Here is a 243,793-nt window from a genome sequence, read left to right as displayed (position 1 = left end):
CTGCACAATATTGAACAGTCATACAATCTATGTTCAGATGCAGTCAGGCGTAAAGATGATTCACTTAGCGTGGAATCGTGGATTATGGAAATGGAAAGCAATGATGATCCATGTGTTTTATTTTATAAACGGCAAGGGAGCATATTAGAAGGAAATTCTAATTTAAAAATCGAGGATTTTGTACTTATTATAATGAATAATGCACAAAAGGAGATTTTACAAAAATATGGCTGTGATTGTATTTGTATGAATGGCACACATGGCATGAATGGCTGTCATTTTATAATGCATGGATACGAGAAGTGGAAGAGCCAGAGAATCGTCTATATTGTTCATGGCATGTTGACAGAGCATGGAGGAAGAACCTGCGTAAAATTAAAAACAATGAGAAGCAAATTGAGGTGTATAAAATCCTTCGAACATTACTTGAAGAAACAGATCCAGCAGCTTTCACAAAAATGTTAGCAGAGGCAATGGAAAAATTTCATAATGATCCCGATACAATAGATTTTGCAGCCTATTTTTCTTCGCAGTATATAAAAAATGCTAATCTGTGGGCATACTGTTATTGTCTGCATTGTGGTTTAAATACAAATATGCACATTGAAAGAATGCACAGAACATTAAAATATGTTTATCTCCATGGAAAAAATGTTAAAAGATTAGACAAGTCAATTCATGCCATCATGAAATTTGTAAGGGATTGACTATTTGATAGATTGCTGGTGATGCACAAAGGAAAACTAACAACAAAAATTGCAGAAATTAGAAAAAGACACAAATTGAATGAAACTTTAAGTTATGAAATATTTGAAACTGAAAAAGATGGCTGGGCAGTCACCTCATCTAATGGAAAGAAACTATACGCGGTTCAAGAAGTAAATGCAAATTGTACCTGTCAATTAGTATGTGTAAAATGTTCTTCGTGTATCCATCGATATACATGCAGCTGTGTGGACTCTGCAGTTAAATGGATTATGTGTAAGCACATTCATTTAGTTTGCAGGTTCCGCAGTGAACACAGTGATCCAGAGTTTGATAAAACGATGGCAAATATTGATAATATTTTATGTATTGAATTGAATGAAACAGATCCTGAAACAGAAGTTATTACAAATCAACTGAAACATAATTACCAGCTTGCTATGGGACAAGAATGCTCATCTCGGGAAATAAAGCTTGAGAACTTAAAAAGAAGTTACAATGATTTGATTTCGTCCTTGTCCACTGACACTGAAATAGATATGATGGAAAAAAATTTTAAAGCTTTAAAAGCAAAAATAGCAGCAGTGAGGTCTAACATATGTCCTATTGCAGTGGCTAAAAATGTTCCTGTTCCTTCAAATAAAAGAATACAACCTCAACGGCATTTATTTTCTACCAAAAAGCAATGTAAAACTTCAGTTCAGAGCATAGTGAAACCAAATGAGGAGGAAAGAAATCAAATTGCTATGAATCTAATTTTAGACAAAAATTAACATTTTATGTTTGAAACTATTTTTTTTTTTTCAAGGAACCAAGAAAACTTTTTGAAAATGAGCAATTTTTTAAACTTACTGTCAGCAATAATGGCATGGCTTGTTCAGAATGACACTGAAGTTGTTTACTTTTTTAAATGGTTCTTATAGCGATCTCACTGGATCGCTATATTTCTTGAAAGGTGTGCCTCGGATGAAGACAAAGGAGAACAGGTGGTGACATAGGAGAAAGCAGACAGTTGTCGGAGAACACTGACTCTCTTGACTTGATGTTCTGAGGTACGCAGTAGAACGCTCCTGTAAGTTTCAATATAGAAATGCTGTAACGTTTTCCCTGTGCGCTTAAGTAACTTGCAAAAATAAATACTAACTTGAATATGGATAAGTTTGAATATGGATGCTTTATAATGTTTTATTGAGGATTCTAATATATATTTAGTAAAAACCCCTAAATTGATGATCCAGTGTCGCAGCACACGCAAGGACTAAAAATTGTGAATCCTATTCCATTGACGAATCACAAGGCTTGAGTGAACTTTCCTTCATCATAACTTGCGACTAGCCAGTTTCTCTTCCGAAATATTTGATTGATTTGATAAAAGGAAAAATAAGGGCACAGAGCAATCCACTGGAAATATAGCACGTGTAGCAGTGAAAACTCCTCCTTTCTGGCAGGCAAATCCAGAAATCTGGTTTTGGCAGATGGAAAGCCAGTTTGCGTTGGCCACAGTAACAATGGAGTGCACAAAATTCCACCACATAGCTTCTGCTTTAATACCTGAGGAGTTAGTGGGTGTGGGAAATATTATTCTTAACCCTCCCTTCATATACGGCAATCAAAAACTGTCTCTGTACGCAATATGCCGATACCGAGGAACAGCAGCTTAGAAAACTCATTTTTGAAATGCAGCTTGCCGACAAAAAACTATCATGCTTGTTACTGGAGATATGAAGTAAGGCTTGCTCATAAATTAATGAGGATCTTCTTAAATTGCGTTTCCTGCAGCAACTGCCAACGCATGCACAACAGATTTTAGGCATTTCCAGAGATACGTTAGACAAGCTAGCCAAGATGACCGATGGTATCATGGCAGCCACCAGAAACAGTGCTTCAGTGTTTGAAGTAAAGACAGAAGACTCTGCACTAAAAGAATTATTAATGGATATTTCATCTCACCTTTCTCGGATTGAAACATGTTTCAGATTGTGTTCAACCAAACGAGAGCAGCAGAACAACATGAACAGAGGCCGTTTATCAAGTCGCCAACAACGAGGTAATACAGAGCATTGCAGGTACCATCAGTGTTTCAAAGAAAAAGTTACCCAGTGCACAAAACCCTGTACCTTCAAGGCGGAAAACTAGTGCCGCTGTCACTCGACTCTTCGGGTGATGGCAAAAAACGAGATTTATCATTTATACCTCTCAGATAAATCCACAGTATTAAAGTATCTGATTGATATGGGAAAATATGTTCAGTAGTTCCGCCTTTAGTTACAGAGCACAATCAGCCACCCGCCAAGTGTCAACATTTTGCTGCAAATGGGACTACAAAAACTACTTTTGGCCAAAAACTGATTAAATTGGACTTATCTTTATGTAGGGAATTTCAATGGCCATTTGTCATCTCTGCAGGCTCTCAACCTATTATTGAGGCTGACTTCCTTTGTCACTTTGGATTACTGATCGACATTCGTCAAGGATGTTTGGTAAATCCACTTACCCAACTACATTCCAAAGGAACTGCGACTAGAAAAGGTATAACTCACATCAAGGCAGTGAAGAGGGATACTAAATTTCACCAACTGCTTGCTGAGTTTCCTGCACTTACGGAAGCTAGCTCCATGCCACGATGCAATGAAAAATTAAGCACGACATTACTCACTGTATTGAGACTAGAGGCCCACGTATGTTTTCATGGCCATGCAGACTTTCAGCTAATAAGCTTAAAGCAGCCAAACAACAATTCCAGTACCTGGTGGAAACGGGAAACTGGAGAACCTCGAAAAGCTGCTGGGCATTCCCTCTTCACATGGTGACCAAAAGCAGTGGAGATTGGCAACCATGTGGTGATTATAGGAAATTAAATAGTGTCACCATTCCAGATTGGTATCCTGTTCCTCACATACAGGACTCTTTTCAAATGTTAGATGGGAAGCAGATATTTTCAACCCTTGATTTGGAAAAAGCTTACCATCACATTCCTATAAGAGAAGGCGATATACCAAAAACAGCAGTATAGTAAATGCATCTTGGATAAATCAACTGTAAAATTTTTAGGACATATGATAACTCCCGAGGGTATCACTTCTTTGTCGGAGAACATTTTAGCAATTGTGAATTTCCCAAAGCCAGAAACTGTGAAAAAACTTAGGCATTTTCTGGCTATGTGCGGTTTTTACCGCCGTTTTATTCCGTAAGCTGCAAAAACTCAAACAATACTTAATACATATCTGAGGGGGGCGACGAAAAACAACAAAAGACCAATCACATGGACGGAAGTACCCACAAATGCATTTGAGAAATGTAAGAAAGATCTGTCAGATGCGATGATCTTGTACCATCCTCCATCAGAGGCCCCACTCGAAATTGTAGTTGATGCTTCTGACACAACTATGGGTGCAGCTCTTCACCAACAAGTTGAAAAAGGATGGCAACCTCTTGCTTTTTACTCAAAAATGCTATCTCCAACACAACAGATATATAGTGCTTATGATAGAGAGCTCCTTGTGCCATATATGACCATGAAACTTTCGACATATGATCGAAGGTCGTAACTTCATTTTATTCACGGACCACAAACCGCTTACATTTTGGCAAAAAGAAGATAAATGCTCCCCATGACAGCTAGACTTTATCAGCCAATTTACAACTGATATTTGCTACTTAAAAGGTTCGAACAATGTTGTTAGCAGATGTACTGTCTTGGATCCATATAGCTACTATTAGCACACTATCTGTTGTCGACTACTGCCAGCTTGCCAAGGTGCAGGAAAATGATGCAGAATTGCAAAATATTTTATCATGAAATTCGACTACCTGAAGCCCGTCTTAATTGGTCAGCCTGCAGTTATTCTGCATTGTGATATCTCCACATGTTACATTCACCCTTTCGTTCCACAGTCATTTTGTCAAGCAGTTTTTTAGCAGCCTTTACTCTCTCTCATACCCAGGTGTTAAAGCCTCAGTAAACCTGATCGACAAAAGATATGTTTAGCCTTCAATGAAAGCGGATGTGGCATCTAGGACTCATGAGTGCTTACAGTGTCAGAAATCTTGTATGACATGCCATACCAAAAGTAAAATTGGTGTTTTTGTGCTACCTAGTGCTAGATTCGAACATGTGCACATTGACCTCGTAGGACCTCTCCCTCTATCTGAAGGCTTTTGATACTGTCTCACTTGTGTCGATCATTTTTCTAAGTGGTCAGAGGCATTTCCAGTAGTAGATATATCTGCTCAGTCTGTTGCAGCAGCCTTATACGCAGGTTGGATCTCCAGATTCGGATCTCCACTCTGGCTACCTACCAACCAGAGAAGGCAGTTTGAATCATCACTTTTTATGCACTAACCAAGTTCTTGGGTACAGCTCAACACTGCGTATCTCCATACCATCCGTTTGCAAATGGCCAAGTTGAAAGATTTCATCGGCAGCTGAAATCCGCAATCATAGCACACAGCAATAAACAGTGGACTGCTGTATCACCTACAGTAAAATCACCTAAAGTTCTGAAATATCACAAGGAGGAGGAAAAATGCTTGCTGTGATACTACTGGCAATTGTTGGCAAATCGACATACAAAGACTTTCTGACTTTAATATTTCTAGTGCTTACAGCAGGACAAATTAATGAACATTGTAAGCCACATAGAGATGTCTTAATGTCATTCTGGTGTGTTTATAGTTCAGAAAAGCTGAACAGAACTTTTAATTAATATGTAAAGGATATCAAATTACAAGTTGATTGATGTGAATATGGTGCAGTTTATGATTATAGCATAAAACATCATATCATGCAAGGCTTAAGAGACTATGCACTTTGTCACTTAGGAAATAGGAATTCACTTTACAGAGAAATACTGATATTTGAAATTATCTGAACTTTTCAAATTACACTTGCATTCAAGCAGCACAACCAGAGCCATACTTACAAGCAGAAAAGTCCAAACAATTCACAAGTGCAGCATACACAAAGGCCTTGCTGGTGTTGTGGTTCAGGACATCAATCAAGACAATTCCCAGTTTATGTATAGACATGTAATAATTGTGGAATGCAGAATTATGGTAAAATCCTAGTATACGGTGCAGCCTTGGCACGATTTTAAAAATTATTGTATCACTATATACATAGTATATTCTATGTATTACTATATATATTCTTTGAATGCCCGTTTACTACTTATCGTATATGTTCCGTTTTTACTGCTCATCATAAAAGTCGCCATAAGTAGCCAAATCCCGTGTGCACTGGATTCTAGGATTAAACCCAGAATCATTTTTGCTATATTTGCCGGCAAGCCAGGAAATAACAAACATCGAGACACCAACATCAGATTTCTTCAATTTATTCAGTACACCCAAATATTGCTTGTATTGGTGCTCTTTCAACTACTATTAAAAGTGATTTGTTACTACAAAGTAGTGTTAATGAATACCCAGTTGCTTTCAAATTAGATACTGCTACATAGGTAAATGTTTTATCTTTTTCTCTCTTTCAGAAATTAATTGGTAAGCTGTTACTTCACCCAGCATCAATCAGTGTTTTTACAAAAATATGTGTACTTGGCAAGTTGTTAGTGAATGTATCCTTAAACATTACAGAAATGATAATAAGTATATTATACAGTTCATTATTGTTAATCTGGATGTACAAGTATTGAATGCAGAAATATATATTGACTTAAATTTGATTCAACAAATTAATCAATCAACTGATTTTTTTAAAGTAGTGTTCATGCTAATTTTTCAACAATGCATCACATAATTAAAAAAAAAACAATGTATTTGAAGGAATATGCAGTCTCCTTGACAAACTTAAAATCACCTTACCACTGGGATCTGTATCTCTTGTAGCTGCTGCTTAAAATAGGCTTAGCATTAGAATAGCAAAGTTCAAGAATTGCTGCAAATTGAATAAGATGGAATCGTAGAATAGCTTACAAAGCTAGTTGATTGGGTACACCTAATTGTTACAAAAAGGAAAATGAATCATCAGATTCCTTCACAGGATAAGCTGCAGTCAAAACTTATGGAATCTAAATTTATTTCCTTAATTGATGCAAAGAATGTTTTATTGCATGTTCAACTAGATGATGAAAGTGCTGATTTGTGTACATTTATCAAGTCTTTTAAAAGGTGTTTCCTTGTCATGCCTTTTGGCCTCAGCTGTGCATCGAAAGTTTTTCGCATGGCAGTGGATGGTCTTTTTGAGAATTGTCCAAACTTTATCCATATTTTGGCAATATCATTATACATCATGAAACTCTTGATGGCCATTATGAAAATGGTATTTCAGACAGGTAGGCAAAATCAATTTAAATTCAACCAAGAGATAATGTAATTTGCAGAATCAGAATTAAAATATTTAAATCACATGGTCTCATCTGATAGCCTGTCTATTCAGATCCAGCCAAGTTGCAAGCAACTGCAAATTTTCTCACACTTGGCAATAAACAAGAATTGATGAGATTTCTGGATATAGCAACATATTCAGTGAAATTTGTGTTATAAAATTAACAAACACAGTGATGGCTAATTGAATTTTGGACTTTATTAAGAAAAAAATAAAGAGAACTTACGTATGTCTTATTGTTTACATGACAACTTTTAGAATGACAAAAATAATAGTGATGCCAGATGCATTAAACATAATAAAACAATGATGGCACTGAAACTGCACATAATATTAATTAAATGCTCGATTCTCAACAATTTGTGTCTCAATTTTCTCAAGATTCTACTTTGAGAAATGTAACGAAAAAAGTTAGCTGCTGGCTATGGGATGTACAATGTGATCAAACATTTCTGCGACTCAAATATCTATTTCAGGTAAAGTGTATGTTTAAATTCTTCGATAAAGACAAACCAGTAGTACTTTCTGTTGATGCTAGTTCATTTTGAATAGGTGGAGTTCTCTGCAAGATGATAAATCAGTACATTTATCAACATTAACTCATGCACAATCAAGATATTTCCTAATAGAAAAAGAACTTCTTGCTGCCCTCCATGCTTGTGAAGATTTTCATTACTGTGTTTTTGATCAAAACATAGAAATACAAACAAACCATACATGCTTGTTATGTTTGATTCTTAAATCGTTCATTGCTATCTCATCAAGATTCCGGAGACTGTTACTTCGATTGCCAAGGTTTAAGTCAACAGATATTACTGGGAACAGATAACTGTTGCTTTGTCTGAAGCTCCTCTGTCATCAAATCCTGTTATTGCTACTGACATAGATCATACGCAAATGATGGTCTCTGTGGTTGTTCAAGCTTTACAATTCAAACTTGATGAGATTAGGCAACAAAAATTTGTGATACAAAACTATAAATTGTGAAAAACCTACATCTTGAAGGCTGGTTTAAGATGAAACAAAATCTTGATGTTCCTGCTGAAACCTACTGAAATTCTCAATTGGAATTGCATACGAAGAATATCATTATTTTTTGTCGACAGCAATTAGTGATCTCAAAATCTAATCACAAAATATTGTTACGAAATATACAGGCGCGGCAAGATGGCTTTCTCGCAAAGCAGTTTTAGGGTTGCCACATTTGGCGACAAAATTGGCGATATACCATGGATGGTTGTAGAACCTTCTGGAACGAATTCTTACCAGTTTAGCCCAGAATTTTCTCGAACACAAGCTGAAAGCTATATAAATCCTGCTGGTCCGCAGTCAGTCAGAGTGTGTGTGCCTCGTCGAGAGGAGAGTTTTGGTGTATAATGAAGTTACTATAAGGAAAATTTAAATTTTATTTTTGAAGGAGGTTGATAGGTTGAACAATCTTGTTTGGAGTTACCTCATCTCCTCTGGCGTTTTTTCAGAAGGTTCCTGTTTATTAATACCAGTATGAAAGGGATTGCTATAAGATTGTTGTTAAAAATCTTCATAAGTCCCAAGTGTTAAATGCTTGCATTGTTTTATCTTATTCCTCTGAAGTTTAAGGTCATGACAAATGATATTATTGTTAAGTGATTATCAAGTATCCTGTTCATTTGCTTTCTGCTATCATTGGTGAAGCGTATTTTTTTTCCCAAAGGGGCATTAGCTCAGAAGGTCTGTTAATCTCAAAACAGTTTTTTGCGTCAAATCACTTAAATGATATGTATCACTTTTCAAATTGTCCCCACCAAATCTTATTGCCCTGTATTATATTTAAAGAAACTATATAATGAATAATCTACATTAATGTATGTATTTTTTCACATTGTAAAAAAACAACAGTACCTAGAGTCATAAAAATTTGAATAACAAACTCCTTCATCCAAACATGTTAACCTGGAACCCCAATTTTTTTTGTCATTTTCATATTTTGTAAAATTTTGATGAATTTTTAACCTTCTGAAACCGGCTGGTACAGCAGTTGTACCAGGAGAATGACTTTCTCAGACGCCGGCATTGGTACAACTGTCATACCATCCATGCCCTCCCCATTTTAGAGAATCGCCTATCTGTAGATCTCTGGGTGGTCCATTGTCGCTGCTCAGAGTAGCCGCTGGCTTCGCATTATTTCCCTCTTCTTATCAGTTTGGCTATGTTTTGGCAAAAACCGCAGGTTTCGTCTCGCGCCAATATACTTGAAAATCAAATAGAGGCCATCTCTTTCTCAATCTGTCTCATAACTTTAATGCTAATTTTTTTAGTACTGACTTTTGCTATGATTAAAACGTCAGCGATTTTGAACGCTCTTTAAGCTTACCATATTTAATGTTTTTTAATCATAACAAATAAGAATAGATTAATATTTTAGATTTAATGCCCTTCTAGAAAATAGGTAAAACCGCTTTTATCGTTTACTTCCTTTTCATACTTATGAATAATAAGATTTTATTTTGACATTTTTTTGTGGAGTGCATAAAACCCTTAAGAACTGTTAACTCTTTCAAAGTGCTTCTATTATGTAGGCAATTTTGTCTGATTTATCAGGAGATAAATAAGAGACAATTGTAGTATCAGTGATTGCTTTCAATGATTTTCATTGATTGTAAATTAAATAAAATCAATTTATCTTTAGACCCTCTTTTAGGATGAGATCTGCTAAAAAGTATTTAAATATCAGTAAAGCTCACGTTACTTTTAAATTGAATCAAAACATCAGTTACATTGTATAAAGTTTAGGCCAGTTTTATTTGCTGAAATTCTTATACTCCTCAAGAGATAAAGGGAATCCAGACAAGTTAATAAAAAAATATCTTTAAAAAAGGTTGTTATTTTGTAATAAGGTGTATGTCAACTTACTATTAAATGTATGAAAATTAGGATTGGATTACGGAAAAGCACACGAACACTATGTGTAACCATAACACACGATGCTTTCGTGTAAACCTTTTTAAGAGAAAATTGCTCGCATTTACGTTCCTGGTGGAAAACTCCACATGTAATCAACCCGTTCTTCGGGTTTGATTGGATTAATTTTGTTCGCTTACTGAATTACATCAAAGCACACAACAATTACCTGTATAAGGGGAGTTATGCCTTCATGGAGGACTTTCTAAGAGAAGCTGGCTTGCATTTACGTTACACAAAAACCGTGAATCCCAACTATTAAGCCGAGATTCAAACCCAAGCGAGCTACAAGTGTTCAGCCACCTTTACCGCTCTACTGAAGAGCCCGTAAAAATATTGATAAAGGAAAAGTATTGAAATAACTGGTTTAATTTACTAACCTATATTTCTCAATCGACAGTACATAAATTACACATATGAGGGGGATTATTTGTGAATAAATAAACTGTATTGCACTTTTCTCCACTATTTCATATTACGATGAAATTATTGCGTTTCAAAGTTATTTCTCATGAATTAATTTTGCTCCGTTCATGATTTTTGATATTTTCAAAGAGAAAATTCCACACTTTAAATAAAAAAAAAATACACGAGAAGATACTTTATGCAAAATTTGGCGTAAACGGTTTTCTTAATTTTGCTTTTAAAATATTCCAGGATAATCGTTTTCAATACTTTAAGAAATATGAAAAACAGATTTACTACATTGTGTCAACACCCAGTATGTCCTTATTCTTTTGAAAACGTGAAAGATTACTCTTTCTAAAATAAATTAGAAAATATATTATGTGCAAATAGAATATTCGTTGAAAATAAAATAGACTTCAACCTTTGGATATAACAATGGTTTTAGACGAAATTTCTACCTATGAAAACAAATTGACGTGTAATTAATTCTTCATGAACATTTAAAACTGTTCTCAAAATTTTTTTGATGATTGCATGTATAGGTCATGGATTTTTTTCTCTACTAACATAAACAAAAGCCAATTTTACAAAGAAAAATTCTCATTAAAGATATACCTTCTTTGCCTGATAGTCCAATGTAATATTTGTTAAAGTTAAATGATTAAACGCAACCAATGTATTTCGGGTTTTGATTTTTATATTATAATAACAAAATTATCGAAAAAAGCAGATTTAAATCTCTGTTATTGTTATGTAAAGCTTTATTATTGCTGTAAATTCATCTCAAAATCTAATTGTATTGAATCTCATTCTAATCATCTAATGGTAATAAATATTATTATTATTATTTCATTAAAATAGTCATTACAATTATTTTATTAATGAAAATATGTTATTAAAAATCACATTCCAGCCTGCAGACTTACAAATCTAGTCCGTATTTACTATATTTTGTTAAATTTTGTTCTCGCTTTCTAATTTCTAATACGAAAATACGCGAATATAAATGAAGAGTGAAAACAAAGTTAAAAAATTCACAAATTATTTACGAGATTGATTAGAAATAGTGAGTGAAATATAAACATTGCATACATTTTGTTCTAAATAAATTGCGCACTGGATATGCATCCAGTACTGCATATTTATTTAGAACTTCATTTAAATGAAAGCAAAATAATCATCGAAAAAATTGCAAATCTAGCAACCCCTCTACTATGGGACGTAAGCATCGGACAAACATGTAAATTTTACTCCATCCATGGAGGGGGACTAACGACTTTTCTCATTAGGAAAATGTCAAAGAGGGGGCAAAACTGTTTCGGATCGCGCCGGTCTGAAGGCTATATTATAAGAATTTCATCCCGGTTTTAGAAGGTTAATTAAAAAACTCAACAATTTCAAAGTGGGCAGTGCAACGCTGTTGAGAATAAAGCATTTTTATCTCTAGTGCGCAAGACTGTCTATCGGAAACTCTAAAGATATGCTGTTTTTAAATATTTTGAACTCAGTTGCTCTAGAAATGTGTATGTGTCTGTACATGGGAGGGAAAAAAAAAAAAAAAAAAAAAATGCCTGTTTGGACATAATGTAAAATCTGAAAGTTTTCTGATTTTTATGGATGATAATTCAATATGTCATTGTACTATAGCATTTGAGAATTTAATGAAGAGGGAAGTTATCACATGAACTGGCCTACATGCTTCCCACACATAGGGCTCATTCAGCACATATGGAAATATTATGAGAAGGAAAAGAAATTGTAGTTTGAAGATCTTTGTTGCTACCCCCCCCCAAAAAAAAAGCAAGGCCTAATTTGTGTTTTAAAGGAAGAATGGAATATTCTGATCTAATAATTCCTAAATAACTTAATAATTAGTATGCTACTGAAATGTGATTGTTGCATCACATTTTAAAACTGAGCATTATGGGTTTGGCCCTGAAATTTGAAAGTTCCCCAAAATGTCATGAATAAGCAGTATTTTTTATTATAATTCCAAGGTGCTTCTTTGTACATGGACTGTTTTCCTTCCAATATATATATCCAACTCGAAACTGGATGTATCAGGATCTGGCAGAAATTTTCATGTTAACAAATGAGAAAATCATCGTTTGATACAGAATTTTACATCCATAATATTCAGAAGGTTAAAGTGAATATATTATTGAGACGTGAAATTGACTAAGCATTGATAAGTCTTTTCCTTCCATTTTTACGTATGCCCAAATCTTAGTTGTAATATTTCAACAAAAGACTTAATGAGATTGCATATTTTGAGCAACCTGTAAGTAAGCTAGGCACTGCTTAGACTAGCACTTAAATTAGTCACTGAGTAAAAAACTAAGCATTATTTGTACATCATCTACTATAATCTACCATAATAAAGTTACAAGGCTGGAAGTGTTTTTACATTCTGTAACAGTTCTCAAGAATTATTGTCAGTACATTGAACAGCTATGATTGTGAAATAGAATTATCTAGTTCAGTATTATTATATTTCCATGTGTTTAAATTGACATAAAATAAAGTCACAGAAATAAATCGATTTACTCATACTAATACAGTTTAGTATGAAAATCAGCAAGGACAGTGTCTGACGAAACTGCTTTAGCGGTAGCTGATGTTTCTCTGCCTCTGACGCCTCTATCGACCATTTCAGTGATACCTCGAGTGTCCCCTTGTTAATTATTCAGCCTTGATTAAGCTCTGACTATTGACCTGTGAGTACTGACTTCCGAAAATATGCTAAAGAGCCCTCTGAACTACAAGCTCAACTTGAAACTTATGAGGATATTATTCGCATGTTTGAGAGTGCTCGAACTCGTGACAATCCTGTGACTACTGAATTGGAAGGCTATGAAAGGCTAAGACATCTTGACAAATTTTGAAATTGGAAAATAAGTCCCAGTTATCCACGATTATCCACAGTGTTACTGCTAACCCTAATGACGGCCGTGCAGGTCAGTAATCATCAGTTTTTTCATCGAGGCTATACTGCAGCTCCAGTCAAGACTATGTGTTTCTGATGTTGGACTCTTTACTTTCCCTGTTAAGATAATGCTGTTAAACATCTGTTAGGCAGCATTATGACTTAATTACTTGTTTGTGAATTACCTCTCCTGCCTCGTTGCACTCCAAATTTTGCAACGTCGTGAACTATGATGCCACTATTCATGCTCTTCCACTGATTGAAGAAGCTTGTGACTACCTACTTACTGCCAGTGCTACAATCAAGAAGCTTTACAAAACTCTTCTAAATCTGATGGAACTGAAAACCGTCTCCAAGATGTAGGAGAACACCTGCCCTGATGGAAGACCTCAAGAGTTAAACCTAACTAATGAGTTCATCTCTCCGAGGAAAGTAGCCAAAGTGATTAACGCTGTGCCTACCCTTAGTATTGAGACAAGCAATCAGATTTCTACCTATCAAATTTAGAACAAAGCTTAAAAGAAAATGGTGAAAACCTGTCAGCCCTAGAGATTTTGCGGCTAATAAATCGAGAAATTTACTCTCTTACTATCGATTATGCACTCGCACAAAAACAAAAACCTGAAGTTAATCCGAACGAAATTCTCAGAGATACTGCTGCTGATGAGTGGATAACCTCCAGGAAAACTGCAAAATGAAAGCACTTTAAGATTGTTATTCCAACTGATCAATCTAATAAATTTGCTTCACTACCTCTCAATGGCATAGATAACATCTTTGAAAATGGCATCCCGACCACAGTCAAGAATTCACAATCTAAAAAAGACAAAATTCCACCAATAGTGAACTATTCTACATGCATCATTAAATGAACTATTCTACATGCTTCTTACCTGCAGATTTTCTAATCTTATTAAAAATATTAATTATTCATTGTTGTTATTTTTCATAGAAACAATAATTGTCTGTTGACATTGACACACATAACAGTTCTTCAGATCAATGGAGAATATTTCAACACAGTAAAATATTACTGGCTCCTGGTCTATGAGATTGGAAACTCTGTTCTCCATGAATTGCTCACTTATGATGGAAAAATTCCATCATCAGTTATGCAGGAAGGTGATTGCATTGTTTTCATCTTCACAAAATGTTGTTTACATGGAAACTGTAAGGACTTTTCTTCTTCCTTGTTTAGTCATTAGGTTTATTTCGAAGCAGGAAACATAAAAATTCAGCCATACTCTCGTTGCAGTTGAACTCAGACCTTCCATCTGCTAACTGAACCTGCTTCCAGTTACACCATTTGATAAGTTGCCCTTATCTTTTATGATAAAAGTAACAGCCCCATAATATTTTTTGCCCAGCTCGAGAATTCAGTTTGCTTCATTTGTCTAACCCCTTTGGAAAGTCACAGTTGGAGTGCTACTTGGTGAATTTGACAGTTAATTTGAATGATTTAAGGACCAGAGTAGCAAACAGCACATGACCAAGATTGATGTCTAAAATTGATCATAATGTTATTGCTATAAATATTATCCATCCATTAATCATTATATTTTGTTATTATAGTATATACATATTGTGCAAGTCCAATCAAAGGTAAGTTAATTTATTTCTCATACTTATATCAAATATAAGAATGTAATTCTTGGTTTGGTAATGTCCTGTTTCCGGGACCAGATTCAGAAATGCATGCATGTATAGATGAATGTATTCATGTATATATGTCCATACAAATGTATGCATGCGTATCCATACACACATGCATACATACATATTTTTCTGAATCCGGTCCCGATAACAGAACAGTACTCTTATTTTAATATATAATACTTAATAAAATAATTATAATTAATAAAAATGTTTTAATTCATCATTTTAGTGTAAAAATAACAAATTTTTAGATATAATTCCTTTTGTGATTATCCATCAAACCCTGAAAAGCATCGATCACCAATGGCAACTACTTTTCTTCAAGCTAAGATGCAAAAGACAAAAGCCACTTTCAGAAAAGGCAGCATCCTAAACATTCCTTTAAACATCAACGAATTAAAATTTTAAAAAGCAAGAAACATCCATAACAAAAGAAGTATCTTTTTTTTATTATGGTGTTCTTTCCATGTACATAGCAGTCTGTTTTTGCTTAAAAAAACATAAAATTTTAGAAATTTTATTTATTTATGGAATGGAATGTTATTCTTGCATTCTCTAACTGTTGGACAAAGTACCATACTTCAGAAGAAATGCATCAGTTTTCTTTGGATTAGCCAGCAAACTCTACAGTCTCATTAGAATTCCTTATGCTGCACATGCACATATACCTTGGCAAATACATTTTGCAGAAATTCTGGGTTACACATTTTGGCAATATAGAACAGTGTTTGGTGAATTCATTCATAGTTGGGCAGATAATCATTTCTTAGTACCATCTTTTTACTATTATTATTAGTTTATCAATATATCAGTGATTAAACTCTTGATGCTAGAAAACAGCGTTTTTGCTTTATTTTCACATATAAAAAACTACTGCCAAATATAAGCTACACCATGTGACATCTGAACTGTTTTGAGTAACAATTTGTTCTTCAATTTGCCATGCTTGTGTTTTCCTTATAATGCATTATGCAATGTTATTTTCCCACAGATTTGCATACGTAAGTATGTCACTATGTTATGTAAGTGTTTGAGTATTTGTCTTTTCTTTTAGCAAAGCATACCATCACACAATGGTGTAGCTAGGGTAGGGCAAGGGGGGACATCTGTTCCCATGTGCAGCATCGAGGGGCACCAAATTGATGTTACAAAATTTTAGAATGAAAAATTTTTCATTCTTGGCACATAGAAAAGGGATGCAAGATCTTCAGTTGTTCCCGGGCACTGAAAACCCTAGCTACGCCTTTGTCATCCTATCTTAACTTATCAAGATGCTGCACATGTGGTTTATTCAGATGTTTATCCTCAATGTATTATTTATCTACACTATGTTCACGTACTGAATAGTGACTCCTTTCTATACAAAAAATAATTCATAGTTAATTATATTGTAAAATATGTTAAGCTATTTAAAAATAATAATGTTACTGATTATATGGTTAATTGCATTGTACTGTCCAAGAAATTTACAAATCATTTACTACTGTTTTGCAACTTTTCTGTAGTTTTAAGGTAACTTATTCTATTCTTTACATACTTGTTATTTATTTTATTTTTATGTAATTTGCTATAATTCATTTGCTTTTATTGTTATATTTTAAATAAAACATTTTATGTAGCTGTTATAAATAGATTGATTTATGATCTTAAATAAATTTTTTTTTATATAAAGTGGTGCATAGTTTTCATTTTTTGTATATAAAGAAATTGTTGAGAATGTTGTAATCTGCAGAAAAACCTCTCGTGGGAAACACACAGGAGGCTTTGTGAACTAGTATTTATGAGAACCTTTTTTTCAATGTTTGGACTTATAAGCTCAACCATGTGCTTATTATTATTTTTTTTATGCCTTTTTGGGCCAGTGGAAAAACTACCTTTTTGATAGACCAGGTACTCTGGTGTTGCACCAACTACATCTTTCCCTTGAAAATTTTAGTTTTCGTGGTATAGTTCGACCGCCTCATCCGCGACCATGAGCACAAACACGCATGCACCATTCGGACCGAATTATTCTCAAAATAGGGTGGAAGGATGGGGACTTTTTTTTTCTCCAGCATAGCTCTTTCCGGAGAAGAGAAGACCTTTCATGTCACAGCAAGTAATACCGCCCATTTTGGATGAGTCTATGTGTTTTAGCAGAATGCCAACCAGAGTTGCACTTGAGACGGCCGAGCTATATCTTTCGGATGTTTAACTGTACGTACAAGTTTATTAATAGACTCAAATGGCTGGAATGCAGTTAAGAACATTTTTTACCAGTGAAATTTTATTTAGGGACTAAAAGTGCCAACTCTGAGCATCAGAAGCTCACAGTCTTGAAATATAAACATTATCGTACCAAGCAATGGGCTAAAGTCAATTTTCATTCATAAAGATACATCAAACACTGTTTATCATATTTGCACTTTCATAAAAATGGTAATCTTGTACAAAATACATGCTCAGTGAATGAAAATGTTTATAAGATAATTCACAAGCTTTGATGTAATAAATGGGCAGTCCTTTTTAGTCTATTATCGTTGCTGAGAAAGATTGTTAAAGCTATTCTGAAATGACTAAAATATAACCTCACATCAATTTAGGTTCAGATCCAAATTCTCAATTTGCCTATTTATCAATTATATATGCACTCATCTTTGATATAGTCAAGGTCTCAAGAGTTTTGTTAAATGCCTAGGCTGTACAAAATGTATCAAAAATATAATTCAGTCCTATCTCCTAAGTTTGTAATGCCATACCATCCTAACAAGCAGACATTCCCCTTTAGTTTACAGGCTCTCGTTAATTATTGTTTGGATGAATGATATTTTGGACATCTAAAGGTTACACACAAGTTTATTTGGGATAATTAATGTTTTTAATCAATTTTTCTATGCGTTTTAGCACTGCCACAAGATTTTTCTCCTTTCAACAAGAAGTTACAGACAGTATGTTTTCCAACCATTCGACCATCAGTATCAAAGTAATCATCAATCAAAACAGTTTTAGTGTAGTTGTTTTATATTATGCCAAATAAAAAAAATTGCGCTGTCTACACAATCTTATTATCGTGATAATATATTTATATAGCCATTTCTGCAGATGAAAAAATGTGATTTTCTCATATAAAAAGTATCATTTAGTCTATTCATACAAATTGAAAATACACATTTATATATTAGAAGCTACACAACAAATGAAAAATTATATTTAATGTAAAAAAAATTGATGTTGAACTCTTCACAAGGAAAAAGAAAATTGATAGCACTTCAAAATGTATAAAATAATCTTTTCCTGGGTTGAGTGCTCCATTTATCTTGGGACAATTTTCATTTCTAAATTAACAAGGAAATTACATATTGCATGTGCTGTCACAAGATGCCACCAAAATTTCATTAAGTATTTAAAAAATTCTTGATATCCCATGTTTAAAACATAGCTATTAACTGGACTAAAACCTATAGATGGAAGAAGCTACAACCGAGTTCTCTTTCCATATTATTAAACTTTAAGAAACTATGAAATTCTAAACACTATTTTACAATATTTAACGAATATTGTGAACATAACATGAAAAATCTTGCACACAAAGAACTTGGAATTTTTATAAAATATATCACCTAGGTCTTTTGCACACCATATAAAAGCTATGTATTTTTTACAAATATGGATTATAAATAACATTGATTAGATATTATTTTTTAACAGATGAGTGAAAATAATGTAAAAAATTAAACGGAGCACTATGGAATTGATGTTACACACAAATCATGGACCAACTTCAATATCAATTGTCAAGAAGTCTGATTATTATATTAAATCAAATAAATATGCAATGTATAATTTTAATTTAAAATGCACTATAATGAATAAATGTCTCTAAGAATGTTATTTTCCAAAGCAGCATAGATGATAAACTAAAGATGTCATGGCAAGTGTTGCCATTCTATTAGCTTTGGATTATAAATGTCCTGATAGCATAATGGAATCTAACAGCTAGAAAGACTGCAATATAAATATTTGTGATAATAACATTTTATTCCTTTGTTGCCTTTTCTATCCTCATCAATAACACATATGGTATTTGTTTCTTTGGTTACTTTAACTACTTTTAAACTTTTACTACTTATAACATCTTCTCCAGTTCTAACTTTAGGTACTGCTGTAGCAATATATGAATACACTTAGTCATTTATTTTTCAGCTAAAGTGCAGAATCGCCCACTTATTTGTTTGGCACTTTTTACAAGACTAAGAAAAATTGGATTTTTGTCAATTTTCTTTGACTTTTTAGGTAAAAATAGGTCGACGTGTACATGGGTAAAGTCAAGAGAGTGCGCAATGCCATTTTTGTGCAATTCTGGGATTTTTTTTAAGTGAAAATAGGTCGCTGTGTACATGGATAAAGTCAGGAGAGTGCGCAATGCCATTTTTGTGCAATTCTGGGATGTTTTGGCTAATCTTTGGAATATGGTAACAAGTAGTTTGGCAACATTTTGGTAAGGCGATAAAGGTTACTAGCTAGGACTTTAGCAGTGTACATGGATAAAGTCAAAAGTGTGCACAATGCCATTTTTGTGCAATTCTGGGATTTTTTTTTAAGTGAAAATAGGTCAACGTGTACATGGATACTGAGTATGTCCAATTCTTAAAAACGTGCTAAGCAGTGGCCGATTCTGCACTTTCCCCTATTTTTCTTTTGATATGTATATGTATTAAAATAACATAATTTGTATAACGCATGCTTCAGTGGACCAATTTCACTACTCTTAGTTTAAATTTTTTCCCCCCTTCCAGTAATGAGTAAACAGTCATGTGGTTTACGTACATGGAATAGTAATAAATAATCTTAGATTTTGGGAGGGATACAATCAATTACATATTTAACATTAAAAGATGTTGAGGGTAGGGAAGAACTATCAGATAAATTTCTCCAATATGTGTATGCACTTAATAGTTAAAAAAATATGAAGCATTCTAGCAAATGAACTAGCAAATTTTTATGAGAGTTTTATTTTTGCAGAATGCCTGAAATTCATTATTAAATTTGCCAAACCAAACCAAAGATAAGAGGAAAAATAATTTACAATATAGCCTATTATGCCTCCTTTTAAAAAAATCAGGGGAAAGTGCAGAATCACCCATTGTTTGGCACGTTTTTAAGAATTGCATATACTCGGTATCCATGTACACATCGACCTATTTTCACTTACAGAAAACATTCCAGAATTGCACAGAAATGGCATTGCGCACTCTCTTGACTTTATCTATGTACACATCGACCTATTTTCACTTAAAAAGTCAAAGAAAATTGACAAAAATACAATTCTGCACTTGACCCAAATATCTGCTTATTTAACAATCAGTTTCAATTTTTAAATCATTTTTTGTGCATAAAGATGACAGCAGCTGATCCGTGCTTGCATGTACCACACATGTGTTTCTGGAATTACATAACATGCTTTATTTAACTGTATATTTTTCAGAAAAGTACCTACTTGCTCTTAAAATGTAAATAACAACCATAAAGGTTATTCTTTTTTCACATTCAATTTCCTGTTTATTTAAGAACAGAATATTACCTATGAGCCATAATACCTATGAGTCAAACAATTTTTGCCAATTTACAAAGTCGTCAATTAGTTGAATTAATCAGAAGATAATAAGCGTAAGATAAGAAAAATATTAAATAAAATAATGCTTTGAAAAAGTTTCAATCTCATACAAAGAAGGGTTTTTACATTCATAAATCAAAGCTGCTAATGAAAAGTAAAACTTGTTATTTTCCTCATACAAAAGTCTGATAATGCCCTTATATACCCATTATAGAGATGAGATTTAAATTAATGCAATTAACAATTAATTAGCTAAAATGCAGTCACCTGCTGGCATAAGATCGCCTGCTCATATTGATAATATAAATATGCGAAATATTTGCATTCAGACAAAATTTTGCACAATTTACAAACGGAAATTTTACACACAATTAATCTAACACAATAGACTGAATGTAATTACGCTAAGTAAATATAGCATCACTCATATTTGTTATCATTTCAAGCGCTAGTAACATACGCACGCTATCTTAAACCAGGAGCAATTTTGAGCGCTTGGATGAAATCCAACAAGAGCATTTGTAAGAGCTTGGGCGAAATTCCCTTTTGCCCTCTCTCATTCCGAAACCCGTGCGATGAGCAAAAGTGAGGTTTGGGGTCTAGACGCTTGTAATTTAACCTGCTGTCTTACAGAGAGCTTAAGGAAATGCATGTTTATAAATAAGAACAGAAAGACCTTATGAGAAATGCTATGTTGAATGAATATTGGCTCCAATGTTAATTTCATCACTTTCGGATGGCTTCCATATTCAAGAATCAAGTGCTAAAGCACTTATCAAAGTAAGGTTTATCTAATTACATTTTCTTGAAATTTTGTGTAATGCAGTTCCTAATTTTTGATTTTCAATACGCTCACTGTCATTAATGTATCCGTTAATATAAGTGACATACGGAGAGCATTGTTACATAGGGATTGTTTATATCGTACAAATGCTGTGTTATCTTTCAAGAAAGCTATGTCTCACATTTGAAACATTATAAGTAGAATAATTAAAATGATATAATTTGTTTACTAAGGTTACATGAAATTTTATCATGCGTCATAGAAGTTTTTTACTCTTAAATTTAATTCAAAAGTAAATTTTATATGAATCATGGATATAAAAATAGTTGAATAATGTTAATTTCTGTAAGCAGAAGGGAAATTATGTGGTATATTCAATGAGAGAATGGTAGATGTGGAGGTTGTAGTTAATAAAAGCATTATTAAAAGTTTTAGTATTACTGATGATGACAGAAAATGATATGTTAATATTATATTTTCTGAAATTTTAGTTTTGAAATCATTGTCTGCTGTACTAGTATGGTATAAAGAAACTTTTAGTAACTTTTTCTGCCGTTTCTTTGTAGCAATTGAACAATTTTGCTTCTTGAATAAGAGAGATCCATGTCACTCTCTTGAAGCTCATAAAATTTTTCTATAGAGCAATCTAAAATTAAATTTTGTTTAAATTTAGATTTCAAATTAATATGCTTTTTTTTTACATATTTGTTATTTAAAGATTTTTCCAATAGATTTCCAGACCAAGTGCATCCTTATATTTTACGAATGAAAAATGGTTTGTTTTAAAAGAAAATCTGAGATCAGATAATTAAATTTAGTTTTAGGTGTTGAACAGTATTATTTATATTATTTTAAAATATGAACTATTTATTTTATGTAAATATCTTTATTTGCAACATTTTTCTGATTTATTCTTATTACATTATTTGAACTTTGACAGTTGTCAGTGTTATGCTAATTCAATAGATTCAATTGTTAATCTTTGGATTATGGTAACTTGGCGATTTTTGGCGAAAATTTGGCAACCAACCCTGCCACAGCAACTTTCTACTTTTTTTTTTTCGCCGCCATTTTGTCTTCACGAAGTAAAGACAAGTTTTTTTTTTTTTTTCTTTTTCTTTATTTACTCAACATTTTTTCCAACAATCTGCTAGCCGAATTATGCTTATGCTAGAAATTTTATGGAACAACAGTGCTTAATTATGACGAATATTAACTGCAAAATTGGGAGAAAGTGCAGAATCGCAAACTCCTTGCCGCGTTTTTCAGAATGGCACATACACAGTAACCATGTACACGTCGACCTATTTTTACTTAAAAAAAATCCCAGAATTGCACAAAAATGGCATTGCGCACACTCTTGACTTTATCCATTTACACTGCTATTTTCTCATAAATTAAAAAAATTTGCACGAAAATGCAGGAAAATTTTGTGAATCTTGAAACTCGATAAAAAGCACATATATGAAATTACCTGATCGCGAAAAAGTATATACGCTTTCCAAGGATGAGCATTTCCATGTATAAAATAAATAAAATATCTAAAAACTTTTCCCTCTAAATTATCTATTATATTATAAACGTCACCAATGAATTTATACCGCAAACATTAAAAATGGTTACAAATACTTAGTGTCAAATATTTAAATTATTTCCATGCACGTTTACTTCAACTGAAACGTATACCAAATTGCTACAAACAGAAAATTCGCAAAATAACTATAATTTAATTAAAATATAACTAAACCATGTACACGTCGACTTATTTTTACTTAAAAAAACATCCCAGAATTGCACAAAAATGGCATTGCGCTCACTCTTCACTATATCCATGTACACTGCTTTTTTCTCATAAATTAGAAAAATTTCACGAAATTGCATGAAAATTTTTTGAATCTTTAAATCCGGTAAAAAGGACATATATGAAATTACCTGATCGCGAAAAAGTATATACCCTTTCCAAGGATGAACATTTGCACGTATAAAATAAATAAAATATCCAGAAACTTTTATCTCTAAATTATCTATTATAAACGTCACCAACAAATTCATAACGCAAATATTAAAAATGGTTGCAAATACTTAGTGTGAAATACTTAAATTATTGCCATGCATGTTTACTTCCACTGAAACGTATACCGAATTCCTACAAACATATAATTCACAAAATAACTACCATTTAATTAAAATATAATTAAATTTAAAAACACTACTTAAAATATAAATAAGCACATTAAATTAATAAAAATTAGCTTACAATCCTAATTATGAGGGTAAGTTGAAAAATAAGTTTCCCCTGTCGACTGTGGTCAGAGTTGTGTATGAAAGTCAAAAAATAGAATGAGACATTAAAGATATGACATACCTTTATTTTTCCACATAGGTACCAAGTACATTGTGACATTTGTCATATCGCTTGATAAGCTTCAAAAAGCCCTCCAGGAAAAAATCAGGGCTTTGCATATGGTGGAAGCGTTGAACGCCTTCTTTCACTTCAGTATTGCTTCCAAAGCGCCTTCCCCCAAGATTTTTCTTCAAAGCCGAAAACAAATGGAAGTTGCTTGGTGCGAGATCAGGACTGTATGGCGGATGGTGTAGGCGCTCCCAACCAAGAGTTGCAATATGGTTTTGCGTTGCCGTCGCAGAATGTGGTCTTGCATTGTCATCCAGAACGCCAGATGTGAGAAGGCCAGGCCGCTTTTTCTGAATCGCCTCTTTCAATTTCGACAGGGTGTCACAGTAGTGCGTAGCATTGATGGTTCCAACCTCCAAAAAGTCCAGCAACGAAACTCCTTGGGCGTCCCAGAAAACTGTGAGAAGCACTCTACCTGCGGAGGGAGTTGTCTTGAACTTGTTTCGGACAGGTGATGACGGATGTTTCCACTCCATAGATGCGGCCTTCGATTCTGGCGTAAAATGGTGGACCCATGTTTCATCCCTCGTCACAATCCGAAACAGAAAGTCATTGCCATCTTCATGGTAACAGAGGAGATGTTCCAGGCTGACCTCCATGCATTGTTCCTTGTGTGTCGAGGTCAATTGTCGGGGCACCCATCGTGCTGACACTTTTCTGCATCGAAGAATGTCGTGGATGATGTTTTGAGCTCGCTCATGTGAGATTCCAAGTTCTTCCGCTACTTCATTGATGGTGATATGCTGGTTCGCTTTAATCATGACATCCACCTTCCTGACATTTGCATCTGTAGTGGCCGTGCGCGTCCGTCCAGCTCTCGGTATGTCCTCCACTTGCTGACGTCTATCACTGAATGTGCGACACCATCTCCGCACCATTTGCTTCGACATCACACCTGACCCATAGACTTCCGCGAGGCGGTTATGAATTTCTGTTCCTGATACTCCACGTGCCCATTCATAGTGGATAACTGCTCTCACTTCCTCCTTTGACCACGAATTCAAAACGCACCTTCTCTCCATACCTACTGGGGCTCAAATGAGAGGCTGGTCTCCGCTTTGCGCAGGCACTGCAACAGCGCCATCTGCTTGATTTGCAGCGACCTCTACCCAATGGTGTATCGGTGACCTTGCGCGTTTTCCTGCTGTGTCGCCTTTCGCCCATAGCCGTTCAACGCTTCTTCCATATGCAAAGCCCTGATTTTTTCCTGGAGGGCTTTTTGAAGCTTATCAAGCGATATGACAAATGTCTCAATGTACTTGGTACCTATGTGGAAAAATAAAGGTATGTCATATCTTTAATGTCTCATTCTATTTTTTGACTTTCATACACAACTCTGACCACAGTCGACAGGGAAAACTTATTTTTCAACTTACCTACGTACTTTAAACTAAATTATTGCTAGTAACAATTTTCCAATAATACCATATTACTTTATTTACTCCTTACATTTAGAACAATGCATAAAAATAATATCCTCAAATAATTAAAAATACTAACTTACCTAATCTTCTTCAGAATCTTGATTACGTGGCGGATAAACTTTTATTATTTCCTCCGCTAAATAAAAAGCAATCGTATGTGCGCCTGTTTCAGGATCTTTAAAATCATACTTATGGTTCACAGCAAGATGTTGAAAACCTTCATCCTCCAAACAGACATATGACTTCCAGCAATCAGATACTGTACCAGGTAGAATATACTGCTTAATAAAACTTAATAAGCAATCTTTACTTCTATCTCGCACAACCTTAAAAAAACACTTATTACTACCCCTTTCAATCCCACTAAATACCCATTTCGAATTCACTTTAGATAGGGCCATGGGATCCAAAAATTAACCAACACTGTTTCACACAACACAGAATGAAGCTAAATAAAAATTTCCAGATTTTTTCCAGATTTCCCCCCTTTTCCGATTAAAGAACTGTAATTCGTCCATTAATGTCACATGACATATCTCATGATCTCTCATTTCCCTCACACAAAATAATGCGTAATCGGAACTGAGTACTTTTCACATTATTCCCAAAGTCCTAGGTAGTAACCTTTATCGCCTACCAAAATGTCGCCAAACTACCTGTTACCATATCCCAAAGATTAGCCATAAATTCTTAATGTCTTTTTACAAATTCTTTGTCTTTTACAAAATTTATTGTGTTTTTACAAAATTTTAAACGATATTAAAATATTTATGCCTTCAAAATAAAAAATTCTTAGAACTGACATTTTTTATATGTATACTGTGTGTTATCGCCAATAAAGTCTGCTTGGCGAGATTTGCGCCGGCGATTTTTGCCAATACTCTACAAGGTGCGGAAAAGGGAGTTGAACCCTCGGAACTGTTCTAAGGTTATATTGGCCATGTAGTGCGAGTACTTGTCTAGTTAGAGCATGTAATCCGAAAACTAATCTTTTCCTTATAACAAGTTTTAAATCCTCATTTCTGTTTTTGATTTCTTTTGAATTTAACTTATCTATTTATATAATTTATGCAATGTATTTAAAAGTAGTGTTTTTTATTTATAGAATATGTTTAATATAGAATTTATTTTTAAATATATTGATTTTATAAAATGTGTTGGTGTGAGCTTACAAACAGTAAAAAAACGTTTTTTAGTGGTTACCATTCTCTGAGTTTGAAATATTTCTGCATAGAATACTCTTAATGCTTGATAGAAGATATGGTACTTTTCCGTTTTGCCGGCGCAAGCAATAAAGTCGTGAAAAATGGTACAACTGATACCAAACGGAATATTCTCACTGGTAACCTTTTATGCCTCATTTTCAAAACAAGTAGCAGCTTTTTCTTATCAGATTGATTGTTTCTTTCAATACTGGCATATAATTACATAGAATTTTTATCAGATAGTTTAGTTTTATGTATAAGGCCATTTTCGGTAATTAAGTCAATTAGGATGCAGTCACAGCGCTTACCCGAAGCCAAAAAAATAGAAAAGGTAAAGTCAAGGGTTAAATTCATCAATTCTAATGAGAATGCATTAGCGAAGTAAAGCACTGCAGTTTTACAAAATTTCTGAGTAAGCTATTCGTTCAAATTGAAATATTTCTTGCATTTAAACTTGTGTTTCAAATTAAGATTTAACTTGAAATTAATGTAGATAATTACTGAGAGCATTAATATTATTGTAGAGTAGTTTACGTGAGATGAGATCCCTTGGGGTCATGTGATATGAACCGGCGAATCAGGATGTTGAACCATGAAAGCATAGTAAATTCTTAAATTAATATCTTTTTACAAATTTATTGTCTTTATTTATTGGCTTTTTATAAAATTTTAAGCGATATTAAAATGTTTATGCCTTCGAAAAAAGAATTCTTAGAACTAACATTTTTTTAAATATTTTTTATGTGTATACTGTATGTTGTCACCAATAAAGTCTGCTTGGCGAGATTTGCGCCGGCGAAACGGAAAAGTACTGAAGATATTTCATTCTGTGTATGTTTTTGCTTTATTCCACAATGGAGGAGTTGTAAATGGTTACAAATAATTTTCAGAAAAACAGATAAAGTGCTTTTCAAACTATAATGTTAAAAAATTGCCCATTTTTATAAATTGGTCTAGAAGATTTTGATTCCAGTAAATTTAGTAGTAAATCTGTTGGGGATATAAGAAAATATATACATTTGCTATTAGGAAATTTTGATATTTTCTTACTTTTATGTCTTCAGCTATTTAGGTTAAAATAACTCTTCGACCAACAATTATTTTAAAAGTCGACAAAAATAGTATTATATTTACAAATTTCCAGGACTTTTTCGATGATTTAACTACTGAACCATCTTTCTGAGCTGTCAAAGTGCAAATGAGCAAGATAAGATAAGAATGGCTTTTAAATATAATGCTGATTTTTGTTTTTTGAAATAGTCCCCAGTTATGTAACAGGGTACCAAAATTGTAGATAAACTGGCAATATATGTCACAGACCATTGCCAACTGTCTGCATTTTTAACTGCAGTCTCTTATAATCCATCAGTCATGAAAATAGCTCCGAGTAGGCCATTTGTTATCACAGTATTTGTTATCACAGTATTTGTTATGTATTTTTGCCTTTTTTCCCACAAAATATTGATAGCTTTTGATTTGAGGAGTGAAGCAGATATTATACGATTCATCCAAGAAAGAGGCATTTTATCTGACATTCATATATGTAAAAATAGATGCAAAAATAAACTATATATGAATGAAAGCTTTTAGTTCTGCAGTGTGAAAGTAACAAATGGGGGGAAAATATTATATATTGATAACTTAGAAGATAAGAAAATGCTTTTGATGCTATAGTAAAAGAATTTGTAGAAATATGGCAGCTACAAACCATAAACAAGAAGTAAATATGTTTGCTATGTTAAGTTCCTAAATTTTTCTTAATAAAAACTTTGTGATAATCTTTGTGAGATTTAAGTAATGGTATATTTTTAGCATTATTCTTCAATATTTTTAAATTTCATTATTTTGAAATCTGTGTATTTACATTTTGAGATGAAAAATTACAATAAAAGTTATTTAACAAATCCTTAAATATTTTTGAACTATATACAGTTTAATGGACATCTTATTTTTTTAATCTAATTGCTTATTTCATATCAAGCTAAAAGTGGTGCTTATTTCTTATCCCTATTTTGATGACACTGTATTAATTGCTAAGATATAGTAAGTTTCCTTTACATTTGAATAGCACACCTCTGAAGACTTTTTCTTGTATAAGTATGTATTATTTGATTTAAGATAGCAAAAAATATCAATGTATAATATAATAGATAAATGAATAATAGAATAGCTAAATTAATAATAGAATAGATCGATGAATAATAGAATAGATCAATGTATAATAGAATATATGTCTTTAAAGTTCAGTAAAAACCAGAACATATTTAGTTCTATTTAGTTCTAGGGCTTGAAAGTGACTACTATCATGCATAGTTACCCAATTGGCTCAATCTGTAATTTGTAAATTTCAAGTCTTACTGAAGGCTTACGCTGTGGTAGCCTTTAACAATTCCAAATTTAATTCTTCTGTTTTTCATTGTGCTAAAAATATAGTTTAGTTACAGAAAAAAGGATGACCCAGTTATCCAGGTTAGTCATATTCTTAGTTTATATATTTAGTTAATTTTATATATTTGGTTCTAGGGCTTGAAAGTGACTATTATGCCTAGTTACCAAATTGGCCCAATCTGTAATGTGTAAATTTCACTGAAGGCTTATCCTGTGGTAGCTTTAACAATACCAAATTTAATTCTTCTATTTTTCATTGTACTAAAAATATAGTTTACTTACAGAAAAAAAGATGACCCAGTTATCCAGATTAGTCAAATACTTAGACGAACTTAACTAAAGTTGTTATATTTGGTATTTAAGGTGTTTATACATATAATACATGATTTATTCCAGATTCAGAATTTTTGAAACAAATTTTTTTCAGATTGGTTTTTTATTTTTATATAATTACCTATGTGAAGAATATTATTTCTTGGACATATTTACATAAGTTTCAGAGTATTATTTTTTCTCTTTAGGTTTGCCAAAAATCTGTCCCCTGATAAATTACATTTAAGTACTCTTAAAGGTCATGGAGAACTGCGTAATTTAGAACTAAATGAAAAGGTGCTGACTGAACTCTTGGAGCTTCCAGCATGGTTATGTTTGACTAAAGCGACATGCAACCATGTTACATTACAGGTAAAATTGTTTGAAAAATGAATCAAATTCCATACAGAACATGATTTTTATTTAATAAAATTTGTTTGTACAATGCAAAGTTTGAGATCCAGAATTGTCAGGACTTAAGCAATTTCGGATTTTAGATCTCCAGTTTAAATCTAGTGAGATGACATGTAGGCATATCGACATTAAGGCTTCACTTATTGTTTAGGTGAGATATAAAACTGCTAACTCTGGTGCAGCTGCTCAGGGGCTGAAAATGTGATCCTGGCCAACATCAATACATCAATCAATGTATTGTCATTGGCCACTGTGCCACTTCCCTAGCCAACAAGTGTTATATGATATGCAGGAATGTCAGCTAATTAAGAGGAAAGCCACATTTAAGGCACACACCCTTCCTTTTGTTGAGTATTGTACTTTTTATTCCTAGACTTTTTAAGGGAGGGGAGAAAGTTTTTTCTATTATTATTATTATTTTTTTTTTATCTGGTGGTCGATCCTGATCAGCATCAATCAATGTAGTGTCACTTCCCTAGCGAACAAGTGTTTGAATATGACAAGCAGGAATGCCAGTTAGTTAAGAGGAAAATCACATTTACGGCACACGCAGTTCCTGCAGATTGGCTCCCCATAAAATCTTTCGCTTATCTGTGTAGTACAACAGGAAAATAACTGAACGATTCTACTCTTTCTTTGTTCTCCGGAAATCTTGGAGAATCGTTGGGCAACTCTGATGAAAAATTTCAGAGACTGGCCATAAATTCATTGAAACAATGCCATAACTTGTGCTGTAGTTTATGTTAAATGGGGTGCATTGGAATATTAAAATACAAATGAAATATTAAAATACAAAAAACATTTTTTGGAGGGAAAAGCCACAACAGTGTATATGAAGATAGAAATATGGAAATAACACAAAGCAGAAATTTTTTACTGAAACTGAAATTGAGTCTGGTAAACAGAGTTATGATTTGAAGGAGTCTATGCTGGTTTCTTGAATGATAAATTATAAAACACTTAGCTGGTTTAGATTATCTTAGCTGGTTTAGATTATTGTCTAATGAATTGATATGATTATTTATGTAAAGCAAAAGTGTATTTTGTATATAAATAATGAAACCCACCAATATAAATTTGATCAAGAAAACTAGCTTCATTTGGCATAGATATGATCAGAATTTTGGTGGTTATGAAATTAAGCAGTTCTTTTTTCCCAAATATACATGATATTTGTCAGTTGTAAATTTGTAATGTGAGCTGCTTCATTTGGACCCGCTGTGCGGTGTTATTGGAATGCAAGTTGAGCTTTTGTTTGTTGATGGTTATCAACAAACAAAACTTTTCAGATGCCAAAGATGAGTTCACATAAGTTTCTTTCCTTCAGGACTAAAAAATACTTATCTTTGTATCATTATGGCAGTGTTATAAAAATTTGTTTTATACATACATATTGTTGTGAAATGCCCAGTGAGATACTTCCCCACAAAGTGGCCATAGGGTTGTCAGAAAGTGGTAGGGAAAAGTACAGTTTCGAGATATGGTGCAAAATCGTCCATTTTAGTGATGTTTGGCCACAAAATTTGTGATATATCATAGATGGAATGAGAACATTCTAGAACACATTCTTAGCTGTTTTCTTGGGAATATTTTTGAAGGTAGGTTAAAGCTATATATAACCTGCCTTTACGGGCAGAAAGTAGCATCTTGATGAGTTCAGGGATTAGCTTGAGAGCAACGACTGAGTCGGGAGCTGTACTTTATTGCTTTGCCTTAAAGCTGTCTTCACCATTGTAGTCTGAAGGCTGTGTTGCTGATTGTTTCTACGTGTTTGTCATAGTTTTTCAATGAGTGTAAACGTGTTTTTAGAGCTGTCCTGTGTAAATAGTACTTACTGGCGAATAAATTGTGTTTTAATTCTTCAACATTCTAAATAGCGACTCAGAGCAATCTTACAATCTGAATATGCTCAACTGCCTTTTAAACGGTGCCGGTATTGGAATACAGACGCCCAAGTGGATGCTTACATCTTGTTCCTAAACCCTAACCGCCCCCGCGTTAACAATGCTTAAGGGCATTGAACGGAGGAACCCTGTTCTTTAACTCTTTGAGAAGAGTCTTCTAACGTCTCTTTAACAAGGGACAACTATCTCTACAGCTGCACACGACTGCATTTAATTTCTCAATAGCTTCTTAAAAGCTTTTTCACCCACTAAATAGGTTGCTTTTGACCCCCTAAGGGGGGCTCTTATCTGTCCTTTAAACGTCACACTGAATAGCGACTAAAATTTTCTTCTCCTCCATCAGCTGTATCACTCTGAACTGCTACTTTTCGCCCCCCCCAGCCCATTTTGCCAGCTCTTCGAGTGGGTGCAAGTTCAATTGAACCCACGCTAGCTCTTTTGATCTGGACTGCTTGCTCTAAGGATTTTATTTTACCGTTGATATCAAGAATCAAGGAAATGTATTGCTTTTTTTTATTCTTTTCAAAATTTTTTTAATGTTTACTGCCCTCTCAAAATTAAATTCTGGCTCTTTTTAGATACGGAATTTAATTAAAAAACCTTGTATGAGTTTTACCTTTTTCTTATGCGGAAAGCATTATCTGAAAAGCTTTTATTTTTATAATTAGGCTTCAAAATTTTCCCTTATTAGATGAACCCCTCTTTTGATGTAATTATTTTATTTCCGATGATGCAGAGTTAAAGGCCTAGCCTTGCGCACTCCGTAAATTAACTTTCCCTGATTCTAATTTTTCAACAAGTATTATCATTGATTACTCCAAATCCACGAACTCATACAATGTAACAATATGTAGTATAAAGATATCTTTATGCTATAATTAAACTTTAATGAATGTATTTTTTTCCTTTGAAAAATGTTAAAAAACATATAATTTTATTGAGATGACAAAGTTTTTAAAAATTTCATTTCTTAATTTTCAGATATCATGGACAAAATTGAAATCTGTTCCCATATATTTGGTAAGTTATTCTTCTTGAAAACAGTAAACAAAATGAATGCTTCTAATCAGTTTTGTGCAGTCTGTTGGTAGGCGTTTAATTTTTAATTTTGCTTTCTGTAATCTTTTTAAAAGTAATTTATAGATCTGAAGAAAGATGTAACTTATTGTATTGATGAGATTCTGTTTAAAAAGAAAAAAAATTATGTTTCTCTTTTTAGTTTTTATTTAAATAATATTTTCAAAATATTATTTGTTAATTTAACACCAGAACTATCAATGACTAATGAATGCTGTGTCTACCAAAAAAGAAAAATGATTATCATTTTGATAGATTGGCAGTTATAGCATTAATTTGAATTACTTGTATTTAAGCTTGGCTATTGTCTGCTTGATTTTTTTATTGAATAGTTTTCCATACATACTAAAATTGCAAAAATATTTTGTAATTTTACATTTAGATCAGGAGTTATGTTCACTTGGGTGACCTTAAAATCTGTTGATCAAATAAAAGTTTATTTTTATCACTTTATTTAAGCATTTAATATTTTTTTAAGAATAGGAGTTCAGTTTCTAAGCAGTGATAATTTGACCAGTATTGTAATAGTAAAGAATAGAAAAATGGTAAGGTTATCAGGGTCAATGTTCCTTCTTACCTTCTTCGGGAACATGCAAGGACCTGACTCGGAACAGAGAGCTTACTAAAGCTATGTTCACTAATTGTGGGAAGTAGACAGGATACACAAGAAGGGTATACAAAACCCTTTATTTTTCTCTATTTACAAAATCTTCCGTACTTCGGAATACACAGACCCGCTACTTGGGGTCTAACGTAAAAATATAAAAATAGAACTAAACTCTAATTTAACTTTAAAATAATAAACGTGGAAGATTGGCCTTATATTAACAGGAAGCGTATGTAGTACAGAGATACAATACGTTTAAATTTATCAAGAGGATTAAAACCTCCGGCCTGGAAGGCAACCAGCAACTGCGTAACTTCTAAGGTAAGCGGCCTGCTTTGACTCACTGCTTCCTCTCTCTCGCTTGGCAATTAGCCACAACTTAAATACTTGGCGTTCGCCAGACAAACTTTGCATAAAAACCTTAACGCTTATAATTCTTGCCGGAAGTAGAAAATAAGAAGTGATAGTAAAGATTTAAAATAAAATAAACGTTAGTAAAACTTAAGATCCTTACATACTTCCCGCCAGAGTTAATTAGTTTAAAACTGAGGTCTAAAACGACCTTGTTGAAAACTTTTAGCTCTAGAATCTAACGCGAGGCCAATCTTTTACAAATATTTTTCGCTAGAAGCTAGAAATTTAAAAGAAAGAAATTTGTTTTTACAATAGCAGCTTCCAGGATACACAATTTTTTTTTCATCTGTACTGCATCCAAACAGGAGCTCTTATTCAAATCTGGTTCCTTCCAGATCTCTGGAAGGAAAACTAGTTTAATGAAATGTTACACAATGAAATGGCAAGTAACATGTATAATTATATTTCTCTTAACATTCTTATTTCATTCATGACTATTTTAATTATCTCTCCCCGTGCTCTCTGACATGTGTTGTAAAAGAACACCAAACATAAATGTGTTTCTGTCTACGTGTTCAACACTTCCTCCTACAATCAAAACACTAACGTGTTAAAATTCAACATGCCAAGACCTCGTAACACACCCTAATTCCAACTCTAAACCCTGAGGTACTATTCTGAAAGTGTCTAACTCTGAAGTGTAGCGTCAGAGAGCCTAACTACATCATTCAACCTTTAACACATATTCACCATGATTTAGTCTTTTTACAGTCACACGAATAAAAAAATTTTAACATTCACTTTTACCATATCACGGTATTTCTTAACATTTAAAATAACAGTTCACATTGTATATAAGAACATATTAACATGCCGTTAATTTTACACATTTGAAAACATACATTAGTAGTACATTGTTAACTTCTATTCTTTTCAAAGCAAGTGCCAATTCTTTCTACATTGAAATACTATATTTCATAAAGTCTTTCAGACTAAAACTTCTTTCTTGCTAGAATGTTTTAAATAAAATTTATACAATAAATTTTTACAATATTTAAGTCTTTACACAACGCTATTATACATCAACTTTAGTTTTACGCGCGAGTAATTGAAAATCATGATACCAAAATCGGTAACAACTCATTTCTCGCCCTTTTGGCGATAAAGGTAGACCTCGCATGAGGTAAAACTTCTTGAAATCTGCCACTTGCAGTAAGAATGAAAAATTAACTTAATGTTTGCAAAGTAACATAAAATTTTACTTATCTTTGTGATATTCGGACATCCTTTTCTGGGCCCAGTCCTTAAAGGTATTGCAGATAGTTGTTTGATTTATCCTCCTTCTTGTACGGGCTCTCCCTTCAGTGCCTTCCTCTGGAAGCTTCCTTTTTTCACCAGTTCGGTCACCCTTGAATACCTTCTTTTTCTCCTCTGCTTGTGGTCTTGGCCGTTTGATGGCAGCTGGTCTTGGCGGAACCGGGAAACTTCTTTCGTGTTCCTGCTTGGACCTCGTTGCTGGCCGTTCAAATTTTCCTTGTAACTTTTCCTCCGCCGCTGATGGCCCTTCCGCAGTTCGGCGACATTTGCTGCGGAGAGTCCTGTCGGATGAGTAGATCTTCTGTTTTAGAGCCGGGTTATAGTTGCCGTCATTTCTCCTGGTTCTCTTCACATCCGTTGTCCTTCTCCCTTCTTCATTCTGGGGGTGTTCGTGAACTCTCTTTTCTGGACGGTGGAACGGCTTCTTTTTCTTGCTACCTTCAATTTTTCCGCGGGGAAATTTTCTTTTCACTTGCTCCTGCCTCTTAATGGCTTGCCCTTGTACTTGTCGTTTTTCCACCTCTGGAGCTTGTGCCTGCGGTGTCTGCCTTGCCGGATCCTGCAAAAGATCTGAAAATATTTGCATTTTATTACGATCGAAGTAGGGTTTGATTTGATCAATGTTTGCGGAGCAGGTTTCACCATTTCTGGCTTTTAACACTACTACAGCGTGAGTTATTTTTTCTATAGCATATGGTCCTTCAAATCGTGGAAAAAATTTGGCAGTCTTATCTTCTGGTGCTGAAGAAAGTGAATGCTTAATTTTTAATACTTCATCCCCTACTTTATAAGTTACTCCCCGTCGTTTCAAGTCATAATACAGCTTTTGTATAATATAATTTTTGATAACCACATTTCTAAGATGCCCAGTTTTGAAAATAACCAATATTCTTGAAAACATAAATTTCGGTAAGATCTAAGGTAACCTGAGAATAAAACTATTTGAAACACCACATTTTAGTTTCAGAGAGGTTTGGTTTGGTTTATGTTTTTATAGGCAAAGCCTCGAGGGATATCTACCTAAGGGGGAGGGATGCCTTTGTGGAGGACTTTCTAAGGGAAACTGGCTCGTATACACGTTACACATAATGAAAACCACAAAAATGCCCGTGCAGCCAGCCTATTTGCGGGATTTGAACCTCGGACCGAACTACCAGTGTTCAGTGATTTTACCGCTCGGCCACTCGTCTCAGAAAGGATTCTCTGTATATGTGTGTGATTGTGATTATGGCGAAGCCTCGAGGGCTATCTGCCTAAGGGGAGGGATGCCTTTGTGGAGGACTTTCTAAGGGAAACTGGCTCGTATACTCGTTGCACATGGGGAAAACCACAAAAACGCCCATGCAGCCAGCCCGTCCGCGGGATTCGAACCTCGGACCGAACTACCAGTGTTCAGCGACTTTAAATAGTCTGGGTAAATAAATGGTGGACCATTTAATCAGTTTATGCAAGGTTTGCTGTATCTCAGTTTTAAGTGAATCTGTGTGAAAGATTTTTGTTTTCAATTTAAGTCTAAATTGCATTTTATTGTTAATCAGTTTCAAATCTGTGTAAATTTTATTTCACCATTATCAGGTAATTTTATGCTTGAAAGAGTAGAGCAAAACTTACTTCTTATCTGCCTCTTTGATTTAAAATTATAATTAATTTTAAACATGGTTAAATTCATATAAATTGTTGTTGCCTCCTACGCGGCAATATAAGTTATGTACAGCGCATTGTTTCTGCGCAATTTTAGTTAGTTAAGATTCGAACTCCTAGCGTAGCATACATGTTTTTGATCCCGTATGTTTGGGAATTTATCATTTTCGATTTAGATTTTTAGTTATGATACAGTCCACTAAATAAAATTGTTGTTGTAAAAGTTGTCTTTAGTATATAGTCTAACCAGCGACCTCAAAACATTGGTCATCGTCGAGACGAAGCTAATTAGAATAAAAAATGGCTAATGAAAACATAACTACGTTGAACAGAAAACGTGGTGGTATTAGATCACAAATTACGAAGTTAAAGTCGTCTGTCAGTGGAAAAAGTGATGATTTTGGTTTCGAACAAATAGAAGTATTGCAAGAAAAAGTTCACAAGTTAAATAAACAAATTGATGAACTTCGCTTCGATTATTACAAAGTGTGTAAAGATGAAGAAATATCAGACATCGAAGCTACTTTTGAAGAAATCGAGATGGATATTACCAATGTTCAGGTAAGCCTGAAATGTCTTTATACTTCATTATGTAGTAAGAATGCAAATAATAATATCCCAGAAATAAGAAGTAATTCATTGAATTATAAATTGCCTGAAATAACATTACCTAAATTTTCTGGCACTTTCGAAGACTGGAATTTATTTAAAAACCAATTTGTAGCTTTAATTTCATCTAATAGACAATTAACAGATTCTCAGAAATTGTTTTATTTACAATCTTGTTTAATTGGTGATTCAAAGCAGATACAAACAATAGATGACACATTTTCTTCCTAATTTAAGGCACTTGAAGAAAAATATGTTAATAAGAGACTGGTTGTAAATTCTCATATCAATGAATTACTTTCTATTGAAAAAATAGTTCATGAAAATCCTAAAGATTTACGCTCATTAATTAATAAAGTTCAGAAACATTTAAGAGCATTAAAAGTTATGGAATTAAATATGGATAAATTAAGCGAAGCTTTGCTGATTAATATTATTCTTAATAAAATAGATAAAGAATCGCGTAAGCAATTTGAAATGTCATTAAATAGTAATGATTTATGTGAATGGGATTCTTTCATGACATCTCTTCAAAAGCGATGCCAGGTGTCAGAAAATATGCAAAACAAAACTGTATTTGCAAAAACAAAACAAAACATTCCTCCAAATAAAGTTCGATCGTTAGTGACAAAAACGAATAATAATAATAAATTTATGTGTCCCCCGGGGTTTGCAAAGATAATCACGCAATTTTTAAGTGTGAAACATTTCTAACATTAAATCCAATGGAACGATACGAAATGATTAAAAAGCTTTCTTTGTGCATTAATTGTTTACAGTCGAATCATAAAGTATCTTCCTGTCAGTCTAGACACTTTTGCTCGGTTTGCAAATTAAAACATAATTCACTTCTTCATCGGAATGAACCTCATGGCCGACTCTATCATGGCCTAGAAGCGAAATCAGTTTCGGAAGGTCACATGATCAAAATAGTCGATCTTTTTCTCTTCACTATGATCGCGAAGTTTAACTTGTCAAGAATAGTAGTTTTCTCTTAAAATAAATATAAGTAAAATTAATAAACGTGAGTAGGTCGCATTATCAGGTTCAATGTTTCTTCTAACCTTCTTCGGAAACATACAATGACCTGACTAGAACAGAGAGCTTACTAAAGCTATGTTCACTAATTGTAGTAAGTAGACAGGATACAGACGAAGGGTATACAAAACCCTTTATTTTTTTCTTTATATACAATGACTTCCGTACTTCGGAATACAATGACCCTCCACTCGGGGTCTAACTTAAAAGATATCAAAATAAAACTAAACTCTAATTTAACTTTAGAATAAGATTGGCCTTATAATAACAGGAAGCGTATGTAGCACAGAGACTGTGAACACTACAATACGTTTAATTTATCAAGAGGATTGAAACCTCTGGCCTGGAAGGCAAAGTAGCAACTGCGTAACTTCTAAGGTAAGCGGCCTGCTTCGAACTCACGGCTTCCTCTCTTCTGCTTGGCAAAAAGGCCACACTTAAATACTTGGCGTTCGCCAGACAACTTTGCATAAACTCCTTCACGCTTATAATTCTGGCCGGAAGTAGAAAATAAGAAGTGATAGTAAAGATTTAAAATAAAATAAACGTTAGTAAAACTTAAGATCCTTACATACTTCCCGCCAGAGTTAATTAGTTTGAAACTGAGGTCTAAAACGACCTTGTTGAAAACTTTTAGCTCTAGAAACTAACGCGAGGCCAACCTTTTACAATCATAACTTAGCTAGAAACTAGAAAATTTTAAAAGAAAGAAATTTGTTACAATAGCAGCTCCCGGAATATACAACAATCTTTTTTCTTTTTCATCTGTACTGCATCTAAACAGGAGCTTTATTCAATTCTGGTTCCTTCCAGAGATCTGGAAGGAAAACTAGTTTAATGAAATGTTACAGAATGACATTGCAAATAACATATAGAATATACTTTTCTTAACATTCTTATTTCATTCATGACTATTTTAATTATCTCTCCCCGTGCTCTCTGACATGTGTTGTAAAAACACCAAACACGAATGTGTTTCTGTCTATGTGTTCAACACTTCCTCCTACAATCAAAACACTAACGTGTTAAAATTCAACATACGAGACCTCTTAACACACCCTAATTTCAACTCTAGACCCTGAGGTACTATTCTGAAAGTGGCTAACTCTAAAGTGTAGCGTCAGAGAGCCTAACTACATCATTCAACCTTTAACACATATTCACCATGATTTAATCTTTACAGTCACACGAATAACAAATTTTTAACATTACTTTCACTTTTACCATATCACGGTATTTCTAAACATTCAAAATAACAGTTCACATGTATACAAGAACATATCAAGATGCCGTTAATTTTACACATTTGAAAACATACATTAGTAGTACATTGTTAACTTCTATTCTTTTCAAAGCAAGTGCCAATTCTTTCTACATTGAAATACTATATTTCATAAAGTCTTTCAGACTAAAACTTCTTTCTTGCTAGAATGTTTTAAATAAAATTTATACAATAAATTTTTACAATATTTAAGTCTTTACACAACGCTATTATACATCAACTTTAGTTTTACGCGCGAGTAATTGAAAATCATAATACCAAAATCGGTAACAACTCATTTCTCGTCCTTTTGGCGATAAAGGTAGACCTCGCATGAGATAAAACTTCTTGAAATCTGCCACTTGCAGTAAGAATGAAAGATTAACTTAATGTTTGCAAAGTAACATAAAATTTTACTTATCTTTGTGATATTCGGACATCCTTTTCTGGGCCCAGTCCTTAAAGGTATTGCAGATAGTTGTTTGATTTATCCTCCTTCTTGTACGGGCTCTCCCTTCAGTGCCTTCCTCTGGAAGCTTCCTTTTTTCACCAGTTCGGTCACCCTTGAATACCTTCTTTTTCTCCTCTGCTTGTGGTCTTGGCCGTTTGATGGCAGCTGGTCTTGGCGGAACCGGGAAACTTCTTTCGTGTTCCTGCTTGGACCTCGTTGCTGGCCGTTCAAATTTTCCTTGTAACTTTTCCTCCGCCGCTGATGGCCCTTCCGCAGTTCGGCGACATTTGCTGCGGAGAGTCCTGTCGGATGAGTAGATCTTCTGTTTTAGAGCCGGGTTATAGTTGCCGTCATTTCTCCTGGTTCTCTTCACATCCGTTGTCCTTCTCCCTTCTTCATTCTGGGGGTGTTCGTGAACTCTCTTTTCTGGACGGTGGAACGGCTTCTTTTTCTTGCTACCTTCAATTTTTCCGCGGGGAAATTTTCTTTTCACTTGCTCCTGCCTCTTAATGGCTTGCCCTTGTACTTGTCGTTTTTCCACCTCTGGAGCTTGTGCCTGTGGTGTCTGCCTTGCCGGATCCTGCAAAAGATCTGAAAATATTTGCATTTTATTACGATCGAAGTAGGGTTTGATTTGATCAATGTTTGCGGAGCAGGTTTCACCATTTCTGGCTTTTAACACTACTACAGCGTGAGTTATTTTTTCTATAGCATATGGTCCTTCAAATCGTGGAAAAAATTTGGCAGTCTTATCTTCTGGTGCTGAAGAAAGTGAATGCTTAATTTTTAATACTTCATCCCCTACTTTATAAGTTACTCCCCGTCGTTTCAAGTCATAATACAGCTTTTGTTTTCTCTGTGCTACTTCCGTATTCTTTTTTGCTTCTTTAATTAGTTTTTCTATATCACCCATTTTAAATTCTTGGCTCTTTGTTGCACATAAAATAATTTATCTAACGGCGTTATAATCTTTCTGCCTAGAAATAACTCAGCAGGAGTTTTGCCCATTGTATCATGTTTTGCGGTCCTAAGGGCGAAAGCAAATTCATTGACATAGTTATCCCAGCTTTTATGAAAATTTTTAACATAACTACGGATAATTTTCACTATATTTCTATTGACCCGTTCCGCTATATTTGATTGCGGCCGATACGGGATCATTTTTAAATGACGTATGTCCAGTTTTTGGCACATGTCTTCAAATATATTACTTACAAAGTGAGGACCATTATCCGATATAACTTTTAGGGGCGCCCCATATTTTAAAATATATTTATTTAAAATAGAATCAGTAACTAATTTTGCGGAGGCTCGTTTTAAGGGAACAATTTCGGTCCATTTACTAAAATGATCAACCATAACAAGGAGATAGCGACTTTTATTTAACTGACTTTTTGGGAAAGGGCCCAATAAATCGATGCCAATTATTTCATTTGGAAATTCGGATTTAATACTATTTAGAAACCCGGCCGGGCGGAAATTAATATAATTAACTGCTTGACATGTTGGGCAGGACTGGACATACGCCCTTGTTAACTTTTGCAGTTCAGGAAAGTAGACTGCCTCGCGTACGCGTTGGATAGTTTTTCGAATACCAGCATGAGAAGCTAAAGGGCTGTCATGGAGCTCCTGCAGGATATTTAATCTAAGACTAGCTGGGATAACAGGTCGAAATTTGTTGTTGGAATTCGTAGTTTTTGTATAGAATAATAGACCATCTATTAGTTCGTAATGGGCCGCCCTATTTCTTATCGCCACAATATCTTGGTGGCTAAAATTTTCAGGATCCTTTAAATACTCATAAATGCTTCCAAACTCAGGACCCTTACCCAGTTCGGTTATTACAGTTTCTCGGGAATTTATTGTATATGCTGTGAGCATTGCCACCTTTACGGTATTACCTTGTTCATCTATTTTAATTCTTGATAGGGCATCTGCTACGATATTTTCCTTTCCGGGCGTATGCTTGATTACCAGATTATATTCTTGCAGCTTGAGTGCCCATCTTATTAACCTTGGGGATAAATTTTTCCCTGAGTACAATCTAGTTACCACCGCATGATCAGAGTACACTGTTATTGGCGCCTTTTCAAAATAGACTCGGAACTTTTGCACTGCTAACAGAACTGCAAGTGCCTCTCTCTCGGTCGCGGAATAGTTTCTTTGTGTTTGATTTAAAGTTCAGCTAAAAAATGCCACGGGCTGCTGATTTTGCGAAAGTACCGCTCCTACCGCATAATCCGAAGCATCTGCTGAAATTTCTAAATTCTCATCCTTTTCAGGAAATTTCAACACGGGCTTGCGTTAATGCTTGTTTTAATTTTTCGAAAGCACTATTGGCTTCGGCCGTCCACGAGAATCTTGCCTTTTTCCTTTTTAATTTTAACAATGGCTCAGCGATAGCTGCAAAATCTTTTATAAAGGACCTATAATATGAACAAAGTCCTAGACAAGAAGAGAGCTTCTTTGCCGTGTTTGGAGTCGGATACTTTTGTACAGCGATTATTTTTGATTCGTCTGTCTCTATTCCTTTCTGAGATATCTTGTAATCTAAATATTTTAATTCAGGGGCTGCAAATTTACACTTTTCGACATTAACTTTTAGACCGGCCTCATTTAATAAAGAAAACACCTGTCTTAAATCCTGTACATGTTGGTCGAGATTATCACTAGTAATAATGGTATCGTCTAAATAGATAAATGTGGACTTTCCAAGAACAGGTCTTAACACAATGTCCACGCATCGCTGAAATGTTGCCGGCGCCCCTGAAAGGCCAAACGGCATACGCAAAAATGCATAAGTGCCAGACTTGGTTATAAAAGCAAGGCACGTCCTCAGGCCTAACCCCTATTTGAAAATAACCAGTCGTTAAGTCTAAAGTCGTCATAAATTTGGTTGATTTTATGTTCCTTAAAATTTCTTCTATAATCGGTAACGGATATACCGGATATTTCGTTATGGAATTTAATTTACGGTAATCAATAGCGAATCTCCACCTTTTTGGATGCGTCAAAGGATAGTCATTATTTTTCTTACATAAAACCACCGGGCTAGCATAACTACTTGAGATGGGCGTTATGATCTTTTTACGTAGCATATCGGTAATATGCCATTCTATAATTTTTTCCTTATTCTTATCATACCGGTATGGTTTTTGACGAACTGGCATTGAATCTCCGGTGTCAATACTACGGTTAGTAACCTGAGTAAATCCTGGAATATCACTAAATAACGAAGCAAATTCACTTACCACTTGTCGGATTCTTCCTTGCTCGTCATTAGGCAGGTGGTCAAGATTTAACATTGGCGGTTCAGCCTTTTCTGCACGAACTGGTTTCATTGTCAGCTTAAGGGACGCTTCATTAAAATCCAGTGTTGCTTGTGCGTCTGAAAGAAAATCTATTCCTAAAATTATATGTGCTTGCAGATTCTTTACTATAAAAAACATCACCTTTACTTGTTTGTCCTTGATACGGATATACAGAGGTACTTTACCTATGCACTTACATCTTTCTCCTTGCGCAGCTAACACTGTCGTATTATCCGAATTATATATGCGATATTTACGAAAATACTTCCTAAAAAAATCTTCTGCCACACAGGAACACTGCGCGCCTGTATCCAGGAGTGCGGTGGCCGGGATATTATTCACCAACACTTCAATCTTCGGAAGAGTCAAATTTTTACCATTACTGTATTTAACTTGTAGGAAGAGGGGTTTTCGTGGCCTTCGGATTTCCGCACCCTCTCGTCAGCAGAAATCCGTTTTAGTTTAAATCCTTTTTTGTTTCCATGCTTTCCTTCTTTTTCCACTGGCCTTGAGACTTTTTTTCTGGGTTGCTATTGAACTGTCGACGTTCGCCGGCTGTTTTTGAATGCTCGGGTTTCCTTGCCCACTGATTCGCTTTGCCTCCGTAGCCGTGTGCTTGAGTTTGCTGTAGTCTTGGCGCACCAAATTGGTTTCGCTGTTGATATTGGCGTCTTCTTTTGACGTCCGTCGTTCTTCTACTTTCAAACTGGATTGCTAGCTCAAATAACTTTTCCAGTGTAGTCGGATTTCTTAATTCAATAAAGTCTTGCACTTGGGGCAGTAACCTCGGCAAAATCACTTGAATTATTTCAGGATCCGGACGGTTTCCATACAAGAGTTTGAAGACGTGAATTTTTCTTAAAATAAAGCTCGAGAGATTTTCGATTCTTTGCTGATATATACTGAAAAGTTCCGTTTCTAATTTCGCACGATCCCTTACAACAGGGAAGGCTTTTAGTAGGGCAGTCTTGAAATTCTCGTAAGTATAGGTGGGACTTCCTGCTTGACCCAAGAGACTTCTGCCTATACATTTGAACCAGTTAAGCGCTTGGCCCCTCAAAGCGCTGGTAGCTAAGGTAACTTTTTGAAATTCGTACACGGGGTAGAGCATGAAGTGGTCATCCAATTTTTCCAAAAAACTGGTTACCGGTGAGTTTCCATTAAATGTTGTTTCTGGTTTCATCGAAGTGCGCATGGTCTGGACGATGTAACCAAATCCTTCCAGGTCGGCAGCTGGCATTTCTGGATTCTGAGCCGTTTCTGCAGGCAGCACAGGTTCTTCTTGAAACTCGGCCATGGTTATTCTTCTTCGTTGGGCGCCACTATCAGGGTCAATGTTCCTTCTTACCTTCTTCGGGAACATGCAAGGACCTGACTCGGAACAGAGAGCTTACTAAAGCTATGTTCACTAATTGTGGGAAGTAGACAGGATACACAAGAAGGGTATACAAAACCCTTTATTTTTCTCTATTTACAAAATCTTCCGTACTTCGGAATACACAGACCCGCTACTTGGGGTCTAACGTAAAAATATAAAAATAGAACTAAACTCTAATTTAACTTTAAAATAATAAACGTGGAAGATTGGCCTTATATTAACAGGAAGCGTATGTAGTACAGAGAACTGTGAACACTACAATACGTTTAAATTTATCAAGAGGATTAAAACCTCCGGTCTGGAAGGCAACCAGCAACTGCGTAACTTCTAAGGTAAGCGGCCTGCTTCGACTCACTGCTTCCTCTCTCTCGCTTGGCAAAAAGCCACAACTTAAATACTTGGCGTTCGCCAGACAAACTTTGCATAAAAACCTTAACGCTTATAATTCTGGCCGGAAGTAGAAAATAAGAAGTGATAGTAAAGATTTAAAATAAAATAAACGTTAGTAAAACTTAAGATCCTTACAAGGTAGTTCTACTTCTTGTAGGAGATAGCCCCATTTTGATTTTAAATACGAAGTCTGGCTAAAAAGTTTTAAGATTGATTAAATATTAATTGTGTGAATAGCACTATCTGTTCAGAAAAACAGAAAACATTGGACAGTAAAAAACAGAATGTAGTAAAAAACATTTTGATTCTAATCTGCTAATTGCATTAGGATGAGTTAAGTTGTTGAAGAAAATTATAATTTGATGTTTGAATGTTGATTATGTTTGTAAGGGAATTGTATTTTGAACAGAGATGTGAAATAAAGTTTTGATTTTGTTGATTTTTCCCGTTAAATCCTATGTGATATATCTGACTTCGAATCTAAAATTTCTGAAGGACACAAAACCTTGTCTAAAACTTAAAGGTTTATTGAACTGGATCTTCAAAATGATGAAAAACTTAACATCATAAATGAAAACCTAACATTTTAGGTGGAAACATTCAAAATGCTTTAAACTGGCAGCTATTCCGGCACGGTGAAAAACACTTTCTTTAAAAGGACAAAATCCATCTGGCCCTTTCGGCATATATCTCCATTTTAGTTTCTCTAGATTCAGACTTCAGCTCCTACGTGTTTTGGACTTAAACGACCGGACTGGAACTGGAACAGGACTGGAACCGGAGCAAGACGGGAACAGGAACAAGACTGGAACCGGAACAGGACGGAAACCGGAACCTATCATCCCCTGGCTTCTCTCCCGGGCAGGTCTACTCTGGCTCAAACTGACAATGAACTACGCCGCTACCAAGGAAAGCACCTCCTTTTATTGACGGCAGGTGCCGTTACTACAGGCGATTATGCAAAATATTTAACATCCTTCCCCCTAAGAAGAAAGGAAAAAAAAAAAAAGTGAACTTTCACAACAAAGTAAAACAATGCTAAAGAGCCTTAATATGCCAGTCTGTCCGATGGAGTTACAGTTCTACCAGATCGTGTTACAGGTCTCACAGATTTATCATCTACACCGAGTTTAAGTTCAGACAATGAATTTTGTTTTTCATTCTGCAACTTCACGGGTACATCATTTTGCGTTACATCTAAAGGATACAGAGTTCGAACTGCTCTAAGCAAAATTCCATTTCGGGTCTTTACTCGTACAAGCTGATTTATTCCATCAGGTCCTGGAAGTAGTTCTATGACACGACCAAGTTGCCAAAAAAGTCTTTTGTCACTACTACCAATCAAAACAATATCATCCAATTTAATAGTAACATTCCTTTCAGCTCTTTTATGCGAAACTTTGAGAATTCCCAAATATTCTTTGTGAAACCTATTTTTAAATGCTTCTCTTACAGTTTGAGTATACTAAAATCTTTTTTGTAAATTATTTGATTTAATACTGTATTTTATATCCCGCAAACTACTAGTTCTAATTTCTTTTAAAAAGTCGGCAGGAGTTAAAGCTTTAAATTCAGGATCAGAAGGAATTACTGTCAACGGTCGGTCATTAAGAACCGCTTCACAGTCACACAGTATCGTGTACATTTCTTCATAATTTAAACAAGCATGTTTAAGAACTTTTTTAAGGACTTGATTCATCATTCCGATAAAACGTTTCCACCAACCACTCCACCATCGAGCACCAGGGGAAATAAATTTCCATGTTATTCGCTCATTGGCTACCTGCCGATTAATTTGTTCAAAATCTATTAATTTGAATGCATTTGAAATTCCTACAAAATTAGTTCCATTATCACTGTACACAGTTGTAGGTTTACCTCTTTGCAACACAAACCGATGAAAAGCCTGAAGAAACACTTCTGTAGATAGATAAGTCAGCAACTCCAAATGGACTGCTCTATAAACGGCACATGTAAAAACACAAATCCATGCCTTTTCTTTGTTTCTCAACAATAAAGGACCACAAAAGTCTATACCCATTACTTGAAATATTGCTGAATCATTTACTTGCTCTATTGACGGTGGGGCTGATATGTGGTCAACAGGTACAGCAGAATATCTCTTGCAAGTAATGCATTTACTCAAAACAGAACGCACAGTTCTTCTGCCAGATAACAACCAAAACCTTTCCCTTAAGGTATTCAGTATATATTGTCCACCTGCATGTCCTTTCTTTTTATGTTCTTCCATGATTAAATTTCTAACTAACGGATGTTCTCCTGGTAATATTATAGGTCTTCTAAACTCTAACGTGTCATCTCTTCGAAACGCACCAATTTTAATTCTTAGAATTCCCGCATCATAAAATGGACTAAGAGTTCGTAAGTGTGCGTCTTCTATATCCTGAAACGATTCCAATTGAATGAAGCGAATAACAACCTTTCCTGCAAAATCAATTTCATCAACAGTGAGTTCACCTTTCCTTTTTTTCTTATTTCTGCAATTAAAGAAAAATCGTTGAATCCAACCAACAACTCTATTTTTCGATAGCTAGAAAATCGCTCACTCAAACTAAACCTTTCAGTAGACACTAGATATGAAACCACTGCCTTTTTTTTCTCGCTGGCTATTTCCGCTTCATCAGTTATGAATTCGGCACTTGGCCAATTTTCTTAGGATTTTAAAAGCCAGCTCGGACCCTCCCACCATTTTGACCAGGAGAGTTGGCGAACTGAACACCCTCTACTTGGAAGATCTGCAGGGTTAAGGTAACCAGGTATATGCCTCCAATCCTCCACACGTGTCAAAAGCCTTATTTCCTGTACTCTATTTTGTACAAATGTCCCCAATGGCTCTTCCCTTTTTATCCATGCAAGGACAGTAGTTGAATATGTCCAGAAAAATGTACTTCTGGCCTTAAAGTCTTTTAGAACGTCTGCAGCAAGACGAGATGCAATAGTTGCTGCTAACAATTCTAATCTTACAATAGTCGTTTCCTTTTTACCACAAGGGGAAACTCTAGACCTAGCCTGAAGCAACTGGACTTTAACTGATTCAGTTTCTTCTACACGAATGAAAACTACTGCCGCATACGCTGCTTGACTGGCGTCACAGAAAACATGTACTGAACACTGTTTTGGCTGATATCGTATCCACCTTGGAATTTTAATGTTTTTCAAAAGAAAAATGTCTTTTACCCATTTCAAAAATTTGCTTTTAATTTCAGTGTCCTTCATCCCATTTTACTTTAGATGAAGCGTCAAATACTGGCCGTAACTTCGTAGTACTATGTTCCTTAACAACATGTCTATGTGGCAAATAATGATGGGGTAATTCATTTACGGGTACTTCCTCTATTATGCCCTCTATGAGCCATTCTTGGAATATATTTTCATACTCTTGGCGAAGATTATCCAGTTGAAGTTGCCTAATCGTACCGTGCAACCTTTTAAGCGATAACTCAAAATTATCCGACAGGGGAGGGTGCTCTTCCAACCAAGGCAAAGACACTACAGAGCGGTTATCTTCTATTTTTACAGTATCAAGAAAATGTTGCCTGGTAGCCTCATACAATTCCAATTTACTCTTTTGTTCGGATGGGTCCATAATACCAAGCGAGTCGAGGGCCTATAAATCAGAAATACAAGCCTCTTTATTCAACATTGAAGTAACTAAGAATGTTGAACCTTCACTATTCAACTCCCCGGTTTTTCCCATAACCGTCCATCCTAACTTTGTCTCAATAGCCACAAGACCGTTTGAAATTTGTTTACGATTTCCTGTTAATAATCGTCCTGCAACATCGGCTCCTATTAAAATTTCTATAGGTCCTTCTAAACGGTCTGTTAAACTTATTCCACAGTCAGCAAGCTCTTTAAGCCATATTCCTTGTCCAATAGAAGGTACATTATTACAAATAACAGGCTGACTTAACGTATCAAAATTACAACTGTACGAGCCAGACATATTAGAGAAATGAATTTTGTAAACTTTATGTTCACACAAACTGGTCGTTGTACCACCAAATAATGCATGGCTAAAGTATTCCTTTACCGTATATCTATAACCCATATCTTGAGCTGTGCTTTGCAGAATATACGACCTTTGAGAACCAGTATCAATTATAGCTCGAGCCGAACGAGATTTTTTATCTCCTTTAATTATTACTCTTATTGTTTGCAGCAAAACTTTAGGAGACCTTGAAGAAATGTTGGCGAGCGTTTCAGCCTGATTTGGAGGCTGTTCCATTGCCCTTGTCTCACTCATTTGTGAATGGCCTTTACATAGAAAAATATGATGCCTTTTACCACATGTAAAACAAACTGTTTTTAATCTACACCTTCTGACAGAATGTCCAGATTTCAGACACAGGTAACAAGAGCGTGTCCTTTGGACCAAAACTTCTCTTTCCGACAACAATAAGTTACGTGCCTGAAAACATTCCGCAGAATCATGGAACAAAATATGCAGCCTTTTCTAGCTTCATGAGAAGAAGTAAACAGTTTAGCTGCCGTAGGTTAAGTGAGGTTCTCTTATCTTTAAACCCGAATTTCCTTTCTTATTACCGTGAGCCAATCGATCGAAAACATTGAAAGATTTAGCTGCTAAAGAAATTCTTTCCTCACTTTCAACTTCACTGCGCAGGAAACATAAAAGATGCTCAAGGTCAGATTCCCTTTCTCTTAACTCGGTGTTTTCGCCGGTTAAACTTTCTGATCCTTTACACGAAAACCTAAGTCTCTCCCACGTTTTTAAGACTTCATTCGGCAATGCTGATTCTACCAATGGGTATAATATTGCGCAATATTTGCCTCTATTTACTCCCAATATCTCCAAGGCTCTTAGATTAGATTCGAGTTCATCATATAGTTTCCGTAAAGAGTGTGTACTTTGTTTTTGAATAACAAGGGTTAACAAATCAAGAATATAAATCTCCGTTAGTAATTCTTTGTTACCAAAACGCGTTTGCAATGCTTCAATTGCGCTCTTGTAACTATCGCCAGTTGGCAGAAAGCTTTTAACTAGTTCCTCTGCGGGAGAATTCTTCTCCATAGCTTGTGCCAAACAAGATTGGAACCGGAACCTATCATCCCCTGGCTTCTCTCCTGTTGTGTAGTGAATTTAATATAATTAAGTGATTCATAAAAATCAAAATTTTAATTTGTAATTATTCAAAATTTGAGCTACACAACAAGTTTGGTTATATTCTTTTATTTGGCTTATTAATTCTAGTGTAATCTATTTCGGCTATTCGAGTTTATGCGAACTGCGTCTTCGATTTTGTACACTCAGACAATGGATTTAGGTGAAATTCTCATGTAACAAACTCAGTTTTTCATGTTAAAAATTAATTTGATTTCTTAGTATTTAATATAATTAGTTGCAGAAAAATTAGCTCTTTAATTTGACATAACTTTTGTTTTCCTAACTTTAATTGCATTTTAGTTATGAGCTTTAATTAGTAGATTTTTTTCCGTTTTCATGGTGATTTCTCTTGTGGGGGAAGAAATACCCTTTTCCAGTAAAATAGTCACTTTTTTTCGAGTTTCAGCGTTCCCTCGTTGAGATGGTTTGCAGGGTTGTTGAAATTCCAAGTTTCCCCCTTCTTTAGGCTTGGTTATTTGGCGGCGGCTTGGCGATTTAGAATTTCCGTTGAGGTTTCAAAGTGGTGGCTTTGGCGAGTTTGCTAACATGAAGGAATGCTGTAGTTGCAACTGGTTTAACTATTGGCGAGGAGGGAGTTGTGCCAAGTTGGAGTTCCGGTGCTCTCCCTTTTAACAGGTTGTTTTGTGGAACGAGGTGACTTTTTGACACGTTTTTGACTGTTTTCACTTGCCGAGAAGAGGAGCTAGCCGACAGCTGATTTTGTTTCTGGAACCATGTTCGAGATGAAAATTTCTGAAGGGCCATTGTTAGGCCATTGCTTCTCGAATTTACCCTAATGATGATGGCTCCAGTAGCCGTTTCTCGTGGCAGTCGGCCTGAGAAAAATGTTCGGCATCTTTATAAAGTGAATTCTGACTGCACAGATAATAGCTTTAAAAATGATCTGCAAATTCAATAAATTTTTTCAACATCGATATTAGTTACATTTTTCGTTCTACTCATGTTTTTTTTTTTTTTTTTTTCCTTCTATAAGTAAACAAGTGCTTCCTACCATGGTTAACGGTCAACAGTAGTGAAGAATCTGCATGGATCCACATTTAATGCCTTATTGATTCCTTTACCTTGCCTTATTGATAGAAATTCATCTCAACCTTCTTCCGAGTCTAATTCGGCAAAGTAATGGTGTCCTGCTTTCACCGATGCTTTGCCTGCAAATATGGACAATGGACAATTCATCTTGCTTGGTGAACTGCAGATGGCACGATAACTTGATTCGTAATAAAGAGGTGTGCTGTTTCTGCTTCATCGGAAAACGACGTCCATTGTGTTCGGGATGTTGTTGTCCTAGCTATCTGTCTGGATGTAAAGCTAAATGTTAAATTTATTTTAGTGTTTTTTATTTATTTATTTATTTATTTATTTTTTTTGTGTGTTTGCTTAACTATTTGATTTTTTTTTTTTTTTTTTTTGCGGTGAAAAGGACTGAATTAACTTAATTTGTTGAGCCTTAATTTTTTTTTTTGTAGTTGATAAATTTATCCTAACTCTATTGAAATCATATTTTTCTTTTGTGTGTCGATTAAGTAAAAGCATTAGATTGAAGAAAGATTTACTACCTTATTAAAATTATTGTAACTTAACTTAATAGTTAAGAAAATTAAGTTCTTCAGGAAATTATTTGATTGAATTTTTTTTGTTTGAGTTACTTTCTTGGTGAGGATTGATTTGTAATAATGCCTGTATTAGAGCATTTTTGCTCCTCTCATGACGAACCTTTTTTTGTAGAAGTGTAATAGTGTCACTACTTATCTTTATCCGGTTAAACCATATTTTCATATGTTCATAAATTTATAGTTTATTTTTGGTATTGTTTTACCAGATTGAAATAGTAAATATAATAGAAATTACAAGGATGTTAAGAAATAATTTCTCAGAAATAGTTGAATGTGTAAAGCAATAGTAAAACTTTTGTTGAATATATTTTGATTTTTTCCAACTAATGGATATATATATATATATAATTTGCATTAAGAGTAAATAAATAAGTTTTCTAGATCAATCAATGGTTAAATTTATTTTGTTTGCTCATGATTTTTACCAGTCTTTTACTCAAATTGATTTAAGGGTTAATCCGGAAGAAACACAACGCAATTAAAACAAGTTATTGATAATAGTATGTTATGGTAGAAATGAGTATTTTTATTGTTGTGGTCAATTAGTAGGGTACCTTTTTGGTAATTTTCAAAAACGACATAACACTCTCGGGCAGGTTTACTCTGGCTCGAACTGAAAATGAACTGCTCCGCTACCAAGGAAAGCACCTCCTTTTATTGACGGCGGTTGCCGTTACTACAGGCGATTATGCAAAATATTTAACAGATTTAAAAGTGACAAAACTGTTAGCAAAACTTATCAAATGGTACAGAACGCTTACTGTAAATTGTGTTTGTTGCATTCTGGTATGTTTTTGTGGTTTGGTAGATTTTGAGATTGTAGAGATGATGAAAGAATGAAATATCCTTGCACAATTGGCCTTAACATCGAAGCTGTCCATGTGACGTTAAATCAGGATTGTTGAATAACTCCTTCAGGATGGGTGTATCATATATGCATCAGCAGCTAATTCTCTTATAAGAGGACATGCCACTTAGTGCAACTCAACTTTGAGACGGTGTGTTCCACCAGTGCAATGTAGTGTGTGATGCACAGTGCATCACCCGGCTGCTAGCGACATTTGGTATTGCTGTATGTATGACACATCCATCTGCAAAGAGTTTTTAAGTTCAGCAGCATGCCGTTACGAACAGGTTAATGATTAGAATGTTAGAATTGCAAACATTTAAATGTTGATAAACTGTCCATACTGTTATTGGTAAGGATTTAGGAAAAAGGAAATTGTGTGCATGTTTTATTCCATGTTCATGAACAACAGAACAAAAGGATGATTGAGTGAGTGGCTATTTGTCAGGATCTTCTTGACATGCAAAATCGCAATCCAGATTTTAGAAAAAAAATCATCTGTGATGAATTGTGGTGCTTAACTTACTATCTAGAAACAAAAAGGCCAAGGGTTGGCAGAACTCTCCAAAGAAGGTTTCCAAAAATCCAAGGTGAAGATAATGCTAGCTATTTTTTTTTTTTTTTTTTTTTTTTTTTTTTGGCTGCAGAGGATCGATTCACCAGGAATTGTTTCCTGAAGGGAATACAGTGAATGCAGTGTTTCACATGAGACTTAGATCAGCTATTAAAATGCATCCCACACGTGTATCCAGACTTTCACGGGAAAAAAAAAAAAAAATTCTTGCTGCACAATAATGCATTGTACACCATTCCCTATTCAATAGACTTATCAGCACTAGATTTTTTTTTTGTTTTGTTTCCAAAACTGAAATTAAAGCTGAAAGACCAATCGATTCAATGTAATCAAGACGATTCAACAAAATATTATGAGGGAGCTAAAAGGACTTTCAGCAGACTATGGAATGGCTTGCAGATCATGCCAACTCATGTGTAACTTCTCAAGGGTTATATATAGAATAATAGGAAAAAAGAACTTTTTTACTGCTTTTATTGTTTTTTTATGAGCTTGGTCCTAAAACTTTTTAGCTAGACTACATTCAAGTAAATGCTTTATAAAGTAGATCTTTTAACCTCGATGAAACTATTGAAACATCAGGAAAGTTTCTGCTAGGTTTATTCAGTCTGTGTATCAGTAGTAAAAATTAAGGTTTCTCATATTTTATGGTATTTCTATTTCATGTAGGGGATAAATCATTTTGATTCTAGATATGATAACAAATAAAAGCATTGTACAATGAATCTAATAAGCTCTGTAGAGTTATTGAAACATCAAGAAAGTTTCTGCCAGTTTTTATCCCTTTAAGATTGCAAATGTAGCATTGATTTATATTTTTAGTCACAGCAATTTCCATGATGGTCAGCATTTTTCTTATTATGTAGCAAGCAGTCTTACGATACATGAATAAAAATGTGAGTTAGCCTGTATTTTAGGATTCCCCTTGGATTATTGTCAAGTTGTTTCATTTATCGCCAAGTTGTTGTTTCATTGATGGTAACCTGAGTAGTTGAATGTTATGACATGATTGGTTGCATGATTGTGGTGAATTTGACTGAGGAGAAAATGTTTGTTGAATGTCAGTTAGAAAATATATTGCATATTGTGGGCTTTGCATTTTAAAATGGCTGCTGGTGGTAAAGTGGGTGTTTGGTGGTATAGAACGAAAGAGCAGAAGGTTTTTTTTTTTTTTTTTTTTTTTTTAAGTGGTTGAGGTCAGAAGAAATGAAACTTTGTTGGGTGTAATTCAATGAAATTATAAGTGTCCTACTTGTAAGAAGGAAATGTGTCTGGTGGAACTTAAAAATTATTCAGATGGCTTTGAATGTGTTTCTCGCAAGAAAAGTTCAAATGCTCACATATAAAGCATTCCATTAGAAAGGGAACATGGTTTGAAGAAAGTTTTTGGATGCTGGTAAGGAATTTTTTATGCCACAGACTGAAGACACGAGAAATTTCTAAATAATGTAAGTGGATATTCCCTTTGTGTAGTGTGTAGATATGATAAGATGCATTTCCTTTTTTTTAATGTTATTTCATTGATTTAGAATGCAATTTATTGAGATTATATATTTTTTTGTTTGGTTGTAGTGTAGAATTGAGTGCTCCTTTGATTTTTAAGTGAAAATATATTGATGTGTACATGGACAAAGTCAAGGCAGTGCGCAATGCCAAGTTTGTACAATTCGCTGATGTTTTTTTAAGTTAAAAATAGATCGATGTGTACGTGAACACCGAGTTTGTGCAATTCTTTGACTTGTTATTTTGGTTTTGTGTAGTGGCCATCTTGAAATTTGCCTTGCTGGCCAATCACCAAAAAATCGCCAATTTTTCGCCTTAAATACATTTTTACCAAAATGTGTTCCTGAAATCAGATTTTTTTAGCTTCAGAAAAACTTTAATTTGAAAAGTAGTTTTAGTTTGGCATGAGAAAGTTATCAAAGGAGACAAATCTAAAGAATGAAGAGATAATCCGGATCAGGATTTTTGGCCAGAAATTAACTGTATGCATATTTACTAGTATGAGCGTTTGTTCCTATATTCTTTTTAAAACTTTTTAAAGTGATATCATAATGAAAAATTTCAGACATGTTAAATTTTTTACTGCATGTTGCAACTGATGATTATTTTTGATAAGCTATTCTGTAACTTCTTCTTCTTCTTCTTCTTTTTTTTTTTTAAAGTCACTAGATGAAGTTATTGTTGAAATGGAAACTTGTGAAGATCTTAGACCTCCAACTCCCATGACAAATGAAGCCAGTTACAAGTAACTATTAACATTGCTGATATTATATCTAATAAAAAATATTCAAATGATATATATTTTAAATTAACTATTATGTAGATACTTGAATGTTGGAATTTCATTAATAGGAAATGAAAATGTCCAATTTTTTACTACATGCCCAGCAATAAACATGAAAAGTGCTTCAGAATTTGTATTATTTTCATTTTTAATTATTATATGAATAATGTTAAAAATTTTGGAAAAAAAAAGTACATTTTTGGAAATATATATATTTAGGTCTGGAGGCAAATATGGATTTTCTGACCGTGTTATTGATGGTATGACCGTGGTGGTGAACTCTGTTGTCATAAATTTTATTTCCCCTGCTTTTCAAGCTTCATTCCAGGTAAAGTTAAATGCTTTTTTTTTTTTTTTTTTTTTTTTGTCCAAGACTGAATGTAAATTAATTTTCTTAAGTTTTATTAAAATGAATATACATATGAATTTCAAAAATTGAATGTGTATTATGAAAATCCTAATGCAGTTGAGCATATGTCTTTATGGTCATTTTAGGGCTGTAATATTAAATATTCATTTCAGTTTATGTTTAAATTTAAATTTTCAGTTTATGTTTCTTAAATTGAAGATGAAACTCAAGTTAGGTAATTTTAATTTTTGTGTAATTAACTTAACATGCTCTTTTTGTAAGAAGGTAAAAAAATATAGAATTACTATGGCAGAAAAAAGAAAAAAAAATACCAACACCAAGAAGGATGTTGCTAGATAAGCGAAATTTGGTCGGCATGTTTATACATCTGAAAGGTGGCATCAATTCAAATTTTGCGTGAGGTGCATAAGTGTGGTGCTGGTAGTGTCACTAAGAACATGCAAACCAGGTTTGCTTTAAATATGCACTGTTAAGTTCATGAAAATTATTTATCTTTGCGATTTAACATAGTTGATATTAGTCAAGAATGTCTTTAAGAAGACGAAGAAGCTCTTACAAACAGCTCTTTGAATGAGGCCATGTATTAGGGTTACTAGAAGGTGAATTTTCTTGCCACAGTATTTCAGAAAGACTTGGTAGGAATGTTTACAGTCTGCATGATTGTTAGCAGCAGTGGTCAAGGAAAAGTATTGGCTCAAGAAGAGGTTCTGAGCAGCCAAAACATGGCACTACTGAGAGGGAAGACTGCTGTGTTAGGTGTGTTGCTGTGGCTCATGACACTGTGTCTGCAGCAGAAATTTAAGTTGCAACTGGCACCACAAGGACACAACGAACTAATACAAATTGGTTACTTGAAGGACAGTTCCGAGCCAGACACCCTGTAGTGTGCATTCTGCCAACTCCAAACCACTGCCATTTGCTATATCAGGGGTGTTAAGCTAGAGCTTATTAGAGGATAGAGTGGAAATCTGTTTTCTGATGAAAGTGGGTTCTGCCTTGTTGCCACTAATGGCTGCGTGTTGGTTAGAAGGAGGCCAGGTGAGCATCTGCTACCAACCTGTCTGAGGCCTAGATGCGCTGGACCTACACCTGGAATTATGGTATGGAAAGTAACTTCATATGACAGTAGAACACTTTCGTGGTTATCTTATGCACCCTAACTGCAAATTTATACATCAGGCTGGTAATTCGGCCTGTTCTGCTGCCATTCATGAATGGCATTAAAGGGGGTGTTTTCCAACATAATACCGCTCACCTCACTGTTGCAGCTCATCATATTCTACAGAGTGTCTGCATGTTGCCTTGGCTTGCTACATTACCAGATCTTTCTCCAGTCAAGCATGCATGGGGCATCATTGGACAACAACTCCATCATCATCCACAACCAGCATTAACTGTCTACAACACATCTGTTGGTTACACTGGTTATTTAATGTACCAACATTTGACATTTGAAATAGCTCTTCTTGTGCTTGCATTAACCTGTGATCTTGAAAATTTAATCAATTAAGTATGTTACCTCAACAAATGAATAGCTGAAATTTCGCTACTCTACATTAATTTTTTTTCTTGGTGTTGGAATTTTTTTCTATCAGTGTATTTAAAAGTGTAGTTATCAAAATATCACTATCATATTCAGCAAATTTTCTCTATGAATTATGAACCCATGTACATTAATGGACTATAAAATTTATGTACAGTGGTGAAAACAGGTTATAGCCATGAAATTCCTTATGGTTAGAATGCAAGTTGCTTTGTTAATAATTCAAGTTTAGTCCAAATGTATGCAACTGTGATTTTGCAGTGGTGCTGCAAACCCATGCTGGCAGTACTCCATTAATGTGAAAAACAGCTAAGCAGACTAATGTCAGACTTTTACAATTAGTGGACCTATCATTAGGATGAAAACTGCTATATAGTCATTGCACTATCCAGATGGTATAGTAGTTGGTGATGCTCACTGCCATATGGATGAATGCAGGTTTGAATCTCGAAGAGAGCGTGGATTTTTGTAAGTGCATGATGTCTGTGTGGCAAGGGAGCATTCAAAATACACCACAAGCTAAAATGACTCTTGAGTGGTTGGTGGTAGGGTAAGAGAGGTGGGAGACCCTCGAACCGCCTCACGATTGTCATTCCTTAAAATTGGGATGAAATTGCACAGTTAGTGCAAGTGACAGAAGACGGGGATACCTGATGTCTATCAAAGGTAAGCAGGTACAGTAAGACCCCGCTTAACGCGGGGAATACGTTCCATCAAAGCGGGGAATACGTTCCATCAAAGTAGAGCGTAATGCGAAACAGTGCTAAACGAGGCTATCTTTACATGTAAATATTGGGGTTAGGGGAAGATGGCTAGGAAATTGGTTAGGTATTAAATTTAAAAAGTATGTTTTTTTAATAAAAATAAAACCAAACATTTATTTCTTAAAGCCCAAATTAATACCACATTATTATTTCTTGCAAAAATAAAAACAAAATATAAATAACAAAACGAATATTCTTAAAAAAACAAATAAAATTCTAAGTCACTCATATTTAGTTAGCCTTCCGCGTTTTCAGTGTTCTGCCTTTTTGTGACAAAAGCATCTAATGTTGTTTGCCTTTTTCTTTTGCGTTGTTCTCTTAAAAGTTCTTCATAAATGGATAGAGCATCTCTAACACCATGCCTTACTTTTGAGCTCCTGTCAAAATTCGGATCATTTTCAATGAATTGATCCATTATTTCAGTTATGGTAGACAAACTCCTTTTTACAAACGCCATCGAAAGTTCTTTTTGCTCTTCTTCTGAATCACTGCTGTCAACATTTTTGTTTTCTTCTTGTTCAGTTAATTCCTTGAGCTCATCATTAGAAAGACTAGCCGCTGCTTCTTGAATTATTTCTTCGACATCTTCCACATTTACCCCTTCAAAATATGTCTGTACAATACCGCACCAAACAAGAAATACAAGTACACTCTTTCGGATATGTATTTGAAACCTATCGCTGCATAATATTTCGGGGAATCCCCGTATGCTGCGAGCGATTTCGTGGAATCCCCGGGTTGGCTAAACCGAAACAGTGTTAAGCGGGGTCTTACTGTATATGTCCCACAACCCTCCACTATCTTGAACCGGCAGCTTCTGAATCCCGGGAGGCCTGCCTCGGGAATGCATTTGCTTTTCTGTGAAGTTGCATGAACGAACAGGGACCTGGATGATGTTACATGAATACATTAGCTGCATGAATATAAGCTGTTAAAATAAATTAGCTGTTAGAATGCATTGGTGATGCTCTTGGGTGCACATTGCCATAATCCTTAGATACATCAATAAATACTAATAATAATACATGTAAAATAATAATAAAATATCAAAATGCTAATATTAATAATAGTCATACTGGTACTAATAATAATAGTTCCTAAATGCATAAAATATGATCCATCAATAAAATACATTAATACATTGGATACATGATAAAGTTACATGAATACATTAGTTATGTACTTGACAGCTTGATTACAGTAAGACATACATTATATCTTCTTACATTCATTATTTGGGGCTTGCATTATTTGAGTACATACATGCGTTGTTATAATAGATACATAATTATGTTATGAATACCGTTTATACATTTAAGTACTAGTTATATACTTGATTTAATAAAAATATAATAGATACATAATTATGTTATGAAATACCATTTATACATTTAAATACTAGTTATATACTTGAATAGTTGAGTGCAATAAAAACATTTGATTAAGTAAGATATAATAACACACCGAACAAATATTAATTTAGAAATCAAATAACAAAAATCAGCGTTATATTTTCAAATTTTCACTTTGCATCTGAGGATGATGGTTCGGTAAAACCATCGAAACTAGTCCTGTGAAAATTTGAAAATATAATGCTGATTTTTGTGTTGTTTGGCTTCTAAACATTTGATTAGTTAATTACATTACCCTATACAGTCAAAAGTCGTTAATCCGGACTCGTCGGGACTTCGGCGATTCCGGATTATCGATTTTTTCGGATTATAGATCATCAGTTTAAATCTGGTAAAATGGCATGCAGAAATTATAAAATTAAAAATATGAAACCGTAATTTACGAAATAAAGAACAATTATGATCTAAAGGGTACCAAAATTTACAAAAAAAAAAAAAAAAAAAGCTTAATATTTATTTGTTTACTTTATTAAACATTTCTTTCAATGAAAGATGTTTAAGTTGCTTCGTTTTTTATGTGATAATACATTCTCGTTAATTCTATAAACAGACATAATTTCTTGTTCAGCTACAAAGTTCCGCTGTTCAAGTCCTATAATTGCTGTGTCGAGAATACTGACTAATTTGTCAATTGAAATTTTTTCGTTTTCAATAACCTCTGTCACTTTCTTCGCTATCGGAAGCGAATTATAATGACGAGGCATTTGATTTAAATCATATCAAAGATGGAGTCAATCGAGATGAAATACTACACTGAGTAAGCAATTATAAGCCAAATAAAATAAAAACATCTGCCCTTAAGATAAGCATAGTGCTGACAGATCAACTTCCAATTCATTGCACCCCACCACAGCGTTAAAGATAAACAAAGTTTAGATAAACAAACATTAAAGTTTAGATAACCAAAGGATATGCCTTTATCCATTTTTTGCAGCAATTCCACTTTTTGTTTAATGGACTCCGAAAGATACTTTCGCTTTGTATATCCTTTACATATTAGTAAATATATATCGGAAATTCTATTTGACATAATCGAAAGTTCAAGCTTACTTTTATAAAATTGCTCTAACAGTCTGCAACAAATAATAATCCGGATCCAATTCGAAGATTAAGGAACAACGCAATCTGCAACATTAACTGAAATAGATAATTAGATAATTTTAGCTTAGCTTATCCCGTCCGTTATACATTAAATGCGCATTCGTAAACGTATTTTGCGCATGCGCACACGCAAATTCGCAGTGGTAAAGGTCTTAAGCGCATGCGCAGAAAGTTTGTAGCTTTGAGGTCCGGATTATGGGTGTCCGAATTAACGACTTTTGACTGTATACATTAGTTATGAGTACTTGAGTATGGTTGTTGACACTTATATATATGTACAATAATTCTTGGATACATAAAGTATGTATGTATCGTAGTATACATTGAATACATAAATTCATGTAAGCTTGAATATTTATATACCTCACTGCTTGATTACTTACTTAATTATTTTTAATAATGCAATTCTGGCACTAGTGGCACTTGTTGGCACTGTCGCTGGTGGAGTAAAGCATAAATTTGATCGTACAAAATGTCACGGAAACGTTTCAGCAAGAAAATCGACATAGCTTTTATTTAGTTCGTGGCCACAATATCCAGTCCTGATGACATTAGCAATTTAATGATGTAGATTCTCTGTCGTAGGGCTGGAGTTCTCAATATAAACCGTCTGAATGGGTTGATATTGGTGGAAGGCATTCTGATTATGGAACCTTTTGGTCAGTGGACATTCCATAGCATAATGGTTAGGGCTTCCTTGGGCTCTGCAAATACAAAGGCCCGAGTTCGTGATGGCTTGAGTGAAGAAATACTCAGGGAATGGGCCATGTCCATTGATATATTTAGTAAGCTGTGCAGCAGATCAGAGTATTTATGCAGACTTTTAGGAGAAAATTGTACGTATGATGCCCTTTGTTGCTGAGGAAAATGTTCAGAATACGGCGCTTAAGGTAGGATCTTGGTGCTGGGAAGTAGCATTGAGTTGCCTCTATATTAGAAGCTTCTTTGGCTAGAGAATCAGTGAGCTCATTCCTCACCATCGAGATAGATAAGGCCTGCGCTCTGAAACGAAACTGGCTTGTGACGTCACGGTTAAGGGACCCTCAGCAAACTTTTTGTTGGCTTTTATAAGTTGTAATTTTTTATTCATTATGTTTTAAGAATTGAATTTATGTTTACTTTTGACATCTGAAGCATCATCCCTTGTAATAATTACTAACACTAGTAATATAAAAATTGTCAGCAAAATTTATGATTATTTATTTTAATTGGAAACTAATTTTATATGAAATAACTGTCCTAAGGGGTTAAAAGTATAACACTTATTTCATTACATAATATGTAGAATATCAAATGCAGAGTAAATTTGATTCTTGGCAGAGTACTGTGTTCTTTAATTTAAATATCAATGTTTTTTGCAAATCATTAAATATCATTTTATCATGATGAAACTTAAATGCATATGTTTAGCTAATATAGCTTCTGTTCACTTTTATATGTGTTATTATCATGCAATCAGTTTGTTTAAAATTTGTTATACAATATAAATCTTTCTGAGAATGATAGAAAAGTTTCTAAAGTAATGTATGTAAGATTCAAATTAAGGTAATTAAATTGCGAAACTGCAAAATGAAATTTTAAAAATGTACAGTTATTTAAGAAGCAGTAGTAATTGAATTCATATGTAGACATACTTGTTTTCATTGCATTTCAGTTCAATGCAATTTTAAAAACAATTTTTTAATTATCTTTCAAATTACAATCTTTAATTTTAGTACGTGGCACCACCAAAAGCTATGTAAGTTAAGTTTAAAAAATTGCTTACATTATACAGAAAAGTTTTGAACATGATGTTAGGATTTATATTTTCTTTTCATGTGGATATTAATAGAAAAAATATTTTCAGAACAGAGGTAACGCTTATAGTTAAATAGGTATGATGTAAATATTTGCAAGAAATTTCAGTTTCTAAAAGTTTTTTAAGCATTTCGTATATTTTAAAAATATTTTCAAAAAAATTGTCTATAACTTTATTTAAAAAACTTTTTTTTCCTGTCTTATTTGGAATTTTAATATTGATAGTCTTCAGAACTATGTAATAAACATTATCTCAATTTAACTACAGATTCTGTTGAATAATTATGTAGCATTAAGAGGAAAACATTAACTGTAATACAGATTAACATACAATATGTAAGTAAGAAATAATTTTAAGACTAGACTATTTAGTAATTTATTACATTCAGAAAAATTTTCTGACTGATATAAGGCATTTAAATGTTAGTCTAAATATTAAGTAGCCTCTTGCATTCGTTTGATGTTTTATAATCCTGCTACATTAATATGATAGATATAAAAAATATACAATAACTATAGAATGAGAGATAACATGTGTTCCCACTGGCAAACATTTTGATAAAGTAGTGGGTGAAACAAAAAAATTTGATGCGGTGATGAGAATCAACGAGAGACACAAAGACAGTGCAGAAAAATCAAAGTAAAAATTTTAGCTACCTGAATTTTAAAACCAATTTTTCTTCAAAGAAATGATTTGCTTTTAAAAGCACCACACCATTCTCAAATAATTTTGTTTTGAAAATAAATACCAACAAAAGAAAATGAAAATATTTCATATTCGTATAAGCTTTGTAAAATATTATATTGCCGCTTGTAATTTTGTTTTAGACTGATTTTATAGTATGAGATACCAATTTCATAGAATAGGTTTAGAAAAACGGGTGTTTAGCAAGGAAGGTAAACTGCGCGAAGACCGGTCCCCTAGCAGTGACGTAGTAACTCAGCGCGCAGGCCTTATCTATCTCGATGGTGACGGCTCATTCCCCTCATATCCTGCATGTGGCTTGGTTCAATGGAGCGTGATGTTCAGATGCATGCTGTTGTGAAGTAATTTTTGTATGGACCTTACTGGTTGCGAATAATGTGAAGGATTACGGGTCGCTTGTAGCACAGATTTGTTGTCTGAAATTATTTGTATATTTCAGAGATTCTGTGTAATGGCATAGCGGACTGCTTGCTCCAAGGCTAAGGCCTCTGCGTGATAGATGCTATTGTGTGCTGCGAGGTGCCCCTTCGAGTTATATGTCTGTACAAAGTTAGTGAGATGGACTAGGGCACTTCCTATACCTGCATCAGATTTTGAGCCATCTGTGAAGATGGCTGAGGTCAGCTCTGAGTCGCTGTGCTGTGTCGGTATGACTTTGATTCCTTTTCCTGTGTTTGCTGGATGGGTGCGGGATACAGTACATCATAGGTCAAACTCTGTAGGTGCAAATATGGAGCCATGGTAGGTAATTTCCTGTTGCAGATGGAGTAACTTTGCTAGCACTGCTTCATGCTCAACGTAGATGTGGAGTGGAAGCAGGCCGGCTAAAACGTTTAGCGCATCTATGGAAGTTGTTCGGAAGGCTCTGGTTATGGTGAGGGCAAATGGGTGTTGTACTGAGAGTAGCTGTTTAATTTTACGTCCTCCCATTGGTGACGCCCAATGGCAGCAGCATAGGTAACCATTTTTTTCAATTACTGTTTTATACAGTAATTTTTGGAAGTAAGGGTTCCTTCCCCAAGTGGCATCCTGCAGTTGACGTATTTTGTTTGCAATGATTTGATTTTTTGTTTTAAAGTATGCTATGTAAGCAGCCAGGTTAAGTCTTTTATCCCATACAAGCCATAGTAATTTCACTTCATTGCAAAATTTTGTGTTTTTCCTATTGATAGGAATACATCGCTTCCTGACTGGATTCTTCCCCTTTTTAGGAATGAGCAGTGCTGTGCATTTGGACTCGGAGAGGATTAATTTAATACTGTGGCATAGATTTGTGAAGATGGTGCATACTTCCGCGCCACGTTGCTCAATTTCGTTGCAAGTATTCCCGCTGATGACAAAGGTGGCGTTATCTGCATAAACAACTAGTTTTGCATATGGCGGCAAGGGATGCCTGATTACGTGGTTGAATGTGATGTTCCAGAGTACTGGGCCTGCACATGAACCTTGAGGGAAGCCTCTGACTTGTGGTTGTCTTATGATGCCATTATTGGTAGAGATGAGAAATTCTCTGTCTGCAAGATAATTGCAGAAGGTCTTATATAAATTAGCAGGACACTGGGCATCCCATAGTGCCTGCTTGATAGCAGGCCACCATAGAGCATCATAGTTTGGGGCTGCCATACAGCCCCAAACTATGATGCTCTCTCCACCATATTTCATAATCGATGTTAAATGATGTTTTTCCATTTTGGAGCTTAGTTTCTCCGCACATATTGTCGTCCATCACTCCCGAAAATGTTAAATTTCGATTTGTCAGAGAAAATAACTTTGTTCTAAAACTCGTCTGCTAAATTAACATTAAATCTAATCTCTTTCTCCTGTTTATTTCAAAAATGAAAGTTATCTTTCTAGCTGGCCTTCCATATTAACTTCCTTTATGTAAAACATTCCATATAGTCTATACGCTAAATGTTTTATGCAAAGTATTAGCAACATCTTTGGCTAACTAGAGTGCACTTATTTTAGAGTTTCTCTTAACCTCTTTGATAATACTAGTTTTACCCTTGCAGAAAATATTCGAGGCCGTCCACTTCTAATCTTATTTTCCGTTGATTCTGTCTCCTTGAACTTCTTTACAACACTTTTAACTGTAAATATACTTATGATCCTGTCTCGCTGAACTTAACTTTTTTACAACTTTCTAACAGTAAATATACTTATGTTCAGTTGTATTTCTATAGCACGATAAGTTAGACCCTCATTTCTGAGCTGAATAATCATGTTTTCAACATCAACGTCCAACTCTTTCGACTTTGAAGCCATTTTATCACAGTATTAGCAAAATAACGTTTTAAAAATGCATTGCAGACTTTATACTAACAGGGTTTCTTATCAGTCTAAACACATGATCTCAATATAATAAAATTTGCATAGCAGTTAGAACTTTGCCAGTACTTTTTTTATATGCAAATTTACGTTTTATTGTATATTTTATATAAAAGACACATTAAAATGAAAGTTTCATTACATTTGCATACTTGTTACTTCCTGTGTTCGTTATGTAAAGCTTGTGATGTAGCCATTCCTCAATAGACGCTAATGCCGGCTAGCTTTAAAAGGATTTATTAACAGAGCACATAGGAACGGTTACAAACAAAAAATATGCATAAAAATGAAACATTTACCAAATGGAACATCAAACATTAGAATTGCAGAGACATCTAGCACATGGTAACCTATCATCATTGTGGCTGGAGGTCGACTGCCGTTTTTCCTCATTGCTACTAGATGACATTTCAATAAAATAGTTCAGTTACAGTTAAATAGTTCATGGCATTCAATAAAATGGTTCAACTACAGTTAAATAGTTCTGCTACATCCTTCCCCTCTGACTAGACATCTTGACAAGAAGTCAGAAATTGACATTTGTCTACTTTGTGCAGCTGGCGGAGAACCAGATGGACAGGCTCGAGTTTGGCGTGCACTAGTTTTAGCATCACCAGCATCTTGTGCAACAGGTGCAGATTCAGGTGGTATTTCACATTTTGGGCATCCTCTTTTCTTTAAGGGAACCACTGGAGTTACACGAGCTGAGATCTAAAACTTATTTCGATCTTGACATGGTTTCAAGGCTGAAACATGATACTTCGTGAGGCTGTGCAATATCATAAGTGGTTGGAGATCTTGTAGTCACTATCACATAAGGACCATCTCGCATCGGCATGAATTTAGCAGTTTTCTTCAGTGGACCTTTGCTGATTGGGTGGAGGGTAACCCAAACGTTATCTCCTGGAACGAATTTCGGAGTTTCTCTTCGTTTTTTGTCAGCATATCGTTTTTGCTTATCTTTATGCAATTCAACTCTTTCTCGTACCTGTTGTATATATTTCTTGCAAAACGTTTAAAATATGGAGTAATTTGGGGAACAAAATTATCGTTCTCAGTTACAGCTTTTATTTTATATAGCTTAGTTAGAATTACAGCTTTTATTATTTTATTTTACATCATAACTCTCGTGCAAATTGAAGAAATGCAGCAGAATGTCCAGTTGAATCGCATTTGGCTGTATTCAAAGCAAACCTTATTAATGGCAGTTTATCCTTCCATGACTGATGATCTTTCCATGATGATGGTCATTACCAACAAGTATTGCTAAACGCGGTTTCAGATCTCTATTTTTTCTTTCAACTGGATTAGATTGTGGGTGATAGACAGGAATAAGACTTTGATCAATGTTCAAGATATAACATAGTTGTTGCATAACAGCACTAGTAAACTGGGCATCATTATTAGTTATTATTTTCCTGGATAGCCCAAATCGAAGGGGGACTTCTTCCAAAAGAATAGTGGCACATTCTCTGGCTGTGGCTTCCTTAGTTCTGTCCACTTCATAGCATAGCACAATTCTGCACGATAAAAATCCATTTTTCACCAGATGGTGTTTCAGGAAAGGGACCAAAAAGATCAATTGACAAGGTCTCAAAATGTTGAGCATAGACTGGAGTTTGAAGTAAGCCACATAGTTTTGATTAGAGGCTTTATAATGACAGCATTCAAGACAGCTCTTGACATAGTCTGCTATATCCTTTCTCATTCCAACCCAATAGTATCTTTTTGCTATTTGATAAAATATTCCTTCAGATCCATAGTGACCGGCCATTGGCGAATCATGATATTCTTTCAAGATTTTTGCTTTTCTTTTTTGACGTATAACTAGTTGAGCTTCTTCCTCTTCCGAATCAGTGGAATATCGGTACAACACTCCTCTATTCATCATGTAGCCTCTTCCAGTCCACGTTGCACAGTCTGCTTCTTTCTCTGGACTCTCGAAAGTGTCGATGATCTTCCGAAGATCATCATCTTCTAGCTGTGATTGTCGTAATTCTGCAGGGCTAATAGTAGGGATTTCAACAGAGACAGCACAGACTTGACAAGAATCTGTACTTGAGTGTTCACAAGTAGGATGAGATAATAAATCAGTAATAAAGTTCAATCGTTCAGGAATGTAATTGGTAGTAGGATTGGATTTGCAAAGCCCATCTTGCGAGCCTACCAGTTGATGACTTTAAAGACATCAGCCATCAATGGTTATTGGTCAGAGATGATTGTGATAGACTCTCTTTCAACATATCCTCTAAATTTGTTGATTGTTCATACTAATGCTAAGGCTTCTTTTTCTATGGTGGAATAGTTTCGTTCTGATGAGGTCAGTAAGTGGCTGCATATTCTATAGGGTGTTTCTTCAGATTTCTCCCCTTATAGCAACACTGCTCCAATGGCTACATTGTTAGCAGCTGTGCAAATGATAAAAAGCTTCATTCTATCAGCTCGCTTAAGAATCGGCAGGCTAATTAATTTGGATTTCAGCTCTTGGAAAGCATTTTCTTGTTTTGCTTCCCACTTCCACAGTGCTTTTTCTTCTTCGTTAAATCCGTTAATGGTTTGGCTATTTGAGAAAAATTTTGACTATATCGACGATACCAGGAACAAGTTTGTACAAACGATTTCACTTGTTTAACAGTTTTTGGTGATGGCATATCTGCAATGTCATCTGTCTTGTGTGGAGCAACAGCTATACATTCCTTAGTAATGTAATGGCTTAAATATTTCACTTTCTCACAACAGAAGTGGCACTTCTTACGGTTAGCATTGAGCTTGAATAACGATAGACCGTTGGAAAACTTGTTCTAAGTCAGAAAGATGTTTTTCGAAGCTAGACGACAGCATGATGATATCTTCTAAATATGACAAAGCAAACACATTATTCAGTCCAGAACGGAACTTGTGTATCAATCTAGAAAAGATGGCAGAAGCATTTATCAATCCGAAGGGCATTCAGATAAATTTATATGTACCAAAAAGGCAAACAAAAGCAGTCTTATTTTGATGTTCTTCAGATACTCTCACCTGATGATAACCTCACCTCAAGTCAATAGTTGACATCGGCGTGTTATTGTGTCTTAATATAAGGTGTCGGTTTTGCATCACTCAACAAATCTTCTATACATGGCAAAGGATAAGTGTCTGGAACGGTCTGAGCATTTAGGTTACGATAATCAATGCATAACCGTACTTTTCCATCCACCTTGAGAATCAGAACCACAGGAGAGGCATAGGGGCTTTCACATTCTTTTATGATACCTTGTTTTGGAAGGGTATCAGGTTCCTTTTTCAACAGTTCTTTCTTACTTGGGCTCATCCGATATGGAGGGACTGAAACAGGGAGGCTGTTTTTTTGTGTTAATATGATGTTCAATGAATGGAGTGGCTTCTTCCCCTACTTTGAAGATAGTGTGATATTTGTTAAGCAATGCATCAGTTGGAAGCTGTTGGGATGTAGTTAATTGTTGTCCTTCATTTTCCCGTAGTTGGCAATTGTTTACAACAACTGGGGTTTCTTCCATTGCTTGGGATTGATGAGGTTTCATGAAGCTATATTTTCTTCGAGGTTCATCAGAAAAGTTCCACTTATTTTCAGCAAGATTTAAAACAATTTTAGCTTTTTGAAAAAAGTCAATTCCTAACAGAGTTGAGTTATTTTTGGCATCAGGCGAGGCAACACAAGAAGCGGAGCTTTGAACTCTCTGCCTTCAGGAAGAATAATTTGTTCGGTGCAAAGTACCTCTTTTTCAGATACCAAACCATCAGTGAAAGACACCTGTAATGTTGTCTTTTCAATTACTGCATTTTGTTTCTGCAGAGTATGATTGAGGTATTCACTTGCGATCGAGTGACTAGCACCACTGTTGGCGAAAGCTGTACCAGAAACACCACCAATACTAATTCGAAATACAGCAGTCCATAGATAAACAGGATAGAATTTGGATAGTGCCAAAATTTGAAGTCTTTGAGGGGTTACAGTCTGGAGATTTAGACTTGATAAAATCAGCTTTTCCACACCCTTAACATGTTAAAGGAGGTCGGTTTTCCTCCATTTGCTGCTGACCACGATTTGAAAAGGTTTTTACAAGTTCCATGTATGTCACTTGTTCAATTTTCTACTTTGTGTTTGAAAGAATAGTTCCGTCTGCCATGAAGTTGAGTTTTATAGTTTGTACTTTTAACATGTGTGTGATAAGGTACTTTGGCGTGTGATAAGTTTAATTCAAAATGATTCAGCATTTAATTTCAATTTTTGGGGCAGAATCTTCTTGATGTATGAAAAATCTTCTAATTTATCCTTCGGTTCTCTTAAGTTGTGAAATGCCTGTAGGCAGAAGAGCTAGGGGATTAGTGATGTAATCTGTTTGTTTTATATTAACTTTCTCACATTGTCTTTCAAAAATTTGCAGTTAGGTTGCAATGTCAGAAGTTCCTGTAAATTTAGGTATTAGGTGTTGAATATTTGTTTCAATAGCTGCATTTGAAGCAAAGGCAGCATAGTTAGGATTTGAGCTAGCAGCTGCCAGGTTTAATTTTAAACGCTGCAATTCTAATAAAAGTTCTTGTTCTTTTCTTTAACGTGCCTCTAGATCATTGCTTTCACGTTGTTTTTGTTGACTAGTTTCGATTAAAGTTTCCAGAAGATTCCTGGTAAAGCTTCATCATAAGTGTCAGAATTGAGGATAAGATCTAAAGGTCTATCACTCGCATAGTATCGTTTACGGTGAAACCCAGTTCTGTAGTGTGAGTTTTTAAATCCTCTTTTCGCGCTTTGCAAGGTAAGCCAAAATTATATGAGAGGTCGGGGGGAAGATGAAATTGAATTTGTTGCTATTTCGATGTTATTCACAATACAGTATTTTTGCACTTACAGTATTTCCAAATTAATAATTATACTTTTAAGTAAAATGTATATACAGTCAAAAGTCGTTAATCCGGACTCGTCGGGACATCGGTGATTCCGCATTATCGATTTTTCCGGATTATAGATCATCAGTTTAAATCTGGTAAGATGGCATGCAGAAATTATAAAATTAAAAATATGAAACCATAATTTATGAAATAAAGAACAATTATGATCTAAAGGGTATCAAAATTTCCAAAAAAAAGCTTAATATTTATTTGTTTACTTTATTAAACATTTCTTTCAGTGTAAGTTAAGTTGCTTTGTTTTTTATATGATAATACATTCTCTTTAATTCTATAAACAGACATAATTTCTTGTTCAGTTACAAAGTTCCGCTGTTCAAGTCCTATAATTGCTGTGTCTACCGACTAATTTGTCAATCGAAATTTTTTTGTTTTCAATAACCTGTATGTCACTTTCTTTACTATCGGAAGCGAATTATAATGACGAGGAATTTGATTTAAATCATATCAAAGATGAAGTACATTGAGATGAAATACTATATTTAGTAAGGAATAATAAGCCAAATAAAATAAAAACATCTGTCCTGAAGGTAAGGATAGTGCTGACAGATCAACTTCAATTCATTGCGCATCCCCCTCCCCCGCCGCAGAGCAGCAAATAATTGATAAATTATGAAATAATTAATGAAATAATGAACAATCGAAATTTTTTCATTTTCAATAACCTCTATGTCACTTTCTTCACTATCGCAAGCGAATTATAATGACGAGGAATTTGATTTAAATCATATCAAAGACGGAGTACATCGAGATGAAATACTACATTTAGTAAGGAATTATAAGCCAAATAAAATAAAAACATCTTCCCTGAAGATAAGGATAGTGCTGAGTTCGAATTCATTGGAAGGTCATCTATCAGCACTATCCTTATCCCCCCGCCCCCGCCGAACGCAGAGCAGTGTGAAATTGATAAACAGATTTCGGAATGGTTAGAGAAACGAAGAATATGCCTTTATCCATTTTTTGCAGCAATTCCACTTTTTGTTTGATGCACATAGAAATATACTTTCGCTTTGTAGATCCTTTGGGAGCTCCACCATCGGAAATTCTATTTGACATAATCGAAAGTTCAAGCTTACTTTTATAAAATTGCTCTAACAGTCTGCAAAAAATAATAAGCCGGATCCAATTCGAAGATTAAGGAACAACACAATCTGCAACATTAACTGAAATAGATAATTTTAGCTTTTTTTAACTCAAAGGAATACCATCCGTTATACATTAAACACGCATGCGTAAACGTATTATGCGCTTGCGCACAGGCATATGCGCAGCCGTAAAGGTCTTACGCGCATGCGCAAACGTCTGTGCGCATGCGTCAAAACGAGACATGCGCAGAAAGTTTGTAGCTTTGAGGTCCGGATTATGGGTGTCTGAATTAATGACTTTTGACTGTACCACTATTAAACAACATGTATAAATGTAAACAATAATACACATACATTTATATACCACTATTAAACAGAATTTATAAATGTAAACAATGTTACTTGCAAAGTTGTCATATCTGAGTCATAAAAATATCATAAAATGCCCTTATAAATTCAACTTGTATCCAGAAAATAACATATAATAAATTTCTGAAAAATTTTTTTACTACTTAGCAAAACATACATAAATGTCTTACCATATGCTTTTATTCAAACTGAATTCTTCTAAATCTTAAACAAAACATTAAGCAATACAACAAAACATTAAGCAATACACATTAGTAATTCTTTTACCTTAGTTAAATAGTCATTCTATTTTATTCATAATTATTTTCTTTCATTTCAAGAAGTATTTTTCAAGACATTCATTCATTAAAGAAAAACAATTGCATTTTCTTAGAGTATACTGTAACCATTTGTTCAAAATGTTCGTCAAAAGATAAATCAACAAGTAATGTATTTTATTTTATGTAGGATAAAACATTTACTGAGTATTAACGGCACTCAAAGGAAATAAAATATAATCAAAAGATTTGACGTAAAATAAGCATAAATTATCACTAGTCTAACATTCCGCGGGGGGAAAAACATTTGCTGCTGTAAGTTAGAATTGAAATTAATAAATTCTAATGAACAATGTCCTTGAATATATTCAAAACTATATCATCAAAACATGTATTCAGTGTGACAATAGTGTCCACAATTTAATTTAATATGCATATTAACATTATAAATAACAAATTACACTTCATAAATAACCATCTGGTAACAGAAAAGTCGTTTCCTTTCGTTTAATACTCTTTATATAGTATCAAGAAATCAGATTTCAATAAGGAATTTACATTTGCTTTAAGAAGCAGCTTAAAATAGATAATCTGTTTAAAAGAATTTTAAACTTAGATTAAACGTTAACGTAAACGAAAATTATCTTTTTAACAATAATTTAAAAGAAACTTATCTTTTCCATTGAAAGTGTCTGTGCTAGCAGCATGGCATGACAGTTTTAATTCTAGAATTTTGACCAGCAGTCCACACCTGAAAAGAGATTGAGATTTGGAAGTATTGGCTTGTTAAAGCCAAACAGAAATTCGCAACATGTTGTTACACCATTTTGGATTTAAGTTTATTTGGGCACCAGTGTGATGTAGCCATTCCTCAATAGACACTAATGCTGGCTAGCTTTAAAAAGGATTTATTAACAGAGCACACAGAAACGGTTACAAACAAAAAATATGCATAAAAAAATGAAACATATTCTAAATGGAACATCAAACATTAGAATTAAGAGACTGCTTTAGGTCAACTGCCGTTTTTCCTCTTTGTCACTAGATGGCGTTTCAATAAAATAGTTTGGTTACAGTTAAGTAGTTCATGGCGTTCAATAAAATAGTTTGATTACAGTTAAATAGTTCTGTTACAAGCTAAACTTATCAAGCATTTGCTTTATAGTTAGTATGAAAAAATTATAAGCAATTACGAATACTTTTTTTACCCACTGTAAGTATAAAGCAAATATCTGCTGGTATAGCTTTCTTTCATACATAAAAGCTGCCATTTAATATTTTTCATGTTACTATCCATTTTCTCTTTCATCGGAAAATTGGAATTCTTAATCTTTGATGTGATCTTAAGTATCAAATTTTATTTGTAAATAAATGAAATTTCAAAGGATTTCTGTATTTAGAAAACTTACATTTTAAGTATTTTAAAATAATCTGACATAGGAATTATTTTAAAATTCCTTAGGCAAAAATTTTTTAAAAAATATTTATTTATTTATTTATTTTAACTAGCAAAAATAATGTGTTTGAAATTCAGAATTGATAAGTAGGGTAAAGTTTCAAGGGAATTCTTGTTTTGCTCATCCATTGAAGGAGGGTTGGGTAGGATTAATCCATTGAAAGATGGAATAAGATTAGTACAAGCCCATCACATGAAATTTTCTTTGATCTGCAACTGAAAGTTAATGCCAAACTCTAAATGCAAATAACTGAAAACCTATCTTGTCACATATGACTAAAAGTAGGCCCTATGTATTAATGTAAATTTTCAGGGAATCTTGTAAATTATGAAAACCGGCTGTCACTGTATCAGAATATGAGTTAGATCCACAGAAAGTCATGTTTACATGAAAAAGATTCGTTAAGGCATCAGTTACTGGAAGGATACAATCGTTCATAAAGTACTTGTTTCTAATGCCAACTGTTTGAGACTTCTGAGAATAAGTGACCAGTGGCAGTAAATCAATGTGAAATTTCTTTCTGCTATGGTAATTTAAAACTGTATTATTTATTCAACGTGAAAAAAGCTGGAACTGCATAGAAAGATTTTTGCCACATTCTTTGTACTTTTTCAGACTTGCCCTGTTATATTCCATTATTTGTGGTGAATTAAAATAAAGAAATGATTGCAAAAATTCAGTTTCTCTTATTCTCTAAAAACTGTAGATAATTTTTTTTTTAGCAATTAGTTAAAAGGAAACAATTTTTTTTGGTAGCTATCACGTGTTGTTTTGGAAAGCTACTGTCCATTGTTTAAGAAGAAAGATCTTCGATTGTCCAGAATCAAGGATGCAGATAGAAGTGAAGTTTTGCTCTTTAAACGATTGGAGTGGCAAGTTTTGCGTATTGAAGCTAAGTCACGTAGTAATGATGCAAATGGACTATGTGGTGATGTACCTCTCTCTCCATTGCGTCTTATTACAAATCAAGGTTGTTGTAAAATGACAATTAAAAAGAAATTAACAGGTTTGTATATTTCAAATTCAAATTTTTTTCCTACTAGTAACTATGTTTTGTATTGATGATGTATGTTTTTTTTTTTTTTTTGTAATATAATGAAACATATATCATCTAGATGAAACTTGTACATAAGTATGATTTTGTGTGTAATTTTTAAGTAAAAATTGAATTTTTTGTCATTCTGTAATATGCCTTGAATGAGTCATACATTAATTCACTGTGGAGTCTTACATCATTACATCTTGGTTTGCAATCTTGTATTCAAAATGATTTTATATGTAAATAAGAAAATATCTGATATGTAAAATGTTTACATTTTCTTTTATTGTGTAAACTTTCTGTAGAGTATTAATTTTTATGCCTTTAAAAAATCTTATTTATTACTATCATTTTAAAGTTTCTGAGGTCTTTCAGTCTACATTGCTTATATTTGTAAATAAATGAGCCATTTAATGTCATTGTGTGCTCAGTTGTATTTTACATTTTTATGATAATAAATTTCATTAACTTTTTTAACCTTAATAAACTAAGTAATTAATAATTAAATAATAATTTTTAAAATGCATTACTAGCACCATATATATTATGCTGTTTAATAACAGAATTTTTTCCTAGGGAAATTTTATATACAGTGATGTAAAATCTTCAGAATTTAGTTTAATTTTATATTTGTTTCAATACAAATATATATATATTTTTAATAAACTTGACCCCTTTATTCCAAATGTTACATGTGCCTTTCAGTAAAATATTGCTAGCAAAATATTTGTATTGTTAAAACTGAAGAAATGTTTACTTTGAAACAAATGTTAATTTTTATTCATAATTCATTTATTTTAATAGTAATACTGTTTTACCAATCCTTATGAAAATCTTTTGTGAGTTAAACTACGTAAATTACGACACAGATTTTTGTATTTTTAATTAATCATAAAACAGTTTAAAATTGAGCTTTTGATTAATTTATAATGAAATTATATGCAACTCCATTTCATATATATGAGCAAAAAAGGGCTGAATTTAAGGATTAATTTTGTATTTAAGAAGTTGGAATTGCAAATGGAAGATAAACAACTTTAAATCAACATCACAAAAGAAAGCACTTAATTTCTAAATTAGTGTGGGCTTATTCCTTATAATTCCTAACAACATGAAAGAATACAAAAAGTAGATGCCATTTAGGGTTGTTAACATTATCAAATGCTTTTCATGCAGTGAATGGTACATTTTAAAAAGATTGAAGCTAATCTGAAACATGAGTTTATGTTATGCTTTGATTGTTACAGTTTTTATGTGCTTAATACAAAGCATTTTTTATTTTCAAAACACTATTTGCATATTCCCATATGATTATTTATTGTCCCCTTATATGCCTTTCTAAAAACTATATCAGTTTTAGTATGCCACATTTAAAAAATATGTAAAAATAATTAGATTTATTTTTAACTTTTATAATAAATGAAAGCATATTTAATTTATTTCCCATCAAGTGTATGCAAGGAATTAGTATATAAAAATTTTTCTTCTTCCTCACTCCATGACTTTCATGGTGTAATTTAAAAACTTGTCTGGCTGGCACTCGGGAGGACCGGAATTTCTGGGGGTACATCACTAATTTTTCCTGTTTCATGCTTTGAAAGACACCTTATGACTGTACAGGTGGAAAATTAAAATGTGGTGAATGACTATTCATCACAACCAAGATTTGATGTTCCTTCCTCTCACTTGCCCCTTTGAGTGGAAGAAAATATAGAGTTTTCTCCATCCTTAGCAGTTGTTTTCATGATGTAATTAGAAGCATGTTTGGATGACATTTGGGAGGTCCAGAGTTCAAATCCCAGTAAGAGCAGTGTTCATTTTTTACATTTTCTGTTCTGAAATAAACTTGATGACTCAAAAATGTGTATCTTCAACTTATTAAGTTATATACTACAAATTATTTGTTATACCATTTTTTCCTTCACTTTGTTAAGCATCTTCAGAAATGTAGTTTTTTCTATATTTGTGTAGACATTTTATTATTCACCCCTTTTACAATGTCTCTTTATATCAGAAATATAACCTTCATGTGTGTTTGTTCTTGTTTAAGGTTGCACATTTGTTAGAAAGACATTTATAAATATTGTTTCCTAGGCAGACAAATTTCAGTACATACTTTCATTGTTTCAGGTATTTTAAAATTCATACTGAAGACATTTGCCTGAAGAAATCAATATTATTAAATTTCTATTTCATTCCACTTTATACAATTATTACTAATAAAGGCCATAGTATAAGCATTGATTGAATTCTTATTGTGATGCGTAGCATTCATTCTTTGAGTGGAATGTAAATTTATAACCATCAAATTCTTATAATTTGATTCTTGAAAATTTATTCAAAATGAATTATTAATTGTAAAATAAAAGATTTCGAGAATTATTTATGTTAATAGTATATGTAAACATAAATATAGCTGGGGCAGAATCTGCCATTGTTCTTTTTGAATCTTATGCTAAAAAATATTCAAAAAGGTCAAGCTTGCACTTTTCAGGGTGTTATCTGTTTTAATAAGCTGAATACATTGAAATTGAAAGTGCCTGTAATGAATGTGAATTTAACTTTTTTACCGTTTGGAAAAATTTTATTAACAGATTTAAGATCAGCTGGAAAAAATGTAGACTGACACTTTCACTTCCATTTAATAAACAAGTGCTGGGTGAGGGGACATTCAGAGTTAGGTAATTTTTATCAGTGATGCTTCCTGACTCTTTTCTCTTTTCAATTTGTAATTTGATCAAGCTAAGGTGTAATCCCGATAACAACATAAAATCTGCAGAGTAGAAATATTTCTCTGGCAGCCGAACAAGACATCAAAGTAGGAAAATGCATCTTGCTAACTAATGAATGGGAGGAAAAAATTTCGTAATTGTATTAAATGGAACATCATTTACTTTTGAGGTAGTTTGAGTCAAAATTGTGACAATTTATGGGAAGGATTATTTAATCTCAATGTTAATCATTGTCCTTAAGTAAATGCGTTTTTCTTAAAAATGTTGTGATTGGGGAAGGAAATAATATGTAATTTTTAATTTAACATATAAAAATGGTATTTGTTCAATCAAAATGTTTTATAACTGTATGTTAAAGCAAAACTGTTTAATAAACTGATTATAATCTCTGCATGATTATGTATGAAATTGCAACTAACTTGACCTTTTTTTATGTCTAGGAAGAAAGTCTATTTTTATTTAATTTTTTTTTCTTTTGCAGATTGTAGTGTGATTGGTTCTAGACTTATATTTGTATTGGATGATTTGCTTTGGGTTCTCACCGATGCTCAGCTTGTTGCTGCTCTGCATTTTTTACAGTCTTTAAGTGGTTTGGTTCAAAAAGCTACTGAGGTTACTCAAAAACTGAAAGCTAAACAAAAATTAGAGGTAATAATAGAATGAAAGAAAACCTGTATGTATTGGGGAAGTAGTCACTTTTTGTCAATGTAACTCGACTTAATTATACATGGTTTAATTTATAGGGTTTTACTTGATCTGGTAATGTTAATTTGTCCCAAAACCCTAATAGCAGCAAAACAAATTATTACTGCATGTGAAGTAAATACAAACTGATGAGAAGGTTTAAATAACCTTTTTATTTAAGCAGGATTTAGAATATAAATGTACTCTATTGTGCAACAATATCAGCCACAGCTCGTGGTAATGCAACTAAATACAGTAGATAAATTTTAGTCAAACGTGGAATAATAATTAAAAACTACACAATTAAGCATTACAGTAAGCAGCTGTCTCAGAAACTCAGTGTCATAATGAAAGTGTTGGCAGTGATAGAACGCAAAGCCAAATAATTGCAGCTATCAGCACTGGAAGAAAACTAACATGTAGTGGGCATTTCAAGCCAAAAACATGCTCTGTCTTAAAATCCAAAAGCTTCAGTTTAAATACTTGCTGTCCACCTCATTTGCATTTTGGTGAGGAATACTCCTTTCTGTAATTTTGAGCCTGTTGCAATTTTTTTCCATAAGATTTGCGTGAATATGCCCAGACTGGGCAGGCATAGCATAGTATGGGATGCAATACAGTTTTATAAATAAGCAACTTGTCTATTGAAAGTACACTGTTTCGAGAAATTAAGGGGTGAAGTGTGACTTTAGTAACTCGAAAATTATTAAGTATAGATGTTATGTTTAGGTACCATGATAGAGTTTTAATGAGAATCATCCCAAGATAAAGGACTTGCCTGGCCCATGGGATGACTTCTCCAAAGAGTTGCAGGTTTTGTTTGAATTTAATCTTCTTGGTGAACAGAATTGCTTGAGTCTTGTCCACATTAACTTTGATTTTCCATTTTGTCAGCCAAGTCTCAAGTATGTTTATATAGTCCTGTAGTCGTTGTATTGCTGGACTAACAAATGCACTTTGTGAGAGGATTGCAGTGCCATCAGCATACATTGCGAGTGTTGTGTTCTGTGTAGTGGGAATATCGTTCATGTAGATATTGAATAAAGTAGGTCCAAGCATACTTCCCTGGGGGAGCCCAGCAAGGATTGCCCTACGTGTTGAGAGTGTATTTGAGATGCGAACGACAAAGTGTCTACTGGTTAGATAGGATTTAACTATGTTTGTAATGTAACCTGGGAAGACCAGGTTGTGTAGTTTGTAGTGAGTGCATCCAGCCATACACGGTCAAAGACTTTTGCTAAGTCTAAGAACAGTCCTCCTGTTACTTTCTTTTTCTGTAGCCCTTCACTGATAAGTTCTACAATACTGTATAGCTGGTTGACCGTAGAATGTCTGCTTCAAAATATGAATTGGTGAGGAATGATGATGCTATTCTGTTCCAGATGTTGATTAATCCTGGTTAGTAGTACAGCCTCCATAATTTTGCTAAGTGAGGATAGCAGACTTATCGGGCGGTATGACTCTGGTGAGCTTCCAGACTTTTTGGGTTTCAGAATTGGTGTGGAAATGCTGCCATATGAGTATAAGGTTGACAATCTTTGTGAAGAACAGTAGGATTTTAACTGGAAATTTCTTGATCATTCTATTGCTTATGGTGTCATAACCAGGGCTCTTGTTGTTCTTCAGCTTTTTAATGTAGGAGCAAACCTCCGATGGCATGACTAGGATCGTCTACTTGGCATATAGTTGTTGTGAAAGTCAGTAATTAACTGTTCTGTAATGGGGTCGTAAATGTTGTTAGTGAAAAATTAAGATTCCACATGCTGTGCTAAAAGTTTTGCTTTCTCAGTATCTGTGTAATGGATCCTTTGAGGGCCTTTTATCCTTTGGGGGCAGAATGTTGTTGTGGCATTTTTTATACCTTTTGATCGCTTTCCATATGGAGTTATCGTCTCTGGAGAGGGACTCCAGGTAGTTAGCCCAGTGGAGTTGTGAGTAATAATTAATGCGAGACTTGACTGTATCACACAGCCTATTGAAAATAGTTTTGTTCTGTCTGGATCTGGTTCTCTGAAATTCTCTCCTGGCACCATTGTGTTTTTTGATGAGCTGACTAAGTTCCTTGTATCTGACAGATTTAGGCTGTTTCATTTCTCTCTGAGCACTTTGGCATTTTGTACTGCACAGGTAAACTCCTTGATTAAAGTATAAATGTCATTGCCTGAATGTACTGTTGGAGTTGTATACTGAATGTTGTTTAGAGCTTTGGCAAAAATTTGCTGGTCAGTTTTAAAGGCTCTTTTGACTGGTGTAGTGTAACTACTGATGTCCAGTATCAAACAGATCAGATTGTGGTCGGAAGATAATTCATTCAACACAGAAACATCCAGCAGAACACTGGTGTTTCTGAGAAGGAAGAAGTCTAAGATACTAGAGGAACCAGTAGTATATCGTGTTGGGGTACATGGAGCTGCTAATCTGAAATGGGACCCTGTGTGCCAAGTTGAATATGACATTGCCAATAGTGTTAGAATTATAGCAGTTCCATGTGTGGTATCTAACGTTCAGGTCTCCACCTATAATTGTGTACCAAGTGTGAGTAATGTGTTGAGATCTGCCTCAACAGCTGTGCGGAGTTTTGATGGTGGTATATATAAGTGGAGACAAACGTGTATGTTGTGCCTGTGTTTGTTGTGATGGAGATAGCTGTGGCTTCAATGGCTGAAAGCTGTGGGATTGTTATTTGATAGTGAGGAATGCAGCATTTTGATAGTGAGGAATACAGTGTTTTGATAGTGAGGAATGCAAAGGCCAGTAATGGAGAATATAATATTCAACAAAAGCAAGCAAATGTGATTTTTCTCCCAGACTAACAGATTCCAGCATGCTACTTTCAAATACATGCTGGCTAGGGAAGTTGCACTTTGGCTAATGAGTGACCATTGATTGTCACTGTATTAATGTTAGACAAAATTAAATTTTGGCTGTTGAATGGCTGTTGGGGATTATAATTTTTTTTAAATTTAAATTGCACAAAAGTGAAGGCCCAGTGTTGCCATGTTTATATTTCATTTTATGAGATTTTAAATTGATCTGAAACTGAAGTCCAGAAATATTCGGAATCACTAAGGCCCCTAGCAATTCCAAGTCTTGCACTTTGTACTTTTTTTTGGGGGGGGGCTTAGAATGTGTGCTCTCTCGAAATGCTGTTCAAGTAATATTTTCATATTCTAATAAAGGTAGTCCAACTACTTATGATGTTCCTGTATTATTTGTTATTAACAGTTTATTTTTATGATTTGTTCATTTTTAAAATAAAAAATTTGTTTTCCATGGTACAATTTCATTACGTAAAATTTAGATATGTAGCATTTTCTGGGGCTTGCTAATAAAGATTTTTATTTATTTATTTATTTATTTTTTTTGTAGAATTTTATCTTTTTAAAATTTCATACACGTATTTTTGACACGCATATTGCTGCATTTTATTTATAATGCATGTTGCAATTATTATACATTGTTGTTAGTTTAGCTTATAATTTTGGTTGACTAAGACACACACATATGTATAAATTATTAATAAGCAAAATAATCTCAATTTAAAGCACTTCTTATTATACAGCCTCTGCTTTATAAATAAACAAAAATTTGTGATTAATTGGCAGTGCAAACCATCTTCCAATGGTCAGCAGTTCTAACAACAAACCTTTATAATTAGTTTGTGATGAAAAGAACTCTGAATAAGCCATGATATTGTCTATTGTCTTTTTCATACAAATGTTAACAATTCATGATCTCATAATTTTCTCATCATGATAAGAGCTTTGTGTATTTCATGTGTTAATGCATTTTCCTTTTTTCAAAAAATTGAGTCAAATGTTTGACTTACCTGAAAGCGAGGAAGGTGTAATACCTTTCTTCCAAAAAAGATGCATTTTATCTTGAATGCGAATATGACCATTTTATTGATATGTAATCTTATAACTAAATATCAATGAAACATGTGAAAGTGCAGTGTGAAAGTTGCACTTGAAGGAAAAGTATATGTTTCGATAATTGGTTCAGTATTTTCAGAAGACTGTAATAGTTCAGCAATTTATTTTCTCTTGAGCAGAGGAACTGATACAGATTAAGCAAATCACTCTTTATGAACATAGGACTGTTGACCAGAACAGTGTATGAAAGAGGTGGATTCTCTATATCCAGTCCAGCAACTCAATAAACAAATAGGAAAAAATTGGGGACATGCACAGCAATATGTTCATATGGGAAAGATAAACCCGGTAGGGCTCTCTTCCACAATTTTTCTTCCTCTCCTCTCTTTTCTGTCATTGGTCAATTACAATACTCTTCTATGCAAATGTTTTACACTGCCAGTTTTCATCATACATGTATTGTTCCAATGCCCTTTATGCTTTTTTAAGTATGCTGATCAGTTCGCACATGGAAAAGTGGCTGTTACCATTCGAAAATTTCAGAATTTGTTTTTATTTTAACTGTAACAGTTTTGTTGTTTCAAATCATCACAGTCTCGAGGGCATGCATATATATATATGTCATAATAAAAGCACAAGGAAAAGATGGAACACTGTAGATGCGTGATTAGACCCATACTGAAGAAGAATTTGATTGCGTAGTATTTAAAGAACTTGGCAGTTGAGGCAGTTTTAATTCCATTTTTATTTCCAATTGATATTTGTGGCCACAATCACTTGGCACTCTAGTCGTGCCTTTCCACAGAAGATTTACATTTTTTATATTGTTGGGATAGAAAGCAAGCCAGCGAAATTACATCTTAGCACAGTAGAGAGCAAAAGCTGAAGTGCGTAGTTATGAAGGATGGAGGCATGCAAAGAGAAAAGTTTTGGTTTACAATTCAGTGATTGGTCGTCAAGAGGCATCTGGTATTAACGGTTACGTAAGATCGCATGATTAATTTGAATGACGCAATGCAGATAAGTTATTATGATTTTAGAATAGAGAGGAAGAATTAATGTTTATAGTTATATTATAATTCTAATTCATACATTTTTATCTTACATATTCCCCCCTTCAAAAAGAAAAAGGCGTAGCGACAGAGAAGCCTTTTTAAAGAGAAAGAGTTAAAGCACTAGCAAATGTTAAAAAAAAAAAAAAAAAAAAAAAAAAACAAGTCATCAAATTTTTGTTCTGTAAAGTATAATTTATAAAGATAAATTTTTTTTTAAAATAAATTTTTAATTTTTAGAGTCCTATTCAATTTTTCAGCATTTCAGTCCAAAAGTCTTTTTGTTTGAGAATTTACATAATCATAATTCTTCAGGGAAGGTTCTTGTTATTACAGAATATCACAAAATAAACTTTTACATAATCATTACTTATAATTAAATGTAATGCACATAAATATTTATGATACTTATTTCTATACTGATAAATTATAATTTAACATAAAAAATAAAAGGATTAAGATTTTTCAGAATTGACACAATGCAGATAAGTTATTACGATTTTAGAATAGAGAGGAAATGCACATAAATATTTATGATATTTATTTCTATACTGATAAATTATAATTTAACATCAAAATTAAAGGATTAAGATTTTCAGAATTTACGCAATGCAGATAAGTTATTACGATTTTAGAATAGAGAGGAAGAATTAATGTTTATAGTTATATTATAATTCTAATTCATACATTTTTATCTTACATATATACAGTCAAAAGTCGTTAATCCGGACTCATCAAGACTTTGGCGATTCCGGATTATCGATTTTTTTGGATTTTAGATCATCAGTTTAAATCTGGTAAGATGGCATGCAGAAATTCTAAAATTAAAAATATGAAACCATAATTTATGAAATAAAGAACAATTATGATCTAAAGGGTATCAAAATTTACGGGGGGGGGAAAGAGGCTTAATATTTATTTGTTTACTTTATTAAACATTTCTTTCAATGTAAGTTGTTTAAGTTGCTTCGTTTTATTTGATAATACTTTCTCTTTAATTCTATAAACAGACATAATTTCTTGTTCAGTTATAAAGTTCTGCTGTTTAAGTCCTATAATTGCTGTGTCGAGAATACCGACTAATTTGTCAATCGAAATTTTTTCGTTTTCAATAACCTCTGCGTCACTTTCTTCACTGTCGGAAGCGAATTATAATGACGAGGAATTTGATTTAAATCATATCAAAGACGGAGTACATCGAGATGAAATACTACATTTAGTAAGGAATTATAAGCCAAATAAATTAAAAACATCTGCTCTGAAGGTAAGGATAGTGCTGACAGATCAACTTCCAATTCATTGAGCGCCGCGACGTCCCCCCCCCTGCGCCACAGAGCAGCGTGAAATTGATAAACAGATTTCGGAATGTTTAGAGAAACGAAAGATATGCCTTTATCCATTTTTTGCAGCAATTCCACTTTATGTTTAATGGACTTCGAAACATACTTTCGCTTTGTAGATCCTTTACATATTAGTAAATATATATCGGAAATTCTATTTGACAGAATCGAAAGTTCAAGCTTACTTTTATAAAATTGCTCTAACAGTCTGCAAAAAATAATGAGCTGGATCCAATTCGAAGATTAAGGAACAACGCAATCTGCAACATTAACTGAATTAGATAATTTTAGCTTAGCTTATACCATCCGTTATACATTAAACGCGCAAGCATAAACGTATTATGCGCATGCGCACACGCATATTCGCAGCCATAAAGGTCTTACGCGCATTAGACGCATGCACGGAAAGTTTGTAGCTTTGAGGTCCAGATTATAGATCATTCCGGATTATGGGTGTTCGAATTAACGACTTTTGACTATATATATATATGTAAGATAAAAAATATGAAAGCAAACTTCTAAATTTAATTCACTATAAGCTCTTTTACTTTTTATTTCATTTGGGAACTTCATCTATCTGTCCTAAAAGTAGCGCTTAAGTCTAAACTGCGTTATTAAAATGAATCATGCGATCTCACGTAACCCTCAATGCAGATGCCTCTTGATCAAACACCGAATTGTAAACAATAACTACAAACTGACTCCCTCCCTTCTTTCTAGGAACTGATGCGTCACTTTTCGCTTAAGCTTTCTTCCTTGCCAGAAGCTTTGCAGCTGCCTTCATGTGTGCTGATCATTACGAATATGTGCTGATCTAACAAAAATATAGAGTGCATAAGACGCTCGTCCGTATGTGAACCAAATATTGCAAATCCCAACTTGTTTTCCTCAATAATTGTAGTTATTTTGAATCCGGGCATGTTTGTCTTGCCAAGTTTCTTCACTATTCGTCTATTACGCTACCACTAAGCTCCAAATCATTCATTTTATATCATGACATTAAAAATCCAATGGGAAGAGTATCTGCAAGTTCAACGTTCTTAAAGTTAGATATCATTGAGTATCTATATAGGGTACTCACTTTATTTTGCAAATTCTTCAGGAAAAGTGCGTGGAACTAACTCCCAATGCAGTGCTTCCAAAATTTGTGCATTCATTACATATATATATATGTGCTTGCATATGTATATTGCTTGCATATGTATATATATGTGCTTGCATATGTATATTGGTGGTGATAAATATATTTAAAATATGTATATATAGTCAAAAGTCATTAATTTGGACACCCATAATCCGGAATGATCTATAATCTGGACCTCAAAGCTGCAAACTTTCTGCGCCTAGGCATTTACACATGCGCATAAGACCTTTATAGCTGCGCATAATACATTTACGCATGCACGTTTAATGTATAAGGGACGGTATAAGTTAAATTATCTAGTTATCTATTTCAGTTAATGTTGCAGATTGCATTGTTCCTTAATCTTCCAATTGGATCCGGCTTATTATTTTTTGCAGACTGTTAGAGCAATTTTATAAAAGTAAGCTTGAACTTTCGATTATGTCAAATAGAATTTTTGATGCTGGAGCTCCCAAAGGATCTACAAGGTGAAAATATGTTTCGATGTCCATCAAACAAAAAGTGGAATTGCTGCAAAAAATGGATAAAGGCATATTCTTCGTTTCTCTAACCATTCCGAAATCTGTTTATCAATTTCACACTGCTCTGCGTTTGGCGGGGGGGGGGGGGATAAGGATAGTGCTGATAGATGACCTTCCAATGAATTCGAACTCAGCACTATCCTTATCTTCAGGGAAGATGTTTTTATTTTATTTGGCTTATAATTCCTTACTAAATGTAGTATTTCATCTCGATGTACTCCGTCTTTGATATGATTTAAATCAAATTCCTCGTCATTATAATTCGCTTGCGATAGTGAAGAAAGTGACATAGAGGTTATTGAAAATGAAAAAATTTCGATTGACAAATTAGTCGGTATTCTCGACACAGCAATTATAGGACTTGAACAACGAAGCTTTGTAACTGAAGAAGAAATTATGTCTGTTTATAGAATTAACGAGAAAGTATTATCACATAAAACGAAGCAACTTAAACAACTTACATTGAAAGAAATTACATTCTAGTTTATTGAAAGAAATGTTTAATAAAGTAAACAAATAAATATTAAGCTTTTTTTTTTTTTTTTTTTTTTTTTTTTTTTTGTAAATTTTGATACCCTTTAGATCATAATTGTTCATTATTTCATAAATTGCGGTTTCATATTTTTAGTTTTATAATTTCTGCATGCCATCTTACCAGATTTAAACGGATGATCTATAATCCGGAATAATCGATAATCCGAAATTGCTGAAGTCCCGATGAGTCCGGAGTAATGACTTTTGACTGTATATAAATATATTATATGTTACATATGTATGTATATATATATATATATTATATGTTACAAGTATTAAGGTACCACTGTATGTACTGTTGCCACAGTATTTTAATTTTTGCCAATGAAGCCAAAAATGGCAAACCTAAACGTCACTACTGTAACAATCTTATTCATAGCTTCGATTGTGTTCTAAATGAAAGTGCTCAAAGTTTTTAATTACTTCTTGTGAGTTTTTATTCAAGTCTTTTAACTAAGGTTTTATAATTTCACTCATGTTTTAAATGTGCTCTTAGTTTAAAGGTAAATTTTAATTTGAATTTTTCACTAAAGTATTTTATTATTTCACGTACGTTTTTAATTCTTTGAATAGAATTCTCTTTATTCAAGATTTTAATTTATTCCCCCCCCTTGTTTTGTGGAGAGGCCAGAAGTTTTTAATTAACTATTGTAATTAAAATACACTGAAGTGGTTGATCGGCTAATTCTGGATACCAAAAAAAGCAAGGATTTTTGTGGAAGAGAGATTTCAATTAATTTTAATGTCGCCCCTTCCTGATGAAGTGGCAATGAGGTTGATTGAATTCCTCTTCCATTATGTTCTTTCTTCTTTAAATTTCATTAGTTTTTTTTTAAATGGGGTATTGCTTGTTTGAAGAGTTTTGGTTTTAACATTTATCAAATTCTTTATTGCATTTATAGGATTATTTGAAATTTATTACTTATGAATTGCAATTTTTTGTCTTTGGGAAAAATTGGTTTTAAATTTTGTACTTTATGTCTTTACTGATAATTTTTCAGCAGCTTAATGCATTAAAATTCTAAACATGATTAATATATATTTTTAAAAAGTTGTTGTGTAGTTTTATACATGTAAAATATAACAAAATACGATAGGTGCATTAAGAAATAATTTTCGACCTCAAAATTAACTGTTCTAGATTTTATGTCCCCCCCCCCGCAAATTCATTTGTTCTTCCTAATTCGAGGTCTTCTTTCCATGTTGTATAACACTGCTTGAAAAAGATAACCAAAACTAAAATTAACCAATCATAGCTTTGAGTACTTTCTCTCTCTCTCTATATATATATGTGTGATAAAAACAAACTTAGAAGTAATGACTAGCAGAAATTTTGATGGCATAGAAGTGTTGATCCATAATGAATAGGAAATTGGAGGCATCACTGATTAAATCTTCATTTTTTATTTCCGCAAACATGTTGTGGCCACAAACAAGTTGGCACACTAATTGTGCCTATTCCAAAAAGCTTACATTTTAGATAATTTTGCAGTAAGATGCAGGAGCAGACAGACAGCAGTCGAGTAGACCTTAGTTGAAAGAAAATACGCTGAAAGCAAGTGCATTATGCTCAGGATGAAATCTTAATTCAGACTGAGTTAGTTTTGGTTCTCAATGCAGTTGAATTGGATAGTTAATATTGCTATAAAATTACTATTGGCTGCTTGAGTTTTAGTTGCATTTACATCACCAGAATTATGTAAGAGTCATATGACATGGATTAATCTGGAAATGATGCAGTGCAGAGAGAGGTTACTATTTTTAGAATTGAGAAGGAAAATTAATTTACGCTGCATATTTAATCTTTTACATATTCTTTATTTTTCTTACATATTCCACCCCTTCAAGGAGAAAAAAGGCATTGCGACACAGAAGCCTTTTTAAAGAAAAAGACGTTAAAGTTCTAGCAAATGAAGAAAAAGTAAATCATAAGATTTTGATCAGCAATAATTAAATAAAGAACTATAAAGTATAGTTTATAAATATGAATTAAAAAAAATTAGAGTCCTATTGAATTTTTGAGAATTTCAGTCCAAAAGTCTTTTTGTTTGAGATTTCACATAATCATGGTTCTTGTTATCACAGAATATCACAAATAAAACCTTTTAGATAATCATTACTTATAATTAATTGTAACACACATAAGTATTTATGATACTAATTTTCATATTGATATACTGTATTTTAACACCATAAACAATAGGGATAATGCTTTCAGAAATGTTATGGTTTCATCATTATTATCTTTTATTTTCAATTCGTGATTTTACCAAACTGGAAGACCTTGCAGTACTTCTAAACAAACATATCCAACATTAGGGCTATCCTCTTGATCTCTACATTAGGGCTATCCTCTTGAACCAGTATGTTCTCTGCACTGGTTGCTCAGGGTGCCTAGGTAGTTACTTGAAAAGGCCTCCGTTCCTTGCATAAGATAACTGGCCTTTCAGAACTGCACTAATACATTCTATAATTAAAAAAAGCATAATAATAATATATAGAAAAATCACAATCATAAAATGAGAGCCTCCAGCATTACCTTATATGAAGAGGGTAAGAGGAACAACTGTACAGAGGTAATAACAGGCTTCTGTTTTGGAACCAGTACTCCTCAACATACGCTATACTTAATGTACAATGAGCCATAAATTTGAATATGCATTTACCGTAATTTCATATTACTTATCTGTACTAATTTCACTTATTTTTACATCCACTTCATTTTAAAAATAATTATACAATTCTTATTCAAAATTTTCAACACAAATTCCAAAATATAATTTATCTTAACAGCCTTCCCTAAAAATAATTAAAAATGTAAGAATTCTTTACTTACTTTACTAAATTATTAGAATTCAAATTTCTAATATCATTAAATTGTTTTTCATATCACAGTGTTGCATATATACGTATATATATAGGGGTTGTTCAAAAATATGGAAACTCCTCATAAAATGCATGTTTAACTGAAATATATATTCTTGCAAAAGCTGTTGGTGGCACTGATGTGTTTCCTCACTAACACCGCTCGTACAGCATCCTCATTATCTTACGAGTGTCATTCGTTATCAAGACAGTGCTCTGTGCATTTGTGAGGGCATTATGTCGCTGCTTAATAAATTGGCAAATCGTTGGGGCTCGAATGGTGTGTGCTTCTGTAACCAACATAGCTGAAGTGTTTGGGGTTTCAAGAGGCACAATATTTTAAGATTTTTAACTCATACAGGAAAACCAGAAAAACCACATTTGCTATATCATATAGCGGATGAAAATGTGTGTTGAGTGATTTTGACAGATGATCATTAAAGAGGATTATGATGAAAAATAAGAGGACTACAGCCACAAAGTTGACTGCTGAACTGAATGTCGCACTCGCAAATCCAACATTATTAAACATTATTAAATATTTGCAAACATTATTAAATATTAACAATTGAGTCATCATAGGTGGAGACTTTAACGCACATCACTGCACATGGAATTGCTAGGATATTAATCCACATGGATGCATTATTCATAACATTGCCAAGGCGGCCAATATTAATCTAGTAGTTTCAGTGAAACCAACACAACTGTGGGATAGGTAGACGATCTATTACGGACTTTTTCATTCTAAAAAACATTAACTCCCCAAGTTATGTTGAAAGTCTGTCAGAACTATCCTCAGACCGCAATCCTGTAATGATAGAAATTACTACCAATTCTTACAGTACGTCGCACAAAAGAGCCCTTATTACTAACTGGGCAGGATATGCCAAAGCTCTAAACAACACTCAGTACCCTACCAATACGATACATTCGAGGAATGAGTTAGATGCTTTTACAGAAGAACTCGCTGAAGAACTCCACAATGCACTATTGAATAATAGCCAATCTGTAAGAGAAGATAAGAGGTACAAGAACAGTTCCATCCATGAGTTAATTAGAAATAGAAACCAAGTTTGCAAGCAATATCAGCGTTTCAGATCTTCCATGGATAAAATCCTATTAAATTGACTCAATCAGCAAGTCAGGACTCTACTAAAAACATGCACAACTCAACTGGACCAGACATTCAGAATCACTTTCTACAGATGATAATTCACTGTGGAGTGCTTTTTCTAAATTTAAACGACGCAACACGAATATTCCGCTCATTAATACCCGACCGGGATCGTTTACACTCATTTCTCAAAATAAATGACTACTCTTCTCAATTTCATACACACAACATCTCACACCCTCAAACAGAACAATCAGTTATATCCCTCATTACCCAATTCCAATCAAAAACACACACAAACAACACACCCTTAATCACGCCTTCAGAGGTCATTAGTTATGCCGAGAAGAAAAAAAAATGGAAAAGTCCCGGTTTGGACAAGATCAGCACCAAAATGATCAAGGAGATGGGAGCAAAGATGCTGTGTAAATTCACTAAACTTCTAAACGCAATGCTAAGACTGCAGTATTTCCGACAATATGGAAAACTGCAATCATTTCTCCGATTCTGAAACCAGGGAAAGACCTCACCCTGGCTGCATCATGCAGGCCGATAAGCCTCTTATCGACCCTGAGCAAAGTAGTAGAAGCTGTTATACTGAAAAGAATTCAAGTTTTCCTGCAGGATAACAACATTCTTATCCCACAGCAGTATGGTTTTATAAGTAAGCTTTCAACCACCCACCAACTTTATCGTTTCACATAAATGATTGCAAATGGACTCGAGCAGAAACTTATCACTTGAGTTCTCTTTCTCGATATTTCGAAAACCTTTGACTGTGTATGGTTAACAGGGCCTCACCTACAAATTAATCATTCTGGGTTTCCCAGCTTACATCATAAACCTCATTAATTCGTATCTTTATGATAGACACTTTGTCGATCGTTATAACAATGTTCACTCCACACGAAAAGTAACTTCCGCTGGCTTGCCGCAAGGAAGTCTACTTTCGCCCGCTTTATTTTCAGTTTATACGAACGACATCCCACACAACCCCCTCACTAGACTAGCACTTTATGCAGATGGCACTGCAATCCTTTACCAAAACATGTCTTTGGCCGCAGTTGTACAAACATTATAAGAACACATCTCTGCACTAGAGTCCTGAATAATAAAATGGAAGATAAAAACGAATGTTGATAAATCTGAAGCTGTTTACTTCACATATAAAAGAAACATAGACCTGGACATCACTCTCAAGATATATAGCGTCAGCATTCCCTGGGTCAAGCAAGTCAAATACTTTGGTGTCATATTAGACCAAAAACTCACTTAGATCCCACACATTACATATATCTTAAATAAGTTTTGCGGTACTAAAGCTTTACTCAATTCCTTAATTGCCTGAAACTCTGTTTTATCTATTGAAAATAAACTTCATGTAAACAGATCCATGCTGCGACCAATTATTACCTACGCCTGTCCCATCTGGGTTTTTGTGTGTAAAACTAGGATGTTAAAAATTCAGCAAAGCCAAAACGTAACGCTCAGGAGAATGACCAATAGTTCCTGGTTTTTCAGGAATGAGGTTATTTATAACAAACTGAATATTGATAAAATTAACATGTGTATAGCAAAAATAGCGAGGAAATTCTTGAATAATATTGAAAAAGTTCAAAATAGCTCCATCCCCAGCTTGAACTATGATTATGCAAGCAATGACAACAGAAAAAGACCAGGAGTGGTTCTTCTCCACCTAAATGATTGAGACTTAATGTGCTGCTATAGTTAGTATCAAATCTCTGCCCCTGAATCTCTTTTACATTTTAATCTTTAAATTTTAAATAAAAAATATATATTTAATTTAGATAACTTTATGCTTTTAATTTAATTTCTTTCGACACACATAAGTTTTTCCATTTAGGATCAATTTGCTGCATTTATTTCTTCCTCATTTTTAAATTTCAACTGTCGAGATATTATTTCTCAGTATGTACTACAATTCTGGAATGAATTTTGAAAATGAAATGTAAGTCTCTCTCAATAGTTGTTTAGGCCTACCATTTTATTACATAATCCTTTTACTTGGTTGTTAATATTTTTATTCTTTATTTTACGAAATGATGTTGTTAATATGACTTGGAATATTAACTTAGTACTTAATTCTGCTCCCTGACCAATGCCTGAGTTTCAAGTTAATGCACTTGCTTTCCACCCACATCATTGGATCTTTTACACCAGTAGCTCCTTCCCTTTGTTCAAAGGACTTCTCTCTCCACCCATGCATCGAACATTTGAGCTACAGATGCTCGGAAAATAGTATGCTATTCCATCGGCTCCGCAAAGATCTCATATTAGCTGATCCAGTTGACATTATTGCTTTTCCATCATCTTCGGACATTGTACATCTGAGCGACAGAACTGATCTCCTAATCTGTATATGCGAGAGGCTCATCACTCAATCTCACGAGAATTTTTATCTCATCTGATTTTGCCAAGATATGTTAGGGACATTATGTTCTTTTCTGCACAAGTTACACACAGGATGTGGCTACCAGCCTAGGTGCCTGATAAAAGTGTGCAAACACCTGAGCCTCCGAGAAGATTAGAAGTTTAGAATTCTGGTGGTTTTCGTACATCTTATTAGTCACAACAATGTGCTTTTATTTTGGTTGTGTCTAACCCTTGTATATATTGTATGTGTAGATGTATGTGTACTATGCATTTAAAATTAAATTGTTTGGGCCTAGGATGTGGATTATAATTTATTTGTAGTTTATATTTGTATATATATGTCTATATACTTTGATCAAAATAGTTATAGGTTTTTGCTTATGTGAAAAAAATTACAACTAAATCTGGATTGTATTTTTAATTTAGCAACAGCCAGATAAGCACATTCAAAGTAGCCATTCAAAGACACACACCACATTATCCCCTGCATTTTATCACCATGATGTTGTAGAGACTTCATATCATGTTTTATGTAGTAGAATTGATTTGCATTTATGTGATGACATGGATCCAAAAGGTTTGTATCATTTGCTTGGTTTTTAATGTATGTGCTTTTGATGTGCTTTAATTAATACTTTAATATATATACTTTAATTAGAAAATTTTGCTGTATGTTCATGCCAGATCAAGCTAATATAACTAAACGTTGAAGTATTAAAACATGAAAATTAAAAATGAATATTTATTGATATTTTTCATCGCTTCATATGATTTTTAGAAAATTCACTTTCCTGAATGTTAATATGTAGTTTTTTAATCCAACAGCGGAGTGCTAACCAATTTAGAGCCTATCAGGGTATCATTGGCATCTGTCGGCAGTTTAACCATCTTAAAGATATTCTGTTTAAAACGTTTCATTTAGAGACACAATTTGTTTTTCATCTCAGAATAATTGTGTTTCATAAATTTTATTTGTAATGCTGTTTACTTTTTAACGTTTATGCAAAATGTTTGATTGAAATCGTTATGTATATATATCATTGGAATATTTTTATTATAGTTGAGGAATATTATTTTTGTCATTATTTAATAGATGGTCGATCTCAACATGCACAGCTTAAAGGTGGAGGGGCATTACAAGTATCACTAGACAAACTAATTGTTGATTACTATCCGTATCATCGTGCTTGTAAGTTTTACTCTATTTTATATATTTTTCTATCTCTCTGTTTATTTACTATGATTTATCCTTGTAGTTACAAAGAGGATTTATAGTTGGTTACAGAAATATTTATTTTTCCTTAAAATTCTGCCTAATGATGAAATTCTTTTTTTTTTTTTTTTTTTTTTAATAGTCTCAAGTCGAGATCATTGGCTACATTATTCTGAGCCTTCATCCAGCCGTAGTTCCTGGATTCAACAACTTCTGACGCTATTTAATGAAAAGCTTCAAACCAAAGTTGATATTAGTACCGGATCAGAAAATCCTGCTGGAAAAGAAAGTCCAAAGCATAATATGCACAAATCCTCATCATCTACTGAAAATGTAAGTTCTGTAGCTTGTTATGTTACAGGTATGTTGAATTTTGCTGAAATATTGGTTCAAATAATTGGCCACTTATTGTTATACAAGACAAAAGTTTGAGTATGTTATATGTCAAGATTTTAATAGGTGGATCATGACACATTAAGGGAAAAAAATTGATTGTGTGAATGTATATATACAAATATATATATGAGATAAAAACTTTGAGAGGATCATGGGTGTAATACACACACCACAATTTTATATATAGAGTATCACATTTTAAATAACGGCATAGTTAGCAGCATGACAAAGCACAGCAGAATGAAACAGTGTCCTAGCCAGCACCAGAGCTGTGTATTTATCCAATATGGTAGTCTGTTAAGAGAAAGGTTTTGGTTTAGGTTAGAAAAGTTTCAGTTCCCAAGAATTCAAGTTTTGAAAAAGCTGTGTCATCAGCGTTATGCAAGCCTTGTGGCATAGATTAATCTAGAAATGATACAATCCAAAGGAGTTATGATTTTTAGAACAGAGAGGGAGAATTAAGGGGTTGACGTTAATTTGAATTATAATTTTGATTTACATATTTTTATCTTACACACACACACACACACACACATATATATATATATATATATATATACAGTCAAAAGTCATTAATTCGGACTCGTCGGGACTTCAGCGATTCCGGATTATCGATTTTTCCGGATTATAGATCATCAATTTAAATCTGGTAAAATGGCATGCAGAAATTCTAAAATTAAAAATATGAAACCGTAATTTACAAAATAAAGAACAATTATGATCTAAAGAGTATCAAAATTTACAACAAAAAGCTTAATATTTATTTGTTTACTTTATTAAACATTTCTTTCAATGTAAGTTGTTTAAGTTGCTTCGTTTTTTATGTGATAATACATTCTCTTTTATTCTATAAACAGACATAATTTCTTGTTCAGTTACAAAGTTCCACTGTTCAAGTCGTATAATTGCTGTGCCGAGAATACCGACTAATTTGTCAATCGAAATTTTTTCGTTTTCAATAACCTCTGTCACTTTCTTCGCTATCGGAAGCGAATTATAATGACGAGGCATTTGATTTAAATCATATCAAAGACGAAGTCAATCGAGATGAAATACTACATTGAGTAAGCAATTATAAGCCAAATAAAATAAAAACATCTGCCCTTAAGATAAGGATAGTGCTGACAGATCAACTTCCAATTCATTGCATGCCGCCACGCCACGGCGTTAAAGAAAAACAAAGTTTAGATAAACAAACGATATGCCTTTATCCATTTTTTGCAGCAATTCCTATTTTTGTTTAATGGACTCCGAAAGATACTTTCGCTTTGTATATCCTTTACATATTAGTAAATATATATCGGAAATTCTATTTGACATAATCAAAAGTTCAAGCTTACTTTTATAAAATTGCTCTAACAGTCTGCAAAAATTAATAAGCCGGATCCAATTCGAAGATTAAGGAACAACGCAATCTGCAACATTAACTGAAATAGATAATTAGATAATTTTAGCTTAACTTATCCCGTCCGTTATACATTAAACGCGCATTCATAAACGTATTTTGCGCACGCGCACACGCAAATTCGCAGCGGTAAAGGTCTTATGCGCATGTGTCAACGTGACGCATGCGCGTAAGACAGAAAGTTTGTAGCTTTGAGGTCCGGATTATGGGTGTCCGAATTAACAATATTTGACTGTATAATTTTTTTCCATTGGTGGGCACTTGCCTATAATGGCATTGGCCGCTCTTAAGGCCAGAAGTGATGGCCATTTTATTGTGGAAGCACCTAATAGATGAAGGGACAGACAATTTTACATTCATGCTTTCTCTGGGATTCGAACACGGGCCCTTCGGTATCGCAGTTAGGCCCCCTAACCGCTATACCACCTGGGCAGCCGTATATATATATATATATATATATATGTAAAACAAAAGTACTTATTTATAACAAATTGCCTAATACTTGCTCTAAGTTGGCCACCCCTGCTGCATATCATATTGTTGCATGCTAAGGTTTGTAGAGATATCTTTAATAATAACTATGAGCAAGTAGATATGGATACTTTATTGAAATAAATAATATCTGACAAAAAGAGAGGTATCTGCAAAACTTAAAGAGAAAAACAGATATTAGACATTATTTTCAACAGATGAAGAATATTGTAGGTCACTTGCACACTCCCAGAATAAATTCTAAAACAGTAATCTTAGGGGCCCACCAGTGGCCGAGTGGTAAAGTCGCTGAACACTGGTAGTTCGGTCCAAGGTTCGAATCCTGCGAACGGAATTGGGCATTTTTGTGGTTTTCCCCATGTGTAACGTGTATACGAGACAGTTTCCCTTAGAAAGTCCTCTATGAAGGCATCCCTCCCCTTAGGCAGATAGTCCTAGTGTGCTTTGCCATAATTAAATAAACCAAACCAATCTTAGTTAGGGCTCATTGTAATCACACAATTGTGAAGATTTGCTATGATAAGTTTTTGAGTTAACTGACTCCTATGACTCCAACAGAACCATATATAGGCTGGCCAGCACTTTTGGAAGCTTCAGGAAAAGTGCTATAATTTAAAAATGCATTTTCTGAAAACTTCCATGATAATATAAAGTTAGTCTGAAATCACTAAATGTTACCAGCTGTCAAGATTTCTCATAAGACACACACCACAGTAGTTTCTCTTTGTTCTGTCTGCCTAATTGAGCTGTTTCCCCAGTTTAAATGTTGATTTATTCAAAATTACAAGTTCTACAATAACATATGTCAACTCTACAATAACATATGTCAACTCTACAATAACATATGTCAAAATAACATACAAGTACAAAACTACACTTCTTTTACTCCACAGACCTAAGAAGAACTAAGAATAATAGAAGTTTCCACTTTACCACATTCTGAGATTCATATTTGTTGGCAAGTGGCCTAGTCATCTCACCACATTTTCTTCATTCATTCATAAAAACAAGATTTCAAAGAAAATTTTTCAAAAAAAAAAAAAAAAATCCACTAAGCCTTTTCACTCTGCTTAAAGCTTTGGCCATGCCAGGTACTTCAGGTAGCTATTATATAAAATGCACCAAATAAACAAACAGAAACACAAAAATCTATAAAAATATCAAAAACAAAAATGTAATCAAATAAACACAAAATATTTGCATAAATTTGCAACATTATATTTGCCCAAGTAAGATTAGATTAGAAGATCAAGTAATTCATATATTGTGCTGAAAAGAGAAACGTTATATAGTATTTGTTATATTTGATGGAAACATAGTATTTGTTAATTTGATGGAAATATTATATAGTATTTATTATATTTTGATGGAAACAAAAAAGCCCTTGTGATTAATTTCCTGGGATTTTATCATTGTAGATCAATTCTGCATCACCAAGTAGTCCAGAAGAAAAGCCTTTGCTAACTAGGAAAGCTAGCACAATTAGTAATTCATCAGGAACTTTAACACCTGATACATCTCGAAGAAGTCTAGGAGGATTAAGCCGTAAATCATCTCTGCAGTGGAATTATCGCTATTTGATGTCAAGTTGTTTTGTTTTGCGTCTGGAGGATATTGTTGCATATAAAGTATCAACTTCCACTTCTTCTCGAACGCATGCTGTAGAGAAGTTTTTAATTTACAATAAAAATGCTCATATGCCATCAGACATAAAAACTATACATCTAGAACAGACATCTTATTATTTACCTGGTGATATAGATTTTCCAGGTAATTTATACTTTTATTCCCAAATTTAGGAAAAAGTAGTTTTAAATGAATAAATATATGTTTTTGTTATTTAATTTCACATTTGCAATACATTTTGATTATTTATATTTTATTAATTGAATTATAGGGGCATTCCCCTTCTTCTGAGAAAAATATTTGCAGTAGCCCCTCCTCCCTTTTCTGTGAAAAATATTACAGCAGCACTCTTCTTCTGAGAATAGTACTGAGGATTAAAATTAATCAAATAAGCACAAACTGTATGTATTTGATTTATTTTAATTCTGATGTAAAGGAAGTGAAAATATTTTATAATTTCCAAAATGGGCTTTAAGTGAAAGGTATCCATAACATGATGAAAAATTATTGTTCAGATGCAACACTCACAGGCATAAGTATGAATATGCATATGCATTTCAGGTTGTTGTTTCATTTCTTGTGCAGGGATTTGACAGAAACATAATTTTATTATCTGAATAAATATTGTATTATCTGTGCTGCACAATATAATTGAATGTAACATTATGCAGCACAGGTTCAGTATTTTTCGTTGCTGTATTACCTATTTAAGAATTAGGCTAAACACAAAAAATTGTGTTTTAATTTTAAAATACTGTAACATGTATAGTTGCATCATTTAAAGCATTTTGTAATTGGAACTGTACGTGTTTGACAGCAGTTGTGAAAATAATGACAGTGTAATGATGTTTTTGATCACAGTATATGGTGTTAAAAATTGTGAAGTACCATAATTGAAAGTCGGGGAGATCTCAATTGAAGAACTGAAAATTGTACATTTTATTAATAGTAAGGAAATAGTCTTTCATGCATCCATTTTATAATGTGCCCTCTCTCTTTTTCTTTAAACATATGTATATGTAATGTTTTATTTTTCAGTTCCATCTCCAAATTTATTTCTTCATTTTGGACCTCTGAAGTTATATTTAGATACTCCAACTATTTTGTGGATTAATGCATTTTATTTAAACTTGCAAAAATGCCTGGTAAGCTTTATTAGTGTATCTGATTTATGTCTTATGCCATTTAGGTTTTATATCAGTTGCTGATAGATGCAAAATGTTATTTTAGATATCTATGAAAACTGGTGTTCCTGAAACACCATCCTATGTAAATATTAGAGCTGAAGCATTGCTGCCTCAGGTAAGATATATTTTCTTTAATTTAATGGCATTAACAAAATTATTAGAATGGTCTATTTTGTGTTCATTGTATTGACATTATCAGAAAGCACATGATATTTTCCTCTGCATTATTCAACATTAAAATTATCAATAACAATTAAAAAAAATATATAGCAGCATGTGTATGAATTATGTTAAGAAGTGTTTAAATTGGATTCTTTCAAAGGAAAACTTATAGGCTTTTTTTTAAATCATGAAAAATATATCTGGAAATTTTTTTGGTTTAACAAAAAGGAATTTTTTTATTAACTCAGTTTTATATTCTTCTATTAGTAGTAACATTTCTGCATTTGATACCATTACCTTCACATGAACTTCAATAATTTCCATTAGTTCATGATACATTGTGTCTCAATATGTTGTCTATCTTAGTATAGTAGTTTGCAAAGTAAAATATACATATATGTATCTTTTGCTTTGAAAAGTTAGGATGAGCTACAGGTAGTATGTCAAGAAGAAACTATAGATAATCATACAAAGCTTCATTTAAAAACTTTTATTGTATGTTCGATGTAGTGCCTATGCATATGAAACCTGAAAATTTAAAGAATTTTATGTTTTAACATGATCAAAATTTTTAGATTCATAGTTCAATACTTTTCTAGAGTATTCAAAATCAGATAATAGGGCTACTTAAAATTTGCAATGTACAGTTAACCTCCGAGCACGCACTCCAGAGGGCATATTCTTTGTTTCCTTATCTCCAATTTCCGTTTTTGGAAATGGGCGAAATCTTTTGTAGCTGAATTCAAGGTCACATTCTTGAAGCTGGGACATCTGTGGAGTGATTCTTAGAATACTTTTTTCGGATTGTACTGTCGGGGTATGTGACACCGTATGGCTTTTCACATCCCTCGGATTTTAATCCTCCCTATCTTAGTTAATCAACAAGAGATGGCATCTAAGTTATGATAAAGAAATGGAAAGTCTGAGAAATGTATTACAAACCATTTCAACAGATGATGAATCTTTCAGAGAGGAGGAAGAAGGAAAAAATAGGTGAAGAATACAACAGCAATCATAATTCATCAGCAGACAATGAAACAGATAGTAAATTAGAAATGAATCAAATGATAAAAATTATGTTTGTAAAATAGCTTGATATGGAAGTAAAACAAATTTTTAACAAATGTTAAGACTATTTCTAAAAGCGTTATCTTCAAAATTCCAGGAAATAGAGGTTATTCAAATGATGCATCAATACTGTTGGATTCCTGGTCTCTGCTCATCAACAAAGACATGACAGAAATGATAGTTCAACGTAAAAATATTTACATTGATTCTATTCTGGAGTGATTCATTGATTCTATTCTGGAGTGATTCATTGATTCTATTCTACTATGTATGCGAGTACGATGCAAAGGAAAGAGATGAATGTGAAATCAAAGCACTTTTGGGACTTCTGTACGCATGTTGTGTTCACAAATCCTTTCATGTTAGTGTAAGAGATCTGTGGGTAACAGATGGAACTGGAATGGATAATTTCTACAAAGCAATGTCCTGCAAGTGATTCTTTTTCCTACTAGGATACCTTCGGTTTGATGATATCTGAGATCGTCCGAGTAGAAGAGATGTGGATAAACTGGCTCCTATTAGACAGTTATTTATTTTTTTTCCTTTAAGATTTATCAAAAGCCTACTTTATAGGTGAATATGTAACAATTAATAAAAAATTAGAGCCATTCAAGGGACGATATGCATTTAGGCAACATACGCCTAAAAACATGACAAATATGGTGTAAAAATATTTGCATTGGTTTATTCCAGAGTATTTTATACATGCAAAATGAAACTATCTGGTTTTAATGAAAGTTTCCCCACTGCAAACATCATCTGCATATATAGTTTGCTTTGGCATGTTTAATCATATTTTGTCAAATGATTTTTGGCATTTGAAAGGAAGAGACCAGTTTTAAAACACTGTATTGTGAAATTTGTAAAAAATATCATTATTATTAAGTACAAGGTGTCTGATATAGAACTATCATGCTACCAGATTAGAACCATTATATACTTCCAGTTCTGTTGCAAAAAGTCAGTGACAGAATGTCACTAAATCATGTGTATAGCTTTAGGTACTAATGGTGTATTATATGACAATCTGAACGTTTGGTACCAAAAGTTCAAAAACAAGGATTGTGACATTCAAGAAGCACAGCACTCTGGCTGGCTGATATTGATGAGGCCCACCTGCAAGAACTTGTGGAAGAAAATCAGTATGCAACCACTAATTAGCTTGATAAGGAATTAGACGTTAGTGCCTTGTCCATTAGTCACACTATGCATTGCATAAATTTGATTTGCAAGTTCAGTTGCTGGGTGCTGTATGAGCTGACTCAAGCAGATAAGGACAGATGTGTTTGGGTGGGCACTAATCTGCTCGAATACCAACGCAAGGACAAAATTCTGGACTAGATCGTCATTTCTGATGAAAAATGGATTTTCTTCAATAACACTGGCTGAAAAAGGGGTTAGTCTGTGCCCGGTAAACTCCCTCGGCAGCATCATAAAGTGCAATTTGACTGACAAAAAGATCATGCCTTTTATCTGGTGGGATTGCCTTGGTATTATCCAAAAAACATATCTGGAAAAAAGTAAAACCCTTGACAGTAAGGTATACAGCGAGATGCTAGTCTGTGTTGCCACTGTTATCAAGCAAAAGCATTGAATTGAGTTCCGATGCAAAAAGTTTATATTCAAGTTAATGCAAGACCAAATGTGTCTGCATTCACTGGCTTAACTCTGTACGGACTCGAATGGTATCTTTTGCTACACCCATCATATAGCCCCGACAGCACTCCTTTGGACCTTCTACTTTTTTTCACACCTGCAGCTACCTCTTGCTATCTTCCATTCTGTGCAGCAAGACGCCCAAAATGAAGTTAATCTGTTTTTGGACTCATGCCACCACGTTTCTGTGCTGGAGGCTTTGAAAAACTACCAAAACTTTGGCAGAAGATCATAGATTTTGGGTGGTGATTACTACTTGCACTATAGATACTGCTTTCTTTTTTTTTTTTTTTTTTTTTCTGACTATATTAAGAATTTTTTTGACAGAAAATTTTTGTTACAACCGGATATATGCCAGTGAGCAGCCAAAGGGGCTGTTTCATTTTGATAACAATGCAAGTACTACTCTAAAGCATTTGATGGAACCACTATGCAATTCTGGATGGAATTTGAATGTAGATATTTGGTTTATGGGATACCAGCTTTTTCAGATGAGGAAAAAAATTACTATAGTCGGAACTGTGAGAAAGAATAAGAGAGGAATTCCCCTGAATTTTCTAATGAAGAAATGAGAAACATATTCTTTAATTTTTGGTTTACAGAAAGAAACAACATCAAGGAAAAACAGAAGTTTTGTCCTGTTATCAGCTATGCACAATGATAATAAAATTGGCGAATGCACTGGAGTACTGAAAAGCCAGAGATTATTTCTTTTATAACCTGACTAAAGTAGCAGTAAAAGCTGTAGAAATAGCAGCAACATATTCCACAGCTAGAGTATCGAAACACCTATGGTTATCGTTTCTTGATTTTAAATGTGTAGCAGTTAATGCACAAATAATCTTACTTTCTATAACAGAACCAGTAACCCAGTTTAGAAACAGGTATTTTTTTCTCAAATTATTAGGACTGAAGTTAGTGGAATTTTACACAAATCAATGGTGGCGACAAATCGTGCTTTCCTTGAAACTAAGAGAAAATTTCAGAAGATTGTAACAGGGAACCACCATCTAAAATGATGCAAAACATTTACGAAGATGTGCTGTTCATTTATTATATTCTTTAAATTATTCGAACATCCATTGTTTTTTATTTTAATTCGCATATGTACTGATCTTTATATAAGTAATGCAATTTAGAATGTGTTAAATCCTTTCGGGTGTGACCTACCTAGCGCCTATCTCGTGTTCATAATTTTGCCACACATGTTTGTGTTTTTGTCACACAAATCTATAAGTTTAATTAGGCTTAAATGTGTATTTAAAATTTGCAAATACTTACATAAAAAATTTTAAATAAGTTTGTATTTTGAATAATCATATGTTGTTTTCTACACATCTCTCAAATATTAGAATCGTAATTGCACAGCTGCTACCATTCTACTGACTTATAAACAATATTTGCTTTTGGTCACAAAAATCTCAAATTGCAGACACCAAAGCCTGAAATTCCTGCAAATATGATGTTACAAATGAAATTAAGGCATATTGAAGTTATCAGTGAATTTTCTTGACTGACACCCAGAAGTTGTCATTTCTATTCTGCCAAAAATTTTTTTTCATTGTATTGTTGAATAGACAGCTCAATAACATTTCTCTTCTCCAAGAGTAAATTCAGGTAGAGCTTTGATTCTGAATGGATCTTTAATCCATGGCAATTTGTCATTATTATCATCCTGAAAATACTTTTCAAGCCATTTGATAAGTAGTGATAAGTGCTTTCTGTACTATCAGTTAACTTAAGCTGAGGACACTAGATATACAAGAAAGCCCGTGCATCCACTGAAGAATATAGTTCTAGCATTATGTTAGTTATAATTTAGATATGAAGCAATGAATTATGAATATTGTTTAAATAAAAAGACTGGTTAGTAAAGGTAGCTTAGGGAAATTACCTCCATAAATTTTTATTTACAAATAACACAGTATACGTGTCAGTCATTTATGACCAATAGAAACAGCCCTGTTTTTACGAGACTGCAAATTGCCAGTAACCATAATATACTTCCTCTCTTTCTAAAAAAAAGAAATAAAATAACCATTTACCTGCAATATGAAGAAAGGAAAGCGGTTGTCATGGGACATTCTACTCAGTAGGGAATAACTAGCCGTGAAATTTTCATGTCCCTGGAGATTAAGAATTTTTTATTCATCTTATATTAATGTGTGTTTAGTTTCTGTTAAGAGTATAGTTATGAATGTTCTTATTAAGTTGTGTGTGCATTAAATCTGATATTTAAAAGGGGTTCCCTCTCATTATTGCTTTGGGTTCTTCCAAATAATGAAAATAATAAAGTAACATGTAACATTCATACTGGAAATAAAAAAATTTCATTTTATCCTTCAGAAATATGTTTCTAATAATACTTTCTGATTGTATTGTTCCATTTTGAGTACCGTTTTCTGTGAGTTTTGAGTGCTTTACTGAAATTAATTATTCAGTGTTTTTTTGCTATCAATTATACCTCTTCTAATCAACAATGAGCTTGGATTTACCATCAAACCCCATCCATGCTATAAAATCAAATTTTATAGTTCATTCTTGTTATCTTCCGATGATTTTATATATTTAATTATGCATTGATAGTGATTGCAGCCTAGATTTAAAAACTTCAAATAAGAGATTAAAAGAAATGACTGAAACTTGGAGATTTCACGTATTTCATTTTTATGTAATAATCGAGTTATTATTATGTGTACATTAATGAAATAATAATCATAAACTTTCTACAGTATTTAATTTGAATTTTTTAAATAATAGTAAATTTAATATATCTATAAATATTAAAATTTATACCAATTTCCCAATTTTTTTATGTAATTAATTTTAATCGACATATGTATTATTGTTACTAAATAAAACAGTTACTGCTGATTACTGAAAAATTATTTGCTAGATAAAATTAAGCATTTTATTTGCTTTCGATCAAATATATATTTATGATTGTTGTATTGAAGTTTAAAGGTGTGTCTTAGAATCATAGGCGTTAGAAGAAGTCAATATTTTGATCTTAACTAGGTTGAATATGATTTACATAATGTTTAAAACTAAACTGTAAAGACAGAGCTTAAATTCAGATGGAATTTACTGGAGCTGGGCTTTGATAATTCATAGTTTACAACTGAAATACTGATCCAACTGAATTCTGTATTAGTTGAACTTTTATATTTTAATTTGTTAAACTGTTTGTCAAATTTAACTTAATTTAATAATCTTTTTATTATTGCTTTGCTTTTGTTGTATTTTATTATTGTTTTGTTTATTTACTTCATCATTCCTGCAACCTTCTATAGGGCTCTGGCATTTTTAATTTTAGAAGTGCTCTGGCACTTTTGATTGTAGAAAGGATAATATTATTATTATGATTCAAAGTATAATATGATTTTGATTTAATTTTAAATAGTATTTTTCAATTTTTGATATTGTGAATTGATCAATGCTTATAAACTAAATTTCAAAAAGCATTAAATGCTAACTATGGGGGATACAAAAAACACAGGTTGTTAACCCCAGAATATCAGCTTCAGCTTGAGCATCATCGTGCAGCTGGGTGCAGGAGATTAAACTTGTCAAGTTTGGCAAATGACTGCCAAATGTATACACACATTGACGATTTTGGAGGCTTTTGAGTGACTACTGCATATGGATAACTTGAAAAATAGGAGGAAAAGCTGTGAGTAGCCCTTCGCTGAGAACACATACTACACATATGTACTTTGTAGGTGTCTCAGGTTAGCTTGATGACAAGTATAGCAGCAGATTTTATGTTATGAAAAAATCAACTTTAATGGAGTTGCAGACTGCTGTAGCAACAGGATACCATCCCAGTTCAGAATGTATGAGTCGCATCATCACTACCAGGGGTTTAACAAATTTATGTTTTGAAAGATGTAAAAATATGCTAATTTTACCAAATCTGTTTATGCAATGTGTTTGACATTGTGTAAATAATGCCCTGGATCTAGTTTTGACGAAAATCACAGACTGCCGTAACAAAGAGGAACAAGCTTTGCCACTGGCTTGCTTGCTTTTCAACTTCATACCTGCATTTTTTTTTAATAATTTAAATGTTCTGGACCAATTTCAAACTATGTATGTTACCTCTGTGATGGGAAAAGTTCAACCATTTACATTTTCAAAGCTATTGTTGAAAAATTGCTAGTTTCATTCAAAAGTCTGGTTTTTGCTAGATGTTTGGAAATATTAGGGATACATGTATTTCTCTCCTTCAAAAAAAAAAAAAAATATATATATATATATATATATATACATTTCTTATAATATGTTTCAGAATATTTCACTAATTCCTACCATATATATTGGTGTATTTCACAGTACCCTTGTAAGCCAGCTGCTGTGCAAAATTTGGGAATTGCTGATTTAATGTATATACTGTTTTTGGGGACAAGGCAATATGTTTCCCTTACATTTATTCCTCTGTGTAATTTATTTATTTTCCCTGTTTCTGTTTATTTATTTTACCTCTTTTTTTATGAACAGGTTGTAATTCCAACAGATGTCAATTCTCCAACACAGCCTGATCGCCCGAGAACTGTTCAGTTGCAGTCATCGAGAGCTATAGCTACTAATTGCCGTTTAGGAGATCACACAACTCGCAGTGATTTAAAAGATTGTTTACAAGCACTTAGTGCTGATGAAATGTTTTCCAATACTTCAAAATTTCCATGGAAAAAGGATAAAAAACCTATTCCTCAAGCGCTTTTTAATCATATTCTTGGTAATTTTCTTGCCTAAGTTCTCTTACTTTTTATTGTGTACATGATAATAGTAGATTTAAGTATATTTCTAATGCTCTTCGCTTTATTATATAATGTTTAAAATCCCCCCCTTGACATTCTAAGAGCAACCAAAAGAAACACACATTCAAATTAAGTGCATGGTCTTGTTAAAACTTCATAATAGTACTTGCAATGTATCAAAACAAACATATGTGTAATTCTAAAAGTTTATGCCCAATAAATTTTTATAAACAGGACAAGATTTTGTGTTCGCCATCTGTAATCATTTGTTGACATACTGTTAAGGAAAAACTGTATTGTTTCATCAGGCGGCGTATGATAAACCGAACACAAAGCAAGTGAAGTCTCCCATGTCTGGTTTGGTTTATCTTGGGCCACTCTGTATTTTATCATTTTAAGGTTTTGGGTTATTATTGCAATTTTTTCTTTACAGTCTGATTCAGAAAAATAAACAGTAATGGAACTATATATCCTTTAATAAAAGCTGACTTATATTTATAATTTCTTCTGTTCTCTTTTTAAAGAACAGCTGTACAAAATTTTATTAAGTTATTTCAGCATTTATATTGTACATAAATCATTTAAAAGTGATTAAAAGAAGCTTTTTCATTAGAGAAAGTAGCATAAATCTTTAGAATATTGGAGAAAAATTGCTTAATTCGAAAATACATTATATTTTGTCATGCTTAAGGTGAAATGTAATTGGAAATTAATAAATATAAAGCAGATTTTTTTGGTTAATCACATTAAATTTTTCATCTCCAAAACATTTTTAATAAGTATAGTTTATAAAAGTTACATAAAAATGATTTTTATTAACTCAAAAGTTCAATACAGAGCTTAATTTCTGAAATTGAAAATGCTGGACCCCTGTGGAAGTCCATCAAAGGAAATGAGCAAAAGTAACAGGCATGAAAGTGCAAGTTGGCAAAAAAAGCTGAACAATGCGCAGACACAAAATTACACAAAATCTAAATGGGCATGCGCAACCTCAAAAAACCACATTTTAATAAAATATCAACCTTTTAATATAAAAAGTATTAAACATATAAAAAATAAGTAAATTAAATAAGTAAAGTAAGATAAAATAAAAAATCAGTAAATCACCAAGAGATTGTAATGAATTAACCTTCTTTAAGATGCTCTTTATGTAACTTAATTTAACAGTTGATACGTGAGCACTGTACACAACATTACAACACGCTAATATACATATTTATGTTATATATTACTGTCCATTTTCAGGCAATGACAAGTTTTAGAGATAAAAAATTATATATATATATATAACTGTTACTATAGCTTTCAATTATCTTCACTTTTAGTTCAATAAACAGTACTGTATATAACACCAGAAAAAGTAGTCATGTGAGATAATATAGTTACAAAAAAATATATAGTTAAAGGAGGAATATAAAAAATAACTATTTTGTCTGTCTCACTCGATCGTGATTAAAAATTTTTAGGGAAAAAGCTTTTTCTTTTTTGCTACTTTTGCAGCCAACTTTTCTAATTTCCGTTTGTGAGCTAGTCTCGATTTCTTTTCAGCAGCTTTTATACAATCCGTTGATACTTTTTTTTATTTTCTTCTTTATTTTCTGCAATTTTTAATTGCTTTTTTTTTTTTTTTTTTTTTTTTTTAGATTCTCGCTCCTCCTTTTTTATCTCTAGCTCTTCTTTATACAGTTTATGAACATTCCTTAGTTTTGTGTAACGGAGAATGCAAGTGGTTATCCGTATGTCCAACAGATGGCGACAGCACCGATCGCTGAAATTATTGAAGTCAGCTCTCGTTTGACGGTTGGTTGCTGTTCTTTGATTCGATATTCGGTTGGTTGCTGTTCTTTGATTCGATATTCGTACGCATCTAGTTCCACCTTTCCACATAAGCCTCTCCTACTTTGCCTTGATGTGAAAAACGTATTTCGCGATCTCTGGCATGATGTAAAGTTTTTTTACAAAAAAAACAGGAAGAGAGAGAGCATGTCCTTCATTTACCCCCCGCCCCCCCACATTTGCTGGTCGCGATTTCTCAACTGCATCGATCTCAGAAACAGCCCGGGTGACGCTCAAAAAAGCGGAATTCCGCGTAAAACTTTCATGCCTGAAGTAAGTAAATAAAATGCTAAATAGAAATGTACATAAATTTAAAAAAATTAAGGAATTAAATTAATGACGAATTAAGTTATATAAATGAACATACTAGAGCTCACCTAATTTGGAATTCCAGCTGGAGAATTAAAAGTTTCATTCAAATACTGAGTAAATGAAAGTACTGAACCTCACCAAATTTGGAGATCTAACTGGAATTACAGTTTCATTAAAAAACTGAGAGGTGCTAGAGGAATTAGGCTAAAGTAGAATTTAAGTCCTGAATATTGTATTATAGTATATTTTATTATATTACTAGTGAAAGTATCCAATGCCAGTTAAGTTAGATTGAGAGTAATGCCAGACAGCAGAGAGAACAGTAGTAACAGCAGAAAGAATGATATTGCTGTAATCCTTCTGTAATAACAATGCAAAAAATATGAATCATAGTGATACGTTTTTCAGTCTGGTGCGATATGGAACCCACAGAAAAAATTTTGATAGAAAAATAAGCTAATTCTCTCTGATTATATCAGCAGTAGTGGCACATATTTTTTTTCGTTTTTAGTTGATTAAATGAGGCAGAAAATTTATCATAATTGATGAGAAATCAATAATGTAAACAAACACACACACACAAACAAACATTCTTATTTATATGTATAGATTTTGTAAAACTTGCATATTTTTCATTAACAAACTGTACGATTTGAAAGTGAGCAGGAGCAACACATTTTGACATGAAGTATTTTTATTTCCAAAGTGCAAGACTGTTTCCACTTGGAAAAATGAGTGCTAAAATTAGCGCTTTCAGAGTTTTTAGTTATTATTTCGGCTGATTAAAGTCATACGAATATGGGAATAGTCGAAATGGCTTCCCACAAACTTTTGGAATCGGGAATAATGTATTTAATGTTTGGCAATGCTATTTTTATCTTATTATAAAACTTAGAAACTTTTTAACTTGGAATTTTTTTATTAACAAACTGTAGGATTTGAAAGCGAGCAGTGACAACAGTTTTCAGAATAAAGTAGATTTTCATCTCCAGCTTGAGGAAGTGTTGCCACTTGGAAAAATGAGGGTGAAAATTATCGTTTTTATGAGTTTTTAATTACTGTATCTGATTTTAGCTACATTTTTTGGGAAAAAGTCAACATCGACCTTTTTCCAGGACCCAGAAAAGAATTGTTTGATGTTTGGTGATGATAGTAGTGGCTGAGTTATTAGCAAACAAATACAGAGACTTTCTTCTTTATATATATGTATAGATATAAAACATAATATTTTATTTTAGAATAATTCATTTTTTATAGTTTTTATCTCTAAAGATCATTTTCTTTATTCTGTATTATCTTCTTTTCAATATATATATATTTCTTTTGTAATTTCTTTTAATATTTTCAAGGTAAAGAACATGAAATCCTTGGTCATGACCAAAAGGAAATTTTTAGTGAATCAACAGACATTTGGAGCATCTATTTAGATCCATTTTGGGCTGAATTTACTGTGTGTGAATCAGGGAGAACAAGACTTCAGTCATTCATCGATCCTTTGCCTCTTACCTTGTGGTTTTACAGCTCTCAAAAACCACAGGAATTGCTGAAAAATTCTTTAAATAATAATGGAAAACATAATTTCAGAATGTTCCTGCCAAATCTTAAGTCATATGTGTGCCAAAATCATGAAATTGTAAATAATGAGAATAAATTTGATTCTACGTCTGATATTAGTAATTGTTTGAATAATAATGAAGATGAAAATGAAGCAGATGTATATTTATTGATACATGTTAATTCATTGCTCAATATCCAGTTATCACATTATCAATATTTATTTGTTCTAAGGGCTGCAGATATTGTTACAGATATGCTTGAGCATTTAGAAGTTGATACTGGTATTATTATAAAGAATAAACCAGTGATGTCAATATGTACATCGGCATTGTTACCTCAGGTTGAATTTTCGTTAGTCTTACGAAATCTTAATCAGATGTCTGCAACTTCAGACTCTGCTGATTTAGCCTCACTACAGGAAGATTGCTCTAGCACGAGTGATATTCCCCGAAGTTTGGGACAAAAAATCTTGCAGTCTAAAAGCTCATTCTCTGTCGATGAATGTGATACTACTGGCAAGAAGGAAAATCAAGATACTTTACGTTCTGGACTGATTGATGACTGCTGCATGGAAAATGGTATACCAAAATCTTGCAGTGATTCATTGCTCAACTGTCATTCCTCTGGGTCTTCACAAGGGTTAAATACACCTGTTCAAGAAAGTCAGCCTTCAATTGCAACTGATTCTATTCAAAAAGGTTTTCAAACAGGGACATCTGCCATGAAAAGAGGAATATGCTCTCTTGTTGCAAGTATTGATTCAGCCTTAGCAAAAAGTGATCATTATAGTTCTATGGATGCTGATAACTCTTTATTTCCAGATGACGATGCTATCTCAATTAGGAGTGATATGTCATCTGATTTGGATCAGTTTATTTTAGTTAATCAAGATGGATCATTAGAAGATGAATTTTTTCAACATGCTCGTCCTGAAATAGGCGTTGATGTAGCAAGCAAAATGAAAGAAGATTCTATCATAAGTAACTACACATTGAATAGTGAAAAGAAAAAGGAAATGGTAATATTATGTTTTTGACTTTTTTTTGTGTGTATAACTTTTTATAAAAATAGATTATGAATTTTGGCTCATTGTTCCACCCCCCTTCTTTTTTTTTTTTTTTTTTTTTTGAGGACACTTAGGTCTCCATTTGATACCGAGAAATAACGGGAAAAATGCATAAAAGTGTTTAAGTATTTTCTGTACACTAAATTAGTAATTAAAACTCATCATACTGTACAGGAAGATTATAGAAGTAATTAAAGACTTTTCAAAGCTTTTATAGCTTTTTATATAATGCATGTACAAATTCTTCCTGTAGCATGCACAGTAGAGAATATTGAATATATATTCTACTTGTGTATATTTTTTCTTACCTGTAAATATGGATTTGCAATCATGGTTTAAGAATGTTAGCCTGGCAATATGTAACTCTTGTTCATTTAGAATAGGGAGGAAAAAAGCTTCCATACAGTCTGGACCAGCTTATGTGAAAGGTTACCTAAATATGTATGATTCTTGAAAAAAAAATTGTTCATGTGATTGTAATATTTGTATAATCAATTAAATCTTTTTATTTGGGTTTTAAATTTTCCAGATATGTTTTTATGGCTTATTTGCTTCTCACTGCTGCCTTATTACTTTTAAACCAGTAATACTTGTTAAGATTGCTTCACCACTGACTGGTGAGCAATAATGCTAATTTATAAAATTAAGCTGTAGAAGAATATCATTAAAAGTATTTTAAGAAAAATTTTTAAATTAAAAATTTGTTTTAAATTAAAAATCTATACAATTTTCATTGTAAATAAAATTGCTTTTCCAAATTTAAGTGAGATTAAAGTTTTATTTAAGTGTTAATATTTTTTTGAAATTTTGATTGACTACAACTTAATTTTTGAAATTTTTATAATTTTCCCTCGAATTGTGTTAATAAGTAATTTTCTCTTAAGTTAATAATCACCCATAATTATAAATTATTAGCCAAAGTTAACTAAAACCGCACTTCTTTACTTATTGAGAATTATTTAAACTGTATCTGATGAGTAGTTGTTCATTTCATCAACCATATTTTGCAGTTGTATTTTGTTTCTCGAGAGTTTCATTTATACCAAATGTTTGCATTAAATCATTGTCTCTTTGCTATTTATATTAATAGCATTTCTAGATTCATTGAGCATACCATTTGCTGAGTGGTAAAATTGCAGAACACTCTTAGTTGATTTGGGTTCAAATCCATTGAAAGGGCTGGCTGCATGGTATTTTACATGATTTTTCTCATACGTAAATGAATTTGAGCTATTTTCCTATTTGAAAGTCCTTCACAAAGGTACCCCTTCCCTTAGCCAGACAGTCTTTGAGTACTTTGCGATAATCTAAATAATCTTAATGAAAATCGTGACATCTTTAGCACAATCCTGCTGTATTGAGTCATGATTATGATATGTAACACCATTATAATAATTTAAGTATGTATATTTTTTAAGTGCTATCCAAATATATACAGAACAAGTGAAATTTATTTGTTACTGTATATCTTAGGAATAATTTATATTTTTCATTGATTTCTAAACTTTTTTGTTAATTGAGTTACAAATATCATGCCAGCCTTTCTTTGAATTAAAAGATTATTATGAATGTATTTAATTGTTGATATTTTCATTTTATAGGATGTGTACTGATATGAGTCTGTTTTTCTGTACAATGATTTATTTACTTAGTTTCTGTTACATTATTTTGGATGGAAATGTACTTGCTTTCAGTACTCAGTCCCTGTTTTTTATGATTAACCTCTAGATGAACACCAGGGTTATTATTTAATTTTTATACATACTTTTGGAATATTCACATGATAAGTATGGTATTAGGTTACTAATCCAGTCATTTCAATACATTCTTAATATTTAGTTATTGTATGGGTTGCAGCAGTATGTTTTCCTGATTATTTTCTTAGATTTCGTCTTTTTTTAATTTCCGTCTTATTAATCTCTCATAATCACATGAATTTTTTAATTCAGTGTTTTACATTGACCTGATTATTTGTGATCTCATATCAGAAATATTGCCATTTTTGTAAGAATATTATTTTTATGTTTGTTTTCTGTATCTGAGTATATAAAAAGACATATATCCTTTTGGCAGTTTTCTTTCATTGTATTTTAAGTATATGTGTAATGAAGTAATGAATTAACATCAGAAGTAATGAATGAATCTGAAGTAATGAATTGGTATATGCAACTTTATTCTTTGTCGGTAAATGGCCAGCTGGCTAGAAGTCCCTTTTCAGCTGTCCATTGGAATCATTGTTTCTATACTTATTCTGCTTGTTACTGATGTTAAAACTTCTTTGAATTCAAAACAGCTGTAGAAATTTTATTATTAAGCATATTTCTGATTTACTGTTGTTCTTTTTGAATATATTAGTTATATCTTTAAAATACATGATAGTGTGTGACTGGCTGTTACAAGTAGTGTAAATATAAATTTTACCACAAACTTAATGTAGATTTTCACCATAAAATGTAATTTCAATGAGTTTCTTAGCTATTAAATTTTATCAACAATTTTTCTATTTCTTTATTACAATTTTGGCTACTCTAAACATCGTGCAGAGTGATTGAGAAAGGTGTGTGTGTGTGTGTGATTATGGCAAAGCCTCGAGGGCTATCTGCCTAAAGGGAGGGATGCCTTCGTGTAGGACTTTCTAAGGGAAACTGGCTTGTATACACGTTACACATGGGGAAAACCATGAAAACGCCCATGCAGCCAGTCCGTTCACAGGAATTGAACCTCGCACTGAACTACCAGTGTTCAGTGACTTTACCGCTCAGCCGCTGGTGGGCCCCAGTGATTGAGAAAGAATAATAATATTGTAATAAAAATTTGATATTAATTTTTTTTAAATAATTTTTCCAGTTTTGTTTACTATTAGAATGCTGATTAAACAAATTAAAGTTAAAATTAATGTTTGTTTATTTTGTTATTAGTGTTTATATACATTTGATGCATTTTTCAATAATAAAAAAAATTGTATTTTAGGTTTCAGTTTCTACATTCAAGTTTGGTAAAGTAGGATTTGTCTTCCATTCTAAATTATGTACTAGTCTTCTGGTGCACTGCAGTCAAGTTGAAACTAGTGAAGAAACAGCCATATCATGGGAAAATTTCCAAAATAAATTTTCAACTAGTAAATATTAGTTTCAGTTACAATTTAACTCATCTTTTAAATTTGATTAAAAAGACATGCATTAGCTCAATTTCAGTAAAAGCTTGACTATTTGGACAGCTCAGAAAATGCTGAATGACAGACAATGATGAACAAGTGAAAATTACTATTAGTTGAGCATATAAAAAGTGCAGGTCACAGTAGTAGAAAAGCCAAATAAAGGAAGAAGAAGTTTTTCTTTAAAAATTATAAAAATAGCCATCTTATTTGTTACCAGTTTGAATATCAAAAGCCTACATTTATAATTACATAAATTTTAAGGGGGGGGGAAGTAATTTACACAGATAAGCCACTGTAGTTCATAGTAATTAATGTATGGAATTTAGTAATACTACTAGATGAAAACATTTTACCAACTAGGAAACCACATTGAACCATGAAAGTAGGTGGAGATGCTGCCAAACTTGCACCAGTCGTTTCAATAGAAGTTTAAAGGAACATATTGTTCTTTATTTAGTTTAATCAACAAATACAAGTTATGCCACATAAAAAATTTAAATTGTATATCATAACTTTCACATTGGATTATCATTGTTCATATATTTTGAAATAAAATCACATATTGAGTCCATTAACGCACACTTTTCTTGATGCCAGAATCCCGTAACTTTGAAAATACTCCATTGTTGTTGCATAGAATGCAGGACCTGAATTTTAATGATTTTTTCAAAATGTGAGAGAAAACAGGTAAATAGTGGAATGCCACCCTTGTAGTGACTGGTAGTTTGGTTACATTTTGCATAGGTTGCATATTTAACTCCACATTGAACTTAAACATTAATTATAAATCTGTGAGAAGTGCTGCTGACAGTATCATAACAACACTATTAGCAATATTGAAAACAAATTGATAACCAATATTTGTTATGCATGGAAAAAATTATTTAGATAGTCTTCAAGGCAGTTACAGTTATGGAACTCGTTGAACTCATAAGTGGCTAGAGTCTCCCTAGTTGAGAGTTTTAGAGCATTCTAATGTACTTGCTTTATCTGAAACATTTCACATTTAGTTTTGCCCTTTTCATTTTTTGAATATGTTTTATGTTGTTTGATTCATCACATTTGAAGGCAATATCATGGTAGCTGCAGAATCATTAGTTGGTCAGCATCTACATGTTTTGATGACAGACACAATGTTGCTTGTTAAAATCTTCTGACAATGATCATGAAGTTACAGTTATGTCATGAAGACATAAAAAGTTATTGCTTCTGTAGTGTCAGAGCATACTTGTATTTCCCCTCGTTTCATAACAGCTGGACTTTCTGATGTTGGTTTTGGGATAGTGACTTGCAAAGGGACCACCGCAGTAGCAATTTACTTGTATCCTTGATTGCAAACACTTAGCCAACATATTGAGAACTTAACAGATTTACCTAAAATTAAGGAAAAGATCTTATTATTTTTGCAACATCATATTTATCCAGTACTGTAGGTAAATCACACTGATTCCTGTGTAATAATATGTGCTAATTATAATGGTTGTATAAGTATCATTTGCCTCCTCTTCTTTTTTTTTTATAAATCTGTGAGAAGTGCTGCTGACAGTATCATAACAACACTATTAGCAATATTGAAAACAAATTGATAACCAATATTTGTTATGCATGGAAAAAATTATTTAGATAGTCTTCAAGGCAGTTACAGTTATGGAACTCGTTGAACTCATAAGTGGCTAGAGTCTCCCTAGTTGAGAGTTTTAGAGCATTCTAATGTACTTGCTTTATCTGAAACATTTCACATTTAGTTTTGCCCTTTTCATTTTTTGAATATGTTTTATGTTGTTTGATTCATCACATTTGAAGGCAATATCATGGTAGCTGCAGAATCATTAGTTGGTCAGCATCTACATGTTTTGATGACAGACACAATGTTGCTTGTTAAAATCTTCTGACAATGATCATGAAGTTACAGGTTATGTCATGAAGACATAAAAAGTTATTGCTTCTGTAGTGTCAGAGCATACTTGTATTTCCCCTCGTTTCATAACAGCTGGACTTTCTGATGTTGGTTTTGGGATAGTGACTTGCAAAGGGACCACCGCAGTAGCAATTTACTTGTATCCTTGATTGCAAACACTTAGCCAACATATTGAGAACTTAACAGATTTACCTAAAATTAAGGAAAAGATCTTATTATTTTTGCAACATCATATTTATCCAGTACTGTAGGTAAATCACACTGATTCCTGTGTAATAATATGTGCTAATTATAATGGTTGTATAAGTATCATTTGCCTCCTCTTCTTTTTTTTTTATAAATCTGTGAGAAGTGCTGCTGACAGTATCATAACAACACTATTAGCAATATTGAAAACAAATTGATAACCAATATTTGTTATGCATGGAAAAAATTATTTAGATAGTCTTCAAGGCAGTTACAGTTATGGAACTCGTTGAACTCATAAGTGGCTAGAGTCTCCCTAGTTGAGAGTTTTAGAGCATTCTAATGTACTTGCTTTATCTGAAACATTTCACATTTAGTTTTGCCCTTTTCATTTTTTGAATATGTTTTATGTTGTTTGATTCATCACATTTGAAGGCAATATCATGGTAGCTGCAGAATCATTAGTTGGTCAGCATCTACATGTTTTGATGACAGACACAATGTTGCTTGTTAAAATCTTCTGACAATGATCATGAAGTTACAGGTTATGTCATGAAGACATAAAAAGTTATTGCTTCTGTAGTGTCAGAGCATACTTGTATTTCCCCTCGTTTCATAACAGCTGGACTTTCTGATGTTGGTTTTGGGATAGTGACTTGCAAAGGGACCACCGCAGTAGCAATTTACTTGTATCCTTGATTGCAAACACTTAGCCAACATATTGAGAACTTAACAGATTTACCTAAAATTAAGGAAAAGATCTTATTATTTTTGCAACATCATATTTATCCAGTACTGTAGGTAAATCACACTGATTCCTGTGTAATAATATGTGCTAATTATAATGGTTGTATAAGTATCATTTGCCTCCTCTTCTTTTTTTTTTTTTTTTTTTTTTATGGAATTGGGGAGTTTTTAAAGTATTAATTTACTTGAGCTTTCCAGTTAGTTGGATTTTTACTGTAATTCGTATCAGTTTTGTTAATTCAAAATATTGCCTTTTAAGCTTTTAGAATTTGGTAATTTTTGAATTAATTGCTAAGTTTTGCATATGAATTAAACTGCAACAATTTTTTAATGATTTTTTATATTTTAATTATTAATTTACTCCTGCTTATTTTGTTCTCAAAACTAGTGTTAATTTTGTGCATATTAATTATATGTATGATTCTATTTGCTGTCTTTTTAGAATCCTGAGTTTCATTATTTATTAATAACTCATGACATAGCAAATTAAACAGATATAATCTTATATACTTATGACAAAACTATCTATAATAAAACCACAGGGAGAGCTACAGGTGTTACTTTCTGTTAATCTTAAAAATATGCATATACATATAAAAAGCTTCAATTGTGATAAAATATTTAAAGAACTGTGACTGGATGAAAACAGTGATTAAATTGATCATTAAATTTCAAATTTGCTTAATTTCCTGCAACTTCTATAAGAACTCGTGTTTTGACATCAGAGCAGATAAAATTTAATATATGTTAGTTGGCTAAAGCAGCTGTATAAACATAATCTTTTTATTGTAAATTTGAATCCTCATCTCTAAAACTTCTTATTAATAAACTCTACTGCCAACAGTTGTTTAATTTACTAATTTTTTAAAAATTTCTTTCAAATCTGATATTTCAGCAAATATGCAAATAAAGCTGGCAACTCTAAAAAATGCATATAATGCTGACTCCCTTACATAAGTGCAATTTTTAATTTGGTGTTAAGTAGATATATACCAATAAGAGATGCAAGAATATATAATGAATTTCCACAAGCGTGTTCTTTGAGGAAACTCAAGGTAAGCCTCTGATACCATCTAAAATCAGTTTTTTTTTTCTGTAGTTATGGAATTTTGAGAATACATATTTTGAGCAGTATATTTCCTAAACTTTAACTGTGCTGTTATAACCACATAACAAGTTTTTTTTTATTAAAAAAAATTGACAAAGTTTCTTTTCTTTGCTCAGATCTCTACTTTAAGCCACTGTCATAAGCATAGAAAAACATAATTGATTATGAATGGGAAGCTGTTCTGAAAATAATGTAGTTAATATGCAAATTCATCCATGGAAAAACTTCACAAGAAGCTACCCCCCCCCCTTTTTTTTTTAAAGAATAGAACGATACAAAAAATTATGACAGAGCCTGGACTCATAAGCAGAAACAATTGTGAAATATCCAAAATATGCATTGTAATATATGCTGTAATATACTAGCCAAATATGCATTATAACATATAAAGAAGAAAGTATAGAAATTCAACAAATGAATGAAGTATAGGGCTTGTGATGGCAACTGCAATGTAAATATTCTCATTAACTCTTCTCATTTTGATTGTGTAATACGTCACAAATTTTGTTTTCTGATTTTCTTTAGAAAAATTTACCCATTTGTGACGAAAAGTCAAAAAGTTCTTTCAGTGTTATTTGTTAGCGAATCATCTGAAATCCTTTTTTTATTAATTCCTCTTGTGTTATTTCGGTTATTTAACTTCATAATTATTTTAATAACTTTATTAAAATTTTTCATTTAAATAATTTTTGAAGCACTTTCCTCAGTCTATAAAATGAAATTTTCACTGTATTCTGTTTCTTTACTAAGCATTTGAATAATCTCATCTAACACACAATGAGAAGTTTTAAAAAAGAATTACTGGCATGTCAAAATTCAGCCTTATGTTGATGTTGTTTTTATAGAAAAGCTCTGCATTTCATGCAAAATGAGTTTATGAACCCTGTTCTTTAAGCTCTAAAATATTCTGTACCATATGTACATTTAGTGAGAAAAGTAAAATAAATGAATAATCGAATAGAAGGCAATAAAATAAATGATATCTATTGCACAATAAGAAAGAAACTGATTTGTGAGATAAAGGCTCTTAAAGTTTTGTCAAAAAACTGGTTTGAAATTAAAATTATTAACAAAAATTGATAGATTTTTGTGAATACAGAAGACTTAGATAAAATTTTATTCATTGGCTGAAGAATTTATTTGGATTATTGTGATGGAACTAAAGTTAAATGAATAATTAAGGGTCCAACAATGATTAGCAATGGAAGTTTCATTTATGCCTCTCTCTCTTTTTTTAACATTAGATTTATGTTCTGTAATCTAAAATTTAATGTTTCCTTAATTTTTCTAGTGTATGTTAAATTATATTGATAGAGAATATTGTAAAATTTGCAGTTGTTAAAAGCTTAAATAGGATCTTCAATATTTGAACAAAAAAATTTAATGTGAGAGAATAAAACTTAAAAACTGAACTTCTGGAGAACTCAGGTCATTGCATAAATACCTATAGAATATTTTTGTTTCTCAAGGGGACCTGTGCCCATCTACCTAAAAATGCACAGTTTTTTTTTTTTTTTTTTGTTTTTTTGTAAACCTACTGTCATTGTAAGGTCAGATTCTGTCTAACTTTGAACCTATGCAGAGGGTAAGCAATTAAAAAAATATCCCCTGGATATTTTTGCTGCTTACAGAAAAGAGACTTCATCTATCTATCTTGTAGTGCATGAATTTTTCTGTAAAAGAAATATGATTATAAAGATGAATTATTTCTAATTTTATATTAAATTATTTATGAACTTTGTATATAACTTAGTTTCATCCTCTTGTATACTTCAAATAAAACCTGGGTTATTAAATTTATACAACATCTAGTATAGTTTAAGTTCTGTATAAAAGTTTAACAGGTTATAATGATAACTTAACAGGCAATAATGCTAACTTATATATTACTAGGATAACAGGCTTAAAATGATTAAACAGATTACCTAATATGTATATGTTTATGACTGAAACAGCTGTGATAAGCCTAACAAGTAAGTTGCAATGCACTAGAAATAACTCTCCCCCCTTTCAGCTATTACTGTATGATTTAATATTGGTGAGATGAGCTCCAAGATATGCAAGACATATAGAACTAGAAATAACTTTTTTTTATCTTTTAGTTATTACTGTACTCTTTAATACTGGTATGATGAGCAACAGAATTCCAAGAAATACAAGACATGCAATACTATTTTATCACACAATAAGTTTATCAATCCTCATTATACGTTTTCAGATCTTGGATGAGTTTTACTGATAGCCAAGTTTGGTGAATATATTGTAATGTTTCTGTTCCATGCTTGTGGAATATAAATGATGATCCTTGAGACACCTAACTATATAAACAATAAATCAAATATATACCAATCTAAAGTCAGTTTAATTTTCTAAAACAGCTGCACTTATTTTTAAAATGTATTTTGCAAGCATATAACACATTGTTCAATAAGTCCCGGAACTAACTAACAGATGGCATAGTAATATCAACTTGACTTCGTTGTTCGAAAGAACTAACCTTCAAATGACACGTGTCTGATTTTCATGGCATTCGGACCGGAAATGGCGAAGCTATTGTGGTGAAAGTGGCACTACTTGTGCATTTGTGGACAAAATAGAGAAAAACGAATTTCGAGTGTTGATCAAACATTGCTATTTAATGGGCAAAAATACCGTCCAAGCTCAACAATGGCATGAAAAATGTTATCCAGGCTCTGCTCCATTGAAAACAACCATTTGCTGTTGGTATGCTGATTTCAAGCGCGGTTGCACGGATACAAATGATGCCGCACGCTCGGGTAGGCCAAATGAAGCAGTCACTCCGGAAAATGTGAAACAAGTGTTGAAAATTGTGATGAGTGACCGCAAAGTGAAAGTTTGTGAGATTGCTGAGATTGTAAACTTATCAACTGGAAGTGTGCGTACGATTTTGCATGAAAAAAGTGTTTTCCAAATGGGTGAAACAAAAGCAACAGCAAGTTGAGGATTCACAGAGCTGTTTGTTACTGTTTACTCGAAATAAACAGGATTTCTTGCATCGGTATATGACAATGGACAAAACATGGATCCATTATTTCAATCCGAGTCGAAGCGGTGGTTAGCTGAGTGGCTTGCAGCCGGTGAAAGCCGTCCGAAGCGTCCAAAAATGCAACAGTCAGCTGGCAAAGTCATGGCATCAGTGTTTTGGGATGCGCGAGGTATAATTTAATCGACTACCTTGAAAAGGGAAAATCTATGAATAGCGACTATTACAGTGAGTTATTGGTTCATTTGAAAGATGAAATTAAAAAAAAAAAAAAAAGAAAGAAAGAAAAAGAAGAAGAAAGAAAGACCGCATATGAAGAAGAAAAAAATCATCTTCCGTCAAGACAGTACCCCGTGCCACAAGTCAATGCAAACACTGGTTACATTGAACAAGTTGGGCTTCACCACCAACCATACTCCCCAGATCTAGCCCCCAATGATTACTGGCTGTTTGCTGATCTCAAAAAGATGCTCCAGGGAAAAAGATTTGGCTCGAATGAGGGAGTTATTGCTTATTTTGTGGACAAGGACAAATCGTTTTACAAGCATGGTATCGAAAAGTTAGAAAAGCGTTGGAATGATTGCATAGCTCTTGATGATAATTATGTTGATAATATAAACATGAATTTTGTGAAATGGATGTTGTTTTCTTAGTTAGTCCTGGGACTTATTGAACGATGTGTTATATAATAAACTTATACGGCAATTAGCAGATCAGTCTTTTCAAATGTCATATCAGACTATTTAAAATCTGTGTAAGATATGATACTGTTTTATTACTCTTTAGTGACTATACACTGTTGTTTGAATTCTTTCTGACAAATTTGACAAAATAAACTAGTGATTAAGTTTCTAAAAATGTTCTAATACTAAAGTTATTTGCTCTTTGCCCCTTTTTTCGCTATCCTGTACTTAAAGAAGTTGTTACGTGATTTTTATAGTTTAGGTTTAAAAATGGTTACGTATTTGCATTATGTACACCATGTCTACCAAAGTCCTTAGCTGACTTTTATTTTTGCAGCTGTTGGTTGTTAACACATACTGACACTAGCAAAAAAGTTTTAAATGATACATATATTAATGTTTAAGAAAGTCATTTTTTAAAAAATTGCATGGTCTAATTGTGTATAATTCTCTTAGACCTTTTTTAGGAAAATGTACTCAGTATAAAAAATAAAATTTAAAAAGCTTGACAAAACTAAGATATTTTCTTTACCCAGTATAAGAAATAAAAAAAAATTGATGAAACTGAAATATTTTATTCCACACTTTATGATTTTTGAATGTTATTTTTCTTTTATTTTGAGGGATTAGTTAATAAAGATTTAGAATAATTCGAGGTTGATCTCCCCCTTTAAATGCCATTTATTGCTATTCTTTTGTGCTTTACTAGTATGTAATGTTCTTTAATTTATAATTTTGAAGCAATTATCATGCCAAAAGAATTTTCACAATATTAATTTTTAAGTTTCCAAACACTAAAAATATGATATTAATATACTTACATAGTTATTATTTTAGAATCGTAATTTATTAATCACGCAAAAATTCATTCAACTAAAATTATATTTAAATTTTTGCAAACAATGTTATGAATTAGCTGTGTGCAAAAACTTAACTCTACCAGTGTTTCCCAGAACATGAATTTTGTGAGATTTCTTGAACATCTCTCTGTTTGAAAAATATTATATTGACATACACATTTTATATGTCTGCCTAGAAATGCATTTCACTCAATCCGGTAACATCAGAAACCATTTTCTAAATTGATATTTTATTTTCAGTTATACACAAAAGCAAACATTTTACTCTTCAGTATTCCTAAATGTGATTTCCATCTCTACAATAAAGTATCTGGAACAGTTTTTGTGATATGAGAGTCATACTTTTTGTATTTTATGTTTTATAATGAGTACACCATTTTCCTAAATACAAGGACTAAAAGAAAGCGTAATCAATTAGATTTTATAATTTTTAAAAATATCGAAATGTGAATATTTACATCATTGAAAAATTTTGTAACTGGAAGTATATGCCTGCAACCAGCAGCTGCAAAAATAAAGGCATAGTGCAGACTTTTATGAGCAGAGTGTATATGTGTGTATTTTTCATTCATGTCTTAATTACTGAATGTGTCTTTTCGATGAATTTAACTAGGAGCTAGAAGTTGGAAGAGTGAAAAGCATTTGACTTCTCTTAGAGAATGTGAATTCAGCATGAGATTGGATAGAGATTATGTTTGTGGGTGCGATGGGACTAAACCAGAACCTGGAGCTGGTTTTTTGAGTGTCCTTGCATGTAATTTATACCTTCAACTTCAAATGAATAGTATTTCTGGTATAGTTGAATTCTTTGAAGATGAGATGATATCTAAGCCAATGCCATCTAAAGTCATACTAGATAATTTGCAAATTCAACTTCAGGTTAGTGAAGCAGTTACTGTTTTGTGTATTAATCACCATAAATGGTGATTTTTGCATTAGTTATTTCTTGTTGCAAATACAAGGGGATTCAAATATGAATGAGACTGCTGCTGTTACAAAACACTACCTATGTAAAGTGCTTTGTGACCTTGGGTGAGTACAGGTCCCACTTTACTTACACCTTTGCAGATTAGAACTTGATCACACATGTCTGGCATTTATGAAAATGAAGAGCCAAAAACACCTACATCAGAGAATGGAGCAATGCATTGTGATCAAATTTCTTATCCGAGAAAATGTCCAATATTTTGAAAAGACTGCAAGTATTGGGAATAGCATCTCTCTAAGACCCATGCATTAGAGTGGTGCAAGTACTTCATTGAGGGACAAGAGCACAAGAAGAGCATTCGTCCCCATGTCAATTATTGATTGTTTGAATGCAGTTATTAGTGGAAACAGGTGCATCACTGTCAATGACCTTGTTTCGATACATTTAATTAGAATTGAGAATATAGAAGCTATTTAGAAAAACATTTACACCATGGGTAGGCATATGTCTACAGGTTTCCATGTGCAGGGTGTCCATAATTAAACTTGAAATTTGTGAGAGGTCTGTAGCAAAAATTATGCAGCAGAATTGCATGAAAATTGGGTAATGGCGGAATGAAATGATGGGAATTTGATTGAGGGGGAAAAATAATTAGTTTCAAAAACTACCACTAGACGGCATTGTGCAATGTAAACTATTGGCATATGCATATGTCGAAACCATAGTAATCCTGTGCATGCACAGCAACCCTATAAAGATGCGATAGGGGAACTGCAGTCATACTCATTTTCAAGTCAAGGAAGATGACTTTAACTCTCCAGGACTGAAAGACTCAGTTACCAAAGCTTTGTGGAAATTTCGGTCTTTAGAGCAGTTACGAAAATGTCCGCTCACTAGTCAAGGACTAACAAACATGATTAGGAAATTTGGAGCAACAGGAACATTGGGGATTCAGCCAGGAAGGAGACGAAAATGTGTTACAGTACAGGTAGTGGATGATTTAGCTATGCAAGTGGAGGAAAACAGATTGCAAACCATCGACAGCACTAGTGTTCGGCATATTGCAGCATCTGTTGACCAACCTCATTCCATGCTTCATAAGATTCTTCAAAAGGTCTTATGCTACTATCCCTATATACTGTCGCTAGTGCAGCAGCTCTTACCAGCTGATCTGGATAGTCGACAAACTTTTGCGTTGTGGTTTCTAGCGTGAATTGAGGTCCAGGATGAATGGTCATGGAACATTTTGTGGACCAATTAGGCCCACTTTCATATGGACAGTGCAGTTAACACAGACAATTGCCGTATTTGGGCTGTTACAAACCCAAATCATTTACTGCAAATTGCATTACATTCTTTGCAAGTAACAGTTTGTGCGGCTCTACTGCAACCTTCATTGTGGGTCCGTGTTTTTCGAAGAGCATAGCGCTACAAGGCCTGTGACATGCACTGTTACTGTTCAGCGATACGCTTCATTATTAGAACAATCCGTTATTCCGGCTCTTCAGGCAAGGTTATGTGATACAACCACAATGTTTATGCAGGATGGTGCTCCTCCACACATCACCTGTTGTGTGAAACAAGTGCTCTGCCGCCATTTGGGTGACAACAGAATTATCAGCCGGCAGTTTCCTACAGCTTGGCCTCCTAGGGCCCCCCACCCGACTTGAATCCTTGTGACTTCTGACTGTGGGGTTACCTCAAGGCCATCGTCTACCGTGATCCTATCACATCTATCCAACCTTAAAGAAAGCATAGAATGCCATCTGCGTAACATTCCCCAATTCATTCTGCTTTCAACAGTTGAACATGCAATTTTACGCTTCCAGATGGTAGCCGACAATGGTAGACATCATGTCGAGCATGTTTTGTAAACTTTTGTAGGTTATTTATATGTTTTCAATAAAGCTATGATACGCCACCTAGGGGTGGTTTTTGAAACTCATTGTTTTTTTCTCCTCAATAAAATTCCCATCATTTCATTTAGCCATTACCCAGTTTTCATGCAATTCCGCTGTATAGACAGCTCACAAATTTCAAGTTTAATTATGGACACCCTATAAATTGACAAATGAGGTCAAAGTGATGTATAGACAAACTACTTCTCTTCTGATGGTTTGAAGATGAAAAGAATGCATTTCTGAAGTTCATAGAGATTGTCAATGAAATGTGAGCTCACTAGTTCAATTCCGAGTTCCAAGCTGAAATTCGAGTTGGAAGAAATGTAGTTTGTAAATAATGATGCTATTACCATCTATGTTTGGGAATGAACTCATAGCCAAGAAATGGGCATGAAAATGTGTCCAGCATTGGAAAATATGTATTGACTCTAGAGGAGCATATTTGAAAGGTGACATGCTCAAATCTTTCATTTGCAATAAAGGTTGTGGTTAAAAAAAAAGTCCTGGTCATATTTGAATCACCTTGTATGAAACTTTCTTGTGAAGCATTAAAAAGTTAGAATTTTATTAAGTTTAATTATATATATATATATATATTTGGAATGTGTATGTATAATTTAGACTCTTTATTTGCCCAGAAATGCCGTCAAATATAAATTTTCTTCGGTTGAAATAAAAAGAGTTCCATTCATCTTAAGTTATCAGAACTGAATGGAAACAATTGAAAAGAATTGTTTAACTGATATGAACTTTTGAAAGTAAATAAATAATACTAAAAAAATTTAAATATTTAGAAAATTAGTCATATTTTGAAAAGAAATGTGATGCATATATGTGAATATTATTACTAAGGCATTTAAGTTATTTGTTAAGAGTTTTAAAAAAGAGAGTTGAATATTTAAGTCACTGATCAGTACAGTTGTTTTCCCAGTAAAAAAATATATTTGAATCCACCAACCATGCAGGGATTTATTGCCAAAACATAAAAATTACTAGAAGGCTAATAAGAAATATGTAGTTTTAAATTATAATTCCCAAATGACTTTGCCACTTTTTATCTGAACTCAACTCCCTTGGTTTGCTGTCTTAGGCATATTTCAGAATGTATGTATGTGTACTTACTCAAATAGACTTGTCACTTTGTACCATTGCATCAGGCAGTACAATCTTACTACTGTAACTCAATCAACTAATTTTAATTGAAATCTCTGGTGGTTTTATAACTAATTTATGCTTAATATTTCTTCAGTTACGATTTACAATTTTTTTGGTATAATTGAATTTTTGAAGATGGGATAATAACAGAGTTGGTGCATCTTACAGTCATGTTAGATAGTTTTCTATAAATTCAGCTTCAGATTAATGAAACTGAATTCTTGATAAATAAATGAACATTGAAGGTTTCTGTTGATCATGGATATCTGAAAGACCAAAATTTGTTGTGCAGAGTTAAAAAAGAATATATATGGTGTGAGCATGAACTTCCCCTTTGTATCATTTACAATAGTTTTTGTGAAAAACTATCTTAAGCTTGAAATTTTTGTCTTGTGTAATTAATTCCAGTCTATTGCTAGAAGTATTGGAACAAATGTTATTGAAAATTTATCAGTTAAAAAATATGTTAAATGAAATTCCAGCCCCTAAAATCTCATTTTTAAGTCCCCCCCAAGCCAAAAAATAGTAACCTGCTTGTAATAAATCTCTGCAAACTGCATCATTTCAAAACTAATCGTTGTCATGTGATTATTATATAACATTCATGATGCTCTTACTTAATCAAAAAATATTACAGCCAATAACAATATTAAAATATGCAAACTAAACTTTAGTTAACCGATATGAATAAAGTAAAACCATAACTATATTATCTTTGACCTAACCTATAAACTGGGATCTGCACATTTTTTCTCAACTTCTTTGGCTTCCTGTCTTGCTGCTGCTCACCAGTGGACGAGCGGTAATGTCTCTGAACACTAGTAGTTTGGTCCAATATTTGAATCCTGCAAACAGGCTGTCTGCATAGGCGTTTTCCCTGTGTGTAACCTGTATATGAATGAATTTCCCTTAAAAAGTCCTCCATGAAGGCATCCCTCCACTTAGGCAGATAGCCCTTGTGTGCTTTGCTATAAACTTAATAAACTAACCAAATAAACCTGTTTGATTACCTTATGTGCTTCTTTGTACTTCAAATATATCATAAAAATGTGAAAAGTACAAATGCAGTTGTTCAAGAATGGGCTTGCAGATTATGTCACTTTATCTCTGTTTGTGAAAAATAAATAATTCTCATCTGCCTATGACTGCAGATACGTCTTTTTGCATGAGCTGCATCATGTCCTATGTCATCCAGATTAAGATTTTCATTACTTTTATATAATAATAATGAAAAAATTGATAATGTTGTAGAATAGCAAGAATTTAATTCCTTAAAGCAGTAAATAGAAAAAGGAACTAAATGAAAGATGAACCAAAGAATCAAAGTTCAAGCGAAGTGTTATACTTTATATAATATTCCATGAGGGAGATGATGCAATGAGAAAGTTTAACAGGCATAATAATGAGTAACAAATAATCACCTTCACAGAAGACCAAAATTTTCTGATGCACTGGATGCTTATCGTGGTTCAGTATATTTAGATGTAAGACATAATTTCTGTTAATAATAATAAGATTGCTGTGGAATGTAGAGTGTAGAATGTAAGTACATTTATTACTTTTGTGTACCATTATGCTTTCTTTCTATACATAGAAGTTATTAAAAGTTAGATAAACATGCTGAATTAAAACCTCATGGATTTAATTCGGCTTTTATATTTCTGAATTACTATTTTTACAGGAGGATCATCCCCCTTCTGGTTTAACATCTCCTAATAATGTACCACTGAACATTAGTTTACCAGGTTGCATAATTGAGAGAACTTTAGATGGCACATTGAGTGTTCTTCCTCTTCCATATGGTCAGTTTTCTTCATTTAACTTTTTATATTATGTTATTGCATTTAATATATGAACTGTAAGTTTTACATATTTCTGTCGGATGATGATAATTCATTGTGTCTTATATTAAAAGGCAATTTTTAATTATGTAATATATTCTGAATTTCTTCTCAAAACATGCTGGAAAGTAAATATTTTTTTTTGGGGGGGGGGGGGAGAAAGAGGAGTTTTGTTTGTTAGTTTGGATAACACAATAAAAGCTTCATTTTGAAAGCAAATAATTTTTCTTCTTTTTTTTTTTTTTTTTTTTTTTTTTTTTAATTTCTTTTTCTGTTTAGTAGAAATAAATAAAAAGAATTTAACAAAAATTGATTTTACATTCGATTTCATATTGATGTTAGAAATGTCTAATATCATTGTACCTTTAATATTATCAAGTTACATTACACTTTAGATTGCTTTTAGTCATTTAATCAAACAAACCGCCTGGAAAATTATAATTTTTATGAAATATTGTCTACTTGTTTAATCATGTATTATATGCCATTCAATATATTATTTTAACTTATGCATTACTCATAGCAAACTAAGCAGTTTTAAAACAGAATATATGCTTTTAAATAATACTACCAATGTTTGCTTTATTAGTGTAACCAGTAAAAATTCAGTGGCATGTATTACATAACTTTACTACAGAGTATTAATTTCTTTATGAGGTATCAGTATCCAAAATTATACTGCATGTTTTAAATTCATCATATAGTTAAGACTCCCTATAAAAATGCCAGTCATTTTTATTCTAATAAGGATAACTTGTGCAAAAATTCCTCAACTAATGAGTGTATATTAAATCCATTTTTACAGTGTTTTATTAAATATTGATTACATTCTTGTATTGGGTCATCCAGGTAGTTGTATGGTATTTTGATGATAAATACAAATGAAATAGTACAGAAATATAAGAAAAGTATTTAATCACATAAGCACCACTTTGTTCTGTGATTTTTTTTTTCTGTCTTTCTGGAAGCGGGAAAATTCTTAAAAAAAAAAAAAAAAAGACATTTGTTTTATACATGAATAAGTTATTACATTTTGGAGATGCAGCCTCCCTCTTGATGTTACTAAAGGAAGCTCATTTGGCTTACCTTATGATTCTTTTTATTGTGACATTATCGCATAGTAGTCACTTTTCATTTTTATATATGAACATTTTAAGAAAAAAAACTTCTTTATTTCATTTCAGCAAAGAATCTCATTCCAGAATTCGAGCAAGTGTACTTTACTTTGTTAACGTATGGGATACCTATACATTGTAGTGGCTTACATAACTAGTCTCCTTCAAATGTTCATTACAATGTTCCTGTTTGGAGTATCTAATCTATCTAATAGTTTCTGAACTGTATAGTGTGAATTTTCAAAGAGTAGTTTCTCTTAATGGGTCTTTGTGCTTACAGGGAATGGTCGTATAGAATGGATATCATCTTTAAGGCTGAAGTTTCTGCTCTCAAACTAGTTTCGAACTATGTTATTAGAAACAGCGCTTTGTTCATACGCAGTGCAAATTTTATGAGCAATCTGACTAGCATTCTTTCTTCTTTCATAATCCCCTTTCAAAAGAGCATAAAATGACAAAAATGAACTTAGGGGTTCTCTATTCTGAGCATAGCACTGAAAAAAAAAAAAAAAAAAAAAATTATACCAGTATGTACTAGAGTTATGCAACACAAGCAGAGATCATATTTACAATCTACTACAATCAAGGACACTCTTTTATCAGCAGTAACAAAATAACTAGAAGAAAACAGGATTCCATATGAAAGACCACAGAACTTTCTAGATGACACAGTACTGACTGTAAAATTCAGAATTAGCTTTTTATAATTATTTTATAATTTGTTAATATTTTTAAGAGAGAGACTTTATTTTGGAAGATTTTTTTTTTTTTTTTTTTTTTACTTTTATTCTCTTAATTTATTATGAATCTTTCTCCTTTGTGCAGGCTATGTGAAGAAAAACCTAGGTGACCTTTTAAATCATAGTTCCTGTTACGAAATTGCTTCAAGGAAGTCTGATATTTGTAACTCAGGTTCATATAGCAATGAAGAATCTACTGGCATGTCTGTCTGTGATAATTCTGATGATGAACAGATATCTCTTTCAAAGCTGTTGCAAGATAATAAAGAACTTAGGTCAAAACTTAACTTAATGAAAAATTTAGAACAAGAAAATCAAATACTTAGGCAAGAGCTAAGCATTTTGCGTAACACTGTAGATGATGAGAAACTGAAGCAACTGCTTGAGTCTAGAAATGAAATTAGGAGACTTGAGCGTGAAAAGAGTACATTACAAGAAACCTTAAGACTTTTGCAAAAAGAACTCAATAGGTTAGAAGCAGAAAAGCAAAGAGGTAACAATATTTAAATAGTTATATCAGACTAATAATATGCAGAGTGTAATATATTAATATATCAGAAGAAAAATAATTTTAAAAGTTGTGTTTTACTGAGAGCTATTTGAAGTGTGGTGTTTTAAGTCAGACGTTGAATGAATAACTGTTTGCAGTGCACATGCTTTTATTTTAAAGCAATACATCATGCCATATTTTCCATTATGATTTTAGTCATTTGTATTGGATTTTGAATGTTTATAGTATTAAGAAACTGTACTTTTGTTTATTTGTAATTTTGATACTGATTTTAATTTGTATTCAGAGGTAAGTAATATTTAATGGAAAAAGAAGTTTAAAGAAGACATACATTTTATTTCTTATCTGAAATGTATTACTAATGATACTAAATTTCTTCAATGTGAATTGAATAAGTCAGTATATTGTTCGTATTTTTCCCCCGTAAATTTCTATTTAATTCAATTTTTTATAAGAAATTAATAACCCGCAGTTAAAAAATAAGTTAACTCTTGTAACCTGAATTAGTGTGTATATATAATATCTGTATGTATGAATTTTGTTTAACAGCCTTATCACCAGCATTTTTGCTTTCAATTTTCTATGTGTAAATATTTCTGAGGAGACCTAGAAAATTAAAATGCACAGTTTCTACTAATGTTAAAGATTTTCATGAATTACATGCAAAATTAAATGCTCGTGAATATAAGATACTAATGGGCATACTTTTGTGTTACAGATTATAATATGAGCAAACTGTTTTCTTTTCTTCATGTATATATTAGGTTCGGTTTAATACCTGTATATAATAAATATTTTATTTTGGTGCCTATATTTTTTAGTTCATTGAATTTCTGAAGCAAATGCTGACCATTAATGCTTGTACTATAAACAGATGTGTATTTGGATGTGTAATTACTGTAATACATTGAAATTTATATTTCAGGTTCTGTAAGAGTTCTTTAAAAAAAAAAAAAAAAAAAAAAAAAGAGATTTACTTGCCACAGAAACTTTAATCTGCAGCTTCTCAAGTAATAAATGAGAATGGTGTCTTAAATAAAGTGAATTTAGGTAGTTACAGAATATTATATTAACTTCAGCAAAGTATTCAGATTTCTTTTTTATTTTTGCAGCTTCAATTTTTTATCAAAGTAAAAAAAAGAAAAGTATTCATTAATAATTTATTTTGAATTGTTTGTTTGATTTAGTATTGAGAATTTAGCTTTGCCTTTACTTTTTTTTAAGCTTTGAGTATTATATTTTCTTTTATATTTATTATGCCTTGTTTATGTTCAGCATCTTCAGTTTTATAAGTATTATTCTCTAATTGTTGATAAATGGGTTATTTTTCTTCAGTTCAGTTGATTATGGCAAAGCACACTAAGGCTGTCTGTCTAAGGGTAGGGGTGCCTCATGGAGGACTTTCTAAGGGAAATTGGTTCGTGTACACATGGATAAAACCACGAAAATGCCCATGCAGCCAGCCTATTTGCATGGAATCGAACCCAGGTTAGAACTACCAGTGTTTAGTAAATTTTACCGCTCGGCCACTGCTGGGCACTGGTCTAATTTTTTAGATATCAGACAAAGACAAGACAAACTAGCTATAAGATTGTAGTTTTTATACATCATTAGTTTCTTCTTGTCATGGAATATGCTGCTTGTTTTCTAGTGACTTTTTATCTATTAACTTAGATAAAGAATGATCTTTAAGAACAATAAAGCATCATTCATATCTGACATTTTATGTATTGTTACATTACGGTAGATTTTTTACATAATTTGTTGAATTATGGTACCATGAAAGCCATGATATTGTAATGCTATCGCTATCTCATTTAGATCATTGTAATTTAACTGAATGAGCTGAATTATTGAATAAGAGTGTTTTTTTCTGCTTATTTCAATTTGATTAACATTTGAAAGATAATTCATGCATACAGTCTTTGAACAATACTATATACAATTTAGAACAAGGAAAAAGCACATCAGTTTTTAAATTAGGTGCAATTCAACTTCAGATTAATGTTACTTTTATGGAAGAATTCAGATTTCATGTGAATCTGATTTTTCTCTTAAAACCATCAACATTAATGTGTTTTAAAATATCTTACACATTATTTGTCTGGTATATAACTGGGAAAAATAATTTTTTAAGAATAAATTTCAATACCTCTTGTTTATTACTGTCGTCTTAAGTACTGCATAAAATATTACATTTTATGAATTCTATGTTGGTATAGCTTTCACATTTACAAAATGAAGTAAACTGTGACCTACGCAGATTAAAATATCTCTATATTATTATGGAGGTATCAGCATGCCAAAAATTCTTTTCCATGCACATCAAGTGCATTAACTGGTTATCTTTATTTATGTGTATTTTATTCTTGTTTATTGTATTATTGTTGTTCATGGCATTATATTTAAATTTTAAAATTGTTTAAGTTGTAATTAATTTAAACATGAAAGAAAATCTGTTAGTATAATGTAAGAGAATAAAGAAAAATAGTGCAAAACTTGAAATTTCTATGAAATAACAGAAGTAGTTAAAGAAAGATTAACATGTAAGTAAATGTAATTTTTTAAAGTTATATTTGCTTTACTTCATTAAAGTTTTGAGGTACTAAATATATATATGTGTGTGTGTGTGTGACATCCATAAAAGTTCTTGTGCAGTGATTCAATTGTCAACCAATGGTTAAAGATATACCTCCAATTACAAAAATGTTTTAAATAGCACAGCTGTTCATTTTATGGTATTTTTAAATTTAGAAAAAATCCTATTCATTTTATGGTATTTTTAAATTTAGAAAAAATCAGTTTTACATAAATTATGAAATCCAACTTTCTGTATGAACTTCTAGTCCATAGTTAAAATTTATGCACATTATGAAAATTGAAGCATAGGAACTTTGACTCTAGTGTGACAAAAATTGACTGAGATATTTAATTTGAAAATTCGAGTTTTTTATAGATTTTTCGGTAACAAGAAATCAAACTTGTCCCTCTTGGTGAGTTGTTGGTTAAAAAAATAAATTAGAGTAATTCATTGTTGATTTCTTTTCTATTTAATGTCTTTCAGTGATATTCCTCTGTGATTTAATAGTATATAACATTCTTTGATGTTTGGTTGTGTTATATCTGGTATTCCAAAAGCATTTTCATGCAGATTGTTTATAAGTTTCCAAATGCTAAAAATATGTTAATAAAATTAACATACCTTTTTATTACTTTAGGATCTTAAATTCTTAGGATTTTATTACTTTAGGATTCACTCATGTAAGGTAACTCATTAAACTAGAAATATTTTTAATTTTTAATTTATACAAACAATGTTATGTGTAACTTATATTGATTCTATAAGCATATATAATTTTGCATACTTTTTGAAAAAAAATTGAAGCCATTAACTATTATTGTCTGGGTATCGGGACTGGATATGTTAGACCTGTTCTGTTAACAACAGAATTTTTTTTTTTTTTTTCTGTACTGATATTTCATTTTTAATTGCATACAAATTTAAATATTCACTCTTCAGTTTATGTATGACTCCTGAATTTTTAGAAAACAGAATCTTAAATTTAACATCTTGCTCAATCTTTGCCATATTGGAATTCACCTTGTTTTGTACTGTTATTTAGAATGAGTATAAGCTTTATTAAATACAGTTATAAGGACAGAGAGCCATTTATTAAAAAAAATCTGATATGTACACCACATGACTTCCTTGCCACGGAATATTAAATAATATGCATTTTTCCTTGCATTTCATTTAAACTTATTGGATGGAATTAAATCTACTTCGTTGACAGCGCATAAACCACAATAAAGGCACTCTTTAAAAATTCACTATATTTGTTTACCATAGCGACACTTTGGTTCACTTAATAGAGTTACATTTCATCCATATTATAACTCAGAATTCATATAAATTTATATCATTTGAAGAATTATCTAATTCTTGCCACATGTTCTCTTCAAATACTATAATAAATATAAAATGATGTATAAAGAAATTAATTAAACAAAACAAAAAAGAAACAGTTTTTCACAGATGATTCCTTTTTTCTTATTCAATTAATTCAGTTCTCACTTTCCGACAAGGCAAAAATAAGAAAAAAACTCAAAATATCTATATTAAAAGGTACGAAGTAAATCTGAAACACTTATTTCCTTGAACAAATTCCAGAATGGATTAAGCAAGATTTAATTCCCAATAATAATAGAAGGCATTATCTTTGTTGTTGCAAAGCTCACTTTCTCTAGATTGGCAACAAATCCACTACTTTGCCAAGTTTCAAATGTTAACAAAAATGGCTGCCATCGCAAAATTCATTAGGCTTAGCTGCACTTAAACAACTTTTAAATTGTTGATAACCCCACAAATATTGCATGCAAATTTACTAAAGGCATAAAACCTTAACTGGAAGATAAGAACAACATAATTCAATCATTTTTAAAGCAAAAAATGTGCAATTTACAAACCCGGTTAAAAGAGTGGATATATATATACATATGTTTAAATACGTTTGGTGTGGCCAAAATAGGAGGTGCACATCTACATGTTATAGCAGTCCTCTATACAAAATTTCAACGTTCTGCGGCTACTCGTTTTCGGGTTACGTCAGGTACATACATAGGTATGTACGTGTAAGTACAGACATCATGACAAAAAAACTCTTCTGAATCTATTTTAAATCGTTTTTGCAATCCGCTTTGGAGAAAAAGAGTCCTTTATTCTGTTCTTACATATAGATGTCATGCAAAAACATTGTTAAATTGCATTCGATAGCGGTCAAAATGGATATTTTCGTTGAAATATGATGCCTGAAAATTTTCGTGATTACAATACTTCTTTTGTACTTCATACAAGGAAGTAAAAATAGGGTATTGATGTAGTATTCAGTCTAATGCTTTTGCAGTTGTATCTTGTGATCATCGAACTGTAAACCTCCGAAAGAACTTTGTCAGTCCTGCAGACAGTACTAATTAAATTGTACATAATAATTTTGAAACTAAAGATTCTGCGTACTATGTGGAATACCATACTGTAAGTACATCTGTTATCTCGAAGCATGCTGAGGATCCGTTTATAAAAGTGATTAGCGTGCAAGCCCTGTGAAATGAGTGGACTTTTCAAGCAAAAAAACCAATTCATAAGCAAATTTTTTTGTTTGCCAAATTAGCATTTTCAGAGATTTTTATTAATATCTCAAAACAATCTGCAACAATCAAAAATTAATATCTCTCACAACCCACAACAACCAATTCGTAAATAAATATTTTGTTAACAGATTAGCATTTTCAGAGTTTAGTAAGTTTATACTTTACTAAGTTTTAAAAATGCCTGTAAGCTTTTTTTTTTGGGGGGGTGCAGAGTTTGTAGTTGTGGGTTTGTGAGATTTACCAAACAATGAAAGTGCTGCTATTAGTTTGTTACAAAAGTATAATATGTTGCCATCAGTAGTCAATGATAATAATATCCTTCAATGATCAATGATAATGATAATCATCAATAAGTAACCATCAAATGATCCAATTTGCATGAAATGAAGCTTTATATGATTCAGTAGAGAAGCACCTCTGAACCTTTTTGAGAAGTGATTGCCACACATTTTTTACCCGAAATAAAGGAAAATTAATTGCATCAGACTATTGGTAAAGTTAGCCAGTCTTTCTCTATTAACACAGGAGTATCAAAATAAGTAACTAACTAAAAGCAGTAGATTGCTTATACATCAGTATCAGAATTAGTGTTAGTAATTTTTACATAACTGGTTTTGTAATTTTAAAAATGCCCAAACTTGAGCATTTGCTTTATTTAAAACATTTTTTGTAACTGGAAGTACATTTGTTACATAATTGTAAAAATGTCTAGAGAAAAGCTGCAAAAATGATGGGTACATGAGTACTTTTATGGACACAGTGTATGTATGTATTAATACCAAACTGTACATCTCATAAACTTCATCGCATCTATTGTAGTCTCATCAAATGATTTGTTTGTTTTGATTTGCCTGCTTTGAATATTTATTGACCTTTGTTAGCATTCCAGACTAATATTTTGTCAATTTTAATGTATTTTCTTTTTCCTGTTTGAATGTAAGTTTAGTTTTAAGAGTTTATAATGTGCTTGTAGTTTAATAAAGTGCATAAACATAATTTCAAGAATTTTCTAATATAAGTGTTTTGCAGCATATAAAACCTGTATGATGTATAATGTTTCATTCATCTTAAGAAAAGTGTAATAATTATTCAGTTCCTGCTATACTGTACCTTTAACAGGAAGATAAACTGTCTTCATCTTCTCTCATCAGTCTGAAAAATACATCTTTATTGTGAAAATTTGGAGTTATTTCTCTTTTAAGGCATGTAAAAGGAAAATCATCTTTTTTTTTTTTTTTTTTTCCCCTGATAAAACTACATTTTTTATTCTTATAACTTAAATAAAAGGGATTTCTTTATAAGAATTTTGTTATGTATTCCATGTGCACTTTTTTTTTTTCTGTAGGAAACAAACTTGTTATTAGGTTTCCATTTTTTCTGTCATATGCATCATTTCTAAAACAGGTTTACAAGATATTTGGGACTGGCCTGGGTAATTCTGAATTCATAATTACATGCAAAGCTGTATTCTAGATTTTTATAATAATAATAATAATAATAAAAACAAAATCCCTCTATAAAAGATTGAGAAGAATTAATTAATTTATTGAAGAATGAGGGCAGGCTGATCCATGAATCTTAATAAACTTTTACTGGAATGAAATAGTTTAGAATCAAAATCGTGTAAATTTTCGAATCTTAGTGAAGAATTATGTTAACATGTCTTCACATTTGCACAACAAACTTGTTTCAGAATCTATTTAATTTACCTTTCAATACTTTATGAGTGAAGCTGTTTGTGCTATCATTTCATTTCTTTGTTTCAACTTTTGTCGTGCAGAAAGAAGCTTGGATATCTGCAGAAAATTTGCAGGAAGGGTAAAGAATGGGAAAAAATAATTATATCTACCCATAATCGGTAAATTTTTATTTAATTAGTTTTAATTAGGAGGATTACTAGTAGATTGTACAGAGCAGTATTGCATCAATGCAAAAATACACGTTCTGCACGTCCAACAATATGTGAACACTTTTTTACCCGATTCCAAGACAGACAAATGCTCTCACTCCCTCCCAGCATTCTGTGGACACCTTTGGGAAATCTGTAAAATTTATAAGCTGTAGATAAATACAGTGGTACCTTTGGTGTAGATCATTAATCCATTCCGCATTCTTTGAAGTATGCCAAACAAACTTTTACAGTAAGAAATAAAGGGAAGATAATTAATCCCTTCATAAAAATTGTTTGTTATCCTATTGTTCATATTATAACTCTGTGTAATGCTGAAATACAGATGCAGTAGGGAAATATATACTGTGCATAAATGGAGCATTGCTCATGATACTGTACATGAATGTTTTTCTGCTATCAAAAACAATTTTTAAACATTCTCTAATATCTCTGATTAGTTTAGGTTTTTATGGCAAAATACATTAGAACTATCTACCTAAGGTGATGGATGCCTTTGTGAAAGATTTTCGAAGGGAAACTGGCTCATATACATGCTAAACATGGAGAAAGTCTTGAAAATGCCCATGCAACCAGCCCGTTCACCTGAATTCGAACCTAGGTCGGAACTACCAGTGTTCAGCAGTTTTACCTCTTAGCCGCTGGTGGGCTAACATCTCTGATATTTTCTTAATAATTGATTTCATTCCCTTTGCAACGTTAAATATTTAATGGTGTCTTTGTTTTCCACCATCATACTTGGTACATGATATGCAATTGCTATGTCCCTGACATGTGCCAGCTTCATACTTTTCAACAATCTCTTTTTTTCACCTCTTTGAAGATCATAAAAATTATCTTTGTTGCTTGACACTTTTAATTAACTTTCCTAAAACTCGTTGCTAACAAATTTACAAAAAAAAAAAAAAAAAAAAAAAGGCAAGAAAATATAAAATCACTTGTAAATTCAGTAATAGCATAGGTTCTTTACTCAATAATAGTAACAGGCATACTAACATTCGTAGACAATCATAGCATTGTCTCGAAACAAGCGTAGTGCAAATAAGTCGGTGAGTCATGACTCATCAGACTCGAGCCACATTCCAAACAAATATACTGTACCAAACAAAAAATATCGAGGTATCACTGTATATGGTGACCGTATGTCTAGATATAATTTATAAGAAAACTTTGCCATATGATGAAGAAGATGAATTGAAATTTGCTTTTTTTCTTAGAGGGGATGGAAGTAAGGCATGGTAGCTTAATATCATGTTTGAGCAATATGCAAATAACTGCTTTGCCATTATTGAAATTTGTATGAATTTTCAGTCAAATGGATTTGTCTGATTTTCCTTTTAATTTACCTAATATATCTGAAAGGGATTCAGTGTAGTAGAGATTTAATTACTATTTTGTAAGGTTGATTTAAAACGGTTTGCAAAATAACTTTCAGGTAGTGAAGTGGTTCATGAGAAATTGTCACCTTTGTGTTTACTTAAAATTTTCAACTTTCTTCAATTAAAGTTTAAAATGACTAGAAAGGTATAGCCTTCTACTATTTTAATTTTTGATAAGCAATTATTTTTACTGAAGGTACTATTTTTCATAATATATAAATTCAAAGTTTTGCGTTTTTATCATAGCTAAAAGCAAAATTGATAATAATCTAAAAATTCGTATGCTGCTTCTTTTAAATTCATTTTAAAATTGGTCACTTTTAAAGTAGAATCTATGGAATGTGGATATGCATATCTTTTATAACATAACTTTTCCCATTCCTTATTTTTTTAAAATTCGGAATCAAGTAGCTTATATTCAAACTGAATATAAGATATTAATTAAACTTCTAGCTGTTGCTCACTACTGAGAGATATATTTTGCAATATTTTATCTAACATTTTTTATGTACAAAAATGTACATGTAATATGGAAATCTTAATAGTTACATGTATCTCAAATACAATGAATCGTAGTTAAACTACAGTTATGTTTTTCTTAAAGTGTTATTTTTTTTATTATCATTGGAAACATATTTGAACTGATATAACAGAGGGCCACATTTATTGAAGTCTAATCATTGTAATCCACCTGTATATTTTTTTGGAAACATATTTGCTAGTCATTGAATTTATATGCAAATTCTTATATAAGATAATAATTTTGTATGTGCTATTATTTGCACTAGCTTTTTTGTGTAATTTTGTTGTATTGTTGAAATTACATTATTTTGGTAACTGAAATGTTAGATTCATTGCATTGCATTCATACAAGCATTGAGCTGTAAAATGTATGCATACATTCATAAAAGAATGTATATATGTGTCTACATATTGTGTAATTATAACAATGATAAATATGAAAAATATATTTTATTCTTTTATTAAAAGAAAATAAGAAATTAAAATTAAATTTCCTTTAAACTTCTATAATTTGAAAATAAATGTTTTATTCGAGTTAAAAGATTTTAAAAATGTAAAAAATATCTCTTGATAATGACTGAACAGTATTTCTTTTAATGTTATAATATATGTAAAATAATTATTATAAAATATTTGTAGGAAATTGTTCCCAGTTAAGTGCAATTTTGAGAACAGAGACGAACCTTTTGTCATTCCATTTACATATTTTCAAAAACCTGTCACTCCTAAAAAAATATGAATATTTTACTAGAGATATGAGTATTTTATAGGAAAAGATTTAAAACTAATTTTTTCAAGGATGCAGATGTTAAAATTAAAAGTAATTATTTTTAATGCAATGCTGTGAAACATACAATTTTTGTTTTCAGTGAAATTATTTTTATTTTATTTTTTCAGTGAAATTCATTTCAAATTGAAATGGGTAAAATTTTCTGAAGTCATCAAATAATGCATTATGAAATGTTAGGATTGAAACCAGAAGGGAAACACAATAAATGGATATGTTATAAATGCTTGTATTTGTGCCGTAAAGACTAGAGACTAAATATTTATAAATTTTGTGCTTTGAGCAAAAGTGCAAATTTCTTTTTGTGTGTGCTTTTGCATCTACTTTTATCCTGTAATTTCTGGCTTAATTCTTTTTTGAAATTTTGTACGATTTCTTACAATTAATTTTAAGATTTCTAGTTACGAGCTAATATATTTTTGAATAATAGATGTGTCTTAGACTCTTCATTGAACATCTTGTTAATCTCCTTCTTGATAATTCATGGATAATTGATGATGCATCTTCTATTTCATCTCAAACCATTGTTTTTCTGAGTTCTTATTGTATAGACCAGGTTTATTATGTTTATTTTCTCGCATTCTGTAAGCAATATATGTTGCATGAATTGATTAAAAAAAAGTTTAAATTTTCTTATTTTGAATCCCCTTCTTCAGTTTTCAAAAGAATGCTTTATATTGCTTAATAATTAAAGCAATTATTACAGTAAGGAAAAGTAAATGGTAAATTTCTAAAGGTGTTTTATTAGACATCATTAGTATGCACACATAGTTTGAAGTTTCTGATGTCATCTATAAACTAAAGCACAAATAAGAGAACTTAACCATTTATTAACCTTAAGAAACCAAAAGCCTTTTGTAGCATTAATTATTCAAAGGAAATTAGCTGTAATATCGTGTTATGATATGTTTCATTTAGGTGGTCCATGTATATTTTTGTATACAGTGCTGTGTTCTGTTCTTGTGTGAAAATTCAGGAGTATTATTTAGCATAAGATAATCTGCTAATAATAAAGTTATTTTAATTATTAGAGTTAGTAGTAACATTTTTATTTAGACAGAAGCAAACCTATTCATATGCATGATAAGTACATGACATATACATGTATATTTCAAAATAATATTTCAAAATGTGTTTTGCTGTATATTATAATTTTTTTTATTATAGAAAAAATTATGACACAGAAGTTACAAGATGAGTAAAGATTAAAAAGGAATAAAATAATAAGGCAATAAAATTTAATAATTAGTGCAGAAATGTTTAAGACCTTCAAGTATAAAACAGCTGAAATAGTAAATAACATAGTGTGTTTTGAATTTTAACTAAAATTGAAAATGTTTTATACATAGAAATATTTATTATGAAAAAAATTATTCTGTTTGTGATAAATTTATCAAACTCTACAATATCATTAATTAAAAGTAACAATTTTTGTATTTATGTAATGCCACAAAAGTTAAGTCAGCTCTGACTATTAATAGCTCTTACCTTATATGTCAGTTTTGTTGCAGGTACATTGTTCTTTTTTTTCAAGAAATCTGTGTTTAACACATTTTTATATCATTAATGTGAGAGAAATTCCGTGTAAATTTTAAAATCATTGTACTGTGTATCTGCCTTATATCATAAATGTAGTTACTTTGCATATTTGCTTAATATAATTTAAAGTATTTTTATGCGTGGTTTGATGTGTATTTATGAAACTGCTGTTCATGTAATTCAGAATCGTGAATTATTTTTTTTTTTTTGGAAGCAGAGTTTGCCTGCTATAATCTAGTCAGTTGCCATTAATATTTTTGTTTGAATATTTATTGAATCATGTTAACTTCTCAAAGTTTTAAAAATTATCAAAGTTATGCTAGTTAGTTAGCACAGCAAATGAAAAGTTCTATAAATAGTTCTTTAGCATCTGTGTAATACTTTTAAATGCTGTGTATATGCATATTTGCAGTCTTTGTTTTAGATTCCTAGGAATTTTTTAAATTCATTTTTATGAAAAAAATTGTATATCTGTAAATTTTATGTTAACATTTGCTTTGTTATATATGTGCGATAAAAGTATTTTCTTGTTGTTAATGATCTCAATCAAATTTCAATAAATGTTGTCACTTAATAGTGAGCTTGTGTTTCATGTTATTAAATTAGTTGTGCTTTACGTTGAAATGCATTAAAAACCAGATTTGATTTCAATTGAAACATACTTAAATATCTCACCTCCCAATCTGAACTGAGATTATGACTACAAATACAGGGGAAATCCATTTGAAATACTCATTGATGAAATCAAATAGTTTTTGTATTTTTGTCTCTAATCTATTTCATTCCTTTAAACAAGGTTTGTACAGTCCTTAAACGTACTTAAATTTTTTGGAAACCATTTTTGGACTTTAAATGTCCTTAATTTCGGCCTTCTTATCTGACATTTCCGTCCTTTCCTTTCCCCCCCCCCTTTTACGACTGCCTTTTTGATTGTGAATTAACATTATGGAGGAATTTTTTTGGGGGGAGTAATGCATTGACAATTACGTATTTGATGAGTTAACTTTCGAATTCTTTACTAATACTTAATATACAGGGTGATTATAATTAAAGTTGCAATTTTAACTACAGGTCAGAATGGCTTCATATTTTACCAGAACAATTCCAAGGTAATAGAATAGCTCAAAAATTTTCCAATAGATGGCGATGTCAGTGTTCACATTGCTATTGTTGATGTATAGCCGAAAGGAAGCAATAGACTGCAAGGGTTTACGAGAATTTTATTGGCGAAAAAACAAAAATACATATTTACAGAGAAAACAGTGATAATGAAAAGAGAAGCTTCACGAAACAAACACCTTACGAATGATTAACGCATAAGTTCTTCGATACGCTCTCCTCCTTGTTCCGCTGCTAATAGGAAGCGCAAAACTGCATGTTCCACAACAGGTTGGAGGATATCTGTGCTGATGCTATGAATGTGATGTGTGATACTTGCCTTCAAGTCGGCCAGATTTGCACTCCTCCCACTGTAAACAACATTGTTCAGATATCCCCAAAGCCAAAAGTCACAAGGGTTCAAGTCAGAGGAGCGTGGCGCCCACGCTGTTGGAAAATGGCGACTTATGATTCTATTATCTCTGAAATGAACGATCAGCAGGTGCTTCACGCGAGTTTGCTATGTGCAAAGGAGTGCCATCTTGTATAAATATTGGGCGATCCACACATTGACGCTGCGGAAGTGCCCTAACGGGACTAGCAGGTGTCATCTCGAAGAAAAACGAACCGATGACAAATGCTGCCATTATTCCGCACCACACGGTGACTTTTTTCAGAGTGAAGAGGTAATTGCTGTAGCGGGAACGGTTTCTCGATTGCCCATATCCTGCAGTTTTGCGTATTTGCAGAATCTTGCAAATGGAAATGAGCTTCAGCAAACCACAGAATATTTCAAGGCCATTCATTCATTATCCACTTCCATCCGGGCAAGAAATTGTAGTGCAAACGATTCACGTGTTTCCAGTTCAGCAAGTAGCAACTACCTGCACGTGAGTATTCTTACATGGATATTAGCGCAAGATGTTCCATAGATATATATAGGCATATTCAACATTCGGCCGATTCCCCGGGCACTGCTGATTTCTGCATCCTTGTTTGTTCTTGTAACGCTGTGGCCACGTTTTCCACTGCCGCCGCCGAAACTGGTTTTCTTCCTCTACCTTGTTTCACGTCAAATGAGTCACGATGAAACATTCTGGCAAAATGTTATGTGTGTCGTTAGTGCTGTGTATTTTTATCTTAGCCATGTGTGTAATGCGCATGTTACGTCTTAGGCCCCGGTCGCGGACACTTAGTTGACGGGACACTTAACCGACACCAGTTAGCCAACAGGTACACTTAGCCGACATGGACACTTAGCCGACAGGACACTTAGCTGACAAAGACAGTTAGCCGACAGGACATTTAGCCGACAAGGACACTTAGCTGACACAGTAGCCGTCAGGACATTTAGCTACGGAACACGTAACTGTCCAAGACATTTAGTCAAAAGGATACTAAGCCGACAGTGACGTTTAGCTGACACGTACCCAATAATTATTCAAACTTACTATGAATTACAGAATTTCTCGACTTATCCATAAGTTCAATATTTAAGTTATTTTTTCACCTATCAGTAAAATTCATTTTTTGATTCTTAAAAATCTGATATGTGCGTTTAATCATTGGGATAATTTAGCATTGCTTGATATGTATCGTACTGTTTGGTGTATATTGGCTAAATTGAAAAAGCACTGAAATTTCTCGTCAGGGAATATGAATTAAATTTCGAAAGGAAAAAATAATTTTCTTAGCTAAGTACGGCAGTCACTTAATTACATTTGGGGGTCTTCAAAAATTATCATGTTACATTCTTTCCCTTACAAAATCGTTTCGCTCCTTCCATTAATGAAAACCAACAATTTATTGCCCTAAATTCTCAAATTTTTGCTATCCCTAGATTTTTGTTGCTCGGTGCTTCGCTAAATTCTAAAAATTCTGCCACATTGGCTGTATCGCCGGCCCTGATTCTATCTATCTATTTTATCATTTCATATTTATTCTCAATATTCATATTATTATAGAAATACAATGAAGTTTCTTGTATACATACTAAGTACAAGGAGTCCTTTAGAATAGAATAACAGAAGTGTTTAATTAAATCAAAAGATTTTAAAATGAAGAGAAAACTCATTGAAGAAGAAACTGATTTCATAAAAGAGCGAAAGTTATTTTTCAGAAGCTTCAGAGAAACATTAACAGATTAGGAGATTATGCAAAGACTAGTGGACTCATTTACTTATTTGTTGAAACAAACTTTGAGAAGATGTTAAAGAAATGAAAATTCATCGAAATTATCTAAAATACCTGGAAAACTTTCAAATTAAAAAGACCCATAAATATTTTGTTTTTTATTTTTGCTACAAAACATAAATGTTTCTTAGCTTTTAATATATTCCCGAAAACGAATATAATTTTAAAATCAATATCATAAATTACAGTAAAACTGCTAACTGCTGTTAAGTGGTCTCGATACTTTTTTAATGGATATTTTTTAGAAATAAAAAATGTAATTGTAAAAATGTACTATTATGACTAAAGATATCTAACTCCATAATTTAATTATTTGTAACTAACTGCCTACCCTTAAAAGTTATCCGTGCATGTTAAAATGAGTTATTGCCTTTCCTTAATTCTTATTGTGGATGTAAGATACAACACAATAATGTGAAAATTAACTTAAAACTTTATTTCTTAGAACTAATGAGACTTAATGCGATACAACATGTCACCTTGTAGGGGGGTTCCCTTAGTTCAATTAAGCAATTATTCACATTTTTTTTTTTTTTTTTTTTTTTTTTTTTTATCTTTCCTAAACTGCTGAACTTTCCCTCGCATTTCTTCACTAGGATGCTAATTTAAAGTTAAGCGAAGCGAGTATTTTTAACGGGTGAATCTTGGAGCTCAGGCACGCTGTGTTTTCGCTAGCCAGCACATATTTCATCTCTGACCTTTCTATTATGCGGAGTTGTTGATACGCCTTTTGGCCATTTGAATAATTATCACGTCTGGTATGCTGCCGAGTCAACCTAATTAGCCGTAACTTAAAGTGCTAGTTCAGCACTACTCTTTTTAGACTTGAATTGATTTGTGTAACAACGTTTAAGTTCCACCGCAAGTTGTCAGTGTTACTGTAAAGCACGAAGTACGTGCCTTGCTGTTCATATTTGAAAATAATGTAGGGTTATTTTCACCCTTCTGTGCTGGTATTATTTCACGCCTGGGCGAGAAGATGCCAGGTTCATTAGTATTATCTAGTGAAGTTTACGTGGCCGAAGAGAGTTCGTTGGTATATCTGCCACCCACCTCAATCCGAACTCATGGCTGATAAGGATGGTTCAGTTGAACTAGCTTCATCTACATCGCAAACTCCACCGGCTCTTGGTAATAGAATGGAAGGTTTCGGCTACCTCATGGAAACAATGCGGTCTTCCAAGAAACCCGCAGTACTGACATTCGAAGAAAGGACGCCAGTTACTAGCTTCCTAGAACAATTGGATAACCATATACTATTGTATCCCGTTCCTGAAGTGCAAAAAATAATTATAGCGACGACCTCCTTTCGAGAATAAGCATTAAGTTGGTTTAAAGGCATCGAGAAATTTATTCTGGGGGTAAATATGCAGCCTCACGTATGCGTCTGAAAATTTCATAACTGCTCTGGTAAAAGCGTTCCCTTGTGGTCAAAGACAGAGAGAGCGAAACTCGAAGCCAATTTGTTGTGCGGGAAAAAGCCCAATGCAGAGATAATTCAAATTATTTTTCCTCGACTATTGCTGCAAGTCCAGGATTATACCAAAGTGAGAAACCCCAGCACATTAGAACAATGCTTGAGCTAACTTGTGCGGCTTTCGGTTTGTGTGGAACCCTAGCAACGTTCCAACGTAGTATGGATATTATACTAAGACCTGTCCTCGGAAAATCTACCTTTTATATATCTGGACGATATCATTGTCACTTGCGGAAATTTTGAGCAACACATAAGAGATTTAAACGAAGCTTTTACATTACTAAGAGGCGCAGTTTAAAAATAAATGCTAGTAAGTGTAAATTCGCGGTAGACGAGCTTAGGTACCTGGGCTATAAGATTTCAAAACGGGGAATATAAAAGCAAGACAAAAGCTACTGCTATAAATAATTACCCGCCGCCAAATACAGCAAAAAACCTCGTCTCATTCGTTGGCATGTGTTCTTAATATACAACGTTTATAAAAGACTTCGCGCAGATAGCAGAACCGCTGTTACAACTAAAAAGAAAGAAAGCCAGATTTTCGTGGACAGCTGCGGCTAATACCGCATTTGAGACACTGAAAATTGCTTTAATTGAAGCGCCAGAGACAAAAATCTCAAAATTTCGGCAGACACTTCTGATTATGTTGTACGCGCTATCTTGATGCAAAATCATCAACCTGTGGCCTATTGCTCAAAAACCCTAAATTAAATACAGCGAAACTGCACGGCCACGGAGAGAGAAACAGTGGCCATACTTTTAGGGTTGCAGAAATTTAGTGTCTACTTTGGTAAGGTACTGATAATCGTGTATTCAGATCACTCCGCCGTGGGGCGATTATACTCCGGCAAAAATTTATTCTCCCGATCGATAAGATAGGCATTAAAATTGCGAGAATTCAATTTAATAACAAAGCACACACCTGGTAAGGAGAATGTCGTAGTTTATCCCGAATAAAACTAGACGATGTTAAAGAAATAAAATGTCCCATGCTAACTTCAAAAATACGAGTATTAGATTCCTGTGAAACAATTATATTTCTAAATTGCAAACTGTTCCAAAGTACAGACATATTTATGCATACTTGAAAGCCTCGGAATATTTCGAACATCCGGAAACAGTGGACATCAGTAATAGAGAAGAAAATTACAAAATAAAAGAAAAACTCTTATTTTATGCTAAAACAGCAGATGAAAATTGCGAAGTAAGGCCAGTCATTCCAGCCAGTTACAGGAATTACATGATGCACTTACTGCCGGTTACCTTGGCATTCTAAAAACGATGCAAAGAGTACGCAAAGCGGTTTTTTTTTCCGCAACTTAAAAAAGTAGCAATGGAATATGTCAGGTCCCGCCATACTTGCCAGTTAATTAACGATGTAAATTACATCGTTTATAGCCCGCCCGGGCATCAAAATAGTATAAGAGCTACTTTTCCAAATGAAATAATTGAAATAGATTTATTAGGCCCGTATCCAAAAAGTGAACATAATAAAAATAGATATTTGCTAGTTATTGTCGATCATTTCTCAAAGTGGGTAGAAATAGTCCTCCTTAAAAGAGCCTCAGTGAAAATTGTATCCGATGCATTTCTAAATAAGTATATTCTAAAATATGGTGCACCACTTAGGGGAATACCAGATAACGGCCTTCAATTCACTAGCCAAGTTTTCGAAGAGTTATGTGCAAAGCTTGGCATCCGCCACCTCACAGACCGCAGTCAAATATTGCCGAGCGCGTAAATAGGAACATTGTAAAAATCATCTGCAGTTACGTAAAAACGTATCACCAAAGCTGGAATGATTGCGTCAATGGCTGGCTTTTTTGTCCTGAAAACAGCCAAGCACGATATCACGGGAAAAACTTCTGAATTATTTTTGGGAAGAACCCCCCCCCCTTAGACAAGCTGTTCTTTGTCGAGAAAGGGGAGGCAGCATTTAAACTAAATGATATTCAGAAGATAATTAACAAGGCAATAAGAAATTCAGACATAGCTAGAGAAAAATAGAAATTATATTATGATAGGAAAAGAAGAGAATTTGACTTTAAAGTTGGGGATAAGGTCCTGAAAATAAAACATTCGTTGTCTTGCACTGCACTAGAAAAGGTGTCCAAACTTTACCCCAGATTTGAAGGTCTGTCATTATTGGGCGTATTTGTGGTTCGCTTTTATATTTAAAAGGAGAAAGTACTGGCAATGTCACTGCCAATGTGGATCAACGGGTCTGCCAAGAACAAAAAGGAAATCTAGAATGGAGCCGGGAGGAAAGAAATGTCGACATGATGAGCCAAGAGGCATTAACAAACGAAAACTGGAGCCAGTGCAAGAGAGGAACAACTCACCGAGAAAGAAAGGTGAAACAAGATCCTGTACAAGATTTACCAACCGGCGAAACGGGAAAAAGGCAATTAAGATATCATAGGTCACGAATCCAGCCACCAAGGAAGGAGATCAAGGACAAGACGCCAACGCAAGTTTTACAACGGAAACGCCGAGGAGAAGAGGAACATTCTAGGAGTAAGAAACTACTGAGAAATCAAGAAGCTTCGACGACTGACCAGGCAAGATTTCTCTGGCCAGATAAAAGAACTTCTTCAGCCACAGCTCGCAAGCGTTCAGCACCTCCAGATGTGGATCAGCGCCAAAAGACGGTGACAAAACAGGAGTGAAACGGAAAGAACCGGCGACGGGTGGGCATTATGGGAAATGGAAATAATAGACCACCACAAAGTATCCGGCTTCAACAAATGCACCAAGTTCCGTCATATGAGGAGTTTGTAAAGAAAAGGATGTCTGATTTCGCCAGACAAAAGATAAGTCAAAATTAGTCTATTTAACTTTATTTTAAAGCTAGTACGAAGTTGGTTGAAAATATTTATTTCAGTTTTACATCAGTAGAGGATAATGTTTAATTAATTGATCAAAAAATTATTTTATTCTTTTATATTAATCAAAAAGCTTCCAATTTTGTATTAAGCAAGAAGCTTACAATTTTGTATGAAGCAGGAAACTTTATGCAATTACTAGAAAGTAATCTTGGCTGATTTAGACCGAAATGCCAACTTTAGTCGTACAGAATGTTTTAGGAAATATTTGTATGTTTATCAAGAAACAACTTCGGTACTCACAAACTTTAGAAAATTGTTGCATATAATTAAATCAGCTAAGTAAAGTAAAACGTTATTTATGTAAATGCGTTTGAATTGTTAAATATTTAAAGTATTTTGGCATGCTTCAAAAATGTGTTTTGAATGACAGAGTAAGCTAAGTTAGCTGTGAATTGTACTAAAACAAAGTAAAATTAATTTAGAATATATGGAAAGTAAATGTTAGACGCTCCAGCCAGTACTAAGTGAATTTTCACTAGATTTAGCATCTCAGGCAGAGAACTGATTGTAGGGTGTTTCTCGCAGGTTTAGGTTGTCTAGTTTCTAACAAGTAGGATGTGGGGTAGTTGAAAGTGTTGTAAGCATTTTACACGAAGCACGTTCCATGCAGTACGCCATGCTGGAGACCAAAGAAGGAATCTTAAATTGTTAGAAAGAATGAATTGAGAGTAAATTTATCCCTATTTAAAAAAAAAAAAAAAAAAAAAAAAAAAAAAAAAAAAAAACATTTAACTGTTTAAAATGTTAAAACTGGTCGCAATATTATTTTTGTAAAACAAGTTCTAAACTATTTTCCTTCCAGATACCTGGAAGGAGTCCAGCCAAAAAAATACAAAGAAGATTGTAATTTTTGTGCTATGGTGTTCGTTTGTAAAACGTTTAAATTAAGAAAGTTAATATTGAGATTGTAAAGGTTGACTCAAATTTAGATTTAGAATTTAAATATCTTATCCAGGCTTTTAAAGCTTTTTATGCGATAGTTAAATTTTGGCGAGGGAAGATGTAGGATTTCCCTGAGTTCAATTAACCAATTATTCAAATATTTGTTGTCTTTCCTGAGCTCCTCGACTTCCCTTCGCATTTCCTCGCCAGGATGCCAATTTAAAGTTAAGTGAAGTGAATATTTAAACGGGTGAATCTTGGAGCTTGTCAGAGTGTGTTTTCGCTAGGCAGCGCCCGTTTCGTTTCTGACTTTGCTATTACACGGAGTTGCTGATAGGCCTTTTGGCCATTTGAGTAATTATCACGCTTGGTAGCTTGTCGAGTCAACTAGTTAGGGATAACGTAACGTGCTAGTTCAGCACTACTCTTTTTAGACTTGAATTGATTTGATGCATAAGTTCCACCGCAAGTTGTCGGTGTTATTGTAAAGGACGAAGTACGTGCTTTTCTGTTCATATTTGAAAATAATAAAGGGTTATTTTCAGCCTTCTTCTATGCTGGTTTTATTTCACGCCTGGGCGAGAAGTCGCCAGGCGCATTAGTAGAATCTTGCGGAGTTTATGTGGCCAAAGAGAGTTAGATCCTATAACCTCTGGTGCTTCACCGGCTTATTTTAACGGAAACGACCATATTAAATACTGTATATTAATTAGGTTACAACTCTAGCAAATCTACGAACTGGGTCAGATAAAGTGCACCTAATTTTCAACACTAATGAACCGTGCAAACGTCAGACCTTCACGTCTGTTCTGATAAGTGGCTGTCTGTATCTAAGCTAGCAGCTGGAAGGCAACAACCAAACTTCCGAGTCATGATGATTATTTTTTTTATTTCTCAATTTATACTAGACATAAAATTTTCAGAAACCTTTGGACTGATGAAAGGAACATGATGAAAGGAAGCTTAAAAGGAAGAATCAATATAAAGCTAACTGTTACTAAATTTATATAAGAATCTGCTTTAAAATATATGGGACTGTTATAAGTGAAAAATATAAATGTTTCACGATATTTTATAATTGAATGCTAATCACTTGAAAAAATTATGAAGCTGATTTTATTCCTGAATTTGTTTTATAATTATGTTAAATATTAAATTAGGTTTAATAATAATGCATGCTTCTTGAGGATTTATTATATTCTTACGAATTACAAAAGTGATATTAAAAAAGTGAAGTTCGGAGTGTAGAAAATTGGTTTAGTTTATTCAGTACATGTTTGCTGATAGATCCTTAATTTGTTTCCTTAATTTGGCCCTTAAAAGTCCTTAGTACTTAATTTCCACATGCAGAAATGTGTACGAACCCTGTTAAAATGTATTATTATAAAGGGGGAAATTAATGCATATTTTGAAGGGAACTGAGTATTATCTAAAAGGGCCTTTTTAATTCAAGGTAAAGAGACACAAAGAGGTAATTCCTAGTGTCGTCTCTCTCTCTCTCCTGGTGTATTTATTTATTTGTTATTTTTTCCTAATATATAAAAAGAAATAAATTAGAATTAATTAACCATTTGATTGGGAAAAGAGTATGGAATTCTTCCATGATAATGACATTTAGATCATTATTCGATTTAGACAATAAATAGCTAAACAAATTAATTTTTGTAGAATTTACTATTCTGCAGCTAGCAAATATGTACGAGGAACAAATACAAACTTTTGGATACAGAATTTGTATACTACAAGCTATCCAATAGTTCTTGTCATCCACTGAAATTGCATTATTGTATTGTTTTTGAAAGGAAGATTTTTATTCTTAAATTGTTTGCTACAGATATCAGAGATGTTTAGATTTATTGTTTGGTTTTAAAATGTGTCTGTGTTCATCAAAGATTTTTTTAAAGTCAATGTAAGAGCACTAGACACAATTCTGTAAAGATGTTATAAATGTCCTCTTTATAAATAACAACAAACATCCAAGTATTGACTCCATCCCAATGTTGAATGTTCACAAGATGAATGAATGCTAGCTATGCTTTTTGCCATATTCCCATTTTTGAACACTGTCTGGAGTTCATAAACATTATAGTTTTCTTAGCAACTTCTTAGGGAGAATTCATGGCATTTTATATAAAAAATCTTGAAGGCACTGTTGCTTTGGAATCTGAATATTCTTGTAGCATGTAGATTTCGCTTTCCAAAATGAAAAGGATTTACTCATTTGGCAGATTATCTCCAGAAATAGTATACAAATTTTATTGAAATCTGATATGGACATAGACTGATGTAATGTTAAAAAATATATTTTACAATGATAAAAATTATGTTATATAACAACCATGGTATATGCGCATATGATCCTGCTTAACGCTTATTCGTGCAGGAAGGCCTACAATACAGTTTGCAAGGGCCTAACAGAAGAGGAGGCTAATAGGGAGTATAACTTCTTGTAACAATCATACAGCTCTTACAGCTTGATTTCATTCTTGGAATAAGGCAATTTATGAATCCCAGCGTCAACCAGTCCCCCTCCTTCAGCAGCTCTGTTTTCAGATCCTGGAGGATTCTGGAAGTGGTAAGCACGTAAAAGTACGCTGGCGGCGAAAATCAGGGAAGGCCGGACTCTCTCTATACCACGAATAAATATTTTAAATTAATTAAATTCATTATAAGTACTTGTCATTATGCAAGTACTTTTTACACAATTTGTCATATGTAAGTACTTAGTGTGTATGAAATAAATGTTTTATTAATCATTGAGCATTTTGTTTTAAATTTGGGAGCTTTTATTGTCTAATTTATAAAATAAGGTAGAAAATATTCGAAGTCTAAATAAATGAATACAGGCATTTTCAAGTTTGGGAAATGGGGGGGGGGGGGTATCTCCTAGCAATGACGAAAGAGACCCATTGTGACTCACTACCATTGTGTTTAGACCGTAATCCACATTGCAAATATTTCCTTTCCTCCTTTTACTTCCTTGTACAAAGTAAAGTATTGTAATCACGAAAATTTTCGGGTGTCATATTTCAACGAAAAAATACATTTTGGCCGCTATCGAATGCAATTTAACGATGTTTTTGCGTGACATCTGTACGTAAGGACAGAATAAAGGACTCTTTTTCCGTAAAAGGGTTACAAAAAGGATTTAAAATGGATTCAGAAAAGAATTTTTCGTTACGTATGTACATACGTACAGTACACGTAGGTACGTACGTATGTATGTATGTATCGCGCATAATTCAAAAACGAGTAGCCCCAGAACGTTGAAATTTTGTATATAGGACAACTGTACACCTTATTGTCGAAGGTTTTTACCTTTTTCCAGATTCTCTTTGTGGATGATATCATGGCAATCCTACCAAATACAAAGCTTGATCCTTTTGTTAGTCAAATTGTTTCTTGCGATGCTGCCGACGGGCTCACCGGCCGGAAAACAATCCTCTTTTCGGCCTGTGTTTTTGAAGTAAATCCACTTTTCATCACAAGTGGCATCCCAGTCCAGAAGTTTGTCTTTGCGTTGATATTCGAGCTCAGCTCATGCGGCACACAGGAAGTGAACTTATCCGTCAAGTTTATGCAATGCATAGTGCGACTAATGGACATGGCACTAATGTCTAACTCCATAGAGAACTCTCGATTGGTTGCATACTGATCTTCTTCCATAAGTACTCGCAGGCGGGCCTCATCAACATCAGTAGGTCGGCCAGAGCATGCTGCTTCTTGAATGTCATAGTCCTTGTTTTTGAACTTATGGTATTTCACAATGTCATATGATACAACATTAGTACGTAAAGCTGTACACATGATTTGGAGACATTCGGCAGCTAACTTCTTACAACAGAACTGGAAGTAAATGATGGTTCTAATCTGGTAGTGTGATAGTTCCATCTTGCTAAACTGGCCAGATATCGCGAATTCAGCCAGATAGCAATTACCTCAATGTTAAATAGACTTGCCCTGTAACTTTGTTTTGTCAGCAGAGCTTCGCTTCCTTCAGACTTTTCATGCTACATTATATAAAATTTGTAACAATAATAATAAAGCACTGCCTTTAAATGTAGAAAAATACCTATGTTAGAACAACGCTATATATATAAATCTAATACATATCCTAAGTCACGCTTTCGAGACGCGAAAAACGCAATTTTAATTTCGTCAATGCGCCCAGTACAATATTCTCTTATTAAAAGGGGCTTTGCAAATTTAACATCTACATAGTAAATAGTTATTAAAATTATTTTGATATTATTTTTAAGCAGAACATCAAGAAAATCCAAATAAATGAGTATTTTAGCCGAAATAAATGCCTCTGATTAAATCCCTTTGTGGAATATAATGTTAATAAAGAACAACAAACGTATTAAGCATTGTCCAGCATGTAATACCAGTAAACTGGTACATTAAGGTCAGGATTTATAGCTTGCATTAAGCCAACAACTCAGCAATCTGACCTCCATCAGAAATCCGAAATAAAGGCCATTTTCCTGGGAAAAATGCATTCTGTAAATAACAGTTCTGCATTATACTTCCCAGGTAAACTTAATTTCTTTTCCTTTCTAACAATGTCTATTGGTGCAATGCCTGATGCATGTTAAATATAATGGAAGCATTCCGAATTAGTGTTCCGTGACAAATGAAAGTACTTTAAGAAGTCGCTAGATGCTATGCACTGATATAATGACTATAAGAGCATAAGTTACTACTGAATTAAGTACTTGTGTCAGGAAGGGGTATGACATAGGATTTTGTATAAAAGGACATAAATTTTGCTTTTTTAAATCCGTATAACACATTGAAAAATTAACAATACAAGAACAGTCCAACTCTAATTATCCGAACTCCGAATATCCAAATCGCTGATTATCCGAATCGCTTTCAGAATTTGAGAAAAAAATTAAGATCGAAAACGCAGTGTTGGACAATCAACGATTTCGGACACTAAAAGGAGCAAAACCTGTAGAGACATCAGGAATTTTTTGGAAGCGGAGAGATGAAAATTTAACAATGCCTTCGCCAGAAATCGAACCGTGGACCTCTGGAATACCGGCCCAGCGTGTAGAAACACCACACCACGAAGGCACGATAGGAAGCGGGAGCAATACCCTATATATTCCCCTTTTTAAAGGGCGACTGGGGTTTTTAGGGGACCTAGTCGCCAAATCCTGGGTGTGGAAAATCCTCATCCAACACCCTTTTAGTTCGGGCGCCACTGTAGAGACATTAGGTTACTTTTAGGAATCAGGCAAGATGAAAAATAAGCAATCGCCTTCGCCAGGAATCGAACCACGGACCTCTGAAATACCGGCTTAGTGTGCTGACCACTACAACACGAAGCTACGCTATGAAGGCGGGAGAAATACCTTATAAAACTACACTTTTAAACTTCGTATCACTGCTTGAAAACGAAGGTGGAAGTTCTTAAAAGAAAATCAATGAAGGCAGTAACAAAGAAAAATTTAGAAGATGTTTTCAAGTAGTTTTTGCAGTAACGTTCTATGCGAAATCCAATTTCGGTTCCGATTCTTTGTGAAAAAGATAACATCTTAGCTCAGAAGCTTGGCTGGTCATTCTTTAATGCATGTAATGGCTGGCTAAAAAATTTTAAATGCAGACACGGTGTCCGTCAAGAAGCTTACTTGACCGAGATGTTCAGCAAGCAATGACCTTCAGCACTTGTAAGTACTATACAGTACGCTATCTAACATGTACGTAAAAGTGTTGCCTTTTTATTTTAATTAATTAAAACCTCTTTTTCTTTAAAAATAGTTTTTTTCTTCCATTTTCAACATACAATACATAAACTAATTAACAAACGTGCACTTAGACCGGTTAAATTCTTATCTTCCGGTTAAAGTTTTTATGCCTTTAGTTAATCTGCATGCAATAGTTGCAGAATTACCAACAATTTAAAAGCTGTTTAAGTGCTGCTAAGCTTAATATTTTATCATAGATGCCATATTTGTTTACATTAAAACTTAGAAGAATAGTAAATTAAGTCAGCTTCGGTGTCTTTTTGCCGAGTGGAACCAAAATTAAACTTTCAATTTTGTGCACCGAAAAATTTGGCCGAATTGCTTGTTTTTGCGTAGAAACTGTAACTTTAATTGTAAATTTTTTTTAAAGTTGTTTTAACTGTATTTGGTGTTTTATATTTTCTATATTTTTAAAATTTTGTTAAAGATATTTTGAGGTTTTATGTACTTTTTCTTTGCCGCGAAGGGAGAAGGGAATTAATTGAATAAAAACTATATCTCTAATGAAATTCGAGGAATAAGTTTAAATGAAATGCAGCAAAAAATACGTATAATTTAATATTCCGTGCAAGGAAGTCATGCGGTGTACACATCAGATATTTTTGATTTGTTGTAATTTATCAAGATAAGTAATTCTGTAGATAAAAGTGTTTTTAATTGTATGAAAAATATTGAAAGACCTTCTAGGAGGAATCATAGTTGTCATTTCAACATTATGAAAGCAAGAAGTTTTTTTAACTGGACTGAATACTGGAGTTTCAACAGGATTAAAAAAATTGAAATTTTTTCAATTATTTAATGCTTAAAATTTATTTTCTATATTCTTTGAAAATTATTATTTAGTTCATGATTTATAGTTTCCATTTATATTTTTCTTGTTTAAGTATAGCTTAACGGATCCACAGTTTAACTGTCATGAAAGCTGGCATAAACAAGAAAATGGCAAGAATTAAATAAGTTGCAGAATTATAATCACCTGAGAATCAAAATTAGCAAAGTAACCTTCAAGCAGGAAGGACACCCTCTTATTTCACCCTCCAAAACTTTCCTTTAAATACTGCCTTCTGCTGCCTAATTTGAAGATCACGCATACTGGGAGGGAAATGAAATCAGTTTGATAGGAAAGGTACTTAAAATAACTGGTTAAAAAATTAAATGATACTCTACACTCTACAGTAAGGATGTCAAACTCGCGGCCCACAACAAATATTTTGGCGGCCCGACCAATATATCGCAAATAATAATATATAATAATAAAATAACATATCGACGAAGAAAAAAATGAAATGTTTACTGCTAAGTAATTAACGATAATTTATTCAGTGTTGTTAGATTACTCACAGCGAGCTGACACACACACTACTTAAATTACAAATGCGTGTGAGTAGCTTGCGTTCAGCTACCTTCGGCTTTTGGGGGACACGTGCACTCAGAACTTGTACGCATCCCCCGATAGCCGAATGTGGCCGAACTCATGGTCTCAGTTTTCCAGTCATAGTTTTGTACGATATATTGGTGCATGCACTTTGCTTTATTGTTAATTATTACTTAATTCTTATTGTTACGGATTTCATAGTTATTTATTTATTTAGTTTTTTTATTTAGAATTGTAACTAGATTTGCTTCATGTTGCCTTAGCAACGCAGACGATTTTTGAAAAGACAGCAGCGTTGGAAGGTTAAAAATAGAACAGCGTGTGCATTTAATACCTAATAAATAAATATCTCGTAATTGCTGTTGCCATCCACAAAAATCCAGATATTTATAGATGTTTCCAGTATATTCGAGAAATTAATTATAAAGCTTATAAAAGCCGAGAACAAACAACTCATCTCAGTAGTAGCTGTAGTTCTAGCGAACTGTTTGTTTACTTAATGCTGTGATTGATTTGTAACGATTTCGCTGTGAGATAGAATTAGTTTCTCTGTTTTGAATTGATTTTTGCTAAACGTTTGACATTTTGTGATATTGTTAAAATATTTTTGAAGAAACATTTCAGCATTTTGATTTATCTCTTGTGGAAAGAATAAATTTTTGTTAACTTTTTAACGTTAACCGTGTTTATTCCAGCCCTTTGTATTCAGTATGTCTATATCAAAACCAAGTGGTAGTAAAATTAAACGAAAAATCGCTGACGAACATAGAATATTCCAAGTAAAATGGGAATTAGAATATTTTTGCTGTGAAATAAAAGATAAAATAATCTGCTTGATATGTAATAATACTATTAATATACCAAAGTTATATAATATTAAACGTCATTACGAACAACACAAATCGAAATATAACAATTACGAAGGATTAATGAGAGAAGAAAAGTTGAAAGAGCTCAAGTTAGGAGTGAAAAAGCAACAGTCCATGTTTAGTAAAGTATTGCAAGAAAGTGAAGCGGCGGTACATGCAAGCTACGTCTTGTCCGAGTTGATAGCTAAACATTCGAAGCCTTTTACTGACGGTGATTTCATCAAGGAATGCCTAATGAAAGCTGGAGAAATTGTTTGTCCTGGAAATGTGAAGGCTTTTCAATCAATTTCATTGTTTCGAAATACAGTTGCGGAAAGAGTTACTGATTTAGCCGCGAATTTAAGTAATCAGATCAAAGCAAAATCATCTAGTTTCGAAAGTTTCTTCATTGCCTGTGACGAGAGCACGGACATTAGTGGCAAAGCTCAATTAGCAGTGTTTCTTCGTTCTTGTGACAAGAATTTTAACATTTTTGAGGAATTACTGGAACTAATACCGATGCCTGGTACTACGCAGCTCAAGACCCATCTCTTCCTCCAATCAATGTCCCATTCCCTAAATCGTATGTGAAACATATGTTGAAAAAAATTACATTAAAAAAAATGGCAAACTGAATGGGAAAATGCAGAAGTAGGTAGAAGGCTTTTCAACTTCTACAAGAAACCCACATATGATCCAATCTCTTATAACTTCTTCATCAACATATTCTTATCTGGACATGGTCCTTTCCCCACGTACTACTTTGCACGAAATTTGAGCGATTCAGACAAGTGCGTATGTGGGGAAAAGGGAGACCCAGAACACTATATTTTCAAGTGCCAGCTCACAAAAGAGCTACACTGCAAAGGAAGGTCACAAATTACGCCTGAGTACATTAAATGCATGCTAACGATACCTCAATTACAACAAAAGGTTTCCTTGATTATGAAGAAACTTTTTGCATATAAAAGAGAAGACATATGTCAAGATGCTATCACATCTGTATAAATACCTCTTATTCTACAACTTGCAAAAATAATGCAAGATTTCAGAAATATTGCAAGTGTCTGAAACAGGCTAAATATGGTATAAATAGTTTTTATAAAATAGTTACATTAAGAATTTGGACTGTATTAATGTAATAATTAAATCATTAATTAAAAAATAATATAAATAATATACGACTCTATTAGATATATTAGTGTAAATGTAAGTATTATGTGATTTTCTAACGTATATTTTCTGTATTTATGATACATTAATTTACAAAAATAATAATGTAAAACTTTAGTGCTGATGCATTTGTGTGTAACAAGTTAAAAAAATGAAAGGAAATGTATTAATAAGAGAATTCGCCTTAGTAATTCAACTAAGTATGATAAAATGAAAAAAAAAAAAGAAAGAAAGAAAGAAATCCTTCAATTAGCTCCTTAAAATGATGTTTATTTTAATTCGATGTAACTAGATATACTAATGTAAATGTATTGTTTGTATGAAGTACAATGTACAATGAAAGTTTGTATGTATGTTCGAAGTAATTATGTTATTTCAATCTGCCATAATCCAACTTTTGTTAATAGGTTAATTTCTTTGCAATAATTGTATACTATGTCTTTGTAATTGTATATTCAATACGTAAGTCTAATATTGATGTAAAATTACAATGTAAATGTCTTGGTAGGCTAGCATCCGATGCGGGCGAACTAAAAGCCCAGCGGGGTACAGTAGTACGGCGGAGCAACACCTGTAAAAGTCACTGACGAAGTTCTGGTGCTCCGTCTACTTTTCCCTGTCCCTGTCCCTGGTACTACCATAGGAGAAGATATATTTACTTGTGTTTTTGGACTTCTGCAGAAATACAATCTACCTTTGGCAAAATTAAATTCTCTAGCTACAGATGGCGCTCCATCAATGACCGGGAAAAAAAAGGCTTCGTAGCATTACTAAGAAAAAAATTAGTGAAATTCACGGTTCAAACATTCATCATATGCATTGTATTATACATCAAGAAGTTCTATGCACGAAAGTAATAAATATGGAGAATGTTTTGTCATATATAAAAAAGTTATAAATTTTATAAGATCTCGAGGTTTAAATCAGCGTCAATTCACTGCTTTCTTAAGTGAGTTAGATAGTGAATATTCGGGTTTTTCCTACTATACCGAGGTACGTTGGTTATCTTGCTCCAAGATTCTCAAACAATTCTGGGATTTGAAAGAAGAAATATGTCAGTTTTTAAAAACGAAAAATCAAGACGTAAGTTTGTTTTACGATCCAATATGGATACAAGATTTATCTTTCTTGGTTGATATAACCAAACACTTAACCGATTTAAATTTATCGTTACAAGGAAAAGATCATATCATTACGAACATGTTTGACATAATTAAAGCATTCAAATGTCAACTAGTTCTTTGGGAAAAACAACTTAAAAATGAAGATTTGACGCACTACCCGACGTGCAGCATGAATAAATCAAGTTTAGATACTTGTTTGTATCAAAAATACGCAGAAAAAATTGCAAATTTAACAACTGAATTTGAAACGAGGTTTAATGATTTTAGTTCCCTCGAAGACAATTTTTTTTTTTTTTTTTTTTTTTTTTTTTTGTTTTGTTTTCTTCGATTTTTTTCAATAAGTATTGACTCAGTACCTAGCCATATGCAAATGGAGGTGATCGAGATTCAATGCAACTCGAAAGCAAAATTCATTGAAGTGGGCGTGCCTGAATTTTACAAATATTTACCAGCCAGGTTTGAAAATACTCGAAAATTCGCATATGAAATTATTTCCATGTTTGGTAGCACTTAATGAAATTATCGGTGCGAGCAGTTATTTTCAGTCATGAAAGGTAATAAGTCTCCTATTAGAAACCGTATTAATGATGCTCAGCTTGGGTCAGCGTTGAAAGTTATCACTGCAAACAAAATTTCTCCCGAAAGGAAAGATTATAGCAGAGAAGAGATGTCAAGTATCAGGACGTAAACATTAAATTTTTCTTGTTCTTTTCTATATAAATATATATATATATGTATGTTTATTATTGTATTATTCGAAATAAATCTACGTTATGAATATTGATTTTTTATTGCGACCCGCCTAAAGTTAAACCTTGTTTGTTTGGCCCAAGTGTACCTATGAGTTTGACATCCCTGCTCTACAGTATAATTAATTTTTTTCTTTATATTTCATTCTAAGGATTAAAGAAGATGAGTTCATAAGCTTTGTTTAAATTTAATTTACAAATCAAAACGAACTTAAATCTCAATTTGGTCCAAAACAAATTGCACACGAATTTGTGTCACATACGCACGCAATATTAAAAAATGTTTTGCGATTATTACTCGTTTTAATGTTTAATGTCATTTAAGCATCATAGAAATGCTTCATTATCATACTAGATGACGTTGAAATAGTTCAAGAGCTGCAGTAAGATCACATGATGAGCTGCAGCGTTTCGGTTTGAATCAATTGAAAGAACTTCGGGATTTGTAACTGGAACTCCAGCATAAAACAAACAGAAAGAATGAAAAAGAGCTATAGTTTTCACTGTTTTGCGTCTTTTTTTAGTTGAAAGAATCGAGAACGTGAGGAAAAATCGATTGTAAAAGTCTTCTTAGTAAAGTCACGTATTAATGACACAGGATTTCCATTGAAAAAGATTTGACAAAGATGTTTATATTGAGAAATAATTTGGGCAAAATAATTAGTATATAAACTTTTTGTCTTTGATGTATGCATTAATTGCGTTTAAGACACAGTAGCAAAATTCAGCGTAATTTTTTTATCGTAATAAACTGAAATGCAATATTTTATGCTTCGAATTAATTTAAAATTGCAGAAAGTAATACATATCGTTAGTGGAATATTTGGAACACCTGCAGTCATTTGTAGTAAAAGAGAAAATCTGTGTGATCAGCGAGAAAATTTTTTTATCAAATTGTAAAACATTATAGCTTTAAATAATTTTCAGTTACAGTTTTAGTTTCTTAATTAGCATAAAAGAAACTATATTTGTAAGGAATTTTCTTTCGTGATGCAACTAGAAGTACGTCTTATTAGTGATTGCAAGGTCTAGAGTTCGAATTTTGGCGAAGGGTTCGTTGATTTTTCATTTTTCCTGCTTCGATTAAAAAAAAAAAAGTAGCTCTCCTCATGCAACCTAATTGTTTTCACGAAACCTTGACTCCCCTTTCCACGGCCGCAGTATCTTCACCTTCGGGTGGGTGCGTTTCAACGAGATATATTGAAGTCGTTGATGCGTTCGCGCCTTGATTTATTAACATACGCAATTGGCCTAAGGTATATGCAAAACGAACTGGTTAAAATCCTAATGTGATTGTGTACCAGTATACCAGAGACAATTAGGATTAGGATTAAAAAAACTAGACTCTACATATTTTCATCAAGATACCGCTGATCAATGAAGCAGTTAGAGGGAAAAAAATTCCCCTGCTTTCTTAATTATAGAAATGAACTCTTTGCCTGATGATATTTTCAATAAAAACCAAGTTCGGGTTTTGTACTAGAATGAAAAACTAAATTACGAAACATTCGAAGGCTATCTGCTGAAGTGAACAACCACTTTTATGGAAGTGTTTTTAAAGGAAACTTGTTGGAATTCACATTATTTAAGGAAAGAATACCCGAAACCTCATGCAACCTGCCATGTTTCGGATCTGGAATAATTGAGTTTGCTGTGTTAGGCATTTAACATAAAAAGTGCCTGCTTCACGAAAGGTTGCCTTTCGCGGAGGATTTTTCAAGCTAAACCGACTGGTATTTTAATTACTTTTGAGGAAAAATATGAAAACTTCCTGCAGCAAGGGTTCAGCACGGAACTTGGTTGAACTAGCAGTTTCAACCTTTTAACAAGTAATCGAACTTAACAAATTCTGAGCGTTTATTGACGGCAATAAAGAATTAAAAATAAAAAGATAATTGCATGAAAATGAAGGCATCGGAAATTAGAATTCCTTATTCATTACTATATAAGGTATTTTCTGCCCCCTTTCTAGGTATCTTCGTGGTGTAACTGAAAGCACGGCCGACGCAAAATCGGGAGGGCTAAGTTCGAATCCCGGAGAGAGAGCTCTGCACATTTTTCCTATTCCTACATCGATATAACTAAAAAGGTGGTGTACGATAATTCGTCACCACCAGGATTTGACGATTGGGTTTCCTAATTGCAGTCATCCTGAGCATATAAGGTATTTTCTCCCTTCTTTCCACTTACCTTCGTGGTGTAACTGGAAGTACGTCCGTAGCGTAACCGGGAGGTCCGCAGATCGAGTCACGGCGAGGGCATTGCGCATTTTCACGTTCCAGCATCGATATAACCTAAGGACTCAACAACCGTTAAAGTAATTATTAGTCATGTATTAAACTAATGAATAGATATAAAGCATAAACGATATGGATTTCCGTTTTGTACAAATTTAAAGTTTTGTATAATTTGAATAGTTCTAGAAGTGATTACTCATTTGGGTGACAATTAATATGCGAAGTGTTTTAATGGAAATTATAAAAGAAATTCGATTAAAAAAGTAATAAATCAAATATCTTAGTTTCTCTGCGAATTTAAAATTAGATCATTATACAGCCTAAAAAATAAATATATTACAGGGAAGGAGGATCCGAACTTTGGAATTATAATTGTCTAAACGCATAACGTTCTAAATATTAAAAAAACTGTCATTAAATCAGTTTTTTGTTTGATTCCTAAGAAAAAGGAAAGATAAGAAAGATCGTTTAAAAATATAGTGGTTGCATTCCAAAGAAGAAATTCGTGCCTCTTGCATATATCATGCAGAATAAAAATTTAAAGATTAGATTGATTTTATGTAAGTAATAAAGAGAATACTTTTTTAAAACAACTTTTATAAAGTTTGGAAGGAGAAAATCTATTTATATTATAAGATATTTTCTCCCTCCTTCCAGCACGGCTTCGTGGTGTAACGGTAGCACACTTGGCGCCTATTCCAGAGGTCAGAGGTCCACGCTCGAGTTCCAGCAAGGGTGTTTCTCATTTTTCTTGTTTCCTGCTTCAAAATAACATAATGACTCTAAATATATATTAATCAAAGAATTTAAGATACACTGAATTTAAACACCTGAAATATAGACTGATGCCTATTGCCATACATGATACAAATTTTTCCTTTTTTACCCAATGTTTTACATTTTTGGATTCTTAATTTTTTCCGATTCCGTTTCTTGAAAGGCAAATTTTATGCATTTTAAGAAACAGAATTCATCTCAAAACAGAGAGGGGGGGAGGAGAAACGGCGAAAAATATTATATTTGTTACCATTTCACTCCAAAGTGAAATAAATTTGTTTAATATGCAATGAATTATTAATTAAAAATATGAAAACTGTAATACTTTGTAACTAACTATGCTAATTTATAACTAATCATTTTAAAATAAAGAAATCATATATAATCAACAATGTAAAATAATTTAATAAGCAATCTTGTTCTGTAACCTGTCTTAGCAATCAATCCTTCAATAGCAATTTTATCATGGAAGTATGATGCCCTGAACACTACTATAAAATTAGGAAAAATCTGTCAAGCAGTATTGTATTCACATATTTTAGCGACTGAGATAAAATTCAAAATTTGCTCAATAAATATTTTTAAATAACCTTTATTCTTCTTTTTAATCACTTAATATTTAACTAATATTTAATTTCTCACTTTTTTTGTTTTGTTTTGTCTTAAAGTGATCAAGTGTCTCACTACAATCCTGCTTGGGGGGGGGGAAGCAATTCTTTAAAAACAGATGTGTGCAGACAGAATCGTTAGGTTTATTTTGGAGTAGGGAACATGAAAAATCAGCAATGCCTTCGCCATGATTCAAACTACAGATGCTAGTCAGACGTGCTTCCAGGTACACCACGAAAGCACGCTGTAAGGAAACACATGATTCTTTACAAGTAAAGAAAAGCCTATCAGTTCAAAACCCTAATAATGCTTTCTGAAGGGCAATTTTCATAAAAATATTGAGTGTTTATCAATGTGAAATAATCATTTCAGAATTGATAGTAGAGGTAAGCAAAACCGCTCTTTTAGGGGAGAGATGATGAACCGTTTGTTAATTGAATTAATTCTTTCTCACGACTCTGCGCTCACTGACATTAATCTTGATGAATAAGATCAAGAGCGAGAAGTGAGTGAAAAGTGGTGCGTGAGGATGTATCAACTAGCGGAAATAATTGAACGAGCAGTGGGACCGGAATAATCGACACAATGAAACCGCTAACTGTCTCAACTGATTTCCTTCAATCGTAGTTTTGATAATCCCTAAAACCTCCTTTCTATTGGAATAAAAAGTACTCAAAAGGCCGAGGAATGATAAAAAATAAACTCACTTTAAAATGGAGAAGAAACAGTCCTTTCTTTCTTAAAATGGGAATCAAATATTCCAGGCCTTCATCTAACAAGAGCTCTCGGTGAGTGAATTTTAAAAGCGCTACTTCTCCGACTTGCCGAATCACCGATCATTCGCCAAATAAAATGAACCAGTTCTTTAAATCAGTTCACGAGTGCCTATCTCTACTTGATATTCTTTTGTAAACATTTTTGAAATATCACTTATTAGTTTAAATATAATTTATGTTATCAAAAAGCGAAACGCTATCTAAAAATATGCGACGCAATGAAATTTTCTGTCTCAAAAGTACCTTGCAGTGTCGCCATCATGATTCGCTTTTATTTGCCTGCGTGCGTTTAATAATTTGAACAAATAATATAAAGAGAGAAACTAAAAACATTACTTGAAAATGACTTATCCTCTTTTGGATGAAGTTAAAATACAATTTTGTGAGCTACAGGAAATTTATAGATTCTTGCTGTTCTAAAAATTGTAAAATTCAAACTGAAAGAAAATGGCCTAAAGCCCATAAATTTGCTCATAAATCTTTTCTTGGAACAAAAACCAGGAGTCTACAGTTGGCATTTGATCATAAAGGATTAAAATTTTAAATTTAAACCTTTATGATTTATTAATTTATAGATTTATGATCTATTAATTTATGATCTATGATTTATGAATACTTAGTTAGGATTTAATTTTGGTTAAGAGCTGCGTTAACCAATGTTTTTGAAACCAAAAACAAATGTTAATCAATGTTTTTGTAACTAAAAGCAAATGCACAAAAACCAATTTTTTGGTTACTGAATTTTTTATTGTTTCTAAAACCAATATCTGTTTATAAATGGAAACTTCAGTTTCGGGACTGGGGCTGCAGCTCCTTCATCCAAGACTGAATTAACTATTAAACAATATAATCACTTGCTGAGAACATCAAGAAAAGGTGGCACCACAAAAATGTCCTTAGGTATTTTGGAAACCAAGCACCAAAAATATTTCTTACTGGCGGTTTTACCTTGGAATGCATGGTGAAGCTAAACCAAAAAGGAAAGAGAAAATGAAAAAAAGCCGGGCATAAATATATGTGGGGGGACATTGAAATATTTTAAGTGTTAATCTTTTAAGTTTAAATATCTTAATTCGTCCTTGTCTTCAACTCCCCCCTAAATACGGCCATGGTATTGGAAGAGCATCTGGAGTGATGAAACAGTAATCTCTATGACGTTCAACAAAAGAGTAAAATTATATGATACCAGCAAAATGAGATTCAGACCGCAATGTCCAGATTATTACCTTTACGATATGGAATTCTTTTCAGCTCATGGAGAAGGCAGAATGCATATCGTTGAAGGTAAGATGAGTATTTCACTTTATATCCACATACTGGAGAAGAAGATGCATTAAAATTATGGGAAGTTGCAATTTCATATTCTAGGAAAGAAACGCGATCTGCCATCGGGCACATACAGTGACCAGAGAGTTTATTTGAAATTTAATTTGAGAGACTTCAATAATCTGCACAATCGACGGCCGTAAATATCACCATTGTGTTAAACATAAAATTAGTGGAAGGAATTTAGGAACTAATGTATAGTTAATAGTAGCTTAGTTTTATGTTTATATTATTTAATATCAAGTGATAATTTAAATTTAGGGAAAAAAAGCTTTAGAATAGACGTACAAGCAAGTTTTGAATAAAATCTTTCAACGAGTTTGATTTCACTTAAGATTTTTATTGAAAACCTGCATCGGTCTAAGGTAACCTTTCAACCTAATTTTTAATTATCAAAGATTTTTAATGATTTCGCAAAAAAATATTTTGCTCCTGAAGAAGATGGTCCAATGTCTGATTGCCCTCAAAATTGGTTAAGTTTTGTTTAAAATCTATTCCAATCTACGACCATTTCTTTGTCTAATTTAAAATTTTACATTGACGTTTTCTCTTCCAATTCATTTAACCGTTAAATTTGAAATCGTGTGTGCAGTGTATCTAGGAGGCGTGTCTTAGTAACTAAATACAAATGTTTTCAGATTAAATGTTTATTTATTGCATGCCTTCAAACATATCTGTTATTCATTGACTAATGCAAATACTTGGACTTTCAGCATTTAATCCTTTTTTCTTTCTTGAAACATTTTTTGTACCTTAAAAGAAGTAAATATTTTTTTTTTAAATTTAGCTTAACAGACGCTTTTCTTCTCATTCGCAGCCTAAAGAAATACGTTATGTTTTAAACCCGCAGAAAGTTTTTAATTCCTCACAAAATTGTCTTAAACGTGGTGCTTTAATTATTATGCTTTAAATCATCACACTTTCCTTAAAAAGTGAGTACAGATATTAAAAGCACAGGGTGTTTATGAAATAATTTAACCAATATATAAAACAATTTGTCATTTGCAAAGATTTACTTCTAAAAAGACAGACAGCAATTACCTGTTTTTCTCTGTTCTAACAATCCAATTTAATCTTATTCACAAAACTGTCTAAATTAACTTCCTTTAAAGAAAACGAGTGCTGTTTATAAGAAGATCGAGAGTATTATGTTAGCATCTGATTAAACTATATTACAAGGTCTGTAATTACAAAATATTTAAACGCTAAGAAGAATGTTTTTATAGAGAAGTTTATGCTGTAAACTCGGCTTATCTTGTATATGATGAAATTTCCTCGATTGTTTGGTGAGAATTCTCGCATTGAAGGTATTTAGTATCTATATTACCCGAGCTATGTAATTAAATTTAATAAATCACATAAGGGTTTTGGTTGCTGTTTTGATAAGTAGCTGTTTCTCTTGAAGGTGATACCTAATTCTGTGCTTGGTAATCCCATATGTAACATTTGGTTTAAGGGCTTATGTCTATCATAGGAATAAAAACTTATTTATATAAAAAAATTGATGTTTAAATTAATAACCTAAATGTACTAGATAAAATTTCGTATATGGATCACAGCCAGTGTGATATCTAAAACTAAAATTTTTGTTACTTATATCTTCTTTTCATTTGTCTCTCCTAGCTTGTATTTTATGTACTTTATTCGAAGTTAGTAGTTAGGCAGACGAAAATACGAGACAATATATAGACGAAAATACGTATTAGACAATGAGAATTAATATATAAATACCCTGTTGAAGGGACCATCACCTTCCGCAGAGATTTGCTCGGTATATAATATTACTTATTTATCCAAATGGAGGATGTTTCCTCTCGCATTTTTACGAATGATATGAATTCCATGACAGCAATGAACAACAAAGAATACAGAACAAAGACGGTTAAGACAATGTAAGTAAATCTCTAGATAGTGAGATATTTTTATTTAATGCTTCAAATTATTATGTTTTATATTACGGAAGAAAATATAATGTTCATTTTATTGTAAATAGAATAAATAATCTGCATGATATGTAAGAACTGAGTGATATTTTTTACGTTTAACGGTTAGCTTAGCTTAATCTGAAATAATACTTTTATCATTTGGAAGTGACGATTATTACCAGGATTTCCCAAATATTTTCTGTAGCATGATTTTTTCTGAGGAATTACATAAAGAAAGTATAAGGACAATCCTAAAGCTGGGGAAGACTTAGACCAACTCAGTGTGTGCAATTAAGAAAATTGTGCGCAATGCACAGAGTTCCCCTCCTATCTCCAGTATACACTAGTAAGTACATTTTTCGTTCAGCAGTATGGGCAATCAAATACGTACTGAAATATTGGGATACTAACACGCAGGAAACATAGGAAACACTATGAGTGTTAAGACCGACAGACTACTAACATTAGTTCCCCGAATGTTGCGCAGAAGACGAAGTGTCCGGATCTTTAACACTGAATAGTCACTTGTGTTCGTTGCGTAACAATGTACGAGCTGTGTTTCCAGTAGGGAAGAACGCAGGAAAGGGTATGAGCGTTAAGTAAACTTTCCTACTTCATAAAATACATTAGAATAAGATAACGCAGTAGCGAGTAAGAAGAAGTGGGAGATAAGTTTTGAGGAGTTGACGACCACCAACACAAGTACTACAGGTATAATTTTATGAATTTCCAATTAAGATATTAAACGTTCTCCAAGTACCTTCTAGTAGCTTCCATATCCCTTCCTCCCCCCAAAATATAATAATAGGGGGCAAACGTATGCAAGCACAGAAAAGGTTGGAAGATTTAGATGACCACATTTTCTTGAGATGATTACAATCACCTCTTTTACTAATAAATAAATACTCTAAGCTGTTTGCGAAGTTCCATTCGTATACAGAGTTCAGTATGAGCATGACAGATTGGGCAAACACATACATATTTATTTGAACTTGTCATAAGTAGTGCCAATTTATGTTTCCACTACTGAAGTTAACAGTAATCAACGTGACAGAGCTCAAAACTATGTTGCTCAGAAAATAATTATAAGGTTTTTGGGTAATCTAGAAAGAATTATTCCGTTTCGAATTTATTTGAAATAAGGCTAAGACGGATACGGCGGAGATGTGTTGAAAGCTCCAATAGTTTTACCGTTATTAATAACCTCCTACTTTTAAACTATGATGTTTATCAATAAATTTATATATCATTTTGGTCTGAGCAAATACTGTGATAAAAAGCAACAAGGTTGGAACCGAAATCTGTCAGTAAATCGTAACAATAATTGTCACAAATTTAGTATTTTCTTGAATTTGTAAATATCCTGCAAGTGAAGTGATTCTGACTGCGGACATAAAAAGAGGGGCAGAGTACTTACTAAATTTATGTAAGAATTTTAGTCTTTCCCCCTTTCATTCGTGTTGTAAATGGTATCACGTCCACCTCGCAATTAGAGGTGGTAAAAATCATTCTTTACTGTGATCAGATCAGAACCGTTAGCTGAAATGAATAGCTTTTTTTTAAACTCGCCGTTCACTAACAGCAGCCTTCATGAATATGATGGAGAAGGGAGACAGCGTCAAGAACGTTATGAGACTATCGACCGAAAAGAAGAAAAATCGAATGAGTAGTGGGATCGGGAATATCGATTCAATAGAACTGCTAGCACCTCTACTATTTTCTTTCAACTGTAGTTTTGAAATACCTTAAAATCTCCATATTGCACAACTCACAATACAATTCTGAGTTCAAAAGTAGTCCGAAAAGTTTTAAAATGATAATAAAATCACTTTTAACATGGAAGCAGAAAACAATGGGTATCTTTCTTAAAATGAGAATCGCACTTTTCTGACATGCTTCCATCGAGAGCTGTCGGAAGGTAAACTATAAAGAGATACCGCTCCTTTTTTTGTGAGAGGTTCGAACGACCGTTCGTTTTCTAAGTGAATAGGTTGTTTTAATCAGTTCAGGAACGAATTTCGAATGTCTGTTCACAATCGGATGATCCGCAGTTTGAATCCCGGAGAGGACATAGCTGAGTTTCGTGTTTTCTGTTTTGAAGATCTTAATTGACTCTACAAGTGGTAAAACTGAAAATGAGTTAAACGATAGTTTCTCACCACATAGATTTGAGAGCTGTGTTTTCTGACCTTCAATTGCCCTTCAGATAGGAGAGAGAATATAAGGAATTTTCGGCTGTCTCACTTCATGCCTTCGGGGTGGAGGTGATAGCGCATCTGGTTAGGAATCCGAAGATCCGGAGTTTGAATCCCTTCGACAGCGTTGCTGATCTTTCATGTTTACTGCTGCGAATAATCCAATAGCTCTACAAAATTTCTCCAAAACAGTGAAAAGATGAATACCTATGTTAAAGTTCTCAGAAAATGAGTATAGAGAAGTTCTATTTGAAATAGAAAATATATTGCTTTAGCACCTTCGAAGTAAATCCATCGGAAGATATTACTTCAGCACCCCTGGCATTTCTAGAAGCATTAGAAGAATGCTACTTTTAGTACCTGTCATATACTGACTGTAATATTATTTTAGATAGTTTCAATAAATAGAAAACATTAACTCCTAGAACAGCGCGACCCAAAATAAAATGACAAAGCTGACAAAAAAGGCGGTTGTGGTATGGCAGAGATCTATTTATGATTAAAAAAGACCAACTTTATTTGCTAAAATGTCCTTTGCGATATCATACCCAATAGTTGAAAGGTACCTTGATTTTCTTTATCCTTTAAGACGAACTAGGCTCTATCTATGATGTTGGAGCGACTCCATTGTTATGACTGGTATTTTGGTAGCATGAATGATAATTCCAGTGGTTATCGAGTTATTGCCTCTCATTACTGATTACTACAAAGCGAAAGATAAAACTGAAAAGGTAAAATTTAACTCAAAACTTTATTTTCCATGTTTATGGTCTTACGAATAAAAATAGTTCAAAATAAATATTTCGACTTCCCGTGTCTTCTATCTAATGCAGTAACTTGCTACCTAACTAGAATGGGTAACAATTCCAGCAATTCCTATAAATTCAATTCCTATAAAGAAGCTCAAGACGTACGAAATTTTGCATGAATAACGTCTATATAGATGTACGATATAGTCTAACTTGTTGATGCATTTGAACTATTTTCTACTAAACTGAGAACTATATTGTGCATTAAACCAGGAAAATATGGAATGGATTTAATATTCTGTGTCAACTTCAATGCGAAAAGATATGAAAAGTTAACTTTATACGTTGCAAAGATTTTTGTTTTTGCTTTTACAGAAGTTCAAACTTGATTTTTTGCTTCTCTTTTCAGTTGAATATATGTGTCTCTTAAAATTATTCATTGATCTTGCAAGTTCCTGTTTGAAAGGATATTAAATGTCTCTACAACACGCTAAGCTTATGTAGCATGAGAAAGAGATAGTGGAAACGTTTTAAAGGTAGCTTAAAGTATGCTTATGAAGTAATACTAATGATAAAAACAATAGCGATAAGAATAATAACATTGATAATAATCATAAGAAATAATAGTAATAATAGAACTTATAATATAAGAATAATAACAGACATGATAATAGTAAAAATAATGATTGAAATGATAACAACAGTTTTAATAGAAATAATAATATACATGATAATAGAAACGATAATAGTAATAATAATAATTAAAAAGGCTTTTCTTTTTACTGCATTTTATTATTTAAAATACCTGTGCTTATATAAAAAAAATCTGTTTTCTTAAAAGCAATTTTATGAAAGAAAATAGCTCTTTCTTAGCTGTATCTAGGTTAATTTATTATTGATTCCTCTGCAATTTATTTCAGTGCTAAGCGCAACTTAGATCTGATTAAGTAATCAATAACTCTTCTAAAGATATATGATGAAAGGACTTTCGGCTACCTTAGAAAATTTCTATTACTCGCTGTAATTTCATTGGCAGTTCCCTGGCAGGGATCCAAACTGACAAATTGAAATTGCTTAGAAAAATGAAGTGCCTATTTCTTTTCCTCTTTGGGATTTGAAGATATTTAAATCCATAATCAAAGACACATTTTTAATCGTAATTTCAAGTGCTTACCGTCTAATGAAGTGAGAAAAAATATTTGCTTTGAACTTAAGCGCTTCGCATAAAGAGAAAACGAGAAACAAATTAAAGAAACTAGTAATAATGTTATTTACCTTAAGCCATTGACATGTTTTTTCTCACTCTTTCCCTAACAAACCTTAATTTTTCACTTGCTATTATATAACTTCTATGGTGGAATAATTAACTTAAACTGGCTCCTAACTTAACTGCTAAACGTAGAGTTATCTGAAGTGATTTGCCTAATTGTCGCTTTAAAACTGCTTATCTGTCACCAGAAACATTAATCCAAATTGAGAATCATGAATATTTATGCTCCATTTCTGGTGGGTTACAAATTAAAAATTGTAATACAAACTAAAGCGAAGGCTTATCGTTACTCAGAAATACAAGATGATGCCGCTTACCTGATTAGGAAGTTTCAAATGATTTACAAAAATATCTTAATTTCATATAACACTTGGTTCAACAGACTATATCTAAATTCTTAAACTCTCTAAAACTAAATCTAAATTCGTATTGCTGAGCTAATTTTCAGTTAATTACACTTAGCCCCTCGTAAAACACAGCAGAAAATTATGGAGGAAAAATTAAAAGAACAACTATAGAATCTAAAGTAACTTGATTGATTTTGTAACTAAAAGCAAGGAGCTAGCATGAAATCTTGATTTTATTTGGTCAGAGCTGATCTAACTTCGAAAATGCTTATTTCTGAAAAAAAAAAAAAAAAAAAAAAAAAAATATATATATATATATATATATATATATATATATATATATTTAAAAAAGAGAAGAAAAATTTGAAAGTTTTAAGATTTATATTACGCCGAAACGGGCATTTTTTTCATTTACAGTTGGGCTAATCCCACTCTGGGCTGAAAGTAATTTTAAAACAGCGTATCTTTAGAATTTTCGATAGAAAGCCTCGCGACCTGGATATAAAAATTTTTTACTCCGTACAAGTGTTGTCACTGCTCGCTTTGAAATCGCTGAGTTTTTTAGTAACAAATTTCTTTCAGGTTTTACAAAATATGAAATAGCCAATAAAACAAATTCCAAACTCCAAATTCGGGCTTCTTGGTGCTCATATTCGGGTGGAGGGCTACGTTATTCAAAATTTGATGACTCTAGATATGGTTAAAGCCATTTGGGCTAATAACAACGTAGGAAATGTGATTTAAAATGAAGTAAGGAAATGTTGTCACAACTTTTCAGATTTACATAGAAAAAAAACTGATGCGGATGAAACTTTAAGTGGGCATTTGACCTTCGTTCTTACGTAGAATTTACAATTCTACTTAGCTTTTGTAAGACCAAAGATCAGGTGCTCACTTAACGTTTTAGGAGACTGCAGGCGTGTTTCCTCTGCAGGAACCACTTTTTATGGAAAACTGCCATATAACTAGTTTTGTACAATTATCGTCCAGATTTTGTAGAGTACTTGATCTTCATTATTTCTCTTTTTAGTAAATTTGCTTTTTATGTACTATTTCATTCCAAAAAGTAAGCTTCCAATAGGATGAATATTAACACATTCAACTGAATTGCCTAGATCTGAAAAATTTCTTTTACTTCCAAATTTTTTACCTTATATCTGCATAATCTGCATTTATTCCATTCGTCTTCCTATTACTGATGGGAAAAATTACATTTACGTGAGAGATTTGGAATACTGAAGTTCATATGAATATTGAATAAAGAGAACAAATCCGGCATTCTGTCATAATTGACTAATACTCTGAATAATAACATTTTAAGAAAACATCAGCTTCATTCACGTGAATAAAATAAATACACTCTCAAAAACAAACATCCAGAAAATCTTTCACAAGTGTCAACATAAACGATATACAAATATATTTTTAAGTATTTTAATATTTCATAAGCTGAAGATAAACCAAAAGAGTATCGGAAATTCATTGGCATATGTTCAAAGAGATAAAGCAGCAAAGATAAAATAGTTTCCAATAGAAAAGAGAAAACAGTTTCGAAATGTCTAAACGACAAACTAGAGCACACTCTCAAAACGTTTGCGAAAAGACAGTGATCTCACAAAGACATAAATTTTATGGAACATGACATTATTTAAAAAATTTCGTTCGAAATTTTAGTTCTGATATAGGAAAATACGCATTAAATAACTAAATGTGGGTATTCGTGTACATGTTTGTAAAAACAAATATATCAATTTTTAGGAAAATTTTGCATGTTTTCTATTTGGGTAATAATACTTTTAAGTTAGGAACATTTTCTATACTGAACATATGTGTCTACGAAATTCTTTGAAAAAAGCGGAAAGTAAATAATCATTTCGATACTTCTCTAGAAATCAAGTGTTATAAATGAACAACGATTTAAAAATTAACCAAGAGCACAACGAAATACATATATAAATTATTTTGCTAATCGGTTATGAACTTTTAAGTAAGATATATCCAGAATCTTCAAAATTAGTAATGAAACGTTAAATTTAACCCTTGAGATTTTACTAAAGAAGTCTCTGTAATAGTAAAATGCTGGTTAAAAATTGTGCTAACAGAAGGGGAAAAAATGCCTTTTTTAAAATATTCGCATGATATGTAATAAAAATGAAAGCATGGCTCCGGTTCAGCAATGCGATACAAGTTGTTAAATAAAAGAATTGTCTAAACTGAATTTTTTTGTCACGTACGAAATGTATTGAAAGAGCGAAAATTAGTGATATATTAGCAAGGAAACAAATTTTTAAAGATGATACTGTGGTATGAAAATTAATCAAAAAGTATAACACGTAACCATTTTTCTTCGTAATAAGTTATGAATGTTTTCGTTTCAGTAGAATGAAGTTAGGAAGTATAAATTTGGTAATGAAACACTCATTTCAGCCTTTAAGATTTTATTAAAAGATGCAATAAACACATTCACTTGAAATGTAATGCAGTAAGTTAAAATATAACTCATCAGTGTAATATATTAGGTATGTACGGTTAATTGTTTATTTCGAATATGACAGAGCAGAAACTTTTGAGTCAGAGAGAAACCATGTTTACAAAACAATGGTTCTTGTTTTCCTAGTAATTCAAATCAAAGCGTTGAGGCTTCTTATGAAGATGACATATTTTTTAGACATGTTTCTAATGAAATTAGTATATAAATTTCTTTTAAAATATAGTCTTTACGAGAAAAATCTATGACAGTGCAAGTCAGTGATCGTGGTGACTTAGAGAAAATATTCGAAGTTTGTATGAGCTGAGTTAAAAGTCTCCATTATCTACATTCGAATACATCTAAGTCAGAGAAAGTTAATCTATTCCTATAGTATACTAAGATAAAAATTCCATTTCTTTTCTTAATTTCTGGTTCAGCGTAGTAGTGTTGTTAAATCTTCTAAATGTGTAACACAATTATTAAATCAAATAATATGACTATTTAGTAAAAATTTGTTCTTAAGTCTTTACGAAGCGTTGTAAACGATAAATAGGAAAATATGTTAAACTCAATGATTTGCAGTGGCAGTAATGTAAAAGTGGTAATCTTCAAAGTGTTCAAAAGGTTATCGAAAAGGTACTTCACAAAAAACTGTTTATGAAAACACGAACACATCACAGCCATCCGTAATTAACTTTCGTCAAAACTTAAAATTTTATGTTCAAAATTTACTTGAGATGCAGGAAAAGAAATATTAAACGATTCAAAATGAAAATACTCATGCAAACTTTCCGAAATGAAATGTTCAGTATTTCAGGAAGTATTCATTTAATTTGTTTGCAATTTTGTTAAATAATATGTAATGAGCATTCGGATGCGGGAAAAATAACATACATTTAATTATCTGGCAATGAATCATATTTTATTGGAAATGCAATGGCATGAAAATTAGACAAATATATCTGTATGGAAAATCTTGATGATAATTTCTGAGTGTGTTTTTTTTTTAATAGAAATAGTTAAAGGGTCCTAGATCGGTAATGAACTACTAAATTCGGCCAATTTTCATCAAAAACGCAGTAAGAACTTCTCCGTAATTATAAAATATCACTTAAATTCTCTAGCTTTGTGTCTCAGACATTGGTAAGACCAACGGTTGTCTGGGTAGTACAAGATAACTATGTATTTAATAGGTTACTTCAAAGATATGAAAGAAATAACAGTTGGGTAAAAATATGGACATTTTCAAGAAGTAAATGTTCTCTTATATTCTTTTGGTATATAATTGGAAACAAAATGCAAAAGTTAAGTAAATACGTAGATAAATCTCAGGAAAAACGATAAATTTATATTAAATGTTTACTTAAAGTCTATGTAAAGTTGGAAAACAGTGATCTTAATACATTTGAAAAAGTAGTTCATATACAATGCATTAAAATTTTGCTACCGATCTATGAATTCATGAAAATCAGCCCCAAAAAGTCATTTATCATGTTCGCTTGTTCACAGTATATTCTCTTGTCGATTTAATCTTTTTGCTTTTGAGTTGTATTATTTCTGAATTTGAAGCTTTAAAACACAAAATCAGTCTGATTTATCAACTGGCGTCTAAATGTAAAGTACAGTCAACCAAGTGGAAGAATTTAGTAAAAGTAAATGTACTACAGACAGAATAAAATTAAAAATTCTTCATTATTTTTCATGCTCTGTTCATGAAACTAGTCAAGATTCGTATTCCTGACTTATCACATTCGGAACATTTTCAGAAAAAAATATTTATTTCTTGTTCATGTTTTGCATATTCAGATACTAATTTTGTTGGAAATATGGTATTTTCTTATTCCCTTTTATATTTCACTATTACAGTCTGGCTTGGGAAATTTTTTTCCATGGATATGGCATACTTCTCCTATATGTCTGTCACTATGCTAATAAATTACGTTACTAACAAGTGTGAATAAAATCCATAGCCAGACAGTAATTATCTTGAATGTTTGTTTAATCTGAAACGAAAAATGCAACCCATGTGCAAAAAATAGAGCAACTTTATCTTAAAAAGTTCTGCGCGAATATATTTTTGTTTCTTGGTCCTTACATGCTTTTCTGTGTTTATCACTTAAGTTCATTGTGTACCTATCTTTTATCTAATTTGTGAAGTATTCCAGTTTGAATACTTGCATTTGAATTTGTTTAACTAATTTCTAAAGTACACGTATATTTTGATCAATGCGTGGGGAAATGAGGAACTGTGGCACCGAGTGGTTCTAAGCATTCCATACTGCATCTTTTCTTGAGAGTACAGCCGGTTAAAAGAGAAAATGCGTTTCATACTTTGTGAAATGTATTTTATTTACTTATTATGTGCCATGTTCGTGATAAATAAAAATGTTATACATGTGAGCACGATTGTGTGGCTCCAATGTTTAATTAAAATGATGCTTTTTGAAAGTGGGATCTTTCTTATGACATATTAAAATACGTTAAAATTTTTTAAATTCCTGATTATAGTAGATCATTATATGGAGTTTCTGTCATTATTACTTATTTTGTATAATTATTTGTGTGTAATTTTATTTACTATCTATGAGAAGTTAAATGTCAAAAAAGCTGTAAGATTTCATTATTAAGCAATGTCAGTTTGAAATTTCTATCTTAAAATTATTTGTGTTAGGTCTTTTAAGTTAATTACTATGTTGGATCATTATTTGGAAGTCTGCTCAATATTTCGTGTAATGTATCATAACTATGTAGGAGTTATTTGTCAGGTATGATAAATTAAATTTCGTTCTCAAAACTCTGTAAGAGTTCAGTAAGTTTGCTAAATAAAGTAATGACGATGTAAAATATGGGTATTTTTCAGTTAAATTACAATGAATACGTTAAAAATATTCCAAGTTAACAAATTTTTATATTCCAAGTTGGGAAAAAGGCGATAAAGTTTCATTTCCATGGCTGAATATTAATTCCATGTGTATTATAGACTTTCAGTTCTCCTTCACAAAATGTGACTGTAATTCAAATTTAAAATAATACGTTACAATGTGGATATTCTTCTCTGTAGTTAAAATATTGTTGCGTGCGTGCGAGTTCGTTACGAAATGAATGCACAAGTCCGATGAAAAATGAAAAAAAGTTTATTATTATCACAACAAATATGCTTAAATTTCCTAAAATATTCGTACAGTAATACAATATCTCACAGTAGTTATCTTTTAACTACTCAAACGTTCAAGAGAACTTAATTCAAAACAGCTAAAGAACGCTAATCCGCGAATTCGCTACAGTCAACAAGAGCAGCTTTCTAAACAACAACAAAATAAGTAACTACTACGAACTCCAAGTTCCAAGTTACACTTATGCCGAGATTATCAAGCATTCTGCTTGATGTGTTCCGGCTGTCATCAGATGTTTGCTCTTCGGGCGCTGAAAAGAGAATAAGTTCGAAGTGTGAGTCCAAAAGGGCAGGAGCTAATGGCGAAGGCGCGTGACCAGTTGTCACGTGGGCTGCAAGCTGACTTATCATTGGGTGCGAGTCTTCTGAGGAATACCTCGCTAAAGTTGCAATTAAATACACTACAAAACATATATGAAAATAGAAATAGTAAAATTAATTATATAAATCAGTCTTTTAAATTATTTACATATGCATATTAGTCCAAGTATGTCAGGAAATAAAAACTACGAACTGAGAGGTTTTCCTCCTTTTATAAGATTTTAAAATCGCGCGCGAGAATTTTCTAGTACTTTCTCGAAATCAAAAAGAGATATTTATTAAATGTTACATGCACGCGCTCCTGTATTTTCAATTTTCCGGCTTAGCTTTCTTTTAATATTCGTCACGCGCTGCACTGCGCGGGAAATAAAACCATTTAATTTACAATTCAACTAACATAAGCTATTTAAATATTAAATCCGTAACAATATAATTCAATCTTCTGTACCTTGTTAAGAGAGTAAGGCTGTGATACGTTCAAATATAGTAGTGTTTATAAAGTTCTTCGGTAAATGGTGGAACCATATTAAGAATCCGAGTGACGTTTTTATATGAACGAAAAATCAAGGTTCAGTCTATGTTTGGTGATTTAAGTAGGATGTGTGCAAGAAAATGCAAGAAATTTTTGTAAAATATTTCAAAGAGTTAGCAAAATTTGTGTCAGTAGTATAAATGAATCTTACTGAATAAAAGGAAGTGTTCTGAATATATATATATGTATATGTATAAATGTCTGTAGAGTAAAATAAGAAGAAATGAAGTACTATTGGTATGTATCTAAACTTAACTGGGTAGAAATGCCCTATGCATTGTTTTGAGTGGACTTCATACCATGAAAGTTTATTGCTTCTTATAAGATTTGTATAAAGTCAGTAGGTCTTGGAATAACGAAATTTGTATAAGACTATATTTAATTTTTGGGGAAAAGGAATCAGAAATACAGCATGAATTTGTTTTAGAAGTTAAATATAAGGGTAAATGTGTAAATGGAAAGTGTAAAATTACATTTGTCAGACATAGTTTTGTGAATCCTTTGAATAAAAGTAAGACGTGTAAAAGAAAATCAGCGAAGTTTTGTATAGTTGGCCAAAAAGTTAATACAGTCATTAATAGTTAGTGCAATACATTAGAAGGAAACGTTCTGAGTATCTCCAACTTACTAGTAAAAAAGTAAGAAATGTAGTATGCCAGTTAAACTATATAGAGTATATAGTTAAACTATATAGAATGAACATTGTGTATATTGGTTTAAAGTTACAGAAAATATTATCTAGTGAAGTTATATGCATGTAAATTCCAGCTTAACATTTCAAAGACAGAGAAATGTAGGTAAGTTTACTTTTGGAGAAATGGAAATGTAACATCATATTGTACTTAAAACAAGGGGAAAAAGTTAAGGGTAAAATAAAAATGTAACAAAAAAAATTTTAAAGGAAAGGGAAAAAAAATTAAATTTACTTTTGGATGTAAAATGCATAAGGGTAAAAAACAAAAAACTCAGAAAAAATTTAAATTATGAAACTAAATATTACTTTTGTAAAAAAATAAAGTTAAAAATGTAGTAACACTTTTTTTTTAAAATAAAAAGCGGAAATGAAAAATTAAATTTGTAAAAATAAATATTACTTTTGTAAAACCAAAAAAAGTTTAAACAAAAAATTAAAATAAAGTAAAAATACGAAAAAGAATAAATTTTGGAGAAAAAACTTTTGCAAAATAAAAAAGTGCAAAAGAAAAATTCAATTCGTAAAAATAAATATTACTTTTTTAAAACCAAAATGAAAGTTAAATATAATAAACTAAAGTAAAAATACGAAAAGGAATAAATTAAAAAAACTTTTGCAAAGTAAAAAAGTAAAAAGAAAATGTCAATTCACTTTTGTAGAAATAAACGTCAATTTGCGAAAGTTAAAATAAAATTTATGTTTGGGAACGGAAAACATATTACATCAAAAATTAATAAATTAACTAAGAACTTAAAAAATAGTAGGAATATGATGAAAATGAAAACAATTAAAAATATCTTAATAATAAAAAATTAAAGCGTGGGAAAATCTTACATTTAAAACAGCAATTAATAAAGTAATGATTAAGAAGCCAAAAGAAATCCTACCCGTCGCGTAAAAACAAATGTGTGACGCGGTTTTCATGTCAAAGCGCATGCGCAGACTTTCAGCCTTATAACATCAGTGGTGCAAATAAGTCAAAGGGACAAAGAGGGTTTCAAATAACAAGTGTGATAGGACGACCGGGTAGCCGTGTGGTAACGTTCAGGTCTTTTATTTCAGAGATGGCGGGTTCGAATCCCGCTCGTGGAGTTATTTTTAAAATTCAGGGCATATAATATTAAATTCAATAAAATTAAATTAAAAGGTAATAATTAAAATAATGACGTACTAAATAATTAAGATACTTATTAAAAAAGAGTAAATAATTAAAAATTAATGACGTATTAAATAATTAATCACGTGTTAAATAATTAAAAATAATAAATGAAAAGTGATGTCATGCCAAACACGTGGCTCCAGACCTCGTTGCCACAAAAATAAAAACTTTGAAAACATAAAATCGTTGCCCCAGAATAAAAACGAAAGTTTGATGATGTCATTCCATCACGTGATACAAGATGGCGCTGGTGTCATCACTTCCGGTTCCAGACCCCGCTGGATGCTGGCCACGCCCCTTTCTATGACGTCACTTCCGCCGGCTGAGTACCTGGGCTTACTACTAATATTAAAAGGTGGTTAGGATTTGGGGCCAGTTTAAAAAGATCGATAATGATCCCAATTTAGATGATCATGATAAATTTGCATATATTATGCAGTCTATGGAAAAATAGTCATCTGCTGAAGAGTTAATCAAAAGCTTTCCGCCCGGTGGCGAAAGTTATAGTAAAGCTTTACAACAACTGTAATTGCGTTTTGGGAAAGAAGACCTTCTAATAGAAGTCTATGTTAGAGATCTACTTTCGTTAATATTATTAAAAAACTCTCAGCAGAAATTTTCATTACGAAAACTCTATGATAACTTAGAATCAAAACTTAGAGCGTTAGAAGTTCTGGGCGTTGCTAGAGAAAAATATGCGGCGATGTTATATCATCTAGTCGAATCTTCATTGCCGGATGATACATTAAGAGCATGGCAAATATTAATTATTAATCGCAGTCAGAGAGAATCTGAAAGTAGTGAACAAAAAGAGAAAAATGCGTCAACACATCGCATGGGATTAGATGGTTTGCTTTCATTTTTGCTCGATGAAATTGAAGGTGAAGAGAGAGTATCTATAGCTACTCAGTGCTTTACTAAATATCAGACTCCTAAGCCTGGGAATGCTAAACACTTTGGTTTCAAAAACCGTGGAGAATTTTCCAAAACACCTTCTGCTTCTACTCTAATAGCAACATATCAATAAAATACAACTGGATGTATTTTTTGTGCTGGAAACCATGCATCTGGTGATTGCTTTAAAGCAAGAAAGATGACGTCTGAGGAAAGGCAAAAGGCAGTTCTAAATAGTTGCAGTTGCTTTTTATGTTTAGACCGAAAACATGTAATAGCTAAATGTAAAAACCGAACTTCGTGTGTAATTTGTGGGAAGAAACACCACATACCTTTATGTAGAAATATCCAAGCTGAATCAAAATCTCCAGTTCCTGTTAGCATGAATAAGGATGAAAATACGGATGGTGTACCTGAACGAGATGAAACCCTCGCCAATTTGGCGAGAACAACAAATGTGTTTTGCAAACTTTAACGGTTACATTGAAAGGGCTTTTTTCTAACTGCAGCTTCTGAGTAATATTGCATGAGCTTAAGCAGATGTAATCGATTTCTTTACTCTATAGGTTTTTTTATTCATTATCTATTCATATTATTATTATCTATGTTTTTTAACAGTTTATGTTTCAGAGAGTGGCAAAATACTATGTTGTTCTTCTTTTTAGAGAGTTAGTGTAACTTTTGGTTTCTTCATTTGAGAGTATGAGTAAAGGAATTATTTAATTATGGTAGAGTCATAAATAACTAAAGAGTTATAGATAGTTATTTCCGAGTAATAAATAGTTCTTGAGGTAACAAATTTGGTGAGAATTTTTGAACAGAAGCTGAACTTAAAGTAAAAGAAAGTAATATATTGTTGCGTACCTACGGGTTCGTTTGAATTGAATGCACAAGTCCGTTGAAAAATGAACAAAATTTATTATTATCGCAACAAAAATGCTTAAATCTCCTCAGGTATTCGTGCAGTATTACAATATCTCAGAGTAGTTATCTTTTAACTACTCAAACGTTCAAGAGAACTTAATTCAAAACAGCTAAAGAAAGCTAATCCGCGAATTCACTATAGTCAACAAGAGCAGTTTTCTAAACACTCTTAAAACAACAACAAACTAACTAAAATAACAATGAACTGAGGGGTTTTCCTTCTTTTTATAAGATTTTTAAATCGCGAGGGAGAACTTTCTGGAACTTTCTCGAAAGAGATATTTATTAAATGTTAAATGCACGCGCTCTTGTATTTTCAATTTTCCGGCTTAGCTTTCTCTTAACCTTCGTCACGCGCTACACTGCAGGGGAATAAAACAATTTAATTTATAATTCAACTAACATTAGCTATTTAAATACCAAATCCGTAACACTGTCCCCTTCCCAAGGACTGCACGTCCCAGGCAATACAATCCCTGGACAGGAAGCCAAACTTACAACTAAGGCATAGATGCAATAATAAAACTTACATAACAATAACAAAAAAACATGAACAATAAATGCAATAACTAAAACAAATCAAATGTTATATAATACTAAATACAAATCAAATACTAAATACACATTTAGAAACAAAAAGGACCATGGTCTTACACTAGTTACAATTATTTACATTACGTACTATCGCCATAGTAATGATCTAATCTGTCGTAATGAACGACTTTAGGTTTAGAGTTCGAAGACTCACGGATCCAAACCACGACGTCATTCAACCTGTTTAGGACTGTGTGCGGACCATCCCAAGGTGACTGTAATTTAGGCCTGACTCCTTTTCTTCGAATCGGATTCCACAACCACACCCTGTCTCCTTTGTTGAATCTATGTCCAGTAGCTCTAGTGTCGTATCTGGTCTTCACTTTCTCCGTCTCCGAGTTGACTCTCTTTCGTGCAGAAAGGTACATCACTTCAAACCGGGCCTGGACATCTTGGATGTATTCCTCAGGCGATGAAGGCGCATCCGTAGGGCGACCAAACAGGCGGTCACAAAGCAGACAAAGGTCTCGACCGAAGAGCATCTGGGATGGAGAATAGCTGGTAGTCTTGCGTTGCTTTTCGACCCTAGTACGACTTCGGCAGCTTCCTGAGCTGGGTCTTTCGGACAAGGCGTCGGCATTTTCAGGTAAGGATCCCTTCTGAGGATGGATAGTCATGTCCTCTGATGCTGAAAGCAGTATGTTGTTTTTGAAGTCTAAGGAAAAATTGTATTTCCTTAAAAAGTCCAATCCAAGTATGCATGGATCTGTAATATCCGCCACATAAGCCGTATGATGGTAGGCGGCACTTCCAAACGTGATGCTAAGGTTTAACTTCCCAGCTATGTCGATCTTACCACCAGACGCAGTCTGAAGGGTAACACAGGATGGCGTCCAAGTTTATCTTTAAACTGTTGAGCTAAATCCTTCCGAATGATAGTAACATTAGCTCCTGTGTCAATGATCATATTGCAAGGAACTCCATCGATATGGTCATTGATGGACAGTCCGTTACTGTTGCCACTCATGGTAGAAATCTTAAGCGCTTTAAAAAAGGTTTTTCATTAGCTGGCAACTTCCGTTTCTCGATATGGCCATTAATTTGCTTCCTGCGTCGTTGCTGGGAAATGATCTTATTTTCCGTACCCTGGGGTGTTCTGCAATTCTTTCGTACGTGGCCTTCAGCTCCACAGTACCAGCACTTTGGTTTCTTGTCACTCCTTTTGCGTCCCATGGCATTTAATTGTTTGTTTAACCCGCCTTTCTTATTTTCCGTGCTATGGGGTGTTCTGCAGTTCCTTCGTATGTGGCCTTCAACACCGCAGTTCCAGCCCTTCAGGGTTGGTTTCTTCTCACCAATAGTCCGTCTCAAAGCATTCACTGGTCTTGTCAAATCATCCATTTTATTATCCGTGCCCTAAGGTGTTCTGCAATGCCGTCGTACGTGCCCTTCAATACCACATTTTCAAGATCTTAGAGACACTTTGTTCTCACTCCTACTCCGTATATCAAAGCATTGACTTGTCTGGATAAATCATCTAAACGAGCCAACAGTTGATCCCCTGGCTCGTGGACTCGCACAGCTCTGACTGGGTAGCGATCTCTACGAGTTGCTTGCTGGGCTGCCTCGAACTTCATGGCGTACAGAGCGCTTTTAAATCTTTAACATCCGCCATTCGTAGAGCCTTCTGTATTTCAGAATCCTGGATGCCATCGATAAAGTACTGCAGGGACAGGATTTCTCTCGTTTCTCTCGGGCACTCAGTAAAGGCGAAGTGGGAGAGCCTTTCAACTTCCGTGGCGAGTTCCTGGAGTGATCGAGCGGGCTTCTGTTGACGGAATTTTAATTGAAGCCTGCTGTAGTCTTTTAATCATTTCTCGCCAAAGCGCAGCTCAAATGCGCCGGATAGAGCTTCGAAGTCAAGTCTTTGGTTTTCTGAAAGTGTCTGCAGGATATCCGCTGCGTCTGCTCTCAGAGAAGCGGCGAGATGACAGGCCTTAGCTTGGGAATCCCATCCATTCGCATCCGCAACGATAGAAAATTGTGTCTTATACACTTGCCAGGAGGTCTTCCCATCATATGTAGATAGTTTCAGAGAGGGATGAGCAGGCATTGGTAAAAATTTTAAAACCATCCGAACTGCTCTCAGCTGTCGCTACGGATTTCTTTAAAGTATCCACTTCTTTGGCAACCGCAGAAACCCGGTCATCAATTTGTTGTTCGATTTGTTTTTGAACGGAACAAACTCTTCCTTCTATTTCTTCTTTGACAGAAGAAACATTTTCCTCAATTTGTCCCACTTTATTTTGAACCACATCTATTCTGCCTTCCATAGCATCTCATTTGGTTTCTATTATACAGGCAATTTCTCTTTTCATTTCGTATTGACTTTCTTCAATCCTTACTTGTACAGCTTTGAATTCTTCTTTAACAGATTCCTTAACAACTTTTATTTCGTCTTTAAAAGTTAATTGACCAGCTTGAATGGTCTTTATCTCTTCCTTAACGGATTTTTGACCAGCATCCATTTTCTCTTTAATTTCTACTTTAAAAGATGTTTGGCCAGCTTCCATCTTTTCTTGGAACGCAGCAAAAGCACTGATGAGCTGCCTGAATTGTTCTTCCATCGCTCTTGTTATTGGCATTCAAATCCCACTTCTGACACCAAAAATTGTTGCGTGCGTAGGGGCTCGTTAGGAATTGAATGCACAAGTCCGATGAAAAATGAACAAAATTTATTATTATTCAACAAAAATGCTTAAATCACCTCAGGTATTCGTGCAGTATTACAATATCTCAGAGTAGTTATCTTTTAACTACTCAAACGTTCAAGAAAACTTAATTCAAAACAGCTAAAGAAAGCTAATCCGCGAATTCGCTACAGTCATCAAGAGCAGTTTTATAAACACTCTTAATACAACAACAAACTAACTAAAATAACAATGAACTGAAAGATTTTCCTCCTTTTTATAAGATTTTTAAATGCGCGAGAATTTTCTAGTACTTTCTCGAAATCAAAAAGAGATTTATTTATTAAAAATGTTAAATGCAAGTGCTCTTGTATTTTTAATTTTCCGGATTAGCTTTCCTTTAATATTCCTCACGCGCTGCACTGCACGGGGAATAAAACAATTTAATTTATAATTCAACTAACTTTAGCTATTTAAATACTAAATCCGTAACAATATTATAAGTTTTCGATTTCTATATGGGCAATAAATTAAAAATAAAATTCGTCGCTTTTCGGTTCAAGTTCTTCATCTTATATCCTTACATTTTTTTAAAAACTATCTGAACATTATATCTATAATTTGGCATTACAGAAAACTAGAAATTTTCCCTACTCTCTAAAAGTCTTGCATTTCGGGAGTTTGCGGTTACTAGAAGCTTAAAGCTTTCAATTTCATTTATAGACGTACTTCATAAGTAAACCATGATCCCCAATTTGAAAATCCTGTGCCAGCGCACTTTCGAAACATTTATTAGAGAATCAGTAATGTTATGAAACAGACCAATTTAACAAGCAGTGAATGTTTGAGTTTTTTCTTCATTGAAAGTAAACATCATCATTAACAATTATTTTCCTAAGGTTTCGACACCACATATTGAAGCATTTCCTAATTCTATAATATATTTTGCTCCATAAATGTTTCGCTTATAAAAGCTTGTAGAGTTCCTCACTCTTATTCTACTAAAGTAAATGTCGAGGAATGAAGTGAACTGTTAAACGACTAACCGCTTAGTTCAAATAATAGAAATCTTAAACTCAAAAAGGGTTTTCACCTGTGTAATTCTCTAAGCGTTATATTTGTACGACTAAGTTCACTTGGTATGTAAGGTTTTAGACCAATGTAAGACGCAGATATTTCATTTACATCTCCTCCAGTGAAGTTTCAGTGATTTATTGAAAGTTCTAATTTTTACCCAATTTTTACTTATTTATTTGTTTATTTATTGCTACTTTAGCTGGAGAACTTAAACTGCTTTCAAAAAAATATCAAAAAGTTAAAAAATTAGCCAAAATTTTAGTTTTTAACTTTAAATAATAAAAAATTTCTATTTCAATGCTTGTGTAAATATAAGACATCTAATTCTCTTAATGTTTCCATTTTCTTTACAATTTAATGAAAACAGTATGTGCATAAAATACAAGTACTGTATTTAAATAATATAAAAATTGTATTTCTAAAGCCATAAGCACAATCATATATGCATGCAAATCATAGCTTCCAGCCTTGGAAAATCTTAAAAAACGGGAGATTTTCTTTAAAGACGAATTTGTTCTAGAAAACCGGAAGGTTTTTCACTCTGCGCGGCTATACCACTTCAAAGAAATTCCGAACTCACTTTGATTCAATTTATGATGCATGATGGTTTAGGTTACTGTACTACTTGTAATTCAGTTTTGATGTAAGATTTATTAACATTTTATTAGATAGTCTAAAATTTATGTTCTTTGCTAATTTCTTTAAACACGAACATTAACGAATTAAAAATTGCCTAAATCTTCACATAAAAGTCTAGTGATGTCTGTAGCAGATTAAAACAACTCAGATTAAATGAAATTCGATGAGAAAAATTTATTAAGGTCAATAAAATCAATAAGAAAAATACAGTTTTGTGAAATAAAGTTTAACAAGAAGAATTATTATGAAAATCATTACAGGTGGACGAATGCAATTTGCCTAAATAAAGTTTCCTTATTTCGGTAAATTTCGTATTTTGCTGGGAAAATTTTCTTTAGTTAAGAGTTAAATTTCGAGACTTTAAAATCACGAGATTCGATAATTTACCGGGAGATGTGATGAAAAACTGGGTCTGAGTTGAAAACCTGAGTTGGCAGCTATGATAAGTTCATTGCATTGAGATCAACAAGATTCTAGCATTTGAAGATATTAGACATATACAAAACAAGTTTAGCAAACTGTCATTATTAAAAATACGATCAAAAATGTGAAAATTTGCATACCTACACTTTTAGTAGAGCGAAGAACAAAGCGGTTAAAACCAAAAACGGCAATACTAGCCTTCGATCTATAATAATTTTAGCGGTGTTCTCGATGACCTCACACCCCGGTCTTTTGAATGGTCGCCGCTTTTTCAGATGGCCCAGACTTTCCTTTTACTAGCGATAGGCAGACTCTTGTCATCGATAATGAAATGGCCGTAGTTATCGATTACGAAGGTTTTCATTAATGTTTTGGATTCGTGTATGAACTTTGTCAGGAGGAAAATGAATATCGCGAAACCTTGCAATTTAAAGGAATACTTTGCAGACAGGAAATAGAAACTGTTAAAAAAATTTGCTTACTACTATAGAAAATCGTTCTATGTAAGAGTATCTTATGAAGTATGTTATGTATGATACGAGTTATGAAAGTAAATGTAGAGATAATGTATGTATGTGTGTGAAGTAAATAAAATCCGTATGTATGTGTTAGCATTTAATTAGTTCCTTTATTAAAAACACATTCCGTCAATCATTAATTGTTAAATACTTGCTTTATTCAGAAACATTACCGTCAACATTACTGCTCAAAAACTTACAGTTCAAATCATTATCGTTCTGAAAAAAACTGTTGTTGCCAATCGAGAAAATACATTTTAAATAAAATTAATACGTTGCGTTTACATTCGAGCATCCTGACTTAGTTACGACCTCGGAACATTAAGACCTTATATTTAAAAAAATTAAATCTGTAATATTAATGTTTATAGTTCGAAAGTCTTTAGCTGTCATATAGATTCACCGTCGTTTTCTATTCTTTTTCCGTGTCCTAGTTTTAGTAATATGCGGCGTGTTGTTATCGTTATCCTCAGTAACACTAATGTCATCACCATCATCATCGTCTTCTTCTGATTCAGCTTGACACTGCCATGACTTTAATTGGCTCACATGAGCTGTCGTACTAAAGAAATGTCCTTTCACCTTCTCTTCTAATTGAGTCACTCTATAGGTATCACTTGGTAAAACTTCTGTAACTACCAAAGGTCCTCGATACTTTTGTTGTGTTTTGGTTGATTCTCCAGTTGATTTTGGTACTCTTCTCATAAATACTATTTCTCCTCGTTCGAATGTTAAAGAATTACTTTTCTTCTTGTCATAATTTGCTTTCATTTTCATCTGCATATCTTCAATTCTCTTTCTAGCTTCATTCTATAAGATTACTGGATTCTCCCATTCATCTGCGTCTTCATCTGTAATCATCCTCATCAATCCGTCGTTAAATTTTGGTGAATAACCGTGAAGCATTTCGAAAGGAGTTTTATTTGTAGTCTTATTTATCATATTGTTTAAATTTCTTTCGCATTTCTTAATCTTTTTGTCCCAGTCTCTCTGATTCGGATTTTCCATACTCGTTTTAATCGTAGCCAAAAGTGTTCGATTTGCTCTTTCCACCATTCCATTACCATTTGAATGTTGAGTTAAATTGAGTGTATGACTGATTCCATTATTTTGACACTACTCTCGAAATTCCTTCGCTGTGAAACATGTTCCTCTATCGCTGATAATTTTTTCTGGTAACCCAAAATCATCTACAAAACTCTTCAATGCAACTAACACATACTTGGTTGCAGTACTTTTCATAGGATATAAGCGTGTAAATCTCGTAAAATTATCAATTATTACAAATAATTCTGTATTTCCTCTTGAACTTTTTACGAATGGTCCTAAATGATCTATATGTATAATTGCAAAAGGTCTTCTACCAGGTCTAATTGGATGCAGTACTCCTTGTTTCTTACCACTAGGCATTCGAAACACATCGAAATGTGACGCATAACATATCGTTTCATTCCTTTAAACCAGTATGATTCCTTGATTTTGGCAACAGTTCTGTCTGCTGAAAAATGTCCCAAAAGATCGTGAAATTTTACTACAATACCCTTTCTCATCGATTTAGATATGACATATAACAATTTCTCCTTTTCCTGATCTTTCACTTTACGAAACAATCGATTATTCTTCAAGACGTAATTTTCAGTTACATATTTCTCTGCATTCGTTCTATCATTTATCTTTTTCTTTAAAATGTCTATTAATTTGCGTAATTCTGGATCTGAATGCTGAATCATAAGAATTTGTTCATCTATCGTTAGCGTTAAACACACTTCCAAGTTGTTTTCAATTATAGAGTCTAAAGTTTCTTCTGGCTGATCAACTGGCGATCGGCTCAATGCATCTATGTGACTCATTCCTTTGCCTTGCCTGTGCTTTATTTCAAGATTGTATTCCTGGATCAGATTACTCCACCTTGCTATCTGAGGATTTGAAGTTTTCTTCGCGTTTAAATAAACTAAAGCTTGGCAGTCTGTAATTACCGTAAATCGGATTCCAATTAAAAATTGTCGAAGTCGTGTCAAATTTCAAACTATAGCCATTAATCCTAATTTGCTTGAATGATAATTCTTTTCTGTTTCTGTTGTCCCTTTACTTACACAATAAACTAAATGCCACTTTCTATCTTCACCTTTTTGCAACAGCATTCCTGCCAGCCCTTTGTTGCTCGCGTCTGTGTGCACTTCAGTCTCTGCTTCGGGATTATATAATGCTAGTATTGGTTCATTAGTTAAATGATCCTTTCGCGGCTCAGCTTTCTCTGCGTATTTCGGTACAAACCTTCTAAAAAAACTTGTAAGACCTAAAAATTGTTTAACTTCATGTTCATTGGTTGGTTTAGGAAAGTTTAATATGGCTCGTACTTTTCTTGGTCCAGGTTGCATACCATTTGATTTTATTAGAAATCCCAAATACTCAACTTCATCTTTTCCAAATTCGCATTTTGTCAGTTTCAATGTCAGCATTGCTTCTCTCAATCTATCAAATACTTTCCTAAGTTTTTCCATCATTTCTTCCCAAGATTTAGCCGGAATTAATATGTCGTCCAAATAGCACAATACTTCTTTATTAAGCAATGGACCTAAAACTTGATTCATAAGTCTCTGAAATTCTGCAGGTGCATTAGCCAACCCAAAGATCATACGTTCAAATTGACCAGTATCATCTGGAGTGATGAAAGCTGTTTTCAGTTTCGCTTCTTCAGTTAAAGGAATCTGCAAATATCCATGAGCTAAGTCCAATGTAGTGAAAACTTTACACTCACTAAGACATTCAAGAAGATCATCTATCCTAGGGAGTGGAAATTTATCTTTAACAGTTTGCGAATTCAATTTTCTATAATCTATCACTAATCGTAATTCACCTGTTTTTTTCTTTACGAGTAAAACTGGACTAGCATACGGAGATCTTGTTTCAGTAACAATTCCATATTTCTTCCATTCATTTATTATCTTCTTTATAGAAGCACGCTCTTCGGCATTGGTTTTATACGACTTCATGCAAATAGGCTTACTCCCTTCAATTTCTTTAATACCATTTTTGTTAAGTTTGTACACCCTAATTCCTCCATATTTAATGCAAAACAATCTCGATACTCATTTATCAAATGTAAAACTTACTGTTTTCTTTCTGGCGTAATATTGTTATTAACTTTAATTTCTTCTAAAGTAATCGGTCTCTTAAACTTCTTAATTTCATTTATTATCAGTATTTCTTTTTGACTTGAATTTTCAGTTTTCTGATCTGAACTTGGTTCAATTAATTCTGCTACTTCCGCTCTAGCGATACATTGATTCTCTTTCAAAATTAGTTTTCGATCGCTGTAGTTAGTGACTGGTATCACTGTTTCTCCCTGTAATTACTTCCAATAATGAGCCTAACTCATCTTCCGATCCACTTATTAAAACATAACCGTTATTTATTTCATCAGTTTTAACTTTCACGAAATTAACCGTATTACTTTCGATTTGAGTTTCTTGGGAAGCCTTCAGTTTAATTCGCGGAGTGTTGCTATCATTTTGCAACTGTGAAAATGGGCAGTCATTAGCATAGCGTATGTGCGAGGTATTACCTATCTTGGCGTATGCAATATGCGGTAAATCAATCCATGTTCGACCAACTAATAAGTCGCATGGTTGCGTTTCATCTCTTACAATTAGAACTGTAATGTCCTTTCCTTCCACATTATCAATCTCTAAGTTAACAGTTACTTTTCCCAATGTTCTAGCGGCTGGTTTATTCTGGTTCCCAAAGCCAAACAATTCCTCCACATCAGGTTTTACAATAAGATTCAGTCTCTTAGCCGCAGACTGTTTCAATAAACACGAACTAGAACCCGTATCTATGATTGCAGTAATTTCTTCTCCATTATTGATGCGAGCATACTTTAAATATACAGCTGGTGAAACACCTGAATTCTGGTCCACGGATAAATAATTTTTAACATTTGTCAAGTCTGGATTCTTAGACGTACACTTTTTTAAAGTATGACCCTTTTCATTACATTTCCTGCAAATAATTTCTTTTTTAGGCTGAGGACAATCCGTCGCTATATGTCCATAATCATTACAATTGAAGCATTTCGGCTCAGCCTTTTCATTGCGGATGCCAGAATTATATTCCCTTTTCCTTTCGTCTGTTTTATAAAATTTATCTCTCAGATTGTATTTATTATCAAAACTGTTTTTAAAATCCACTTTGAAATTACCATCTGTCTGCATGGAATCTTTAACATTTCTTTGTCTTGAATACTGATTATAGGATCCTTCATAAAATTTAGAACCAGATTTGGGCTTAAAATTATGCCTAAAAGTTTTATTTTCTATTTGAAGTACTTTTATCCCTGCCCGAATATTTTCATATTCATCTAGTTTTTCAGCCAACTCTTCAGGATTAATGAATTTAGACCAATCATCAATGAAATGGTCTCGGATAGCAGCGGGGACCCTCTTTTTTAATTGATCAGTAATAATAAGTTGTTTTAAAGAATCAAAATCTGTTACATTTAATCCAACAAGCCACTCTTGAAAATAATTTTTTAATTCAAACGTGAAGTCCTTCCACGTATTACGCAACGTTTTAATATGATCAACGAACTTTTGCCGAAACTGTTCAGAGCTTAACTTAAATTTTCTCAGTAGCAGTTGTTTAACGTGCTTATAGTCGTTAGCTTTCTCTTCTGATTCACGGGCAATTAATTGAGTTATTTCATAAGGCAACAGACCCAACAGCTGAGAAACCCAGTTTCGTTCTTCTAACCCAATACGTCGTGCCTGTCTCTCAAATAAAACTAAATAAAAACTTATATCACCTTCATTCAAATCATACTTATGCATTAATTTACTCATATCACAAATATTACTTCTACTAACATTAGAAGAAACAGAATCATTTACATTACTACTTCTGATTTCCGCTTCTATTTTCAATTTTTCAAGTTCAAAAGTTCTTTGCTTATCTCTTTCTATAATTTCCATTTCAAATGCTCTTTGCTTATCTTTTTCTATAATTTCCATTTCAAATGCTCTTTGCTTATCTTTTTCTAAAATTTCTAACTTTTCCCTGTCTAAACGATCATTTATAATTCTATCTAGCATTTGTTTAGTAAAGTCTTCGTTATAATTCTTACTATTCAAAATCATATCTCTTAAGCCTACAATTTTAATATCAGAAGGGACATCTACATCAAGTTCCAAAGCAAGTTCTTTTAAATCAAATTTTTTGCCTCTTGCCAAATAAGCCATCTTAGACTTCAATTTTCAAATACTAATACAATAATTATACTTAAGTTCTTTCCGTTTAATACTTAGACATAACATAAACAGTTTATAAATTCACGTACCTTTCTACTTTCAGTTTTGGCGAGTTTCCACATTCAGTTTAGGCTTAGCGTACGTTAAGGCAATACGTTGTTAAATCTAGATAATAATTCTAGTTCATCCCACTTCTGAAATGTTAGCATTTAATTAGTTCCTTTATTAAAAACACATTCCGTCAAACATTAATTGTTAAATACTTGCTTTATTCAGAAACATTACCGTCAACATTACTGCTCAAAAACTTACAGTTCAAATCATTATCGTTCTGAAAAAAAACTGTTGTTGCCAATCGGGAAAATACATTTTAAATAAAATTAATACGTTGCGTTTACATATGTGTGTGAAGTAAATAAAATCCTCTAGAACGTAAACACTTTATTTGGTTATCTAGTTGAAAGTTGCGACGTTTTATTCTATTTGTTTTTAAGTACTTATCAACATAAATTTTTATTAATTTCATTGCCTAATATCTTGTTGATGTTTCAAGATCCGGTCCAAGTTAAAAAAAGGTTTATAGACGTTCATATTCATTAATTTTGCTGCAGGTAATAGAGTTCTGTTTGATTTTTATTTGGTTTCATTGTCAGCTATTGCATGCTTTTTTTTTAAATAGCTGATTCTTTACAAAACATTCCATACTGTATTAAACATTAAACAAGGTGTACTGTCTTAGATTTAAAAATTTTTATTATTGTTTCTTCAGAAACTCAACAATTGGCTCAATGACTACTGTATTTTTCATCTTGTCTTATTGTATAAATGCAATATGTTGATTTGAGATATAATAATTTAAGAGTCAGTGTGTAAAGAAAATTCATTCTTTAGTTTTATCAGGAACGTTTTTCAAAATAATCTGATAATTAAACACAACCAATTCAAAAAAATATTCTGTTTAAGTTAAATAGTTCATCATAAAATTACATGCATTGTAATATCAGGAAGTTATAATAATGAAGATATTGACACTTTTGGAAAACAGGAAAGTTTTCTGAAATGTATTTATTTTTTTAGTGATGTATAAGGCAGTGCTACTTAGCTTGTATAATACAGTAAACTCTCGCTACAACGATACCCGATACAACAATAACTCCCTCTACTACAATAATGTTTTGTGGTCCCGGTGATTTTGCATATAAACTAATGTTAATCTCCCCTCAATATTGTTATATTCTCTAGAACAATAAACCTCTGTAAAACGATTTTTTCAATCTAAATTTCAGTATTATTTTCTCCCTTTATAATAATATTTTGATTTTCAAATGCTTTTTTTTTCGTTTTCTTTTGTTATTTTTCCCGTCTATTAAGACTCATTGTGGATATTCAACTTATCCCTGAATAAATAGCTATTGTTCAGATTTCAAAACAGATGAAGACCACCCTTTTGGGAATTGGAGTGGGTGAGGGGGGTGAAGTGTAAATGTATGCCTAGTCTCATTTCCCAGTAAGCTTTGGAATTCTGATAAGGTTTAAGGACATCTAGACCTGTCTGGTCACCTTGTCACAGAACAAGTTCCCTTTGTTAGAGGAACAGGAGGAGATGGAGGCGAGGTGTTGTTAAGTGACGTACTGAAAAGTGAGTTCAAAGGTTGTTTTATAGTCTTTAACGATTTTGAGTTCTACGCGAAACATTTGGTTTAAACTTTTCTTTCCTTCACGCGATATTGTTCCCTAAGATGGCAGGGCGAAAGCAACTATCTTTTCGAGATAAACTGAACGTTATCAATGATACTGATGAGGGAATGAAGCAGATTGATGCGGCTAAGAAACATGGATTATCGCAATCTACAGTTGCAACGTTCCTAAAGAAGAGAAAGCAAATCGAAGATGCTGTAACTTCAAATGAAATTAACCCAGAGCGAAAACGACTGAAAGTCGCGACAAATGAAAACATTGATGCTGCTGTTTTAAAATGGTTTCAAGAGATGAGAACAACAAATGTCCCAATAAATGGACCTTTATTATGTGCAAAAGCACGGAAATTTTCAGCAATGCTAGGGAACGAAACTTTCAAAGCTAGCAATGGTTGGTTAATGCGTTTTCGAGATCGTCATGGAATAACTTTTTAAGAAGTTCACGGAGAAAAAAAGTCAGCCCCGATAAACGACGCAAATGAATGGCGGCAAAACAAGATGAAAGAAATCTTAGAAAAGTATGCTCCAGAAGACATTTATAATGCAGATGAAGCTGGGCTGTTTTTCCAACTCCTACCCTATCGAACATTGGCATTCAAGGGTGAAAAGTGTTATGGAGGGAAGAAATCAAAACAGAGACTGACTGTTCTTCTGTGTACAAATAGCACAGGAACGCATAGAATACAACCTCTCGTCATTGGTAAATCATTGAAGCCAAGGTGCGTCAAAAGTCTTCCCGTGGAGTATAAAGCAAATAAGAAGGCTTGGATGACGTCTAAATGTTTTTTCCGAATGGTTACAGAAGTTAGACAATGAAATGAAGAAGAGAAAGAAAAAAATAGTTTTGTTGATAGATAACTGCGGTGCTCACACGTCATTTCCAAAGCTACAAAATATCGAAATCGCTTTTTTCCCTGCCAATTGCACTTCAGTTTTACAGCCTCTTGATATGGGCATAATTAAGTGCTTCAAAGGATATTACAGAAAACGGTTGGTGGACTCCATACTTGTAAACTTTGAAAATAAAGTAGAAGACCCTTTCAAAGCTGTAAATGTCAAGGAAGCGTGCGACAATATTGCTGGAAGTTGGTGGGAAGTAACAGAAAAAACCATTCGGAATTGCTGGAAAAAGGCCAGTTTTTGTGTTATGGAAGATAAGAAATCTGATAATGATGAAAATTCCATAGACAATGATCTCTCAGATGATCAAGAATGTGTTTTGTGCACATCAAAAAATCCGTATCCCAACTTGAGGAAACAAGCGGTAAAAAGTTTGGAATTAGTATAGAAGACTATTTAACAGCAGATGATGATCTTATGGTTTTCGCAGGAGTTACTGATGAAGATATTCTCTCTGAAATTACTGATAAGATAGGAAACAATGATGAAGATGATGATGATATTGATGATGATGATAATACAGGTCCATCGCAGTTCTTATTGTCATCCCAGGAAGCTCTTCAATCTGTGAATTCTCTACGGACATTTTTTTCAAGCCTTCCGTCGACAAATGAAGAACATTTTCGTGCACTAGACCGTGGCCTTCGAGAACAAGGCCTTACAGCTCAGTGACGTAGAACGCGTGACGTCAGTACAGAGAGTGCACCCTTCTTTGGGTTTGAGGGCAGCGTTGGGTCAAAGGTTATTGTTAGTCGCCATTGCTACGAGAGAAGTGGTTGAACTGCAATTATTGACCTAAAATCTTGGTATATACCGTGCGTTTTTCGTAGTCGGACACTTTAAATTTGAGATTTTTGCAATTTGTGGGTTGTTCCAGAAACAATATAATGTCTTACATGTGTTCAGTGCCGCGATGCAACTGAAATTACAATACATATTTTCGCTTTTCCTGTTGATGCAGATGTGAAAGTGGATACGTGCAATAAAACGGAAGGACTTCATTCGGACTAAAAACAGCAGGGTGAGATTTCATTACTATTATTTTATTGATATTTAAAGAAAACTAGATTAAATATTCGATGCGTTTACTATGTCTATTTTTAAAGCTAAAATGATTTCTACAGAAAAACTAGTGTAAAATATTAAAAAAGTAAACAATAACTAGTGTAAAATATAAAAGCAAACAATAAACTAATTAAGTCCATAATACTACAGGATTATTTAAAGTATTGTAAATTTTGTTTCATGTATTGCTGAAACGCTGTGCATTATGATTATATATTAATCATATAGCATTAAATGATTTGCAATATCTAATTACTAATTATTAATTAATTAGTTTTATTTTTAATGTACTTGTCATTATAGATTTAAAGATTTAAAAGTAATAATGTTTTTCATTTAAAAATTCAAATTTGTGTTTTTCACAAATTTGTGTTAACTTTTTTTTGTCATATTTTCAAAATTTTTGTGAAAATTGTAATTAATATTATATTTTTAAAAATATATAAACAAAACTTGAAAGCAATATTGTTACACCAGTTGCTTATAAAGCTTAGACTTTTTCCCCCTAAAATTTTGCTGTTACGTTTTTTAAATTAAACTTCATACATTAGCAAAATGCTATATTTTTTTAAAAGCTATAGAGTATATGATGTTTTAAATGGATGCAATAGAATAAACAATTAAAAAATATTAAATATACTGGGAGAATGAAGTGCTTTTGCAAGGAACGGCCGGTATCCTATATTATCATTGCACTTTCCTGATCTGATATAGGCTTTACCACGTGTGCTTCGGTAACGAGGTGTGGGAACCTCGGCTAACTGCTTTGCATATTTTAAAATTTAAAACGTAATTCTGAAGTGTGTTCCTTTCAAAATGTTGTCTATTAAATTTTCAGAGAATTATTATTTTTCCCCTTTACAATTCCTTAAGGATACACATAATTAATCCAAAAAATCAGAACTCACACCTAGTTGCAGGCACAAATTTCGATCTAGAGAGCTACGAAATTAACTATCATGATCATAAACTCTAAAGTGGACATATCAAGATTTCGCTAAAGAGTAATATAGAATAGTAAGAATTCATATCGCAATTAAAAAAGTGTTTAATAAAGACAGTCGGCAAAATTAAAGTAAAATGATTTTCTGCTACAGATTAAAAATAGATCTTTGGTTATTATTCTGTAAGAATCTGGATCACTGTAAGTTTAATAATTATTTTAATAATAACAATAACACCATTTGACAGTTTAAAACAATGCTGACGTTAAAAATTATCATTAAAAAATAAATTTTAATATATTTATATCGATAAATAAATTATGAAATATTCCTTTTTAATATTTAGTTTATTATAAAAGATCTTCTACACTAAAAGTTGTTTAAACAATAAATGTAATAACCGAAAATGCTAGTTCTTTCATTTTATCGCCATACTGAAGAAAATTAAATATTATTTAAAAAGTCTGTAAGAAAAAGTTGGTTCTTGTAAAATGCTCTTTTTTTATTCATATTTTTCATGTTTACATATGAATGAAAAATAATATGCAATGTTTCGTTTGCAGTTCGAAAGCTTAACATTTTCTCGTTATGAAGTGTTGGAAAGTTTATCCAGTCTATGGAAAATAAAATGGGACTAATATAAATAATTATTGATCATCCAGGTGAAAATTTTTATCAAGTATTAAGAAAAATAAGTTCAGATATCTTAAGTCTTAAAGCATGATATATAATAAATAAATATCATGCTTTAAGACGTGATAGTATCATTTATTTATAACATGATAGTATCATTTATTTAATGATCTCCTATTTACTTTACATCAGAATAACATAAAATTAGCTTCTCTGATAAATTAGCGCGCTGTGGGTTCACTAGCTTCGAATGCAGGAGAGAGATTTCTTCGCACTCCTCATCGTGACGTCACGAGAGAGCTGGACGGCCTTGTTTCTCGAAGGTCACGGTTAAACACCAGGCGTCCCCGTCCTCCGTCACCTGTCACCTGTGTTGCGCGGGAATCGACATTGAAGATGATGGTTCCCTTTATGGTGAGTAGCTATTTCGTTTTGTTGTAATAATGTTTAGTGTTAAATTCTGTCTATTAGTGTTGTGTATTGAGGTGTTCCTACTTGATAATTTGAGTTAATAGTGTCTGTGTTGAGTTTGGTTGTGTACGTTTTTGTGCTCATTGTATTCTAGTTGTCAATTCAGGGTTGTTGTATTTTTCTTTGAATTAAAATGAGTCTGAAGTCGCTTACGCCATTAAAAAAAGACGAGTTGGCGCTCGTGGCGGAGGAGTTGGGATTAGTAATTCCAAGCGGGGCGAAAATTGTTACTTTGAAAACTTTAATATAAAGTTCCGAAGTTTAACCAATTGACGCTGAATTTGTGAAAAATGTTATTGATAATATTCTAGAGGAAAAGAAAATGCAAATTGAGAAACAAAAATCGGAAAACGAAATTAGATTAGAGTTAGAGAAAATACAAATTGAAAAACAAAAATCGGAAAACGAAATTAGATTAGAATTAGAGAAAATAAAACTTTCTCAGTTAGAGGTGTAATTAGCTTTAGCTAACACAAGGAAAGACTTGCTACAAAATCCAAATGTTGAGACGGATACCTCAAATCGCAATATGAAAAATTTAATTAAAAGTGTAAAAACATTAACAATTTCTGTACCTACTAAAGCAGATTCCTTTAATCTCTTTTTCCAATTAATTGAAAGGGCTTTTAAGACAAAACAAGTACCTGAAGATCTAAAAGCAGAAATCCTATTAAATATTTTGGGAGAGAAGGGTCACCAATTCAATGGTAAATGTGAAGGAAGAAGATATTAATAATTACGATAAACTAAAGTCCATGATTTTAAAGGAATTTCAACCAACCCCTCAAGAGTGCTTAAATCATTTTCGTTCTACGCAAAAATTGTCATCTGAGAACTTTGTACAGTTTGCGTCAAGGTTAAGTGCAAATTTTGAATATTACTGTCAGTTGAGAAATGTAAGGTTTCGGATAAAATCTTCAGTGAACCTGATCGTGAATTAAAGACCCATATAGCAGTTAAACAGGGAGAAACATGGTTCGAACCCCAAATGCGATATTTATTTGTCATCAAAAGGTAAACAAAAAAATCCCTTTTGCAAAATCATTTACAGGTAACCATAATAAAAGAGTGGACAGAAATAATGTTAATAAACTTCATAATTATAATTACAAAAATATTTCTAATGTATATGTGTTTGAAACAAAAGATAAAACATGTATTTCGTGTAAAACTAATCCAAACCACTCGATACAAAATTGTCCTAATTTTAAAAGGCTTTCAGTAAATGAGCGTGTTGAAATTATTAACAAAATAAACTTTGTTTCAAATGTTTTTCTTAGGAGTGTAATGCGAAAAAGTGTAGAGCCAAAAATTGTTTCTGTGGGAAAGCTCATCATTCTATAATTCATTTCTATAAACAAAATAAACCTCTTTCCAAAGTAGAGAACGGTGGCGCCGAACAAACTCAGTGCATTCTTCAGTGCTAAGGTGAAGCCGAATACATAAATCATCTGTGCTGTTACTCACTTGCAGTGTATTCGTTAGCTCTGTGAATAAAAAAAATTCGATAAAATGATGCGAATTGTATGCGATAATGGCTCTGAAAAAAAATTGTGTACGAAGTCCCTTGCCAATTGCTTAAAATTAAAATCAATTAGAAAGGAAAGGTTGTCAGTTTTTTCCTTTGGCTCAGCAAAGCCTACTGAAAAATTACATGAAGTAGTAGAATTAAAATTATCTAGTAGATACAACCCTAATCAGTGTATTCAAATTGAAGTGATAGTGGCCGATACTATTACAGCGGCATCTGTTTCTGTTCCAAATGAAGAAGTACAAAATATTATGCAGTCCCGGGGATTAGTCTTAGCCGACTGCTGTGAGAGTGATATAAACATTGACAGATTAATTGGGGTAGATATGTTTTGGCAGATTATTGAAGCCTCAGCTTTCCAAAAATAAGCCAGGAAATTACTTGCGTGCCAACGATTTTCGGGTTTGCTTTACAGGGAAGTCAAGATGTTTACAAGCCAAATGTTAAGACTGCAGTTTCAGCGAATTTTTTTGTAGCCGCTTCAGATCTTCAGATATTGTGGGAGCTTGATGCTTTAGGAATTAAAGAAAACGAAGAGTTAAATGTAGTTGATAAAGCGCTGATAGATGAATTTGAGAAAAATTTAAAATTCGTGAATGAGAGATATGAAACTGATTTATTATGGAAGTTTTAGTTACGATGAATTAGGAAATAATTATTTTTTAGCTAAAAAGAGGTTTGATGAGTAAGGAAAGGATTTTTCTAAAAGTGATTGGGTTGCTAATGAGTATAGGGATATAATAAATGACCAAAAACAAAATGGAGTTATTGAGGAATGTAAGAGAGATGAGCATGAGTATTTTATGACTCATAGAGCAGTTGTTAGGGAAGATAAAGAAACAACCAAAGTTCGTATAGTCTTTAACTGTAGTTCAAAATGTAAAGGCAATCTTTCTTTAAACGATTGTTTGGGAATTGGCCCAAATTTAAATCCAAATATTCTTGATGTGATTCTAAAATTTTGTAATTACAAAATAGAGTTTAATGGTGATATAGAGAAGGCTTTCTTAATAATAAAAATTTCTGAAAGAGATAGAAAATTCTTAAAATTTCTTTGGTATTCAGATAACCCTAGTGAAGAATATAAAATTATGAGAATGAAAAGACTACTCTTTGGATATAAAAGTTCCCCTTTCATTTTGAGTGCTACGATAAAGCATCATATAAAAAAATATGAGAAAAGTAAACCGAAGTCATTTGAAATGTTAAATTCATCACTTTAAGTAGACGATTTACATTATGGTGGAGACAGTGTGAGAGAATCATTTGAGTTGTCGTCGGATGGTGTATCAATATTAAAGAGTGGTGGATTTAATTTGAGGAAACTGAGGTCAAACAGTAGAGAATTAGGAAAATTAAGGATAGAAAATGGACTTAGTGACAGTGAAATAGTGGGAGTTCAACAGCTTTTGAATTTCCTAGGGTTGAATTGGAATCCTGATAGAGAGGAGTTGTCGTTGGAGGTGAAAGGTTTGGTGGATTCGTGGAAAACGTTGCGACGCACTAAAAGATGTGTTTTACAGACATCTGCAAGAATCTTTGATCCTACTGGTTTGATTGCGCCGTTTGTGATACGTATACAGTTATTGTTACAGGAAATTTCGGAGAGAGCGTGTGATTGAGACGAAGAGTTGCCGGAGGACTTGCAGCAAAAGTGGATAACGTGGTGTAACGAAATTGAAAAATTAATAGACGTTAATATTACGAGATATTGTTTTCTGGATTGTGAGAATGAGCAATTGGAAGTAAATGTGTTTCGCGATGCATCACCAAGTGCTTACGGAACTGTTGTTTATTTTAGATATTGTGAGAATAATGGGAATTACAGAGTATCTTTTATAATGTCGAAAAGTAGAGTGTCACCGTTAAAGAAGCTAACGCTGCTACGGTTGGAGCTAATGGTCATGGTAACAGGTGCTAGAGTGGGAAATTATTTGAAGGTTGTTTTCAAGGATAAAATTGGAAGAATAGTGTTTTGGAGTGATTCTTGTATTCGTTGCATTGGGTGAAGGGAAGTGCGAAGAGATTGAAACAGTTCGTTGCCAACCGGGTTGTGAAAATTCAGGAAAGATCGAGCCCAAGTGATTGTTATCCTCGTCCGTCTGACGATAATCCCGCAGATTTGCTTACTAGAGAAATCTCGGTTGAGATGTTGGTACTTAATGAAAAATGGTGGTCAGGTCCAATTTGGCTTCGAAAACGTTTTGAGCGTTGGACTAAACAGTGGGTTAGAGGGTTACCAAATGTAGACAGTGCGGAAATACTAAGAGAGCAAAGGAAAAAATTCTGTCAAATGTTTTGTAGTTCATTTGGAATTAGTTGAGGAGCTTTGGAACAAATTTTCAGTTTGGAGTAAGTTGCAGAGAGTTGTTGCTTGGTGTTTAAGGTTTATAACAAATATGAGAAGAAATAGGATTTTGACTCCTTTCTTAGAAACATGTGAACTAAAAGAAACGCATGATATTATAATCAAACTAGTCCAAAGAATTGAGTATAAAAAGGAAATAGCTACTTTAGAGAAAGCGAAAGTGTTAAAGAAGAGTTCCTTAATTTCTCTAAATCCGTTCTTAGACAACAGTGGCATACTACATGTAGGAGGACGTTTAAGAAATGTCAAGCTTACCAGACTCTGTGAAACATCAAATAACATTGCCTAAGAATCATCCTGTTACAAAACTGTTAGACATTTTATCACCTTAATTATATGCACGGAGGAGTACAATTAGTTAACTCTGCGATGAAACAAAAGTATTGGATTACAGGAGCAATAACTGCAATACGCAGAGGAATAAGAAAGTGCGTTATCTGTGCCATATTTTGCTTTGAGGTTTCGAAACAAATGATGGCTGATTTACCTTCTGCGAGAGTGAATCCCGGAAGACCATTTCTTAGATCAGGAACTGACTTTTCAGGACCATTCTTGATCAGGCCTAGACGTGGTATAGGAGTTAAACCACTGAAAATGTACGTGTGTGTGTTTGTATGCTTTGCAACGAAAGCCATTCATTTAGAACTTGTTCGTGAACTTAGTGCTCAGGCATGTATTGCAGCTCTGAAACGATTCATAGGACGACGAGGAAAGCCAGCTGAAATATTCAATGACTGTGGAACGAACTTTATCGGTGCAAAAAATTACTTAAAAGCGTGTACGATGGAGGCGCTTCGTACTTACTTGACCAATGAAGGTGTTAAATGGTCAATAAATGTTCCATCAGCCCCTCATTTTGGAGGCCTATGGGAGGCTGCTGTTAAATCCATGAAGTTTCACATGAGACGTGTTATAACACTGGTGGGCAAAACTTAAGCAACAATGTAAATTTTAATCAGACAGCCATAAACTGCAGAAAAGGGGGTTCTTGTGTTCAGTACAATGAAACGCGATTCAATAGAAAGGTCACGCGTATGCAAATGTCACAAACAAAATATCACAGGCGACGTGAGCGTACGCAAATCGCGGGCGGTCGACGCGCTCAACTCAAGATTATAATAAAACGAAGGAAAGAAACGCAATTAAAGACATTCGCTACAAGTGAGTTCTTTCGTGAAATATGACTAGAAGAAATCATCTAGATGACTTCACACATGGATGAATGATCGAAAAGCTGGAGGACGGGCGTAGTGTAATCCGTATAGCTGAAGAGTTCGGAATCAACAGAAGTGCTGTTTTGCGCGCTTGGAAAGCCTTCCAAACTATAGGTCCAGTTGTTAGAAAGGTTGTTGGTGGCCGCCTCAGGAAAACAACTACAGTAGATGACTAATATATCATTCTGCAGGTGAAAAGAGCCTGAAACCAGTCAGAAAGTGCCATAGCTCAGCAGCTGTATACAGCCAACGGGACGAAAAGTGTAGCGGTTTAGTGTGTCCAGACGCCTTCATAAAGGTGGCCAATTCGCCCACCGTCCTGAACGCTGCATCCCTTTGGAAGTTGGCCATCTGTGCTACGTTTAGAGTGGTGAAAGGAGTACAAAAACTGGACATCTCATCAATCAATCGTGTCCTCTTTATGGATGAGAGTCGTTTTAGTGCCACAAGCGATTCTTAACGCATTTGATTTGTAGAGAGGTCGGGACCCAGTTTCATCCCAGTAACATCATGAAAAGAGATCGTTACGGTGGTCCTGGAGTTCTCGTCTGGGGAGGCATTATGCTGAAGGGGCAGACAGAGCTCCACGTTTTCGACATAGGTTCTGTAACCGGAGATCGTTATTGTCAGGAGGTGATCCTCCCCCATGTGCGTCTGTTGAGTTGTCACTGGAGCAGACTTCGTTTTATGGTTGATAATGTACGGCAACACCGGACTCCTGCTGCTCAGAAGCTACTGGAAAGTCAAGATATCACTCGAGTGGATTGGCCAGCGTACTTCCCTGATTTAAATCCCATATAATATGTGTGAGATGCTTTGAGGAAACATCATCTGGCACGATTACATCCTCCGGGGAACACCCAAAAATTAAAACAGATGCTGATTGAGGAATGGGCACTCTTATCTCTTAGACAATCTGGTGCTGAGTATGGAGAGAAGGTGCGATGCAGTAAGGGAAGGGCATATCCCATACTGAGGAACATCTGCTTGTTGCTCCTCGTCTTGTACAGACAATTATGTGTAACGATGCTATGAGTTCAAAAAAAGCCTCTTTTTGTTTGATTCCCTACTGTATACATTATATTTATTTTTGCGCAAGTGTGTTTTCGTCATCATTTAAATACAAAATGCTTTCTCTCAAATTTGAATTTCATGTCTCTCAGATGATTTCTCGTGGAGTTATGGCAAAAAGAACACCTGTTGCTTAAGTTTTGCACACCAGTGTAGGATCGCAGATACTCTCACAAGAGAAATTTAAACGTGTCTAATGGAGATTGAAGCCATACTTAACTCCCGTCCTTTAGTGACTGCTTCTGAGGACCCAAATGATTTTTCTGTCATTACACCGGGTCACTTTATTATCGGCTCCGAGTTAAAACTTGTTCCTGAACCTGATGTAACAAATAAGAAAATTCCATTCGGGAACGGTCGAAATTAGTCACACAAATTTCCCAATCGTTTTGGAAATCGTGGTCAAAAGACTGCTTGACTAAGTTGCAAGTGCGCAACAAGTGGAAACTTCCCAGTGCCGATTTAAGTGTGAATGACTTGGTGCTAATCGAGGATGAAAACTTAGCGCCACTTAAGTGGAAGATGGCAAAATTTGCACTTACAAGAGAAATTACCAAAGAGTAAGGCCCGTCAACTTAAGAACTGTGTCGGGTGAAATGAAAAGACCAATACATAAACTGGTCAGACTTCCTATAAATGACTGATTTATTTATTTATTTCATGTTTTATAATTATATTTACAGTTTGTTTAATTTTTATGTGTTGCATTATATTTCAGTTTATATTTCTAGTTCAGCTGATGACGGGGTCATGGAAGCTCAGTGTGTTACGCCATCCATTGCTCGCCGAAAGAGCGCGCTCCTACTATTCGTATAAAGCTAAAAATAATTTATTTCTACTTTTAATGAAATGAAGTTTTCTGTGATCAGAAAAAAAATTTTTGCAGGCAAGATTGGCAAGATATCGCAAGAACCCTCTGTACCTGCAAAATCGGTGATTTCAATAATAACATTATGATCTGAGTGAGTTTCCTCATTTAAAATAAGAATGGCTACTCCCAACCACCCAACGAGGGGAATCCGATAAAGAGGTCAGTTCACCCCTGTCCTACCGTTGGAACCAAAAATAACAGCGAATCGTGTTCATTAAATAAAATCGAATTGTTACTGCAAATAAAATCATTCGTTAAAATACCACGTTGATCCACACAGTGCATCAATAAAATATTTTCGAGTTAAAATCCCCTAAGATAATAAAACAATCCAATAATTTTTAAGCGTTTTCCAACTCAATCAGATAATTGCAAAAGTCCTCTGCCGAAGAGAAGTAGACCGAAACCACTCCAAGACAGTGGTCCTTTACAGCAACAATGTGGTTACACACGTAAAAAACTGGAATAAAATCTAAATCATGATGAGGAATATATATAGCGGATCTGCCTCCACTCTGTATTATAACCGTCTAGCTACCGGGAACATGCGCAGGGGAGCCATTGATTAAGTAGAGCGTTTGTACTGTAATAATGTCTATCTTAACTTGCGACAACAACTCTACCACAGAGAGCTGGCAAGTGGACGCATTACAGTAATTGAGTTTACATTCAAAAACTATATAAAACAAAGTAAACGGTAAGAAAAACAAACATATAAAGAAAAGGAACAATAAAAGGAAAGGGTTGTCGTTACATAAAACGGAATAAAATGCTCAGTAAAATACAAGTAAAAATTTTATACAATTAAAACACACAACACAATAAGAGAAATTTAATGTAACACAATAACACTCAACTTGTGAAAGCAGTAATCAGTCAAAATCCAGTGTAAGTTTTCATAAAGTTGACTTCTCTATGAACAGGACAATCATAAGAACTGGCGGTATGATATGAATCAAATTGTGTACCTAAAAAATTATTAAAGACAAGACATTTGGCGCAACACAAACTCTGTATATCAACAGAGTCTCTAGTGCTATGTTCACCAGCACATTTTTCACAACGCATCTTATTAGGATAAAATCGCAAGGTATGTTCGAAACACTGGTAATACAAACATCTCCGAGGACGGAAAAATAATTTGGCAGTTTAAGTTCTCTATCCCGCAGATGTAGACGCATTATCGACAGCCCGAACGTGGCATCGCCATCAGATAGAAAAAGCATCGAGTTATGATCACGCTTATTCTTCATGTCAAACGAAAACTTAAAAAAATTCCAATCACAATACCGACGTAACCTGGAGGCAATAACTTCCTTATTAACTGATTCCGGGATGCCATAGATAATTACTTTTGGTCTGATGAATTGAGATTTTCTTGTTTTTAAAACTTTCCCCGAGGAGTCTTCATGACGAATCATGTATTGGCATCTCACCAGTTTTCATTTTAAACAGAATATCTGGATTACGACGAATCCCTGGAAAAATCAGAATCATGTTTTATCAAAAACTTGACAAACGTCAGTTTAATCAGAAGCAGAGCGAACCACAATCTACCCTCTCCCACATTCAGTATCATTTAAAAGGTCTTCCGAACATTCATATTTTGTAGCTGAAACCATTCTGTCCTTAAAAATAAAAACATCCTCTTGGATATAACAGTGTTTCTCTAAAATATGCTCCATACGATTTAGGTACTCTCACGATTTAGGTGTACTCTCACGATTTAGGTGTAGCAGCTCGAAAAGAGGATAACTAAGATACGTCTGGGTGGCCAGACTCAATAATTCGCATGCTTTGATTGGCAGCAAGATTTTCGGTTATTTCGTCGTGATATTTTTGCTGACTTTTTTCGAGAGCAGTTCATCAGTTACCAAACGAGTCTGTTTAGCAAAAGTCATAATGGACGTACCAACCTCATTTTCTTTCGCAAAATCTTCATGATGCGCGGAATCGGAAACATCAGAACCGACGCTGTCACGTGGGGGAGTAGGGGTAGATTTATCCGATTGGGTTCTGTATTCGCCAGTACATCCTCACACTGAACGTCAATAACAATGCTGCCAGCCGTGGACATGCTTAAATAAAACAAAAAGAAACAACCAGTCAAATACACAGAGATAATTGGAGCACCACGCAAAATGCGATTTATCAGACGTGATATAAATGCAAATGGTTAATTGCATGCCACGTCTGAAGCCGATTGACATACCAGGATATTACCAACTTCACACTCTTATAGAGGTTTCAAAAAGATTGAAAGACTGAACACTAATATATAAACGAATCAATACAACCTTCACCTTTGAGATGAGGTTTTTAAAGGATTTAAAAACTTAGCACTATTTTAAACTTATACACACTGAAAAGGTATATTTACAATCTGGAAAGTAAAACACACATTACAGCAATAAAACATATCATAAAAGATTAACCAGGTTAAAACCGAATATTAATTAAAACACTTTGAACAGACGTTAATACGTGAAAAGCACGTGTACATCCCATCAGCGCACGCCCGCAATCTAAAAGTAATCATTTAAAATACTAATTCGATGATCTGGCCCGACCACAAGGGAATAAAAGAACAAAACATGTGGTGCGATGTATCTCTACTAGTAAGACAGTACACAGAATAAATAAAGACACACGAGAAAAAACACACTGACAAATTAGAACAAATATAAGAAATATTAAAAACACATATACACAAAAGCGGGTGTCCACTTTTATCTGTGGATTATGAGCCCAAAAGGAAAATAGTGGAATTTAGCCGAAAATTCTGCCCCCTTCGTGAACACGTGCAAGTAACCCGACCCCTATCAGCTGTGGCCTGACTAAACAGTTTCCTGAACACCAAGTTATCCATATGCACAACTGTACATTTGGCGATAACTTGCTAAACTTAGCTTCTATAGAGCAATCGAACAACGGTGAAATACACTTGTTTTGAGGTCACTGGTTAGACTGTATACCAAAGACAACTTTTACAACAATTTTATTTAGTGGACTGTATCATAACTAAAAATCTAAATCGAAAATGATAAATTCCCGACCATACGGGATCAAAAACATGTATGCTACGCTAAGAGTTCCAATCTTAACTAACTAAAATTGCGCAGAAACAATGCGCTGTATATAACTTTGGAGTTGCGCAGAAACAATGCGCTGTACATAACTTATATTGCCACGTAGGAGGCAACATACCGCCTCACGTCGCAATATCTATGATATGCAAACTAAATCTAAGCATACAATTCAATATCAAATGCTAACAATTCAGCTATTCAGTTTTTCTAAGCATTAACAAAAGACTTAAAGTTAGTAAATCATTTACAGAATCATAACAGAAAATTCCATAAAAATTGAACATTTGCAAATTTTTTCAATAATTATGGTAAGTATATCAACATTTCAAACAGTAAAAAATATTGACATTTTTCATCAAAATTACCAAAATATAAGTATAATAAAGAACAATGTATATTTTATTAACAATGAAACTTAATCCTTGAAGTTATCCTCAATAGGCAATAAACAAATTTTTGATATTGGCCTTTTAATTGGACCAAACTTTGTGTTAATGACTGCTACTCATATCTTACCATCTTTACCAGGAATTGTCTGATCAATTCTTCCTAGTAACCATTTGTAACGTGTATACGAGTCAGTTTCCCTTAGAAAGTCCTCCACGAAGGCATCCCTCCCTTTGTGAGCCCTAGTGTGCTTTGCCAAAACTGAATAATCCCAATCCCAATCCCTAGTAACCATTCAAATGGAGGTAACTGATCATCTATAATAATAACCATTGTATTTTTCTATATATTGTCCTTTGAAAAATACCATTTCTTTCGTTGTTGCAAGTGATTAAGATAGTCAGTTATCCATCGTTTCCATATAATCTGTATTATTTTAGTTAACTTTTGCCATCTTGACAATCTGCTTTCTGACAAGTCCAAAATTTGAGGTTCTACAATTGAGTTTATGGGTTGCCTATTAAAAAGTGACCTGGCGTCAAGGGTTCGTAATCTGAAGGTTCAGACGATTAAAGGAGAAAGAGGTCTCGAATTTAGTATTCCTTCAATTTGATCAATTACGGTTAAAAATTCTTCATAGGTTAATTTAGCATCGGAAATAGTTCTTTTAAGATGAAATTTGAAAGACTTGATTCCGGCCTCCCAAATTCCACCAAAATTGAGGGCACGAAGAGGAATAAATTTCCAAGAGATATTTTCAGATGCGAAATACTTACTCAAAACTTCATCAGGGACAGAAACTAAAGAAGCAAGTTTCTTTAACTCTTTGTGAGATCCTACAAAATTAGTTGCATTGTCACTAAACAGACATGAGCTTTTACCTCTACGCGAAAAAAATCGTTTTAAACATGCAATAAAAGCTTCAGATGTTAAGTCAAATACTATTTCTAAATGAATTGCTTTTGTAACTAAGCAAACAAAGATTGCTATATAAACTTTATGTAAACTACCTTTCCTTTGATTTCTAAATTTGATTAGAAAAGGGCCTGCAAAATCTATCCCTGTGATATGAAAGGTTAGATTTGGATTTACACGTTCAGGAGGTAAATCGGCCATTAATTGATCTGAAATGATAGGTTTATGACGAAAACAAATTAAGCAGTCTTGAACTGTTTTTCTAGCTAAGTCCTTGCCACCAATGGGCAAAAACCTTTCCCTAACAAAATGTAACAATGCTTGAGGACCAGCATGAAAATTTTTCAAATGATAATGAATAAATATTAGCTTGGTAAGCTTATGATTTTTTGGCAATAAAATTTGATGTTTAGAATCATAATTAATTGTGGCATGAGTTAAGCGACAGCCCACACGTAATATATCGTTTCCATCTAAAAATGGATTTGAAGTTTTTACCTGACTTTTTATTACTCTCTGATCTTGAAGTGATTTAATCTCCTCTACAAATTCTATTACCTTGTAATGTTGCGCGCTTCCAACCTGCACGCAACTATAGTGGTGACTGCTAAGAACTGGAAAGTAGACCAAAGTCTTGAGAAGGGTTTAAATCCCTTTTTATTCAACTTGAGAAATCACAAATGCGTGCTCTTGACGCTCACAAATTACGCCGACCTGGCGGTAAAATAAAAATAAGAAACTAAGAAAAGAATAGTAACAAGTGACTAACTACGAGGCTCTCTAAACGTAACTAACCTCACCGCGTTCTAAAATACCGCTGACAATTCAGCAAACTTCTGAATATTACGTTGAAAGATTAACAAACTGTCGAGGCAAGCACACAGGCCGAAACGCGTGGTTCTTCAATTCCTAACTAGCCACCTCCACGCTCGTGAAGTAAGAAAGCACACTTTCGAACTCGTTTCCTTTCTATTTAACTCAGATACTTCCGCTGACAATTTGAATCCTTACTCATTCTACTAAAAATTACATACTCTGGCATTGGCAATTCCAGGGGAAAGTAAGGCTTAACAGGAAAGATAGTTTAAACTTAAAATAAACGTTAGTTAAAATAAATATAAACCCTACATTTGCGGCTGCCAGAATTTGGTAAACTTGAAAGCAGGTCCTAGAAACGACCTGTTGAATAGTTTCCACAATTCTGAACTAAATTTTAAGAGCCTCGTTTACATAAAAAAAAAATCTGTTATCTCACAAAAGGTAGACTAAATTTCTGTAGATACTTATTTAATTTTCTCTTCTTACAGCAACTTTTCCTGGACTTCAGCAATCAATCTGTTCTCTTCCTTCCAGCATCTGGAAGGAATAAGTATCAGTATGTTTCTAAATACATTATAATTTATACTTTCTTGCACTGAATAAGTTTTTGTTTTTGAACGATTTATTTTCCCAAGTTACTGCGCAATTCACATTCATTCAAGTATTCAAACATGAATTTAACTTTACCCTGGCTCTCCACCATGTGTGGTGTCAAACGGGAATATTCGTGTTTTAGTATTACAACACTTCCCCTAACCACAATGATTTGTTAGAATTCAACGACCAAATAGACACACCTTACTCGACATTCTACAACTCGATGAGCTACTTTAACATTCTTAAAATTCAAGTGTAGGTGGAGAACCCTACAAAACACATTCATTCTAACTTCCCCATCATTCATCTTTAGACATGCAGGCTTTCGCTCTAAAGCATAATTTTATCTACAGTTTAATACTTAAATTTGAATTCATTGCTTTTGAGCATTTACTTTTAGCATCTAAAATTTTATGCTTCTAGACTAAATTCTACTTTTACATAACTTTCAAGCATTTACGTATATTTACAAAATTCTAATACATATGATTTTTACAATTTACCATAAAATGAATAAGAGAAAAATAAATTTTTCCTTTACTCATTCTTCGCCAAGCTGGCGGCACTGAAACTAAAGTTCTTATTAATACAAGAATACGAAATTATTTTTATCTTCGGCCAAATTTTGGCTTTAACATAACAAAATTAGTCTTTCGACCAACAGAAACTGCTTGTTCTTAGATTTTATACTTAAAGAAAATAATACTTTTGCCTTAGCTAAATATAGTAAAACAAAACTAAGTCTCAAACGAGACACATTGACTTCTGTCAAAACATAGAACTTCGTATTTACGCATAACATTTCGGAACATAAGAAAAAAAATTTATAGAAGAATTTAACTTATGTTTGCGTTTTCGATGATTGGAACTCCGACATTCTCTTCTGGCAGAACTGCCCCCACAAGAAAATTGCCCCGCGGAAAAATTGAAGGTACAAAGAAAAAGAAGCCGTTCCACCGTCCAAAAAACAGAGTTCACGAACACCCCCAGAATGAAGAAGGGAGAAGGACGACGTATGTGGAAAAGACCGGGAGAAAGGACGGCAACTATAACCCGGCTGTGAAACGGAAGATTGACTCATCCGACAGAACTCTCCGCAGCAAAAGTCGCCGAACTGCGGAAGGGCCATCAGCGGCGGAGGAAAAAGTACAAGAAAAATTTGAACGGCCAACAACGAGGTCCAAGCAGGATCACGACAGAAGTTTCCCGGTTCCACCAAGATCAGCTGCCTTCAAACGGCCAAGACCACAAGCAGAGCACAAAAGGAAGATGTTCAAGGGTGGCCGTAGTGGTGAAAAACGGAAGCTTCCAGAGGAAAGCACTGAAGGGCGAGCCCGTACAAGAAGGAGGATCAACCAAGCTACGGTCTGCAGCACCTTTAAAGACTGGGCCCAGAAAAGGATGTCTGAATATTACAAAGATAAGTAAAATTTTATGTTACTTTACAAACTTAAGTTAATCTTTCATTCTTACTGCAAGTGGCAGATTTCAAGAAGTTTTACCTCATGCGAGGTCTACCTTTATTGCCAAAAGGGCGAGAAATGAGTTGTGACCGATTTTCTTATTATGTTTTTCAATTACTCGCGCGTAAAACTAAAGTTGATGTATAATAGCGTTGTATAAAGACTTAAATATTGTAAAAAGTTATTGTATAAATTTTATTTAAAACATTCTAACAAGAAAGAAGTTTTAGTCTGAAAGACTTTTTGAAATGTAGTATTATTTCAATGTAGAAAGAATTGGCACTTGCTTTGAAAAGAATAGAAGTTAACAATGTACTACTAATGTATGTTTTCAAATGTGTAAAATTAACGGCATCTTGATATGTTCTTGTATACATGTGAACTGTTATTTTGAATGTTTAGAAATACCGTGATATGGTAAAAGTGAAAGTAATGTTAAAAATTTGTTATTCGTGTGACTGTAAAGATTAAATCATGGTGAATATGTGTTAAAGGTTGAATGATGTAGTTAGGCTCTCTGACGCTACACTTTAGAGTTAGCCACTTTCAGAATAGTACCTCAGGGTCTAGAGTTGAAATTAGGGTGTGTTAAGAGGTCTCGTATGTTGAATTTTAACACGTTAGTGTTTTGATTGTAGGAGGAAGTGTTGAACACATAGACAGAAACACATTCGTGTTTGGTGTTTTTACAACACATGTCAGAGAGCACGGGGAGAGATAATTAAAATAGTCATGAATGAAATAAGAATGTTAAGAGAAGTATATTCTATATGTTAATTGCAATGTCATTCTGTAACATTTCATTAAACTAGTTTTCCTTCCAGATCTCTGGAAGGAACCAGAATTGAATAAAGCTCCTGTTTAGATGCAGTACAGATGAAAAAGAAAAAAGATTGTTGTATATTCCGGGAGCTGCTATTGTAACAAATTTCTTTCTTTTAAAATTTTCTAGTTTCTAGCTAAGTTATGATTGTAAAAGGTTGGCCTCGCGTTAGTTTCTAGAGCTAAAAGTTTTCAACAAGGTCGTTTTAGACCTCAGTTTCAAACTAATTAACTCTGGCGGGAAGTATGTAAGGATCTTAAGTTTTACTAACGTTTATTTTATTTTAAATCTTTACTATCACTTCTTATTTTCTACTTCCGGCCAGAATTATAAGCGTGAAGGAGTTTATGCAAAGTTGTCTGGCGAACGCCAAGTATTTAAGTGTGGCCTTTTTGCCAAGCAGAAGAGAGGAAGCCGTGAGTTCGAAGCAGGCCGCTTACCTTAGAAGTTACGCAGTTGCTACTTTGCCTTCCAGGCCAGAGGTTTCAATCCTCTTGATAAATTAAACGTATTGTAGTGTTCACAGTCTCTGTGCTACATACGCTTCCTGTTATTATAAGGCCAATCTTATTCTAAAGTTAAATTAGAGTTTAGTTTTATTTTGATATCTTTTAAGTTAGACCCCGAGTGGAGGGTCATTGTATTCCGAAGTACGGAAGTCATTGTATATAAAGAAAAAATAAAGGGTTTTGTATACCCTTCGTCTGTATCCTGTCTACTTACTACAATTAGTGAACATAGCTTTAGTAAGCTCTCTGTTCTAGTCAGGTCATTGTATGTTTCCGAAGAAGGTTAGAAGAAACATTGAACCTGATAATGCGACCTACTCACGTTTATTAATTTTACTTATATTTATTTTAAGAGAAAACTACTATTTTTGACAAGTTAAACTTCGCGATCATAGTGAAGAGAAAAAGATCGACTATTTTGATCATGTGACCTTCCGAAACTGATTTCGCTTCTAGGCCATGATAGAGTCGGCCATGAGGTTCATTCCGATGAAGAAGTGAATTATGTTTTAATTTGCAAACCGAGCAAAAGTGTCTAGACTGACAGGAAGATACTTTATGATTCGACTGTAAACAATTAATGCACAAAGAAAGCTTTTTAATCATTTCGTATCGTTCCATTGGATTTAATGTTAGAAATGTTTCACACTTAAAAATTGCGTGATTATCTTTGCAAACCCCGGGGGACACATAAATTTATTATTATTATTCGTTTTTGTCACTAACGATCGAACTTTATTTGGAGGAATGTTTTGTTTTGTTTTTGCAAATACAGTTTTGTTTTGCATATTTTCTGACACCTGGCATCGCTTTTGAAGAGATGTCATGAAAGAATCCCATTCACATAAATCATTACTATTTAATGACATTTCAAATTGCTTACGCGATTCTTTATCTATTTTATTAAGAATAATATTAATCAGCAAAGCTTCGCTTAATTTATCCATATTTAATTCCATAACTTTTAATGCTCTTAAATGTTTCTGAACTTTATTAATTAATGAGCGTAAATCTTTAGGATTTTCATGAACTATTTTTTCAATAGAAAGTAATTCATTGATATGAGAATTTACAACCAGTCTCTTATTAACATATTTTTCTTCAAGTGCCTTAAATAAGGAAGAAAATGTGTCATCTATTGTTTGTATCTGCTTTGAATCACCAATTAAACAAGATTGTAAATAAAACAATTTCTGAGAATCTGTTAATTGTCTATTAGATGAAATTAAAGCTACAAATTGGTTTTTAAATAAATTCCAGTCTTCGAAAGTGCCAGAAAATTTAGGTAATGTTATTTCAGGCAATTTATAATTCAATGAATTACTTCTTATTTCTGGGATATTATTATTTGCATTCTTACTACATAATGAAGTATAAAGACATTTCAGGCTTACCTGAACATTGGTAATATCCATCTCGATTTCTTCAAAAGTAGCTTCGATGTCTGATATTTCTTCATCTTTACACACTTTGTAATAATCGAAGCGAAGTTCATCAATTTGTTTATTTAACTTGTGAACTTTTTCTTGCAATACTTCTATTTGTTCGAAACCAAAATCATCACTTTTTCCACTGACAGACGACTTTAACTTCGTAATTTGTGATCTAATACCACCACGTTTTCTGTTCAACGTAGTTATGTTTTCATTAGCCATTTTTTATTCTAATTAGCTTCGTCTCGACGATGACCAATGTTTTGAGGTCGCTGGTTAGACTATATACTAAAGACAACTTTTACAACAACAATTTTATTTAGTGGACTGTATCATAACTAAAAATCTAAATCGAAAATGATAAATTCCCAAACATACGGGATCAAAAACATGTATGCTACGCTAGGAGTTCGAATCTTAACTAACTAAAATTGCGCAGAAACAATGCGCTGTACATAACTTATATTGCCGCGTAGGAGGCAACAACAATTTATATGAATTTAACCATGTTTAAAATTAATTATAATTTTAAATCAAAGAGGCAGATAAGAAGTAAGTTTTGCTCTACTCTTTCAAGCATAAAATTACCTGATAATGGTGAAATAAAATTTACACAGATTTGAAACTGATTAACAATAAAATGCAATTTAGACTTAAATTGAAAACAAAAATCTTTCACACAGATTCACTTAAAACTGAGATACAGCAAACCTTGCATAAACTGATTAAATGGTCCACCATTTATTTACCCAGACTATTTAAAGTCGCTGAACACTGGTAGTTCGGTCCGAGGTTCGAATCCCGCGGACGGGCTGGCTGCATGGGCGTTTTTGTGGTTTTCCCCATGTGCAACGTGTATACGAGCCAGTTTCCCTTAGAAAGTCCTCCACAAAGGCATCCCTCCCCTTAGGCAGATAGCCCTCGAGGCTTCGCCATAATCACAATCACACACACACACATATACAGAGAATCCTTTCTGAGACGAGTGGCCGAGCGGTAAAATCACTGAACACTGGTAGTTCGGTCCGAGGTTCAAATCCCGCAAATAGGCTGGCTGCACGGGCATTTTTGTGGTTTTCATTATGTGTAACGTGTATACGAGCCAGTTTCCCTTAGAAAGTCCTCCACAAAGGCATCCCTCCCCCTTAGGTAGATATCCCTCGAGGCTTTGCCTATAATAACATAAACCAAACCAAACCTCTCTGAAACTAAAATGTGGTGTTTCAAATAGTTTTATTCTCAGGTTACCTTAGATCTTACCGAAATTTATGTTTTCAAGAATATTGGTTATTTTCAAAACTGGGCATCTTAGAAATGTGGTTATCAAAAATTATTCCCTACGTTTATTTATACGTTAGACATAGATATATTCTGATTAGTCAATCTATTTTCTATATTTTTTATCATTAGTAGTTTATATATTATACATATATAATTTTAAGCTTCCATTTTCAATGCTCTGTTTCCCATTTGTTCCACTACAATGAAACAGATTTATACACAGCTAATCTAAATGCATCGCTACAGAAAGATAATAAACCAGCTCACATATTATTTTACTTTACTAAAATACTGTATATTATATTTTTTAATTTACGAGTTTCTTCCCACTTCTCATATACAGGAATACATGTGTGCATTTTCTTCACCTTCAATTATCAGTTGCACTTTATAAACCTGATGCATAGAAATGCAATTTGATTTTATGTATTTTAGTATCAAGTGAAATCTTGAAACTAGTCGTTCATTCCGAGACTTACACGTTATGTAGTTTTCATTCAAAGCGGAACTCAGATAATGTGCCGCAAACTATTTTCACGCAGTTTTTTATGCAAATAATATATGTCCTGATAATGTTTTTCCAATGAAATCTTAGTAATTGATTTCTAATTTCCATTATATCTTAATATTGTTGCCAAAAATATTCCATCAAGAATAGCATTTTTTATAACTTTTGTGTATATGGATACAATAGACTATTTCTCCGTGTACTAGCAATATCTGATAATGATTTAGCCACTTTTGAATGAAAACGTATTAATAGGCATATTATATGATTTTATAATACAAATAGAAAATAAAATAAAGCTCTCTATTTTATATTCATCTATATTTATAATATTATGTGTACGCTATATACGTATACACATAATATGAAGTAAGTAGCGATGAAACTACCGAAAAAGTTTCAAATCTGGTATTTTTAAAAGTTTTCTACCGTGGCAAATTACAAAACATTTACGCAACGTTAAAAAGACGATCCAGCGTGATGAATAAATTTTGCGAAAACGAACTGCAACTTGTTACAAGTATCTTTCATTCAACGGAGCTTTCATTCGTCCAAGCTCTATTCCTGGTCAAAATATACCCTGCAGTCTTTGAGTCCTAGACGGAAGAAATGGCAGCAGATCTTTTGTTCAACTGAGGGGATGTGTGAAGTGATTTATGGCTTACTCACTTTCCCGCCAAACTACTAGAGGAAGGAAAGAGTTGTTGTTATAGTAACCAGGCAGTAGATGTGTTTGTGATTATGGCAAAGCCTCTAGAACTAGGGATGCCTTAGTGGAGGTCTTTCTAAGTGAAACTGGCTCGTATACACATTATACATGGGAAAAACCACGAAAACGCCTATGCAGCCAGCCCGTTCCCGGGATTCGAACCGAACTACCAGTGTTCAGCGACTCGATACAAGAACGGAGTAGTAATCCCTCTTAAGAAAACGTTAAAGCCGGAATAAGGCAAGCAAAGCTACGAGGTCATGGCTAAGTGGGGAGCGTTTATTTACTTGCCACCTGCTTCGATTTCCCCTTCTATCTGGGAGAAAGAAATTTCGGCTCAAAGTCTGCTAATTTCCCAATTTTCCCTCGCGATTAAAATTTCACTGGCTAAAAGTACCCGTACAAGGCAAACAGCAGCGCTTGATCTGTGAGTGAAGTAGATAATTCCAATCCTCTATTCTTTACAAACTTCCAACTCCAAACACTTTCTTCATCAATCTTCAACACTGTGGAATTTTCGTTGACACTGTAACCTTTAGTGGTAACAACCGAGTAAGCCATCCACTACCTCTCAAGTATTTAAGAAATATAAAATCCTATTCGAGACTTCTCCCAAAAAAGAGTTAGTCTTAAAATGAATACGTAATCAACTTCTTTATAATATTAGGCGGAGGGTAATTTTTGATGGCTATTATTTTAGAGTTTTCAGTTACAATACCTTTCTTCCATATTTGATACCTTGAACGAAGCTTTGTAACCGCGAATTGCACTTTGAGCCGTTTACAGATTTCACTCCTTATCGCTCAACTTGCTGCTTTGTTTAGAAATGAAAATACTTCGTGTAAGTCTTTAGTGTGTTCGTCAATCTTTTCACCAGTAATTATTATGTTGTCGAGATAGATACTTAATATAAAATAACTGGTCAGATAAATAAATGTTGTGCGTGATAAGGAAAATAATGTAAAATTGGGCTCAATATCATTAAACTTTCAAAACTATCCTCACATTCTTGCCATAGTAATTAATGTAAGAATAACGCTAATTAATTTAAGGAAAGTTATTCTCGGACCGCGTAAAATTGCTTAGGGGGCGACATGCGGCCCACATGCCAGTTTGAGATCATTATTATATGTGACCTAGATTCCCAAAGATTTACAATGCACTGGTCATCATAAATTAAGGAAAAATCACAAAGATAGCGATAACTCCCTCAAAAATACGTAAGCTAAACCGTGTAAAATTTGAATATGTTACCAAGTAAGAGTTTAACCATATGGCAGCATTGTCAGTCGGGTGGACTTCTCTCCCTTTTCTTACCAAGTAAGAGTAGCTGAGTAAAACTCCAATATGTAAATTAGTGGCGCTGCACTCGGAATACGTCATCTGCGAGGAGTATAAAAGTCCATGTTTGAGAGCAAGCCCACATATTTCACTGTGACAGTGACATCTGAGATAGCCAATTCGTAACAATGTCCTCCAGGCATCATTTGCCTGCAGAACAGCGATGGAGAGCCATTGGGAGACTAGAGGCAGGACAAAGTCAAAGAGAAGTGGCGAGATGGCTAAATGTGAGTCCTTCTGTGGTTCATAGAGTTTGGAGGCAATTTCAAACCACAGATTCGGCATTTAGGAGGTTCAGCCAAGGACGGCCAACTGCTACGACGAGCGCCGATGACCGATATTTGACATTATGTGCACGCAGGAATAGAACCGCTACTCCGACTCTTCTTAGATCCTCCCTTGCTGCAGCCACCGGAAGGTTCGTGTCAACGTCAACTGTGCGTAGAAGGCTTCACGAAGGTGGTCTGTATGCGAGGCGACAAGCCATTTCTGTGCCGCTCACGTCACGCCATAGGAGGGACCGTTTTCAGTGGGCACGACAGCATGTCCACAGGACGCCTGATCAATGGAGGGCTATTCTCTTTACGGATGAGTCCAGCTTTAGTCTAGAAAGCGATAGTAGGCGTTATTTGATATGGAGAGAACCTAGAACCCGTTATCATGCGTCAAACATCCGTGAAAGCGATGCATACGGAAGAGGCAGTGTCTGTGTTTGGGGTGGCATCTCTTTGGGTGCACGCACAGACCTCCATGTCTTTCCAAGGGGAACCGTGAATACTCAGATTTATAGAAATGACATCCTTGCAGTTTATGTGCGCCCATTTGCCGGAGCAATAGGTGATGCTTTCCTGTTACAGGACGACAACGCATGACCACACAGGGCTCGCATCGTAGATGATTATTTTCAACAGGAAAACAATTATGCGCCTGGACAAGGCCAGCTCGATCCACGGACTTGAATCCTATCGAGCACATTTGGGATGCTTTAGAGAGACGTCTAGCTGCTCTCAGTCCGCCCCCTCAGACCCTTGTCGCGCTTGCAACTGCTTTGCAAGAGCAATGGCTCTCGCTTCCTATGAAACTGATAGACCGCATAATTGAAAGCATCACACATCGCTGTATGTGCTGTATTGCTTCTAGAGGCGATCACATTCCAAATTGAAGGTACTTTTCCTATAACAAACTGACACCTTCGATTTGTTCATTTTATACATGTGCTAATTTCTATACTACCATAATTGTCTGGTAATTTCTTTTTATATTATTTGATACCTTACTATGTGTTGTATATTGTGGGTAAGTTTCATTAAATTCTACATTACACAGTTTCATTAAATTCTTTTTCAGTAATTGTGATTTTTGTCATTTTTCTTTAATTTATGATAACCAGTGCAGTTTTGATTGAAATCGAAGTTTACGTGTTTCTGTTTTGAAGGTTATGTAGCATTTGTAGTCTAATTATCTCTGTTTTAAATAACGAACAATCTGTAAGAATGCAAGTATGTACCTCGCATTGTGTAAAAACGACTACATATGTAGCACTCCCAACGGAACATGTGCCCCTTGAAGTCCTAAATTTTAATTTAGAGTTTTTTATTCATTTCATATTGTTACGCCATCCATTGCTCGCCGAAAAAGCGCGCTCCTGATATTCGTATAAAGCTAAAAATAATTTATTTCTACTTTTAAATTAATGAAGTTTTCCGCGATTGTGTTTCAGAGATGTGGCAACACGCGATTATTTTTATTGTAATTGTGTTCTAAAGATATAAGTGAATTGTGTTTCAAGTTTGTACTTTGGAGCAAGAGTAAAATATTTATGATATTTATTGTGTAGAGTTTTGATTTCCAGCCCATTCCAAAGATGTGAACATAACACATATTCTGTGCCATTTCAATGAATTCTTGCTTAGCAAACATAGTGCAGTGGCAACACTGTTCAAAATAAAGTATTCTTATTTCCCGCGCGACCAGAGTCGTAGCTAGGGTTTTCAGAGCCCAGGGACAACTGAAGATTTCGCGCCCCCTGCTGCTTGCCAAGGATGGAAAACACTTAATTCTAAAATGTCGTAACATCAGTTTGGTGCCCCTTGGATTCTGCGCCCGGGGACAAATGTCCCCCTCTAGCTACGCACCTGCGCGCGACAAGCTATTGCCATTCGACAAAGTTTAAGATATTATCTTTCAATTTTAATTCTCAAGCTTATCTTCAGGACCTACGTTTTGGAGTATTATTATTAATGATCTCCTATCAAAACTGGAAAATCTTGCTTGTTGTGATACTACAGCCTTTGCGGATGATGTCTTGTTTTGCTTCCAGAGTAGGGACCTTTCTGCTACTTTTTTACAGGCACAAGAAACTTTAAATCTCGCCTCCGACTGGTCAAAAGGATTTAAATTAGACTTTAATCCTGTTGAAATTAAAACCAGGGTTATGATTATTGAAAAGAGAAACATTTGTTATGATGTATTTCAGTTATCTCTCGACGGCACCCCTTTGACTGTGGTAAAGCAAATGAAATATCTTGGGGTTTTTCTCGACTGTAAATTTTCTTGGAAGCAACACTTAACTTATGTGTCAGATAAATGTGATAGATTACAGCGTGTATTAAGTCGTATTGCACGCAACACATACGGTATTAATTACAATGTTCATTCGCTCATCTATAAACAAGGAATTGCACCTTTCATTATGTATGACTTTAAAGTCTGGGGTATATCGCTCGAGAAGAAGATAAATTATAGATATTTACTACGCGTTCAAAGGCGTTACTTCTGCGGGTCATATGTGGATATCGTACCGTTAGCTATGAGTCTGTTTATGTAATTTCTGGCTTTCCTCCAATTGACATTGCCATTCTTCATGCTATTGCTTAAAAGGAAAATATTTCTGCTTCTGCTGTCTCTCAGTATGATTGTATTTTACCTCCATCCGATCTTCCTCATCCTTCAGAAAGAAATGCTGTTAATTTTATTCAGTTTAGCAATAAAATAGTAGATGATTCGCCTGTAACTTGCTATACTGATGGCAGCAAAATTGATGGCAAGGTTGGTCTCGCATTTGTTGTCTTCAAAAATGGTCTTTAATTTGAGCACGTTCAATTTAGAATTCGAGATGAATGTACCGTTTTTATAGCTGAACTTTTGTACTTAAACTTCACCATCAAATGGGTCTCTAAACAAAATAGTGTTGTTTCAGACTATCTCATTTGTACTGATTCCCTTTCATCCTTGGAGATCTTAAAATGTATTTTTTCTTCTAATAATATCATTATCGAAATTCAAAAAGAACTGAAAAACCTAAAAGATAAAAATATTTCGGTTGCATTTTCATTTGTTCGTGGTCATACAGGTGTTGTTGGGAACGAACGAGCCGATTTCCTTGCTAAGGTTGCGACTAAGCGGGAAATTGACACTTTTGTCAGTATTTCTAATTCCTTTTATAAGAAGTTCATGTATGAAAGTATTGTGGAGTCGTGGAACCACGAATTCATTAATTCAAATAAAGGGAGCTTAACAAAGAGATTTTTTCCTTCTATCAAGATGAGATTGTCATGTCATCACTTCTTCACAGACTATAAATTAACCCAATTTCTTACTGGCTATGGAAATTTCAAAAGTTATTTGAATAGATTTAAGTTGAGCTCCGAGTCTGTCTGTGATTGTAGCCTCGGTGGAGAGGAGAATGTTGAACATGTGCTTCTTCTATGTCCTAAATATAAGAACGAAAGAAAAGTCTTGAAACTGGAACTGAAAAACTTTAATATTAACTGGCCTCCAGAATTTTACCAATTTATTTCCGAAAGAAGTGCTTTTAATACTTTTTGTCAATTTATTGTGAAACTTTATAATCATCCTTAATTTTATTTCAGTTTTTTCTTCTGTTTATTTTGTATTGTGTTTCATACTTAATTCTGTAAGCTCCATGTGATACTATGTCGTACATGGGGAACTTATTGTGTTTCTTTAATTAAAAAAATTAGAAATATGAAATATTATGAAACGACGTAATAAAACGTAATATACTTTTTCTTTCCAATGATAACTCTTTTAATAATTCTTTTCTGCAACAGAACATTCAAACAGCTAGTTTTCAGTGTAATAATATGGTGAATATAAAAATATGTATGGCAACCTCTAACATTCTAGTGGGAATTCTAAAGATAGGCTGTTTTTAAATGTTTGAAGATTTGCTTTTGAAATATATGTGACATAATTGCGAAGAAAGGCATGCTTAGTAATAAAATTAAAAAGTCGATAAAAAATTGTTTTAATAGGAGCCAGTCCAGTGGCATACAGGTAACTTACAATACTCAGAGAAAGCGTTAAAAAAAAAAAAAAAAAAAAATTAACGCACCTTAATAGATATAAAATAATAGTTCTGCGACAGCCGGTCAGGGGTACGGCCAGTGACGGTCAGAGGGAGTGACCAGAGACGTCACATGTTCAACGTGCAACGTTATCCATTACGTCACCAGTGGAGATGATGTGTTTCAGACTGCCGGTAAAGACCAGTTATACGTCTTCTGTTCCTTTGTTTTCCTTTTGAATTTAATTTTTCAGAACTGGCAAAGGATAAAGAGAAGTTTTGCTGCATCTTAATTTTCAATGTATGCTCATACTGCCTTCTGTTGACGGGAAAAAAATTGCATAATTTAGATTTTTAATCTAAAGGGGCAATTTGCCCTGAAGGACTATTAATTTCGTTTTGGCATTTTTCATTAAACGGTGAATCACTTTTCAAATTGTAGCCACCAAATATTATCGCCCTGTATTATATTTAAAGAAATTAAATAATGAAGAATCTGCATCAATGTGGGTAAAAGTATAGTTTAGGGTACCCCTTGGCGAAACTTGGCGATTTTTGGCGGTACATAGATACCGATTTTGTGCAATTCTTTGACTCGTTATTTTGGCTTACGAAGAGGCGTTTTTTGCGCCAAAAATCGCCGCTACACAAAGCCAAAATAACAAGACAAACAATTGCACAAACTCGGTATCCATGTACACATCGACTTATTTTCACTTAAAAAAAAATCCTCGAATTGCACAAAAAAACAAAATCTGAAATGTTTCAGATTTTAAATTACGTCCAAAGGGGCGTTTTTTAACATTTTGTGTGTTACCTTTCTTTATTAAATATCATGTTCCTCGCACTTAAACCATAAGATCCAGTGCAACAGCAATATCGCAAAATAGTTTTAAAACGAGCATATCTTTAGAATTTCCGATACAGAGACTCACGCGCTGGAGATAAAAATGTTTTTTCTGCACAACGTTGCCATTGCTCGCTTTGAAATCCTTGAGTTTGTTAATCAAAAATTCGTCAAAGTTTTAAAAAATAGGAAATCGATCATAAAACAAATTTCAAATTTCAAAATTGGTCTTCCACATGCTCATATTCGTTGGAGGATTACGTTATTCAAAATTCGATGACTCTATGTACCGTTGTTTTATCACAATACGAGAAATATACATACATTTATGCAGATTTTTCATTATTGAATTTCTTCAAATATAATGCAGGACTCTAACATTTTGTGGCAACAGTTTGAAAAGTGAACCGACATCTATGAGTCCGACGCAAAATGCCAAAACGAAACTAATAGTCCTTCTGGATTCAAATCCCTTTGGACTAAAAATGGCATTGCGCACTCTTTAACTTTATCCATGTACACGTCGACCTATTTTCACTTAAAAAAAATCCTAGAATTGCACAAACTTGCATTGCGCACTCCCTTTACTTTGTCCATGTACACATCGATATATTTTCGCTTAAAAAGTCAAAGGAGCACCGAATTCTACAATATAGGTAAACAAAAAATACATAATCTCAATAAAATACATTTTAAACCAAACAATAAAATAACATAAAAAAGGAAAAACATGTTATACATTTAATCCCTACCAAAAGCAAATATTCACTTACCATGATTTTCGAGTTCGCTTCGTACACCCAGAGCTACGTAAAAATCAAAATTTCAATCATACTCAAATGACTTTGATTCATTATTTAATTTTCTCAAACCAGGTACTCTTTCTGATCGAACGCTTCACATAGTGACCATCTGAACCTTTCTTCCTACAAACCCATTCAAATCCATCTAAGCGGTTTTTAAGCTCGACTAGTCGCATATCCTTCCTACATACAGGACACTTATAATGGCTACTAAGTAAACCTTCATTTACACAACAGTCAATTAAAGCTCTTTTCCCCTTTCGCTCCAAATCGTACAGAAACTTCAAATTAATCTTACTACATTCGGCCATTCTACCGTCTAAAGAATCAAACCAACACACACCACAAAAACGCTTACAAAACATCCCATGATTCAAAATTTCCCAGAATCATGCAACCGATTACGTCACAATAGGGTTTCCATAACATTCAACTACTCAGGCTACCATAAATGAAACAACAATTTGTCGATAAATCAAACAACAACTTGGCGATAAATCAAACAACTTCGCCATAATACAAGGGGTACCTTAAAGTCTACTCTACCTTCAATGTGTGTATGTCTCTCGCATTGTGATAAAACAACGGTACCTAGAGCCATCAAAATTTGAATAACGTAATCTTCCATAGAATAAGTGCATGTAGAAGATCTAATTTGAATTTGAAATTTGTTTTATTATCGATTTCATATTTTGTAACACTTCAAACTTGATTAACAAACTCAACCATTTCAAAGCGAGCAATGTAAAAAAAAAAAAAAAAAAAAAAAACTCCAGCGCGCGAGACTCCGTATTGGAAATTCTAAAGATATGTTAATTTTAAAAAAATTATTTTGCGATATTGCTGTTGAACTAAATTTTATGGTTTGAGTACGTAAAACATGATATTTAAAATAAATAAAGGTAACACACAAAACGTTAAAAAAAAAAAAAAAAAAAAACCTTTGAACGTAATTTAAAATTTGAAACCTTTCAGATTTTTTTTTTTCAAATTTATTTTATAATAAGTTTGTAGTTTAAACCAGGGTTTCTTAAACTGTGGGTCGCGAACCCCAAGGGGGTCGCCAAAACTTTTAGCAGTTTTGATATTTCCTTAACTTATTATAATAATTTTACCATTACCAAATATTTTTGCACAATGCATCTCAAAATAGATAAAGATAAGCCAATACAGACAAAGAAAAAGACGAAAACGTTTTGATGCATTCTTTTTATAATATAAATTTCATTTTCCTTGATTTGCAGGTGACGCTGTCATTTCATCTGTCACTTATTTAAAATTTTCACATTGTTCTATGTCTTAAAATTAGAAATTAAAGTTGATGACCAAAAACTGCAATAGAATATTACAGTACAAGCGAAAAAATTGACATTTTCACTCACGCGTGTGTCGGATTTGCGGAACAATTATGGTGTCCCACAAAATTTTTGTAAATATTATGGGATCCTAGGGGTTGTGAAAAAATCTCAGTCATAAAAAAGGGATCGCGACTACTAAAAGTTTAAGAAACCCTGGTTTAAACCACTCAGTGCGCGTCTATGAAAACAATGTACATTAGGAGGGGAAAAAATAGTAAAAAGGATTTGCCTCTGATAAGAATTCTTCAAGTCATGAAAATGAAACTATATGAAAAACAATTTTTATTCGATTTCTGAGGAAATTTACATTACATTCATTACCATTAAAAAAGCGGTTATATTGCTCCGGAAAGCTTACAAATGGAGTTAATTCATTTACGCTTTGATATAAATATTTTTATAGATTTGAAGATACAGATTTCCCCTTTTTTCGTACTTTTCAAAAGATATATAAGACTTTTGTTATAAGAATAATCGGTTTGTTTGAGAATGCATTTATATGTGAAAAGTTTTTTCCGCAATTGAAAATTAGTAAGTCTAAAAAAAGAACCAGACTGACGTATAATCATCTAAATTCGTGATACGGAGAGTTTCTAGTAATTTTTCACCAATACAAACTTTACCAAAATTGAAACAGCATGAAGTGTTGTAGGTGAAAACCGCAGAAAGAAATAAAGAAGTTTATAATTATCTACATTCAAATATATTTATTTTTTCTGTCTGCATCAGAAAATGTTTAATTTTAAAAAGAGAGAGAGAAAGAAAAGAAAGATAATAGGTGTTTATTCTCAAGTTTTGTCCCCGTGGAAAATGAACACAGTTTGTTAAGTTATTTAGTAGTTCATTTAACATTAGAGTTATTTGAAATAAATATCAGTATGAGAATTTAATCTTTAGTTTTCAATATGTCTGAATCGCAAAGCATAACCAATGGAAATTACTTGCAGATACCAACCTTTAGATTTCCGACAGAAAATAAATATAAATTGGAACCTTTTCCGTTTTGTATCATTATTATTACTCTTTACTTATGTTTTGATAAATATTTAGAAAATATAATTTTTATTTTAAGTTAATTTGTTTTGTTTAAAAAACAAACATTTTAGATAAACGTTTTTTCAAGTTTAAAAAAATGTTTTTAAAATACTTAAATAAGTATTAAAAAATGTTTTTAAAGTACTTAAGTTTAAGTTTTTTTTTTTTTTTTTTTTTTTTTTTTTTAATTAAAACTGATCGGCATACAATTTGAGTTTGAGACCAATAGTCTTTAGTGTTTATAAAAAAGTAATATATGAAAGACGATTATAGTAAATATTACGCACACGCAATTAGATCTCCCCCCACCCAAACGCTATACCGTCTGGGCAGCGATCTAAAATTTGATGAATGCTATAAGGAATCATTAACTCTTTGCGAGAATGGTGTTGGTGTGTTGGTGTTGGTGTATTTAATTATGGCAAAGCACACGAGGGCTATCTGCCTAAAGGGAGGGATGCCTTTCGTGGAGGACTTTCTAAGGGAAACTGGCTCGTATACACGTTACACATGGGGAAAACCACGAAAACGCCCATGCAGCCAGCCCGTTCGCGGGATTCGAACCTCAGACCGAACTACCAGCGTTCAGCGTCTTTACCGCTCGGCCGCTGGTGGGCTCTTTGCGAGAATGAGGAAAAACAAAAATTTTCGTTACTTTAAATGATTAGAAAAATTCAGTTCTATATTTCAATAAATCATTTCTGATAAATATTATTAAATAGTTTTAATTTAAATGAGTTAGTGAAGCAAATTTTATAGTGCTTATTTTTAAAGACCTTGAAAAAAAATTGAAAGTAAGAGAGCTAATGAACTGGAATAACCCGGCTTGGCGCATATTGGCGTTGTTCTTAACATACGCCTTGATTTCAAAGTCATATAAAAGCGTCTGTTCGTGCAAGTTTCAAAAATCTGGTTGAGTCAAGTCTGAGCACACCAATAATCAGGCTGTTGGAACGAAACTTATTTCAATTTCAGAATTCAGAAGAAGAATTTCAGAAGCCTTCGTCGACTTTAGAAGTTTAAAGGTAAACTTTTAAAACAATCCACTTTCATTTATATTAAAGTTATTATTTAAGGCAATGGTTGATAAATTGAATGGGAATTAGATTATTTTTGAGAATTTTAATAAGGAGCAAAATTTCGCGTTGTAATTCTATTGTATCTGTGCAGATAATTTTAATTCGTTGTATTTGATTAATTATTGTATTGTTAATTACTTTTTGGATATGTTGGAATTCCAATTTATTAATTTGTTAGTATGAAATTGAAGTTTCTTGTTTTGTCAAAAAGTAAAATTTTTTTGTAGTTAATGATTTGAAGATCTAGATAGTCTATGCTATTTTGTGAATTATTAGTTTTATTAAGTGTAAGACAATTTGGATAAATCTCGGAGTGTTCAATTTTACCAAAATTATTAATTGTAATAAGGTCATCAATATATCTGTAGGTGTGCTTGTAGTAATTTAACTCTTGTGGTTGTAGATTTTTTTGGAAGTTAAATTCTTTGATATATAAAAAGATATTACAGATCGAGGTGCTGGAATGTAAGCCCATTGGCAAACCTCTGACTTGTTTAAAAAGTTGATTTTGAAACCTGATGTAGTTATGAAAATGTGCGCATTTTAGGTAGGTTTTCCATTTGTTAAGAGTTATAATTGTGAGCATATCAGGGAAGAGTTTAGGCAGATCAAGTAGACTGGTATAGATTTCTCCTAGAGGAAGTGAGGTATACAAGTTTTCAAAGTCTTAGCAGTTAATGTTTTGGATGTTAATTGTTTGAATGGCATTAATGACAGGAGTGTTATTATGGATGATCCAGCAATAGTTAGGATTAGTGTTACAATCGTTGAAAATAAATTTACAATTTTTTTAAGTTGAATTGAAATAAAATAGTCTACATTTTCCTTATAATTTTTAGTTCCATTAGCTATAAATCTGAATTTTAATGATGTTTTATGGAATTTGGGAATTGCATAAAGGTTAGTAAATCTGTTGTAGTTTGTATTGAAAGTAATATCGAGTTTTTTATGAAAAGTTTTAATCTTGTTTATTATAGATGTTTCTGTAAGGTTGGCTAATTGATAAGTAGTTGCGTTGAGAAGTTCTTTATGAATAATTTCTGCGTAGAATTGTTTTCATATAATGCTAAAGTTATTATTTGCTTTATCTATTTTTGTAATAGTAAAAAGCTGTTTTAATTTTTTAATATCTGATGTAAGTTGCGACCAATTCAGCGTACTTTTAAACTTGAGGTGACTGATTTTGGTGGATATGCGTTGAAGAATTTTATCTTTTCATTTTAAGAAGGTATCTATGGGTAAATTCAGTTGATAGCTTGCATTAAATTCGTTGATGTTGTTTTCGAAAGTCTTGTAACAGTAATTTTTAGTTATGGTACAAAATTTAGACCAGTCAGAAACATAACTCCTTAGTGTTTTTAGTTGATGGTTTTATATGATATTCAGGTTGCCAGTAATTATGTGCTGGTGATGAGAATCTACGTAATTGCTGTAAACTGGTGTCTTATAATGTCATTCTGCTGTTTCATCTATTTCATGGTGTTTAGTGAGCAAGTTGCTTAAGGTCCTTTGATATTTAAATGCAACCATTGGTATTGTGTCAACAGCTGGGAAGTAAACTTTACAATCGCTGATGATTCTTGAGAAATAAATATTGTCAAAGTGCGGATGCAGAAAATTGACTTTAAAATAAATGTTGCGTTGAGACTATTAGAAAGCCTGAAAAGACTAAAATCGAGAATTATGTCTTTAATAATTTGTATGTCATCGTAGTTTTCTTGAATGAATTTTTTTAGTTTGATAAGGAATTCATTAGTACAAGAGTGTAACCAGTTGAGAAGTTGTCTGAGTCAAAAAAACATTTCAATTGTTTTTTCAATGCAAGTGTATCCAAAGTGGGTAAAAATCTCGCATTATTTTAAAATTTGCTTCCTCTTTTTCCTCTCTGCGTTTTGTCGCTGTAAAGTTTAAATTGGCTGAAAATAGATTTTTTAGAAGTATTATGACTATGTATATACAGTTAGTCAATAAAGTCTGCGTACATCAAGAAAAGTAATATCAAATCCAAATTTTAAGGTGCGAAAAGGGTAGTTTCTTAAAGTTTTATTTTTTAAATATTTAGTTTCAATAAGGGACTTTGAAATTATTTAACTGTAATATTTTCATATCTAATAATTTATGCATACTAATTTTTAAAAGATAAGTGGCCAGAAATCAAAGCCGATAAAGTTTGCGTACAACGCGAAGGAGGCGGGGGATTTCTTATCTAACTTTTAAACTTCAAACTTGAGAATGCAAAGAAGGTTACACTTTCAAGGTCATTGACTTCCGAAGCAAATTTCACGTTGATTGGAAGTTGCCATTTCTATTTTCTTTGACGAAAATGACAACCAATAAAGAAATTCCTTTAGTTACGAGACAACTAATTATCAAATTGAGAGATGAAGGTAAAACTCTTCGTTATATTAGTAAAACCATTGGAAAACCATTTTCTAGTGTGCAAAGAATTATTCAAAACTATCTTGACACTGGTAGTCTTGCTGTAAAACCAAGATGTGGGAGACCGAAGAAGCTAACGCAGAGAGAAGAAAGAAAAATTCTTTTACGAATTAAACAAAATCCTAAACTTTCTGCTGCAAGCATTGCAAAAGACATTTTTTAACTAGCAACAAGAAAATTTCTCCTGAAACTGTACGAAAAGTTCTGCGAAAGTCCGATTATCATGGACGCAAACCTAGGTCTAAGCCATACATTTCCGAGACAAATAGAAAGAAAAGAACTGCTTTTGCCATAACATATTTAAACTCTTCGCAGTACTTCTGGAACAACGTAATTTGGTCAGATGAAAGTAAATTTACAATATTAAAGTTAATGGTCACCCTATTGTATAGAGAAAACTAGGAACAGAACTGAATCTGAGAAATTTAAATCCAACTGTCAAACATGGAGTTGGCGGTGTGGTAGTATGGTGGTGTATGTCGTCGAAAGGAGTAGGAAATTTTCACATTATTGATGAAGTCATGGATAAGTATGTTTATCTGGATATTCTGAAGAAAAATCTACGAGACAGTGCCCGAAATTTAAACCTTTCTAATACCTTTATTTTCCAACAAGACAACGACTCGAAACATACAGCTAAAATTGTGAAGGAATATCTCCTCCATCACACTCCAAGACAGTTGCGTACTCCTCCACAGTCACCAGACCTGAATCCAATCGAACATTTGTGGGCAAAATTGAAGAAACGAATTCGAAACACAATATTACGTCGCGAAATAAGCTAATTAGTAAATTGCAGGAAGAATGGGCGAAATTTACGTCAGATGACACTGAAAAACTAGTTCAGTCAATGCCCAGACGTCTGCAAGCTGTTTTGAAGAATAAAGTATATCCTACAAAGTATTGAAATAATGTAAAAAACTTATATTTTGCTTTTTTTTAAAGTGTACGCAGACTTATTGGAGGGAATTTCTGAGTTTTTTTGACAAAATATATTTTTGAAAAAATTTTAAATGTATTACACTGATGTTATTTACTTTTTATTTAAGCTTACAATTTTAGCTAATAGAAGAAAAAATGCAATGATTAAAATACATTTTTCTATGCTTTAAGTGTTTTTTTTAATTTAAAATTTAGTCTGTACGCAGACTTTTGTGACTAACTGTAAGTGTTAAGTCCATAGAGATAAAGTGAACGTTGTTTTAGTATATAGAGAGATTCCTGAAAAATTCGTGTTTTGTGATTGGGTATTATATCTAATATCTGAAGTTGAATAGAGCTAGGTATTAGAAAGTCATGGTGTTTAAAGTGCTCTAATTCTTCTGTATTGAGTTGTGATGGTGTACTTATTTTAATGCTATTTTTTGTGCGTTGAATTTTTTAATTTGAGCTCTATGGTTATTGATTCGAAAGTTAAGATTGTTTTTAATCTGTCCTATATATTTCATATGTCAGGTGCCGCAGGTAATCATGTAAATACAGTTAAATGTTTTTCATAGAAATTGTTTTTTGGGGTTGCCTGTAGCAGGCATGGCGTTAAATTTTCAAGTTTGTCATCTAGTGGAATGACATTTAATGATTTCAATTTGAGATAAACGAGCAAGATTTAAAAGTATGGAAGCTGCTAACCTTCAATACAGAAAAGGTTTTGTAGAAGAACTTTAAAACTTTAAAAAAAAAAATAAATAAATAAAAAGGTTGGAGATAATATATAAAGTAGGTACGTTAGGAAAGAAATAAATAGCGCTAATAGCTGCTATTTAGCATATCAAATGTATGTAATGTATGTATATCATTATATATATATATAATTTATTTCCTAAACAATATTGATTAATTGATTATATTATCTCCTAAGTTTAATTAAAGTAGAATTATTTTAAAAGAGTGAATCTATACTAGTAAGTTATATTTTGAAGGAATGCAAGGTATAAAGTTGAAAGAAACATAGAATATTACAAAATAAATAATGCAAACTTTGTAAAAACAAATTAACCTTAAGCTGCGATTTATATATAGAGAGAAAGTGGGTTAAACGATCTGAGTATCCGGCCGTGAATCTAAGCATTCGAATTTATCTCAACTTCCAGTTTACTACAATAGTTTCAGCACAGTACCTATTTTTATTACATTCAACTTCTAAGCATGTTCAGATTTTCTATGTTTTCGAAAGTAACATTATAGATTATCAATTTACTTGACATTTTTTCTTATTGTACAATTCGTATTCTAGTTCCTGAATTCCTTGTCTTGATATCTCCTGAATACTAGCTCTTGATTACATGTAATGCTGAAAACTATTTTTAGAATGTTTTGTTTCTTGAATAAGAAGAACCGCAGCCTATTTTGAGTTTTACCATAGTTAACTGGATTTCGGATATGACTAAACTCTAGTGTTATAATCGATTCTACCAATACAAACCATTTCATAAAGGAAATTGAATTCTTGTGAACTGCGGATGCAAGAAAACATTTAATTCGTATTTTCTTTAATTTGCGCATGTGATGTATCTTATTTTAATCTATTCATAACATGCACATGAATAGAAGTCTGTCCTCGTTAAATCGAGCCAGCTCAGAATTAAGAGTCCCACTGTTTGGTATCTTCAGACTGAATAATGTATAACGTAACACTTACGTAATTATGTTCAGATTATCAGAAATAAATTTATCCTGAAGGTGGTTATTTACCAGTAATATTCCCAATTTAACTGCAGCCTTTTAATTTTAAGGTTTTATTTACACATCTATCGGTGACATTTCTTATGGCGAAATACTAAATTTATGGGTTTCTTATCAACCATGACTTTTGCAAGCAGAAGCCTAATTTTTTCACATTGGGAGTTTACACATACTCAATGAGCTCATAATATTCAACACATTCTTCATTGTATTAAAACTTTCGTTGGCTGCATGATTAAATAACTTCGTCGATTTAGAGAAAAAATACTAGTACATTAGACTGCTTAGCAAACATCAGCTTCCAGCGTTCGCGTGGTAAGACTGATGAACACTGGAAGTTCGATGGCCGCAAACGAGTTTTAATTTTTTTCTAATCTGTAATATGAACACGAGCCAGATTCCGTAAAAGCCTTCCACAAAGGCATACCTCTCCTTGGTCAGATAACTCTCGAATGCTTCAGACATGACTTGAGTAGTTCTAATCCTATGAAAACTGAGTTTTTCAATTAAATGGAAGATTGTCACGAAGTGAAACTATTGCACAAATTCCTGAAATGGGTGTTTAGATATCTCAATTACTTTTTAATTCCTAGTAGAATATGTTTAACTAATTTTTATCATGTTTAAGGATTTCCGTCAGATTGGTCGTAATAAAATTGTTTGATTTTTCTTTCATTACTATGTGACAAACGATTGTTCATCTTTGTCTGACGAGCTACATAGCCAACTAGTAGGCAAGGGTCGCAGAGTATAGATAATCCAAGCGGGTTCAATGATCTGAATAAAAAGGAAGTTGGTTATTTGAAGTGTTACTTCAATGAAACAATACAACCAAATATCACTATTCGTTCTAACCCCCTGTGCCAAGGGTTCACCAGCGCCCTAGCGATAAGGATAGCTGAATAGTAGTAGCTATGACCTGGTCTGGAATCCAGGCGAACGAGCTGGCTGCACGGGCGTTTTCGTGGGTTTTCCCCATGTGTAACATGAATAATAGCTAGGTGTCCTTAAAGTCTTCCACGAAGAGCATCTTTCCTCTCACGCAGGTAGCCCTAGTATCCTTTGCCATAATAAACTAAACCGAACCACAGTTTCACCAGTGAACGAGTGATTTAAGACTGCTGAATACTACTAGTTCACTTAAGTGTCCGTACAAAAGCTTGATTTTTATTATCACAACTTTGATGCCAGAGTAATGATTAATGTATATTGTATATTGCCAGAGTAATTGATTTCAGATTTCTAAGTAGCTGTGCTGTGATTCGTTTTAGATTTAATGAGTTTCAAATACACTGTATTCCATACTGGAATACGCCGACAATTGTAAAGTTTTCATGCTTACAATGGACGCTTACATTTGACATTTTAACCTCGGTTTGGTCTCTTCAGTTTTTACTGCTTTATCAAAGTTACGCGAATGGTCTATGTAAGCCGCTTGGAATTCCTGACCCAATTTAACTTATCTAATTAAAGTCAGTTAAGACATGAGCAATACCAAAACTGAAAACGTAAGAAATGCATTCTTAGTGAAAATCTGTTATTTCATTTTTGATTTTTTTAAGAATATTACTCATGAACATTGATTTTGAACAGAAAGTATGAGGGAACTTTTATGACTATTAATGCCAGTAATCAGCTGTAAAGTGTTGTACACGAGCCTAAAGAAATTGAAAATCCCCCTTCAAAACTAAATCGTAAGGAAGACTGTTGAAACTGCACTATTTACGTGGAATGTTCATCTTTCTGTGAATAAAAATGTAGACTTTTCAAGTTTTAAAAAGTGGATTTTAATGTAAATGTTTCCACCTTAGCTGTGGTATTAGTTCACGGCCGAGCGGTAACGTCGCTGAACGCAGGTAGTTTGGTCGGGGTTTGAGTAACGACGAAAGGGCTAGCTGAATGGACGTTCTCCTGTTTTCCCCCATTTGTAACATGTATACGAGCTAACTTTCCTTGGAAAGTTCTCCACGAGGGCAACCCTTAGGCAGATAGCTCTCACGCGTTTTGTTATAATTAAACAAGCCAAACCACACTTTTTCTTCCTTACTTAACAATCTGGAAAATTTCATGCAATAATTTATCTTTACGATAAAAATGATTCTTATTCACATTTAGTTTTGTATTTCAAAAGCAGGCAATTGCTATTTTTGAAAAAGCAAGTTGAATTAATTTGAAATCAACTTAAACACAAAGATTTTTAACTTAAATATATTTTTCACATCAAAAGAATAGAAAAAAAAAAATGTGCAAGTTTCATGTCGACAAAGTTAATACCACCTACTTTCACATTCCCGCATTTCTCTTCGTGTAACTCAAATTTTATGAAATCTGATATTTAGCTTTGGGTTTTATATTGATGAATCAATGCAATTAACCTATAGATAAAAAGTTGTTTCGTATTGGATTTATTTTAAGTATATTCCTTCATTGTGTAGTCATAGTATATAGATAAGCGTATACAATTTTATCGAATTCCAGCTTGACACATTGCATATTTTATTAGCAAGACTTTTATGTTTGTTCACAGAATAAAACGAAATAACTTTTTTCTGATAAACTTAAACGAACAACTTTTACATTAATCCTAGAATTTCAAATCTCGAAGTGTTTTTTCTTAATCACGGGTAGCTACATGGATTTTTGTCCTAAAATATTTAGTGTCTTTCCTGATTCCGGGAAATGTTTCCTTTGCTGATTTAGAAATTTTTGGGTAGGGAAACGTTTCTTGAGCATTTTTTGATTAACAGGATTCCATGTGACAGCAAACGTAAATGTTGTCTTAAATTTTAACTGTATATATAGGGAAGGCAATCCTAACGATATATAGTTACACTAAAAGAATGGCTGTTTTACAAAATCCAAAATAAATGCAAAAAGCGAAGATAAATACAAGAATTCGTGAATAAGAAAGCATGTAATTATTCCAATCGACAGTTGTACTGTGATTGATTTGTAGACTCGGTTCACAGCCTTCTGTCAATATGGGCTCTTGACATTCAGAAGTAAATGAACACAGCATGCTAACTTTCAAACCAGCATTTCTTTACGAGACACAATTCTTCGATATTTGTCAGCTGCCAAATAAAGTAATCCATATGCATTCCTTCTTAGAGAAAGAATTTTTAAAAATTCAGTACTTCCCTAAAAACGCAAACTGAAGAAAGATATCGAAGGGAAAAATTACTGAAACGATGTTCATTCTTCCATCTTGTTCGTAGTAACATCTTCTGCTTTTTTCTACTCATAATGTGAAAAAAGCAGGTTACGGCATTTAGCGCTCTGGGGCCCAATTACAGCTGCCTGCCCTTTAATTGAAAAGTGCCGTTTCTTGTCACACCATTTACTCCTTAGTTACTTTTTCTCGGGGTGGTTTGGTGGTCCCTCATACATTTCCAAATGAGCTATCTTGCCAATGGAAATGATGCCTTCGTGAAGGATCTTTTAAGGAAATCTGATTCATATTCACGTCAGACATGATAAAAATAACAAAAACACCAATGCAGCCAAGTCGTTCGTCGAGAGTTGTACTTGGCTCGAATTGCCACTATTGAGCGAAAACGTTCATGCAGCCAGCCTGTTCGCCTAGACTCGGACGCAGGTCTAACTAGCGGTGTTCAGCGACTTTACCACTCGGGTACTCATGGGCCTGCTAAGTTTGGGAAAAGTTTAAAACATTTTCTTTGGGGAAGGATTATTATGATTTCGTTACCGCTACACTCAGACGCACTAGTCGCTGATCGCTAGTAGTTCTACCTGGATTCATATCCCGACGAACGGGATGGCTGCGTAGTGGTAGGTTTTTAGTAGTTTCTCCCACAAGTAGTTTACACAAGTTAGTTTTTTTTTAAAAGTATTCCACGAAGGTATACTCCCCACAGACAGAGAGCCCTCGATTTGCTTTGCTTTAATTAACCCAAACGCTACACTCAAAGTTGGTCATTAATTATGAATTGTCTTGGCAAACAACAGTGTCTTTAGCTTTTGCATTAATTTTTTAAAAGCTAAATTTACTGCACTTCCTTACACTGAAGACTTATCACTTGACTGCCACTGGTTCACTGGTCATCTACGATGTGATACATGAATCATTAACATAAACCGAACATCATTTGTATCTGTCAAGGCCGCTAGACACTGACAACTTACAGGCTGATGGTCAATAGCAATCGCAGGTTAATGATATGGCTAGGAATTGAAATTTCACTGAAGCTCATAGATGATTAGCAAGCCTTTGTTTGTTATTCAGTAGAAATCTATAGACTGACGATTACGTGTGGTTGGGTACTGCAGTGTCATAAACTTAGATACAGAATTGAAATTAATTAAATCTAAGAACACTGGTGGCCATGAATATGATGGTCACTAGGATATAAGCCACCGATTAAATCTATATTCACAGCCAGTGGTTTAGGCCAATGCATTGTTTGTTACAGTAGCAATATTTGCAAAAGGAAATGGATGCTAATCACTTGGTAGCATTGTGGATTAGTTAGTAGTATAACTGTAACATAATATCAGAAATATTATAAAAGTATATTAAAATCAAAATCTGTTAAAATGTTAAGATCATCTTTAGTTTACCTGTTTTATAGGAATTTTTCCTCTTTAAGAAATTGGTATGGAGATTTCTAATTGTGTACTGTTGATAAAATGGGGTTTTAAATATTATATTATAAAACAGTAAATACAGTTGACGCTCATTACTGCAACATCTTGCGACAGGAACAGTTTCATTGCAACGATCGATGCAGAAAAAAGAAGGCCTGTCCCAACTGATGAGAATGTACCAAATCCACTTTTGTTGCAGCGACCATTAGTTAAAACTATTTTTTTAAAGAAAAATTTTTTCGTTAACTGTACCTTTCCTTCACCAAAAACTTCAATTTCCGGGTTTTTGTTGTCACCAATCTCATTTGTTTGACATGGTCCGGGCAAGCCCACCACATTCGTCTGGGCAAGCAGTCAAATGCGATTGTCGTTTGCAAAAGCCTTGAGCACCATATAGCTGACAGACCGACTTCAGCTCAGTTCCGCCCCCAATTTCGAGAAAGACCACCGCGGGGGACAGGTCCAAGAGTCTCACATGTCTCTTAACCCTACCACCAACCTCTCAAAAGAATTTTCACCTATTTATACCGCCCTCCATGCCGCACAGACACTATATATTTACAAAGATCCATTCCTTCTCCGAGATGCAAACCCGAGCCCTTCGGTACGACAGTCATAGTCACTAACCATTATCCCGGTTGGGAGGCACGGCCAACAATAGAAATCCTGTTGTTGGCCAAGCCTGTCATTCCATGAAGTGATACTATTTGGTTCTAGCCATAAGCTGGAGATAACAGAGTTGCAATACTATATCCTCTAAGAAAATTATAATCGTTAGAAACATATTAACCTCGGAAATCAGATACTTGACTTCAACATTTGTGTTTTGATTCTGCTAAGACTTGAATTCCAATAACTTTCACACAGTGCTTGCAAATGCTGAGATTACTAGACAAACAAAGTTAGGCTTTAAACAAAGCTAACTTTACTTACACGTGTGGGAGAAACGATAACTCAAAGGAAGTAATTACTTTTCAGAAGACTAGAGTCAGTGACGTCACACAAGAGCAAACCTTGTAATACAGTAAACGCTGGAAAATGCATACCTCTTTATGTGGTAGAAATTACCATGAAAATGATTGAATGTAAAATGCCTTGTTTTATATAGCCTTACCATTTCCTTTTAGATAATCCTTACCATTTCTTCCTAGATTTTTAAGGTGCTAAAATTAACTTCTGATTTTCATTCTAAACTCTTTAAATAAAGAAAGAAAGAAATACTAATTCAAAATTGCGATCTAAACACATTCTTGCTGAGTATAATAGTTCTGTACATATTACATGAGTTTTCGTTCAGGCTATTAAACAGCTATATAAGAGAGTTGCTTTTAGTCTGAATGACAAGAAAAACTTTTAAACGTGTAGAGTTAAAAAAAAACCAGTCTTGAATTGTACATGGTAAATAAATTCATAGGCAAGTATACAGATTCATACTGCAATGTCGTATTGTGCACTGCGTCAGATAAAACTCTTCTGCTTTGCTTTGAAGATTTATATGCTCGTTGATGAAAGCGGAATTTTTATTCCTCACAGCTGAACACCATGTGATCAAACTTTGCGGTTAAAAATGACAAAATAAAAAAAAATAATAATGTAATTTATTAAAAATTCGTAAATTATTTACTGAAGTATATTCGAGTAAATCCCGATCAATTTAAAATATAAATTTCGGTAGTGCTCGCTTTTTTCCTTCTTAAGCAATCTAATTGCAAAAATATTAATATTAAAAATTTAAATACGGCAATAATCTAACTATTAAAAAATGCTTTACATTCAGAATTTACTTCATGAGTTTACGACTGAAAAAGAAGGCTGAAATACGTTACTTGAAAGCACTGGACAGCTATTGATTTAGAAGGAAGGATACCTTCATGGAGAATTTCCTAAAGGAAACTGACTCATTTTTATGTTACACATGAGGAAAATTACGAAACCTCTCATGCAGGTAGCGAACCCGAGTCAAAGTATCTAGTTCAGCTATTTTACCTCTCGGCTTCTGGTGAGCCGAATACAGAAATAAAATGTAAAAATTATTACACCATGACAAATGCGTATATTTTTGGAAAAAGGATTATGGCATTTTTGAAACTTAGAAGGCAAAATTTTAACCATAGATTTTAATTAATGCGTTTTTCAACAATTTATGACATGATTTTTAAACTTAGAAGGCAAAATTTTAACCATAGATTTTAATTAATGCGTTTTTCAACAATTTATGACATGATTTTTAAACTTTGAAAGGCATCTAGAAGCAATAATCTATTTTTCATTCTAAATTTTAATAATGAACAACAGGAGGTA

At 33.2% G+C, this 243,793-nt stretch overlaps 1 protein-coding gene across 1 annotated transcript; it reads left to right on the top strand.

The window, feature by feature from the left end:
- Nucleotides 1-21,188: 21,188 nt before the first annotated feature.
- LOC118205714 (bridge-like lipid transfer protein family member 3B) lies at nucleotides 21,189-143,207 on the top strand. The gene is made up of 20 exons (XM_085825687.1): nucleotides 21,189-21,351; nucleotides 29,307-29,469; nucleotides 32,397-32,435; nucleotides 55,216-55,298; nucleotides 55,557-55,665; nucleotides 74,212-74,461; nucleotides 77,708-77,874; nucleotides 93,179-93,329; nucleotides 93,846-93,941; nucleotides 94,108-94,298; nucleotides 97,677-98,028; nucleotides 98,923-99,029; nucleotides 99,115-99,186; nucleotides 106,458-106,695; nucleotides 110,215-111,440; nucleotides 114,459-114,606; nucleotides 123,765-124,030; nucleotides 128,817-128,937; nucleotides 130,917-131,324; nucleotides 141,198-143,207. The coding sequence occupies exons 1-20, from the start codon at nucleotides 21,308-21,310 to the stop codon at nucleotides 141,215-141,217; spliced, it is 4,251 nt and encodes a 1,416-aa protein (XP_085681813.1). The 5' UTR covers nucleotides 21,189-21,307; the 3' UTR covers nucleotides 141,218-143,207.
- The last annotated feature ends 100,586 nt before the right edge of the window (nucleotides 143,208-243,793 follow it).

The sequence above is a fragment of the Stegodyphus dumicola genome, chromosome 10, assembly GCF_044657685.1.
Source record: "Stegodyphus dumicola isolate Sdum_Otavi_A_Nest chromosome 10, ASM4465768v1".
Lineage (NCBI taxonomy): Eukaryota > Metazoa > Arthropoda > Arachnida > Araneae > Eresidae > Stegodyphus > Stegodyphus dumicola.
The sequence above is the reverse complement of the archived record's forward strand: the minus strand, read 5'-3'. Positions and strand labels throughout refer to the sequence as shown.

Coding starts and splice junctions, on each gene's coding strand:
- LOC118205714 (XM_085825687.1), top strand. CDS start 21,308: ATGGCTTCCATATTCAAGAATCAAGTGCTAAAGCACTTATCAAA. Junction 74,462..77,707: donor AATTAAAAAGAAATTAACAG/GTTTGTATATTT, acceptor TTTCTTTTGCAG/ATTGTAGTGTGATTGGTTCT. Junction 124,031..128,816: donor ATTTGCAAATTCAACTTCAG/GTTAGTGAAGCA, acceptor CTATTTTTACAG/GAGGATCATCCCCCTTCTGG.